This window comes from Patella vulgata, chromosome 7, assembly GCF_932274485.2.
Source record: "Patella vulgata chromosome 7, xgPatVulg1.2, whole genome shotgun sequence".
NCBI classification, from domain to species: Eukaryota; Metazoa; Mollusca; class Gastropoda; family Patellidae; genus Patella; species Patella vulgata.
The window spans coordinates 48,607,818-48,886,487 of NC_065885.2; the positions used below are offsets into that span (position 1 = coordinate 48,607,818).

Sequence of the window (278,670 nt, forward strand, 5' to 3'; positions counted from 1 at the left end):
CCTTTTATGATCAGGGAGCCACGGTGGCTCAGTGAATAAGAAGTTAGCTCGTTAACCTGGAGGTCCTGTGTTCAATCCCTGTGTTGACTGAGAGTTTTCTGGCATGTTCCCCCTTGTCATTGATATGAGTAGGCTGTAGTGCTGTTGTCAGGGAAAATTTCCCTCATAGCACACTGTATGGCGTATGCCCGTCTTCATTAGTACAGTCAGTGCAGAACATTAGGATGTTGAACCCCATTTAATTTCACTTATGATTACCCTCTCTGCATTACCCAAGAACATTTCTTTTATGATCAGTAACCCTTCTTGAGCTCGGTGTTGTTTTACTAATGTTCTTGGTAAAAGTTCTGTGTCATGGTCCCATTTATACATAAACTATTTTGACTCTTAAGTTTTATTTATTTTATTTTTTGCCTTTCAATAGCATACAGTCAATAGCAAGATAATTGGAAAATAAATCTTTCACTGCAAATAGAAAACATAAGACTGGGGCTTGTCAGGTCCCCTTATATCCATCAGCAGCAAATCATCAGTGCTACCTCTAAAATCATTGTTAAAAAATTTCACAAGATAAGTTTTAAAACAATTAAAATGTGAATGAAAAGATAACTATAGTAAAATAAAACCTGATAGATTTCTTTTGTTTAATCTCACCAAGTTTTAAAAAAGTCTATCTAGAACTCTGACTTGTATCATAATCATATAATTTCATTACTTTGAATATAAACAGATGTATAACTTTGTAATTAGCAATTCAAATTTTTTAAATTTCAATAATGTCCAAATGAAGAATCTCATAACATTCTAATTTTTTTTTACTTAGAACTTTCTTCTGTATTTTTTTAATTGTGTTCACAAACTTTAAAAGTCAAAACATGACTGGGGTAACAATGAAAATGTGTTTGAAATTTAATAGGGTTCTTCCTTATACTCTAATGTACAATCCCAGGGCGTTTACATAATATCTGTAAAGAACTCCGACCTGAACACACTGGTGACAACAATATAGTGGTATGTGCCCCCACATTATATGTGGGCATATAAAAATATAGAAAATTATAAACAATATATATCCTGATGTTATTGAAATTTTAAAGCAAATAAATTTAAAAACAAATAATTAAAAAAAGAAAATATATTACTATTTAAACACACATGGTAGATAACACATTTATAATATAATATTATAAAATCAAAGTTATCTATATACATATATATTACAATTCCATAATTAAAAAATATACTCTGTCAAATCTTATGAACATCTGAACCAGCGGTTGCCAGGCAAAATACACCCACATTTTGCAAGAGATGGATAGAGAACAATCTAAAAACAAAAGCAGTTTTTCGAAAAATCTGGGGCCATAATCCAGAAAGTTCTGGTCTGAAGTGCGTAAAACGAGGGGTCATATTGTCGAGCAGTTTCGTTTTGATTTTCCCGAAATTCAAATTCAACCTTTATTATGGTGGAATGGTGATATATTTAAACGTTTTTTAAAATCGGATACAAAATTAAGATCTCGATTTTTCGTACAATCAGGGGCCACTGATCTGATATGCACAAATAGCAAAAGGAACTGAGATCTTTGGGACATAAACATATTATATTTTAAGTTTCATCAAAATCTGATAACAATTGTGACTTCTAGAGGTCCACAATCTAGGTATGACTATTTGCGTACAAGGTGTCGCCATTTTGTCAGGCAGTTTTGGTCTTGTTTTCAAAAAATTGGAACTCAACTGTCATTTGGGTGTAACGGTGATAAATTTAAATGTTTTATTAAAATTGGATCAAAATTGTGACTTCTGAAGTGTCCACGAGCTAAAAACGTGATTTTTCATACAAACAGGGGCCATAATCCAGGAAGTTACAATCTGATATGTGCAAATATCACAAAAAAACCAAGATCTTTGGGTTATAAACCTGCATTTCGAGTTCCATCAAAATCAGATGAAAATTGTTACCTCTACAGTGTCCACAAGCTAAAAATGTGATTTTTCGTACAATCAGGGGCCATAATCCATTAAGTTATGGTCTGATACATGCTAATATCGAAAGGAACCAAGCTCTTTTAGAGATAAACAGCTATTTGAAGTTTCGTGAAAATCGGATAAGAATTGTGACCTGTAGAGTGTCCACAAACAGATTGTGGACATATAAAATGTGGGTGAATAAAAACAAGCTAACAGCTTATATAAATTTGCTTTATACATGGCTGTCACTTACTTGTGATATTTCAAGAATAAGCCATGTGTTTCATGATGACGAAAGTTCAATTAATAATGTAAATAGTAATATATTAGGATTTTAAACTGACCGATAATATTATACCAATCTGATTAAAACACAGATCCTTTGGGAGATAGACCTAAATTTCAAGTTTCGCCAAAATCGGATAAAAATTGTTACCTGTAGAGTGTCCACAAACAAATGTGAACGGACACACGGACCAGACAGGGTGATGACAAAAAAGTCAACATGAAAATGTGGGTGTATAAAAATGATGGGAAATAATTTTTCTGATTTTATACATTGATGTACTAAAATACTGCATAATAATGTGATTTACTTCACTTTGAATACATCAAATATTTCCAGTAAGTCATTGTGTGAATTGTAAAAGCCAACAGCCAGAATGCCATTCACCACTTACACAGTGACTGGTTGTTGTCCAGTCAAAAGCAGTGACAATTTGAGATGAAATGATCGCAACTATGTAGTTAAATCATATATCAGCCTGGAAACACTGCATAATAATTAAGATGATCTACTATAAAAGCACTAAAAGATTACAAAAAAAAACCATTTAAATTAACCAAAAATTTAATCAGCTGCACTATAAAACAATTAAAATATATATTTACTTTTCATGTAACATTATAAGACTATTAAACAAAAAACAATTCAAACTTAACAATAGTAGGAATACTTATCTGTTTAAACCTCATTATTAATATCAATTTCACTTATATATTTACACATTGCTAATCTATATTTACAGTCTTATACTGAGATAAAAAGCACCATTTATAAAAGCATTAAAATCATACATAATATTAATAAAAGCTTATGTATGTCATTATAGTTTTCTTCAGAACATTCAGTTCAAATTTTGGCGTATTTTGTTTATTTCAGATTAGGAAGATCTTTTTCCAAAGAATATCACCATTTATTAGCATTTCACATTAAAAGATAGGTTGCCAGGCAATGAAACATACACCCACAGCAGCTAAATCGTCCGGGCAGCCAACAAGAGTTGTCGCATATTTTTTACTTTTGTCGGTAATGAAACATTTATAAAATCTGATTAAGAGTAACAACTCATTAATAGTCATTAGAATTTATTTGCCCCATGCTAACGTTTAGTAGACAAAACATTAATATCATTGAAAATCAATATACTTGTTCGTCTCAATACCTTAAACTCTGTGTATTAATCTAAAGTCAATCGAAACGATTATATATAGGCGTAAACATAGTGTATAATTATAAAATCATGACCCGATGACCTTAAACACTGTGTATAAATTTAAAGTAAGTCGGATATAAACTTTTGTCTCTAGAGCATCCACAAGATTTTTCAAAGTGATCAAGAGCCACAACTCTGACAATAATAATCAGAAATTGTTGAAAATCATTAGGCTTCTTTATCTCATGACCTCAAACACTGTGTATAAATTTAAAGTCAATCGGATATTAACTTTAGCCTCTATAGCGTCCACAAGATTTTCCAAAGTGATCAAGGGCCAAGGGCAGTAATTATCGGAAATTGTTGAAAATCAATAGGCGTCTTCGTCTCATGACCTTAAACACAGTGTATAAATTTAAAGTCAATCGGATATTAACTTTCGCCTCTAGAGCGTCCACAAGCAATTGTGGACAGCGAACCGACAGATGGACGGGGGCAACAACAATATACGACCACGATCAATTTGGGTGTATAAAAAACATATATATAATTGTAATTATTGTATTGTAAGATTAAATTCTTAGAAATTGTAATTTTATGACATGTAAAATGACTGACAGGTAAGTTCTCCAGACAGTCAATTTCATTGGCAGTCAGTAAAGACTGGCAAATATGCCCCTGAAAGAAGATTCAAGATTTCATTAATTTATCACTGAATCGCTGCAGGTTCATATATTTCCGATAGTGTTCATCATTGTGTATAGACAGTTCACAAGAAAACTTGGTCAGACCGATTGTGGGTGGGTGTATTAAAAGTACACAGTGAGTCACCTAGCACATATTAATAATTTTTGCTATAGTTATTTATTACCAAATTGAAACTGAAATGAAATGAAATGGGGTTTAATGTCCTACTGTTTTGCTCTGAACTGGGCAAATGAAGACGGGCATATGCCATATACGGTATGCTATGAGGGAAATTTTGCCCTGACAGCGGCACTACGGCTACTCTTAAAGCGGATTCCAACTGTCAACGGATCTTTTACGTGCACGCCAATTTACACAGGCCCTCAGTTTTTCGTGTCATCTGAATGACTAGATAGTTGTCCTCAGGCCCTCCATCCTGCATCCCTGACAAGGGGGAACCATGCCGGAAAATCTGGGTGAACTTTCTTCGCCAATGCAGGGATCGAACCCCCAACCTCCAGGCTAGCGAGCCAGCATCTTACCCACGTAGCCACTGTGACCCCCCCAAATTGAAACCATTTAACTTAACATGTATATTGTATTTTAAATTTATGAACATATTTCTACATAAAATCTGTGATGAAATTTTGTACAGTGACAACTAAATACATCAATATAGCGCTCATTACTGCAATACATGCATTCAATGGCACTTTACAATTAAAATAAATACATTACAGTTAATTTTGTTACAAGTCATTAATTTTGGTTAAGAACCAAACTTCCAATATAACCTTAATCATGAAATACAGTATGACACCATTTTTGAAAAGGTTATCTTCTTGTGTTTTCAATAATTTAGCCTTTTCTGGTTGTTACTAATGCCTGTTAAATGTGAATATTTGTAATAAATAAAGATTAAGAGAGTATATTTGGTATCAGAATAGAGCCACTAGTCAGTAGTAGAATCAAGGAGAAAGTATGTCCGGGGTGGTTCTGGAATATCATCATGATACTGATAACATTGTGGAATGCTTACAAGAGTTTTTATAATTATGATTGATGGAATATTTGTATAGTCTGGCAAAGCATCTGCTACCATTGCATATGGCGATTTTAATTCTTCTGAGGTTTTCGATTGTGGTTTCACTTCCTCATAAACCTGAGCCATTTGACATAGTTCTGTTGTAACTATAGAGAAATCTGGACGATTATTGGCATTAATATCCCAACACTTTAACATTAACTCGTACCTGTAATAAAACAAGCCAACAATGAGACTGATGTCCCCCCGCTGAAATCCCAAAATAAATAGATGACACATATTAATTAATCGCACATTTATTTTTTTCAAAGTATCAAGCAAGCAAACTGATTATCAACTATACACTAAGTTTCATCACTCTCTATCAGATAGAATCAAAGTTATCTTGACCCAAAGCATCGACCAATGAAATTGCTTAGCTCAGCTTAGCTTTAGCTCAAAATGTTAATCATTGAACTCAGTCAAGACATTCACCTAATGAACATCTACATCAAGTTTAAACATTTTACCTCAATTAAAAGCAGACTTGTTACGTTCCAAAGTCTTGACCAATCAAATTGCTTATCGCTACTTAGCCTAAGCAGAAAATTCTCATCATCTAACTTAGTCAAGGTAATGATATAATGAATCTATACTCAGAGTTTCATCAATCTCACTCGTGCCCCAAACCATCAACCAATCAGATTGCTTAGCTCTGCTTACCCTAAGCAGAAAATGCTCATCTTTGAACTCCATCAAGACATTGACCTAATAAACACCTACACCAGGTTTGAATATCAGCTCTACCTAAATGAGACATGCTGCAGGCACTTTATTTCAGATTTATTTTACTAATTTGGAGTTTTCAATTATTTGTATTCAAAGATATGTTTATATCTATTCCCAGAATCTTCAAAAGTGAATAAAGACAGAGAAATGCACAAAATATAATGTTCTGGCTTGCTATGTTGTCTTTCTTCCTTTCTTTTAGTAATTATTAATTGGTCTGATTTTTTTTTTTATTAATGTTACGGTGTATATATCTTTAAAGATAAATATCTCAGCTATATTTCTAAAGATAAATACAAAATAAATGTCTTTGAAAACAGAATGTAAATTTACACATAGATGAGTTTTAACTTACATATCATCCGGACAAAACCAGGGTTTGGGCAATCGTCTTCCAGCTCTAATATATCTGCTTAGATCCCATCCTTCTACACCAGGATAAGGTGTAACACCTCTTGTAAATAACTCCCATATAACAACACCTAGTGACCACTGAAACATTACAGATTGTCATTAATTTCTCGCGAATGGTTAGCACGTGCGGCGCTGTATCATAAGGTCTGTCATTGAGTCAACTGGCGTGCTTCGAATCTCCGGTTGCAGGGCTAGAAATTCGTCATTTTTTGTGAGAATCTAAGAGGATTCTCATATATGCAATCTGCGCAAATCTTTCGAATCTTAATAATACTGACTAAAAAAACAAAATTGTGTTTATTGCCAGTATCAGAAAATGCCATTGCCAAAATAAGCGGATACGACGCCGTGGTATTTCTTCATAGCACAATTTGTAGTCCTTTGTCCATCACATAACAGTCACGTAACTTGCAAAAGTTTTTATTCATTCGTCGATGATAGACAAACAGCACAATGATCACATGACACTAAAATTGCTATAAAATAAAATTCTGTACGACTATGATATAGCCTTCAATAATATTTTTGAAATTAAGCCTCTGTCAGTAGTGCATAAAATAAACACTATTATTTAGAACTGGTTTATTGACATAATTCCAACCGATATGTCAAGTGTCATTGGAATTCAGGTCTGTAGATTGGGTTGGGAAAATATCCACTGTTTCTCTCTCCGTGAATCCATCAATGCATTATCCAGTTATTATTTTATTATCTACCGGTACCTGGAATTCACACGGACGGAGCGTGGAAGCCGTGCAATTTGGAAACCATGCCGAGACCGACTTCAATGGCCACGTGGCTTATTTTACTGAACTTATTATAGAATAATCAGCAAGCTTGTTTTGTTTATTTTACTGGATTATCAAAATCACCGTAAAATGTGCTAATTACTCAGATTATGAACCACATATAGCCGATTCTCACTAAGGTATGACTGTTGTTGTAGCCGACAAGCAAGTTGATTGTCTTCTTACTTAACAAGTAATAATCAACCCTTTGTAATTTAGCCAAAAGTAGATTGATTATTTATGATACCATAGTGGCCGATTCATTGTTTTACCAATCGGCTTGAATAAACATCAATCAGCTAAAGCCGACAAAATACAGCCCCATCATGAATACTGACCCTGACTGTCATTCAATTTGGACTCGACAATTCTCCAAGATTTTTTTGGGTTTTGTTTTTGAAAATTTTTACGCGAATCCTTGCGAGAATCCTTGCGCGAATTAGATTCAGAGATTTGCGTGAATTTCTTGCCTTGGGTTGTACGTGACAAGGAGTATGGTCGCCTGTCCAACCTCGCGGGATTTCCCCCGGATCCTCTGGTTTCCTCCCACGTAGCACATGTACATAAACAGTAGCATATATAAACAGTACACATTTATAAACCAAGGATTCGAAAATTTCCATTCATCCCTAGGAGATCTACCTTTTACACAGATGGTAGCACATGTACACAAACAGTAGCCATAGGCGTACGGGGAAATCTTTGACTGGTTGGTGCCCAAAAAATGTAGTTAGGTTCTTAGTATGTTACATAATAATAATAAATTCGCTGTTAAATTGGACACATTCAAGAACGCAATATTATTTTATACAACTTTTACAAAGTACAATTGTGTGCCCAAATTTTCCCAGCATTTGGTGCCCAAAATGGGGGGGGCGGCTAGCCCCCCCCCCCCCAGCTCGTACGCCTATGACAGTAGCATATATAAACAGTACACATTGTTTATAAATATGTACTATTTTTTTATAAATGTGCAACTGTTTATATATGTGTGCACTGTTTATATATGCTACTGTTTATGTACATGTGCTACCATTTATGTACATGTGCTACCATTTATGTACATGTGCTACTGTTTATAAATATGTACTGTTTATATATGCTACTGTTTATAAATGTGCTTCCAATATTGCATGTTTTATTGTTACAGTAAGATATTGTACTAGACAGGAATATTAGAAATAATGTATCTTACCACATCTGATTTAGTACTATATTTTCCCTTTTCTATACTTTCTAAAGCCATCCATCTGATGGGTAGTTTAGTTTTTTTATTATCACTATGATAATATCCCTTCTCATATACATCTCTTGTTAGTCCAAAATCTGCAACTTTTACGCGCATGTTTGTATCAAGCCTGAAAGATAAAACACATTTTGTTGGGCTGTCACTATGGTAATATATTGGAACGATTTTTAAAATCAGATAAAAATTGTGACTTCTGAAGTGACCACAAGCTAAAAACATGATTGTTCATACAATCAGGGGCCATAATCCATGAAGTTACATGCCATCGCAAGGAACTAAGATCTTTGGGATATAAACCTATATTTCAACTTTCGTCAAAATAGGATAAAAATTGTGACCTGTAGATTATCCACAACCACCAGTGGTTGCCAGTCAAGATACGGCCACATTTTGCAACAGATGAATAGAGAACAAGCCACAATCCAGGAAGTTATGGTCTGAAATGCGCTATTATCGAAAGGGACTGAGATATTTGGGATATAAAGATATATTTTAAGTTTCATCAAAATCGGATAAAAATTGTGACTTCTAGAGGGTCCACAACCTTGGTATTACAAACTTTTGCACTATTTGCGCACAATAAGCAGCCATTTTGTCAGGCAGTTTCGGTCAGATTTTTATGAAATTTGAACTCAACCATCATTGATGTTTAACGGTGATATACTTAAACGTTTTTTAAAATTCTAATTTTAAAAAACGTTTAAGTAGAAGTCACAATTTGTATTTAAAAATACAAATTGTGACTTCTAGCCGGTCCATAAGTTAAAAATGCGATTTTTTTCACAATCAGGGGCTATAATCCATGAAGTTACATGCCAATATCGCAAGGAACCGAGATAAAAATTGTGACCTCTGGAGTGTCCACAAGCTAGAAATGTGATTTTTTGTACAGGGACCATAATCCATGAAGTTACGGTCCAATGCATGCCAATATTGAAAGGAATCGAGATCTTTGGGATATAAACCTATATTTCGTCAAAATTGGATAAAAATTGTGACCTGTGTAGTGTCCACAAACAAATTGTGGACAAATGGACAGGAACAACGACAATATACGTCCACATGAAAATGTGGTCGAACAGACAGGGGCGACAACAATATACGTCCACATGAAAATGTGGGCGTATAAAAACTGATGAAATGTCCAAAATTGTTGTCAAATATTATTTTGATATCTAATCAGCTATCTATACAATAAAAGCTAAATAACCTGCACTTTCTTCTTCTGCGACTAGAAGATATGATCACTTTGTTTGTCTTTAATAACATACGCAATGTATGACAAATGGGCTTTGGGCTTTGATCGCATTTGATAGTACTATATTTTTGTCGGCATCTGTCGCTATGGTAAATTGCATATCTCCCATAATTACTCAGATTTTACAGTGTACAGCTGCTAACAAAATATTCAGGAAAATATAAATATGGGCTTAATAATAAGGAATCAGATTTGTTTTAGTTGAAAGACATTTGTATGTGAGATGTGTAAATTGTTATCTGATATTACACTTTCTTTTAAATTCAGCATCATAATCACAAGGTCTATGTTAGATTTATAAACATTCTCCATACTTACATACAGTTTCTAGCAGCTAAATCTCTGTGTACAATCTTTAATCCAGATAAATATTCCATACCTCGAGTTATATCTAGAGCAAAACTTATTATCTCATCAACACTAATTTCCTATAAAACAATAATTTTAAAAATGTTGACATTCCTGCTGGCTAGTTTTTTTTGATATGTGCTTTTTTGATAAAATAAAAATAATTCATGGATTTTCTTCACAAAAAAGGATAAATAATTATCGAATACATAACAAAGGTAGGCAGTATAAAATGACACGTTTACAGAATTTATATCCAAGATTTGAGTCAAAGAATTATTGTTTCAATAGCCGGTTTCAGCGACCGACAAATTTATCAATTAAATCTTATTAAGAGATCACTCCTGTTAAGCAGTCAGTCATGAAAATTCCCTTGAGTGGCTGCTGAATACAGATTCAACTGTATTTTACTTTAATTTTCTATAATCAACAAGGGCTACAAATTTACACAGGCACCTGTACAACCTCCATTATTTTGAAAAGAAAAATCTTTACCTTCTCTTCATTGGCAACAAATGAAAGCAGATCCCCATTACCCATATAAGGTAGAACAACCAATGGAGAACTATCTTTATTTAAACTAATTCCCAATAGTTGCAAAACATGTGGGTGATCAAAATCTTTCATCCTCAAAGCTTCTTCTACAAAATCTTTCAAACTAAATTCCCCAAAATCTTTTTCTATGTAAAAAAAAGAAAAAAAAGGTGAGGATTTCTTTATAAATTTACAAATTCACAATAATATTTCTATTATGATTACTAGATTTATATGAGAAATAATAAAGTAAAACATGAGAGGATGAAAGTTAGATTTGATATTCTAAAAAAGATATTCCATGACTAATTTGAATCAAACCTTGGAGTGTCTTTATGGCAACTTTTGTTGGCTCTTCTCCTTCTTCATTTAAATATCCCTCAAATACACATCCAAAATTACCTACAAGAGAAATAAATTGGTATTTTTGCGCTAGTTATCTGATCATTTTACATGATATAATATCCGTCCAATCAAATTATCACCAAATGCTGCTGCTCTTTATTTTACATAATTAAACCTGGACAAATTTAAGTACAGCTGAAAAATATTTCCAATCTTTTGCTTTTTTGTGACATTTCATATCTGAGACGGCTTTGATCTTTCTTCCATCAGGTTCTACTTTTTTAAGCATATACATTGTAGTTGTCACGATTTTACCCCTTACATAGAAATGGTAAAACTTGGATTGGTAGAAAGAATGTGTTAAGTGGGCAAATTGTGGAGACAATTGTGTTTTAGTATATTGTCTTCTGGTTTTTCTTTTGATCTAATGATATCTGGTTATAAAGATAGGTTGCCAGGCAACGAAACAAACGCCCACTGCAGCTAAATCGTCTGCGCAGTCAAGAAGAGTTGTTGCAAATTTTTACCTTTGTCGGTAATGAAACATTTATAATACTCTATAAAATCTAATTAAGAGTAACAACTCATTAAGTAATTATCATAAAATCATTGAAAATCAATATACTTGTTCGTCTCAAGAGCTTGAACTCTGTGTGTCAATCTAAAGTCAATCGAAACGATTATATATAGGCGTAACCACGGTGTATAAATATAAAATCAATCCAGATGATATCTATGGTCTTTAAAGCATCCACAAGATTTTTCAAAGTGGTTAAGGGCCATAACTCATCTCATGACCTTAAACACTGTGTATAATTTCAAAGTCAATTTGATATTAACTTTAGCCTTTAGAGCTTCCACAACCAATTGTGTATGCCGGACGGACAGGGGCGACGACAATATACAATCACATTTCAATGTGGGCGTATAAAAAGTAAGTAATTTACCTGTTCCAATGACCTCACCAATAATCAATGTATCTTTATTGATAAGTAACTGAGATTCATCAATAGCTATCAATGTTTTAGCATTCATTCCTCGTTTTACCAACTGGACCCCACTTATAGTAGTAACATACTGGCTGTCTCCGACACCTATAAAATATTTCAACACCTCTAGTAACATACATTCAACATAAACTATGCGCTTCTGATGTAAGAGCTGGGTGGCCAACAGAATAATGTGTCACAAGGAGTAAGGTCGTCCACTTAATTTTGTGGGTTTTCTCATGTTTTCTCCCACTGCTAAAGACCCCTGTGTGACTTTTTGAAATAGATTAACTCATCACTATAGACATTCACTGTATAGAACAAGCCAACAGTGAGGCTGATGTCCCCCGCCGAAATCCAAAAATAAATAGATGACACATATTTATTAATCGCACATTTATTTTTTTCAAAAGTATCGAGCAATCAAACTATACACTAAGTTTCAGCACTCTCCATCAGATAGAATCAAAGTTATCTTGTCCCAAAGCATCGACTAATGTAAATCATTGAACTCAGCCATGACATGACAGCAGAGAATATTCATTATAGAACTAAGTCAAGGTATTGATGTAATAAAGCTATACACCAAGTGTCCTCACTCTCACTTAATTCGAACTAAAGTTATCGTGTCCCAAAGCATCAACCAATCAAATTGCTTATCCCTGCTTACCCTAAGCAGAAAATTCTCATCTTCAATCTCCATCAAGGCATTCACCTATCAGACACCTACGCCAAGTGTGAACATTCTAACTCAACTAGAATGAGAGTTATTGTGTTCCAAAATCTTGACCAATCAAATTGCATATCTCTGCTTAACCTAAGCACAAAATGCTCATGTTCGAACTCCATCAAGACATTGACCTAATTAACACCTACACCAAGTTTGAACATTCTACCTCAATTAGAAGGGGAGTTATTGTGTTCCAAAGTCTCGGCCAATCAAATTGCTTATCGCTCTGCTTACCCTAAGCAGAAAATGCTCATTATCGAACTTAGTCAAGGTATTGATGTAATGAAGCTATACACCAAGTTTCATCACTCTCACTTAATTAGAACTAAAGTTATCGTGTCCCAAAGCATCAACCAATCAAATTGCTTATCTCTGCTTACACTAAGCAGAAAATGCTCATCTTTGAACTCCATCAAGGCATTGACCTAATAAACACCTACACCAAGTTTGAACATTCTGGCTCAGTTAGAGAGAGTTATTGTGTCCCAAAAAGTGTGACGGACGGACAGACACACCGATTTTAATAGTCCCCTGCTTTCTTCGAAAGGCGGGGGACAAAAATACAAATATTATATAATAAAGAAGTTAAATAACATTTGCAGGAAAACGGAATATGAAAATCGATTCCCTCCTTCCACTACTTATTTATGAGGGCTATCCAGTTATATATCAGCTAAATTGCGATAAAATAATATTTTATATCAATAATTATTATAGCTTGTGCCATCGTGTATTCTATGCCGTTGATTGTGTGTCAACCGAATAATTATTATCTAGTTTATATGCTAAAAACTGTATCACCAAAGGGGGATAATTTAGATAACAAGGTATTACTGTAATGAAACTATACACCAAGTTTCATCAATCTCACTTAATTAGAACTAAAGTTATCGTGTCCCAAAGCATCAACCAATCAAATTGCTTATCTCTGCTTACCCTAAGCGGAAAATGCTCATCTTCGAACTCCATCAAGGCATTGACCTAATCAACACATACACCAAGTTTGAACATTCTAGCTCAATTAGGAAGAGAGTTATCGTGCCCCAAAGTATCAACCAATCAAATTGCTTATCTCTGCTTACCCTAAGCGGAAAATGCTCATCTTCGAACTCCATCAAGGCATTGACCTAATAAACACATACACCAAGTTTGAACATTCTAGCTCAATTAAAAGTTATCGTGTCCCAAAGCATCAACCAATCAAATTGCTTATCTCTGCTTACCCTAAGCGGAAAATGCTCATCTTCGAACTCCATCAAGGCATTGACCTAATCAACACATACACCAGGTTTGAACATTCTAGCCCAATTAGGAAGAGAGTTATCGTGTCCCAAAGCATCAACCAATCAAATTGCTTATCTCTGCTTACCCTAAGCGGAAAATGCTCATCTTCGAACTCCATCAAGGCATTGACCTAATAAACACATACACCAAGTTTGAACATTCTAGCTCAATTAGGAAGAGAGTTATTGTGTCCCAAAAAGTGTGACGGACAGACAGACGGACAGACGGACAGACAGACGGACGAACCCATTTTAATAGTCCCCTGCTTTCTTCGAAAGGCGGGGGACAATAACCTGTTTAGTAGTACTATTATCAATGTCTTAACAACCTATAGAATGACCCAACCTGTACAGTACTATTATTGATATCTTACCACCTACAGAATAAATATCTTTACCAATTTGTCTTTAATATACACATCACATAATATAATTCATTATATCTGATCAATATACTATATAAAGGTACAAGGCTAGTTGAAAGGGGCAGATAATCTTGGAAGAGGCAGTCGATAGTGTCGTTATGGTCCTAACATGTCACTGCATTTCAATTTACATTTATTTTGAAAGAAAATGTTTAGTGTGTCTTTTAAGGTGAATTTTCGTTACGATAAAAAGCATTTAGAACATTCACCTAATTGTTTTAATTGTTATTTTGCCAGCTAAAGGCGGGGGTCACAGTCAGGTCCGTCTCCCTCTACATCAACCAATGGATATGAAATATATACAATATTAAAGTACTTTAAGCCCACTTACTTTCAGACATTTCATGGAAGCCATTTCTATCGTTATCTCGACTAGATTTGTTATAACGTACAGCACAATACACTCTCAGTCCTATTACTGTAATAAGAATTACAGATATACAACCAATAATTATCCATAAATAATTACGAAAATTTTCATTCTCTTTGGTTTTTTCTACTTGAATCGTACCAATGGTAACTTGAAGATTGCCAACTTTAACCTATATATATAAAAATATATTTATTAGTATCTTTTTATTCACAATTGTAGATAACTATTAATCAATTGATTGAATTGGTGCTTCTGAACAGTGAAATATTCAGTATTTAGCACATGCTTACTACCACACACGAAATAAGCAAAATCTGTTACTTGTTAAAGAATAATAAAGCACTGGATATTGACGGAATTACATAAGAACATTCAAAATATGGTGGCCACACACTTTACCACCAATTAGCGAATCTCTTTAATGCTGTTTTGAAAGTCAGAATAGTTCCTGCATCCTTTAAGTTTCATCATTCCAATTTTTAAAGTTGGTAACAAGGGCCGAGGTATTTCGATCATACCATTTATAGATAAAGTATACCCAATCCTTTCTCTCAGAGTTCTTAACTCATTTTGAACATTTTAAAACGAACTGGCCGGAATTGGGTCAAATGAGGTCCCGGTTGGAAATGGGTCAATTATAAACTTCCATTCCCTTTAATATAATTCTTGGTAATTTGTTATGGAGAATGTCGTATTCTAATTTATGGGATTACAACAAAAATAATGACAAATAGGTAGGCCTACACCTTTTGAAAATGGTAAACTGGTTTATCGACCTAATTCCAACTGATATGTCACATGTCAATAAAGATTTTCTCGGGAAAATATATTTTTATTATGACTATTTCTCGGTGTATTCGGTATTCTATCTTGGGATTATATTCAATGAAGATTTAAATTTACCTAACAACTGGTCAGTAAATCCATTAATGTATGAACTAGTTATTATTTTAACATGTACCGTTAGATGGAATTCATACGGAGAGTGGAAGACACTCGATTGGAAAACCATGCCGAGATTGTCTTTTTTGCCACATGGATTATTAGCTTACTAACCCTGTTATGAATAATCAGCAAGCTTGTTTGTTTTTTTTTTACCAGATTAACAAAATTACCGTGTTAATAACTAGGAAAGTAGGATTATGAACCACATGGTTGATTCTTACTAGGGTATGACTGTTGTTGTAGCCGACTAGCAAGTTGATTGACTTCTTAATTAACAAGTAATAATTAACACATTGTAATTTGGCCAAAAGTAGATTGATCATAGTGGCCGGTTCATTGTTTTACCAATCCGCTAGAAAAAACATCAATCAGCTAAAGCCAACAAAAAACAGTCATTTAAGAACAGTGTTCCTCTGCATGTTGCCTATTGAAAAGGTTTGTCGTCAAACTGTCAATTATTTCCACGAACATTCAACTGATATCCTTGTGGCATTTTTGGATTGTACTAAAGCTTTTGATTCTGTGTGGTATGACAGCCTGCTTTTTAAACTTTACAACACAAAAACTCCCTCCTCTCTTTGGAATCTATGTACAAGAGTATGATTAGTAGTGTCAGATCCAGACAAGCTTACTCCCGTAAGTGTGTCTTACGTGGAACACGACAGGGCAGTGTGTTATCAGCAAAGTTTTACCTCCTTTATGTTAACCAGCTGCTTGATGATCTATCTAGTTCTTCGAAAGGATCATTTGTACTAGAGCATTTGTAGCTGTCCAACACAAGCTTATGATATCGCCATAGTTAGTCCTAGTGAAAAGGGCTTACAGGGCCTACTGAATAAGTGGCAGATTTATAGTTCAAAATGGCGTTTCAGCTTTTCAACCAGTAAAGTGTTCTCTTTAAGGCGCAGAGCAAGTATAGCAGAGGTGTTTCACCTCTTCTCCAGCGTCTTGTGAAACAGGTGCCATACAATAAGTGACTCAAATCCACGTGCAATCTCCAGTAACTAGACCAGATTCTATTGTTTACAGTTATAATAATTACCGATATTTAGCCGTATCAAGCTCTCTCTCTATATATATATTTCTTTATGAAATAAAAAGCTCTGTATACATTTTTTTCAATTGCATCAGGCTTTATATTAATTATAACTTTCAATTGTATTATTGCATAACTTTAAATGGTAATTCTGGCACTCCTATGGTAGTCAAATTGTCGGTAAAGTTCCACCCACAACAAACATGGCCGTCTATTACATCCTGATAAATTCATTAGCAATTGGCTGTGATAAATGAATAGGTATTGATGATAAACAAATGAAATAATAACTGTAGAAACATGATCAGCTACCGGTAAAAGAGAAACAACAATTCTAGTTTACTTCACCGTATCCAAACAACTGCCAATCAAAAGATAGTGTTCATGTACCCACCCACTACGAGCGTCATGACAATACCTGGATTGTAGCCATTTAGATCTATCAGTAACATAATACAATAGCATTTTTAATACCAATCAAAGAAACAATGATTGTGTTAACTACAAACTAACAACTGGTAGATAATTAACTATACCGGTAAATTATAACAATGGATCAATTACTGAATCCATATTGTATGGAAACTTTAGTTAACTTAAAACAGTTTTGCTCAACCAGTGAACATTCCACCATTCTAAAAAAATTATTTATTCAGAATGGCTATGAGACGAACCGCTTATATTGTTACAGAAAAGTTGAGGGTAATTATATACGCTGAATTTGGTTTGGGTGAGTCGAACGTGAGACGTTGGAGGGCTATGAAGGGGAATTAGTGACATGAAATGAAGTAAAGAAGTAATTGAGAAAGAATTGGTTGAATATGTTAATGACAGACGTTTAACTGTAATCCTGCCCCTTAACTCTGTCACTGTAAAAGACAATACCAATGGCCTACAATATACTGAGGGTGTGCTCAATTGACATTATCTTTATAAAACCAATGAATATGCTTGTCGTAAGCCCTGCCTTTCGTCAACTTCACTGACAACACCATGTGTTAAGTTGGATTGCCTATAATGGCTAACAGTACCCGTACACGATATACGGAATAGCAGAAATATATGTCATCAATTACGTTGTAATAACAGAAATATTAACGATAATTTTGCAGATATTTTAAACACCGTTAACGCTGAACTGCTATCAGCCCATGGTGTTAGCATGGTCATTTATGACTAATGGTATACGGAATAGCGGTAGCGGAAATGACCGCGATATTTATTGGACGGAAAATGTCGACATCATCAACTTCAGACATCAATGTTGATAAGGGAAAAGCCTTTGATTTGCTTAACACTATGTATTAGGCACACCCCTTCTATAAATAAAAATATCTGGTAAAAAAAAAAGAACGTCTATTTCTGTGAATTAAACTTATTAATTCTGTGTGGATAGTTCTTCTAAAAAGTTTTTTCTAGACCCAAGCAACTATCTGAGCTCTGTGATATGTTTCAAGGAAATATCAAGGTTCAGTTGTGAAACAGAGTTGGAGACAAGCACTGGTTGGATAAACCAGTCCATAACTCAAATAAATGTCGTATGTCCAACTTTCCACTTGATTTTTCTTTCAAAAAATAGTAGTCCTACCTGTACATGTGCTAGATACTGCATATCTATCTTTCTGTTAGGATGAAGAATAAATTCCCTATGCTAAACAGACATGTAAAAATTGGTGGACACCAACATTGTCCATTAACAGTATTTCTGATCAACAACTAAAAGAGATATTTTTAAAATTCTTTACCTTAATTTTAAAATGAGTCTGATTGACAGCTTCATAGGTGATGTTTGGATGGCAAATAATTTCAGTATCACTTAACCATTTAACGGGACAGTCAAGTTTTCCAATTTGAACTTGAATATCATTGTCCAAGTGTTTCAATCCTGATCCCTTCAAATATAATAAAATAATATAATAATGCAACCAAGCACATTTCCTCATCCAATAAAATTAAATTTAGTAGAAAAGTTGAATGTTTAACCCTACATCATTTCATTAAACGAAATATAGCAGTCTTGATCACTACAGCACAAACTGTCTCAGTTTGAACTGCAGATAATTTTGGTCTGCAAATAATTTGCCCCTTGACAGCAAGCTGCCCGCCTATTAATATATCACATTAGGTTCCATTCACACATTTCTTCAAAGATAGGTTGGCAGGAAACGAAACATACGCCCACAGAAGCTAAATCGTCCAGGCAGCCAACAAGAGTTGTCGCATATTTTTACTTTTGGCGGCAATGAAACATTTATAATACACTAAATTCTGATTCAAAGTAACAACTCATTAAGTAATTATCAGAAAATCATTAGAATTTGTTTGGCTCATGCTAACGTTTAGTATACAAATCATTTAATATCATGGATTTAGCTGTTCAAGTTATTGGGGGGTTGGATAGCGCGTGCGTGTTGTATCATAAGATCTGCCATTGAGTCGACTGGTGTGGTTTTGATTCCCCAGTTGTGTGTGACAAGGAGTAGGGTCGCCTGTCCAACCTCGTGGTTTTTTTCAGGGTCCTCCCACTGCTAAAGACCCCTAAGCGTAAGCGAATTATTGAAATAAAATTGAACCATGTTAGTCCAAAATGACCTGGTTTGTGTCAAGTGGACGTTAAACCCCATTTTCTCTCTCTATCTGTTCATGTTATCAAAAATCAATATAGTTGTTCGTCTCAAGACCTTAAACTCTGTGTATCAATCTAAAGTCAATCGAAACGATTATATAGAGGCATAGACACAGTGTATAAATATAAAATCAATCAGATGATAACTATGGTCTCTAAAACATCCACATTTCAATGTGGGAATATAAAAAACCATTTCAGTTAGTTATATATTTAGACAACTAAAATCCATACATAATCATCAATGGTAAAATATATTTTCAATCAGCTAGAATTTTATTTCAATCAGTCATTTCGGATATATTTTTGATGACAACAAAATATGAACAAAAAAATTAAAAATAATTCCAGCCATTTTCATGTACTAATGCTATGTTCAGTCATGTGACTTCTGTCAATTTGCTCTAAATACGAGCGAGGTTCAAATTTTTAGTGAAATGTGAAGAATAAATTAAATACATATCACAAAACTCAGCATATCTAAATTTGATAAATACCTATAACTTTTATTTTATGTAAAAGCTCTTTCAGTTTTCTACAAAATAGCATGTAATCTTTGATACATAATAGTTTTAAAATATATCATGACGTTATATATATGATGTCATAGTAAAGGAGATACAGTATTCTAACAGCATTTGCAATTTTTTAGTCAAGTACCAAAAGGATTAATAATATAGTTGTATGTAGTAGTTATTAGCACACTTTCCGAGGTGTATCGGTGAATATCAGGACAGTTTTGGTCGAGGGGCCCAGCGATATTATTAAATGTAGTGTAAAGGAAATGCGAAACGTGGGTCATTCCTGGTGAAAGTATGCATCGGCGGATGGTTCTTCCGTTGAAATTTATTTGTAATAAAGTTTATGACTTTCTAGGCGTTTTTTTTTCATCCTGCTTATTTTCAATGCCTGTGAAGTGTCCAGCAAGAGAACTGCGCCTTCTATCATCACAATTAATTAAAATAATTATTCAATATTCTAATTTATATATTTTGCATATATCGAAACCACCAGGAAATATTATCAAAAACCTGAAAAATCCCCCATCAGAATAACCTTGCCCTTTTATGGTAATTTAACATACAGAGTGAGCAACCTACTTAAGAAATCAAACATTGACACCACATTTTCGGTCCCGACCACCCTGAAACAGATATTGAAAGCCAACGGCAAGCTGCAACCAATTCTCCCCACCCAACCCAAAGGAGTCGTCTACCAAGTGGTTTGTTCCTGCAAGGCTTCATATATCGGGGAAACGAAACGACCCATTGACAAAAGGATAACGGAACATAGGTCCAAAGCCGCTACTAATAACTCAGCCATAGCGGAACATCTCCAGAATCACCCACAACACAGAGTTAAATGGAATGAGGTCCAGATACTAACCGCCAACCAACAGATCAAGAAAACCAGGAAGATCCTAGAAGCTATAAATATCAGAAGACATTCACCTGAAGTCAATAGGGACTTAGGGCTCTACATCCCGAGGGCATATGATGATGTTATTAAGATGCACAACATAATTTAACTATTAAGCCATCTTTGGTTGTACTAAAATCCCCGCCCCCTCCCCATCTCATTAATAAATGTTCGATATTATAGATTCTCCCAACCTGTCCCTTATATTATTAGATGATTTTTGTTCTTTTTTTCTTAGTACATATTGTGTATTGTTATAGTTGTACTTATATAATGCATATCTTAATTAACTTCATGGATATGGCCTCACTACCTGTGCTTTATCAACTTCCCACTGTCCATACATGCCACCCTTTGAAGGGCTTCATAACTGTTAATAACCCTCTAATCATGCAGTATCAGTGCTTATTAGTAGCTAATTACCTTGTTATGTTTGTTGTTATTGTTAAATATCCTTTACACCTTGATTATTTCTATTACTGTTAATCTTAATCCATGCAGATGGTTTCTTATTAATTTCATATATATTGTCCACAAGTTTACTAAATTGTCATTTGTGCTTGATAACGATAAGAGGATACTTGTCGAAACGTCGTGCTTTTAGAATAAACCAGTGATTGTATCCTATAAAAACTGTGTTCTGTTAATATATTTTGCATATTAATATAAATCAAACCAAATTATGAAATAGATGCCAATTGGTATGTATAATAATTGATTTTTGTAATATGTTGTTATGTTAATTTAATGTCATTGTATATGTTTTTGAACTGCCATGTAGTTCCCCCCATTTTGTTTTGTTACTATGATTTTGACTAGTTGTTTCATGTAAATTGGTTAGAGCCTCGTTATCAATTGCGATCTGGGTCGGACTAAACGTCTGCTACTTATAAAAGTATCCGTGTATCAGAAATGATCAGTACACTTTCTGTAAATTTCTGATACACGGATACTTTTAAGCATGTATTGCAATTAAACAGGACAGTTTTATCAAACGTTGCCAGTGGCAACGAGTAGAAGTGGGATGTAAGTACTACTTACACTGATTTCAACATCTTTATCTATAGTATTTTGGATTCTTTTACTAAGATACAAATTCAATTCAGGATCTGGACTTATAATGATTCTACTTGAATTTGGATTGTATTTAGAGAAATTATTAAGTTTTTCTACACCATCCATTTGGAAATTGACATGTGCATCAACTTTATCATCAGATATTTCTTCAGTTCTAGGTGTTTTACAAATCAAAGAGGTACCATTAACGCTGTTTGTTTTACATTCCTTTAAAATAAATATATATATATAGTAAATATTTGTTAAGACAATATCAAAATAATGGTAGGTATCTACCATTGTAAATATCATACAATCTGTTTTTATCAACATAATACAAATTCTTTCAATATGTACTGCACAGAAAAAAGTAAGTCCTTGGTTTTATTTTTGTATCTATACTATTCAAAAAAAGTAGGGGATATTTGATTTTTAAGTGTTATTAAAGTAACCTAATGAAACTGACGAAGAAACAAATGACAAAATGAAATGAAGTTCACATTCATCGATTTATTCCAAATGATCGTTAGACTAAGTAAGGCACAGACTGACCATTATAAGGGTAAAATGATACCCGGGGTCAAACAGCAAAGTTACCACAGCATCACAACCAAGTCAGTAACGGGTAAATCCTCCTCTGCTTGCCAAACAAGCATTGATCCGACGTGGCATACTCCTAATGAGACGTCTAAGGTCATTTTGGTCCAGATTGTCCCATTCCTGTTGCAACGCAGCAGCAAGTTCTTGGACATTGGCAGGACGTTGTTGACGTTGACGTAACCTCTGTCCAAGCATGTCCCAGACATGCTCGATGGGGGAGATGTCGGGACTCAGTGCTGGCCAAGGTAATGTGGTGATGTTCTGTTGTGGGAGGTAACCTGTAACGATCCTGGCCCTGTGACATCTTGCATTGTCATCCTGGAAGATGAAACAGCGGCCATGACGTCGTGCGAACGGCACAACATGGACTGCCAAGATGTTGTCCCGGTAGTACTGGCCTGTAACACGCCCTGCAACAACATGTAAAGCCGTTCTTCCAGCAACAGTGATGCCTCCCCACACCATAACAGAACCACCCCCAAATCGATCATGTCTGATGACGTTAACGTCTTGGAAGCGCTCGTTTCGACGACGCCACACCCTCCTACGTCTGTCCAAAAAATCAACAGTGAACCTTGACTCATCTGAAAACATCACATTGCTCCAGCGTCGATTATCCCAGTGTTGACGATCCCTACACCAACGACGTCTTGCCTGAATGTGATGATCTCTCAAACAAGGGATCACGCGAGGACGTCGGGCGCAAAGGTGACCCCTATGCAGTCGATTCCTAATCGTCTGGCCACTCACTCTCACACCAGTGTCTGTTTGAAGACGAGCGCTGATCTGATTTGCTGTGATGACACGATTTCTCAAGGCCAAGGTATGGATAAATCGATCCTGGGCTTGAGTTGTCGCCCTTGGTCGACCTGAGCGTGGTCTGTCCTGTACAGATTGTGTATCACGGTATCTGGACCATAGCCTGCTTATGACAGACTGAGAAACATTCATCGTCCGCGCCACAACCGCCTGTGTTGTGCCGATCTGTAGCATGCCAAGGGCACGTAACCTTTCATTTTGGGTAAGCCGACGCATATCAAAATTTGTTTTCTGGTCACTAAAACAATTAAACTGATGTTTCCACCCTGGAATTCAATGCCACAATGACTGTAACATTCAAAGTCAGAGTCGTGCAAATCTTGGGTTGGACCCCCATGATGATCCCAAGCATCACATGCATTCCATGCGGTAGCTATTGGTGCGTTTGGGCGTCACATGTAACTGGAAATGTTTCTTCTGTTAGGTTTTATAGTGACTTTTTTCGTAGTCATTTGCATATTTTAGTATTATGCCCCCAAAATCAAATATCCCCTACTTTTTTTGAATAGTATATTTGAACTGAATTTGTTGATATATTGCATGGCTGATTCTTAATATTAAATTTGTATGCTGGTAAAATCTCTTTTGAGATTATTAATTATGATAAAACTGTCTTGTTCTACAAGGTTTCCATATAACTGATGAGTGTAAAATCTTGTCACCACAATGTTTTGGTCAATTTTTAACTTTTATATAAATCTACTTACCTCAACATAACTTCTGTTTGTCATAACAATTTCTATTTTGGGTTCAGATATAACATCTAAATTAGTTCCTGTTACTGTAACTTTCGTACCACCACTGGATAAATAAATACTTCATTTAATCATAATATTTTTCAAAGTCTCAACCTATGTGGTAGTTATTTTTGAATAATGCGAAATGAAGTAAATGGTGAAGATTCAAACTAGAACTACTAATACAGAAACTTATTTAGAATTGAAGATTTCTACTGAATATTTTTTCAATTGTATGTTTGGTTTACGCATGTCTACAGGTAATCATTGGGTAGTTGTAATTGGTATCGAATATATTTCAAAAGATTTAGATAATTTTCTGTATCAAAGATTTTGATTGGTAGGTTGATCTAGAACCAACCAATCACAATAGTATCAATAATACAGTTATTCCTGAACTGGAGGAGAAATATAAAATACATATACATGATTAGACCATAAAATGATAATACCTTTTAATACTTCTTAACGGACCTAAATCAGTAATGGTTGGATCTTCCATGTAACAGAATTCTTCTTTTGTAGTTAGTGTACCACCATTAATAGTTATTTTTAGTTTACTACAAACAATATCTTCCCTTTTGTAACTTATATTATCCATCCTCTCAAATCTTCCTGTTTTACATAGTAGGCCTACCTTATTTTTCCTGTTAAAATAAAACAATTAATAATCTTTTAAAATATTGCAAAATGATATTGTAAGAATAAAACAAGCGGTTGCCACGTAAGATATGCCTACATTTTGCAAGAGATGGACAGAGAACAAGCTAAAAAAAAGTTACGGTGCGATAAGTGCAAGTCTTGAGAGGAACCTAAATTTCTGGGGCATAAACATATATTTCCAGTTTCATAAAGTTTGTGACCTTATATAAGAAGGTCCAAAACCTTTTACACTATTTGCTTACAAGGAGCGGCCATTTTATAAAACAGTTTGTGTACAATTTTCACAAAATTTTGACTCAACCATTATTATGTTGTAGTGGTGATATGTTTGAACGTGTTTTTAAATCAGATAAAAATTTTGATCTCTAGATGGTTCACAAGCTAAAATCAGGATTTTTTGTAGAACCAGGGGCCATAATCCAGGATGCTTTGGTCTGATATGTGCTAATATTGAAAGGAACTGAGATCTTTGGGACATAACCATATATTTTAAGTTTCATCAAAATTAGATCAAAATTGTGACCTCTAGAGTGTCCACAGGCTAAAAATGTGACTTTTTGTGCAATCAGGGGCCATAATCAATGAAGTTACGTTCCGAACATGCCAATTTCGAAAGGAACCAAGAGCTTTGGGCGACAAACCTACATTTCAAGTTTTGTCAAAATCAGATAAAAATTGTGACCTGTAGAGTGTCCACAAACAAATTGTGGCCGGACGGACAGGGCGACGACACTAGAAGTGACATCTTTTACAGCAACATTGAAATTTACTTAAAATCTTATAAATTTCATTAATGCATAAACTTTAAATTAAAAGTCTCTAAGAATAACGATGAACAGGTACTAATATTTTGAGGTAGATTGTTCTAATCAGTCTGAAGAGTTCAATACGAATGAAACTAGTCACTGACACGTGGGGCGATAACCATGTCTTCACAGCCACTCTTATCTCTTATTTTGAGTGCCCAAATAATATTATATTATGATCTTAATGTGAAAGTTCTCTTGAGATCTCACTGCTGCAATCTCTGTGATTGTTAATCTTATTTTGTATATTTGATTACCAAGGCAGTATTTGTTGAATACATTTAGAGTGAGTCCACTAAATTAATGGTTTGATTTGCCTAATTTAGCATAGAATTATACTGATGTCATTTCATTGGCGGTCTCATTCTACTGATGTTGGTCTAGTGTATCCAGTGTGCTTTGAACGCAGAGGCGCCATGATTGTTAGCGAAGAAGAAGTTTTTCGTAGTGTGGTTAAAAGCGGTTGGAGGGCATAAAAAAACGGTATCATTATTTCTTGTTATATATAATTTTATGAGCCATCAGTGGCACCAACTATTCTGATTATGTCAAAACATAGTGTAATTTGTATTCAATTCGTTTGTAAAGCTGGTATAGTTATTTGTACATAAAACCTGCTCGCCGATTTCCAGACCTTGTTGAATTACATAGTATTTAAAGTTTAAAAACCTTACTACTTTATGGAATCAACGACAAATCTAAACCATTTTTACTTTTGTTGAACAGTAGCATGCATTAACCGCAGCTGAAATATTTGGTACTATTCCTTCAAAATAAACAATATTAAACCAATTCTTCTGTAAAAGATATTTGACAAACAGATAACAGAACCTTTATATATATGTATTTCCTATCTACACACAAATCTCTACATATCATATTTTTATAATATTCACTTACTGTAAAATATTACATGAGATATTATAAATTTCCACACTAATATCACTTTTATCATTTACTACCAGATCTAGTCCTGTAATAGTAATTTTTGTTCCACCTGATTCAGGACCATGAAAAGGTTTAAAAGATGGTGTCACTTCCTGTAACATAATAATAATAATAAATCATTAATGATAACTATAGTAGCATTATCAGATTCCAGTCCACCAGAAATTGTTCTGAAGTGTCCTCATAAGATCTCAACCAGGGCTTCCACTTCAAAATTTTTACTGGCGGTCATTTTTGATAATGCATGGAAAATATTTCATGTTTTTTATTTATGATACGTATCATGAATTCATGCGTCTATACCAATTTACAATGTAGAAGTTGGACTACGAAATAAAATATTAGTAAGGCCTATAATAATTATTTATTAACAAAATATTCCCTTTTGGCTATTAAATAGGTTTTATTATCAAAATAAAATCATTCCAACATAGCCAACAATTAGAAAGCACACTGAACTTGCTGATCATGATGGATCTGGCAAAGTCAATATACAACCACATTTCAATGTGGGCGTATAAAAACAAAACCCAAAACTACAAAATATTTAAAAGTCGGATTATACAACTAATACATATATATTTACCACATATTCAAATTTTACTCGACTTTTGGAAAATCCACTGATTCTGTAATCTGATCTATGTTCAGAAACATTTACTTCTATAGTACAAGTATTATTTTTATTCACAGCGTTTAGTTTACACACTATAATGCTGAAATATATAACAATTTAAAAATTCACATATATCACAGAATTTTATCTACAATATTGAAATATATTGTTTAATGTATTAAAAGAGATAGTAAGATAAAAGCGTTAGTTCTGGGCCTGTATTAAAAGGAAGTCTTAAGTCGAAGTTAGTCACTTAATTCACTGAGAACTGAGTAGAGGGTGATCTGTACGTGGATGCAATAGAAATCTGTCTAGGATGTTGTCTGTACATCTATTGAAAGAAAATTAATTTCCCGATTAGTACTAGGCATTACCACATTAAAATTGTAAATAAGGTGCATTAATTAACAAGATTGAGAAATTGATTGAGAGGTGAGTTAATTAACACTAGGGGTGATATGTCTTTAGATAGCCGTGTGTGTTTGCTATATGATCGACGTTTCTCTCATGCGTCTCTTGTATTGCATACCATAGTCACGTTACTTATATATAAAGTTGCATTTATTGAAATAAAAGTATGGACCTTAATATATCGTAGGGAAAGGCGAATGTAATGTCGTCATTAATAAATACCCAGCAGTCAGAGCCCAATTTGTATATGCCCGGGTATATAGAGAGTAAATCCAGCAAAATCCAGAAATAATTTTCTGCTACATGAATATAACTAAAGACTCGCATAAAATAGAAATTTCCATATTGATAAAAAATACGACACAACTAACCCAAGAGTGGTAATTCACACACAAATGATATATTTAACCTAAAATTACTATAGCCTTTCACTAAATTTACATCGCTTATATCAATCGTATGATCCTCATTGCAGAACTTTTAACTTATAATGTAGCCATTTTCATGCAATCACAGAATTGCCCCATGATATAACAGATCAAATAACCACATACTCCCGAATTCACACCTAGTCATTTTTCAAGACTTGTTGCCTTCTATACTTACGAATACCTGGCACCTCAAACAACCCAACCATATCAGAAAGCATTCAGCTCCACCTTACAATGAGTTCAATTGATTTAAGGCTTATTTTATATATAACGTTGTTTAGACCATGATGCGTTGTCCGCAATATCACCTTAAGAAATTTTAAGTAGATTCTTATACAGAATACCAGGTGCAATGATAGACATTTGAACCGATTTGAAAATGAGAATTACTTTTCTTATTGCGGCTTTTTAGGTGTGTATACATCTGTTAATTAATGGCCATAATCTTGGCCTTTTTTATATGATTACATTGTCACTTTGTAAGTGTCCCTGAACATGTTACATGAAAGGGCACACTAATATATTATATATAATAATAATAATAATAACTAGATCTGCATAGCAGATATCAAAGCTTTCATATAAACTTCAAAAGGGGTTATTAGAATCTATGAATCAACAACCACTCTGACGGAAGATATTCTCTGGGCTAAAAAATCTTTTTTCTCTCAGCTACGAGAGATATGTAGAATTAAACCGGCCCAGAGCCGACCGTGTTGATACGAAGCCGCTTATTTGACATTGACACATAACTGAAGGTGAATAGGCCTACCCGTCCAGTTAATACAATGGGCAATCTCACATCGGTCCACTAAGAGAGGCACATGCTAGTCGCCCCCTACTTCCCCAAGACATTTAGTCCAAACCTTGACTCTCATACATATAAACCATTTGGTACTACATGTACATGTATTTCGTACTTATATCATATTAAACCCCTCGGCCGCCATGTTGAATCACACAGTATTTAACGTTCTATATCCTAACATCTTTATGAAATCAACGACAAATCTAAACTTGGGCACTCCAACCATTTTTATTTTTACATCATTCAGTTTTTTTTAAATAAGTAATTCTATCACAAATTATAGTGAAGACTGGACCACTAAACTAGTTACCCATCAGTTTTTCTTTGTGTTAATGCGTTCTACATTTTCAAAGCAATGATTCTTATAATGTGCGAGCCGCCATGACACCGGCGGATATTATAACTTCGATAGGCGAGAAACTTCAGGTAGCAGTTGGGTTTCATCAAATCATATAATTATGCATTACGGCTTCACCTTTATTTCAATGGGAATTGGTTTATTATATGTGCAGTGCAGTTTTAGGTCAGTTTATGTGTAAATTAAGGGAGCTATACATAGGCCAGTAACCTTTTTGTAGTCATTTGACTAAAAAAAACTTGCGGAAAGGAACTCCGTAGGACAAGCCACTACTGTGGCAGGAGTAAGGCGGAAGACATCAGTAGTGGAACCATTTCTAAGTTAATCCCGAAGTGCGTTGCTATTGTAAGAATATATAAAATGGGGTTTCCGTTCCGCTTTTTTTTTGCTGTAGTTTGAGTAATGAGTTAGAGCGTATATTTTGTAGTCAAAAAATCATTGCAAATAGAAGACCTCATCCCCACCACCACCAACCTGTAATACACTAGCTAGCTTGTGTATTTCCATATTCCATTTCCGAGAGATAGATAGAGAACACGCGAAATATAAAGTGATTTTTCTTACAATCAGGGACCATAATTCATGAAGTTACGATTCGATATGCGCAAATATCGAAAGGAACCATATCTTTGGGTTATAAACATGCATGTCAAGTTTCAGAAAAAAATCTTTCACTGTGAAAAACCGGGGCTAAGTCATCTGAAATCAAACAAATTTTACAATGTAGGTAGTGAAAACAAGGGTGGGGTGGGTGCATAAAATTCCAAATGCAAAGGGTTATTTTTCGTGCACGCCAATATGCACACAGGATTTCGATTTATCGTCCTACCTAAAAAACTGCACGCAAAGTTAGTTGTCGGGCCTTCGGTCAAGAACCACAGACAAAGGGAGAGAACGGGTACCTCTGTTTTGCATACCATCCAAGCGACTAGGCACTAATCCTTGTACCATGGACGAGGGGACGGGCGTTTTTCGTCCCATCGAAACGACTAGACACAGATCCTTGCTAGGCCTTCCATACTTCACCACTGCCAACAGGGAACCACTTTGACCTCGGGTTTTCGTACCATCCAAACGACTAGACACTAATCCTTGCAAGGCCTTCCGTTCTGCAGCAAATGAGCCACGCTGGCCTCGTTTTGTCGTAACATACAAACGACTAGACAATGTTTCATAATTTAGTCATGTTCGCGTGGGTGGGTTGGCAGCAGAATTGATATGTACATGATAGTGACACGAGGAGGGGGGGGGGAGCGGGGTGTACACAAATCACACAAATCAGAGCTTTGTAATACACGCATATACTTGATATACTAAATACACAAATGGCTGAATTTCGAGACATTTCTGGCACTCTTTTATCACATAATGAGAACACTGCATTAATTTCTATATATCAATAAAATATGCCTCAGACCCATTGTTTATTTTTAAATTTGAATTAGACTCGTAACAAAATATATTTTCTGGCAACAAATAGCATATAAATAAAACTAGATTTACTTTCTGATTATTTTTTTTAAATGAAATCATTCCAGGGCTTTTATTGACATTTCAGAAAATGTAGAGTTGGTTCCATGCACTTGAGGCCAAGGTCCTTGAAGTTGTACAGCTGCACCCGGTGACCGATATTTATTTAACGGGGAATAAGTGATAATTCACATTATAACAGTAAATAATTAAAATATCCCATAGGGATTAAAAAATATGTATATCATGTAGGTGTGCATGTAGGTTAAAATTGTGACCTCTGTAAATAGGCCCGTTCCTTGCATTTAGTTTTAGAGTTAGGAGTGCTAAAATTGAGAGAGCGAAATGGGGTTGATCGACCACTCGACACAAACTAGGTCATTTCGGGACTAACGTATGGTTCAATTTTATTTCAATAATTCGCTTGCGCGTAGGGGTCTAGCAGTGGGGGGAAACCGGGTGATCCTGAAAAAATACACAGGTTGGACGGGCGACCTACTCCTTGTCACGTACGGAAAGATACCCCAGCAGTCAAAATAGGTCAAAATAGGCGATTTCGGTTTCTAGTGTCGATGCATCGTTACGGTCATTTTAAAAAATTGTCTTTTAAGGATAATGTGTATAGTACCAATACCTATCACATACGGAAGAGGCGATAAAATCTCTTTGTATTTCCAATTTCAAAATTAATTAAAACCAATATTAAATTCCGAAAATCGTTTTTTTGCTAAAACTCTTTTCTTTTTAATGTGATCAAAATGGGGGTAAAGCACAGAGTCAGGGGTGGTAATGGGGGTATTGTGTCCTAATTTCATGGTTTTCGGACAATCGGTGCCGGTGTCACGGCGAAATTCCACTTTTTTCCCCTCATGGAAGCCGTAAATTGACGCAAGGAGTAGGATCGCCTGTCCAACCTTGTGGGTTTTCTCCGGGTCCTCCGGTTTCCTCCCACTGCTAAAGACCCCTACGCGCAAGCGAATTATTGAAATAAAATTAAACCATATGTTGGTCCCGAAATGACCTAGTTTGTGTCGAGTGGACGTTAAACCCCATTTCTCTCTCTCTCTCTCTCCGTAAATTGACTTGAGGCCAGTGTCCTTTAAGTTGTACAGCAGCACCAGGTGACCGATATTTATTTAACGGGGAATAAGTGATAATTCATATTATAGCAGTAAATAATTAAAATATTTCATAGGGATTATAATAATATATCATGTCTGGGTATTACAGGGTTAAAACCAATATTAAATTCCGAAAATCGTTTTTTTGCTAAAACTCTTTTTTTTTAATGGGATCAAAATGGGGGTAAAGCACAGAGTCCGGGGTGGTAATGGGCGTATTGTGTCCAAATTTCATGGTTTTCGGACAACCGGTGCCGGTGTCACGGCGAAATTCCACTTTTTTCCCCTCATGGAAGCCGTAAATTGACTTAGAAAAAAAAAACGACGAAAGGCAGGTGACAAGAACAAACGACTTGAACGAATGCAGGTATCACCTTGAAATTTTCAGGGTGCCTAGGTACCAACGTGAAAAGTTGCTCGCCGGAATTTAGTACTCATGGTACCGTTGGTTCCTGTGTAGCGCATGCGCGAAATCAAAACCAGCTAAACTCGAAAACAACCTTGTCGGCACGGAAAACATCAAAGGAGAAATTTGAATTTTTGAAATATTCAAATACCAAACATTCGACCATGATCCAGGCTATCCTCAAATGTATTAATTTCGGTAATAGGAGACAGATTCTCTAAGCCACAACCAATTGTGTATGTTTTCAAGCCCATAAATGTGGATTTTTCACTAATTTTCATTTTCATTTCAAAATGGCGTCCATCAGTTGACCTAAATCAAAATTCTAAACCGATAGATTTTAAGGCTTTCCTTCAAGCATTCAGAAAATGTAACTCTTATGTCTTTAAGTAAAATATTGCAAAAGCCGTATGGACTTTTCACATTTTGAGATGGTGGCACTTCCGGTTTGCTCGACAAACTCCATATTTTGTGTACTCATCAGTACTGTCTTAGCTAGTACAGAAAAAAATTTTCAAGGCAATCTGACCTATATTTCGTCGATTTTTTTGAAAACTTTGATCCTTAATTTCACCAAGGGGAGATAATTTAGAAAATTTCCAAGGACATCATTGAAGTCGCATTGACAAGATCTACTAACATTCTAAATTTCACGAAAATCGCACAACTATTAAAGAAGTTGTCAAATTGGTAATAACTTCCGGTTCGAAATGACAGCGACGAATTTTCGAAATGCCAAAATCCGAAATGGCAGATTTGAAGTAAATGTTTCAAGATACTCAAAGAAAAAAGAATTAGTAAAATAGGTCAAATAGTCACAGAGTTACAGCATTGTAGGTCAAATGCATTCCTTCGTAAAATTCGGTGATTTCGGATTCGTAAAACGTTTTGAAAATATATTTAATCAACAGCCACCACCCATTTTTGGGGGGATAGGTAAAAGTTTCAGAACGATCCTATGGTTAGATTCTGAGAAATCCGATTTGTGGACAAAACACAAAAAAAAAATAACAATAATAATCTTAACAGAAACAATAAGCTTTCATATGTAATATGAAAGCTTAATAATGAAGTTTTATATAGTGTCTTCTCCATGTTGACACATGCTCAAAACGCTTTTTGTAATGGCTCTACTGGTAAAACTGTTGAAACAGGAAAGTCTTTAGTGCGGATTTAAATTGATTAAAAGTTTGTTGATTCTTGATCTGTTGTGGAAGTTCGTTCCATAATCTAGGACCAGCTGAATTGAAAGACCTATACCCATATGACTTTAAATTATATCTTGGAACAACTAGTGACTGTTTATTTTGAGAGTGAAGTGATCTAATAGGGTTGTAGTCATATAAGAGTTCAGATAAGTATTGAGGAGCTGCATTATTGCGACATTTATACACTAATGTTAGTATTTTGTATTTGACTCGCACCTCAGCAGGTAACCAATGTAAAGAAGCCAGCATATTCTGGATGTGATCAAACTTATGTGTCCTTGTTGCTATTCGGGCTGCAGTATTAAGAACCTTTTGGATCTTGGCTAGAAGTGCTTGTGGGATTCCATAGAGTAAACTATTACAATAATCAATCCTTGATAAAAATTAGTGATCGCACAAGTAGTTTACAAGCGTCAGCAGTGAGATAGTTTCTGATGTTGCATATACAGCGTAGATGATAGTAGCATGTACGGCATACCATATCAACCTGAGCGTCCATTGTCAGAGAAGGATCAAATATGACTCCAAGGTTTTGAACATTTTTGGAAAAATTTATTTCTGAATTACCAATGGTGATTTTAAGAGTTGTTGTGATGAACCTACTAATATAGTGTATCAATATTCTTTTTTAAACTATAATGTATGAACATTAAGAAAATTTAAATTTATAGTATTATTATTATTACTTTGCCCCCTTTATTTGCAAAAATCTTCTCTGATGGTGATATTAGATTTGAATTACTTCTCCGTACCGGTTTGAAACGTAACTGTCTAAAGTCTGAGAAAGGTAATGAAATGTGAATTTTAATAAAATATCAAAATGGATTGGGGAACAGGAAAATGTATTCCTGTATAAAATTGCAATGCTGTTTGTTTCAAATCTACATTGCACTATTCATCTATTTAATGTGATTTATATTTGATATCATAATCCGACTATCATAAAAAAAATGGCCTATTAAAAACTAACATCTAACAAGTTACATGATCTTTCAGAAAGTATTCAGACATTATAAATTATCTGCTAGCTATTATAAAAACGTACCATACACAAACAGGGTAAGCGATATGATTAATGCTTCCAAAAGAGCTAACAATTTATCAGAATTTTCAAAGAAAAAATTGACCAATTTTTATAGTTTCATAGCAGTATCTTTTCAAATAAATCAACCGAACTGTAGTCGCCTTGACATCAACAGTTTTCCAATATGAACCCTGTATAAATAAATAGAATTGTTACTTTGATCAAGGATCCGTTACTGAAATTGTTGACCCCATGCTCTGCATGGACTATGCATGAAACTGTGCGACATGGAGTCTGAAATGGTCAGGTTGATTTTGAATTATATTTTTTTTTATCAGAAATCGGGTTATATTGTACAAATTTGAAGATACCAACAATAACTTGTCGGAAGACCAGAAAGTATATTTACATACTGCAAATTTGGCTTATTCGCTATAGAGCCGGGAATATTCAAATTGGGGCCTACTTGTTTGATATTTATAAATGCATTCACAATTTTGTATGATAGACTAAGGTCCATATATTTACTTTATTAAATGCACGTTTATTTATAAGTAGCCTGACTGTATGGTGCACAGTATAAACCGTGTACAGTCTCTGATAAAAATACAAAAGACGCATACGAGAAACATCAAGCATACAGCATATAGTTAATTTTACAAAGACCTGCGTAAAACACAGTCCAAAATTTTGATTTTACACATACATGTCAGATAAAGCCTGCTGGTCCTTGATTACACCCTTTTGGTGCAGTTATCGCAACTATAGAGAAAACACACCAATTAAACAATACACACCATTGACATTAGATTTTAACTTATCGGTTATGTAAAACATCTCTGCAAAAAAGGAACTGTCACACAGTTTTTCACCCCTAGCATTAATTAAATCACCTCTCAGTTAATTTCTCATGCTTGTTATTTAATGCACCTTATTTACAATTTCAACATGGTAATGCCAAGTAATAATCGGGATATTCTTTTAATAGACGTACAAATAACACCCTAGACAGAGATTTCTATAGCCTACACATACAGATCAACCCTTACTTAGTTCTCAATGTAACTAGCTGTAAATTAAGGTTTAACCCTTTCAATGCTAGACGTAAATCCACTGCCTGTGCTAGACCCTTTTTTGAGGAAAAAAGGGAGGTTGGAACTGAATGCCAAGCAGTACTTATGGAAGCTTTTATGAAAAATCTTTTTGTCTGTTGGGATGGGCATGAGGTTGGGCTAAGAGGAAAAAATAGAATTTTGGAAATTTGCATAATAATGTAGTCACGTGACGTCATGGCGGCCATTTTGGATTTCTCATTGCACACTAAAGCTAACACGAAAACGAATTTTTCTCCATGAAATACTTAAAAGATATTGTTTTTTTTACTGGATTTTGATAAAGATATATAAAATGAACAAAAATATCAATAGCAGCCATGAGCAATGCCGCCGCGAACACGTGCATCACGTCTCCCGCTGCCATGACCACGTGCGGATTGCAATACCTTGTTTTTACTTTCACTTTCACTTTCATCCCCAAGTCCCATATCATTATCAATATAGTCAGTCAATAGATCTACACGTTCGGGAATCAGGAATTACCTACGTATTTTACGATCCAGCAGGCCAGCATTATTATCAACATCAGAATTATTGTCAGAATCTACTGCAGACACAGGGCTATCGTGTTCACATTGGGCTTGTTCATCATGCACGGGAGACATAGCTAGCCATGGGCGGAACGTCGCGCAACAAATCACACACTTCATAATACCAATCACTGTCCTGACTACTATCATTATCAAGTAACTGGAAACGAATTATGTGTATCACCCGCCTCGAAATTGTCCACATGTTGGTCAGCAAGACGTCATTCACGACTTCGTCGAGAGTGCATCGTCTACGTTGTCACAATGCACTCCGCCATTTTACGGTTTGCTGCTTTGAAACACGTGGAAATATGTTCTAGTGTATAGAAAATACAATAGATGGCACTTGCAGTTACGGTACTAATTTTAGCGAGGGCTTTACTGAGTACACGGTAATACCGGGTACGGGCATTTTACCGACATTTTATAATACCCGGTACTACCGGGTATACGCAGTGAAAGGGTTAAGCAGTATTGAAAGGCAATGTTATGTATCAAAGTTTCTCTTAAAATAAGTAGCCCAAACTTTAAGTGTTTAGTCTTTTAGTGGTATTCAAAAGCCAGATTAAGTGAAAAATATTCATTTAACTTTAAGTGACCTATGGGAGGTATCTTAAAGTTAAGCAAGAGCTTAATCTGCCTATTGCATGTCTTAATAGGCTTTAAGATTAGAACAGTTCGTCCATTTAATGATTTAATTTAAATAGAGAATTGGTACCACTGCAATATACTTCCACATTCCTGCTTTGATTGATATTGTAGCGTTGGGTTTGTTTTGCCAAATTTACAAACTAAATATTAAGAAAAAAGTGGGTATGACACCACCCCAGGGGGTCGGGGCATGCACCAAAATAAATATAAGGAATAAATATGCAAAGTTCCAAGATGATCCATTCAAAATTGCAGCCTGTACACAATAAACACAAAAATTGGGCATGGCTCTGCCCCTGGTGGAGGAGATAGAACAATATAAATAGGTACAACCCTGTTATTGAAATGATTAATATGCTGAATTTTCACATATTTTGTTCATAATTGCAACCTGTATAGTATTTACAGACAATAAAAACAAGCCAACAGTGAGGCTGATGTCCCCCACCGAAATCCCAAAATAAATAGATGACAAATATTAATTAATCACACATTTATTTTTTTCAAAGGTATCGAGCAATCAAACTACACACTAAGTTTCATCACTCTCTATCAGATAGAATCAAGATTATCTTGTCCCAAAGCATCGGCCAATGAAATTAATTAGCTCTGCTTAGCTTTAGCTTGAAATGTTAATCATTGAAATCAGTCAAGACATTCACCTAATGAACATCTACATCAGGTTTAAACATTCTACCTCAATTAAAAGCAGAGTTTTTATGTTCCAAAGTCTTGACCAATCAAATTGCTTATCGCTCCTTAGCCCAGGCAGAAAATTCGCACAATCGAACTTAGTCAAGGTAATGATATAATGAATCTATATTCAGAGTTTCATCGCTCTCCTTTCATTATAACCAAAGTTATTATGCCCCTAAAGCATCAACCAATCAGACTGCTTATCTCTGCCTACCGTAAGCAGACAATGTTCATCATTAAACTCCATCAGGGGATTCAGCTAATGAATGCCTACACCAAGTTTGAACATTCTACCACAATTAGAAGGAGAGTTAGTGTGTTCCAAAGTCTCAACCAATCAAATTGCTTATCGCTCTGCTTACCCTCAGCAGAAAATTTCATTATCGAACTTAGTCAAGGTATTGATGTAATAAAGCTATACACCAAGTGTCCTCACTCTCACTTAAGTTGTCGTGTCCCAAAGCATTAACCAATCAAATTGCTTATCTCTGCTTACCCTAAGCAGAAAATGCTCATCTTCAAACTCCATCAAGGCATTGACCCAATAAACACCTACACCAAGTTTGAACATTCTAGCTCAATTAGAAGGAGGGTTATTGTGTTCCAAAATCTTGGCCAATGAAATTGCTTATTGCTCTGCTTACCCTGAGCAGAAAATGCTCATTATCGAACTTAGTCAAGGTATTGATGTAATGAAACTATACACCAAGTTTCATCACTCTCACATAATTAGAACTAAAGTTATCGTGTCCCAAAGCATCAACCAATCAAATTGCTTAGGTCTGCTTACTCTAAGCAGAAAATGCTCATCTTCGAACTCCATCAAGGTATTGACCTAATAAACACCTACACCAAGTTTGAACATTCTAGCTCAATTAGAAAGAGAGTTATTGTGTCCCAAAAAGTGTGAAGGACAGACACAAATGGCGGGGGACACAAATGTGTCCAGTTTGTAGCTGACTGATTAACTTTGATAATGACTGTCCAATTTACAAGTATCTAATTTCCTGACCACAGTTCAAAAATTAATCATTATACATCAATAACCAATTGGGTTGTTTATTTTTTAACAGTGATCGAGAAATTAAAAACTTGTAAATTGGACACTCATTACAAATTAGATGAATTTTGGTGATTTTAAATGATTTTTACAAAGTTTTAAACAAATTACTAAACGAATATGAAAGAAATTAGTGCTAAATACACAAGATTAAATGATACCCAGATTACTTACTTTCTACTGACTTGGTCAAGTACTCTTTTATATGCATATCGATGTGTACATGAGTGGCCCCAAGTCATTTGAACAAATCAGCACACTTTTTATGTCAGCCTAGCCCACCCCTGGGCTTGCAAAATCCGGAAGGTTCTGTTAACCCCTGCTGCGATTCCAACCCAAGACAATCTAGTAATGAGGTTTGAATTAATGTGTTCAGTATTTACTGTACCTGTTATTGTTTGATAATTGTTTGTTTACATCACATCGCTTGCCACAAACTTCAACAATCACAGTAGCATTCTGACGTCCTAAATTACTGCCATGTAAAGTTAATTTAGTTCCACCAGAAATAGGACCATATAGAGGTGTAATCTGTAATATACCAATATATACATAAGATAGCCATGCATAGTGTGAAAATATGCCATAGACAGCAGCTTAACAAAAAGGAAAACTTGGATGTTGACCAAATTTTATAGGATGCCTTCAAGACAAAGATTGTGTTTGTAATATATCTGTGGAACAGAAAGTCCTAGAATACTGAAAAATAACAGGATTTATCTACAGTATAAAGTCTGCAACCATACTGTGTAATACTGTATAATAAAAAATTTGATCGTTAAATCTATTGAAATTGTTTCAATGCTGTGTCTGCTCTAATTTGCAATGCCTATTTCACTGCCCCAAAAAACCCATTTCAACAGATAACTACAAACAGTAGATAAATTGACAAAACAGCCAAAATACAAATTACAAAAAAGTATATGGTGATTTAATTGAATGGTTGTGGTGATTTATAGTGAGAGATACTTTTAGATATCCGTGCTTGGCCGGTAGTAAGTCTTCTGTCTGATGAAAACACAGATCTTTTGTCTGAAAAACACTTGACTTTATAGTCTAATTAACTGAAGGAAGTGAATTTGTTTTTACAAAATTTGTTAAGTTGCAAGAGAGAGAAATGGGGCTAATGTCCAATCAACACAAACTAGGTCATTTTGGGATTAACATATGGTTCAATTTTATTTCAATAATTCGCTTGCGCATAGGGTCTTTAGCTGAGGGAGATACATTTTAGTAAATCAAACATTTTAATACTGTGTGGTGATCTCTTAAAAAAACTTTATTCTAATCCTGTACAATTATCCTGTTGCCTTAATCCATTTCTGTCATTTTCTTATATAAAGTCAGAAATAATGATACATGTTTTTATAGAAATATTACATTCCCATCATTATAATACATACCCCATCAATTAATGGTGGGCAAGAATTGTGATTGTGGCCCAAATTCGGTTGAGGTGCCACACATTTTGAATTAACCCAGATACATTCCAAGTCTTTACCCTTAACCATACACTGAGAACAATCTGTATAGTCATGACAAAAGTCCAAACTGAACTTCAGTACCTAAAATGAAAAACAAACAAAGCATTTGATGCATCTGAATACAAAATTTGACATACAAAATGAAGTGATGGTCAAAACAACTTGACAACACTTCAGGTGTATTTTTTTATAAACACTATTTCTATACATTGCCATTAAAGCTGTGCTCTCAAAACTCACTTACATGATTATTTTACAAATCATTATTTTATATAGACAACATAAAATATAATTGTTTTTATTTCTTATTTACATGAACTATATATATATATCAGTTTTATATTCTTTATTGATATTGTTATATTATTCATGTGTTATATTTTATGGTAAAGTGCATCTGAACAAGATATTTTAATAAGCTCAAAGTTATTTCACCAATGCAGAATGGAAAAGAAATTATTTATGTAATTCATTATATGTAGGTGTATATAAAGCACCACTTAAGAACAAGCACAGGAATCTGACCTTCTCAGGGGCGCTGGAACCCGGGTACCCTGCCCTTTTCTGGGGTATAAATGTATACCCATGCCCTAATGATGAAAGTTTTCAACCTTTTTACTAGTCTATTCATTTGTAAATGATAGAATTGCTCATGATACGAAAATTGTGAATAATCAGGCTTTTATTTCTTTCATTATCATGTATTTTAAACGGTTTTATGTTGGAATTTGGAATGCTAGAGGCGCTCTAAACAGCGTTCTCGGAATTGACAAATTTCAAAAAATTTTAGAGGGCGGGGGGAGTGACCCCCCTCCCCAGGAACTCCCCTATCTTTTGGTACCCTGGCCCTCGTGCCGTTCCGGCGCCCCTGGACCTTCTAATCGTATATATATATGCATACACCATACCAAACTAGACAATATATAATAAAAAAAGAACAGGAATGCAATGCCTGTTGAAGCCACGATTTTACCTGCTCTCGCTTCGGCTCGTTTTTTTTCAACAATTCATAATGTCAGGCAATCAAACCTCCGTCAATTCACTTAGATATGTTTTTTCTTCAATCTAGCCGTTTGATTTGCATAAATACTCCCCACAAAACGATATCATAGCCAATTGTTTCCAATATTTACATTATTTTCGTTCGTTGACGTTTGTCATTGAATCCATGCGCTGACTTCACACAAAAACCTAACTAAACTCTGAAGTCCTGTATACTTCCGCCTCAAAATCATGAATATTCACCAAAACCTGGCAGAAAAAGTATATTCAAATCCTCTTCTTCGATTCTACACCCAAAAGTCAACAAAAATCGCCATGCAAACGAGGAAAAATGGAAATGGAGAGAAAAACTAAAAATATCTTTGGCCCTTGTTTCAATGGTCTAGTCACTGCGGATTGATTTTGTGTGACTTCAGCGCATGGATTCAATGACAGGCATTGCATTCCTGTTCTTTTTTCATTATATATTGTCTAGTTCGGTATGGTGTATGCATATATACGGATAGAAGGTCAGATTCCTGTGGAACAAGATCCCTTGAGCTGACCCTACCCCTCCTTAAAAGGGATAGGTGAGTCCATTGAGTTTAAATTCTTAAAAGAAATTCTGAAGGTGCTAAAACTCTCTTCTACACTCAAAGCCATAAGAAAACACAATGCCAAATTCAAAGGGTTTTCTTAGAGCCCAAATCTTGGGGTGAGTACAATTCTACTCCCTTGGTTACAAGCAAGTTTTCTTTTTATCTGAACCTCACTTTAGACATCAGACATTAGATAGATTTCGAAGTGTAAGGACAATTTGATATCTTCAATTAAATTGTTTAACTTTATTTTCCAAATCTAGTTAGGTTATTTTCAGGGAATTGTTCCAGTTATACTACTTCAGTATTACAGGTATGTGTGCTAATTCTCTTATTTTGGGTAATTAGGGTTTAGATGGAGCGGATGTAGGAATGATAGAAATTGTAATATTAAGCAGCCATTTTATTTAAATAGATAGAAAATAACATGTAAAGATCATTAGTTTTTCATATATACATATATATAGTAGATTATAAGGTACCGTTTTGAAAGTATATTGTATGTATAATCAGAATAATGTTATTTTCCAGAATATAGTTATCTGAAGATTTTGTTCACCATCTTGATAGTCTTATTTAAAAAAACCCTTCTTTGGGTATGTTATCAATTACTTATATTATATTTAGTATAAACTTAAGGCCTGTTTAATATGTTTAATTTAATTAGTGATGTATTTTAGTGTATAAATTATTGATATATTTCATTGAGTACCAATATGCATGCCTTACTATTATTTTATTGTACTCAACTGTTACTGTGATATGTATATTAATTTTAACGTATATATATTTCAGGGTTTTTAATAAAGGTTTAAGAACTAACCACCTTAGTTTTTATTGAGAATTTACACCCCCCCCCCCCCCGGTTACATTTTGGCGCCCAACGTTCTGAAGACAAGGTACCTACAGAGTTCCAGAGGCCTAAAGATTCGTGTTCGCGGGATACAGCTGCTGTTTCATCGGTGGATCTTTAGAGACATTATCAGTGTTAATCTCATACTTGTGTTTGTGAAATTCTTTTTGATTTGTTCGGTAGACCTTTACTTTAATTTACTATATTATTTAAAATACTGCAATTTTTGTTTTTCTATTTTCATAATCTAAAAGATTATATATTCATTATTTACATAGATTATTTCTGGTTAAAATCGGATTTGACCCACTGACATTTTTGTTGACTTCCTGTTTAGTATATAAGTCAGGTCACTGTGACTAGTAGGTCAAAGTCAACAACTTGGTATTTGGGCAAAGTTTGATTGTAACTATTCTTTATAGCAAATACACATATTAGAACTTCATATTCAGTATTAGGTTTTTCATTGATTAATTATTTCTTTTATTTTATATAGTTAACTTCTTCACAATTATATTTGTGAAATTATTTTTTTTCCTTTGAATTTTCATTTATTACATACTTGTTTATTATCCTACTTATGAAATATTGCATACATTTTCCACTTTTACTTTTAAACTTAATTATCATAGAGTGAAAGGGTGTGTACTTGTGTATTTGGGTTGGTTATATTAGGTGGAATCACGAGCACACATACCTGAACTTAGGGTTTTATATAGGATTTGTTTATTTAGTTTTTTTTCAGGACAGACTTATTTCACTTTTCTTTCAGTCTTTCATTCCATTTTTTTTCAGTTTCTCCCTCAAATAACATTGTTCATTATTGTAACACACACATATTCAGCGCTAACATATTTTGCATTCACAACCCTTGTATATGGTATAAATATTTGTATATATTTATAAATTGTTTTATATTTGTCACTGATTGGAACTTTGTTTAATTCGTCTTCAGTGATACCCCTGGTGTAGATTATTTATTTTTCAGGTTTTGATTTTGAAATTGTGTTTTGGGTTGATATCTGATTTGGTTTTGTGTACATTTTTTTTTTTACTTCTATTTGATTTTATATTGAGTTTGATTTTGTTTGCGCTCTTGTTTTTGTATTGAGTTTTGGTTTTGAGTTTAAGTTTGTCGCTTGTTGGGATTTTGACTTAGACATTGACTTTACATTAGACTTGACATTACATTAGACTTGACTCTGACTTGTGACTTGAATTCAACTGTTTACTTGGACTTATTTAATTTTTATTGGGATTTTGGCCTTTTTCTTGGGTTGATGTTTCATTGTTTGACACTTGTACTGAATTGTGAATTTGATTATTTTCATTTTACGAGTTTTGGATTCAGGATTTGTTTTATCAACTTGTGATTTGGTGTTTGATTATTTTGGTCAAAAGTGTTTTTATTTCAGCTGTGCAATGGCAGAATCATTTTCCCCTGAAGAAGCTGATAACTTGTTAAAAACTTTTCTAGCCATGGGTGTTAAACCTAAAGCTTCCAGTAAAGAAGACCTTGAGAAATGGATGAAAGATTATTTTACAACAAAGGAAGAACTTCATCCCTCACAAGAACATCTACCCGCGTTAAGTCGAGATAAACCACGGGAAGACATTAAGATGCTGCCAGCTTTACCCAAGGTGTCATTTTTCTCTGGGGATCCAGCATCCAAGTCTGAAGTTTCTTTTGACGTTTGGAAGTTTGAAGTTGAGGAGTTGGTTCAGTCAAGTTACAACAAGGAACAGATTCGACAAGCCATCTTTAAGTCATTACGTGGTGAAGCAGGTAAGATAGTGATGAGGTTAGGACACAGGGTGGAGTTAGATCGTCTGTTAAAGAAGCTGAACAGTGTTTTTGGACGTGTTGAGGAGACACAAGATCTGTTAGCTGAGTTTTACTCTACGGTGCAGACTCCGAAGGAATCAGTTGCGGAATGGGGTTGCAGACTTGAAGATATTCTCCAGAAAGCTGTTGATCGTGGTGATGTTTCACAGGATGCTACCAACGACATGTTACGTACAAGATTTTGGAGTGAACTTACAGCCAGTATTAAACAGCAAACTGCGCATAAATACGATCGTATTAAAGATTATGAGGAATTGATGGTGGAAGTGAGAAAGATTGAATCTGAAGTTTATTTGTCATCATCGGAGAGAAAAAGACCATCTGCATCTCATCATATTAAAGCTGTAACAGAAGACAATGAAATGAATCTTTAACACAGACTGTACAGGCACTTCAGAAAGATGTAAAAGATCTGAAGAATAATAGACCGGATCAGAGTAACAGTAGACAGGAACACGAGGAACCTACATGTTTTAGGTGCTGTCAAAAGGGACACATCCGTACAGGTTGTCGTGTTAGACTTAACAAGGATTTAAACTGCAAGAAGTCTTTGTCGAAGGGCAGACAATAGGCTTGGGAACTAAGAGCCCTGTTAGTTTATTAGGGAAGAGTAATGTAGCTCCAGTATTAATTGGTAATTTGGACTGTCAAGCATTGTTGGACAGTGGTTCCCAAGTATCAACGATTTGTGAATCGTTTTTTAGAGATAACCTTGAAGGTGTTTGTGAGCTGCAAGGATTAGATACTTTGGTGAATTTAGAAGATGCTGGAGGAAATAAACTTCCATACTTAGGTATGATCGAAATTGACATTGAAGTTCCTAGGATGACATCAGCTGCAATACCATGTATATTTTTAGTAGTACCAGATACATCATACCATCAGATCACACCAATACTGCTTGGTACTAACATTTTACAACATCATTTGGATACAGTTATCAAAAAACATGGACTTAACTTTCATCGACAACTTCAAGTGGAAACTGCCTGGTTGCTAACATTTAAATGTCTTAAAGTTCAGCGAAATGTGTACAAACAAGATAAGTGCGTGGGTATTGTGAAGTGTGCTAAACGAAATTCTATATTGTTACACAGCAATAGATCTACAGTTATAGCAGGAGTGGTTACTGCTAAATCAAGTGTTCACTGTAAAGCGATGTGTCAACGTTCTACACAGTCCAAGATACCAGACACTGTTGAAATTTCACCTGTTCTTGTCGATTTTCATCCAGACAATAACGATCTTGTCTACATCAGAATTTCAAATCTATCCACTCATCCAGTTTCAATTCAACCACAGTCCATTATATGCGAACTACAACCAGTAACCATTGTAAACAGTATCAACAAGAGTAGTACATGTTCTTCTGTTCAAGTTGGAAGTGATTGCAGTATTTTGGATAAAATTCATCTTGGATCAGCACTTACCGTTAGTCAGTTAGAAGGTGTTAAGGATTTTATCAGTGAATGGTCACACATTTTTTCTCACAGTGATACTGATATAGGCTGCACTCATATGGTTGAACATGCTATTAACCTTACAGATGAAGAACCATTCAAGCAAAAGAACAGAAGAATACCACCATCTATGTACAATGAAATAAGAGAGCACCTTAATGAATTGTTGACTGGAGGAATTATTCAGAAATCGCAGAGTCCTTGGGCATCAAATATTGTTATAGTGCGGAAAAAAGACAACTCCATTCAACTATGTGTTGATTATCGACAGCTGAATCAACGTACCATCAAAGATGCTTACGCACTTCCCAGAATTGAAGAAATGCTAGATAATATGGTTGGAGCTAAATATTTTTCAGTCCTGGATATGAAAAGTGGATACCATCAGATTGCGATGAAAGAGTCGGACAAGGCAAAGACAGCATTTACAGTAGGTCCTCTTGGGTTTTATGAGTATACACGCATGGCCTTCGGATTGACCAACTCACCAGCCACCTACCAAAGACTGATGGAGGAGTGTTTAGGAGAGCTAAACTATAAGATCTGCATGATTTACCTTGACGACCTGATTATTTTTTCCATCGACGTACGATGAACACCTGGAGCAACTGCAACTGGTATTTAAAAGACTTGAAGAATGTGGATTGAAGCTTGCGCCGAAGAAATGCCATTTTTACCAACAGGAAGTTAAATATTTGGGCCACATAGTTTCCGCAGAAGGCATAAAGACTGATCCAGCAAAGATTGAAAAGGTCAGGGACTGGAAAACACCAACAACCCCAGATGAGGTAAGGTCATTTTTAGGTTTTGTAGGTTACTACAGGAGATTTGTAAAGAACTTCTCTACAATTGCCAGACCTTTGAATGAGCTTTTAGTAGGACCAACTTCCAAGAAGAGGGGGAGGAAGACGTCAGATGACAAGTCAACACCAAAATGGACATGGGGACCAGAACAAGATAGCTCTTTTGAAGAACTGAAGACATTGTTACAGTCACCACCTATTCTGGCTTACCCAGATTTTTCTAAGCCATTTTTGTTACACACAGATGCGAGTGAACGAGGATTAGGCGCTGTTCTGTACCAATTGCAAGATCATAAAGAACGAGTAATTGCATATGCCAGCAGAGGATTATCGAAATCAGAGAAAAATTATCCTGCACACAAGTTGGAATTTTTGGCGTTGAAGTGGGCAGTGACTGATAAGTTCAAAGATTATCTCTACGGAAACACCTTTACCATCTATACAGATAATAATCCACTTACTTACGTTCTCACAACAGCAAAGCTTGATGCAACTGGTCACCGTTGGTTAGCGGATTTAGCAAACTACAACTTTAACATCAGGTACAAACCAGGAAAACGGAACATCGATGCTGACTGCCTTTCAAGAATACCCAATCCACCGGAGGATACTTACAAAGAGATGAGTCCCGATGTTTTCAGAGCACTCAGTGAATTCCAAAATGATAATGGCTATGTGGCGTGTTTAGTGACTCAGATCATCCCAGGTGTTACCAACACACAGATGTTTCCTGCTCATGAAATAGACTGGATGAAGAAACAACTAGAAGATCCTATCATTGGACCCCTTCATCGAGCAGTGAAGAACAATGAAAGACCACAGTCCCCACCCAGCAATCGGGAAGAAGCCATCTTTCTTCGGGAATTCGACCACCTCACTCTGAAGTCAGATGTTTTGTACCGAAAATCTGTTGTAAGTGGACAAGAAGTTCTACAACTGGTGATTCCTTGTTTGGATAGAAAGGTAGCTCTGCAAGGTTGTCATGATGATGTTGGACATCTAGGAAGAGACAGGACGGTTTCTTTACTGAAGGAACGTGTGTATTGGCCAAGAATGACGACAGATGTAGAAGATCACATCAAGACTTGCCAACGTTGCATAATGAGGAAGTCTCCAACCAATACAAGAGTTCCATTAGTTAACATCCATTCAACTCAACCAATGGAGATAGTTGGTGTAGACTACATGTGCTTGCAAGAGTCAAAAGGAGGTTACAGTTACATATTAGTCATAACCGACCACTTCACCAGATACGCCCAAGCCATAGCTACCAAGAATATGACTGCAAAAGTAACAGCTAAAGCTTTGTTTGAAAATTTTATAGTTTACTACGGGTTTCCAAGACGTCTGCATAGTGATAAAGGAGGAAGTTTCGAGAATAAGATCATCGAAGAAATGTGTTTACTAACAGGAATGCGGAAATCCCATACAACACCTTATCACCCTAGCGGCAACGGAATGTGCGAGAGATTTAACAGAACCCTTTTGAATATGCTTGGAACTCTTGAGAACATCGAAAAAACAGATTGGAAGACGCATTTACCATCTTTAGTGCACGCCTATAATTGTACCATCCATGAAACTACCGGTTATTCACCTTTCTTTCTGATGTTTGGGAGGAAGCCTCATCTTGCTGTGGATGTTTTGCTTGGTTTAGTTAATCAAGAGTCTGCAAACAGCTACAGCAAGTATGTCGCTGATCTCAAAGATAGTTTGGAGATGGCTTATCTCAAGGCTTCTTCTGAGATTAGTAAGGCCCAGTCACATCAAAAGAAAGTTTATGACCGGAAGGCAAGGAATTCAATCTTGGAAAAGGGAGATCGCGTGCTTGTGAAAAGACTGTTTTTCAAAGAAGGTAGACACAAGATATCTGACAAATTGGAAGATTGCGTCTATATTATAAAGGAACAGCCCAATCAAGATGTACCGGTGTATGTGCTGCAGCGGGAAAATGGAACTGGTACAACACGTACATTACACAGGAACCATCTTCTTCCCATAGGGACTGTACCTATGGAATTATCCCAGCCACCACCAGTACCAAAACCTAGAAGGAAAGTAACATCTATTCCTGAAATAATTCCAGAGGAACCAGGTACCTCAAGTGATGATGATCTGGAGATTGTTATTGTGGAAGGGAATGATGTAATCGATTCCCCAGCTAGCTCCACAGTACCTCTCCGTGTTGAAGAAGAACTGGAATCTCTATCCAGCCCTTCATCTGAGGAACCAGATGTAGATGAGCCTGTACCAAGGAGATCCTCAAGGAATCGACAGCCACCAGCCCGTTATCAAGACTATGTATTAGCCCAGACTTCAACTTTTTCTGTTCAGTGTCCAGCTACAGTCTTGGCGTTGCTGCTGTCGGATGATTTTATAGGTTTATAGGTTTGAACAACGTAAAAGTCTAAGTAGTGTTTTAAAGTTGACTTTTGGTTTTTAGTGTTTTAATAGGATGTCGGGACAACATTTTCTTATTGGGAGGGAGTATGTAGCGAAGCGGAATTTTAATATGTTTATAGGTTTTATTATGTCAAGTAATATAGTGTATTGAGAGAGTGCACCTTTAAACTAACAAACTGACACTAATTTTAATTGCAACTGGTCTATAATAACATCTCTCCTTTAACTTGGATTGTTAACCTGTACTGTTTTCTTAGAGCCCAAATCTTGGGGTGAGTACAATTCTACTCCCTTGGTTACAAGCAAGTTTTCTTTTTATCTGAACCTCACTTTAGACATCAGACATTAGATAGATTTCGAAGTGTAAGGACAATTTGATATCTTCAATTAAATTGTTTAACTTTATTTTCCAAATCTAGTTAGGTTATTTTCAGGGAATTGTTCCAGTTATACTACTTCAGTATTACAGGTATGTGTGCTAATTCTCTTATTTTGGGTAATTGGGGTTTAGATGGAGCGGATGTAGGAATGATAGAAATTGTAATATTAAGCAGCCATTTTATTTAAATAGATAGAAAATAACATGTAAAGATCATTAGTTTTTCATATATAGATATATATAGTAGATTATAAGGTACCGTTTTGAAAGTATATTGTATGTATAATCAGAATAATGTTATTTTCCAGAATATAGTTATCTGAAGATTTTGTTCACCATCTTGATAGTCTTATTTAAAAACCCCTTCTTTGGGTATGTTATCAATTACTTATATTATATTTAGTATAAACTTAAGGCCTGTTTAATATGTTTAATTTAATTAGTGATGTATTTTAGTGTATAAATTATTGATATATTTCATTGAGTACCAATATGCATGCCTTACTATTATTTTATTGCACTCAACTGTTACTGTGATATGTATATTAATTTTAACGTATATATATTTCAGGGTTTTTAATAAAGGTTTAAAAACTAACCACCTTAGTTTTTATTGAGAATTTACACCCCCCCCCCCCCCCGGTTACATATATAATTACTATGTATTGTTTATTGTTACCAAGTAACCTCTAGTATATTAGAGGAAAGATTGTAGATCATAGGTAGAACCACACAGGCAGGCAAGGGACATACTGAAGGGCAGGTCTCTGATAAGTTATTTCTTAGATGCTGTTCCTTATTAAGTTACTTAGCCTGTGGGTCAGTATTATGTATATATATTATCATTGTTAAATATTGTTACAGAATATAAGATTATACTAAGAGAAGTGAGTTATTGAATTATTGTATGTTCAATCTTACACCCCCAACTAGATTGAACATACAACCCATCGTCGCAGGTTGGACCATAATCAGGTCCCCTAAACCCCGGATGATATATGGGGAGTGCCAATTGATCAACAGAATCTCACAAGCCAAGCGAGTGTTCTTCTTTGTGTCTACACCCTAGAAAAGAAAGCTGATATTTTACTGATTTTTCTTCTTTTCGACTAAACAAAGAATGATGGAGAGTTGTAACAACCATGCTACATATTTACAAAAATTCTCAGGTTATGGACAAAAGGACCCTATACTATGGCTAGATTCAATTGAAAGTTATTGTGTTCTTCAAAACTGGGAAGAGGACAAATATAAAGTAACAGGCCTTAGATTAGCTATGAAAGACAATGCCGCTGTATGGTTAAAATGTCTGCCAGAAGAAACAAGAAGTGACTATAAATCAGTGAAAAGTGCTTTTATAGAACAATACTGTACAGAAGTGGATGATGGTACAGAAGTGTTTAGGCTAATTACACAGAGAAAACAACCAACCAGGAGAATCTGTGGATGATTATCTTACAGAAATGAAAAGACTTCTTTTAATGAGATCCAAATATTTTCCAGAGGATTGGACAGCCAAAATTATGAGAAATGGACTGCAACCAGAAATACAAAAATGGGTTGCTTATAAAGACAAGTCTCATACAATAATGGGAGTCAAAAAATGTGCAAAATTTACAGAAAGTATATGTAATTATTATGCAAGGGAAGAAAACAGTGAAAAATTAGAACTTCATCAAAACAAACAATCAAAACTTGAGGAGGTCGTGAATAACTATCATGCACTGTCAAATCAAGGCAACAATGAATATGAACAAGTTTCAAGACATTACATGGAGTATGGACAAGGCCCAAACAATAGAATGGATTATAACTAGATCTGCATAGCAGATATGAAAGCTTTCATATTAACTGCAAAGGGGGTTATTAGAATCTATTGAAACAATAAGTATAAATGTCATCAGGTATCTGAAAAATTACATTTACCTTATGAACAAAATGGGAAAAATACAAAACAAAAATTGTCGACTTGTGGCTACCATCCAAGGCATATTTAGAAAACCGTATATTATATTTATAGAGTACGCAGGACAGGAATTAGTTGTGCTTCAATGTAAACCGGCCCGTTTCTTGCCTTTAGTTTTAGAGTTAGGTGTGATTTTCAAAAGATTCAATCGGAAATCGCTGAAAATCAATTGGCTTCTTCATCTCATGACCTTAAACACTGTATAAATTTAAGGTCAATCGGATATTGAATTTAGCTTCTAGAGCGTCCACAAGATTTTTTAAAGTGATCAAGGGCAATAACTCTCACGGTAATTATCGGAAATGGCAGTAAATATCAGATATCGCTGAAAATCAATACTGTAGGCATCTTCGTGTCATGACCATAAATTTAGAGTCAATCGGATATTAACTTTGGCCTCTAGAGCGTCCACAAGATATTTTGAAGTGATCAGGGGCCACAACACTGCGCATAAATTTAAAGTCAATCGGATATTAACTTTGGCCTCTAGAGCGTCCACAAGATATTTTGAAGTGATCAGGGGCCACAACTCTGGCAGTAAATATCAGATATCGCTGAAAATCAATCGCCTACTTCGTCTCATGACCTTAACCACTGTGTATAAATTTAAAGTCAATCGGACATTAACTTTGGCCTCTAGAGCATCCACAAGAATTTTTTTAAGTGATGAAGGGCCATAACTCTGACAGTAATTATCGGAAATCGCTGAAATTCAATTTCAATGTGGGCGTATAAAAATTAACCGATGGCATATAATATTTAATGTATGATAAAGACAAAATAGTCGATTTCGGTTTTTGGTGTTGCGCTCATTTTAAAAAAAAATGTCTTTTACGGATAATGTGTATAGTACTAATAGCAATCACATACGGAAGAGGCGATAAGATCCCTTTGCATTTGCAATTTCAAAATTAATTAAAACCAAATTTAAATTCCGAAAATCGGTTGTTTATTTTTTGCTGAAACTCCTTTTTTTAATCTGATCAAAATGGGAGTAAGTCACAAAATGGGAGTAAGTCACAGAGTGGTAATTGGCATATTGTGTCCAAATTTCATGGTTTTGGGACAATCGGTGCCGGTTTCGTGGCGAAATTCCACTTTTTTCGCCCTTACAGAAGCCGTAAATGGCGGAAAAAAACGAACGGCAGGAACCGTGTCAAGAACAAACGATCTGAACGAATGCTGGTATCGCCTTGAAGTTTTCAGTGCACCTAGGTACCAACGTGAAAAGTTCCTCGCCGGAATTTGGTAGTCAACGTACCTTTGGTTCCAGCGTGGCACATGCGCGAAGCAAAAAGAAATTACGGTCGATTTTGGGATTTTGGCTATATTTCGGAGTGGTTTGGTAGATGACGGTGGATCAGGGACTCAGATTGATCTAAAATGGCGATCATAACACAACATGATAATCACTTTGAAGTATAGGTAAATTTTCGCGACCGGGTTGTTTTGCTCTACCCAGGCAACGTTCCTGTGCTCCGATTGCCTTCAAATTTGCACAGAATGTACCTTGGGATTCTAGCTATCACATATTAAAAATAGAAGAGTGTTGGATTCCGATGGGATTCTAGCTATCACATATTAAAAATAGAAGAGTGTTGGATTCCGAGAACGTTCAAAATAAATTCAAAACCCACCCCCAACAATCAAAGGTTTTTTGCTTAAAAAATTGCCGTATTTTATCGAATTTTTATTGTTCTTGATATCTGAGGATTTTCTCAATTTAATATGTGATAAATATCATCGCGGCGCAGCCAACCGCTAGAAATTCCAGAGATTTGGACCACCGGAAGGATGCCTCAGCAGTCAAAAAAGGTCAAAATAGGCGATTTCGGTTTCTAGTGTTGATACATCGTTACGGTCATTTTAAAAAATTGTCTTTTAAGGATAATGTGTATAGTACCAATACCTATCACATAAGGAAGAGGCGATAAAATCTCTTTGCATTTGCAATTTCAAAATTAATTAAAACCAATATTAAATTCCGAAAATCGTTTTTTTGCTAAAACTTTTTTTTTTTTTTAATCGGATCAAAATGGGAGTAAGGCACAGAGTCCGGGGTGGTAATGGGCGTATTGTGTCCAAATTTCATGGTTTTCGGACAATCGGTGCCGGTGTCACGGCGAAATTCCACTTTTTTCCCCTCATGGAAGCTGTAAATTGACTTCGAAAAAAAACGACGAAAGGCAGGTGACAAGAACAAACGACTTGAACGAATGCAGGTATCACCTTGAAATTTTCAGGGTACCTAGGTACCAACGTGAAAAGTTGCTCGCCGGAATTTAGTACTCATGGTACCTTTGGTTCTAGCGTAGCGCATGCGCGAAGTCAAATCCAGCTAAACTCGAAAACAACCTTGTCGGCACGGAAAACATCAAAGGAGAAATTCGAATAAAAAATGATACAATGATTTCACACAACAGGCCAGCTATTAGCCTCTCGATTGACAAGAGTTTCATCGCCCTCCATTCATTATAACCAATGTCATCGTGCCCTAAAGAATCAACAAATCAGCTGGCTTATCTCTGCTTACCCTAAGCAAAAAATGCTCATCTTTGGACTCAATCATGACATTGACCTAGTGAACGCCTACACCAAGTTTGAACATTCTAGCTTAATTAGAAGGAGAGTTCTTGTGTTCCAAAGTCCCGGCCCTTCAAATTGCTTCTATTTTTCATTTTCAATTCAAAATGGTGACCATCACGTGACCGAAATCAAAATTCTGATCCGATAGATTTTTAGGCATTCCTTCCAGGATTCCGAAAATATGACGCCCGAGTCTGTAAGTAAAATAGCAAAAAAGCCTTTTTGATTTTTCACGTTTAAAGATGGTGGCACTTCCGGTTCGATCGACAAACTCCATATTTTGTGTACGAATCAGTAATTACTTGTCTAGTATCGAATTTTTTTTTTAAGTTATTCTGACCTATATTTCGACGATTTTTTTGAAAACTTTGATCCTTAATTTCACCAAGGGGAGATAATTTAGAAAATTTCCAAGGACATCATTGAAGTCGCATTGGCAAGATCTACTAACATTCTAAATTTCACGAAAATCGCACAACTATTAAAGAAGTTGTCAAATTGGTAATAACTTCCGGTTCGAAATGACAGCGACGAATTTTCGAAATGCCAAAATCCGAAATGGCAGATTTGAAGTAAATGTTTCAAGATACTCAAAGAAAAAAGAATTAGTAAAATAGGTCAAATAGTCACAAAGTTACAGCATTGTAGGTCAAATGCATTCCTTCGTAAAATTCGGTGATTTCGGATTCGTAAAACGTTTTGAAAATATATTTAATCAACAGCCACCACCCATTTTTGGGGGGATAGGTAAAAGTTTCAGAACGATCCTATGGTTAGATTCTGAGAAATCCGATTTGTGGACAAAACACAAAAAAAAAATAACAATAATAATCTTAACAGAAACAATAAGCTTTCATATGTAATATGAAAGCTTAATGAATACAAATCAAGGCTAGCAGAAGGTAGGTGTGATTACAATTATCATAGTGGCTATTCATCATATCAGAACTATAGGTTTTCTCAAAATTCACATATGGATTTGTGTCCCATTTATGTATCAGATAACACTAACCATGATAGTGCTAGGAAACGTCCTCAAAAATATAATAACAGACATAGAAATGTTACACATTATAACAAACTTCCATACAAAAGTCAAAATTATATCAACTATAAACAATCAAATAATAAAGAATTACAAAATAGTCTGTTAATTAGAAATAGGTATTGTGACAAAAACACTCAGTCCAAAAAGAAACAAAGTCACAAAAATATCATCGATTTATCAATTAATGTCGTAAATGCGGAGCAAAATAGTTCCATATCAGTAATGTTAGGGAAAATATGTATAAGAGCGTTAGTTGACTCAGGTGCCAGTGTGTCTATAATATCTAAAGATCAATACAATAATAGTGGACTGAAAGACATACATAAACAACAACCAACTGAGACTGGACATGTTAGAGGTGTTGGAGGTTTACTAACAAAGGTACATGGCATTGTGTCATTACCAATACGAATAGGGCGACTAACACTGCACCAAGAATTCCTTATTTTAGATAGCAATGTCCACTCCTTAATATTAGGTGTTGATTTCTTACAAAGACAAAAGGCAGTGACAGATTTTGATTTACAGACACTCGGTCTTCAGAATGGAATAACAGTTGTACCACTTGGAGAAAAACAATCATCAGTTACAAGGTATTTGGTCAAATTAAAGGACAACTTAAAAATTCCAAAAAGAACAGAAGCCATAGTACCTGTTGTTATCGAAAACGTTGGATTGAAAAATGGTATAGGCACCATTGAAGCAAATAAAACACTTATAAATAAATGTTATGTACTGGGTGCTAGATGTTTAGCTTCATACATACTGCTAAACCCGACCAATGATGATGTGAGCCTAAACAGTAAACAAGTGTTGGGTATGCTGTCATGGGTGTGCGAAGATGAAATCCTACCGGAGCTAACTGATGAGCATCCACATGTCAATGTCATGCAAGAGTCATTGGACGTTGCTGACAAAAACAAAGCATTCATTGAAGAAGCTAAATCTCTGGGTGTGGATTTAAGTGAGGCAGATCTAAAGGAACATCAAAAGCAGCAGCTGCTGACATTAATTGGTCAGAATAGGGATGTCTTTGCAAAAGATATGTCAGAATTAGGCTCATGCAATGTAAAAGATTCCTATCATACCATTGACACAGGAGATGCCAAACCAATAAAACAAAGGTTTTATCGAGCAACACCAAAGATGAAAGAGAAAATGTCGAAAATGATTGATGAAATGCTAACAAATCAAGTAATTCAACCTTCTACATCTGAATGGTTATCGCCAGTGGTTCTTATCAGAAAGAAATCAGGTGATCTTCGGTTTGCCATTAATTACAGAGCCTTAAACACAGTTACCAAACCAATCCATTTCCCTTTGCCCAGAATGGAAGATGTGTTCGACTGCATTGGAGAGTCTCATGCTAACATTTTTTTCAACGTTAGATATGTTTTCGGGGTATTGGCAAGTAAACTTGGACCCTGCCACAAAGCATAAAACAGCGTTCACATGTCACAGAGGTGTCTTTGAGTTCAATCGGCTACCCTTTGGCTTGTAGAATTCACCAAGTGCTTTTCAACGTACTTTAACAGAAGTCCTGAGAGATCTGACATGGAAGATAGCACTAGTGTACGTTGATGATATTATAGTTTGGTCCAGGTCATTCGAAGAACATTTGAACCATCTAACTATAATTTTTAGCAGGATTCGAGATGCAAACCTTTAGTTAAAACCTTCCAAGTGTCACTTTGCGGCTCAAAAGGGGTTATACTTAGGTCACATCATCTCAAAAACTGGTATTGCTGTGGACAAAACAAAGACCGAAGCAGTACAGACATTTCCTCGACCAAAGAACGTCAGTGAAGTCAGAGCATTTATAGGACTGTGCAGCTACTACAGACGGTTTATTAAAAACTTTGCACAGAAAGCAGCGCCACTCAACCAATTGCTACGGAAAGATGTGGCATTTCAATGGACACCCGAAATAGATGAGGCATTCAAAATGTTAAAGAGGGCTTTGATGTCACCACCAATACTTCGATACCCAAGTTTTGAAAAGAAGTTCTTGTTGCATGCAGATGCAAGCTCCAATGCCATTGGATATATATTAGGACAACATGATGAAGATGGCAAGGAAGTTGTAATTCAGATATAGAAAAATATGTCCGGTCATGCGAAACCTGTCAAACGTCAAAACCGTACTACCATAAAAAACCAGCCACACTTCGTCCACTACCCATTGGCACCACATTTAGCAGAATCCATATGGATTTCTTGGGCCCACTAAAGACAACAAAAGAAGGATATCATTCAATTCTATTGATTGTATGTCCCTATTCAAAATGGGTCGAAGCATTTCCCTTGAAGTCAACAGAGGCCATAGTGATTGCAAGAATACTTTTTGCAGAAATAATATGCCGCTATGGGACACCAAAGGAAATTCTAACAGACAGAGGGCAGAATTTTATGAGCAAATTGATCAACGAAATATGTAAACTTCTGGGGGTTAAGAAACTTAATATATCAAGTTACCACCCACAAACAAATGCAGCATGTGAAAGGATGAACTCAACAATACTGACAGCAATCCGATCTTATTGCAGGCCAGATCAATCAGATTGGCCAGATATTCTTCCAGGAGTCCTTATGGCTTACAGAGCTACACCAGCTACAGAATCTACCAATATGAGTCCCTTCCATATGTTATTCGGTCGCGAGCCCACACTCCCAATTGATGTTGAACTACTACAACCAGACAACCTTAAAAGAGACGCAAAACAATATTTTGAGCAGATGCAAACAAATCTAAAAACTGCGAACGATATTGCAAATAAAAACATTCAAAGGGCTCAAGAAAAGTATAGTAAGCAACACAACAAAAAAGCGGCACCACCAAATTTTAAAAAGGACTAAATGGTTTGGTTATACTGTACTAAAGTACAGATAGGATTTTGTAGGAAACTTCAACGTAAATGGGTAGGACCATATTATATCTGTCATGACTTTGAAAACAACACCCATAAATTAAGAAGGAACGCTGATCACCAGCTCGTCAAGTCACCCATTCATGCAGACAGATTAAGGCCTTACATTGATCCTGCAAAGTGCCCTACCAATTTGCCTGAGATCCCAGAAGATCAATCAAAATCTGTCACAAACTGCTGATGCACAACCGCACCCCAATGCAAATAATGATAACAGTAACAGTGAGCTAACTACACAACCTAACAACAATACTAATAATGACGAAACACAAAATGTACAAATTCAACAAACAAAATTTGAAGACAAACATATTGACAAGATACTGCAGTCAAGAAAATACAGAGGGCAATTTTGGTATAAAACACGACTTAGGGAAGTAAAAGGACCCCAATGGATAGTTCAGGATCTTTTGCCTCAAGATCTTGTACGAAATTTTCATGCCACAAAAACCTAAAAAGGACTGGTAAAGAAAATGGCAAAGAAAACAAGAAATAATTAATCTCTTCCCCATTCCCCCCCCCCCCCTCAAACTTCAAGTTACCCCTGATGATGTGGGGCCAAGAATTCGTCATCCGCAAGCTAAATTGTGAATCGTAAAAGGCGATTAAAATCTGCAATAAGGAAAGAGATCTGAGTTTTTTTTGTTATTTTTATTTTAACACATATCATATATTGGCTTACATAGAGGTATATAGAGTCAAATGGCCTAGCTAACCAAATGATTCAACATACAGAAATGCGTATATATCATTGGTGACGATCAGTGTTATATAAGTACTATAACAAAATTATTTTTTGTAAAACAACATTGATCTCATTCCTTCAAACAAACTGCCTATGGGCAAGTCCTTTCACTTCTAAAAATACACAAGAGTAGGAATCTAACTAGCAAAACCAAAAGAGTGTTCAGAAGATACATTAGATGAGAGCATGAATCCAAAATTATGAGAGGGCTATATTTGTCTGATAGTGAGACTATTGTGGTAATATACATCACACCTATTTTACTGGTGTTCAATGATGAATATTCATATTTTTTTTTGATTGTATATGTGTTCACAGTATTGGTGTTCATACTTTACTATATTATAATACCATGTATATAATCATAAAGTGTCATTCTATACTTTCAAGGCAGATTTTAATAGTGCATAGCAAGTGACTAATGATCAAATAGCAGCAGAAATTGGAAGAATAATCCTTGTCTGACATGCAAAACAAGATCAGGGTAGGGCTGAACCGAATAGAGATAGTAATTATATGCATTTATGAAGCATGGTACATTTTTTTAAAGGCAGATGGCTCATTTTTGGGAATCTGAAATATATGAAGTTCAATTTGAATGTTAATCGTGTATGCCTGCTTAATGCATTCTACACTATTTTGTTTAAATTATTATTTTGCCATTTGTGAATCAGCCTTTACTAACTACTGCCACTTTGTGTTGTAGGATATGTTTCTGTTGTGTTCATTATAAAATGACACCCAACATCATAAGGTACTTATTATAAAATGTTAATTATGTCTTAAATATTGGATATTAGGATCCTATAGTTTCACGGCAACATAACATCAACATTGATTGAAAGTGATCAGTATTGAATTCTGATTCGTCTTTGGGAATTCGAATATTATGAAAAATATTGAGTTACAGACTTAGCTCCTTTAATATAGGCCTACCAGAATGATGTCGGGAGAAGAGTTTAAGAACAACGTCTGAGTGTCGGGTCGACGCTTAAATAGGTGGCGTCCATATATGACCAGGTAGTATTTAATACAGCCATTCACCCAATACAGGGCTAGACTTACACCACAACGTGGCTCCCAAGATGGATTATCTATAGTAAGTTATCAATGGTCAGCTATGATAGAGATTAGAGACAATAGTAGTAATGAGATAATCCATCTATAAACATTAGGCAACTTAGTAAATGAATGAATGGATGTCACTTAAATACTACCCATTAACAACTATAAAATATTATTAAGTTTAAATATATATAATTACTATGTATTGTTTATTGTTACCAAGTAACCCCTAGTATATTAGAGGAAAGATTGTAGATCATAGGTAGAACCACACAGGCAGGCAAGGGACATACTGAAGGGCAGGTCTCTGATAAGTTATTTCTTAGATGCTGTTCCTTATTAAGTTACTTAGCCTGTGGGTCAGTATTATGTATATATATTATCATTGTTAAATATTGTTACAGAATATAAAATTATACTAAGAGAAGTGAGTTATTGAATTATTGTATGTTCAATCGTACACCCCCAACTAGATTGAACATACAACCCATCGTCGCAGGTTGGACCATAAGCAGGTCCCCTAAACCCCGGATGATAATTTCATGAAAGAATTCACTACAAATGCACAAAACCGAAACGTCCGAGAACCATGAAACAAAGCATAGACTGGCACAGATGTCTCACTACACGCTGTGGGATTGTTTGCCAATGATTTTGGAGTGTCTGTGCCAACTCTGCAACAGTTCGTTGTGGCACGGCTTGAGTTCGAACCCGTCGTCCAAGTTCATCCCAAAGGTGTTCGATCGGGTTCATGTCGGGAGACATAACGGGCCAATCCATAACATGGACATGATGATTGTTCAGAAAGTCTCTTGTGAACCTGACAGTGTGGGGACGGGCGTTGTCATGATGGAAAACCATCTGTCGACGGATGCCATGTTGAGCCAGCAATGGAAGCAACACCGGACAAAGGATGGCGTCAACATAATGTTGAGCGTTGAGATTGCCTTGGACCACCACCAACTGGGACCGGAAGTTGATGTTGATAGCGGCCCAAACCATGATGCCATCTCCCCCCGAAACGATCCCTTTCTAGCACGCAGTTACGAGCAAAGCGTCCATGTCGACGTCAGTAGATACGGTGACGTCCATCAGGAAAACTGAGGTTGAATCGGGATTCATCCGAGAAGATGACATTTCGCCATGGTGTGTTGTGCAGATACCCGATGGGTGGACATTAAAGTGTCTGGCGACGGCTACCTGTGAAACCCCCTGATCCAGCATGCCAATAGCTCTGTTCCTGTTTTCTTGTGTAAGGCGTGGCATTTTTCCGAAGTGATGAATGTTGAAATTTTGATCTGTATTTAAAGGGCCAGAGTGCAGGGAATGCACATGCAAAACATGTGACATGGGACTGCTTAAAATCGTGAAAAAAGACAAGTGTTGTGTTTGCACAAACAAAGTTCATTACCATGAACTGATATTGGGTTCAAACCCAGAACTCAACAAAAAGAGACCCATCACAAGTTTCACCTATGTGCCGTAAGATAGGAAAGCCCCAAAAAACGTTTACCAGAAATATTTCACGAATTAGGCATTGTGTTTTTAATGGCTTTGAGTATATATCTACAGATGAATGAGAAAGTATATCAATGAATTACAAAGACAAAGAGTTGAAACACTCCCTCCAATGTTCTATCATATTCCTGATATTCCAGCCAATGTTCTATCCTATTCTTGAAGCAATGGTTATAAGTGTTATCAACTCAATCCCAAGCATGGAATCCATGTACCACTACCAAAGGAGCAAAATCAGCAGGAAAGAAAAGACAGACAAAACTAGTAGGGGACCCCAGATATATGAACTCACACAGCGCATGACATATTAAGATCCCTGCTACAACAACACTGATAAAATAGAATTCTGTTGTTGTACCTTATTACTGTTTAGAGCATAGACATATTCACTGGTTGTATCTGATGCTGTATCAGGCTTTAGTCCACTTATTCCAACTAGTTTTTCATTTTTCTCCTCCCATGGTAAACCAGGTGTGGTCTTTTGCCAAAACTAGAACAAAGTAAAATAAATGTTATTTTAAGCCCCAACATGCCTTAACATCGTTTAAATATACACAAAAGGATCAATGATTTATATACATGTACCATATTTTTGATAAGTCTATCTAATTTCTCTACGACAAAAATTAACTACTGTGCCATTAAGTACAACAAATATATGTTAGCTTTTGTGAGAAGTGGTATCAGATAATATGTATCATACAAATGAAAACAATTCAACACACAGCATTAACATACTTTTACTAACTGACCATCATTGGTAACTTAACTTGTACTAACTGACCATCATTTGTAGAAAACAGTGTAACTTACCTGTACTAACTGACCATCATTTGTAGAAAACAGTGTAACTTACTTGTACTAACTGACCATCATTTGTAAATAACAGTATTACTTACTTGTAGTAACTGACCATCATCAACAGATAACAGTATATGTAAATAATTATTAAATGTTGATGTTATTATTGATGTTATTAAACTTCTTTTTAAACTCTTTTTAAGGTTCTGATCTTTCTTTTGATCATCCTTTTGAAAATCAGAACTTTTACTTTGGATAGCTCTACCATAAACGTTATCACAAATCTACAATATATATATATATATATATATACCAGTATGAATTATTTTAATAAAGTAAACTATTAAACTAAGCAAAACCATGTACTGTGGCATTGGGTGGGGTGGGAGGGAATAACTTCCGGACATGGTTACTGGTTTTCAGCATGGTTTTATATTATAACAATTTTCCGGTATTCGCTCCCCCTACTAAACTGTCATTGTGGCTGAGTATAGATATGCTTGCCTATGTCTCTATCAGCCAGTATTAATAGAAGATTTCTTTAACAAGAGTTCCTAAACAGCATGTCCTTGCCAAAGAAGAGACAAGAACATCTTTCGAAACTAGGGAACAAAATTAATCTAGCGGTACACTACATATTATTCTTGGATGAAAACTTCACTCCCTTTTTATGCGACAATATTGTGTAAACAAGAATAACAGATAGCCACACAATTTTGCAAAGTCTGGAAATACGCCCGCACAGCAGCTATATCTTGACCGCAGCTTATTTTGAAAGGATAATCTCTTGCATGTTTACAAGCTTTTTCGCACATTTCAATAAGGTTTGTCCTTTCATGACCCAAATGCTGAATTTCAATAAGGTTTGTCCTTTCATGACCCAAATGCATCACATCAAATTTGAAAAACATCCGTCAAAAACTCTAACCTCAATCATAAATGACAGACGAATTGATGGGGCGAAGACCATAGAGTATACACTCAAAGTACATGTTGGAGTATAAAAACTTGAAATCATGCAGAAATGGCAAAACAGCTGATTAACAAGCCAACAGTGAGGCTGATGTCCCCCTGCCGAAATCCCAAAATAAATAGATGACACTTATTAATTAATTGCAAAATTATTTTTTTAAAAAGTATCAAGCAATCAAACTGAATATCAACTATACCCTAAGTTTCATCACTCTCTATCAGATAGAATCAAAGTTATCTTGTCCCTAAGTCAAAGCATCAACCAAAGAAATTGTTTAACTCTGCTTAGCTTTAGCTCGAAATGTTAATCACTGAACTCTACATCAAGTTTAAACATTCTATCGCTCCTTATGTCAAATCTAGTTTAAAATATTTGATTATTTCGAGATCAAAACATAGCACACTTTAAAACTCTGAGTGAAGGGGTAATCATTAATCATTTTCTGAACAGACTGCCCCTTTAAAATGTAAGTAATCTTATCGTTGAAATCAATCAGCTGCTTGATCTCATGAACTTCTAACACTTCGCATAAAGTTCAAGTTGATCGAGTGTAACTTCAGTCTCTAGAATACACACAAATTTTTCAAATTGATCAAGGGTCATAACTCCCAAATTGCTGAAAATTAACAGACTTCGTTGTTTCATGAACATAATCAAGGGCAATAACTGTGACAGTGTAACTTATTGCAAATTGTTGAAATCAATAGGATTATTCATTCCGTGAACATAATCAAGGGCAATAACTCTGTTTGTAATTATAGGAAATTGTTGATAATTAATAGACTTCTTTGTCTCCGGAACATAAACACTGTGTACAAATCTAAAATCAATTAAATGATAACATCAGCCTCCAGAGTATCTACAAGCAATATTGGATGACTGACGGACAGATGGTCTGACAGGGTTGGCAAGAACAACATTTCAATGTGGGCACATAAAAAACACAATTTGGGTAAGTAATTAAAGCTGAGAGTATTAAGTAGATGTGAGAATCTTCAGTAATAGATACATCTTGGAAATCCTACAACAATGTTGAATGATGTACAAGTCAGTAATTCATATCAAATCTCAATACCCTCTTCTTCCACGACCATATCTATAAATGCTTACCTTATCTCCTGATGAATTTTTACACTGTTCATACGGTCCAAACATCCACTCTGGAACAGATGCGATCTCTTCATTACAATTAGTCTTAATAAAATCAAATTCTATATCAATACGTTCCAATCTAAATGAACAAACCTTTGTACCAGACCATGGATCAGGTTTATCTGATGTGTCATTGGATGCTTTACTAAACGCAATAATCAGTGCTGATTCCTTAAAATTGTTGTTAGTATAATGTCCAACTGCGGCTGAAGTTGCAATGGTATATTCTTTTCCACAATTCATAGGAATTTCTAAAAATGGATACACAGATTTAGTACCATTATTCAAACAAATCCGAAATATGGTGGTCTCAAAACCTTCAAATTTTGTCACACTTTTCATTTTAACAGTTAAAAAATAAATAAACTTGTCACTTTTGAAAACTTTGATGAACCTTACTATCAGTTCTTTACGATATTTTGAAAAAACGTTTAATCCATGGTCACCAATATACTTGATTCTGTTTTCATTATCCACAAACTTTCTGAATGTTATCATATTATTTGGACTGGGTTGGGAAATAGCAACTATAAATTCTTCTGTTTCTTCTGCTAAAAACAACACTAACACAGGACCTTTTCCACCAAAAGAACTTTCATTATTTTTTCCTTGTGATATCCACTGCCATGTTGAAATATTGTTTAAATCATGGTAGGAACACAAACCATCACAAACAGAACCACACACTAAAAGTTTCCGAGCAACATGATTTATCTCTAAAACATGTATTTGGTTATCACTGCCAGTAGAATTTCTTTCTAGTTTTGAAGTACACGGAAATGAGGAGGGATAAGGGCCAATCTGTAGTGAATTTTTGATCATTAAGTTTGAAGAGAAGTGAAATAAATAATTAACACCTGAAACATAAACATCACCTGTATTACGATCAACAGTCACCTGGTTTGGGTTCACATAATCCTGGAATTTATATTCTTCTCCTCTACTAGAGTATATGACAAGAAGAATTAAAAGTATGTTAATCATGGTATCTGTACAATATCAACTTTTCATATTTCAAATATTCTTTCTTCGAACTTTCTCCTGAAAAGGACAAATTATTATATGATAATTATAGCTACATAATAATCGAGTTCATTAATAAAATCATAAAATAAGATACAGTCATGGCTAGATTCATTTCTAGTTGTGTGAATATTGGCCAAATTCACCATATTGTATGAATACTGCAAAAACACACATTTTTGATCTGAAACACGAATTTGGAACTTTTCTTTTCCACATATTTTATTGTAAAACATGTGGCGTAAATAGCCAAATATGAATAAGAAAACTATTCACATTTTCAGAATGGATAATGATTGGTTTCAACCGTTTAACAATTTACAACCGTTTATTGAGACATCTTTAATCACTGTCATTATAGTATAATTTAATTTGTAACAAATTTAACAATAAACAATGGCTTAACAAATTAATGGTGTAATTGTTTCAAATAAATGCATCAGATCAAAAATATTACAGATGAAAAGAAACACATATTATATTAATAAATTATCTACACTGCATTGAATAAATACCTTACAAATATTACTGTTTCTATAGGTCTATACTACGGAAGCGTAATAGGGCCACATATTTTTTTTTATTATTCTATTTTCAATTTTTCAAGATACTAACTTGAATTTTCAAGATACTAACTTGAATTTTCAAGATACTAACTTGAATTTTCAAGATAGTTACTAACTTGAATTTTCAAGTTACTAACTTGAATTTTCAAGATACTAACTTGAATTTTCAAGTAACTGGTTCAAAAAAGGCCTTATTCTAAGTTCTAAATGTGTTAGTGTTCTGCCTTTAGTTTAAATCATCTCATTAAATTCTATTTTACGAGTCTAACAGTTTTGAGAGTTACTAACTTGAATTTTCAAGATACTAACTTGAATTTTCAAGATACTAACTTGTTACTAGTTAGGCCTACTTTTATCCGTTACATATCTGTTACATTTCTGGTAGCCTATATTTGTGTCAAGGCTGCTGTGTGGGCGTATTATCTTTCTTGTATGTCCTTTTACTACCCGGAATTTTCAAGTTATTGACTTACAGGCTTTAAAATTTAGAAAAGAATAAATTAATGGCCCTATTACGCTTCCGTAGAATTAACAGAGGGGGGAAGAGTATTGCGTTTATACTAAGCTCTGATAAAAAAAACATGTCTCCTCTTCATAAACTGGCAGTATTGACCTAAATAAATGAATGAGTGAATGTTGTTTATAGCACGTCGACACCGTAAATCATGTCAATCTACGTGTTATCGCCGATAATCTGCTTATGTTTTGGGAGTACCCCTAAGTGATCGGATAGGCTGTTCCCACACCTTGTCACTAAGATAGCAGAGAATGGGACTCGAACCCTCGACACCATTGATGGCAGACCAAGGCGTAGCCTATCGGCCACCCGACCCTCTCCCCAAGAGTCGCCTTCTAGGACACGCTAGGAATGAGGCGATGGACACATTCTGCTATCTAACTCTGTACTATTGACCTGTAAAATAATGCACTGTAAAAAATTTATATTTATTTTACATTGTTTCTTGAATTACCTCGCAACGTCCAGGGTTCTAAAGGGTGTGAGGGGATGGCAGAGATGTCCTAGGGGGCAGATGTTCCAGAGGAATAATGTCGGGGGGGGGGGGGGAAACTCTAGGGGTAGATGTCCTTAGGGGGGGTAGATGTCCCGGAGGGGGGGGGCAGATGTCCGGGGGGGCCAAATGTTCGGTGAGTAAAAGTCCGGTGGTAGATGTCCTAGGAGGGAAGATGTTTTCAGGAGGAAATGTCCTGGGGGTAAAAGTCCTAAAAGGGGGGGAGGGTATCGGGGGGGAGATGTCCGGCGGGGGAGATACCCAGGTGGGGTGGGTGGGGGGTATGTCGTGTATTACGTCAATAAAGACTATTTTTAGAACTGGGACGTTTGATTCGTCATTATGCACCACATTTAATTTTGTTTTTTGGACTTCAAAAAGGTTTTCTATAAGGCTCAAAACTGTTAAAATGAATGAATGAATGAATGGTGTTTTATGGCACATCGACATCGTAATAACCTGGTCAATTTGCGCCAATCTATGTGCTATCGGAGTACCCGGAGGAAACCTGCGTGATTGAATAGGCTACTCCCGCACCTTGTCATTGAGGTAGGCGAGAACAGGATTCAAATCTCGAACCCATTGATGACAGACCGACCACCCGACCACCCTCAAAACTGTTAGACTCGTAAAATAGAATTTAATGAGATGATTTAAACTAAAGGCAGAACACTAACACATTTAGAACTTAGAATAAGGCCTTTTTTGAACCAGTTACTTGAAAATTCAAGTTAGTATCTTGAAAATTCAAGTTAGTAACTTGAAAATTCAAGTTAGTATCTTGAAAATTCATGTTAGTATCTTGAAAATTCATGTTAGTATCTTGAAAATTCAAGTTAGTAACTTGAAAATTCAAGTTAGTAACTTGAATAATTGAAAATAGAATAATAAAAAATATATGTGGCCCTATTATGCTTCCGTACTATACAGTGTCTGATCCAGTCTATTTATAGCAGTTTTTTCTCTTCCCACTTTTGCATGAAATTTTTTGTCGAATTTTTGGTCTAGAATCAAAAAAGATATCACTGCCTACAGATTCTTTGACTTGACATACAACAAAATCAAGTGAAATAGTGTCCTCAAGAAGATAACTCCACAAAAAAAACACAGACAGGCGTTTGTCAGCCCCACTAATATGACTACCATTTTGATAGACCTCTTAAGTTTTTAAATTTTCATCAACAGCTTTTTCCTTTATCATATTTACAAACTTTTCATAACTTCGACTGTAAAAGGAGATGAAAACTTCCTAATTTACGATAGAATTTCAATAGGGACTTTTGTGCACAACTTAATATTTTGGAGAATAAAACTTCTTAATTTTGTGTTAAAATCCCTTAAAATCCTCTACCTTAGGGTCGGGCAACTAACTCAATATCTGTGATATATTTTCAAGCTGTATTATGCGGTGTCTGGATAAAACCAGGCTTTAATTTTATAAAAATTATGTGTAGGTGAAATTTACCTTTCGTTATCAAGTACAGCACATGGGTCATTCATTGTATAGACCTCTAAAGGAACGGGAATCAATTATCAGGTCATCCAACAAAAAAATTGACCCGAAATCTTAAAAGGGTTACGTGTTCGGATAAGCAGTTTTGACGTTGAGCTGAAACTTTGAGACAAGGTAATTACACCATTCCTTTATATTTTGGTGCTGAAATATCATATGTACTCAGATTTTTATTTTTGAGACTCTGTTCAATTCGGGATAGTCCCTTTAATGATTCAATCAAGTTTTTAAAAATTTATAAGATAACTTTGTCCTTTATCGATGTTCACAAGCTTAAAAGTCAACAAAGGCAGTAACTTGTCAGGTCTCTATATGCCCACCAGAGGTAAAGTCATCTGTGCTAAATCTAAAATCATTGTCAACAATTCTCACAGAGCAAATTTTAAAAAAAATCTACTATGTAAAATGCATTTGAAATTTATGATCCCATTATTTTGAAATTTAGCATGATTCTAAATCCCATAAGTTTTAATAAAGTTAGGATTCACCATCACAAGATTTCACAGTCAACTTGGCAAAAATTTGATGAGATTTATAGGTCTTTCCTCTAAATTCAGATACCAATAACAACCAATCATTTCCTTGCCTACGATCTATCTTGATATCTTGATTGTACTTTGGCATGACAAAAGTGTATAGAGATGAAACTCACATGATAAAAAGACTATTCCAAACATACATTTATTTTCTGACAAGGCTTTTCTGAACATACATTTTTGTGTAAAAAGAGTTGTTTGTTCCACATCAAGCACACTGATTAAACAGTAGTTACGAACTGAAATTCGAGAGTGATTATCATTCACTGCCTGATAAGAAAGTTAACAAGCCAACAGTGAGACTGATGTCCCTCGCCGAAATCCCAAAATAAATAGCTAGATGACACATATTAATTAATCGCACATTTATTTTTTTCAAAAGTATCGGCCAATCAAACTGTACACTAAGTTTCATCCCTCTCTACCAGATAGAATCAAGATTATCTTCTCCCAAAGCATCGACCAATGAAATTATATATAAATTAGTTCTGCTTAGCTTTAGCTCGAAATGTAAATCATTGAACTCATTTAAGACATAATGAACATCTACATCAAGTTTAACCATTCTACTTCAATTAAAAGCAGAGTTGTTATGTTCCAAAGTCTTGACCAATCTAATTGTGTATCGCTCTGCTTACCCTGAGCAGAAAAAGATCATTATCGAACTTAGTCAAGGTATTGATGTACTGAAACTATACACCAAGTTTCATCACTCTCACTTAAGTAGAACTAAAGTTATCGTGTCCCAAAGCATCAACCAATTAAATTGCTTATCTCTGCTTATCCTAGACAGAAAATGCTCATCTTCGGATTCCATCAAGGCATTGACCTAATAAACACCTACACCAAGTTTGAACATTCTAGCTCAATTACAAGGAGAGTTCTTGTATTCCAAAGTCTCGGCCAATCAAATTGTTATTGCTCTGCTTACCCTGAGCAGAAAATGCTCATTATTAAACATAGTCAAGGTATTGATGTGATAAAACTATACACCAAGTTTCATCACTCTCATTAAATTAGGGGGATCGCGTGGCTAAGTGGGTAAGACACTGGCTCGCTAGCCTGGAGGTCGGGTGTTCGATCCCTGCATTGGCCTGGAAAGTTCATCCAGATTTTCCGGCGTGGTTCCCCCTTGTCAGTGATGCAGGATGGAGGGCCTGACAAGTACAGCTGTCTAGTCCTTCGGATGAGACGAAAAACCGAGGTCCTGTGTATACATTGGAATGTACGTAAAAGACCCCTTGGCAGTTGGAATTCGATATAAGAGTAGGGGATAGTGCCGCTGCCTGGGCAAAATATCCCTCATAGCACACTGTATGGCGTATGCCCGTCTTCATTAGCCCAGTTTAGGAGCAGAACAGTAGGACGTTAAACCCCATTTCATTTCATTTCTCACTTAATTAGAACTAAAGTTATTGTGTCCCAAAGCATCAACCTATCAAATTGCTTATCTCTGCTTAACCTAAGCAGAAAATGCTCATTTTCGAACTCCAGCAAGGCATTGGCCTAATAAACACCTACACCAAGTTTGAACATTCTAGCTCAATTAGAAAGACAGTTATTGTGTCCCAAAATGTGTGACGAGCAGAGGGAGGGACGGACGGACAGACAGACGGCAAACCCATTTTAATAGTCCCCTACTTTCTTCAAAAGGCTGGGGAACAAAAAAAGAAATTGGCCTGTGCATAATGGCATTTATACATGTACATAATAGTGATGGCGTTTATGACTCATGTGCCTTGTACAGGACACTGGAGCACTTGTGGTCATTTTCATGAACTCTGTACCCTTTTTATGTACCCAAGAGCCATACATGTATCAAGTTCACTTCTCAATAAATTTAGACAATCCAACCTGTTTTGTAGATCACACCTTTCAAATTTCTGGCTTTAAGCCTACAATAACATGTTGTGGATATCAGTGATAATTACACAATTCTATGTTGTACAACAGTGAATTATGAAACAGACTCTTTATATGGAAAGGTTAAACTCCACTAATAGTCTAGAAATATTACCATGCCATTTGCAAATATATTTTGTGTTCTAGTGAATTGTAAGATAGAAGATCTAATGATAAACTAATAATTATTGGAGAATAGCAGTGACCAAAGACCAGTATGAGGCCATAGGATACAAACGAAGTACATGTATGCAGGGGTGAGGCTATGGATGCAGCATCTCACCTACATGTACATATTGCATAGGTGTTATGCTGCACCTTATGCCAGGTAACACACGCCTGTTAGAAATAAATGGATCATAAATAAGTTCATTTCCTTAGAAAATCTGACCTTTTTTTTTCAGAACATTAATACGAATTTGGTTGAAATCACTGAAGAAGTTGAAAACATACATTTTAAACCTGGATGAGAGAAATGACTTATTATTACTAGTTCAGTAAATTATGTATTTAATATGTATAAAATCGACTACAGTAATTTGTTTCTAACTGGTATTACGGATGAACAGGTTTCAAATTTTTAACAACTACAAAACCGTGCTGCTTACATTGTCACAAAAAATAAATGAAGATCATACATCACCCCAGTCTTAAACAAATTACATTGGCTCCGTGTTCGAGAAAGGATTAACTTTAAAATCGTATCGTTAACCTATCGACCGATAAGCAAATCCACTCCAGGCCACCTTCAAAATCTTGTATCACTAGATCAGAGTAAAGGCTCATTATTGGATGTACCTACCTATAATTTGAGATCATCTGGATCCACAATTTTTCGATACAGTGCATCAATTGTGTGGAATACACTTCTAGAAAATATCAGACAATGTGATTCTGTGTCGGATTTTAAATCCACTGTGAAAACTTGGTGATTTAGTAACTATCATTAACATTCCAAAGTGAGAACATTTTCTAGTGTCTATATATAGTGGATTGAATAGTTGCGAGATACAAATATGATAATATCATTATTATTATCTGTTTTTCTATACATATAATTCAGAAAATATTACTTTGAATTTAGGTAAACTATATATAAGTATATTAAAATTATCAAATATATAAGTTTATTAGTTCCTACTTTAAATATTGACATCAACCTATATTTACATCCTGTCATTGTAGTTCTTCTTGATATAGTTAAAACAATATCACGTATCATGATAAAATAGAGGAAGGGCAGAAATCAATTCTATGAGTAAACTAAATTTCTTGCAAAATAAAAATTAGGATAACTTGTTAAATTTTATAAATGAATAAAATACAATAATTTTAGATAAATGAGTGTTTAAGTCTTTCATAACACCCACTGTTCTGACCTAATAAACAGTGCCTCTCACCCTAACATACATTATGCAAGAGCTAAATCTGTCTATTGCAGGTCTTTGTTTAATTAGGCCTGAAATGTTATCTAAATTATTAATTAGACATTAATTAACTTATCCAGACCATAATCAACTCTCCATGTCATCACTAGCCTTCGATATTTACTGGATTTGAATCCGATCTGCTGCTCAACACTCATTGATGATTAAATCCAACTTTAGAAATGCTGATGATCGAGGCTAGGCCTAAAATTCAAAAGCTAATATCTCGGTTCAGAGTGGATCAATTTGACTGAAATTTTCTGCAAATTCTCTTTACATTATCTAGTTTTTAACTACTATAGTGAGAACAGCCAGCTCTTTATCTAATTTCCCATAATGTATATTTAAGTAGAATAGTACACGGTATAGACCACTGCTTGGAAATTTTGGTAATCAGAAGAGTCTAGGGTTATTTTGAATCATTTACAATTATGTTATGGGTGAGAGTGATGAAATGAAATGAAATGGGGTTTAACGTCCTACTGTTCTGTTCCGACTGGGCTAATGAGGATGGGCATACACAATGCAGCGTGCTATAAGGGAAATCTTGCCTGGACAGTGGCGTTACAGCCTACTCTCATATCGAATTCCATCTACCAAGGGATCTTTTACATTTTCTCCAATGTGTACATGGCACCTCATTTTTTTCATCCCATCCAAATGACTAGACAGCTGTCCTTGTCAGGCCCTCCATTCTGCACCAATGACAACAGGAAACCATGCTGGAAAATCTCGACGAACTTTCCCGATCAACATCGTGAGCGAACCCACATCCTCCAGGCTAGAGAGCCAGCGTCTGACCCACTTTGCCACCGTGGCTCCCTGGTGAGAGTTATAATGCCTCATTAAATCTAAGAATATTCTGCATGTCAGTTCTTTATATTTTTGTGACAGGGCGTTTCTGACGGGAATGCTAGCCGTAATCCCAGGCATGAAATCCACACACCTCTACTAAGTGAGCCAAAGAGCATTCCCCTCAACCAGTTCAGTATATTTAACCTCAAAACAGCACAAGATAGAAAAATCTCACAGCACACCACATTTTTACATCCCTGGTACATAATGCTCATAGCTAAAGAGAAATGTGGCAAGAACAGTGTGAATTATAGCAGTACAAAAGACATTATTAACATTGTTGTTCAGTACAATAATAATGCTCATGCCAACAATGAAGGAAATATTCTGCATCACCTGTCAAAATACATGAATATCAAGATGTAATAAAAATCTATTCAAAGAAATACAAAGTATATTTTGATAAACTCACAATGTGAACATTATCGCATAAGTAGATGTAGTAAAAACATCAAAAACTTGAATCAGATTTGCATATTGTGTTGTTTCAATTATTTCACATCTGAAAGGAATTTTGTAAATTCTTTTATGATATAAACACTACAACTATTCAATCAATTTATAAACAGAAGCGAGTTTCTTGCACCTAACTCTAGTGTACTTTAGGTCAACAGGAACTCTTGTAAGATACAATAATCATGGCGTACAATATATGTTTATCATTCTGATGTAGACTTATTATTCTGTATTTCAATTCCCACATGTTTTTAATTCAATAATGTGTTTATAATGCAAGATAATTGGGGTATGTTGTGATTGCTTTGGGTGGTAACTCTCATTACATCTAGATGCTGTAATTTTATCATCTGTGTATAATGTATGGGTCAATATATATTTGTAAATAGAGTAAATTAAAGACATATGATGATATCAATTCCTATTGGTGTCATATCTATTGTAAAATGATTATAATTTTCAGATCACATGGATACCTTCCTTCGTTATACTTGGATTAAAGGCTTAATTATTCACCTTTCAGAAGATGTATCTTAGAACTATCTACACGTTTTGTATTTGGGTCGTGGTCTGTAGTCACATGAATCAATACTAAATTTTATGATACAAACGTTTATGACATTTGGATGAAGAACAAATTAACAATCTGTTGCTAAAATTAGACCTAATTTTTAGTCAAGATGAGTGATATAGAGTAAATTCGAGCCTCGTTGTGCCCAAAACATTCCCACCTTGCAATAGCACATGTCGGTAAAATGGTTATATAGAAATGTTGTTAGTTTGAACATTCTACCTTAATTAGGAGAGTTATCATATTCCAAAGTCTTGACCAAATGAAATTGATGCAGAAAATGTTCATGATCAAACATAGTCATGATATTGATATAGTGAAACTACATGTATATACCAAGTTTCAATTAGAATAAAAGTTATCGAGGTCCAAAGTCTTGACCAATCAAATTACTTATAACTCTGCTTAACCTGAGCAGAAAATACTTATTATCGAACTTAGTCCAGGTATTGATGTTGTGGTAGTGTCGCCCAATGTGCATAGAGAATTTCAAACATGTCGCCCAAACTCATCAATTTGTCTACTTGCTTGGCGTAAGCGAGCCAATCAACTATCGCGCGCGTGCATGCTTCGACTATAAAACTGTGCGCGTATCATTCATCTGGGGAGTTTCAGTTAGCAACTCCCTAGGTAAGGTAACCTTATCAAACGTAAGACACAGACTGGTTGCCAGAGTCGATAATCGCCTCATATCAACCAGATGGTGTTGATTTTCATTTTTTTTTCATATATTTGGGCTAGATTGTTTGAGCGCATTTCTTACTCTTAGATAATAGTTCTAATTTGGCTTTGGGGAAAAATAGTATAATTTATATCTACTTCTCGCTTCGCTGTGGGGAGCACGGAATCGATCCACGTACTTAACCATATTGGAATTTGGTCAGTTGATTCGTGAAGAAAAATTCGGTGATTTCGATTTTAATGGTGTTATAGCAGTTTAGACATTGCGTTCTACTCTGGGGATATAGGCATTGCGACCTCTTCACTTGATTCGTGAGGAAGAATTTGGTGATTTCGTTTTTAATGCTATTCTAGTAGTTTAGACATTGCGTTCAGTGATTTCCTTTTTAATTGTAGGTTAATGTGCTGTACCGGATGGATGAATCGATTCACCACAGTGGGTTAATTCATTCCGTTTTCTGAGAAATAGATTTTGGCGTATAAATTTCATGATTTCTGTTTGGTATTTCGGGCAAATTAATCATTTGAGAAATTAAGGGCACATGTCACATTTCCAGAATCCATTGTTGTTTAATTTATAATAATAAGTATCAAATTATATCTTGTTTATTATTTGTTTCATGTCATTAGCTGCCACTGCATCCAGTATCCGAACCCTGTCCTACAACAATGTAATGAAACTATACATCAAGTACATCAATCTCACTCAGTTACAATATAAGTTATTGTGTCACAAAGCATTGACCTATCTAATTGCTTAACTCTGTTTAGCCAAAGCAGAAATTGTCCATCATCAGATCAAAATAGCTATTTCTTTATTGATACAACTGACAAAAAAATCTCTCTGACATAAGGAATATAGTCTACCGATTAACTTGCTGGTGGTCCAAGTATTTATCATAGAAATCGTGTAGAAACTAATTTAGTAGTCATAACATTAGAAAGTAAGTGATTGGCAGACGTCAGTCTACAGAAGTAAAACTATCCTACTAGACCAATCTGACTGTATGCTATTGAAGTTGTAAACCTAATCCTCCTTTCCTTTTTTTATCCATTCTGCAAAATGTTTTGAGTTTTCAGGTTTCTTTACAGTTTAAGCTTTCAGAATTAATAAGCCAAATAAAATAATGACATTGTTACATACATGTATCTAATCGTGGATCAACACCAATTGACTCATTTCTGTAACTAATATACTGTACATCCGTTTCAACAGGAATTGATCTTTGATTCAACACTTTATCATGTGTGTCAAAACTCAAATATAAATACTGTATATTTATAATGATTCATATCAATCAATTAGTCAACTGTTTTATATAATTCAAAGATAATATTATTCATTTTTAATCAAGTTTTATTAAAAATAAGGAAACCATTGTCACATTTATAATACAATAAGATGCATAAATTCTGATTATAGGGGGAGGGTAGGACATATAAAGGACAGGCAGTAGAATCCAAGATAAATCTGGGAAAATAGTGCCTATAAATGTTTAGGGAATATGGAAAGGGAAATCTGGAAAAAGAGTGCCCATAAAGGTTTAAGGAATATGGAAATTTTGTTTTTTAAGATACTGTAGCCCTACCTACACTGCACATAATGAAAAGATAGGCAAAGAAACATATGGTTTGACGTGATCAAGGGCCATAACTCTGGCAGTAATTATCAGAAATCATTGAAAATGAATAGTCAATCGGATATTAACTTTATCCTCTAAAGCATCCATCAGATTTTTCAAAGTGATCAAGGGCCATATAACACCAGTAATAATTATCAGAAAGAAATGGGGTTTAATGTCCACTCGACGAGGACAGACCTTCTGATTTCATGCTCATGCGCATGCATTAAATTTGAAGTCATCGGATAATCACCTTAGTCTCTTGAGCATCCACAAGCAATAGTGGACGACAGACCGTATTTCATCATATTTCAATGTGGCACTCGTCGGACCGGCAGTTTCTGCAGATATGAGTCACTTGAGCGACACAGCAAAGCACTGTAAAGTGGCAGAAATGCAGATTAGTGTTTTTAACAGATTCTGTCAAGAAATAGATGTAAGAAGAGAGAAAAGTAGAAAAGGTAAAGTAGCTTTTGTAAAATATAATAAAAAAAAACATTCTGCTTCTCCATATCTTATTATGTGCGTGTATTGTAGCACAAAAGCAAAACATGGTTAAACTTAATCCCAATTTCAATCATGCCAAACAGACAGATGAGAGCAAATGAGTGGAAAACTCTTTGTGTTATTGTCTGGATGTTTTTCTTTCAAATCTTTTCATGGAAATACAGCAGAGGTTGAGTTACAAATAGTAAAAACAGAAATGGATGCCATCTACCACACCTCAAGATGTCAATCAAATAGAAATAAAGGCTTTTGAAGTATTATGTATTCTACACACAGAGGTGTAGTCACACATTTCTTTTCTTTTTTTGAAATAAAGATACCCTCATCCTTTGCTTCATCAATGCTTAGATTTAAACCAAGAAAATTAATTTGTCAATAATCAAGCCATTTCAGTTGTGCCTGCTGATCTAGTCATCATCATCAATGTTCGTATCTAAACCATGAAGATAAATTTGTCTATATAGGAGGCAGACCACCATTAAATTTCATCATCTCGGTACCCACGAATTGTAGTTCGTCTATTTATAGCAATTCTCTCTCTCTCTCTTTTCTCCCCTTTTGCATGCCCATTTTTGTTGACTTTTTGGTCTAGAATGGACGAAGAGGGTTTGAATTAACATTTTCTGCCAAGTTTTGGTAAATATTCATGATTTTGAGGCGGAAGGATAAGAGGGTTATCAGGTTAGCTACGGCGATGTGTACGGCAACTAGTTACATGTTTTTAGTATGCTTCTTCAAGTTTGTGTATCTCAAAATTTTGGTGGTCAACCTCATACAAATTTTAGTGCAAAGACATGACCATTTGTTCCTCTGTCTGTAGTGAAAAGCATTCAGCCCAACGAAAATTTGGGGAAAAGTTGGAGGTGGGCAAAGAGGCCAGAATTAACATTGAAGTCGATGGGGAAATTAATGGTGGTCTGCCTCCATAATCATTTTACCGGTTGTCTTATAGATAAAGCTGTCTATATTTTGCTTTAAACAATACTAAGTCTAATGACTGGCTACAAATTGCTGTCTTCTAGTATTATTTGTTGGACAAAATATATATACCAAGATGACCACCAACCCCACCTCCTTAGTTTTTTCTAAAAAAATAATCCATTTCATATTGATATCATACATGTACTTGTTAGAAGCAGACGTTAAGACCCACAAATGAACAATTATAATATATATATTTCATCGATTTGATGGCACAAATACTTTCACATTTATCTGATTTAGCATACATAAGAAGACTGAGAATTTTGGGGATGAATCATCATGTTATTTTGTTGATTTGTGTCTGCTAATATTATGGTTAAGAGATTAGGCCTATTTATCTAACCGTCATTTTTTGTTCCATATTATAAAATAATAATTTTTAAGCCTGTTAATTAATTGTCTATAATTTAAGAGTTTATTATAGGTCTTCCTTTAATACTGTATAGTATTGTTACCAGTGAACAAGCTCTATATAATTAAATAAGTGGTCTACCTACTATTCTACTAATAAATAAATTGTTGAGTAATTACTTAGTTACAAGTAGGCCTAAATGTATATCTCAACATTATATATAAAAACTTGAAAGTTGAAAGATATTAATGTTGACAAACAAATTAGCATATAACAAGTAATAAAATCAAACCTTAATATTTAAATCAAGCAAGTCAAGTCCTTCCTCATCCATCCTCTGACGTCATTCGAGTACTCATTTTTAAGTGGAATTTTTCTAGAAACACTTTTAAGTTCAACATTGTTCAAAATTATTTAACTTAAAGGGACTATCCCGATTTGAACAGAGTCTCAAAAATAAAAATCTGATTACGCACGAAATTTAAGCGCCAAAATATAGAGGAATGGTGTATTTACCTTGTTTCAAAATTTCAGCTTAAATATTGATTCGTTTGGACGTGAATGTCAAAATTGCTTATCCGGACCAGTAACCCTTTTAAGATTTCGGGTCAATTTTTTCGTTGGGTGACCTGATAATCGACCCCCATTCCTTTAGAGGTCTATACAATGAATGACCCATGTGTTGTACTTGATAACGAAAGGTAAATTTCACCTACACATTATCTTTATAAAATAAAAGTCTGGTTTTATCCAGACACCGCATAATACAGCTTGGGACACCGGTCTCCATTTCCAGATAAAGACTGATGGGTTTAAGTTGTTTGAAAACGTATCACATATGTTGAGTTAGTTGCTTGGCCCTAAGGTAGACGATTTTAAGGGATATTAACACAAAATTAAGCAGTTTTATTCTCCAAAATATTATCGGGATTGGCCCTTTAATTTCGTATTTCATTAACAACTTACAACTAGGTGTCCCACATCAAAAGTCATTTGAACACAAATAATACAGACTAAAGATGGCTTAAAGGAGCCATCTACTGTAAGGTTAATTTAATGATAATTCTGTCTCACAGTCCTGCACGTGTACCTTAAGCCGTGTGATAAGCTTTGGAAAATAACAATGTTCAGTTGAATCTTACCTTTTCACCAATTTCTAATTCTGTTGTTCAAAAGAATATTTTGTCTTTCCTGAAGTTTCTCTCTTTGTTGGTCTGATGTTTGGTTAGGTGAAATCTTCAAGTTGATCTGCTTTACTGGTAATATTCTACAGAATTGTCTGCCTGATAACAATTCATCGGGAGACAGTATGTCTTTAGATAAAGGCGTTAATCTGTAATTCAGCAAGGCTAGATTAGCATCTTGATAGGATTCTAGAGCTTTGGTGAGAAGTTTCTTAACTATATATACCAATACTTCTCTTGGCTTGACCATTACTGGCGGGATATCTCGAACTACTTGTATGATGTTGTAATTCTCACAGAAAGTTTGGTAGAGTTGACTGGTATACTGTGGACCATTATCAGACATAATTGTCTCTGAGATACCATACTCTGTGATGATAAACTTTGTGTGTGCAACCAGACTATCTACTGACATAGTTTCTTAGAAACTTAGAGAAGTAGTCGACTATAATCAAGTAGTGCTTCTACTTGAAATCAAAAATACCTGTTTCAATCTTCTTGAATAAATATCGAGGTGTTTCATGTGGAAGTAGTGGCTCAGTCGATTGGAAAGGTTGATGAGTCTGACATGTTGAACATGATGATACCGTCTGTTTAATATGATTCCTGGCCAGACTACAGATTGACGTGCCCTAAGCCTAAGGATACATTTATCAATACCTAAATGACCTTGGTGAAGTATGGATAACAACTTGTCCCTTACTGATGAAGGCATAACTAGTCGATCACATTTGTAGATTAAGCCATCTTCTACTGATAGATCTTCACAGATATTCCAGTATTCTAACATATCTAGTGGACATTCACCTCTGTCATCCGGCCATCCATCTATAATAGTTTTCTCAAGTGTTTGAAGAGTCTGATCTTCTTTAGTGAGTGTTCTGAGTTGATCTATCATTGTGGGAGATGTGTTCAATGAGCTGGTTATTTAATCCACGGTATATGAATTTCAGGCAAGTCGTCATCTTCATCTTTACTCTTACAGATTGTTTGATCTACACGACTAAGAGCATCCACAATGACGTTGAACTTTCCAAAGAGATATTCAACAGTTACATCATACTTTGTAGTTCTAAGTAAGAGTCTTTGAAGTCGTGGACTTACTATACCTCTGTTCAGCTTCTGAGTGACCTGGATTTATAACAAATAGGCTTGTCTTCTAGAAGAAATGTTGCTCCAAGTCCTTGAGTGCTAGCGTCACATTGGATTACGTTGGGGTTTTTTTTTAGGATTGTAATATGCTATGGTTGATAAATCAGCTATTTCTTGATTGACAACTTTGAACAATGTTTGATGTTCTGGATACCATTTGAAAATAACATTCTTCTTGATGAGATTTAGGGGGTCACGGTGGCTAAGTGGGTAAGATGCTGGCTCGCTAGTCTTGAGGTCAGGTGTTCGATCCCTGCATTGGCTGAGAAAGTTCATCCAGATTTTCTGTCGCGGTTCCCCCTTGTCAGTGATGCAGGACGGAGGGTCTGACAAGGACAGTTGTCTAGTCATTCGGATGGGATGAAAAACTAAGGTACTGTGCACGTAAAAGATCCCTTAACAGTTGGAATTGGGTGCTGATAAGTGTTGCTAACACAGGACTGTATCTGTTCAGATAATTGACCAAGGAATGATTGGAGATCTTCTTTACTAGTAAGAGAGTGCATGTTAATTATATCACTAACTTTGTTAGGATCTGGCTTCAGACCTTCTGTTGTCCGAATATAACCGAAAACCATAGTCTCTTTGACCTTGAGTTGAACTGGATTAAATTACAATCATGTTCAGTCTCGGTCTTGCCGAACACGAAAATATCATCTGAAATATATCTTGACTTACGGTGAGACCGAAGGGAAGTCTTTCGAATTTGTAGCGGCCAAAGGGTGTTGAAAACGTAGTGAGCAGGGAGCTTTCTTCATCAAGCTTTAACATCCAGTATCCACCGCGAGCATAAAGAAGTGAAAAAATTTTGACATCTATGACCTTTTCGGGATGATATCATCAATCGTTCTAGTACAATAGTGTTCTCTCTGGATACACTGGTTGAGATCATGAGGATCTAGGCAGATACGTTAATCTTTACCATTGTCTTTTTCTACTATGACATAGGAATTAACCCATTTCGTTGGCTTCGAAACTTCAGAAATTACACCAATGTGCTCCATTCGTTGTAATTCACTCTTGAACTTATCTTGCAGATTAATGTTGACAGTGCATGGAGGATTTACCACTGGCTTTTCATCGTTTCTAAGATGAATATGATATGATTCTCCTGGGAATAAACCAATACCAGTAAATGTTTCTTTATAATCTTCTAATAAAGAGTCTCTTGTGATTTTAGATCTGATCTTTTCCTTATTGCGTTTTGAAACAACTATGAAGACCTAGAATTGCAGGACCATTACCATTCGTAATGTTGAATATAACTGGATATGCTTTATTTTTGTGTTGAATATAGAGCATAGCTACCTAAGTTGTTAATTTTTGTTCCACCATATCTTGTAAGGAATGCTGTAGGAGGATCTAATTTGTGGTGTGATGGATATAACCGTCTATAGGTTGATAATGGAATGATATCTGTCTCAGCACCAGTGTCAAGTTGGAATATTACCGATTTATGATGTTGAAATCTTCTAGTAATTGATACAGAAAAGTTCTGTAAAACTTTAGAAGGTTTCTTCTGACCCTGATCATCGAGAGTGTTAATCCCTTTGGTTCTTCAGCACTTCCAACAGTGTGAATCTTACTTCAAGTTTGTGTAGATGATTTACAAACACTGGCGAAATGACCAAATTTTCTGCACTTTTGGCACTGTTTATTACTAGCTGGACATTTCAATCTGGGATATGATGATGATGATGATTCACCACAATACTGGCATGGATGTGATGAAGAGTCTCGACTGTGTGATGATAATGGGCGATCATGAAATGATTTCAAACAGTTAACGAAAATATCAGATGACTGGCTTGTGTAGATGAGTGATGAGTGATGTTTGATACCAGTACCTTATTTCGCTGATAGCTAACCGACTGAATTTTGATGAAAACTATCTTTAACGAACAAACCTTTTCAATGAATGGTTGCAAATGTCCCTTTTAATGATTATCTCACTAATCCCAGTTCTGTCACCATGTCGTATTGTTTGTACAGGTTCAAAGGAACAAATGTGTTTCTAGAAAATAAGGTATGTTTTATTAGGCAGCCATGTTGCCACGGAAACTCCCCGTGCACAGTGATAGAATATAATATCAGCATGTGCTATAAATATTAACATAGGATATACCAAGGTATTGAGGTATTTACTGGAACCAAACAGATTTAAAGTGACTTTAGCCAATACTGTGACAATTATGTTGAAAGTAATTGACAGCTGATATATGTATATTGCATACAAATTCTGTTTTTTCTTGGAAAAGGTAACCCCTCGTGAAGGAATCCAACATAGCCAATATCATAAACTCAGCGTGATGCTTTATCACTTATATAACCTCCGATTCATGCATTATCACACACCTTAGTATCATGTTTTATCACTCACATAACCTCAGAAGTTGATTCATGCTCAGATTCATGCTTTATATGCTTCCAGAATTGTGTTTTGTCTCTCTCATACCCCCAGATTCATGTTCTATCTCTCTCATACCCCCAGATTCATGTTCTATCTCTATCATACCCCCAGATTCATGTTCTATCTCTCACATACCCACTAATTCATTTTTTATCTCTGTCATACCCCCAGGGCCCAGATTCATGTTCTATCTCTAACATACCCACAGATTCATGTTTTATCTCTAACATACCCACAGATTCATGTTTTATCTCTAACATACCCACAGATTCATGTTTTATCTCTAACATACCCACAGATTCATGTTTTATCTCTGTCATACCCTCAGGTCCCAGATTCATGTTTTATCTCTGTCATACCCTCAGGTCCCAGATTCATGTTTTATCTCTGTCATACCCTAAGATTAGTGCTTTATCCCTATCATAGCCTTGGCCTACATGAAGTAAAGTCAAATAACTGCTGTTATTTTCTATACAGTTATACCTAACCCAAACTGCTTGTTTGCTGCATGTGGTGGACAGATTCTGGTATCTAAACACAGTAACATTTAAATAATGGTTTTTGAGTCTTAGGGAATCAAATAAACAGGGGCATACATATGTTTTGGGGGGTGTTTAGCAAAAATGAGACCACCTGATGCACAAGCCGAGCACCACAGGTGTGAGCTTTCTAGGGGGGTCTGGGGTCATGCTCCCTCTGAGAAAGTTTTGAATCTAGAGTCCTTGAAATGCCCTTCCTGGATTTTGCAGAATTTTTATAGTCAGAAAACACTTACAACATGGAGTACTACGCATGGGAATTCATTTTATTTATTAAGAATTTTGCAAGAATGTACAAATTATGTGAATCTGTGAAAACTTATAAAAGTGATAATTACATCATTTACATGGACCTATATCTTCAATTTGTTGTTGTGGTGAATATATATCAATTAGCAAAGATATGAGTATGTCCTCATATTTTCATCAAGCGTCCGTGCTTAGTCAAGTGTGACCACTGATCGACAATTTTGTTAAGATTGATCACGTCCGTCAGGTCAAGCTCACACGCAAGAGTCAATAGTTGCCTGTCCAACCTCGTGGGTTTTCTCTGGGTCCACCGGTTTCCTCCCACTGCTAAAGACCCCTGCACAAGCGAATTATTGAAATAAAATTAAACCATATGTTAGTCCCGAAATGACCTAGTTTGTCTCGAGTGAACCTTAAACCCCATATCTCTCTCTCTCTCTCTCTCATTTGAAAAACTGAAGTGTATTGTGATATCTACGAAGGCCCATTAGTGCCAAACCCAAAAAAATATTAATCCGTTTGAACGAGTTAGTATCAGGTTTGAACGAATTGGTATCTGGTTTGAACGAATTAATTATCTCTTTTGAACAAATTAATTATCTCGTTAGTATCTCGTTTAAACGAGTTAGTATCTGATTTAAATTAATTAGTATCTCATTTGAACAAATTAATTATCTCGTTTGAACGAATTAATCATCTTGTTTGAACGAATTAATCATCTCCTTTGAACGAATTAATTATCGCGTTTGAACGAATTAATCATCTTGTTTGAACGAATTAATCATCTTGTTTGAACGAATTAATCATCTCGTTTGAATGAATTAATCATCTCGTTTGAACGAATTAGTATCTCGTTTGAACGAATTAGTATCTCGTTTGAACGAATTAGTATCTCGTTTGAACAAATTAATTATCTCGTTTAAACGAGTTAGTATCTCGTTTAAACGAGTTAGTATCTCGTTTGGGCGAATTAATTATCTCATTTGAACAAATTAATCATCTCGTTTGAACGAATTAAGATTTTCAATGTTACAGAAGCGTGGGAGGGACATGCAGAAATTGTGTATAAGTGAAGATAATGTTATTTAATACATAAGTTCTTTACTATTTCTAACGTTACCGTCAGTAGAAGGAACTACATTTATGAGAATGAGAATTAGTACAGAATATGTTGGAAGTTATCCACGTTTTTAAAAGCCGAATATGTTTAATGTTAGCGTGAATTAGCCACAACATCGTAGTGATGTCATTGTTTTATGACATGTATATGCTTAAACAGGCATTATGCAATGAGCTAAATCTGCCTATTGCAGGTCTTTGTTTAGGCCTTAAATGTTATATAAACTATTCATTAGACATTTATTAACATATTCAAGAAGATTAGAATGGTTCGGCCATTTAATAATTTAATTGAAAAATGGTAAAGCAGGGCTAAACCTCGAACAACCAGTACGGTGGTTACATTCCGTGCACACATCTTGTCAAACCTTCAAAGGCTGATATCGTCGCTCAGAATAAAGTAATTTAATGAAAATTTCAATATATTCCTTTTGCATTATCTATTTTTGAACTATTATAGCAAGAACGACCAGCTCTTTATCTAAATCTTACATAAAGTATCATTAATAATGTAGTTCTCTCTACTGACGCTAACGCTAGAATTAGTAAAGAACCTACGTGTATTAAATCATATTATCTTTATTTGAAACACAATTTCTGCATGTCCCTTCCATGCTTCTGTACAATCGAAATTTTAATTCGTTCAAACGAGATAATTAATTCATTCAAACAAGATACTAACTTGTTCAAACAAGATAATTAATTCGTTCAAACGAAATGAAATGTTGTTTAATGGCACGTCAGCTCCATCCGGGCTATATTGCGCCAAAAATATGGTGAATTTAATGAGACAAATTAAAACAACAGGGATGAATTTATATATGTAAATAAAAACAAATATCACAGAAAATATAATTAAAAATAAATATATCAATTCCTTTACATATATAAATATTCAAAACGCAATATATGATAAATATATACAATTAAAATTTTGAATAAAAGTTTGTCTCTTTTAAAAATGCTAGCAATTTATCATAAAGCTCCGGCTGAACAAACAAGATATTTATTCGTTAAATTGAGATAATTAAATTGTTCAAATGAGATACCAATTCGTTCAAATGAGATAGTAACTCGGTCAAACGTGATAATTAATTCATTCAAACAAGATAATTAATTCGTTCAAACGAGATACTAACTTGTTCAAACGAGATAATTAATTCGTTCAAACGAGATACTAACTCGTTCAAACGAGATACTAACTCGTTCAAACGAGATAATTAATTTGTTCAAACGACAAAATTAATTTGTTCAATCGAGATACCAATTCATTCAATCGAGAAACTAATTTGTACAAACGAGATACTAACTCATTCAAACGGATTAATATTTTTGTTTGTTTGGTACTAATGGGCCTTCGTAAATATCTAATCAAACCAATGAAATGTATACATATATTAAGTATTTGGGATTTTTCCCTTCTATTTTGGCATTATTTGTTTAGCTCATTAATTCATTTAGTCGCTGATACATAATTTTGAGATTGATCTTTTTTTTTCCTGACAAAAATATGCTACGATTTTAAATTAAAAATGACAATTTGGCATAAAGAATGGAATATTATCAAATATCTATATAACTTATTATGATGCATGTTGAAATAATGGTGGATTTGAGTGGGTTTAGGTAAATCGTACTACCCCAATAACATAACAAATATCCCAGACACTAGTATCAGTCCAGACAATAAGATATATAAATAGGCTATTATTAAAAGATTATTATGCATTTACAGTTAAAATCATAATAAAAATCTACCTTTTGAAAAACAAAAATACAAACAAACCATAGACAATTCCATTAAAATAATGAAGCAGGCAGCATAAAAAAATAACAGAAAGTTAGACTATCTGGGGTGCTAAGAAAGAAGTCTTTGTATTATGTCTATATAAACAGATTCATTATCTTGCGATTTTCGTTTTTAATTCGTATCAAAATAAACAACTGATTGTTATTAGTTGTTACGGTCCACGATATACATCTAAAATATTCCTATAAAAATGTCTTTACATATTTATGGAAATGTGGTTACTAATTATTGACTTATAAAAGTTAAAAAAAAAAACCCCAACAATTTTTTGCATTAATCCACATTTCGGCATTGAAGTTCATAACTTATAGTCTGTTATAGCTTTAATCCGTATAGCTTAATATCCTTACGGACAAAGAAAGATGTGGTACTATGTATAAATACGTCAATAAACTATAGTAGATTACCTGTTTTATAATTGTCCAGGATATGTCTCCGTGGATGCCATGTAGAATTCCAGCAAGACTGAGAATCGCGGGAATACTGATTGCTACAGGATCACATGACACATACCACGTGTTCTGATTTCATCAAAGTGCAATCCGTACGAAAGCAGTCACCTTCAATACCAATCTTTCAATCATTCAATATAAACTAAATATCACAAACGTCAGGTAATCAAACCTTTTACTTTTTAGGTTGTTTTTGAAAGTAAAAATACTACTTGTGTTTTGGTAACCTTTTCTCTGGTCAAAGATAACCAAACTTATTTTCAGAAAGTAGACTAACCCATTAATGATTAACACACAGACCACCGAACATTATCAGTATGATGCCGCATAGTATACTGTTTCCTGCTTACTTGATATGCAGACAAATTAAAGTACGCATCGACCAAATAATACATCCTGGTTACTGTCTGGGTGTCGACCTGCCTTTTCTAGTGGCACATATATATTAACTTCCCTATCTCTAAATTATTCACTTTCTCTACAAATTCCCACGTTTTTTTTTACTACAAGTCATAGAATAGTGTTATCCTGGCTGAGGAGAAATAACATTATTACTGTGTATCAAATCTCACTCTCCTTGGATTTATTCTATTCTAGATAAAACATTTGGTTCCCTGATACCAGAAAAAGGCTACTGACTATTGCTATCGATATGGCACGTGTCTAAGCATTACATCAAATCCTTTCAAAGTAAACGGTATATTTGCTGCCAACCCATCTGGTTCTGAAATAATCAAAGACTAACTGTATCTCAGCTTAAATTTTACACCATTTAGTACCCCACTACTCAATTTATTAATTGATATTTCTGTAAATTATTGATATATAGGAAAAACTTGGCTGTGATATCACCCATGGTGGAAGTGGACATTAAGCTTCAAGGAAGGAAGGAATGAACAAACTTACTTAATCGATGGGATGTCCTTGATATCTTAGTCCTGAAAACAATTTGTGGGTTCTCCTATGTCAGACATTTTATTTCCCCATTCTACACACAGGGAACTATCTACTCTACTTCAAGAATAGATCTCTGCCCTAAATGGCTGCCATATCCAACAATTGGTATACTGATTTGAAATATACTTAGTGTTTTCGACTAAAATCGTTGATTTAAAGGGACAATAACACTCTTGCTGGCTTGTCGACAGCTCCAGAAAATAAAAAATAGCCTTATTCTAAGTACTAGATGTGTTAGTGTCCTACCTGTTGTGTAAATTATCCATTAAATCCTATTTTACTTGTGGAAAGGGTTCAAAAATATTTTTAAATCCAAGTCACATTTGAAAAGCTTTACGTCAGACTTTTCAAATCATTTAGTTGAATTTTTCCAATATTTTAAATTAGATGTGTTAAGATGAAATTTGTATCCTTGTTTCGCAAATAGTGTAAATGTATGTAATGCCAAAGTTGTGGATACGCTAGAAGTCACAATTTTGATCTGATTTTGATGAAACCTGATATGTATGTTTATAATTCAAAGATCTTGGTTCCTGTCGATATTTGCACATATCGGACGGTAACTTCCTGGATTATGGCCCATGATTGTACGAAAAATCACGTTTTTAGCTAATTAAAATTATACTCTTCAAAAAAAGTAGGGGATATTTAGAAACAATACAAAACTGCAGAAATTCACTGCTGTTTTTATTAGAGGTAGCCAGTGTATGTTAATAACAGGGCAATTGCCTACACATGAACATAAACAGTTCATATGGGCGGTTTATCTGACGGCCCCATTTCACTGTCAAAAGTGAAAATGGACGTTTTGGATTTTTGTCTTAATAATGAGAAATTGCTCCACCAATCCTCAGACATTCAACAATTCGTCAAGGCATGCTCCTAATCAACTGTCCAATCACGATTTGGGGCAATCTGACCCACTCCACTTGCAGTGCCACGGCCAATTCTTGCAGTGTTGCCGATCAAATTAAACGGCTGCCGAACACGTCTGCCGATCAGATTAAACGTAACACACTAAAGCAAAGATACGCTAAACAGTAAATCTTATGCAAGAACCAATAGGAATTCAAACATGGATAGGATAAACCAGCAAGCGGCAGTTTTCATCAACCCTTCCTTGAAGTGCCAAATTTGACAATGAACCCCTTTCAATGTGTATGGCGCTATTGCGTGTTGCACATGCAGCTCAGTGGTTCTGTTGGGGTGATAAGTTCTGTGAACATACTCTTAAAGCATGTCAAGTGTTCATGACTATTTATCATATCACAACCTTCATAGGTATTTGCATTTCAATATCCCCTAGAGTATATTATAGGCTGTCAACTAAAGTGGTTGATCTATTAAGTTTCTTCTAACTATTGTTTTAAATGCCTTAAGACTTAAATTAATTATATGTTTATGTCAACACAGTAACTAATTTATATAAAAAGATAAATGTATTTAAGATGATTCATTAGTTGGACTTGGAGAGACCTGCTTAGGGAACCTATAATATACTAGTTGGAGGTCTGATTTATAGGAAATTGCAAGTTGTTAAATTGTTGCTGTTAATTATTTGCTCCTGTAATAAAGTGTTGAAGATCCATTCCAAGAATCTGTACTCATTTCTGATACAGGGCTGGGGCCATTACATTGCCAATGTAATTAATTACATTACCATTATTTTTTAAATGTAATCCTTACAATTACTTTCTCATTTTTAGCAATGTAATTAATTACCATTACCCATTACATTGAAAGTAATTAATAACCATTACTTTATGACTATATAAATAAAACCAAAGTTCATAGAAATTAAAAAGACAACCTTATTTCCTGCGCCTACAAAATCAAATTCAAAATAATCCTTGATTCACATTAATAGATATTTCTGTATGACTTGTTATTTCTATAAATTATAACACCAAGGCAAATTTTCAAGTGAGGGGCGGTGTTGACAAAAACTTGAGGTCTAAGTTTGATTATGAGAGCATTTTCAGCTCTGGGTAAGCAAAGCGATAAGCAATTCGATTGGTCGAGACTTTGGAGCTTGATTCTAATTGAGTGATAGTGGTGAAACTTTGTGTATAGTTTTATTACATCAGTATCTTAACAACATTCAATGCTGAGCATTTTCTGCTTAGGCAAAGTAGAGACTTCAGTCTGATTGATTGAGACGTTGGAACACAATAACTCTCCTTCTAATTGAGGTAGAATGTTCAAACTTGGTGTAAGTGTCTATTAGGCGAATGCCTTGACATAGTTCGTTCATGTGCATTTTCCACTAAGGCTATAAGCAGAGATAAGCAATTTGATTGGTTGAGACTTTAGAACACGATAACTTAGGTTCCAATTGGGTGAGAGCGATGAATATCTGAGTATAGATTCATTATATCAATACATAAGCAATTTGATAGGTCAAGACTTTGGAACATAACAATCTGCTTTTAATTGAGGTATAGATGTTCATTAGGCAAATGTATTGACTGAGTTCAATGATTAATATATCCCATTAAAGCTAAGCAGAGCCTCGCAATTTCTTTGGTCGATGCTTTGGGACAAGATAACTTTGATTCTAACTGATAGAAATTGATGAAACTTAGTGTATAGTTTCACTCACTACCAAGCACTCCAAAACCTGAGTTTGATAGTGGGCATTTTATGCTTAGACTAATCATAGATAATGTGTTTGATTTCTCGATACTTTTTAAAAAGATAAATGTGCAATTAATTAATATGTGTCATCTGTTTTGTTTTGTTTTTTATTACGGCGGGGGACATCAGCCTGACTCTTGGCTTGTTATAATTTGCTAAAAATGATATAAATCTTTTTTTTATAATGAATTGGATTTTATGTCAGATACACTTAATTTACTTCTTTGGTACAATAAAACTTGAGGCCAGTTATATTGGAAATATTTATATGTAATTGAAATGTAATTGACCATTACATGATTTTTGGAAGGTAATTAATTATATTTCCATTCATCATTACTTTTATCATCTTCCATTACTCATTACATGCCCATTACTTATAAAATGTAATGATTACATTCCATCACCATTACAATTACCCCAGCCCTGTTCTGATACTTAAGAGAATACACGTCGACAAACTACATTCCCTGAAAAGCTAACAGTGTTCTGTTTAGCAAATTTGATAAGGATCTAGGATTGAAATCTGTTGAAACCTATAGCCTCTATCCCATTCACATGGTTTTCGGAAACAGGGGTATAGAGAGAGGAGAGAAATGGGGTTTAACGGCCACTCGACACAAACCGGTCATTTCGGGACTAACATATGGTTCAGTTTTATTTCCATAATTTACTTGAGCGTAGGGGTCTTTAGCAGTGGGAGGAAACCGGAGGGCCCGGAGAAAACCACGAAGTTGGACAGGCGACTCTACTCCTTGTCACGCACAACCGGGGAATCGAAACCACGCCAGTTGACTCAATGACAGACTTTATGATACAGCGCGCACATGCTAACCATTCAGCCATCCAACCCCCCAAACGGGGGTATAACTCAGGAACAGAAGGCTGCAGATTGAGAATATTGATAGGGATCGATGATCCCAATACTTCAAGCCGAATATGAAAAAGATCCATTAAAAAGATAAAATGAAGTTTAACGTCCTACTGTTCTGCTGCGACTTGGCTAATGAAGACGGGCATACGCCATTAAGTGTGCTATGAGGGAAATTTTCCCCGGACAGCGGTACTCTGGCCTACTCATCTATTGAATTCCAACTGCCAAAGGATCTTTTATGTGCACGTGTGTACATAGGACCTCAGTTTTTCATACCATCTGAATGACTATGGTATACATTGTCCCTTGCTAGGCTTCTTGTCATGCACAGCTGACAAAGGGGAACCCCGCTTGAAAATTCAGATGAAATTTCTAGAAAGGCCAACACTGGGATCGCACACAGGACCTCCAGGTTAGTGAGCTAATGTTTAACGCACTGAGCCACCGCAGCTCCCATCCATATAGCCTTTATCGCATTCACAAGGTTTTTTGGAAACAGGGGCATAACTTGATCATTGCTGAAGTTAAAAGATCTTTGAGAGACGGGTTTCGGAAATGAAATGAAATGGGGTTTAATGTCCTACTGTTCTGCTCCTATACTGGGCTAATGAAGATGGGCATACGCCATACAGTGTGCTATGAGGGAAATTTTGCCTGGGCAGCGGCACTATCGCCTACTCTTATATCAAATTCCAACTGCCAAGGGATCTTTTACGTGCATTCCAATGTATACACGGGACCTCGGTTTTTCGTCTCATCCGGAGGACTAGACAGCTGTCCTTGTCAGGCCCTCCGTTCTGCACCACTGACAAGGGGAAACCACGTCTGAAAATCAGGGATGGGTTTTGGAAAAACAGTCCAGCAATCGTTCGAACTGTGGAGGATGTGCCAGTTATTCCTGATGATCTTGCTGATGTGGACTGAAGTTGGATAATAGTCCGTTATGAAAACTGGACGTTTGTTATCCTTTGGTGTGGTTTTTGTGCTTAGGAGGGTTTTCCTCTGCATATTATCGGCTTTGTATCGAAACAGTATATATAGAACCCCACCAAGTGAGATAAATCGGTCTGAAGAGTTTGATACGGACGAAACTATAGTCACTGCTAAAAGGGATAACTGGCCAAATTGCCCATTTTATCTACCAACAATTTTTTCGAAACAATATATCAAAGTAATTTCTGAATACTGCTTACGAACAGGATGAATAACTTATATTGAGAATGCCTTTAATGTAACATGTAAACTCAAACTTCTAAAAAAACACCTGTCTTAATACAGTTGAAGTGTGATACAAATAATAATTAGGAAATGAAAACACATCTTAAACAAAATGAATACTGATTTATTAAATGTAAGCTTAAGAAAATTATACAACATAAGTATATAATAACATGTAATTAATATTTATAAAATTGAGAATAACTTTCGGGTAATAATGGAGCAATGGTGGAGTCTGCCAAACTGGGGTTTAATGTCCTACTGTTCTGCTAATGAAGATGCGCATACACCATGAAGTGTACTATTTTGGGAAATTTTGTCAGGACAGTGGTGCACTCTTATATCGAATTCCATCTGCTACAGGATCTTTTACGTGCACGTCAATCTTTACACAGGACCTCGGTTTTTGCACCGCTGACAAGGGGAAACCAGGCCGGAAATCCCAATTAACTTTCTCGGCCAACACCGGAAGCGAACCCGCGACCTCCAGGCTAGCGAGTCAGCATCTTACTTACTTAGTCACTGTGGCTCCTCATGAATAAACGATAAGTAGTATTGAGTTTAAGACTTTGCAAACACAATCAAATGCAAATGTAATTGGCACTATATTTTTTTTAAAACCATACAGTGACATTTTATTGTTATATTTTGTCTGCATTCAACCTACTTTAAAATGCAATAATATTTTCTCAAAGTTTACAACATTTTAATGAAATCGACAAGTTATATTACAAATATGTATGAGCTTACTTCAAAATGTTTATTTATAATAGGTTTGACAGAGTTATAATCATGTAATTATAAAAAGAGATCAAAGAATAAAGAATATAAATATAAATATAAATTTTGTAGAAAGAGTATAATACTAATCACATTATATACAAGTATAATAAACCAGCAGAAGTTTCAGCAGATTAAAAGATTCTTTGCAAAAAATGCCCACAAGGGGAGACAACTTCAGTCCCTATTGTAAAATAGACTTCGCATTCCATAAAATGAACAAGGACCGATCTCGGTCATATATTAATTTAAATTTAACAACTTTCTTCATCTCACTAATGTTAACAACGTAACATTATGATAGTTAGCGCTCTGTTGCTAACTTCTTTTAAACAATTTAGACAGACAGATGAAACGAGTCACAAAATAATACCACATTAAAATGTCGGTCTCTTAAGACCATGGGTCTGATTACACCATATTTTACAATAGGAGTATCAGTGTCGAAATAATCATTTAATTTTTTCAATAATTTGTAAAAGCCATTATGATTAGCACCATTCATATTCAGAAATGTTAATATTTCAAATAATTTTTATCGACATCATGATATAAATGTACACTATAACACGTAAACTACATGTAATTATGAATACACAGGATATTCTGGAGACCATCAAAAGATCTGTTGAGTATTAATTGAATTAAAATGAATTACTATCATATTTTACCAAAACAGTGAATATAAATGAGGAACAGAAGTAGGAAAATTCGTATACACCTATATGAAAGTATGGAGGACAAATTGGGACTTTATTCTTAGATTTTACATACACAAAACATGTCGTTTTTCAACTCAAATCTATTCACCTATACTAACTTGTTACAACTCTTTATAATAAGAGAGTGTATGATGAAACATCTCAACTGAAAGATATCATGGTATTAAAATATGATCACATATTTTTAACTTTAAGAAATATGTGAACAATCTGGCGTGTTGAGACTTACAGAACTGAATATTTAAATCTGGTGATATGGTTCTATTTGCGAAATCCAATGAAAACTAGAATTAATATAATATATGTGGGTTTATTAAATGATTAAAATTAAAGCTAAAGCTATATAATAGAATATAATATAATATCGTATCGTAATATTAATTAAATAATAACATACAAAAGCAAATTAAATTAGCAAAATATATTTATATCATTTCCTTGTCATGTTTTTAAAATCATTATATTTGGTCAAATTTGAAATTGTTCAGGAAGAAAAGGGACTTTGTTTATGGGTCATCTTGGCAATTATTTAAGCTTTTTGAACCATGATTAGATCTCAAATGTTAAAATTCTATAGATTAAACATTTATGCTAGCTTACTATTTCTCTCTGCTAAACATGCCAAAGGCATCCTGTGAGTGCCATAGGGGCAAGTAACACAAGGGGGGTTTTGGGGGATCTCCCCCATAAAATTGTGAAAATTTAAGTCAATTACCTGGCATTTGAGGTCATAGCTGCGAGCAAATTCTTATGAACGCAAGGATCAGAAATTGGACAGAATCTAGAGATCTGCCTGTCAATTCTGCCTGTTTTGTGATAGTTAGTACAAGACCACAGCTGAGTGAAAGAATGATGTCATAATGGAGCAAGCCCCATGCCCTGAAACAATTTTAGATATTGATGCATAATATTTAAAATACTGAGCACTAATTTTTTGGGACTGGGTCTGAGGGTTACTGCAGATTCAAAATGTCATCTCCAAGTTTTCCCATTCAAAAGTGCGAATCAACCAATGTGGTTAAGAATAATTACAAAAGCATCGCTAACGCTGCAATATACGTCCACATTCCAGCTTTGATTAATATGGTACTTTTTAAAATGAAGAGAATGAAATATGAAATGGCTGTAATATGACAAGAGGCAAAGAAGGCAAGGTGTTGGGTTTGTTTTGCCAAATTTACAGACAAAATATTAACAAAAAAAGTGGGTATCATACTGCTCCAGGAAGTCGGGGCATATACCAAAATAAATAGTTGCTGTCTTTACGGTATAAGGATTAAATATGCAAAGTTCCAAGATGATCCATTCAGAATTGCAGCCTGTAGATGATAAATACAAAAATCGGGTGTGGCTCTGCTCCTGGGGGTTGAATATGGAACAATATAAATAGGCACCACCCTGTTATTGAAATGACAACATCAAAAGCTGCCGTCCTTAGGGTATAAGGAATAAGTATACCAAGTTCCAAGATAATCCATTCAGTATTCAAGATAATCCATTCACCAAAATCAATAGTTGACGTCCTTAGGTCATAAGGAATACATATGCCAAGTACCAAGTTGATCCATTCAGAATTGCGGCCTGTAAACGATAAACACAAAAATTGGGCGTGGCTCTTCCCCTGGTGGTCGGGACATGCAGTTGTCATCCTTAGGGTATAAGAAATAGGTATGCAAAGTTTCAAAAGAATCTGTTAAGAATTGTGGCCTGTAGGCGAAACACAAACATTGGGCGTGGCTCTGTCCCTGGGGGTCGGGCAAGCACCAAAAATAGGGATGTTCCTTAGGATAGAAGGAATAAGTTTCAAGGTAATATGTTAAGAAATTTGGTCTGTAGATGACAAACAAATAAATACAAGAAATGGGCGTGGCTCTGCCACTGGGGGGCGGGCATGCACCAAAAACAATGGGGGTCATCCTTAGGGTATAAGGAATTCATACGCAAATTTTTCAAGACGATCGATTAATAATTGTGGCCTGTAGGCGATACACAGACACACAAAAAGAAAATGGGCGTGGCTCTGCCCCTGGGGGTCATCCTTAGGGTATAAGGAATTCATACGCAAATTTTTCAAGACGATCGATTAATAATTGTGGCCTGTAGGCGATACACAGACACACAAAAAGAAAATGGGCGTGGCTCTGCCCCTGGGAGTTGGGCGTGCACACCAAACGATAGGGCTGTTCCTTAGGGTACAAAGAATAAGTATGCAAAGTTTCAAGATGATACGTTAAGAAATGCAGCCTGTCCATGCCCACTGGGGGTCGGGCATGCACCAAAAACAATAGGGATCATCTTTAAGGTATAAGGAATAAGTATGTAAAGTTTCAAGACGATAAGTCAAGCATTGCGCCCTGTAGGCAACATACAGACACCCAAAAAGAAAATGGGCGTGGCTCTGCCCCTGGGGGTTGGGCATGTACCAAAAACAATAGTGATGATCCTTAGGGTATAAGGAATAAATATGCAAAGTTTGAAGTGGATTCGATAAGAAATGCGACCTGTAGACGACAAACAAAGAAATACAAAAAAAGGGTGTGGCTCTGCCCTTGGGGGTTGGGCAATGGGCATGCACCAAAAAGAATAGGGAACATCCTTAGGGTATAAGGAGTAAGTATGTAAAGTTTCAAGACTATCAGTTAAGAATTGCGGTCTGTAGGTGACACACATACAGACACACACACACACACACAGACAAGAGACATTATGAATGTGGACGTATAGTATAATAAAGTACAAAAACCTTCACATGTAATGCAGAATGTCATATTTCTTAAGATAAATAAATATAAAAATATTTCTATAAAAAACCAGCGGCTGCCAGACAGGATAAGTCCACATTTTGCAAGAGATGGATAGAGAACAAGCTGAACAAAAAGTGATTTTTTCGTAAAATCAAGGGCCATAATTCAGGAAGTTATGGTACGATATGCACGCATACATACAAGAACCAAGATCTTTGGGTTATAAAGATATATTTCAAGTTTCATCAAAATCGGATCAACATCGCGACTTCAAGAGGGTCGACAACCTTGATATATTTACACTATTTGCGTACGAGGGGTGGCCATTTTGTCCGGCAGTTTTGGTCCGATTTTCACGAAATTCTAACTTAGCCATCATTAGGGTGTAACGGTGAAATATTCAAATGTTTTTTTCAATCGGATAAAAATTGTGACCTCAAGAGGAACCACAAACTAAAAACGCGAAGTTATGATCCGATATGTGCAAATATTGAAAGGAACCAAGATCATTGGGTTATAAACATGCATTTTAAGTTTCATCAAAATCAGATGAAAATTGTGACCTCTAGAGTGTTCAGAAGCTAAAAACGTGATTTTTCTTACAATCAGGGGCCATAATCCATGAAGTTATCGTCCGATATATGCCAATATCGAAAGGAACCGAGATCTTTGAGAGACAGACCTATATTTTAAGTTTCATCGTAATCGGATAAAAATTGTGACCTGTTGAGTGTTCACAAACAAATTGTTGACGGATGGACAAACAAGGGCGACGGCATAATACGTCCACATGAAAATGTGGGCGTATAAAAATGTACAAAAAGCACTTTCAACCAACCTATGATCCACATTTATTAGGCTAAACATCCATGGCTGAGATAAGGAGTGGAAGTGAATAATTTAGAATTCTATACAGTACAGATATCTCGGAAATAGAATCACCTTTAAATTCCATAGATACTTTTGATTTGCTTGTAAGACACAAATTTGATTTTTTCATGGAAAAATTGGGAAATATTTTAAGTTTATATTGGTCTGACACTGCCATCTTTATCTCTCTCTCAAACAAACATAGTAATAATAAACTGCCAGGTTTTTTTCCCCTAAAAATCAGTCATGGAGTATATCCTGTTTTGGGGAAGAGGTCTTGGATTCATACCAGAATAATGTGTCTATTTCTAATGAAATGCGTATATAATTCCTGATGATTTATTGCAAACATAATGAAAGTTACACATTAAAAATCAATTTCTTAAAGAGTCTAGATAACATTTCTAAGGCAATACTAAAGTAACATGTAAAAATTATAATACTTTATAAAATAAATTGTGGTTGTTAGATTTCTGATGATGATCCACCAATGGCTCCCCCTTTAGCCCCTGACATTAATTTATCTGTTTCATCATAATGACATTCAGCACTTGTATCAACAATAACATAAGTACTTTCAATATTTCGTTTCTGTGGACCTGTTTTGTGTTCTAGTTTTTGTATCATATTACTAATTTCATTCACAAGATCACTAAAAGCAGGTCGACCTTGTGGATTTGCATTCCAACATTGTCTCATGATCTCAAACCTGAAATAAAGTAAAAGACAGGATTTTTTTTTTTATTTGTGCAAGCGTAAGATTGAGTCTACAGTAAATATGATAATTTTATTTTATTGTGCTAATGATTTAGTAATTAATAGGTGCAAGCCCAGATCTCTCAGGATATACTTTGATAAAGGTCGGTTTAAGTAAGAAAATCAAACACCAACGTGTGGAAAAAATAGCCCAATTACCAAGTCTTAAATTTTCGAACCAAAACCATTTGGAAATGATCACTACATTTTCTTAACAGAGCCATACATTTAAGAAATTTTACTGTTCAATTGTATAGGTGTCTTGCAATTTATAAACATGACAATCAGTTGCCACCTTAATTTCTGCAAAGATATAGCTATGATAATCAAGGCACTTCTATAATGTGCAATTTGGGGACTTGTTATAGTCTGGAAGTGGTAGAAGGGTGAAAGAATCCCTGTTACAGTACAAGTAAGTCTAGATCTCAGTGTTACAGTCGGGGAAGAGCAGGTAAATAATCTAAATAAATTAATCTCTGTGTAACAGTTTCATCACAATTCATGATGACCAAAAGTTCACAAGGAAGGGAGACTGAAAATAATATTAGTATTTTATCATTTAGATTGGAAATAGAGTAATAAATTAATCCCTGAGTAACAAACTTGACAAGACTGTATAAAGTAAAGTGGTTTAATCCAGGACACATTTTGAGCTATAGTTGATGAAAGACTGTAGCCAGAAACCTGTTTTGGATTAAAACATACTTTACTTTATTCAGTCTTGTCAAGTTTGTTACTCAGGGATTAATTTATTACTCTATTTCCAATCTAAATGATAAAATACTAATATTATTTTCAGTCTCCCTTCCTTGTGAACTTTTGGTCATCATGAATTGTGATGAAACTGTCTTTGAATTATCAATAGGTTCATAAATATAACAATGTTACTTACAAAGGATCAGGACAGTCTTGGGGTTGAGCCATTCTTCTTCCAGCCTTTAAATAACGTATAACATCCCAGTTATCTACCTCGGGATACGGATTAACTCCCCTTGTCATCAACTCCCATAAAACTACACCAAACGACCACTATAATAAAATACAAAATAGTTCACTTATTGTATTAAGTATAATCGCTTTTTTCTGGTCATTATGTCTAGTATGTTTATCTTTCAAATGCTTTAAATGGGGTGTATTTAAGGCAGTCCTACAGAAAATGAGTAGTCAGTCACACAATCAATTAGGAGTGTGCATCTATTAATTCGAGTATATAATAAAACCACCATTATTTTACTAACAACCGGTGCTTTTAACATTTTTAGGCATGGTATGATTTCAATTATATTTAATCAAAATGACATCAAATTTATAGAAAATAATATATGATTTAATTTTCAAGCATAAACTCTCAAGTACGGTGGCTGATAAGGGACATGAAAAATAATATAATTTGTTTTTTATAATTTTCACCCAAGTCAATTTTAATTTTCACCCAAGTCAATTTTAATATAATTTGTTTTTATAATTTTCACCCAAGTCAATTTTAATATAATTTGTTTTTTATAATTTTCACCCAAGTCAATTTTAATTTCCACCCAAGTCAATTTTAATATAATTTGTTTTTTATAATTTTCACCCAAGTCAATTTTAATATAATTTGTTTTTTATAATTTTCACCCAAGTCAATTTTAATATAATTTGATTTTTATAATTTTCACCCAAGAATTTCCACCCAGCGTGTGACGTCATCTCAATTAGCCTCGTTTCCATTGTAATGTATTATCACATGTTTTATCTTATATGGTTCTCATACTGTAATTAGCAGATTGCAATGTATTATGTTTTACCTTATATCAAATAGATATTTTTATACGCCCACATTTTCATATGGACGTATATTATCGTCACCCCTGTCCGTCCGGACGTCCATCCATAATTTGTTTATGGACACTATACAGGTCACAATTCTTATCCGATTTTGACGAGACTTGAAATATAGGTTTATCCCCAAAAGATCTAGGTTCCTTTCGATATTGGCATGTATCGGATTGAAACTTCATGAATTATGGCCCCTGATTGTACGAAAAGTCACTTTTTTTAGCGTGTGGACACTCTAGCGGTCACAATTATCATCTGGTTTCTTTCTGAATTACGACCCTTGATTGTACGAAAAATCTTGTTTTTAGCTTGTGGTCTCTCTATAGTAGGGTGACCCACCATAAATAAATATCTCCATATATCTCGACAATTACGCCACAATACTTATATATATGCCAAGCCTCAAATCAGTTCCACACAATTATAGTCACTAAATAAACGATCATGTTGTACTTAATAAGCTATGGCCATTAATCACGTATAAATAATAGACTGAAAACTGGTTCCAAGAATCGTCCATAACATCCAGACACTTTTGAGTAAAAGATAGGTTAAGTGCCCTTGTTTTGAAATTAGTCTCGCTTAACCAGTCTATCGACCATTCTACGTCTGATTGACAGGTCGGGATAATCAAGACTACTTTTTTACGAAACATAACAGAAAGCTAGAACAAGAAATTGAATTTAGAAATAAGCACGTTAGGTAGCTCAACAATCGTTTTAAGAAGCTTGTAAAAGTAAAATGAAACTACTGCTAGTATCATGTTCTTGCCTAACCTGAGTGTTTCAGAGATATTATTTGTACTAAACCAAAAGATGCCGCTCTTAACGGTACAGTTAATGATAAAGCGATTTAAAAAATGAAACGAACGTAATTTCTAAATCTGCTGTAATAACCAAGAAGCTTAATTTTACTGCTATTCAAAATCGTCAACAATAAATTTTTTACAGCTGTAATAGTTGATAGATTTGTAGAGAATTGCACGTGCCATGGCTATTTATAGTATCATATTGTCAGAAAGTTGGTCTCGGCACGGCGAATGTGCACGCTTCAGTGGTAGTCTCGAACTATCAGCGGTGGACTGTATTTCTGTGAGTACATGGGCCACTCTATCTATAGGTCACAATTTGTATCCGATTTAAAAAAAAAAACGTTTGAATATATCACCGTTACGCCCTAATGATGATTGAGTTCGAATTTTCTGAAAATCTGATCGAAACTGCCGGACAAAATGGTCACCCCTCGTACGCAAACTTTGAGAGAGAGAGGGAGAGAGGGTCATTTCCACGCTGGGTGGAAATTCTTGAGCGATAATTATAAAAATCAAATTATATTAAAATTGACTTGGGTGAAAATTATAAAAAACAAATTATATTAAAATTGACTCGGGTGAAAATTATAAAAAACAAATTATATTAAAATTGACTTGGGTGGAAATTATAAACCAGCGACTGCTAGGCAGGATACGCCCACATTTTTGAGAGATGGATAGAGAACAAGCTAAAAAGAAAGTGATTTTTCCTACAATCAAGGGCCATAATTCATCAAGTTACAATTCGATATGCGCAAATATTGAAAGGAACCAAGATCTTTGGGTTATAAACATGCATTTCAAGTTTTATCAAAATCGGATTAAAATTGTAACCTCTCCAGGGTCCACAACCTTGATATATCATATTTTTACACCTTTCGCGTACAAGCGGCGGCCATTTTGTCCGGCGATTTTGGTCCTATTTTCACGAAATTTGAACTCAACCTTTATTATGGTGTTACGGTGATATAATCAAACGTTTTTTAAAATCGGATAAAAATTATGACCTCTATAGGGTCCACAAGCTAAAAACGTGATTTTTCGTACAATCAGGGGCCATAATTCAGGAAGTTACAGACTGATATGCGCGAATATCGAAAGGAACCGAGATCTTTGGGTTAAAAAACTTACATTTCAATTTTCAACAAAATCGGATAAAAATTGTGACCTCTATAGGGGCAAAAACCTTGATATACCATATTTTTACGCTATTTGAGAACGAACGGCGGCCATTTTCTCTGTCAATTTTGGGCCAATTTTCACGAAATTCGAACTCAACCTTCCTTAGGGTGTAACGATGATATAATAATACGTTTTTTTAAATCGGATAAAAATTATGACCTCTATAGGGTCAACAAGTTAAAAATGCGATTTTTCGTACAATCAGGGGCCATAATTCAGGAAGTTACGGTCCGATATGCGCGAATATCGAAAGGAACTGAGATCTTTGGGTTATAAACTTACATTTCAAGTTTCAAAAAAATCGGATAAAAATTGTGACCTCTATAGGGTCCACAAGCTAAAAACATGATTTTTCGTACAATCAGGGGCCATAATCCATGAAGTTTCGATCCGATACATGCCAATATCGAAAGCAGCCAAGATCTTTTGGGGATAAAACTATATTTCAAGTTTCGTCAAAATCGGATAAGAATTGTGACCTGTAGAGAGTCCACAAACAATTGTGGATGGACGGACGGACGTCCGGACGGACAGGGGCGATGGCATAATACGTCCACATGAAAATGTGGGCGTATAAAAAACAAATTATATTATTTTTCATGTCCATTATCAGCCACCGTACTCAAGTACAATATGCCTTTAATAATAATAATATCAATGGAAAAATTGTACTAATTTAATTCTAGTAGCCAAGGTTATAATTAATATTACAACAAGACTGCTAATTCTGAATCTTTATTAAGACAATAAATCCTGTTTGTCATTGATTTGTATTTAATATAAAATTATTTAACTCACCACATCTGATTTAGCACTGTACATTCCTTTTTCCAAACTTTCCATTGCCATCCATTTTACTGGTAATTTCGTTTTTTTATTGTCTGAACTGTAATAATCTTTTTCATAGATATCTCTTGCTAAACCAAAATCAGCCACCTTTGCTCGGAAATCTTGATCCAACCTTCGTAATGATAAGTTAAATCAAATAAAATAGACTACAAAAAGTTTATAGACAATGTTATAATCTTATACCAAGAAAACTATGAGACCTTCAGAATTTTTGAGACACACGTGATCATACAGTCTATAGGAGAAATTTTACAGGTTAGAGAATTTATCAATCTATTCAAATTGTATATCCACATTATATAGTAGTTCTCCATGTTGGCAATAAAAAATTTACTGAGCCATAGACGATATTTAGAAGTTTAAATCTGAATTGAATAGGAATTATGGTTAGTACTATAAAAAATATTTTATTTTAATGTTTATATTTGTTTTGTTTTTTTGTGATACATTCATTGGCTTCTGAAATTAAGCCATCGCAAGCACGTCACTAAATTCGACAATGCAACTTTAAATCTATTTTAAAAATGCAAATCCATTGTTTCTAAATTACCAGTGAAATATAATGCTTCCAAGACAAGTCTAAAACCAGCGGTTGCCAGGCAAGATACACCCATATTTTGCAAGAGATGGATAGAGAACAAGCTAAAAAAAAAACGCTGTGATTTTTCTACAATCAGGGACCATAATCCAGGAAGTTATGGTCTTAAATGTGCAAATATTGAAAGGAACCGAGATCTTTGGGATATAAACATAAGTTTCATCAAAATCGGACAAAAATTGTGACCTTTAGAGGGTCCACAACCTTCGTATTATTACTTTTACACAATATGCACAAGGAGCGGCCATTTTGTCGGGCAGTTTCGTTTTGATTTTCCCGAAATTTGAACTCAACCTTCATTATGGTGTAACGGTCAGATATTTAAAGATGGGTTCCCAGAAAAGTATTTATCGGGTGGTTATTTCCAATAAAAGGATGGCAATTTTTGGTATATATGGAAAGTAGAGATATCCAATCTTACTAGAAAAATACTGGATTCCCCGAAAAACACTCATGGAGCGTATACAGGACAAAAATGTAAGGGTTCCCCTAATCAACAGCCTGACGATTAGGAACTTCTGCACGCATGATGTCAAAGGTCACGAGCGAACATTGAGCGCTTGATGTACAAGTTGATAAACTTTATGAAGAGTTAGACGTACAATACTTTCTGAGATAAAAATGACGGAAAAAGACGCAGGTAGTGGATAATCCGAGAATTTAATTAGGATTCGATATTTGTAATAAATAGTAAGCGATTAAAGACAACATCGTCTTATGTATGCAATGAATTCTCCTCTGACTCCCAAGACATGACGTAAACATGACCTGGTTTGATCGAATTTTAATAGCAGGGCATTCCTTCACAATCACAATGTTTGAGAAGGATTTGAAGCTTAATTATGACAAATTAATTAGTTTGAATATGTTTTTGGTCCATATATACCATTAAATCACCCAGTTTGTACGCGGGAACCCATCTTTAATGGTTTTTAAAATCGGATAAAAAGTGTGACCTCTAGAGATTCCACAAGCTAAAAATGTGATTTTTTTGTACAATCAGGGGCCATAATTCAGTAAGTTATGGTCAGATATGTGCGAATATCCAGAGGAACTGAGATCTTTGGGATATAAACATATATTTTAAGTTTCATCAAAATCAGACAAAAATTGTGACCTCTAGCGGGTCCACCACCTTGGTAATATATACCTTTACACAATTTGCGTTCAAGGAACGGCCATTTCCTCAGGCAGTTTTGGTTCGATTTTTAGTAAATTGGAATTCAATCACCATCAGGTGTAACGATGATATATCTAAACGATTTTTAAAATCGAATAAAAATTGGGACCTCTAGTGGGTCCACAAGCTACAATCGCAATTTTTTCTTACAATCTGGGGACATAATCCAGGAACTTATGGTTCGATATGCGCAAATATCAAAAGAAACTGAGATCTTTGGATATAAACACATATTTTGAATTTCATCAAAATCAGATAAAAATTGTTATCTCTAGAGGGTCCACAACCTTGATATTACATACTTTAACACTTTTGCATATGGGGGGTGACCATTTTGTCTGGCAATTTCGGTCCGATTTTCACGAAATTCAATTTTGACCATCATTATGGTGTAACGCTGACAGATTCAAATGTTGTTTTTAAATCAGATAAAAATTGTGACCTCTAGAGGAACCACATGCTAAAAACGTGCTTTTTTGATCCGATACGCGTGAATAACGAAATTAACCGAGATCATTGGTTATAAACATATATTTCAAGTTTCATCAAAATTGGAAAAAAATTGACCTCTAGCATAGTGTCCACAAGCTAAAAACGTGATTTTTCATACAATCAGGGACCATAATCCATGAAGATACAATCCGATACATGTCAATATCGAAAGGAACCAAGATCTTTCAAAGATAAACCTATAATTCATGTTTCGTCAAAATTGGATAAAAATTTTGACCTGTAGAGTGTCCACATGCAAATTGTGGACAGACAGGGGTGACGACAATATACATCCACATGAAAATATCGGCGTATAACAATTTTGTAAACAAATACTTTTAGATAGGAAATTATGAAAGAAAAATTTATTTCTGTCATGAGTAAAAGATTTATTTATTTTATTTTTATACTCTTGGGGAAAACCATTAAAATAAACAATGGGTGTTATATTGTTAATAATCTTACATGCAGTTTCTGGCAGCTAAATCTCTATGAACAAACTTAAGGCCAGCTAAATATTCCATTCCCTTAGCTATATCTATACCAAACAGTATTAGATCTTTAATTGTGGGGTTCTGAAATAAAACACACCAATAACAAACCAAAAATAAAAATAAGCAAAACTTTAAAAAAAAGCAAATAAAACAAAATTATAAAAAATAAATAAACCCCAGTTAATTCTAGTAATAAAAATTAAAAGCAAATAAAACAAACAGCCAGACATTAAATACACTGTTACAAAGCTATATTTCTGTGAATACAAGTAAAATATGTAACCTTAATGTGCTGGTTAAATTCAACACAAGATCACAGAATATGTATAATGACTACCACCAGAACTTTGGATGGGGGCTTTTTATAATTTGGGGGAGTCAGGAGCAACATTAGCATGTACCAAAAGTTATTAATGTTTGTGCACTGGCAAAGATATTAATAAACAAGGTGTCATACGAGAATAGCATAATGCTTCTAATTAAACCCAGAATTATGTTTTATTAGTAGAGGAACATTATTGACCAATCAGAATGATCACAATTCCGGTGATTGCACTTCTCTCTTGGTTTTTTGTTGATGTATGTCAGTAAAAATAACTAATTTCTGTGGGTGCAATAATTATGTATAAATATAGTTTGCCAGGAAATGAAAACTATGCCCACAGCAGCTAAGTTATCCAAGCAGTCCAATAGATTGTTGATTGTTTACTCATTTGTACTAACTTGTAGGTAATGGGAGCGTTTACAAAACACTGATCAAGAGTAACAAGTAATTATCAGAAAATGAAATGAAATGGGGTTTAACGTCCTACTGTTCTGCTCCAAACTGGGCTGATAAAGACGGGCATTTTGCCCGGACAGCGGCACTACAGCCTACTCTTATATTGAATTCCAACTGTCAGGGGATTTTTTTTACGTGCACGCCAATGTGTACACGGGACCTTGGTTTTCGGTCCCATCCGAATGACTAGACAGCTGTCCTTGCTTGTCAGGCCCTCCGTCCTGCATCATTGACAAGGGGGAACCATGCTGGAAAATCCTCGACCAATGCAGGGATCAAACACCCGAACTCCAGGCTAGCGAGCCAGCATCTTACCCACTTAGCCACCGTGACCCCGAGTAATTATCAGATCTAATTCAAGATTGATTGGCTTGTAGTTGTTCCTAGAGCCAACATGTACTGGTAATCAGTAAATAAATTTAGATGTTCAATTTATTGGATATTGTGTCTAATAAACATAAACACTATGTTTAAATTTAAAATTAATCTGATAATCACTTTAGCCATTAAAGGCTCTAAAAGACTTTTAATAGTGATCAAGGCATTTTTTCAAAGTGGCCAAGGGCAATAACTCTTGAAGTACTTATCAGAAATTACTGATATTTTAACTTGAGAAAACCCCTGATCTGAATTTTGCTGATATCTTGAGAAAACTCCTGATCTGGATAACTGATGACTTAATTTGAGTAAAACTCTGATCTGGATTACCGATGGCTTAATTTTATTACACCCCTGTTCTGGATTACTGATATTTTAACTAGAGTAAACTCCTCATCTGTATTAATGATGTCTTAACAAAATTTGTATTCTTAATCTTATAAATTCTTACATTATTTTCATCTCTGATGTAGCTGAGTAAATCACCGTGTTCCATAAACGGTAGAACAACAAGAGGCATGGCATCTAATCCAAGACATATCCCAATTAATTCTAGAACATTCTCATGATGAAAATCTTTCATTAATAGAGCCTCTTGAAGAAAAGCATTTAGCTCTATTTCACGAGGATTACTCTCTGAAAAACAAATTGTTGGAAAGTATGTTTTCAATATCCATACATCAATTCCAAGTATTTACACATTCCACATGGCCAATACTTTGAAAGTTAATTAGAGCAAATGTTTGACAATACATTGGTCAGATTTGAGGTTGTGAAATCAAGGACATTATAAAAACCGGTACAACAGATTAATTTGTCATGTGTGATCATGATCATGTGTTAATTATAGAGTAGAAATGTAGCGTTTACTTACGATGTAAAGTTTTAACAGCAACCAATATATCTCCTTTTTGTTCAGGCAATGTAAGAAACCCTTTATATACACAGCCAAAATTACCTGCATAAAACACAATACAAATAATTCAAATACTGTACATATCAAAAACCATGTCCTGGATAGTCAATAAAATAGCAGAGAGATAACACAGGACTCTCACTACAACACCAGACTATTATTTTCACCTCATTGTTAAATCACAGGAATCTGACCTTCTATCCGTATATATATGCATACACCATGTCGTACCAGACAATGCCATTTTTGGCCTATGACAGTTTTTCGAACATTTTGATGATCCTATCTTGATAATGACAAAGAGCTCAATGTGTCACAAGCATCTGATAAAATATTATAGAAGGTATTTGAGCATCTCATTTTCAATTTTATATCTACGCCAGGTTAAAGGCATCCATAGACTGTGACGTTATTTTCTTAATCGATTTCCCTAAATGTTCTTCTTATGCACTAATGGAAAATCCAATCAATTTTTTTTAAAATTCCTGTATCCAATAATTTTGAAATTTAAATTCAATTATCTTTTTAGTGTGTTTAATCTTATAAAGGCAATAATTTAAAAAGACATTAAGGGTTGAGTGAATACTAGTGCAGGGTATTGCCACGGCAGTCATGATACAATACATATTGTGATTCAAGTACTATGATACGATTCGTATCATGATTCATAACCAGGTCAATATTTATCAAATTTTTAGTCCTGCCAATGTCAAAGAAATAAAACTGTTTTATATCCCGACATTGATGTGGATCAAAACAATGACCAAAACAATTTAAGAGTGTTTGTTTGGATAATGTGTGACAGTGTGTGACGTAGATAGTTAAGAGTGACAGGTTACTTACTGAAGCGACAAAAAAAACCATAAAAAAAAAGAATCGCGATAAATCGATTCAGTTTCTCGCGATTCAATACGCGAATAGTGAGAAGGTGAATTGTGATACATCGATTCAATGATATATCATGCCAACAATATATCGTGGTGCCAACAATATATCGTGCAAGCACTAGTCAATACTACATCCATAAGTGCTAGATTTACCTTTGCCCAATATTTCAGTTTTAGTTAAATGTTCACTGTCTATAAGCAGATTTTCATTTTTTATTAAAGCTAACAGATCATCATCTATAAGGGTTGAAGGTGCAGCTGCAGCAATAGCATCTCTTTCTGTATAATCTGTAAACATAATATTACTATATATGATTTTATGTTTAGTTTGTTAAAAGCAATGTTATAAGAAAGCCACATAACATGGAAATATGCCCACTGTCGCCCATTTAGCAACAATGTCTCAACAGCAGCTTAATTGGATGTTGACCAAATTTGATATTTCAGAAAAGGAACTGATAGTCCCTGAATGCTGAATATCGTCCTCTCATGACCACAATGCTTCACACTAAATTTGAAAAATATCTGTCAAAAACTGTAGCCACTAGCCAACTACACACTCCCTATACAAACAATCCACATTCCAACAAAATGAGAAATAAAAAAAAAACTTACTGTTTTGTCTGTTTTCTAGGTTAAAAGTATGTTCACCAGGTTGTGTTAAACTATCAATACCAATATGATCACCTTGTGTATATCTGATACTACGATCATCACGTGGGGGTTTAAAGAAACCAATACGTTTTTTCTTCATTATACATAATATAACGAAAACGGCTATACAGATTAAAGCTATTATTACACCCAGTATAACAAGTTGGTATGTTGCAGCTGATGCTCCTGCTGTATATATGACAAATCCTATTTCATAATGAAGATTACCAACATGAACCTAAAATACACACAAATATCATACATAATTTCCTGACATAATAATCTCAAATTAAAAATCAATTGACCAGTTTGAATAATTTTTATTTTATCTGTTTCCATAATTAATTTTTTTTGGAAGAGATGTTAAAGAAGCACTCTTACATTTCATCTGATATGAAAACTTGAAATTTACGATTACAGTAAATGTAATAAAATAACCTTTTTACTCTGTCTGAACAGGGTTACGCAACTGTTTACATGTACTGAGAATTGTGATAAAGGCAACTCATCACTCCGGGAAGCTAACTGACATGGACGGTTATTCAGCCATTGTTGCAGCTGTCAGATAGGAACCTTGTCAATAATTATAATAAAAATGATTGTATTTTTTCAAAATGTTCTCTCCGACAGCTGTAGGGATTATTCAGGGGTTTTTTCACCAAAATATATCTGAGGCAGGTCATATTGTCATATCTATCATAACATCAAACTAACAGGGTTGATAATTAGTAGTTGCCAACTGGTCTGGGGTCATTATTTATATCTAAAGGAGGCAAAGGATTTTGAAATAGCATGCCACTATCAATTGGAATATGAGTATGGCTTATAAATAAGATATGGTGCTCACCACTTGATTAATATATAGAACAGCTGATACCACTTCACATTTGAGGCATTAAAATTTTTGAAATAAAATTTGGTATGGGTCAGTTGATAAATCAATAATTTGACCATTGCAATTTTAGGTTGTTGAAACTGTACTAACCTCTACTTTTCTCTTGGGTTCATTTTCACTTATAGATGTTGGTTTATTACTCGGAATACATTTAATATTAGTTTCTTCTAAATCTTTTACTTTACATATATCATCTCCTACAATAACTTTTATATCTGTCTGTGTAAAACCTAATCCTATATTATCACCCTGTAAATAATTATATCCTTTATCTAAGTAAAACTGTAAATCTATATATAACAAATATAGTTTACTCCCAGGAAGTCTCTGTTAGGGTCCATAGAAGATGAAGAACAAATATTCTCTTGTTTACCCAATAGATGTAACCCCCAACAGATAACTAACAACCCCCTTACAAAAGCTGCAAACCAAGTTATGCATTTGCCGTTCTGAATGATATTACAAATTGAAAGATAGGTTGCCAGGCATGGAAACAGGTAAATCGACCAAGCAGTCCACAAAGGTTGTCACACTGTTGACCTTCAGGTAAATAGAAATCAAATTCTTTAAACTGATAATATCATTTCAATGTTGAAAAATTTTCTATGATATAATCAAGGGTAATAACTCTATAGGCATTGTGTTGCAATATAATTCTTCTCATTGCACTAATCTGAACATAAATTTCAAGCAGACTGAATGTCAGCTATTGCCAATAGACTGCTCACAACATTCCACAAAGTGATCAGAGATAATAACTCTAAAAGTTATCAGAAACTATTGCAATTCAGTCAGATGATCAATGTAATCTGTATGAATAATGATGACTTGATACGGACAAATGATACAGTGAGCGAACAAGCTAAAAAATTAATTGAACACTTTTCTACAATATTAATTGGTAGTAGTGAATAAATTTTAGACGAATCAACAGAAGACTATAATTATCCTCATTGTTAAAACACTTTACACCAAAAGTAACAACACTTTTTTTAAGCATCAATAATTGAAAATTTAGGGAATATCACCGGAATTTTTCATAATCTATATGGGTTTTATATTCTAGTCTATGATGCCGTTTCTATGTTGTATGATATAATCATATGGAAGTGGTTAACAGGCAACAATATTTAACACTAAGTTTCAACTTACTTCAATGACAAGATTTGATTGTGAAACATCAAACTCTAAAACATTCCCGTCTCCACGAAATTTATCAAACACTGGATCAGGATAATATGTAAAACTACTTAATTTCCCCTGTGTTTGATGAAAGTTGCGTAAATTTTCCACACCATCCATAATAAACCACAAGTTGACTTCCTCTGGATCTGTTTTCTCTGCATTGGTGATGACAGAACTAAAATCAAGAGCTGGACAAATCATAGCTTCTCCTCCTTCCGTAACATTACAAAGCTACAAATACAATACTAAAGTTACAATATAAAAAAAACATGTAGAATATAGCAGAGAAATAATGTATTGATGATTATAAAGGTCAAATTCTATATAAAATGTGTATTTATTCACATAGTTTCATTAGAAATACAGCACAAACAATTAATTTTTAGGAAGAAAGAGAGAGAAATGGGGTTTAACGTCCACTCAACACAAACTAGGTCATTTCGGGACTAACATATGGTTTAATTTATTTCAATAATTTGCTTGCGCGTAGGGGTCTTTAGCAGTGGGAGGAAACCAGAGGACCCGGAGAAAACCCATGAGGTTGGACAGGCGACCCTAATCCTTGTCGCATACAACCGGGGATTCGAAACCACGCCAGTTGACTAAATGACAGGCCTTATGATACAGCAAGCATGTGCTAACCATTCGGCCATCCAACCACCCTTTTAGGAAGAAAAACCACTAGTTTTAATTAAATGCATTTATATAATTGATCACTGTCATTTTCCTGTTGGGTCGATGGCAATTAAGTTCACCTTTATGTGGACCTATATTATTATAGTTTCCTTTTTAACATAAGGAGTACTGCACTACATGCAAAACAAAACCAACAAGACAAGACAGACATTACAAGAAATAAACAACAAATATCAAATCAAGTGAATGGATTGTTGTTTCTTTTTTTTCTAACTGGGGTATGCAATTAATGTATGTATATTGTATCAGGATTATATTGTAACTTTAAGTGCAGTTGAATTTTCGGCAGATTATCAAATAACTTAAATCATTATTTTTATTATATGAAAGGACTGTTGAGAGTCCTATGGACCCTTGACACTTAAAACAATATATGTAGTGACTCGTTAAGTCTGAGGATTTAAAAAATATTTTTTTAATATGTGAAAACAAGAAATCATGTTGGTTCCTCTGAAGAAAGTCAAAATTTTAAATTGTCCATTCCAGCAGATCAGACAGTCAGATGATAGCCCGAATTGATGACATAACTTGATAAATGGTTTGATAAAATAAAGTGTTACTACATTACCTCTTGTTGTGTTAAGTCTTTCCCATCTAACGAACCTCCTATATACGGTCTAGCTACTGAATCCAAGTTAGATCCTCTCACAGTTATTGGTATACCACCACTACATGTATAGAAAATATATAATAAAATCACTATCCAAATTCAATACACCCATTCCAAGTGTATTTGGTTACATATTGATGACGACAACATTTTATCGAATTACAGAGAAACTATCACTCCCGCCAAAAAAACAATTGAATAAATTTAGAATAGCATCATACAGTAGTCATTCACACAGAATTGACACTAGATTTTAAACACTTTTCCAGACTAAAATCTTACCTAACAAAAGATTGACGTGGTAAAATATGATCAATTGTCGGGTTTTCTAAGTAGAAAAAGTTAGTTTCTTCATTTTCATCAATACTTAAGGTAGCATCATCAATTTTAACAATGAGTGGACCATTTCCTTTAGCTCTATTTATAAATCTTTTTCTTCTTGATGATATGAAACCAGATGTTTCTGACCAAGGAACAGTTGTACAGTCAATCTGTGTACTAGTTAAACTAAATAAAACACAGAAAAATATTCTTCTTATTAAAGAGTTTTTACATTTAACTAATCAAAACATAATTACCGGTATGTTTTTATATAGGGTTGGCCATAATTCCTTAACTGCACATTATCTAAGTGCTGGATAGTCATATCTCTATATCTGCCAAGATTATAGAGGTAAATGATTGAACAACAATTTGTAAATGACTTGATTTAAAGCTTCCAAACAAGTTAATTGGACTATTTCTTCACATTTTGGTATTTGCTTTATTCATACCCATTTCTATGAACCAATACAATGCAAAATCTGAGACGACTTCTATAAACAACTTGTCATTCTTGCACATAGAAATAACTACCAGATTATTTCATCCATTGTCAAGCTTACCCTCAGATAAACAGTTCGATAATCAATGTTATTACTCCATGTGTTTTAAGGTCTCTACCACTAAATATCCAAATTATTGAGAAATTCAGCTATGACCATTTTAAAGTATAATTGGCTTACTGCACTCACTTGAAAATGATACAATTAAAATTATAAGCAACAGACACATTTGGCAATCCTCCTATGTTCAAATTATCTCCCTTGATCCTTATGTTAGTCCCTCCTGCTACAGGCCCTCGTTTTGGTTGAAAAGACTCTATTTTTGGTTCCTGGAAAATAATGAGGTAAATTCAGAATGTGTATATCAAAAGATCATTACTGGAGAATTTGGGGCTTACAAATTATTAATAGTGGAATATCAAGTCTTATTAAGCCAGACCTCTCGCAATCAAAACACTAATTCTTTCACTGCATGGGTCATGGGTCAATCACTGCAATTTGATGTTTAAACAAGAACATATTTAAATTCATTTTCAGCATTATATGATTTACAGTCAATGAAACAGTTATTTTGAAGGGTAAATGTTTTATTACCTGATAAGAGAAATATTGTTCAGAGTAATCAGTGCCTTCTACATGGTAGCTTCTACCAAACGTGGTACTACCTGTAACTGTTATCTGTACTGGTCTCTGTTGTACAGGAGCAGGACCAGTTCGACATATTAACCTATTTAAAAATTTATATTATCAGTAAAAACACTTAAGTCTAAAAAGTCAAATGCTGAAAATAAAATACCAGAAGTTGCTCCAAAGAAAAAGCCTGTTATCATGTGATGTAATACATAGACGGTGGCTCCTCACGAAGGCTGGAAAAGTCATCACAGTATTCAGATTTAACAGTAAGTCAAAAGAGTAATAAATTTATTTAAAAAGTTTAAAAAAGGTTATTTAAGAAGTAAATCTCAAAAACTAACACTGATATGTTTACATTGACAGGGGCTATAAAATGTCAATAAAATAATATGCTAAACAATCTTAAAAATATAAGAAAACTCTGTGAATGGTTTACTAGATTTAGAAGACAGTGACAAAAGATTTATGTGTGACTGATTTGCATTAAGGGGTCTCCTCATGACTAGCCAAACACGCCAGTCATGCTAATGTGCCCCACCTCAATCCCAAAATAAATAAATGACACATTAATTAATAACATATTTTTTTTTGTTTAGTTTTGAGCAATAAACTTAGATAAAGCAGAATGGTTTTGATGTAGTGAAACTATACCAAGTATCATCACTCTCCCTCAATTCAAATCAACATTATTGTGTCTAGAAGCATCAACCAATCAAATTGCTCATGTTAATCATCAAGTCATGACATTACCTTAATGAACATCTACACAAACAGCCCGTTCAGACACTTATTTTTAAACCAGTTCATAATCGCCGGGGTTTTTAAGACAGCATTGTGTTGCATTCACACGTACTATAAGCCAAACCAGTTTAACTATTCTGACCTCTCCGGTCGGAGGTTAGAGTTAACTACGCATGGGTAGCTTCGTATTCTTTATTCAGCTCTAGCACGCTTTCGATAACATTGGCACTGTCTGACCCCAATATTTTCACAGGAATGTAACTTACTGCGTACAGCGCATGCTCAAAGCAAGCTGGAGCAGGTTTTTTTTTTAAGCCAACCCGTTCAGATGGCTAAGATGAACCAGTTTAAAATAAAAAGCCTTCTCGAAGACAGGTCATGAGCTGGAGTTTTTAAACTGGTTTATTTGCCCCATATTTGCGTTCAGATGCTTAAGTTAAACTGGTTTAACGATCCCTGGGGTTTTTAAACCAGGGCCCTGTTTCTCAAAATCTTAACTGAAGATAAAATCCAAATTTAAGTAGATACTTCAATTTTGATTGGCTAAACGCTAAAATCAATCTAATATTATCCAATCAAATTACTAAAATTTGGATTTTATCTTTGTTAAAATCTCGTGAAACAGGCCCCAGTTCAACTTAAGCGTCTGAACGGCATATAAGTGTGAAAATTCTACCTCAATTAAAAGCAGAGTTATTGTGTTCCAAAGTCTTAACCAATCAAATCAAAGCATTAGCAGAAAATTTCCATCATCAAACTTAGTCATAGTGAATGATATACTGGTAATATGGTATTTTGTAAAATGAAACTTCCTTACCATGTTGAATTCCCATTTTTAATGTCACATTTTATTTTAGAAATTTCAACAGTCAGACTGGCTTTATCTTTTAATATTGCGCTTCCAAAATTTTGACCAGTCAAAGTCAATAAAGTTCCACCTTGAGTTGGACCATTTAGAGGATTAATCTAGAAAATAAATGAAATGGTCTACAATCCTTGTCCTATAAAGTTTACACTGTAGGCAATCATCTCAGGGTCAACACTTCTCTATCTTGTGTCTAGTCTGATAGGTTTATTTATGGTAACAAAACACACAATCTGAATGCCAGTGTCCCTCTCCTTCTCTCTATTATCTATAGCATTAATGTACATGTATTTATGGGAGCAATGCACATTATCTGAATGCCAGTGTCCCTCTCCTTCGCTCTATTATCTATACCACTAATGTATTTAGAAAGATGTGCATTCCCGTAATAAAAAAACAACTGTTCTAAATCTTTATCCTAGTCCTGTACAACTATGTAAAGCACTGTGAGGAAATTATTTAGTTCCCCAATATCATGTTGTGTAAATGCCTGGATAACCATGTTTATCTGTTAATTTGTACCTCGTGCATGGCGGCGAGCATCAATCGAATTGAATTTAAATCTCATCGGCATGGCTCAAAGCCGACAACGTGGAAAAAGGTTAGGCGCAGAGTATGTAAATCAGTTATTGGAGGATAGTGCCCATTTTGTGGACGAGCGTTTCCAGTCGACCCCAATGGCTTCGAGTTCGAGTGGTAGCGGAACTGCAGTCGGTGCTACGATTACAGCGGCAAACACAGGAAAAACTGGCAAGCGCACTGCCAGTCGCGGAACGGCCCCAACAACACCTTGTCCTAGTCATCTTCAGGCAGAAATTAGAGACTTACAGTCAAGATTACTTATTATGGAGCTTACTCGTGAGAAAACAGTACTCCAAAAGAGGTTGGAAAACATGGAGAATAGTGGTGGTGGTCGCCAAAATATGCAGACAAATGAATGTTTTGGAACGCCAGCCTCAAGTAGTAATAGCCAGGGACAAAGTTACACAGGTACGAATTCTATTCCGAATCATAGCACCAGCAAGGAATCTACGCGTTATGTTCACCATTATATATGGGATGACCCTCTTATAAACTTTGATGCTAGAGACGATGTGGTGACATTAAGTAATTCAGGTGTTAAATTAAACCGCAGAAGGGAGAGGGAGTGCCATAAACTTACTATAGAACAGTGGGGTTTTGGCGCAGTTGAAATTCTGCAGGAACTTATACGAAATGGTGAAATATCTACGTCGGGCATCCAGGATTATCTAGATTATACAAAAACTATTTTTCGGTTATTCAGTCGATATGTTATAGCCAGTGTTTTGCTGTACGATAGGAAATACCGAGAAGAGCAACAAAAGAACAAGTTTCGTTGGAATACGTCACGATCCAACATATTTGACTTTCAACTGATATCGAAGCCAACATTTAATCAGATGTCGCATCAGAAACAGTCTCAAGGACGTGTCAACAGGCGTAAAGGTCCCTTTACCCCGGAGGGCAAGGAGATATGTCGTAAATATAATTCTACAGATTCTTGCAATTTTTCTTATTGTAAACTTGCGCATTGCTGTACTAGTTGTTTTGGACCACATAGTGTTATTGATCATCCAAAAAACTAATTAAAAACTCTCTGTCCGCGACCCCACTATCAGGACTGGGAAAATGCCTCTCCGCCTGGGAAAGACAGCTTCCTACAGATTATAAGGACAGAGAGTTTACTATTAATGGAATTGAACAGGGGTTCTCGATCATTGATACATGCGACGACTCGCTTATCGATAAAGTAGAGGTAGACAATTGAAGATCCGTGCAAAACTTTAATAAACTAGTTGAAAAACAGATATTAGACGAAATTGCTGAAGGCAATTACATTAAAGCCGAGGAACAGCCAAAAATTGTGAGTGCTTTGGGTGCAATACCAAAATCTTCTGATAAAGTGCGTCTAATACACGATGCCAGCAGACCTCTTGGGTCTGCTATGAATGATTACGTAGATAGCGATTGCAGTTGTTCATATATGGACTTGCGCGAAGCAACAAAACATATCCATCGGAATGGATATCTAGCAAAAATCGATCTCAGTGCTGCCTACAGGTCGGTCCCGATCCACCCTGCCAACTACAAATATACGGGCTTAAAATGGCGTTTTGAAGGAGATTCCGATTATACGTATTTAAGTGATACCAAACTCCCGTTTGGATGTAAGAAAGCACCGCAAATTTTTCAGAAAGTTAGTCGAGCCGTGTGTGATATTCTCAAGTTGCGTTATGGTTTCACAGCCATTGCTTACTTAGACGATTTCTTAGTTTTTGACAAGTGTTGTGACAAGCTTATACATTTACTTTTTCTTCTTCGAGAATTGGGCTTTTCGATTAATTGGCGGAAGGTGGTTTGTCCAACTCAACAAATCACATTCCTAGGTATACTTATAGATACAGTTTGCATGACATATTCATTACCAAGTGACAAACTTGAAAGCTTTTATGAACTGCTAGTGGATTTTTCTAGCAGAAAACGTGCCAGCAAAAAGCAATTGGAACGCCTTCTGGGGAAGCTTAACTGGGCTGCCCAGGTTGTTTGTGGTGGGCGTACATTTCTTAGACGCATAATTGACATGAAGGATTCAATTACGTTATATAACCAAAAGGTTCTGTTATCTATGGAATTTTTTGAAGACCTACAATGGTGGCTAAGTTTTATGCACTCGTTTAATGGTACTTGTATCATACAAGATGTCCGTCCAATCACAACTGTCCAAACAGATGCTTGTACAGAAGGTGCAGGGGGATATTATAACGGGGATTATTTTTATGTTAATTGGAATCTTGATTGCCAGCTCTCCTACCTCTGCATATTAACGTTAAAGAACTAATAGCGATATTCTTAGCTATTTGTTTCTGAATAAACGTGTGATAATCTATTCGGACAATGTAAGTGCGGTCTCTTGGATAAATAAAGGATCATCTAAACATAGTGTTGCGAATATTGTGTGCCGCCTAATATGGTGGATTTGTTTATGCTGCAACTGTTCAATAAAAGCAATTCATTTATCAGGTACCAAAAATGTCATAGCAGACGCATGTTCAAGGTTACACAAACCTGACAAGTATGAGACATTATGTGCGTTGGTACCCTCGTTATTGTGCGAACCTTTTTCAATAGAGAGGCTTTTAGTACACATGTCCCCATCCTTCGTTTTTTCCAGGTGGATTAATTCAGCGGCTACTACAAAAGGGACTACAATACAAAGACCAGGCTTGGGCGAAATCTACGCGAGCAACATATGTGTCACAGATAAAGTGCTATATAGATTTTTGCGACTCAATAATGTCTTGCCCAGTGCCAGCCTCATCAGAAACAATCCAGTGTTATGTAGTGTACCTATCTGATTATAAACATTTTAAGTACTGCACAATACAACAATCTTTAAGCATTGTGTCTCATATTCATAAGATTTCGAAATATGAAGATCCTATTGTGAATGACTACTCCTTGAGTTTATTATTACAAGGTGTTAAACGTACACTTGGGGTAGCGCAGACACCGGTGGCGGCCATAACTCCGGATATTTTGTTAGCTATTAAATCAACACTAAACCTCGGCAATATTTCTGAGGTATCCTTTTGGTGTGCATGCATTGTTGCTATCTTGCCCCCTCCGGCGTTTTTAACCCGGAGTCAGATATTCGTCTAGCTGACCTAATTAAGTGCTCTTGGGGTTTTATTATTAAATTACGCAAAACAAAAACTATTCAATTCCGGGAAAGGGAACTGGAAATTATTTTGCCATATATAGGCAATTCCCTCTGTCCTGTTCTAGCATTACGTCAATTATTACTCTTGCGACAACATTCAAATGTTAATCAACCACTTTTTTTAATTAAGGATGGTTCTGCCCTCAATTACACTGTATTTCGCGCAATGTTGTCAGCAGCTCTCAATCGCATAGGCCTTACGAATTCAAATATAAAGGGCCATTCTTTCCGAAGGGGTTGAGCGACATGGTTAGGGAAATTAGGAATTCCCCTTGATACCATAAAATCCATAGGATATTGGGCAAGTAAATCGGTATATTGATCCACAATTTGCAAACAGATTGCATGTCATTCAAAAATTTGGACGGTCTTTAACTGTGCAGCTTTAGTTGGTAATTAGTCATTGGCAGGGCTTACATTTTTATAGTACCATTCCATTTCTCAACTTAATTGTATTATAAACAATACTGGGGTTGGGTTTTTTTTTTGTTACTTTATATGTTTGTAAAATGTTGATTATTATTTCTTTGATAATCTAACAATGGTTTTGTTAGGTTCTTATGTAGTGTATTACAATTTATTTAGTGTGGAATGTTATTAATAAACTGTGCCAATTTTAACACCTCGTCTGTCTCCTTTCATCCACTATCACAAGGAGGAGTTGGAGAAAGTCAAAATATAGCCTATACTTGTCGTAGTTATATTGTAAGTGATCGTCTTGATGATCAAGTCACTCGTAAATTGGAAGAATGAAATTCTTTAAATGGTTTACTAACCCCAAAAAGCTAACATTGTGAAAAGTTAAACATTTTAATTTCAAATTTGCAGACAATTAAATCTCGGATCACAGTTTTAAAGTGTTATTAATTTATGTACCAGATACTTACAGAATGAAGAGAAGGTGGACATTGATTACGATTAAAATCATTATCACATTCATTATATGTTGTACACTTTCCCCTACACCAGCCACATCTCAGAGGATCTGAACTTGATAAACATGAATCACAATCACTATGTACTCCACATGAATCTAAGGAAAACTTTATAACCTAAAACAAAAGATTAAAACAAGTTTAAAACATGAAAGTCATTCACTTGAAAAGAATCCATTAACCATTATATATTTGATCATACAGCATAAGATAAATGAAATTACAATTTAATTTTTTTTTCAGATTTTCAATCTACATTGTAATCTGTGTTTTGCCCTTGTGACAATTCTATGTAAAACATCTCAACTGATCAAACTATATTAAAACATGATGAAAACGCACTACTTTTATAAATGGATGAATGTAAATCTTGTTTGAAAGATACACTTTAATCTTACGCTTCTGAATATAATAACATCAGATCAAATCTATGTTTTCAAGATAGCGTAAAGTTAAACACAAAAAATTGAAATGTAATGTTTGTGGTAAGTCATTTATCCACACATCCTTAGGTAAAATAATAAAAAAAATGGTTTAAAAATGCTGGTGTTCATTAAACCATTTTGATTTTGTATCTGATAGCAAACTTGTTTCAAATAAACCAGTTTTAAAATCACAGCTTATAAAAAAACTATCTTCGATAAGGCCTCTTCAAAAACTGTCTTATCTTGGCAGCTGGCTTTAAAATGCGAAGTGGACTCCAGACATACTCCTTGCAGTGTTTCGTTTGATTTTTCCTAATCCCACTAAACACTGCTTTATCGAGGGCAAATTTCTGTTCCAAATTATGACTGGTCAATGTCAATGGTCCGATTAACAACCAATGGCTAACTACGTCACAAAAGCATCACACTTAAAACAGAGCTCCAAATTGGACCAAATATGTTTACATAACGTTACGTCATGACTCACGATTTTAGTATTCCCAATTAACCAGTGCATATCAGAATATTGCAGAAAACTAATTGCATGACAAACGAGGCTATCAAATCGAAAACAATGTAAACAATACTGTTTGGAGACGAACATACTTTCACCATTTTTAATACCTTAAGCCTTAAATCACTGTCTAAAGTTTTAGGGAAGACCCAGATTAAACGAAGAGCTGTCACATTGCTGTACTTGGGATAGATTTGATTGAATGGGAAGAATAGACAAACTCCCACAAAAGCTCAAGTATCAGAAGCCAATCAAGCAAAGGCCAGAGAGGGATTTCTCGGGCCATTGCTTCAGGAATATGGCTCCAGATAGCTTCGGGCAGGCGCAGTAAGTTGTTTTTCTGGCCCTGTGCCCTTGAGTAATTATGTCAAATTATGTCAAATTAGTCAAACTGACTTGGCTTATGGTACGTGTGGTCCTCTGGCTTAAAATAAAGGAGCACTGGTGTTTTGAAACCAGTTTAAAAATATCATCGAGAAAGCATATTTTCTTTTACTTTACATGTGATTAAATCAAGGAGGGTGTCCTTTATTGACACCAATAATCAACAAGAAACTAATTACCTTATTACCAGTAAGTAGATATAATCTTTCTTTATCTTTATCAACATACATAGTAGATTCTATAGCTGTAGATTGTTGGGATGTAGTATTACCTAGATATAAACTCATATATTCTCGTCCTTTAGATTTATGTACCTGTAATAATATATTAAAAAATATACACTGTCAGTAAATATGGGTAACAGGGAACACAGGCTTGTTGTAAACAGCTTTAATCACTGACAGACCAAAACATAAGATCGCAATCAAAACATGGCGCTCGTTATTTATATATATATATTCTGCGCAGGCGCGTAAGTTACATGGTCCGATTCATTGGACGCAAGTGTATATAACAATGTTAACACTATACTAATATGCAGACCATTGTACTCGCATGACCACTTCTTCTTTTTTTCTTTATCTTTTGTTTGGTGATACAGGGGGGAATAAAGAACTAACTTTAAAATGGAAATTAAAACAATTGTACACTACCAATAAGAAACAGTTCTACTCGAATAGTTGTGACGAGGTAGTAAACTAAACTAAGTCACATAATCTGAAAGAAATACTGGCTTGGTCTTTAGTCTAGTAGAATGACGACTTGAACACTGATAAGAGGAATCTTCATTATGTGAGGTGTATTGATGCATGACTTGTGGCTCAAGGTCCGTGTTAAGCAAAGTTTCGTCAGGTGTTGCTGGTAAGGATAGAACAGGAGGTATCTCACAAACAGGCATGTTGGTATCTCCTTGGGTGTGTGTATTACTAGTTATATCACCAACAAACTCGTTGGGGTCCTCTGGTTCTAGATCACATCTTGACCTTGGACTCTGAAATGTGAATGTTGAGTCAGGAACACGGTAACACTCAGTGACTTTAACCTGGTAGGGTGCTGATCGTAGTTGGGAACCAGAAAATTTACGAACAGTACACCCATTTCCGTCGGTTGAAATGACGATATATCTATCACGAGCAGCGAGTTTATTACCATCGCAAGTGATATATACAATGTCACCCGTTTCGACGGGTGGAGAAGAAGGCTTTTGTCGGCCAGGGGCTTTAGCTCTTTCACTGTGGGGATGATTAGTAAGACGCTGGTTATGCTGGTCCTGGATAAGCTTTACATCGGACATATGTATCTGGTCGTTTGAAAACTGATCACGTTGTGTCCACATTCTCACGCGGAAAGTCCTCTGTTGCGTATTCTGGAATTCATTCTAGCGGTGGTGATGGCAAGAGTTAAAGGAGTAATAAATCCACCACCTGGGTTAAACCGAAGTAATTCTTCGGTAAGTTCCAAAATTGCATGCTCAGCCACTGGATTTTTGTTGATATTCTTGGGTCTGCCGATATCTAATGTGATGCCATGTTCCTGAAGGAGTTGATCGTTGAGAAGACCCTTAAAGGCTGGTGCAGGGTCAACTCGGATACTTATGACGGTGTCAAGAGGTATCATCACAATGCATAATTGTATGAGTGCAGAACGAAGGGTAGACTTTTGTTCATCTTCTATAATGCACGAAGTAGTGTATGACGTGACTGTCTCTCAGAGAATAAGTACATATTGGCGATTTCGTTTCATAACATCAGCGGCAAATGTTAATCCTATTCGCTCAGGGGGTTCAGATGTTGACTGTTCCTGAAGAGTAACAGGGATTTTCTTCAAAGATGCACATAGATGACACCTAGTTGACGTTGAGTCGATGGCTGCATCGATATCTAAGGCATAAAAGTGTCTTTGAAATAGGAGCTTTAGCTGGTGCTTAGAAGGGTGGTTGAATTTTATATGTAATGCAACAAGTAGGCCATCCAAGACTTGACGTGGAACGATGGTGCATTCATGTGTACTAGATAGTGGATCATCGCGTTTCACTACTAGGAGGCCATTCCTTCCAATTGAAGCTGTTCGAAGATATCGCTTGATATCTTTGATATTGGTAAGTTTCTTCGATGGTCTTGTTCCCTGGGTCAGATGAGCGTGAACACGTCTAAGATCTGAACACTCGTGTTGCATCTGTTGCCATGTTGATGGGCTTGTGTATGGTATCTTGGAATTGCCAGATAAGACATCCTCTGTTAGCGTAGACCTGATGACACATGCTTCACAAGCAGTAATAAATGTACAAACTTGGCAACTGGGTTAAGAACATTCCGGGGCATTGCGGCTTGCAAAATCTGATGGTACATTGGCTGAACCGGCAAGATGCTGAATGTTGACATGCATGGTATCGGCTTTATGTAGAAAGGAAGGTTGTCACTCATGCACTGGCAGAAAATTCACCCCAACACAACTTTTGATAAGCTTTAACGCAAGGTTTGCTGTCAGTAAGAACTGATGCTTGATGTGTAGATTGTATGATATATGGTGAGAAATGCCTGATAGCAGCCGTTATGGACAAAGCTTCAATTTCGCAAGGCAACCATGTTACTTGGTGTTTCTTTAGTTTTGCGCTGAAAAAAACGGCCAGATGAAGTTTTCCATGTCGAGAGACATACAGGGTAGAGCCAAGAACAGTCATCTTTACAGATCCATCAGTAACAATCCATAAATGGTCATTAGGTCGAGGCAGGACGATCTGTTTATTGAACTGAAGTGCATTCTGGGCTTCTTTGAAAGATGAGGTAAGGGAGTCAGTCCAATTAATCAGTTCCTGAGAGTCTTTTCCTGCAATAACATTCTCGAGAGGACTAAGGAGAACGGAAGAATGTTGGATAACTCTTGACAATACTTTATACGCACCAATAAACGATCGAAGGCCTCTGACGAAGGGCGTGACGAAGTAGATAAAGCCGATATTCTGTGTTTTCCTGCTTTAATTGTTCCATCAGTCCAAATCCACCCAAGAATTGTGGTTGTTTTCGGACATATTAGAGTCTTCGATGCGGAGAGACGGAGGTTAGCTTTAACTAAACTACCTAATACGCGTTCCCATATGTCAAGCAGCTCTGCTGGCGTGTTACTACCACAGTAAAGGTCATCAGCTAATTTTACAACAACACCTTCGGTTAACAGGTCACCTAGAACTCTACTCATCAACTCCTCTAACGCAGTCACGGACCTAGGCATGCCCACAGAGGAACGACAATACACGAGGACTCCTTTAAAAGGGGTAGCTACGCCACAATACTTCATGGAAGAATGTGACAAGGGGATCTGATAGATTGCTTTAGTTAGATCTGATTTGATAATGAACTTCCATTTAGCTATTGTTCGGAGAGTTGATTCGACGTCAGGCATGAGGGAAGGCTGAGGCTTGCTATATTGTCTGACTTCTCCGAATGCTGTAACTAACCTGTTACCTCCATCGAGTTTCTTAATCAGGAATGATGGGTTAAGATACTCAACAATAACGCCAGCGTCTTCGGGCTGTGTTTATGCAAATTAACTGGTTGGGGGTTTGTGTTTTGAAGTCTGATTTTACCATTAATCGCCTAGATGACAGCTGGTTCGGGCCATAGTTGCTGGGTTGATTTCGCTACCAGAGAATCCATTCTTGGTTCAATGGCTAAGTAGTCATCTGTAGGGACATCGTGTGGTGTGTCGAGTTCAATAAAGTCACCAGGCCAGAGGGTAGTATTCACACTTGGGGCCCGTAAGATATGGGATATAGCGCACACAGAGTGGTGGTTAAGGCCTTTTGTGTTGTCACCATACTGTGTATATGTAGAATCTCCTATAACAATCTGATTTCTTGCTGGTCGGACCGAAATATCGTTGAAGGTCATGAAAGGCGGCCCCCCAAAATATCGACGTTGAGCTCTTCTACGACTAGTGCTTCAAGTTGTAAGTGTATACGCCCATGACTTAATGACAGGCGAGTCTCACCAACTACTGTCAATGGTGTAATGCCATCAGCTTGGAGAGCAATCTGTGAGCTTGGCTTTATTGTGGCATTTATGTAATGAGCAACAGAAGATCTAATCATGTTGGTTTCTGCACCCGTGTCGATGGTTAGGCGAAAAGGAAACTGGTTAAAAAAGGCATGGAGGTATGGTGATTGGCGTAGAGCAACGCGTCTTGATATTTGTCGAACTGTATTAATGCCGGGGTCGTCTTGAATGATATCTGTCTGGTAACTTGGGTTAGCTTCTGGATCATCCAAATTTAGAAACTCGTGGGACATGATATGATAAGGACGGTCTTTGTCGGGTAAGTATGGACATTGACTAAGGTAGTGTTGAAACTCTGGTCTACCAGATTGTCGACACAAGGGACAAATTTTGACCCTTGACTTGAAAGGATGTCGGCTAGGATATGGTTGAGTGGGTTTATTGTCACGTCGATTAGGTGTCCCTGCTGATCTCATAATGCGGACTTCTTCTGTTGTGGCTAGTTCGTCCAAAAGTGAAGGCAAAGCTTGAGATATCTCGCGTTTTATCGATGCAAGTGTTCTCTGGCGGAGTTCTGTGCCATAGCGCTGACGTACAAGACGTGGTAGACCTTCGTGTAGAAGACGAAGCCAGAAAAGTACGATGAGATTTTCGAGTGTCAGTGACATATCTTCATCAGTAAGAATGGGGTCTCCATGATGGGTGAGTCCACCCCCTTGTTTGAGCAGGTTGTCCTCAACAAATGACATAATCCGTTGAAATAAAGTTTCAGGTCTTTCCTCAGTCTTGGGCTTTATTTCTGTGAAATCAAGAAAATGCGCACCTGTGGTTTGAAATCCATAATGTAATGTTAAAGACTGCCAAATATTAGATAAAGAGTTTTTAATGATGGTATTTCTTGAGATTATAGGAGCGTAATTCGCTATTTGGCCGAGCATAAGCTCTAACATTTGGACTTTTTGTTGAGCGGTACGGCGTAAGTCTTCGGGAACTCGATTGTTATCATTAGCGAACCCCCAATTTGAATTTGCTGATGTTTTCTTTGTCCATGTAGCACCTTCAGTTAAAAATTCTGTAAAATTGGTGTCGAGTGTCAAAATATACAAAGTATTTGCCTGCCATGATTCGAACGATGGTAAAGTTTCATGTTCGGTCAACGACCATTGTTTTGGGGCCCTTGTGTTGGCCATTTTGTTCAGCGTCTGTTTAACTAATCACTGTAGAAATGAAGGCCTGTGTTGTCAATATGGCGTACGTATAGTCCACTGTCTACGTGACTTGTAGAAACACACAATGACAAACTTACTTTATTTGGTTTACTTAGAGCTTGTGAGGCGCCCGTCGGTTTGAAAACATTCACAGCCGATGCCACCACGTCAGTAAGTGAGAGAATATGGGTAACAGGGAACATAGGCTTGTTGTAAACAGCTTTAATCACTGACAGACCAAAACATAAGATCGCAATCAAAACATGGCGCTCGTTATTTATATATATATATTCCGCGCAGGCGCGTAAGTTACATAGTCCGATTCGCTGGACGCAAGTGTCTATAACAATGTTAACACTATACTAATATGCAGACTATTGTACTGGCGCACGTTCTATTGTGCTTATTACATTTTTTTATTTTGCTTTTTATTTTGATCTCCTGGGTATTCTTACACACTCTAACATCTTGCATCCCACTCTGTAAATCAAGAGAGAGAGAGAGAAATGGGGTTTAACGTCCACTCGACACAAACTAGGTCATTTTGGGACTAACACATGGTTCAATTTTATTTCAATAAATCGCTTGCGCTTAGGGGTCTTTAGCAGTGGGAGGAAACTGGAGGACCCGGAGAAAACCCACGAGGTTGGACAGGCGACCCTACTCCTTGTCTGTAAATCAAGCACTTTAAATGTGAATATAATGTTCTTGGGTATATTTGGAATACAAGTTAACTGTAATGGAATGAAATGAAATGGGGCTTAACTCCTACTTTTCTACTCCGACTGGGCTAATGAAGATGGGCATACACCATACATTGTGCTATAAGGGAAATTTTGCTTGGGCAGCAGCACTATGGCCTACTCTTATATCAAATTCCAACACCAATTTATACACAGGACCTTGGGTTTTCGTTCCATCTGAATGACTAGATAGGTGTCCTTGTCAGGCCCTTCATCCTGCACCACTGACAAGGGGAAACCACGTTGGCAAAGGGGGTGGATGACTCTAAAAACGGTGGGAGTGAACTTTTTATTTTGTCAAAGGATCAAGTCACTACTGTTGTTAATGAATTCTCACCAATTTATATCATTATGTTGTTTATAAGAATACGGTAAATGATTATCTAGTGTCATTTATGATTGTTAGTAATATTTATCAAGGTTTTGTTTCTTAACCAGCATAAAATATTTACATGAGCTCACAAATACGATTGTTTTTATTTTTTAAAATTAAAACAGGTCATGAGTCCCTTTTAAAGTGACGTGAGAGTGAGTATCGGAGAACCAGAATATTTTTTTGTATGGCCTAAAGATTAGATTTTAAAGGACAATATTGGTGTAAGAGGATACCTGACAATTCAATAAAGTAATTGAATGTCATTAGATAAGAGAACACGAGAAAAATAGAAATAGTCCGTACATTCCCTTGTTTATATTCATTCAATACCTTATAAAAACATGGTAATGCACGGATTTTTCTGTTTTTCTTTCGTGTTCTCTTATCTAGTGGCAGTCAATTCTTTTTATGAATTGTCAGATATTCTCTCACAGTCTCACACAACAACTCTTGGTCTTGGAAGGAATTATTAGTGAGCAGAAATCCGGCCGTGTATCTGTTATCACTCGTCACATCAGTCAGTTATATTGGGGTATGACTCGTGTTTTCCTTTGGCGTTCGTCACTTCCGATTCAGGAAACCTGTATTACTCAGCTATCGTAGCAATGATCTCTGTGTTAAAATTATATTTGGAACGTGTTTAATTAGTTCTATCACATATGTGTTAATGACTGACACCAATATTGTCCTTTAAGCTAACATATGAAATCAATTTTCGCCACTGATAAAAAAAATTCTGTTGCTGAAAAGGGGGTTCAACTTAATATAACAGCCTATTGAAATAAAAACAAACCTTCAACAAAAATCCATCCACTGTTCCTAATAGAACAATTGTTTGTTCATGTTGTTGTATAGAAGCTACTGCTTGGATTATCTTATCTGTGTCAAAAAATCCATTAGCTTCCATCTCTTTTTCTGATTGAATTCCACGTCTCTTTTTAATACTACAAATACTATCTGTAGTCCCATCTTGAATTTTCTGTACCTGTAAAGAGGTTATCAAGCAATTAAAAACAAGTCTTTAATAATGTGATGCTACAGTAATCGGTTAAGACACTGGTCTCTCAACTTATGTGAGCCAGGAACAATCATTAGACTTTTTCTACTCTTGGTTACCTGTATCATGTAACACCTGCAGGACTAGTAAGGAGACCGAGAAAAAAACAGCGGCTGCCAGGCAGAATACGCCCACATTTTCGAGAGATGGATAGAGAACAAGCTAAAAAGAAAGTGACTTTTCTACAATCAAGGGCCATAATTCAGGAAATTACAATTCAATATGCGCAAATATCGAAAGGAACCGAAATCTTTGGGTTATAAACTTAAATTTCAAGTTTCAACAAAATCGGATAAAAATTGTGACCTCTATAGGGTCCACAACCTTGATATACCATATTTTTAAGCTATTTGAGAACGAGGGATGGCCATTTTGTCTGTCAGTTTTGGACCGATTTTCACGAAATTCGAACTCAGTCATCCTTAGGGTGTAACAGTGATATAATAGAACGGTTTTTTAAATCATATAAAAATTATGACTTCTATAGGGTCCACAAGCTAAAAACGTGATTTTTCGTACAATCAGGGGCCATAATTCAGGAAGTTACTGTCCGATATGTGCGAATATCGAAAGGAACTGAGATCTTTGGGTTATAAACTTACATTTCAAGTTTCAACAAAATCGAATCAAAATTGTGACCTCTATAGGGTCCACAAGCTAAAAACGTGATTTTTCGTACAAACAGGGGCGGACAGACAGACGGACAGGGGCGACGGCATAATACGTCCACATGAAAATGTGGGCGTATAAAACTTTTAGGGGGTGCTACTGTCTATCAAAGTTCTAACAAAATGTGACTTTTTGGCATTTTTTCTGAAAATTTTTTGGGAAAATATTTTTGGCATGAAAGGAAATGTTGTTTCCTGGTTAATTAGAATGTGAAAAAGACAAAAATAATATTTATAAAGCTACAGAAGTGATTCCAGTGTTTTATACAGAGGTTTGAATATTGGTGACCAGGTAATCTGTAATGTATACCTGGTCATAAAATCAAGATTTTTCTGGGAATTTGTGTCTTTTTCCTAGGCCGTTACATCTAGCCCTTCTGTTCTAGCTTCCAGTGTAACCCACAGTTTGGGGACAGCAACTTCAAAAGCCTTCTTGCTGAAACTGATAAGATTTGTCTACGATATCACCTTAGGTGGAAGTGGACGTAAAACTCCAGAAACGAACGAAAGAACGAACTGATAAGATTGGCATTTTTCTCAAGGTGCAAATTATCACTGAAAGACTGTAAATGTCCACGAGATTCATAAAAACATAAAAGATTACTAATGTTATTTGTACATTTAAAAACTAATAATAAAACCTTATATTCAGTTTCATATGATCCCTGTATATATTTTATATAAGGCGAGCAGCTTTTGTACCTTTTGTACAGGACAGAAATAAAAGAATTTTGAACCTCTGTATAACACACTGGAATCACTTCTGTAGTTTTATAAAAAATATCATTTTTGTCATGTTCCCATTCTAATTAACCAGGAAACAACATGTATAACTTTTTTCCACAAAAAAAAAATGCCAAAGAGTTACATTTTGTTTGAACTTTGACAGATGGTTGCACCCTCTAAAAAATTTCTTATCTATTTCGACATAAATTGAGGGTAGCCCCTTAACTTTTCAAAATTCAGCATAATAAGGACCACCTTATACTTTTGTCAAGGTTTGACTTGGTACATGGTTGGGCATGTTTCCTTGTATATGGGATTAAAATGAAACCGCATCAGTTATATTTGTTTTGAACAACTTAACAGTTTATTATTACTATATAAAAGTATATTGTTGATTTGATATAGGTCTATCTACCATTTTACTTGCAAACTGCTTTTTTGTAACCAAAAAAACTAAGGTACCTAGCCAAACTGTGTACCAAGTCAATCTGTGACAATCTGTGTTTATCTTTTTTTATACTTACTATTTTAATGTTTTGTTTACATTTCGTTTTAGCATTAAAGATCCAAAATGGCTCTATACCTGTACCAGCTTCGTAGCAATCTAGCAGAACTTCTTGAAAATGTGACTCAATATTAGAAAGAGGAAACAGACACACAGCAGATCCACCTTTAGGATCATATTCATAAGACTGCTTCAAATTCTTGCCGGCTGCCACATATAAATTTTCGTCTGCTATGTGGGCAGCTGTTGTTACATTAAACAAAAAGTTATTACGTGTACATGCCAATTTCGTTTCCAAATATGAATAATAATTTTGATCTTGTAAACAAACACGTCCAAGTTTTGTAACAACAATACCATCTTCTTCCTGAACTTTAAGAAAATATCCATATCCTTTATGGCTGAAAGCTATTATAGCTTTAATGTAAAAGTTTGGTTTTAAAATCGGATGTACATCAAGACCAGAAAACAAATCAAGCTCCGGCTCATCAACAAAATAAGAAATATTAAAACCATGATTAAACTGTTCAATTCTTCTTGTCGATAGCAGTAGTGGTGAAAGACTCAAGTTCCTTTTATCATAGGTCTGCATAACATATAAAAAATTGATATTATTCACCAAACCAAAAAATGCTGCACTAGAAGAACGACTTCCCACAAAATTTGTAATGGTGGTTCTGTCCATGGCTTGCAGATTAGTGATATTTATTAAACTGTGCATGTGACAAAGACCTTGTTGTCCACTACCACAAACTAACAATTTACGCTTTCTATGATCAATTTCAAGTATCTTAACGTCATTAGCCATTTTGATTCTTTGTTCATGGCAACTTTCAGGAAATGGTAAACAATTTTTGTTATCATTTGTTGGACCTATTGTCACCTGGTTTTTAATTTCAAGTGCTGGATTAAGCTGAACCAAGATGTTTTGCCCCCCAACATATATTTCTCCTGTTTCATTATCAGCTATTAGTTTCTGCAACCGAGTGGATTCTCCATCAATTTCTATAACTGTCATAAAGTTTGAACAATTCGATCCACAAATTAAATTGAATAATAAAATGAATACACAGATAACAACATAACTGGAGTTAATGTAACAGGTAGACATACTGAATCATTACCTCAGTATTCTTTTAAATATGTGTCAAAGGAATGGAAGTATATTTAATGTTTGAACTAGTTCCATTTACCCAACAATCTGAAAAATATAAATGAATAATATATTTGTACAATTTAGCGAAAAATAGCATCATTTTCCATATTAATCCATATGTGGCGCTTTACTACAAGGTTCGCCATTCAGGTGCATTATGTCGTCTTTTCTTGTATTCAGAAACTGATTCTTTTGACAGATGTTTATATCCGATGAATTCAAAAATGCCAGAAATGTTTTATATGCAAAACTATTCCAAAATTCTCACATAACCATGCAATTCCATAAAATTGAAAGTAGCTTATTTAACTACAATGTCTACTTTACTGATTGCGCCAAATAATTAACATCAAACTATCCAGAGCTTACATTTCAGCTATCTTTAAGACATATTATTAATAGTAGGCAATTTTATCCATTTTGCTGAAATAGAATAGGTCCATATTAATGTGATGCTGAAACAAGCAGTTGCCATGCAAGATACGCCCACAAGTTAAAAATAAAAAGCGATTTTTCGTACAATCCGGCGACTTAATCCGAAAAGTTATCGTCCGATATGCGCGAATATCTACAGGAATCGAAATCTCTGAAATATAAACATATATTTTAAATTTCATCAAAATCAGATAAAAATTCTGTCCCCTAGAGAGTCCACAACCTTGAATAACATACTTTTACACTATTTGCGTACAAGAAACGGCAATTTTGTTGGGCAGTTTTGGTCTGATTTTCATGAAATTTGAACTCAACCATCATTAAGTTGTAACATATTTTTACTTTTTTCGGTAATGAAACATTTATAATACATTAAAATCTGATTAAGAGTAACAACTCATTAAGTAATTATCAGAAAACCATTAGAATTTGTTTAGTTTTTATAAAGTTCTGCCCCATGCTAATGTTTAGTATACAAATCTTTTAACATCTTGGATTTAGCTGTTCAAGTCATAAAGATTCTTTGAAAATCAATATACTTGTTCGTCTCAAGACCTTAAACAATGTGTATAAATTTAAAGTCAATCGGATATTTACTTAAGCCTCTAGAGCGTCCACAAGATTTTTCAAAGTGATCAAGGGCCATAAATCTGGAAAAAATTATCGGAAATAGCTGAAAATCAATAGGCTTCTTCGTCTCATGGTCTTCAACTCTGTATATAAATTTAAAGTCAATCGGATATTAACTTTAGCCTCTAGAGCGTCCACAAGAATCTTTAAAGTGATCAAGGGCCATAACTCTGGCAACAAGCCAACAGTGAGGCTGATGTCCCCCGCCGAAATTGCAAAATAAATAGATGACGCATATTAATTAATCGCACATTTATTTTTTTCACTAAGTTTCATCACTCTCTATCAGATAGAATCAAGATTATCTTGTCCCAAACCATCGACAAATGAAATTGATTAGCTCTGCTTAGCTTCAGCTCGAAATGTTAATTATTGAACTCAGTCAAGACATTCACCTAATCTACATATACATCAAGTTTAAACATTCACCTGATAGACACCTATGCCAAGTTTGAACATTCTACCTCAATTAGAAGGAGAGTTATTGTGTTCCAAAGTTTCGACCAATCAAATTGCTTATCACTCTGCTTACCCTCAGCAAAAAATGTTTATTATCGAACTTAGTTAAGGTATTCATATAATAAATCTATACACCAAGTGTCCTTACTTTCACTTAATTAGAACCAAAGTTACCGTGTCCCAAAGCATCAAACAATCAAACTGCTTATCTCTGCTTACCCTAAGCAGAAAATTCCCATCTTCAAACTCCATCAAGGCATTCACCTAATTGACACCTACGCCAAGTGTGAACATTCTAATTCAATTAAAATGAGAGTTATTGTGTTCCAAAGTCTCGACCAATCAAATTGCTTATCACTCTGCTTACCCTAAGCAGGAAATGCTCATTGTCGAACTCCATCAAGGCATTGACCTAATAAACACCTACACCAAGTTTGAACATTCTAGCTCAATTAGAAGGTGAGTTATTGTGTTCCAAAGTCTCGGGCAATCAAATTGCTTATCGCTCTGCTTACCCTAAGCAGAAAATGCTCATTGTCGAACTTAGTCAAGGTATTGATGTAATAAAACTATACACCAAGTTTCATCTCTCTGACTTAATTAGATCTAAAGTCATCGTGTCCCAAAGCATCAACCAAATTGCTTATCTCTGCTTACCCTAAGCCGAAAATGCTCATCTTCGAACTCCATCAAGGCATTGACCTAATAAACACCTACACCAAGTTTGAACATTCTAGCTCAATTAGAAGGAGAGTTATTGTGTCCCAAAAAGTGTGACGGACAGACGGACGGACGGACAGGGGTGACGGCATAATACGTCCACATGAAAATGTGGGCGTATAAAAATTGTGACCTCTATAGGGTCCACAACCTTGATATACCATATTTTTACGCTATTTGAGAACAAACGGCGGCCATTTTGTCTGTCAAGTTTGAACATTTTCACGAACTTCGAACTCAGCCGTCCTTAGGGTGTAACGGTGATATAATAATACGTTTTTTTAAATCGGATAAAAATTACCTCTATAGGGTCCACAAGCTAAAAATGTGATTTTTCGTACAATCAGGGGCCATAATTCAGGAAGTTATAGAAAGGAGCCGAGATCTTTGGGTTATAAACTTACATTTCAAGTTCCAACAAAATCGGATAAAAATTGTGACCTCTATAGGGTCTACAAGTTAAAAAAGTGATTTTTCGTACAATCAGGGGCCATAATCCATGAAGTTTCGATCCGATACATGTCAATATCGAAAGCAGCCAAAATCTTTTGGGGATAAACCTATATTTCAAGTTTCGGCAAAATCGGATAAGAATTGTGACCTGTAGAGAGTCCACAAACAATTGTGGACAGACGGACAGGGGCGACGGCATAATACGTCCACATGAAAAAGTGGACGTAAAAACTGTGACCTCTATAGGGTCCACAACCTTGATATACCATATTTTTTACGCTATTTGAGAATGAACGGCGGCCATTTTGTTGGTCAATTTTGGGCCGATTTTCACGAAATTCGAACTCAGCCGTCCTTAGGGTGTAACGGTGATATAATAATACGTTTTTTTAAATCGGATAAAAAATATGACTTCTATAGGGGCCACAATCTAAAAACGCGATTTTTCGTACAATCAGGGGCCATAATTCAGGAAGTTACGGTCCGATATGCGCAAATATCGAAAGGAACCGAGATCTTTGGGTTATAAATTTACATTTAAAGTTTTAACAAGATCAGATAACCAGCGGCTGCCAGGCTGAATATGCCCACATTTTTGAGAGATGGATAGAGAACAAGCTAAAAAGAATGATTTTTCCTACAATCAAGGGCCATAATTCATCAAGTTACAATTCGATATGTGCAAATATCGAAAGGAACCAAGATCTTTGGGTTATAAACATGCATTTCAAGTTTCATCAAAATCGGATTAAAATTGTAACCTCTCCAGGGTCCACAACCTCAATATACCATATTTTTACACCTTTCGCGTACAAGCGGCGGCCACTTTGTCCGACAGTTTTGGTTTGATTTTCAGGAAATTTGAACTCAAACTTTATTATGGTGTTACGGTGATATATTCAAACGATTTTTAAAATCAGATTATAACTGTGACCTTCAGAGGGACCACAAGCTAAAAGAGGCGATTTTTCGTATAATCAGGTGCCATAATTCATGAAGTTACGATCCGATATGCGACAATATCGAAAGGAACCAAGATCTTTAGGTTATAAACATGCATTTCAAGTTTCATCAAAATCGAATTAAAATTGCGACCTCTACAGGGTCCACAACCTTGACATATACCTGTTTGTAAGAAAAATCGCGATTTTAGCTTGTGTACCCTGTAGAAGTCATAATTTTTATCCGATTTAAAAACCTGTATTATTGTATCATCGTTACACCCTAAGGACAACTGAGTTCGAATTTCGTGAAAATATGGTACATGTATATCAAGGTTGTGGACCCTATAGAGGTCACAATTTTTATCCGATTTTGTTGAAACTTGAAATGTAAGTTTATAACCCAAAGATCTTGGTTCCTTTCGATATTCGCGCATATCGGACCGTAACTTCCTGAATTATGGTCCCTGATTGTATGGAAAATTGCGTTTTTAGCTTGTGGACCCGATAGAGATCATAATTTTTATCCGATTTAAAAAAACGTATTATTATATCACCGTTACACCCTAAGGACGACGGAGTTCGAATTTCGTGAAAATCGGCCCAAAATTGACAGACAAAATGGCCGCCGTTCGTTCTCAAATAGCGTAACAATATGGTATATCAAGGTTGTGGACCCTAAAGAGGTCACAATTTTTATACGATTTTGTTGAAACTTGAAATGTAAGTTTATAACCCAAAGATCATGGATCCTTTCGATATTCGCGCATATCAGCCCGTAACTTCCTGAATTATGGCCCCTGATTGTAGGAAAAATTACGTTTTTAGCTTGTGGACCCTATAGAGGTCATAATTTTTATCCGATATAAAAAAACGTATTATTATATCACCGTTACACCCTAGGGTCGACTGAGTTCGAATTTTGTGAAAATCGGCCCAAAATTGACAGACAAAATGCCCGCCGTTCGTTCTCAAATAGCGTAAAAATATGGTATATCAAGGTTGTGGACCCCATAGAGGTCACAATTTTTATCCGATTTTGTTGAAACTTGAAATGTAATTTTATAACCCAAAGATCTCGGTTCCTTTCGATATTCGCGCATATCGGACCTTAACTTCCTGAATTATGGCCCATGATTGTACGAAAAATCGCGTTTTTAGCTTGTGAACCCTATAGAGGTCATAATTTTTATCCGATTTCAAAAAACGTATTATTATATCACCGTTTCACCCTAAAAACAGCTGAGGTCGAATTTCATGAAAATCGTCCAAATATTGATAGACAAAATGCCCGCCGTTCGTTCTCAAATAACGTAAAAATATGGTATATCAAGGTTGTGGACCCTATAGAGGTCACAATTTTTATCCGATTTTGTTGAAACTTGAAATGTAATTTTATAACCCAAAGATCTCGGTGAACTCAGCCCTCCTTAGGGTGCAACGGTGATATAATAATACGGTTTTTAAATTGGATAAAAATTATGACCTCTATAGGGTCCACAACCTAAAAACGCGATTTTTCGTACAATCAGGGGCCATAATTCAGGAAGTTACGGTCCGATATGCGCGAATATCGAAAGGAACCGAGATCTTTGGGTTATAAACTTACATTTCAAGTTTCAACAAAATGTGGGCGTATAAAAATTGTGACCTCTATAGGGTCCACAATCTTGATTTACCATATTTTTACGCAATTTGAGAACGAACAGCGGCCATTTTGTCTGTCAATTTTGGGCCCATTTTCACAAAATTCGAACTCAGCCGTCCTTAGGGTGTAACAGTAATATAATAATACGTTTTTTTAAATCGGATAAAAATTATGACCTCTATCGGGTCCACAAACAAAAAACATGATTTTTCGTACAATCAGGGGCCATAATTCAGGAAGTTATGGTCCGATATGCGGGAATATAGCAAAAGGAACCGAGATCTTTGGGTTTTAAACTTACATTTCAAGTTTCAACAAAATCGGATTAAAATTGTGACCTATATAGGGTCCACAACATTGATATACCATATTTTTACACTATTTGAGAACGAAGGGCGGCCATTTTGTCTGTCAGTTTTGGGTCGATTTTCACGAAATTCGAACTCAGCCATCCTTAGGGTGTAACGGTGACATAATAATACGGTTTTTTAAATCGGATAAAAATTATGACCTCTATAGGGCCCACAAGCTAAAAACGTGATTGTTCGTACAATCAGGGGCCATAATTCAGGAAGTTACGGTCCGATATGCGCGAATATCGAAAGGAACCGAGATCTTTGTGTTATCAACTTACATTTCAAGTTTCAACAAAATCGGATAAAAATTGTGACCTCTATAGTGTCCACAAGCTAAAAACGTGATTTTTCGTACAAACAGGGGCCATAATCCATGAAGTTTCGATTTGATACATGCCAATATCGAAAGCAGCCAAGATCTTTTGGGGATAAATCTATATTTCAAGTTTCGTCAAAATCGGATAAGAATTGTGACCTGTAGAGTGTCCACAAACAAATTGTGGACGTCCGGACGGACAGGGGCGACGACAATATATAGGTCCACATGAAAATGTGGGCGTATAAAAATTAAAGTTTACAATATCCATCATTATACTACCACTATTGATATGGAATTTTGAAAATAAAAGTCTACGAAAACAGCTGTTACGGCAAAGGATGCACACTACCATAATTTATGATAAATTATAATCCTACTATTTCCATGTGTTACAATATAATATTTCGACAAACATTTTCCTAGTAATGTAAACTAAGAATTTAATAGAGTATAGTGATGCTCTTAAGGGGGCATAACTTGCTTACGATGTTAGAAATTTGTGATTTTTGGCAGTGAAGGGTATTCCATAAATTGAAATTTATGCTATTTGGCGAATGTGCAGTTAAGTTTTTCACATAGCCCAGTATATGTAAAATATAACCTTTAAATACCGATTTAAGGTAATACAGTCAGTAAAGTGGAAAAATTAAGTATTTTTACTTAACTTTTAGAAAACCTTTGAATACAGACCCTGCTTTCAAAGAATAACTTGCTCCTGTTATTAGAATAGGTTTATTAATTTTTCCATATGGCTTGTTGCCATTATAACCTTTCCCTGTGACCTTTAAGTAATATTTCCTACTGCAAAACATAGTAGACTAGACCAGAATCAAGGGTATACATATTAATTTTGTTTGGGGGTGTTTAGCAAATATGTGACCGACTGATGCACAGGACACCTAATACAAGTGACGCAGCCGCGAGCCATGCACCATAGGTGCAAGGTTTCTAAGGGGGGGGCACCTGGAGAAATTTTTGAATCTAGAACCCCTGAAATGCCATTTCCTGGATTTGGCGGGATTCGGATGGCCAGAAAACACTTATAACATGATTAAAATTGAGTACTAAGCATGGAAATTCATGTTATTTATTAAGAATTTTGCAAAAACGTTCAAGTTACTGTAAATCTATGACAACTTATATATGAAAGTGATAATTTCATCATTTACCTGGCCCTATATCTTTGATATATTGTTGTGGTGAATATACATAAATTTGCAAAGATATGACTACATGTATGTCCTCATATTTTCATCAAGCGTCTACGCTTAGTCAAGTTTGACCACCGATCTGCGATTTTGTCAAGATAAATCGTGTCCGTCAGGTCAAGCTCATACGCAATAGTTCATTGAGGAGTTCCTGTTTCATTACTCAAGACATAACAGTTTTTACTAATTTGAGCATTACACAGATATCTTCATACATATATTAAGTGTTTGGGATTTTTCCCTTCTATTTTGGCATTGTTTGTTTACCATATTAATTCATTTCATCACAGATGCATAATTTTGAGACCGACTGCACTTATTTTGAGACTGAATATTTTTTTTGCTACCCACCCCCCACACTTACGCCCCTGACCAGAAGGAATTATCACTGACAGCAATAGCTTACAAAAGCATGCAGAAAAGAATTTTCACACCAGGTATGACACATGCCTTGTTTTCTTCTGTGTTGTGTAGAATAATGATTCACCTTTGATCTTCACCACATTTTGTTCATGAGGTGAAATAGCCTAATATCTTTGTGAGTTTTTGAAAATTTGCTTACAAACACAGTTACAATGAAAATGTGCTACCTGTTTGCTAGGGTTTCCATTGTGCAGATGCCACTGATTTTAATGTCTTGTTGATACTGTCACCACGGTCTGTCGAGGCCTTATATTTACCTTTCTATGGTTTAATTAATTATGGCTTACCATAATATTGATATGACATCTAATGGTTGTCTTAACATACCATGTTAATGTTATTGTTATATTCCTCATGTAGTTTAGTTCCTGTTTTATTTATGTTCCTGTTTTATATTCTTGTTCCTGGTGTAAGTAAATAAATTTTATATTTACAAAACTGATATTCCGTTATCACTAATAGTGTTACATTAACACTATGTAAAGATTTCGTTCCACTTGGTCTTGGAAACTTTAATGCTTGTTAACCAACATAATATCCAACAAGAAGGCGTCAAGTTGTACTGAAATTTTGGATACCAGCTAATATGTTCCAGTCGCATACAATCTCCAAATGCACCGTGACTTTGCATGCTCTTGGACATATGCTGAAGTCAAACACTTCCTATCGCCACTATTATGCGAACAATTAAATATAGAAGACCTGTTACTTCTGAAGGAGCTGCTATGAGAGATTCGGTGACTGACATTTTGACCAAATTGAAGAGACTCTTAATGGTAAAAATACTACACATTCCATGGCTACCGTTCTTTATCAACAGAATGATCTGGCCACCTCTAAAAGTAATATACCAAGATTTTTGTTAGAGCAAAACAAGTCCTTAATGTGTCCAGCCTCGTTCTTCATCAACGCTTTTCCATATGCTGACACCGAAATATTATGCCGGATGCTGCAATGGCAATATATCAAATGGTGATATTTAAAACCAATTTGTTGGTTAAATTTACTCATTTGAATATAATTGTAGCATTTAGAACATTTGGAATTTTGTAAAATAACATAAACACTATGATTTTAAGTTTCTTGGTGGACTCTTTATATGGAATAAATCATATTTTATTACTGTCTAAATATAATAACTATATTAATCTGTTGCAATGGATTATTCAAACTCAAAATCTGTGTTTTTAAAATAAGGATTCCGAAGTTAATTAACAAATTACCCTTTAATTTAAAAGTTTTGACCAAAAATATGACCTAGTCACCCATTACTCTTTCAGATGATAGTAATGATTTTCAAGTTTTGTTCAGCACCAAAGAACAAGAACCAAAAGTCTACCCCTACCCCCATCAAATCTATTATCGTTAAAGAAACCCCGACCATTCCAGGCCCGTAACTAGGGGGGAGTGCAAGTGGGGCCAAGCCCCCCCCCCCGCAAAAAGTTTCGCCCCTCCCCACCCCCATGTGACAAAATATTCGACCATAAGAAAATAGATATACCTTGTCCATCAATTTTACAGCACCCCTGAGAACACTTCTCGCCCCCATCGTTGCTCTGAGCTGGTTATGGCCCTGGACCATTCGTAAAAGTGCAAAAAAATATAATAAGCCATGTTGAAAATTTGCCAATTACACCACAATATCTATATATACACCAAGCCTTAAATCAGCTTCAAACATTTATAGTCACTAAATAAACGGTCATGCTGACCATTTAATCATCCATAAATAATACACTGAAAGATGGTTCCGAGTGTCAGCCATAACATCCGAGCACACATGAGTAAAAATTAGGTTACGTGCTCTGGTTTTGAAAGTTGTCTCGCTTAACCCGTCCACCGACCATTCTACGTTTGATTAACAGGCCGGGATAATCAAGACTACTATTTTACAAAACATAACAGAAAGCTGAAACAATAAATTGAATTTAGAAACACGCACGTTGGGCAACTCAACAATTGTTTTAAGAACCTTGTAAAAGTATAATGAAACTACTGCTAGTATCATGTTCTTGCCCAACGCAAGTATTTAATTTCAGAGATATTATTTATACTAAACCAAAAGATGCTGATCCTAATGATACAGTTAATGATAAAGCAATTTAAAAAATAAAACAAGCGTAATTTCTAAAGCTGCTATAATAACCAATAAGCTAAATATTACTGCTATTCAGAATTGTCAACAATAGATTTTTTACGGCTGTAATAGTTGATAGATGTGTAGCGAATTGCACGTGCGATGGCTATTTATAGTATCATAGACTCCTCCGCTGAGTGTTATCATAGTGCGTAGTGTATGCGAGAAATCACTTCAAGATAAGCCACTGAAGCGTGTACATTTGCCGTGTCGAGACCAACTTTCTGTACGGTGCACGGGTCACCCTATCAACAGCAAAAAGAACCTAAGCTGGTTACAATACTTTGCTTTGGTACTGTTTTTATAAGAAACAGTTTCATTTCAGTGTATAATTAATAGTTAGGCTACATCTAGCTAGACATTTTTTAAACCGTTGTATTATTAACTATATTAGCAGTAGGGCTTGACAATATAAATAATTATCAGATATCCACACACAACAAACTATGTATCTAATGAAATGATTGTCATTTAGTTAGATAATTATAGTAACAATTATAGACTCATATTATGCATACATGAACACATGGTTTAAAGGACAAATACCAGATATATTTGAGTGAATAAAAATGGTTATATTCAGCCTGTAAATCAAATGGAGTTTAATATCCTACTATTCTGCATCAACAGGGCTATTATTTTACCAAACTGATACATTGTTTCTGTGATATCAGGAAGTCAGATAGTATTTGAGTCACATGTTTAGGTAATAGCTATATACCTTGTTTTCAAGGTGTATGGGTTGATACACCGTCTCTTTTTTGAGTGGGGCTCCGAGGCGAAACCGAGGAGATCTCCACTCAAAAAAGAGACGGTGTATCAACCCATACACCGAGAAAACAAGGTATATAACTGACTTATACTAAATACTTTTTCGAGAAATAGAGATTTTTTCTATTTTTCCCAATTTCAAAAGCATTTTTCATTTCACAAATTTATCAAAGTTTCCCATTTAGAGCCCCCCAATTATCTCATCGCAAAAAGTGGCCGTGAAAAGTGGCCTGTATTGGTGTATACCCTCCCATTTTCTTCAAAGTGTCGAGAAAAAGTATGGGTATAATTACTATTATTACCAATATCTTTACATTTAGACATTTGATTCATATACTTCAACTCACTTATCTCAAAGATACCCTGTTGAAAAGCTGAGTTGGGATGACTTTGACTTTCACGTATAATGTAAAGAACCAGCGGTTGCCAGGCAAGATACACCCACATTTTGCAAGAGATGGACAGAGAACAAACTAAACAAAAACACGATTTTTTGTACAATCAGGCAGGGGCCATAATCAAGTTACGGTCTGATATGCAAGAATATCGAATGGAACCAAGATATATTTTAAGTTTCATCAAGATCGAATAAAAACTTTGACTTCTAGAGGGTCCATGACCTTGGTATAACATACTTTTACACTATTTGCATACAAGTAGCAGCCATTTCGTCAAACAGTTTTGATCTGATTTAAACAGTATTTTTAAATCTGATAAAAATTGTGATCCCTAGAGATTTTTCGTACAATTTAGGGGCCATAATCCAGGAAACTCTGGTCCGATATGCGCGATTATCGAAAGGAAACGAGATCGTTGGGTTATAAACAAAGATTTCAAGTTTCCTCAAAATTAAGTAAAAACTGTGACTTTGGTATTACATACTTTTAGACTATTCGGTACACCGAGTGGCCATTTTGTCAACAATTTCGGTCAATTTTTTACGAAATTTAAACTCAACCTTAACTGAGGTTTAACAGTGATATACTTAAACGTTTTTTAAAATTGATTACAAATTTTGATTTTTAGAGGGTTTACAAGCTAAAATCAGGGGCCGTAATGCAGAAAGTTACGTTCGATATGCGTGATTATTGAGAGTAACCATGATCTTTGTGATATAAACATACATTTCAAGTTTTATCAAAATAGAATAAAAATTGTGACTTCTAGAGGGTCCACAACCTTGGTATTACATATTTTTAGACTATTTGCGTACAAGGAGTGGCCATTTTGTCCAGCAGTTTCGGTCAGATTTTTATGAAATTCGAACTTAACCTTCATTGAGGTGTAACGGTGATATATTAAAATTGAATCCAAATTGGGACTTCTAGAGGAACCACAAGCTAAAAACGCGATCTTTAGAACAATCAGGGGCCATAATCCAGGAAGTTACATTCTGATATGCGTGGTTATCGACGGTTTTGTCATCAAGTTTATAATATAATTTAATACTAAGTTTATGGCAATTGTCAAAATCGAGACAAAGATCTAAGTAGGAAGCGAAATTGCCACTCTCAGTAGTCTTTTTAATTAACAAATTTTACTACTAAATTTCAAAATAACCTTACACACTCACCAGTTTATTGTAAATCTAAGTCACTGATTTACAACATGACAGCTAAATATGTATTTTTCTCTACTAAAACAATTCGAGTACAAACACAGCATCCGTAAATAGCAACAAGCATATGTACCGGTATCTCTCTTTAAACATAGAGATGATTAGTTTATAAACTACTTCCTTCTTGGTTGATGATATTACTCATACTGCACTTTATCAGTTATCAAGAAATATGTTCATTTGACCTAATTGACCTATTCCCATAATATGAAGGACTATACCCACTACAGAACAAATGAACAGGCTACATAACCTTCAGGCAACAAAACATATCTTAACCTGTAGCTTTATTCTATGAACTTGATAAAATGAAATAAAATGGGGTTTAACTTTCTATTTGTCTGCACTAACTGGGCTAATGAAGATGGCTTTGATAAAAAAAAATTGTCAGCGGGCAGTTTACCATTTTGTGAACCACAATAAATGTTATCAATATTGCCCTTGATGCTGAATATCAGTGCGTAAAGATGCATTATGTAAAATTTAGATAAAGAGCAGGACATTATAGCCAAAATAGTTCCAAAACAGATACTGAAAAATGAATATATTGAAAATTTCCTTCAGTGTTTGAAGTTTTGGATTAGTTCTTATAGTAGCAACGGTATTTGACAATCAAGACTAAATCTCGAAGGTGTGCTAATCCTGGTTTAGGGCAGCGGTACTGCATTATAAGTTTAGTCTATGGAGACAGGTCTGTCAGGAGAAAATTTTGAACAGTTAATATCCGCAAGCCCATGTTCCTGCTATTCCAGCAACTTCAATGTGGTCCAATATAACCTAACTTAGGTGGCTGACCCGAAGTGGGGGACACACTATCTGAATGATTTGGTTGAATCGGTCGGCCAAATCAATCGGCACTAAATTTCGCCTGGTGTGTCCACTGTCCACTGTGATATATTAGCCTAGTGTGTCCGCTACTTGGAAAATGATTTGCACGATTGTAGAATTCATTAGCCAATCATCTCTCATATCAAGAAATCCTGTGATTGTTTGAAGAAATGGTCGCAATTTGGCTAGTCTGTCCACTGCTTGAATTCCAAATAAGCAATCAATCGTTTAGTCCACGGGGATGGGGGCCTCATCCTTCCCAAGAAAAATTTTGAAAATTTAACCACCTCAGTTGCATTTTTCTGTTATTGTAGCCTGTGAGTTGTTCAATGGTTTTGCAACTGAAATCAATAATCATTGATGAATAATCAATGCTGCCTGAAAAATTGTCACGCTTCAAGTACAGTGACTAGTGTTTATTACACTGATTAAATATTTCAAATTTCAATTTATTAGTCAATTATAGAAATTACTAATTCCGAAAAATAAATGAAATAAATAATGACGATCTCTGAAAAATGTTGCAAAAATTCACCGTATAAATTAATAGAATGTAAAAGTGGTGTTTTATTATCACATAATAGTCATCAAATGTCAGGCACTTTAGTTTGCAGACTATAAGGCAAATTTTTTTTCTCCATTTAATTCACACATCTGAGTATTAAATTTTTACATGCTAAGTACATGTACCTAAGGTTTCTATATAAACTATAGCCTATATGCATGTTTGTTCATTGTCTTCCAGGGTCAGGTCGTATCTGTTGGTTTTTCTGATTGACAGAGACTCCTTATTGTGACTTTAATGGTAACAAAACTGTTATACTTTTATGAGTTGTCTTCAATCTAATAGTGGCACACATAAAATCGTTTTCTTCAAATAGGCTCCCACAGCATGTAACGTCTCAGATTGCCTTGTACAGCAGGCAACTTCCCAGATTGCCCTGTACAGCAGGCAATGTCTCAGATTGCACTGTACAGCAGGTGATTGTCCCAAACAGCAGGTAACATTTCAGATTGCCCAGTACTGAAGGCAATAGAGACTTTTGGCAAGTGGAATTTTTCCCATCCGTATCACGTATCCGTATCGTATACGTGATACGTTGCGTCAATATAGTTTTAGAGTTTTGGCAGATTTTCGCGTCGCGTACGAATGCGTCGCTAAGCTGAGCTTAAGGCCCGGTCCCAGTATGCAAAAAGAACACAGCGGACGAGCAAAATTTCAGGGGTGGCTCCATCCGTTTTCATCCGCTCAAGAAATGGACAAAATCGACGAAAATTTGCGAAAACAGAATGGAAAAGAACGAACGTGGGAAGTATGTAGCGGGGAAGTTAAATGGATGTTCATCGGAAGCCTAGCGGATGGAAGTGGATGACAGTTCCAAAGGGTCTAGGTAAACTCCAGACATCCTTCAATATACCAGATACATCCCAGATACAAACGCTTTGTCCGTTTTGAAAACTTTATATACGAGATGCATACGCTTACATCCTTTCTATTTCCGTGCTACGAATGATGTATAGACGTTCCATGTACCTTATCTTTCCCCCCTCTTTCCGTTTTCAGCTGGAGCGGATGTGAGTTGCAAGATTGCCCAGAGGATGCAGAGAGGATACAGTGGACGTTTAACGGATGATAACGTACATGGAACGTTTGGTGCTCGTATATGTCGCACATTTACATCGTACACGGCAGAAAGTTCATCTGTTATAAAAGTTTTGTTCAGCGCAAAACTTTTTGCGCGGATGAAATCAAAGTGAACGGATGCTCGATGGATAGAGCGTATGAAACACGTATGCAATGAGTACACAACGGATGCATGGCGTTTTCAAACGGAGGGCACGTTTTTTTCCCCGTTTTACATCCTCTATGCATCCGTAAGTGCAGTGGACCAGGCCTTTAGTTCTATTACTGCATGATGACAGAGCGAAGTCGCTCGACCGTCGCTGAGCTAATAAAAAATTTAAATAATTTTGGTTTCACTAATGTATCATTTCAGAAAGTTCTACCATAGAATAAAATCATTTACAGATTTGCAAGGTCCAGCCCCCTAAATTTAGCACCTAGATCAACCAGCATGCAGACAGACAGGAAAAGTATGAAAATTCCGAGAAAAAAACATAAAAAAATAATGATTAAATTCCATTCCTTATCTTGGTTAAAATCACATCAAACATACACCTTCGTGTTTTAGAATAGGCCTACAAATGAAATGAAATGGGGTTTAACGTCCTACTGTTCTGCTCCTATACTGGGTTTTTCGTATCATCCGAAGGACTATACAGCTGTCCTTGTCAGGCCCTCCGTTCTGCACCACTGACAAGGGGAAACCACGTCGGAAAATCCGGATGAATTTTCTCGGCCAATGCAGGGATCGACAACCTGACCTTCTGGCTAGCGAGCCAGCGTCTTAACCACCTAGCCACGTTCTAGAATACACATATATTCATAAAAACGCTATGATATAACATTCCAGCGTCTAAAAGTAGCACAAAAGACGGTAAAAAGATGAAAATGTTATACGGACCTTTTCCGTATGAAAGTTGTTCGATACGCGCTGCCGTATCCGTGTGCCGTATCACGTATGAGAAATACACACACATTGATGACGTCACACACACAACACCCATACGGATACGTACGTGATACGGACCAGGAATTTACGCTTGCCAAAAGTCTCTATTGATTGTCTCAGATCGGCCCCCACAGCAGGTAACATATCAAATTTGCCTCCACAGCAGGTAACGTCTCAGTTATGCTCCAAGACAGGTTTTTTTTTTTCTTCCAAGAACCTCCACAGCAGGTTTTTTCTTCAGGGTGGCCCCCACAACAGATTTTTTTAATTTTAAACCCCATTATATTTTATGTTACATTTCCTTTTTCAATTCTTATGTAATCTGTATTGATACAATATTTCTTTTAAAGTCTATTATGGTATAATTTGGCTTGATATAAAAATAACTAATATTTTTTTTAGGAAACATTTTTGAATGTGTATGTTTTAATAAAATATTGGTTTGTAAAGGAATTAAAAGTAAACGCCAAGTATCTCGTTACCTCGTCAGGTAGTACGGAAGCGTATAGGGGTCACGCAAAATTTTGTAGAAGACCTCGAGATCCTGCGATCCTGTGATACTTTCTCGAGATCTCAACTTAATGTTCTCGAAATCCCCTAATAATTTTCTCAAGAATCTCCCATGCTGTGTTAACGATCTTGAGAATTTGAGTTAACTTTCTCGGGATCTTGCCATCCTATGTAAATTTTCTCGAGATCTCGGGTGTTTTTATGCGTGCGCGTAGATTTAACGTATTCTCAGCGCCCCACAACCAGTCGTTTCGTAGTTTACCCCCCCCCCCCCCACAACACTTTCCCCAAAACCTTAATAGCACGATAGAGCCTACAGATTCTAATGGATTTGTTTCAAATTTAGTGTAAAGTATTGGGGCCATGAGAGGGCACCTTGTCGTTCTGGAGTTGTCCACCCTTTCCGAAAAAATTAGAGGCTAAAGTTTTTAACTGATTTTGTTTTTCAAATGTGATGTGAAGCACTAGGATCTTCGATTTTCAGTACTTCGCAAACTTCTGTTCGAGAGTTACCCTCTTTGTCCGTATTTTTTTCAAATGTGACGAGGAGAGGAAGAACCCTATCGATATACAGCATTCACCTTCTGTTCCGTAATATACCCCCCCCCCCACACACACACACACCCTTCACCTCCCTGGAAGCCTTGTTCACGTCATAGAGGCTTCACTTTTACAATTTTGTGTGAAGCTTTGGGGTCATTCATATTCAATGGTTAGCGATCTTCCGTTACGAATTTATACTCTCCATTCTTTGAAAACCTCGTTTTTAACGGATTTTCGATATTCAGTGTTCCGCGACAAAGATGACTGACCCCTGTTAATTTTCAGCAATATAAGGTTTTCTGTCTCAGAGATATAACAAGCACGTGAACACGATAAAGATTAAATTTCTTGATGAATGCTAGATCCTTATTCAATTTATTAAACAACCAAGTTTTCCTTTCGAATAATTTGCTGTTGAGGCATAGATGCCGCGTGGGCGTATCTCCACACTTTGCGTGGCTATCGTTCAAATTCCTATTTTCCGGTAAACCTTTTGAACGCGTTAGAGCCCAGAGTTTTTCAAGATTTTTTATTTAAAATCTGCTCCGAAGCATTTGTGCCACAAGACAATAAACTCTATATCTAGCTTTATTCTAAAACAATATATGGTCTGAAAACCATGCAAAAAATGACATTTTCAAATAAACGTCGCCCACACATTAAATTGGAATAATTTAACAAGCATGTCTGTAATTCAAAGCTTCACACGTTAAAGCTAACGTGGCAGGGTTTTGAATTTCATATTTGGTGTGAAGTATTGGGGCCATAAGAAGATGAACCCTATCGATTTTAATCATATTTCAAATTTAGTGTAAATCATGGGTACCCTATCGATTGTCTGTTTATTCTTTCATTAGTTGGCAGTTTTCCTTTGTAAAAAATGTTAGAGTACTTTTTTTTTATCAAATTTGATGCGAAGTATTGGGCGAATGGTGGCTTCACAACGTGGAGATACATGTAGTATCATGTAAAGTTTTATATTAACCCGGGATCTCGAGAAAATTTACATAAGATGTCAATATCTCGAGAACATTAACTCAAATTCTAGAGAAATTTACACAGGATGTCAATATCTCAGGAAAATTATCAGGGGATTTCGAGAAGATTAAATTGAGATCTCGAGAAAATTAACAGGTGATCACGGGATTTCGAGAAAGTATCACAGGATCGCAGGATCTCGAGATGTTCTATAAAATTTTGCATGACCTCTATACGCTTCCGTAAGGTAGCGCCCTTGTGCGTAGAATGTTTGGCAGTTTATTAGAATTTCTTTACAGACTAATTATTTTATTATCTTTATAATATTTTCATAGGAAACATTTTTGAATATATGTATGTTTTAATAAAATATTGGTTTGTAAAGGAATTAAAATTAACAGCCAAGTATCTCGTTATCTCGTCAGGTAGCGCCTTTGTGCGTAGAATGTTTGGCAGTTAATTAGAATTTCTTTACAGACTAATCGTTATGTCCTCGGGTAGCGCAGTTTTGCGCTAAATTATTGGAAGTTAATTTGAATTTCATGAAAAACTATAGCGGGGACATCTGTAATAACGTTTTGTTATTGCAACCGCCTGACGATACCCATGGAGGGGTTGAAATAGTTATTCCACATTTGACGCCCATGTATAATTAAAACGAATTGCAACGAAAGCATACATTAATTTCTTGTAAACAAAAAATCACATACACGAGTTATCTCCCTTCAGGCAAGTGAGCGTAAAACTCTGATTTGGGCTCAACATTGCGAGGCTTTTAAATTCAACTAAATTGTTATTTTGTATTTCCAAAGTCGACAATTTGGTGTTATTGGGCAGTTATTGGGTGTTATTAATTTCTTGTCAACAAAAATCACATATACAAGTTATCTCCCTTCAGGCGAGTGAGCGTGAAACTCCGATTTGGACACAAAGCAGCGATGCTTCTTAAATTCAACTAAACTGTTATTTTGTGTTTCCAAAGTCAACATTTTGTAGTTATTGGTTGTTATTTTGGAGTTATTGGGTGTTATTGGGTGTTATTTTGGAGTTATTGGGTGTTATTTGGAGTTATTGGGCAGTTATTGGGTGTTATTGGGTAATTTTGTGTTTCCAAAGTCAACATTTTGTAGTTATTGGTTGTTATTTTGGAGTTATTGGGTGTTATTTTGGAGTTATTGGGTGTTATTTGGAGTTATTGGGCAGTTATTGGGTATTATTGGGTAATTCGACGTGCCGGTACATACTGACCCACAGTTACATTTCTTTTAAGATTGAACCTTAGTAACTTTATGTAGATTGAGTATAGTGAAGCTGTATAAATGAATTCCAAAGTTTATTTGATCGAAGTTCAGATAATCTCACTCTCAAATAAAATAGATCCACCAACAAAATGAAATGAAATGGGGTTTAACATCCTACTCATCCACCAAATAGTATCAGACATCTAAAGGAAAGAGTTCCTAACTGGTCAAAGAGTGTCTTTCAGTTTCTAAAAGTCACAAATTTTGATGAATACTTTGGCTTGTATCTTGTTAAGAGTTAGACAAGATGCATGGACAATTCCCTACAAAAAAGGTAGCTCCAGAGGAGAAAATAATCTTGTGCCCAAAGAAGAAAAAAGGTTTATTATAATACATGTATAGGCAAGAAAGAAGATTTTTTGATAGAGCATACATCTATAATCATGTCTAAAAGATTTATGAATCCAGTCATTGTTTTTTAAGGCGAGCGATTGCTCTCGAGCACGAGCGATTGCTCTCGAGCACCTGCTGCTCACCTGAATGTCGACCGAGGGGAGGTTTTTCTCCCTCTCCTTTAAACTGAACATCGCTCTCCTTTACAAAGTCAGGGGGGGGGGGGGAGGGTTATCAGGAATGACCACCTAACATGCAGTTATTGATCTTCAGAACCAATTCCCAATTTCCCATACACTCAACTAATCACTCTCCTTAATCAGATCACTCTCCTTAATTTCTAAATGAAAATCACTCTTCTTATCGAAAATGAGAGAAGTTTTTTAAGGGAGCGATTTTTTAATTTGTTGATTGAACATACATTATGCAAGAGGTAATTCTGCCTATTGCAGGTCTTTCTTTAGGCCTGAAATGTTTTCTAAAGTATTAATTAGACATTAATTAACTGATCCTGGCCTTAATCAACTCTCGATGGTATCAGATTTCTCTGGTATTAAATAGATTAGAATGGTTCAGCGATACTTTGATTTAATCAAATATGGAGGACCGAGACTTAGCTTCGATCAAACCTTCAAAGGCTAATATCTTCGCATGCAATAGAGTAATTTGAATGAAATTTTCAAATTATTCATTTTACATCATCTACTTTCGAACTATTATAGCACGAATGGCTAGTTCTTTATCTAAATCTTACATAATGTATCTTTAAGGGGAGTCTTTTTCAGCTCTCCTCTAAAATACAAACAATAACGACTGTGAATCTGTATTAATTCAAAAACAAATGTTTTAAAAATTTGCACGAAAGCTGTACTATCTTACTAACGCTACAAAAAGCGTAAAGGCTTGTTTAGTAGAGACTAAGGTGTGGTATGCTTCTTAATTTCTGCCTAATTTTACGTTAGTACATCTAAATATAAATATGACTTCAAACAATGGTATTCAAGATCAATACCCAAAGTTTTCGCATTCAGTACAGCAATTGGGCCATTGCTGCAGGAATGCTATTATACTGAATTTGATTCCCCATTATGATCCATGGTTAATTATTGGTCTGTTGTCAATGTTATGTCACACAGATCATGTACAGGATCAAAGTAATGTATGCCTACTGATATTCGTTCATTGTACATTAGGGGTGGCCAAACCTTTTCATTCTGTGGAAACTTTTCTTTCGGTAATTCGTGTTCATGCTAGAAGCCTACTTCTATTATACTGGTAATATTAAAAGTCATCCTTATTTGTTAAAGTAGCTAAGTCTCTAACTCTATATCATCCAAAGTCTTACACGTTGAAAACACGAATTATTTGTCAATTCAAATCAACATTGATGTTGTTATCTTACCGGGAACAGGTAGGCTTCTGATATCCAATATTTAAGACAAAATAAATATTTTACCATTGGTACACGAATCGTGTACCATAGTGCGTTGTTTCATCATCATTTGTAACAAGTGACCAGAAAGAGCGAGGTTAGACATATTCCACAACTCATGTCATATGGCAACGCCGTAGAAATTTCTATTCGGTTGAGACTCATGCCGTATTTCGCTGGACATAACTGATTTGAAATTAGAGTCAAAACGGAAACAAATGAATGTAAATCAGTTCATATACAATCAGATTACATTATTAGCGATTTAGCTCCTTTAAGTTTAAAGATGGTCCCTGGTTCAATTAACACTAACAATAGCACATAACCATGTGTTATTTTACTTTGCCTATTCTGTTCTGAACATCAAATTTTTAAAATATTATTGTTGACAATTTTTTTTTTTTTTTTCAAATTTAACCCAATTGATTTTAGTGTGATTAGAGCGACATGAACAACTAAAGTATTGCTAAGATGAAAGACAGGTATGTTCATAAAGCACAAATCTTTGAGGCTGTGGACCACTCTTACTCTACCATTAACATGTAAACTCAAACTTCTAAACACCTGTCTTAATACAGTTGAAGTGTGATACAAATAATAATTAGGAAATGAAAACACATCTTAAACAAAATGAATACTGATTTATTAAATGTAAGCTTAAGAAAATTATACAACATAAGTAAATAATAACATGTAATTAATATTTATAAAATTGAGAATAACTTTCGGGTAATAATGGAGCAATGGTGGAGTCTGCCAAACTGGGGTTTAATGTCCTACTGTTCTGCTAATGAAGACGTGCATACACCATGCAGTGTACTATTTTGGGAAATTTTGTCAGGACAGTGGTGCACTCTTATATCGAATTCCATCTGCCGCAGGATCTTTTACGTGCACGCCAATCTTTACACAGGACCTCGGTTTTTGCACCACTGACAAGGGGAAACCACGCCGGAAATCCCAATTAACTTTCTTGGTCAACACCGGCAGTGAACCCGCGAACTCCAGGCTAGCAAGTCAGCATTTTACTTACTTAGTCACTGTGGCTCCTCCTGAATAAACGATAAGTAGTGTTGAGTTTAAGACTTTGCAAACACAATCAAATGCAAATGTAATTGGCACTATAATTTTTTTTAAAACCATACAGTGACATTTTATTGTTATATTTTGTCTGCATTCAACCTACTTTAAAATGCAATAATATTTTCTCAAAGTTTACAACATTTTAATGAAATCGACAAGTTATATTACAAATATGTATGAGCTCACTTCAAAATGTTTATTCATAATAGGTTTGACAGAGTTATAATCATGTAATTATAAAAAGAGATCAAAGAATAAAGAATATAAATATAAATTTAGTAGAAAGAGTATAATACTAATCACATTATATACAAGTATAATAAACCAGCAGAAGTTTCAGCAGATTAAAAGATTCTTTGCAAAAAATGCCTACAAGGGGAGATAACTTCAGTCCCTATTGTAAAATAGACTGCGCATTCCATAAAATGAACAAGGACCGATCTTGGTCATATATTAATTTAAATTCAACAACTTTCTTCATCTCACTAATGTTAACGTAACATTATGATAGTTAGCGCTCTGTTGCTAACTTCTTTTAAACAATTTAGACAAACAGATGAAATGAGTGACAAAATAATACCACATATCTTGCTCCGTTCACAGACCAGTAAATCTCTTTTTCTTCAAAAATGCAAAGCGGAATCCATGAAACGTACTTTTCATTATTCTGCATGTCTTTTATGGAACAATCTGCCTTTTGATATAAAGATGTGTAAAAATGTTGAACATTTTAAGATTGAACTGAAAACTCATTTATTTTGCACACTGAAGGAACCATAATATTCAACTGATGACATACTTATTATTTTTAACTTGCGACTGCATTCTATTTTATTTTCTGTGTAATTATAGTGTTCTTCCTATATTCTACTTGTATAATGTATACGTTTTGTAGTTTGGGAGTGACTTATCAAACTTCCCACTTTAAAATACTATTGCATTTCTAATGATTTTAAATTTATCCTGATATTACATGTATATATGTCTTTGTATCTTAGGAGGGACCTATGGAAGATTAGTTTTTTGGGTTTTTTTGCAAACTAAATATGTTGCCTCATTAAATAAAGTTTTTATTATTATTATTATTATTATTATTAAAATGTCGGTCTCTTAAGACCATGGGTCTGATTACACCATATTTTACAATAGCAGTATCAGTGTAGAAATAATCATTTAATTAATTCAATAATTTGTAAAAGCCATTATGATTAGCACCATTTCATATTCAGAAATGTTAATATTTCAAATAATTTTTATCGACATCATGATATAAATGTACACTATAACATGTAAACTAATTATGAATACACAGGATATTCTGGAGACCATCAAAAGATCTGCTGAGTATTAATTGAATTTAAATGAATAACATTGTTATGACTATCATATTTTACCAAAACAGTGAGGAACAGAAGTAGGAAAATTCATATACACCTATATGAAAGTATGGAGGATAAATTGGGACTTTATTCTTAGATTTTACATACACAAAACATGTCATTTTTCAACTCAAATCTATTCACCTATACTAACTTGTTACAACTCTTTATAATAAGAGAGTGTATGATGAAACATCTCAACTGAAAGATATCATGGTATTAAAATATGATCACATATTTTTAACTTTAAGAAATATGTGAACAATCTGGCGTGTTGAGACTTACAGAACTGAATATTTAAATCTGGTGATATGGTTCTATTTGCGAAATCCAATAAAAACTAGAATTAATATAATATATGTGGGTTTATTAAATGATTAAAATTAAAGCTAAAGCTATATAATAGAATATAATATAATATCGTATCGTAATATTAATTAAATAATAACATACAAAAGCAAATTAAATTAGCAAAATATATTTATATCATTTCCTTGTCATGTTTTTAAAATCATTATATTTGGTCAAATTTGAAATTGTTCAGGAAGAAAAGGGACTTTGTTTATGGGTCATCTTGGCAATTATTTAAGCTTTTTGAACCATGATTATATCTTAAATGTTAAAATTCTATAGATTAAACATTTATGCTAGCTTACTATTTCTCTCTGCTAAACATGCCAAAGGCATCCTGTGAGTGCCATAGGGGCAAGTAACACAAGGGGGGTTTTGGGGGATCTCCCCAATAAAATTGTGAAAATTTAAGTCAATTACCTGGCATTTGAGGTCATAGCTGAGAGCAAATTCTTATGAACGCAAGGATCAGAAATTGGACAGAATCTAGACATCTGCCTGTCAATTCTGCCTGTTTTGTGATAGTATAAGACTGCAGCTGAGTGAAAGAATGATGTCATACCATGCCCTGAAACAATTTTAAATATCGACGCATAATATTTAAAATACTGAGCACTAATTTTTTGGGACTGGGCTGAGGGTTACTGCAGATTCAAAATGTCATCTCCAAGTTTTCCCATTCAAAACTGCGAATCAACCAATGTGGTTAAGAATAATTCCAAGAGCATCGCTAACGCTGCAATATACGTCCACATTCCAGCTTTGATTGATATGGTACTTTTTAAAATGAAGAGAATGAAATATGAAATGGCTGTAATATGACAATTATACTGCTCCAGGAAGTCGGGGCATGTACCAAAATAAATAGTTGCTGTCTTTCAGTATAAGGGATAAATATGCAAAGTTCCAAGATGATCCATTCAGAATTGCAGCCTATAGATGATAAATACAAAAATCGGATGTGGCTCTGCCCCTGGTGGTTGAATATGGAACAATATAAATAGGGTATAAGGAATAAGTATACCAAGTTCCAAGATAATCCATTCAGTATTGTGGCCTTCGCCCCTGGGGGTCAGGGCATTCACCAAAATCCATAATTGACGTCCTTAGGTTATAAGGAATACATATGCCAAGTACCAAGTTGATCCATTCAGAATTGCGGCCTGTAAACGATAAACACAAAAATATGGGCGTGGCTCTTCCCCTGGTGGTTGGGACATGCAGTTGTCATGCTTAGGGTATAAGAAATAGGTATGCAAAGTTTCAAAAGGATCTGTTAAGAATTGTGGCCTGTAGGCGAAACACAAACATTGGGCGTGGCTCTGTCCCTGGGGGTCGAGCAAGCACCAAAAATAATAGAGGTCAGCCTTAGGGTATAAGGAATAAGTATAAAACAGTTTTAAAGATGACTGATTAAGCATTGCAAGCTGTAAGTGACACAATAACACACAAAAAGAAAATTGTGTGTGCCTCTGCCCCTGGGGATTGGGCATTCACCAAAAAATATAGGGATGTTCCTTAGGATAGAAGGAATAAGTATGCAAAGTTTCAAGGTAATATGTTAAGAAATTTGGTCTGTAGATGACAAACAAATAAATACAAGAAATGGGCGTGGCTCTGCCACTGGGGGACAGGCATGCACCAAAAACAATAGGGGTCATCCTTAGGGTATAAGGAATTCATACGCAATTTTTTCAAGACGATCGATTAATAATTGTGGCCTGTAGGCGATAAACAGATACACAAAAAGAAAATGGGCGTGGCTCTGCCCCTGGGAGTTGGGCGTGCACCCCAAACGATAGGGCTGTTCCTTAGGGTACAAAGAATAAGTATGCAAAGTTTCAAGATGATACGTTAAGAAATGCAGCCTGTCGATGCCAAAAAAATACAAAATATTGGTGTTGCTCTGCCACTGGGGGTCGGGCATGCACCAAAAACAATAGGGATCATCCTTAAGGTATATGGAATAAGTATGTAAAGTTTCAAGACGATAAGTCAAGCATTGCGCCCTGTAGGCAACATACAGACACCCAAAAAGAAAATGGGCGTGGCTCTGCGAGAGAGAGAGAAATGGGGTTTAACTCCACTCAACACAAACTAGGTCATTTCGGGACTAACATATGGTTTTTTGATTTTATTTCAATTATTCGCTTGCGCATAGGGGTCTTTAGCAGTGGGAGGAAACCGGAGGACCCAGAAAAAACCCACGAGGTTGGACAGGCGACCCTACTCCTTGTCACGTACAACCGGGGATTCGAAACCACGCCAGTCGACTCAATGACAGACTTTATGATACAGCGCGCGCACGCTAACCATTCAGCCATCCAACCCCCCTCCCTTGGGGTTGGGCATGTACCAAAAACAATAGTGACGATCCTTAGGGTATAAGGAATAAATATGCAAAGTTTGAAGTGGATTCGATAAGAAATGCGACCTGTAGACGACAAACAAAGAAATACAAAAAAAAGGTGTGGCTCTGCCCATGGGGGTTGGGCAATGGGCATGCACCAAAAAAAATAGGGAACATCCTTAGGGTATAAGGAGTAAGTATGTAAAGTTTCAAGACAATCAGTTAAGAATTGCGGTCTGTAGGCGACACACACGCGCACTCACCCAGACAGGGGAGACGGCAATATACGTCCACATTATGAATGTGGACGTATAGTATAATAAAGTACAAAAACCTTCACATGTAATGCAGAATGTCATATTTCTCAAGATAAATAAATATAAAAATATTTCTATAAAAAAAACCAGCGGCTGCCAGACAGGATAAGTCCACATTTTGCAAGAGATGGATAGAGAACAAGCTAAACAAAAAGTGATTTTTTCGTAAAATCAAGGGCCATAATTCAGGAAGTTATGGTACGATATGCACGCATACATACAAGAACCAAGATCTTTGGGTTATAAAGATATATTTCAAGTTTCATCAAAATCGGATCAACATTGTGACTTCTAGAGGGTCGACAAACTTGATATATTTACACTATTTGCGTACGAGGGGTGGCCATTTTGTCCGGCAGTTTTGGTCCGATTTTCACGAAATTCTAACTTAGCCATTATTAGGGTGTAACGGTGAAATATTCAAATGTTTTTTTCAATCGGATAAAAATTGTGACCTCAAGAGGGAACACAAACTAAAAACGCGATTTTTCGTATAATCAAGGGCCATAATTCAGGAAGTTATGATCCGATATGTGCAAATATTGAAAGGAACCAAGATCATTGGGTTATAAACATGCATTTTAAGTTTCATCAAAATCAGATGAACATTGTGACCTCTAGGGTGTTCAGAAGCTAAAAATGTGATTTTTCTTACAATCAGGGGCCATAATCCATGAAGTTATCGTCCGATATATGCCAATATCGAAAGGAACCGAGATCTTTGAGAGACAGACCTATATTTTAAGTTTCATCGTAATCGGATAAAAATTGTGACCTGTTGAGTGTTCACAAACAAATTGTTGACGGATGGACAAACAGGGGCGACGGCATAATACGTCCACATGAAAATGTGGGTGTATAAAAATGTACAAAAAGCACTTTCAACCAACCTATGATCCACATTTATTAGGCTAAACATTCATGGCTGAGATACGGAGTGGAAGTGAATAATTTATAATTCTATACAGTACAGATATCTCGGAAATAGAATCACCTTTAAATTCCATAGATACTTTTGATTTGCTTGTAAGACACAAATTTGATTTTTTCATGGAAAAATTGGGAAATATTTTAAGTTTATATTGGTCTCTCTCAAACAAACATAGTAATAATAAACTGCCAGGTTTTTTCCCCCTAAAAATCAGTCATGGAGTATATCCTGTTTTGGGGAAGAGGTCTTGGATTCATACCAGAATAATGTGTCTATTTCTAATGAAATGCGTATATAATTCCTGATGATTTATTGCAAACATAATGAAAGTTACACATTAAAAATCAATTTCTTAAAGAGTCTAGATTGTATACTACTGGTACACTATTAATAACATTAAATTTAACATTTCTAAGACAATACTAAAGTAACATGTAAAAATTATAATACTTTATAAAATAAATTGTGGTTGTTAGACTTCTGATGATGATCCACCAATGGCTCCCCCTGTAGCCCCAGACATTAATTTATCTGTTTCATCATAATGACATTCAGCACTTGTATCAACATTAACATAAGTACTTTCAATATTTCGTTTCTGTGGACCTGTTTTGTGTTCTAGTTTTTGTATCATATTACTAATTTCATTCACAAGATCACTAAAAGCAGGTCGATCTTGTGGATTTGCATTCCAACATTGTCTCATGATCTCAAACCTGAAATAAAGTTAAAGACAGGAATTCTTTTTTTTATTTGTGCAAGCGTAAGATTGAGTCTACAGTAAATATGATAATTTTATTTTATTGTGCTAATGATTTAGTAATTATTAGAAGCAAGCCCAGATCTCTCAGGATATACTTTGATAAAGGTCGGTTTAAGTAAGAAAATCAAACACCAACGTGTGGAAAAAATAGCCCAATTACCAAGTCTTAAATTTTCAAACCAAAACCATTTGGAAATGATCACTACATTTTCTTAACAGGGCCATACATTTAAGAAATTTTACTGTTCAATTGTATAGGTGTCTTGCAATTTACAAACATGACAATCAGTTGCAACCTTAATTTTTGCAAAAATATAGCTATGATAATCAAGGCACTTCTATAATGTGCAATTTGGGGACTTGTTATAGTCTGGAAGTGGTAGAAGGGTGAAAGAATCCCTGTTACAGTACAAGTAAGTCTAGATCTCAGTGTTACAGTCGGGGAAGAGCAGGTAAAAATCCTGGTAAATAATCTAAATAAATTAATCTCTGTGTAACAAACTTGACAAGACTGTATAAAGTAAAGTGGTTTAATCCAGGACACATTTTGAGCTATAGTTGATGAACGACTGTAGCCAGAAACCTGTTTTGGATTAAAACGTACTTTACTTATTCAGATTTGTCAAGTTTGTTGCTCAGGGATTAATTTATTACTCTATTTCCAATCTAAATGATATAATACTAATATTATTTTCAGTCTCACTTCCTTGTGAACTCTTGGTCATGAATTGTGATGAAACTGTCTTTGAATTATCAATAGGTTCATAAATATAACAATAAATGTTACTTACAAAGGATCAGGACAGTATTGGGGTTGAGCCATTCTTCTTCCAGCCTTTAAATAACGTATAACATCCCAGTTATCTACCTCGGGATACGGATTAACTCCCCTTGTCATCAACTCCCATAAAACTACACCAAACGACCACTATAATAAAATACAAAATAGTTCACTTATTGTAATTAAATATAATCATATTGACATGCCCCTGTGCAGTCTATCTTGAATAATATCGCTTTTTTCTGGTCATTATGTCTAGTATGTTTATCTTTCAAATGCTTTAAATGGGATGTATTTAAGGCAGTCCTACAGAAAATGAGTAGTCAGTCACACAATCAATTAGGAGTGTGCATGTATTAATTCGAGTATATAATAAAACCACCATTATTTTACTAACAACCGGTGCTTTTAACATTTTTAGGCATGGTATGATTTCAATTATATTTAATCAAATGTATAGAAAATAATATATGATTTAATTTTCAAGCATAAACTCTCAAGTACGATATGCCTTTAATAATAATAATATCAATGGAAAAATTGTACTAATTTAATTCTAGTAGCCAAGGTTATAATTAATATTACAACAAGACTGCTAATTCTGAATCTTTATTAAGACAATAAATCCTGTTTGTCATTGATTTGTATTTAATACCAGCGGCTGCCAGGCAGGATACGCCCACATTTTCGAGAGATGGGTAGAGAACAAGCTAAAAAGAAAGTGATTTTTCCTACAATCAAGGGCCATAATTCAGGAAATTACAATTCGATATGCGCAAATATCGAAAGGAACTGAGATCTTTGGGTTATAAACTTACATTTCAAGTTTCAACAAAATCGGATAAAAATTGTGACCTCCATTGGATCCACAACATTGATCTATCTATCTATATATATATTTGTGACTGTCGTTTGTCTGTCTGTCTGTCTGTTCGGGGTTGGCGGCTACACTAGGTCTGCCCCGAGTCTGAAATTTGGGGTATAGGGGTAGCTCGGACCGGGGAGTAACATAGGCCAGGTGGCGTTACTCTACCACTTCCGGTTTCGGAGTTATGACCCCCGAGCGAAGTCCGTCTGTTCGGGGTTGGCGGCTACATCTGCCCTGAGTCTGAAATTTGGGGTATAGGGGTAGCTTGGACCGGGAGTAACATAGGCCAGGTGGCGTTAGTCTACAACTTCCGGTTTCGGAGTTATGACCCCTGAGCGAAGTCTGTTCGGGGTTGGCGGATACACTAGGTCTGCCCCTAGTCTGAAATTTGGGGTATAGGGGTAGCTCAGACCGGGAGTAATATAGGCCAGGTGGTGTTAGTCTACCACTTCCGGTTTCGGAGTTATGACCCCCGAGCGAAGCCGGTCTGTTCGGGGTTGGCGGCTACACTAGGTCTGCCCCGAGTCTGAAATTTGGGGTATAGGGGTAGCTCGGACCGGGGAGTAACATAGGCCAGGTGGCGTTAGTCTACCACTTCCGGTTTCGGAGTTATGACCCACGAGCGAAGCCGGGTATCCTGCTAGTATACCATATTTTTACACTATTTGAGAACGAAGGGCGGCCATTTTGTCTGTCAATTTTGGGCTAATTTTCACAAAATTCGCACTCAGCCGTCCTGAGGCTGTAACAGTGATATAATAATACGGTTTTTAAAATCGGATAAAAATTATGACCTCTATAGGGTCCACAAGCTAAAAATGCGATTTTTCGTACAATCAGGGGTCATAATTCAGGAAGTTACCGTCCGATATGCACGAACATCGATAGGAACCAAGATCTTTGGGTTATAAACTTACATTTCAAGTTTCAATAAAATCAGATTAAAATTGTGACCTCCATAGGGTCCACAACCTTGATATACCATTTTTACGCTATTTGAGAACGAAGGGCGGCCATTTTGTCTGTCAGTTTTGGGCTGATTTTCACGAAATTCGAACTCAGCCTTCCTTAGGGTGTAATGGTGATATAATGATACGTTTTTTTTAAATCGGATAAAAATTATGACCTCTATAGGGTCCACAAGCTAAAAACGCGATTTTTCGTACAATCAGGGGCCATAATTCAGGAAGTTACGATCCGATATGCGCGAATATCAAAAGGAATCGAGATCTGTGGGTTATAAACATACATTTCAAGTTTCAACAAAATCGGATAAAAATTGTGACCTCTATAGAGTCCACAAGCTAAAAATGTGATTTTTCGTACAAATAGGGGCCATAATCCATGAAGTTTTGATCCGATACATGCCAATATCGAAAGCAGCCAAGATCTTTTGGAGATAAACCTATATATCAAGTTTTGTCAAAATCGGATAAGAATTGTGACCTGTAGAGTGTCTACAAACAATTGTGGACGGACGGACAGGGGCGACGACAATATACGTCCACATGAAAATGTGAGCATATAATAAAATTATTTAACTCACCACATCTGATTTAGCACTGTACGTTCCTTTTTCCAAACTTTCCATTGCCATCCATTTTACTGGTAATTTCATTTTTTTATTGTCTGAACTGTAATAATCTTTTTCATAGATATCTCTTGCTAAACCAAAATCAGCCACCTTTGCTCGGAAATCTTGATCCAACCTTCGTAATGATAAGTTAAATCAAATAAAATAGACTACAAAAAGTTTATAGACAATGTTATAATCTTATACCAAGAAAACTAAGAGACCTTCAGAATTTTTGAGACACACGTGATCATACAGTCTATAGGAGAAATCACTCAAAATTATAATACAGGTTAGAGAATTTATCAATCTATTCAAATTGTATATCCACATTATATAGTAGTTCTCCATGTTGGCAATAAAAAATTTACTGAGCCATAGACGATATTTAGAAGTTTAAATCTGAATTGAATAGGAATTATGGTTAGTACTATAAAAAATATTTTAGTTTAATGTTTATATTTGTTTTGTTTTTTTGTGATACATTCATTGGCTTCTGAAATTAAGCCATCGCAAGCACGTCACTAAATTCGGCAATGCAACTTTAAATCTATTTTAAAAATGCAAATCCATTGTTTCTAAATTACCAGTGAAATATTATGTTTCCAAGACAAGTCTAAAACCAGCGGTTGCCAGGCAAGATACACCAATATTTTGCAAGAGATGGATAGAGAACAAGCTAAAAAAAAAAAAACCTGTGATTTTTCTACAATCAGGGACCATAATCCAGGAAGTTATGGTCTGAAATGTGCAAATATTGAAAGGAACCGAGATCTTTGGGATATAAACATAAGTTTCATCAAAATCGGACAAAAATTGTGACCTTTAGAGGGTCCACAACCTTCGTATTAATACTTTTACACAATATGCGCAAGGAGCAGCCATTTTGTGGGGCAGTTTCGTTTTGATTTTCCCCAAAATTTGAACTCAACCTTCATTATGGTGTAACGGTCATATATTTAACGGTTTTTAAAATCGGATAAAAAGTGTAACCTCTAGAGATTCCACAAGCTAAAAATGTGATTTCAGTAAGTTATGGTCAGATATGTGCGAATATCCAGAGGAACTGAAATCTTTGGGATATAAACATATATTTTAAGTTTCATCAAAATCAGACAAAAATTGTGACCTCTAGCGGGTCCACCACCTTTGCAATATATACCTTTACACAATTTGCGTTCAGGGAACGGCCATTTCGTCAGGCAGTTTTGGTTCGATTTTTATGAAATTGGAATTCAATCACCATCAGGTGTAACGATGATATATCCAAACGATTTTTAAAATCGGATAAAAATTGTGACCTCTAGTGGTTCCACAAGCTAAAATCGCAATTTTTTTCTTACAATCTGGGGACATAATCCAGGAATTTACGGTTCGATATGCGCAGATATCAAAAGAAACCGAGATCTTTGGGATATAAACACATGTTTTGAGTTTCATCAAAATCAGATAAAAATTGTTATCTCTAGAGGGTCCACAACCTTGATATTACATACTTTAACACTATTTGCATATAGGGAGTGACCATTTTGTCTGGCAGTTTCGGTCCGATTTTCACGAAATTCAATTTCGACCATCATTATGGTGTAACTCTGACAGATTCAAACGTTTTTTTTAAATCAGATAAAAATTGTGACCTCTAGAGGAACCACACGCTAAAAACGTGATTAACCGAGATAATTGGTTATAAACATATATTTCAAGTTTCATCAAAATTGGAAAAAAATTGACCTCTAGCAGAGTGTCCACAAGCTAAAAACGTGATTTTTCATACAATCAGGGACCATAATCCATGAAGATACGATCCGATACATGACAATATCAAAAGAAACCAAGATTTATCGGAGATAAACCTATATTTCATGTTTCGTCAAAATTGGATAAAAATTTTGACCTGTAGAGTGTCCACATGCAAATTGTGGACAGACAGGGGGGACGACAACATACATCCACATGAAAATGTGGGCGTATAACAATTAAAGGCCTTAAAGACTAGTATGTCATTTTGTAAACAAATACTTTTAGATAGGAAATTATGAAAGAAAAATTTATTTCTGTCATGAGTAAAAGATTTATTTATTTTATTTTTATACTCTTGGGGAAAACCATTAAAATAAACAATGGGTGTTATATTGTTAATAAACTTACATGCAGTTTCTGGCAGCTAAATCTCTATGAACAAACTTAAGGCCAGCTAAATATTCCATTCCCTTAGCTATATCTATACCGAACAGTATTAGATCTTTAATTGTGGGGTTCTGAAATAAAACACACCAATAACAAACCAAAAATAAAAATAAGCAAAACTTTAAAAAAAAGCAAATAAAACAAAATTATAAAAAATAAATAAACCCCAGTTAATTCTAGTAATAAAAATTAAAAGCAAATAAAACAAACAGCCAGACATTAAATACACTGTTACAAAGCTATATTTCTGTGAATACATGTAAAATATGTAACCTTAATGTGCTGGTTAAATTCAACACAAGATCACAGAATATGTATAATGACTACCACCAGAACTTTGTATGGGGGCTTTTTATAATTTGGGGGAGTCAGGAGCAACATTGGCATGTACCAAAAGTGATTAATGTTTGTGCACTGGCAAAGATATTAATAGCATAACGCTTCTAATTAAACCCAGAATTATGTTTTAATAGTAGAGGAACATTTTTGACCAATCAGAATGATCACAATTCCGGTGATTGCACTTCTCTCTTGGTTTTTTGTTGATGCATGTCAGTAAAAATAAATAATTTCTGTGGGTGCAATAATTATGTATAAATATAGTTTGCCAGGCAATGAAAACTATGCCCACAGCAGCTAAGTTATCCAAGCAGTCCAATAGGTTGTTGATTGTTTACTCATTTGTACTAACTTGTAGGTAATGGGAGCGTTTACAAGACACTGATCAAGAGTAACAAGTAATTATCAGAAAATGAAATGAAATGGGGTTTAACGTCCTACTGTTCTGCTCCAAACTGAGCTGATAAAGACGGGCATACGCCATACAGTGTGCTATGAGGAAATTTTGCCCGGACAGTGGCACTACAGCCTACTCTTATATTGAATTCCAACTGTCAGGGGATTTTTTTTTACGTTTACACCAATGTGTACACGGGACCTCGGTTTTCCGTCCCATCCGAATGACTAGACAGCTGTCCTTGCTTGTTAGGCCCTCCGTCCTGCATCATTGACAAGGGGGAACCACGCTGGAAAATCCTCTGCCAATGCAGGGATCAAACACCCGACCTCCAGGCTAGCGAGCCAGCATCTTACCCACTTAGCCACAGTGACCTCTAGTAATTATCAGATCTAATTCAAGATTGATTGGCTTGTAGTTGTTCCTAGAGCCAACATGTACTCGTAATCAGTTCTTTATTACTGATATTTTAACTAGAGTAAACTCCTTATCTGTATTAATGATGTCTTAACAAAATTTGTATTCTTAATCTTATAAATTCTTACATTAGTTTCATCTCTGATGTAGCTGAGTAAATCACCGTGTTCCATAAGCGGTAGAATAACAAGAGGCATGGCATCTAATCCAAGACATATCCCAATTAATTCTAGAACATTCTCATGATGAAAATCTTTCATTAATAGAGCCTCTTGGAGAAAAGCATTTAGCTCTATTTCACGAGGATTACTCTCTGAAAAACAAATTGTTGGAAAGTATGTTTTCAATATCCATACATCAATTCAAGTATTTACACATTCCACATGGCCAATACTTTGAAAGTTAATTAGAGCAAATGTTTGACAATACATTGGTCAGATTTGAACTTGTGAAATCAAGGACAATATAAAAACTGGTACAACAGATTAATTTGTTTGTCTACGATATCACCTTAGGTGGAAGTGGACGTAAAACACCAGAAACGAAAGAAAAAGATTAATTTGTCATGTGTGATCATACATATTTGAACCAACATCATCAAGTTTCTGTTAATTATAGAGTAAAAATGTAGCGTTTACTTACGATGTAAAGTTTTAACAGCAACCAATATATCTCCTTTTTGTTCAGACAATGTAAGAAACCCTTTATATACACAGCCAAAATTACCTACATAAAACACAATACAAATAATTCAAATACTGTACATATCAAAAACCATGTCCTGGATAGTCAATAAAATAGCAGAGAGATAACACAGGACTCTCACTACAACACCAGACTATTATTTTCACCTCATTGTTAAATCCATGCCATTTTTGGCCTATGACAGTTTTTCGAACATTTTGATGATCCTATCTTGATAATGACAAAGAGCTCAATGTGTCAAAAGCATCTGATAAAATATTATAGAAGGTAGTTGAGCATCTCATTTTCAATTTTATATCTACGCCAGGTTAAAGGCATCCATAGACTGTGACGTTATTTTCTTAATCGATTTCCCTAATTGTTCTTCTTATGCACTAATGGAAAATATAAGCAATATTTTTTAAAATTCCTCTATCGAATAATTTTGAAATTTAAATTCAATTATCTTTTTAGTGTGTTTAATCTTATAAAGGCAATAATTTAAAAAGACATTAAGGGTTGAGTGAATACTAGTGCTGGGTATTGCCACGGCAGTCATGATACAATACATATTGTAATTCAAGTACTATGATACGATTCGTATCATGATTCATAACCAGGTCAATATTTATCAAGAAAACAACAAGATAAATGAATAATTGATATTTTTAGTCCTGCCAATGTCGAAGAAATTAAACTGTTTTATATCCCGACATTGATGTAGATCAAAACAATGACCAAAACAATTTAAGAGTGTTTGTGTGGATAATGTGTGACGTAGATAATTAAGAGTGACAGGTTACTTACTGAAGCGACAAAAAAAAACATAATGCGAATAGTGGAGAGGTGAATCGCGATACATCAATTGAATGATATATTATGCCAACAATATATTGTGGTGCCAACAATATATCGTGCAAGCACTAGTCAATACTACATCCATAAGTGCTAGTTTTACCTTTGCCCAATATTTCAGTTTTAGTTAAATGTTCACTGTCTATAAGCAGATTTTCATTTGTTATTAAAGCTAACAGATCATCATCTATAAGGGTTGAAGGTGCAGCTGCAGCAATAGCATCTCTTTCTGTATAATCTGTAAACATAATATTTCTATATATGATTTTATGTTTAGTTTGTTAAAAGCAATGTTATAATGTAGCAAAGCGGAATTTTAATATGTTTATAGGTTTTATTATGTCAAGTAATATAGTGTATTGAGTGAGTGCACCTTTAAACTAACAAACTGACACTAATTTTAATTGCAACTGGTCTATAATAACATCTCTCCTTTAACTTGGCTTGTTAACCTGTACTGTTTTCTTAGAGCCCAAATCTTGGGGTGAGTACAATTCTACTCCCTTGGTTACAAGCAAGTTTTCTTTTTATCTGAACCTCACTTTAGACATCAGACATTAGATAGATTTCCAAGTGTAAGGACAATTTGATATCTTCAATCAAATTGTTTAACTTTATTTTCCAAATCTAGTTAGGTTATTTTTCAGAGAATTGTTCCAGTTATACTACTTCAGTATTACAGGTATGTGTGCTAATTCTCTTATTTTGGGTAATTGGGGTTTAGATGGAGCGGATGTAGGAATGATAGAAATTGTAATATTAAGCAACCATTTTATTTAAATAGATAGAAAATAACATGTACAGATCATTAGTTTTTCATATATACATATATATAGTAGATTATAAGGTACCGTTTTGAAAGTATATTGTATGTATAATCAGAATAATGTTATTTTCCAGAATATAGTTATCTGAAGATTTTGTTCACCATCTTGATAGTCTTATTTAAAAACCCCTTCTTTGGGTATGTTATCAATTACTTATATTATATTTAGTATAAACTTAAGGCCTGTTTAATATGTTTAATTTAATTAGTGATGTATTTTAGTGTATAAATTATTGATATATTTCATTGAGTACCAATATGCATGCCTTACTATTATTTTATTGTACTCAACTGTTACTGTGATATGTATATTAATTTTAACGTATATATATTTCAGGGTTTTTAATAAAGGTTTAAAAACTAACCACCTTAGTTTTTATTGAGAATTTACACCCCCCCGGTTACAATAAGAAAGCCACATAACATGGAAATATGCCCACTGTCGCCACATAGCAACAATGTCTCAACAGCAGCTTAATTGGATGTTGACCAAATTTGATATTTCAGAAAAGGAACTGATAGTCGCTGAATGCTGAATATCCTCCTCTCATGACCAAAATGCTTCACACCAAATTTGAAAAATATCTGTCAAAAACTGTAGCCACTGGCCAACTACGCACTCCCAAACTATGTGTGGGCATATAAAAATGCATTCTGCAGTTCTTTATAAGAAGATTTATGAAAACTATCAATTTTTAGCCATTTGTGTGTCCCTATACAAACAATCCACATTCCAACAAAATGAGAAATAAAAAAAAAAACTTACTGATTTGTCTGTTTTCTAGGTTAAAAGTATGTTCACCAGGTTGTGTTAAACTATCAATACCAATATGATCACCTTGTGTATATCTGATACTACGATCATCACGTGGGGGTTTAAAGAAACCAATACGTTTTTTCTTCATTATACATAATATAATGAAAACGGCTATACAGATTAAAGCTATTATTACACCCAGTATAACAAGTTTATATGTTGAAGCTGATGCTCCTGCTGTATATATGACAAATCCTATTTCATAATGAAGATTACCAACATGAACCTAAAATACACACAAATATCATACATAATTTCCTGACATAATAATCTCAAATTAAAAATCAATTGACCAGTTTGAATAATTTTTATTTTATCTGTTTCCATAATTAATTTTTTTTGGAAGAGATGTTAAAGGAGCACTCTTACATTTCATCTGATATGAAAACTTGAAATTTACGATTACAGTAAATGTAATAAAATAACCTTTTTACCCTGTCTGAACAGAGTTATTCAACTGTTTACATGTACTGAGAATTGTGATAAAGGCAACTCATCACTCCGGGAAGCTAACAGACATGGACTGTTATTCAGCCATTGTTGCAGCTGTCAGATTGGAACCTTGTCAATAATGATAATAAAAATGATTGTATTTTTTCAAAAGGTTCTCTCCGACAGCTGCATGGGATTATTCAGGGTTTTTTCACCAAAATATATCTGAGGCAGGTCATATTGTCATATCTATCATAACATCAAACTAACAGGGTTGATAATTAGTAGTTGCCAACTGGTCTGAGGCCATCATTTATATCTAAAGGAGGCAAAGGATTTTGAAATAGTATGCCGCTATCAATTGGAATTTGAGTATGGCTTATAAATAAGATATGGTGCTCACCACTTGATTAATATATAGAACAGCTGATACCACTTCACATTTGAGGCATTCAAATTTTTGAAATAAAATTTGGTATGGGTCAGTTGATAAATCAATAATTTGACCATTGCAATTTTAGGTTAATGAAACTGTACTAACCTCTACTTTTCTCTTGGGTTCATTTTCACTTATAGATGTTGGTTTATTACTCGGAATACATTTAATATTAGTTTCTTCTAAATCTTTTACTTTACACATATCATCTCCTACAATAACTTTTATATCTGTCTGTGTAAAACCTAATCCTATATTATCACCCTGTAAATAATTATATCCTTTATCTAAGTAAAACTGTAAATCTATATATAACAAATATAGTTTACTCCCAGGAAGTCTCTGTTAGGGTCCATAGAAGATTAAGAACAAATATTCTCTTGTTTACCCAATACATGTAACCCCCAACAGATAACTAACAACCCCCTCACAAAAGCTGCAAACCAAGTTATGCATTTGCCATTCTGAATGATATTACAAATTGAAAGATAGGTTGCCAGGCATGGAAACATTTACCTACAGCAGGTAAATCGACCAAGCAGTCCACAAAGGTTGTCACACTGTTGATCTTCAGGTAAATAGAAAGCAAATTCTTTAAACTGATAATATCATTTCAATGTTGACAAATTTTCTATGATATAATCAAGTGTAATAACTCTATAGGCAATTATCAAAATGTGTTGCAATATAATTCTTCTCATTGCACTAATCTGAACATAAATTTCAAGCAGACTGAATGTCAGCTATTGTTGCCAATAGACTGCTCACAACATTCCACAAAGTGATCAGAGATAATAACTCTAAAAGTTATCAGAAACTATTGCAATTCAGTCAGATGATCAATGTAATCTGTAAGAATAATGATGACTTGATAGACAAATGATACAGTGAGCGAACAAGTAAAAAAATAATTGAACACTTTTCTACAATATTAATTGGTAGTAGTGAATAAATTTTAGACGAATCAACAGAAGACAATAATTATCCTCATTGTAAAAACACTTTACACCAAAAGTAACAACACTTTTTTAAGCATTTAGGGAATATCACTGGAATTTTTCATAATCTATATGGGTTTTATATTCTACTCTATGATGCCGTTTCTATGTTGTATGATATAATCATATGGAAGTGGTTAACAGGCAACAATATTTAACACTAAGTTTCAACTTACTTCAATGAGAAGATTTGATTGTAAAATATCAAACTCTAAAACATTCCAGTCTCCACGAAATTTATCAAACACTGGATCTGGATAATATGTAAGACTGCTTAATTTTCCCTGTGTTTGATGAAAGTTGCGTAAATTTTCCACACCATCCATAATAAACCACAAATTGACTTCCACTGGATCTGTTTTCTCTGCATTGGTGATGACAGAACTAAAATCAAGAGCTGGACAAATCATAGCTTCTCCTCCTTCCGTAACATTACAAAGCTACAAATACAATACTAAAGTTACAATATAAACATAACATGTAGAATATAGCAGAGAAATAATGCATTGATGATTATAAAGGTCAAATTCTATATAAAATGTGTATTTATTCAGATAGTTTCATTACAAATACAGCACATACAATTAATTTTTAGGAAGAAAAACCACTAGTTTTAATTAAATGCATTTATATAATTGATCACTGTCATTTTCCTGTTGTGTCAATGGCAATTAAGTTCACCTTTATGTGGACCTATATTATTATAGTTTCCTTTTTAACATTAGGAGTACTGCACTACATGCAAAACAAAACCAACAAGACAAGACAGACATTACAAGAAATAAACAACAAATATCAAATCAAGTGAATGGATTGTTGTTTCTTTTTTATCTAATGTATGTATATTGTATCAGGATTATATTGTAATAAACTATAACACATACTTATGGAAGAACAATTACTGATTTATTTGGGCGACGTTTCGAAGAGTATTCTCTCAACGTTTTCAAGCAAGTCTTGAAAACGTTGAGAGAATACTCTTCGAAACGTCGCCCAAATAAATCAGTAATTGTTCTTCCATAAGTATGTGTTATAGTTTATTGCTCTATCCAGTTACTAAATGCCTCTAAAAGATGATTATATTGTAACTTTAAGTGCAGTTGAATTTTCGGCAGATTATCAAATAACTTAAATCATTATTTTTATTATATGAAAGGACTGTTGAGAGTCCTATAGACCCTTGACACTTAAAACAATATATGTAGTGACTCGTTAAGTCTGAGGATTTAAAAAATATTTTTTTAATATGTGAAAACAAGAAATCATGTTGGTGCCTCTGAAGAAAGTCAAAATTTTAAATTGTCCATTCCAGCAGATCAGACAGTCAGATGATAGCCTGAATTGATGACATAACTTGATAAATGGTTTGATAAAATAAAGTGTTACTACATTACCTCTTGTTGTGTTAAGTCTTTCCCATCTAACGAACCTCCTATATACGGTCTAGCTACTGAATCCAAGTTAGATCCTCTCACAGTTATTGGTATACCACCACTACATGTATAGAAAATATATAATAAAATCACTATCCAAATTCAATACACCCATTCCAAGTGTATTTGGTTACATATTGATGACGACAACATTTTATAGAATTACAGAGAAACTATCACTCTCGCCAAAAAAACAATTGAATAAATTTAGAATAGCATCATACAGTAGTCATTCACACAGAATTGACACTAGATTTTAAACACTTTTCCAGACTAAAATCTTACCTAACAAAAGATTGACGTGGTAAAATATGATCAATTGTCGGGTTTTCTAAGTAGAAAAAGTCAGTTCCTCCATTTTCATCAATACTTAAGGTAGCATTATCAATTTTTACCAATAGTGGACCATATCCTTTAGCTCTATTTATAAATCTTTTTCTTCTTGATGATATGGAACCAGATGTTTCTGGCCAAGGAACAGTTGTACAGTCAATCTGTGTACTAGTTAAACTAAATAAAACACAGAAAAATATTCTTCTTATTAAAGAGTTTTTACATTTAACTAATCAAAACATAATTACTGGTATGTTTTTATATAGGGTTGGTCATAAGTCCTTAACTGCACATTATCTAAGTGCTAGATAGTCATATCTATATATCTGCCAAGATTATAGTGGTAAATGATTGAACAACAATTTGTAAATGACTTGATTTAAAGCTTCCAAACAAGTTAATTGGACTATTTCTTCACATTTTGGTATTTGCTTTATTCATACCCATTTCTATGAACCAATACAATACAAAATCTGAGACGACTTCTATAAACAACTTTTCATTCTTGCACATAGAAATAACTACCAGACTATTTCATCCATTGTCAAGCTTACCCTCAGATAAACAGTTGGATAACCAATGTTAATACTCCATGTGTTTTAAGGTCTCTACCAGTGATGGGATTTTGCCCGTATATTCCGGACTTGTCCGAATCTTTTTTCCAAACGCCCCAAATTGTCCGACCGGGAATATGCCCAATCGGACATCAAGACATGGTGAATAATATTCAAAATTCCGAAATTAATATAGTTTACTGAGTGTATAAGTACCACTCAACCAGATTATCGTCGATAATACGCTGGATTGATTAGGTAATTAAGTGATCAACGTATTTATCGTGTTATACGGCCTATAAACCTACTCTGATTAACTACTTAATCTGCCTTGATTGACTGACTTAATCCTTTGTCGGACAATTCATCAATCTAATCTTAAACAGAAGCCATTGTTTCCCCTTTGTCGGACTATTCATCAATCCATTATAATTTTAATCTTCGTGTTGGAAGAGAGCGTTAAATAAAGCTATTTCACACACACACACACACACACACACACACATATCCGAAAAATACTAGACATCGCTAGCACGCGTTTACAGCACTCGGTAAACCTCGGCAGATTCCGTTACTTTACATCTAGCTTCGGCTGTATGACGGTAAGTGATATGTACCTACGAACTTGCCGGTTTTAGTAAGAAGTTATCAAAATTGCGTCGTTCGAAGCGTGTTCAGAATTTTCAAAGCAAAATTGCCGGTTTTAGTAAGAAGTTATCAAAATTGCGTTGTTCGAAGCGTGTTCAGAATTTTCAAAGCAAAGTTGTCCTTGTTTGAAGAAAATCTGATTAGGTACATATCACTTACCGTCATACAGCCTAGGTTTGCCGAGTGCTGAACCGGTATTATGAAATGAATACGTGACTAAATTTACGCTTCTAATGTCGAAGAAAAGATTCTATTTTGATGGCCCATTCTCGGATTTATGATCATATTTTGAATGGGGTTTATGTTTTTAAACAAAGAAATAAGTAATCTAGGCAATGTTGACGAATATGTCGATTGGAATAGTGTAAGTACTTAATTGTTTTAGACGATAGCGCGTGCTAGAGTAGAATGCGATTGTTTAGTGGATGGTGTCATTCCTCGTTGTGGTATAGTGAAGTTTATTGCCCCAAAAATTTCAGGATATCATATTCTCCTCTGCTGAAAAATGTAGCGACTTATGACCCGAAAATACGGTAATTTTGGAGGAATTTGAAACAGTACAGATCAGCAGTAGTCGGCACGCTTTCATTCTATCGTATTACGAATATTGTAGGAATATTACTGACATAAATTTGAATACCGTACGGGAATTAAATATGAAAAATAACGAGGTGCACCTATTTTTATATTACGGACAGATTTGAATATTTTGTTTACACGTGATTTTTGTGTGTGGTCTAATAACTGCCATCTTAAATAACGATAAGAGTTATGTCCCTTTATTTTTGGTAAACATGTCCGACAAGAAAAGTTTTGAAATCCCATCACTGGTCTCTACCACTAAATATCCAAATTATTGAGAAATTCAGCTATGACCATTTTAAAGTATAATTGGCTTACTGCACTCACTTGAAAATGATACAAATAAAATTATCAGCAACAGACACATTTGGCAATCCTCCTATATTCAAATTATCTCCCTTGATCCTTATGTTAGTCCCTCCTGCTACAGGCCCTCGTTTTGGTTGAAAAGACTCTATTTTTGGTTCCTGGAAAATAATGAACAATTAAAGTTTTGAGGAAAATTCAGAATGTGTATATCAAAAAATCATTATTGGGGAATTTGGGGCTTACAAATTATTAATAGTGGTATATCAAGAGATTAAGTCTTATTAAGCCAGACCTCTCGCAATCAAAACACTACTTCTTTCACTGCCTTGCCCACAAGTATTGGAATCATTGTAGTAATAGCAAGAGGTTACTGCATGGGTCATGGATCAATCACTGCAATTTAATGTTTAAACAAGAACATATTTGAATTTATTTTCAGCATTATATGATTTACAGTCAATGAAACAGTTATTTTGAAGGGTAAATGTTTTATTACCTGATAAGAGAAATATTGTTCAGAGTAATCAGTGCCTTCTACATGGTAGCTTCTACCAAACATGGTACTACCTGTAACTGTTATCTGTACTGGTCTCTGTTGTACAGGAGCAGGACCAGTTCGACATATTAACCTATTTAAAAATTTATATTATCAGTAAAAACACTTAAGTCTAAAAAGTCAAATGCTGAAAATAAAATACCAGAAGTTGCTCCAAAGAAAGAGCCTGTTATCATGTGATGTAAAACATAGACGGTGGATCCTCACGAAGGCTGGAAAAGTCATCACAGTATTCAGATTTAACAGTAAGTCAAAAGAGTAATAAATTTATTTAAAAAGGTTATTTAAGAAGTAAATCTCAAAAACTAACACTGATATGTTTACATTGACAGGGGCTATAAAATGTCAATAAAATAATATGCTAAACAATCTTAAAAATATAAGAAAACTCTGTGAATGGTTTACTAGATTTAGAAGACAGTGACAAAAGATTTATGTGTGACTGATTTGCATTAAGGAGTCTCCTCATGACTAGCCAAACACGCCAGTGATGCTAATGTGCCCCACCTTAATCCCAAAATAAATAAATGACACATTAATTAATTGCATATTTTTTTTTGTTTAGTTTTGAGCAATAAACTTAGATAAAGCAGAATGGTTTTGATGTAGTGAAACTATACCAAGTATCATCACTCTCCCTCAATTTGAATTTACGTTATTGTGTCTAGAAGCATCAACCAATCAAATTGCTCATGTTAATCATCAAGTCATGACATTACCTTAATGAACATCTACACAAACAGCCCGTTCAGACACTTATTTTTAAACCAGTTCATAATCACCGGGGTTTTTAGATAAGATAAGATAAGATAAGATTTTATTGCATCGAAACATCCATTTAGAACAGCATACAATATAAACGTGTACATAAAGATTATAACGATATGACAATTATTACACAAGACACACAATATTGCATCGGAACCTCCCTTGAGGACAACATACAATATACAAAATATACAGGTGCAAAAAAATGGACGGATACACAAATATGGACGGACATAAATTTAAAGCACTCATAAATAAACAGTATGAAACCTGCATATGGAACAAAATGTACAAAGTATTAAATCACATAACTCGACAGTATAAGACCCACATACAGGGTACATAATATATCAAAATACAAAACAAAGCGTGCGGCACATAAAAGAAAATAAAAATCATGCATATTTAACAGATGTCTCTCCTAAGAAAAGAGAAGTAGACAAAGGCTGCGACACTTGTGGCTATAATACTCGGTGGGTCGAATAGGTTTTCAAATGAAAAGGTTAGACCAGTATTGTCAAGGGTTTGATATATATATTGTTTTCTTAAATCTTCATAATTTTGGCATTCCATAAGAAAATGTTTTTCAGATTCAATTTTGCCTGCATTGCATTTTTTACAGAAACGATCCTGGAGTGGTATCTTAAGATACTACCCCTTTCAATGGCAAGCTGGTGAGTACTTAATCGTAGGGTAGACATCGCAATTTTGAACTTCTTATTATTAACAACCTCTAGATATTTTGGAGTGTTATTGAATTTCTTTTTGAATAATCCGAAGGTTCTGAGTTTATGGTTCGGCCCGCAAGATTCAGCAAGGAGATCGTTAAACTTACTTTCTATTGAACTTTTAATATTCTGTCTCGAAATTGTTGTTGGAGGAATGTCATATTTTTTGAAGATATTTTGGATAGCCGCATACCAGGAGAGTTTTGGGTTTGATTGCGAAATTTTTATGTCTTCCTGGTATGCAGAATTCAGTAATGAGTTACTTAAGTTATTGCTATTTTCGTTTAGTCTTTTATAGTACATAGCCATTCTTTGGAATATATCGATATTAACAGGAAAAATTCCTAATTCGGCCAAGCAGCCTATATTTGATGATTTTAATGGCTGTGTAAGAATAGATTTACATATTTTAATGGTCATTTTATTCGTATTTATTTTATCCCAATTTTCTATCTCAAAGTTCTTACTGAACACTAAATTATCCCCCCAAACCTCTGAACCATATAAAGCTATTTGTTTCACGACTGATTCATAAAGTTTTATCAGAACATGTGTTGGAAGGCGATTAGATGTACAGACTTTATGTCTTAAGCCAAACCGAGCTCTCCTAGCCTTCTTTTCAAAATTCACAATAGCTGATTTAAAAGATCCGTTATCATTTATGAAAATGCCTAGGTAAAGATAAGATTTTACAATATCTAAATTGACGTGGCCAAAGACAAATTTTTTTTTTTTTTTTTCTTATTGTTTTTAAAGATCATAACTTTGCTTTTATCTTTATTGAGGTCAAGTTTCCAGTCATCACAGAAACGTTTTAGATTATCAAGGTTGTTCTGTAAACCTATTTCGGTAGCTGACATCAGCACAAGATCGTCAGCAAAGAGCAGATGGGATAGACCAGTAGTATTTAATATAGGATAATTATCACTGTCTGTAGAATTGTCTAAGTATTGGTTTAAATCATTGATGTAAATATTAAAAAATGTAGGACTTAAAACACATCCTTGCTTAACTCCCATGGTAGAATCAATATTATTTGAAATGGAGTTGTTGTGTTTTACCACATAGGATGTATTTTTATACATAGATTTAATCAATTCAAATATTTTCCCGTTAATGTCATGTTTCAATAATTTAAGAAGGAGACCTTTGCGCCAAACTGAATCAAATGCTTTTGAGAAATCGACAAAGCATAAATATAGAGGTTTCTTAAGTTTCTTGTATTTGTTGATTAAAGTCTTAAGAATGAAAACATTATCCACCGTCCTACGGCCCGCTCGGAATCCGCTTTGTGCTTGGTCAAAAAGGTTATTATATTCAATATATTTAGATATACGGTTATTTAAAATGGATAAAAAGCATTTACTCAAGCAGCTGGCTAGCACAATTCCGCGATAGTTACAAGCGTCCTCTATGCTCCCCTTCTTATGTATTGGGACTATGAACGATTCGCGCCACTGTTCGGGAAAGCTCCCAGATTCAAGAATTAGATTGAAGAATTTTATATACACATCAATCATGTACTCACATGATGCAAGAAGCATCTCATTTAGTATTAAGTCGGGCCCACTAGACTTATTCCTCTTTAGTCCCGTAAAAGCTTTTCGAACTTCAATTGCAGTTATCTTTGAGTTTATTTCCTTATTAGTTTTGTTTGATTCTAGAAGTAAATTGATAGCATCATCTGTTTCTTCACATTGTTTGTTTGACATGGTTTTATCTTCGAAAAGAGTTTTAAAGTGTCTTTCCCAACTATCAATGGATATGCCCTCATTCTTATCATCCCCGGGGTTTTCTTTAATTAACGAGTTTATTAGTTTCCAGTATTCTTTCGGGTTTTGACTCTGAATTTCATTAAGTTTTTCTAAAATACTATTTTGGCTTGGCGACTTTTAAATTTGGTAATTCTCTTGTACAGTTTTTTCCTACTATAGTAAATCTTTCTTAATATATTGTCAGTTGGGTTATCGTTTAGTTTAATTTGTGCGGTCATCATATCATGTCTTAATCGTTCGCAATCACGGTCAAACCATTTATTTTTTTTTGCCGTTTCTTTATGGTTACTAATTTAACACAGGCCCTACTGGCATTACAGCATTGTGTTGCGTTCACACGTACTATAAGCCAAACCAGTTTAACTATTCTGACCTCTCCGGTCGGAGGTTAGAGTTAACTAGCATGGGTAGCTTCGTATTCTTTATTCAGCTCTAGCACGCTTTCGATAACATTGGCACTGTCTGACCCCAATATTTTCACAGGAATGTAACTTACTGCGTACAGCGCATGCTCAAAGCAAGCTGGAGCAGGTTTTTTTTAAGCCAACCCGTTCAAATGGCTAAGATGAACCAGTTTAAAATAAAAAGCCTTCTCGAAGACAGGTCATGAGCTGAAGATTTTAAACTGGTTTATTTGCCCCATATTTGCGTTCAGACGCTTAAGTTAAACTGGTTTAACGATCCCTGGGGTTTTTAAACTAGGGCCCTGTTTCTCGAAATCTTAACTGAAGATAAAATCCAAATTTAAGTAGATACTTCAATTTTGATTGGCTAAGCGCTAAAATCAATCTAATATTATCCAATCAAATTACTAAAATTTGGATTTTATCTTTGTTAAAATCTCGTGAAACAGGCCCCAGTTCAACTTAAGCGTCTGAACGGCATATAAGTGTGAAAATTCTACCTCAATTAAAAGCAGAGTTATTGTGTTCCAAAGTCTTAACCAATCAAATCAAAGCATTAGCAGAAAATTCCCACAATCAAACTTAGTCATAGTGAATGATATACTGGTAATATGGTATTTTATAAAGTGAAACTTCCTTACCATGTTGAATTCCAATTTTCAATGTCACATTTTATTTTAGAAATTTCAACAGTCAGACTGGCTTTATCTTTTAATATTGCGCTTCCAAAATTTTGACCAGTCAAAGTCAATAAAGTTCCACCTTGAGTTGGACCATTTAGAGGATTAATCTAGAAAATAAATGAAATGGTCTACAATCCTTGTCCTATAAAGTTTACACTGTACGTAGGCAATCATCTCAGGGTCAACACTTCTCTATCTTGTGTCTAGTCTGATAGGTTTATTTATGGGAACAATACACATAATCTGAATGCCAGTGTCCCTCTCCTTCGCTCTATTATCTATAGCACTAATGTATTTAGAAAGATGTGCATTCCCGTAATAAGAAAACAACTGTTTTAAATCTTTATCCTAGTCCTGTACAACTATGTAAAGCACTGTGAAGAAATTATTTAGTTCCCCAATATCATGTTGTGTAAGTGCCTGGATAACCATGTATATATATAGCCTATACTCGCGTAGTTATATTGTAAGTGATCGTCTTGATGATCAAGTCACTCGTAAATTGGAAGAATGAAATTCTTTAAATGGTTTACTAACCCCAAAAAGCTAACATTGTGAAAAGTTAAACATTTTAATTTCAAATTTGCATACAAATCTCGGATCACAGTTTTAAAGTGTTACTAATTTATGTGTCAAATACTTACAGAATGAAGAGAAGGTGGACATTGATTACGATTAAAATCATTAACACATTCATTGTATGTTGTACACTTTCCCCTACACCAGCCACATCTCAGAGGATCTGAACTTGATAAACATGAATCACAATCACTATGTACTCCACATGAATCTAAGGAAAACTTTATAACCTAAAACAAAAGATTAAAACAAGTTTAAAACATGAAAGTCATTCACTTGAAAAGAATCCATTAACCATTATATATTTGATCATACAGCATAAGATAACGGATCCTTGATCAAAGTAACAATTCTATTTATTTATACAGGGTTCATATTGGAAACTGTTGATGTCAAGGCGACTACAGTTCGGTTGATTTATTTGAAAAGATACTGCTATGAAACTATAAAAATTGGTCAATTTTTTCTTTGAAAATTCTGATAAATTGTTAGCTCTTTGGGAAGCATTAATCATATCGCTTACCCTGTTTGTGTATTGTACGTTTTTATAATAGCTAGCAGATAATTTATAATGTCTGAATACTTTCTGAAAGATCATGTAACTTGTTAGATGTTAGTTTTTAATAGGCCATTTTTTTTATGATAGTCGAATTATGATATCAATTTGAAGACAAACATATTGACAAGATACTGCAGTCAAGAAAATACAGAGGGCAATTTTGGTATAAAACACGACTTAGGGAAGTAAAAAGACCCCAATGGATAGTTCAGAATCTTTTGCCTCAAGATCTTGTACGAAATTTTCATGGCACAAAAACCCAAAAAGGACTGGTAAAGAAAATGGCAAAGAAAACGAGAAATAATTAATCTCTTCCCCATCCCCCCCCCCCCCCTCAAACTTCAAGTTACCCCTGATGATGTGGTGCCAAGAATTCGTCATCCGCAAGCTAAATTGTGAATCGTAAAAGGCGATTAAAATTTGCAATAAGGAAAGAGATCTGAGTTTTTTTTGTTATTTTTATTTTAACACATATCATATATTGGCTTACATAGAGGTATATAGAGTCAAATGGCCTAGCTAACCAAATGATTCAACATACAGAAATGCGTATATATCATTGGTGACGATCAGTGTTATATAAGTACTATAACAAAATTATTTTTTGTAAAACAACATTGATCTCATTCCTTCAAACAAACTGCCTATGGGCAAGTCCTTTCACTTTTAAAAATATATTTTTCTGTTTGTCTAAATAATGGATAAATATAATGCAAGTATAATAGCAGTTCTACTAAAGGAACACTGACCAATAAATGATGGCTCATATGAATTAATAAATTTGAACTAAACAAAATTTCCTCAGCTATTATTTATTTTAGAAACTCTCTCATATGTCAACAAGCTTGATAACTTTCTGTATTAATTATGAAGCCTAAAATACTTAAAAGCCTGTACATAGCAGATAAAGAATCATCTATAAAGTATGTACATATAATGTTCTGTTTCCTGAGCCAAGCAAACAAAGGTTTGAGAATTTTTGTAAAGATACATGTATGTGTAACTGAAGAAAGACCAAAAGGTAAACATGTAAACACATAAACTTGATCTCGCCATTTGAAACGTAGATATATTCGATGATCAAGACAAACAGGAATCGAAAAATAAGTCTCTTTAATATCAATGGATGTTAAAAAATCGTTCTGTTAAATAGCCTTAGGGCAATTGCAAGTGTTTCCTGCTTAAACAGTTTTTTTTGTTTTTTTTTTATTAATAATAATAATAATATAACTGTATGCTGATGATACAGAATCGATGGCTTTCTTAAATATCATTTAAATGACTTCCTCATCCATTAAAGACATCTGTTTATGATTAAAAGGCAGGCTATTTGGAAAAGCCTTCAGAATAAAATGAGTTGAATTAAAGTCAATCTTATAATCACTAACGATATTTACTGATCTGAGGTAATAGTGGCCCAGTAATATATAAATTTGTCCAGCATAAAATATTTATTACTTTCCAATGTCTAGTGGTAGTTTTGGCGAGGTAATCTGCCTCTCGCTCTGCTCCAGTTGGAGATGACAGCCCTTGAAGGGCCTGCCGGAACAATCCTGCCAGACAAAGTGTCAACAACAGGCCTTGTTGTTAAATATATTGGGTGCTACCTTTTGCTGCGATATTTCCAAAGAAATAATCTATGCTTCAGAGATAACTCTAAATGGGCCTTACCTAAGGTTATGATAGAATCTACAATAGAGGACTACCTCAGGGTCAATATTTTTATTAAAAAGAGGTATCAGAGGGCATAAACCCAGACATAACAGTTTTAGAACCTCCTGAAGATAACAATCCTGAGCCGCTTAGGGCAGGGCATGACAAATATCCTGGTCCAACAAAGGTGGCAACAATCTCTTGCATTTAACTGATAGAGGATAGTAGAATGTCAATTACTTTTTCTCGACCCTTTTTATTGGTACCTTGGTTGATCACAGAATCATTAAAGACATCATCACCCTAAAAGATTTGGGGGATGTCAAACTTAGTTTCTTGTCTTTACTCCATGAATTCATCATACAAACTTTGAGGATCCATGATATCTAAACCTGATCCATTATTAGTTACTGGTACTTAAAATGTTATTGTATACTTTTTATCTTCATGATGTACTGATACCGCATCTTCAAAATCATGTGATGCAGGTCTATTAGACGACCTAACAGACTGATGAACATCAATTACCATCAAGACTTTGATTTTAAGATGGATTGTTATATTAAATCAGTGAAGATTGGACATCAAGGAAACCTGGTTTTGAAGAAACTTAAATTCATTTTTATCTACTAAAATGCCACCACCTGGAAATATTACTTGCATTATGATTTAAGCCTATAGCAGTGGCCGTTACGGCTCATTTTGTCGTAACGACATTATTTGTTGCAGGCTTATTAATAACAACCTTTTTATTAGATCTACATATATACTTATTATTACTACTGGTATAAGGGTAACCCTCTTTACTATTGTTAATATTATGTTAATAATCAGTACCAGTAATAATGCAAAATAATATTACTTGCACTATGAATATGATTCAAGCCTATAGCAGGGGCCGTAACAGCTCATTTTGTAGTAACAACATTTTTTGTTGCAGGCTTCTTAATAACAACCTTTTTATTAGATCTACTTATATACTTATTATTACTAATAGTATAAGGGTAACCCTCCTTATTATTGTTAATATTATGTTAATAATCAGTACCGGTAATAATGCAAATTAATATTACTTTCACTATGATTCAAGCCTATACTATAGCAGGGGCCATAACGGCTCATTTTGTCGTAACGACATTATTTGTTGCAGGATTATTAATAACAACCTTTTTATTTGATCTACTTATATACTTATTATTACTACTAATATTACTACTAATATTTAATATTATGTTAATAATCAGTACCGGTAATATAATGTTAACATTACGATCATCATTAATTATTTTTTTTTTTCATTATGAACATGATCATATATCAATCAAATTATGTCAACACAACACAATTGAATTGGATAAAGTTACAAACCAACTATATTATTGGCGTTCAATTCTCGTTTAAGAGATTTAAAGGCCTTTACAGACCTTTTAGCGGAAAAAATCCCGTTATTACGCTCGTTTTTACCTATGGCATGTATCTATTTGAACTGAATTTGTTGATATATGGCATTGCTGATTCTTAATATTAAATTTGTATGCTGGTAAAATCTCTTTTGAGATTATTAATTATGATAAAACTGTCTTGTTCTACAAGGTTTTCATATAACTGATGAGTGTAAAATCTTGTCACCACAATGTTTTGGGCAATTTTTAACTTTTATATAAATCTACTTACCTCAACATAACTTCTGTTTGTCATAACAATTTCTATTTTGGGTTCAGATATAACATCTAAATTAGTTCCTGTTTCTGTAACTTTCGTACCACCACTGGATAAATAAATACTTCATTTAATCATAATATTTTTCAAAGTCTCAACCTATGTGGTAGTTATTTTTGAATAATGCGAAATGAAGTAAATGGTGAAGATTCAAACTAGAACTACTAATACAGAAACTTATTTAGAATTGAAGATTTCTACTGAATATTTTTTCAATTGTATGTTTGGTTTACGCATGTCTACAGGTAATCATTGGGTAGTTGTAATTGGTATCGAATATATTTCAAAAGATTTAGATAATTTTCTGTATCAAAGATTTTGATTGGTAGGTTGATCTAGAACCAACCAATCACAATAGTATCAATAATACAGTTAATCCTGAACTGGAAGAGAAATATAAAATACATATACATGATTAGACCATAAAATGATAATACCTTTTAATACTTCTTAACGAACCTAAATCAGTAATGGTTGGATCTTCCATGTAACAGAATTCTTCTTTTGTAGTTAGTGTACCACCATTAATAGTTATTTTTAGTTTACTACAAACAATATCTTCCCTTTTGTAACTTACATTATCCATCCTCTCAAATCTTCCTGTTTTACATAGTAGGCCTACCTTATTTTTCCTGTTAAAATAAAACAATCAATAATCTTTTAAAATATTGCAAAATGATATTGTAAGAATAAAACAAGCGGTTGCCACGTAAGATATGCCTACATTTTGCAAGAGATGGACAGAGAACAAGCTAAAAAAAAGTTACGGTGCGATAAGTGCAAGTCTTGAGAGGAACCTAAATTTCTGGGGCATAAACATATATTTCCAGTTTCATAAAGTTTGTGACCTTATATAAGAGGGTCCAAAACCTTTTACACTATTTGCTTACAAGGAGCGGCCATTTTATCAAACAGTTTGTGTACAATTTTCACAAAATTTTGACTCAACCATTATTATGTTGTAGTGGTGATATGTTTGAACGTGTTTTTAAATCAGATAAAAATTTTGATCTCTAGACGGTTCACAAGCTAAAATCAGGATTTTTTGTAGAACCAGGGGCCATAATCCAGGATGCTTTGGTCCGATATGTACTAATATTGAAAGGAACTGAGATCTTTGGGACATAACCATATATTTTAAGTTTCATCAAAATTAGATCAAAATTGTGACCTCTAGAGTGTCCACAGGCTAAAAATGTGACTTTTTGTGCAATCAGGGGCCATAATCATAAAGTTACGTTCCGAACATGCCAATTTCGAAAGGAACCAAGAGCTTTAGGCGACAAACCTACATTTCAAGTTTTGGCAAAATCAGATAAAAATTGTGACCTGTAGAATGTGCAAAAACAAATTGTGGCCGGACGGACAGGGCGACGACACTAGAAGTGACATCTTTTACAGCAACATTGAAATTTACTTAAAATCTTATAAATTTCATTAATGCATAAACTATAAATTAAAAGTCTCTAAGAATAACGATGAACCGGTACTAATATTTTGAGGTAGATTGTTCTAATCAGTCTGAAGAGTTCAATACGAATGAAACTAGTCACTGACACGTGGGGCGATAACCATGTCTTCACAGCCACTCTTATCTCTTATTTTGAGTGCCCAAATAATATTATATTATGATCTTAATGTGAAAGTTCTCTTGAGATCTCACTGCTGCAATCTCTGTGATTGTTAATCTTATTTTGTATATTTGATTACCAAGGCAGTATTTGTTGAATACATTTAGAGTGAGTCCACTAAATTAATGGTTTGATTTGCCTAATTTAGCATAGAATTATACTGATGTCATTCCATTGGCGGTCTCATTCCACTGGTGTTGGTCTAGTGTATCCAGTGTGCTTTGAACGCAGAGGCGCCATGTTTGTTAGCGAAGAAGAAGTTTTTCGTAGTGTGGTTAAAAGCGGTTGGAGGGCATAAAAAAACGGTATCATTATTTCTTTTGTTATATCTAATTCTATAAGCCATCAGTGGCACCAACTATTCTGATTATGTCAAAACATAGTGTAATTTGTATTCAATTCGTTTGTAAAGCTGGTATAGTTGTTTGTACATAAAACCTGCTCGCCGATTTCCAGACCTTGTTGAATTACATAGTATTTAAAGTTTAAAAACCTTACTACTTTATGGAATCAATGACAAATCTAAACCATTTTTACTTTTGTTGAACAGTAGCATGCATTAACCGCAGCTGAAATATTTGGTACTATTCCTTCAAAATAAACAATATTAAACCAATTCTTCTGTAAAAGATATTTGACAAACAGATAACAGAACCTTTATATATATGTATTTCCTATCTACACACAAATCTCTACATATCATATTTTTATAATATTCACTTACTGTAAAATATTACATGAGATATTATAAATTTCCACACTAATATCACTTTTATCATTTACTACCAGATCTAGTCCTGTAATAGTAATTTTTGTTCCACCTGATTCAGGACCATGAACAGGTTTAAAAGATGGTGTCACTTCCTGTAACATAATAATAATAATAAATCATTAATGATAACTATAGTAGCATTATCAGATTCCAGTCCACCAGAAGTTGTTCTGAAGTGTCCTCATAGGATCTCAACCAGGGCTTCCACTTCAAAATTTTTACTGGCGGTCATTTTTGATAATGCATGGAAAATATTTCATGTTTTTTATTTATGATACGTATCATGAATTCATGCGTCTATACCAATTTACAATGTAGAAGTTGGACTACGAAATAAAATATTAGTAAGGCCTATAATAATTATTTATTAACAAAATATTCCCTTTTGGCTATTAAATAGGTTTTATTATCAAAATAAAATCATTCCAACATAGCCAACAATTAGAAAGCACACTGAACTTGCTGATCATGATGGATCTGGCAAAGTCAATATACAACCACATTTCAATGTGGGTGTATAAAAACAAAACTCAAAACTACAAAATATTTAAAAGTCGGATTATACAACTAATACATGTATATTTACCACATATTCAAATTTTACTCGACTTTTGGAAGATCCACTGATTCTGTAATCTGATCTATGTTCAGAAACATTTACTTTTACAGTACAAGTATCATTTTTATTCACAGCGTTTAGTTTACACACTATAATGCTGAAATATATAACAATTTAAAAATTCACATATATCACAGAATTTTATCTACAATATTGAAATATATTGTTTAATGTATTAAAAGAGATAGTAAGATAAAAGCGTTAGTTCTGGGCCTGTATTAAAAGGAAGTCTTAAGACGAAGTTAGTCACTTAATTCACTGAGAACTGAGTAGAGGGTGATCTGTACGTGGATGCAATAGAAATCTGTCTAGGATGTTGTCTGTACATCTATTGAAAGAAAATTAATTTCCCGATTAGTACTAGGCATTACCACATTAAAATTGTAAATAAGGTGCATTAATTAACAAGGTGGAGAAATTGATTGAGAGGTGAGTTAATTAACACTAGGGGTGATATGTCTTTAGATAGCCGTGTGTGTTTGCTATATGATCGACGTTTCTCTCATGCGTCTCTTGTATTGCATACCATAGTCACGTTACTTATATATAAAGTTGCATTTATTGAAATAAAAGTATGGACCTTAATATATCGTAGGGAAAGGCGAATGTAATGTCGTCATTAATAAATACCCAGCAGTCAGAGCCCAATTTGTATATGCCCGGGTATATAGAGAGTAAATCCAGCAAAATCCAGAAATAATTTACTGCTACATAAATATAACTAAAGACTCGCATAAAATAGAAATTTCCATATTGATAAAAAATACGACACAACTAACCCAAAAGTGGTAATTCACACACAAATGATATATTTAACCTAAAATTACTATAGCCTTTCACTAAATTTAAGGCTTATTTTATATATAACGTTGTTTAGACCATGATGCGTTGTCCGCAATATCACCTTAAGAAATTTTAAGTAGATTCTTATACAGAATACCAGGTGCAATGATAGACATTTGAACCGATTTGAAAATGAGAATTACTTTTCTTATTGCGGCTTTTTAGGTGTGTATACATCTGTTAATTAATGGCCATAATCTTGGCCTTTTTTATATGATTACATTGTCACTTTGTAAGTGTCCCTGAACATGTTACATGAAAGGGCACACTAATATATTATATATAATAATAATAATAATAATAATGAAGTTTTATATAGCGTCTTCTCCATGTTGACACATGCTCAAAACGCTTTTTGTAATGGCTCTACTGGTAAAACTGTTGAAACAGGAAAGTCTTTAGTGTGGATTTAAATTGATTAAAAGTTTGTTGATTCTTGATCTGTTGTGGAAGTTCGTTCCATAATCTAGGACCAGCTGAACTGAAAGACCTATACCCATATGACTTTAAATTATATCTTGGAACAACTAGTGACTGTTTATTTTGAGAGTGAAGTGATCTAATAGGGTTGTAGTCATATAAGAGTTCAGATAAGTATTGAGGAGCTGCATTATTGTGACATTTATACACTAATGTTAGTATTTTGTATTTGACTCGCGCCTCAGCAGGTAACCAATGTAAAGAAGCCAGCATATTCTGGATGTGATCAAACTTATGTGTCCTCCTTGCTATTCGGGCTGCAGTATTAAGAACCTTTTGGATCTTGGCTAGAAGTGCTTGTGGGATTCCATAGAGTAAACTATTACAATAATCAATCCTTGATAAAATTAGTGATCGCACAAGTAGTTTACAAGCGTCAGCAGTGAGATAGTTTCTGATGTTGCATATACAGCGTAGATGATAGTAGCATGTACGGCATACCATATCAACCTGAGCGTCCATTGTCAGAGAAGGATCAAATATGACTCCAAGGTTTCGAACATTTTTGGAAAAATTTATTTCTGAATTACCAATGGTGATTTTAAGATCAGTTAGTAACTTGAGTTGTTATGATGAACCTACTAATATAGTGTATCAATATTCTTTTTTAAACTATAATGTATGAACATTAAGAAAATTTCAATTTATAGTATTATTATTATTACTTTGCCCCCTTTATTTGCAAAAATCTTCTCTGATGGTGATATTAGATTTGAATTACTTCTCCGTACCCGTTTGAAACGTAACTGTCTAAAGTCTGAGAAAGGTAATGAAATGTGAATTTTAATAAAATATCAAAATGGATTGGGGAACAGGAAAACGTATTCCTGTATAAAATTGCAATGCTGTTTGTTTCAAATCTACATTGCACTATTCATCTATTTAATGTGATTTATATTTGATATCATAATCCGACTATCATAAAAAAAATGGCCTATTAAAAACTAACATCTAACAAGTTACATGATCTTTCAGAAAGTATTCAGACATTATAAATTATCTGCTAGCTATTATAAAAACGTACAATACACAAACAGTGTAAGCGATATGATTAATGCTTCCCAAAGAGCTAACAATTTATCAGAATTTTCAAAGAAAAAATTGACCAATTTTTATAGTTTCATAGCAGTATCTTTTCAAATAAATCAACCGAACTGTAGTCGCCTTGACATCAACAGTTTTCCAATATGAACCCTGTATAAATAAATAGAATTGTTACTTTGATCAAGGATCCGTTACTGAAATTGTTGACCCCATGCTCTGCATGGACTATGCATGAAACTGTGCGACATGGAGTCTGAAATGGTCAGGTTGATTTTGAATTATATTTTTTTTTATCAGAAATCGGGTTATATTGTACAAATTTGAAGATACCAACAATAACTTGTCGGAAGACCAGAAAGTATATTTACATACTGCAAATTTGGCTTATTCGCTATAGAGCCGGGAATATTCAAATTGGGGCCTACTTGTTTGATATTTATAAATGCATTCACGATTTTGTATGATAGACTAAGGTCCATATATTTACTTTATTAAATGCACGTTTATTTATAAGTAGCCTGACTGTATGGTGCACAGTATAAACCGTGTACAGTCTCTGATAAAAATACAAAAGACTCATACGAGAAACATCAAGCATACAGCATATAGTTAATTTTACAAAGACCTGCGTAAAACACAGTCCAAAATTTTGATTTTACACATACATGTCAGATAAAGCCTGCTGGTCCTTGATTACACCCTTTCGGTGCAGTTATCGCAACTATAGAGAAAACACACCAATTAAACAATACACACCATTGACATTAGATTTTAACTTATCGGTTATGTAAAACATCTCTGCAAAAAAGGAACTGTCACACAGTTTTTCACCCCTAGCATTAATTAAATCACCTCTCAGTTAATTTCTCATGCTTGTTATTTAATGCACCTTATTTACAATTTCAACATGGTAATGCCAAGTAATAATCGGGATATTCTTTTAATAGGCGTACAAATAACACCCTAGACAGAGATTTCTATAGCCTACACATACAGATCAACCCTTACTTAGTTCTCAATGTAACTAGCTGTAAATTAAGGTTTAAGCAGTATTGAAAGGCAATGTTATGTATCAAAGTTTCTCTTAAAATAAGTTGCCCAAACTTTAAGTGTTTAGTCTTTTAGTGGTATTCAAAAGCCAGATTAAGTGAAAAATATTCATTTAACTTTAAGTGACCTATGGGAGGTACCTTAAAGTTAAGCAAGAGCTTAATCTGCCTATTGCATGTCTTAATAGGCTTTAAGATTAGAACAGTTCGTCCATTTAATGATTTAATTTAAATAGAGAATTGGTACCACTGCAATATACTTCCACATTCCTGCTTTGATTGATATTGTAGCGTTGGGTTTGTTTTGCCAAATTTACAAACTAAATATTAAGAAAAAAGTGGGTATGACACCACCCCAGGGGGTCGGGGCATGCACCAAAATAAATATAAGGAATAAATATGCAAAGTTCCAAGATGATCCATTCAAAATTGCCGCCTGTACACAATAAACACAAAAATTGGGCATGGCTCTGCCCCTGGTGGAGGAGATAGAACAATATAAATAGGTACAACCCTGTTATTGAAATGATTAATATGCTGAATTTTCACATATTTTGTTCATAATTGCAACCTGTATAGTATTTACAGACAATAAAAACAAGCCAACAGTGAGGCTGACGTCCCCCACCGAAATCCCAAAATAAATAGATGACAAATATTAATTAATCACACATTTATTTTTTTCAAAGGTATCGAGCAATCAAACTACACACTAAGTTTCATCACTCTCTATCAGATAGAATCAAGATTATCTTGTCCCAAAGCATCGGCCAATGAAATTGATTAGCTCTGCTTAGCTTTAGCTTGAAATGTTAATCATTGAAATCAGTCAAGACATTCACCTAATGAACATCTACATCAGGTTTAAACATTCTACCTCAATTAAAAGCAGAGTTTTTATATTCCAAAGTCTTGACCAATCAAATTGCTTATCGCTCCTTAGCCCAGGCAGAAAATTCGCACAATCGAACTTAGTCAAGGTAATGATATAATGAATCTATATTCAGAGTTTCATCGCTCTCCTTTCATTATAACCAAAGTTATTATGCCCCTAAAGCATCAACCAATCAGACTGCTTATCTCTGCCTACCGTAAGCAGACAATGTTCATCATTAAACTCCATCAGGGGATTCAGCTAATGAATGCCTACACCAAGTTTGAACATTCTACCACAATTAGAAGGAGAGTTAGTGTGTTCCAAAGTCTCAACCAATCAAATTGCTTATCGCTCTGCTTACCCTCAGCAGAAAATTTCATTATCGAACTTAGTCAAGGTATTGATGTAATAAAGCTATACACCAAGTGTCCTCACTCTCACTTAATTAGAACTAAAGTTGTCGTGTCCCAAAGCATTAACCAATCAAATTGCTTATCTCTGTTTACCCTAAGCAGAAAATGCTCATCTTCACACTCCATCAAGGCATTGACCCAATAAACACCTACACCAAGTTTGAACATTCTAGCTCAATTAGAAGGAGAGTTATTGTGTTCCAAAATCTTGGCAAATGAAATTGCTTATTGCTCTGCTTACCCTGAGCAGAAAATGCTCATTATCGAACTTAGTCAAGGTATTGATGTAATGAAACTATACACCAAGTTTCATCACTCTCACATAATTAGAACTAAAGTTATCGTGTCCCAAAGCATCAACCAATCAAATTGCTTAGGTCTGCTTACTCTAAGCAGAAAATGCTCATCTTCGAACTCCATCAAGGTATTGACCTAATAAACACCTACACCAAGTTTGAACATTCTAGCTCAATTAGAAAGAGAGTTATTGTGTCCCAAAAAGTGTGAAGGACAGACACAGATGGCGGGGGACACAAATGTGTCCAGTTTGTAGCTGACTGATTAACTTTGATAATGACTGTCCAATTTACAAGTATCTAATTTCCTGACCACAGTTCAAAAATTAATCATTATACATCAATAACCAATTGGGTTGTTTATTTTTTAACAGTGATCGAGAAATTAAAAACTTGCAAATTGGACACTCATTACAAATTAGATGAATTTTGGTGATTTTAAATGATTTTTACAAAGTTTTAAACAAATTACTAAACAAATATGAAAGAAATTAGTGCTAAATACACAAGATTAAATGATACCCAGATTACTTACTTTCTACTGACTTGGTCAAGTACTCTTTAATATGCATATCAATGTGTACATGAGTGGCCCCAAGTCATTTGAACAAATCAGCACACTTTTTATGTCAGTCTAGCCCACCCCTGGGCTTGCAAAATCCGGAAGGTTCTGTTAACCCCTGCTGCGATTCCAACCCAAGACAATCTAGTAATGAGTTTTGAATTAATGTGTTCAGTATTTACTGTACCTGTTATTGTTTGATAATTGTTCGTTTACATCACATCGCTTGTCACAAACTTCAACAATCACAGTAGCATTCTGACGTCCTAAATTACTGCCATGTAAAGTTAATTTAGTTCCACCAGAAATAGGACCGTATAGAGGTGTAATCTGTAATATACCAATATATACATAAGATAGCCATGCATAGTGTGAAAATATGCCATAGACAGCAGCTTAACAAAAAGGAAAACTTGGATGTTGACCAAATTTGATAGGATGCCTTCAAGATAAAGATTGTGTTTGTAATATATCTGTGGAACAGAAAGTCCTAGAATACTGAAAAATAACAGGATTCATCTACAGTATAAAGTCTGCAACCATACTGTGTAATACTGTATAATAAAAAATTTGATCGTTAAATCTATTGAAATTGTTTCAATGCTGTGTCTGCTCTAATTTGCAATGCCTATTTCACTGCCCCAAAAAACTCATTTCAACAGATAACTACAAACAGTAGATAAATTGACAAAACAGCCAAAATACAAATTACAAAAAAGTATATGGTGATTTAATTGAATGGTTGTGGTGATTTATAGTGAGAGATACTTTTAGATATCCGTGCTTGGCCGGTAGTAAGTCTTCTGTCTGATGAAAACACAGATCTTTTGTCTGAAAAACACTTGACTTTATAGTCTAATTATCTGAAGGAAGTGAATTTGTTTTTACAAAATTTGTTAAGTTGAAAGAGAGAGAAATGGGGCTAATGTCCAATCGACACAAACTAGGTCATTTTGGGACTAACATATGGTTCAATTTTATTTCAATAATTCGCTTGCGCATAGGGTCTTTAGCTGAGGGAGATACATTTTAGTAAATCAAACATTTTAATACTGTGTGGTGATCTCTTAAAAAAACTTTATTCTAATCCTGTACAATTATCCTGTTGCCTTAATCCATTTCTGTCATTTTCTTATATAAAGTCAGAAATAATGATACATGTTTTTATAGAAATATTACATTCCCATCATTATAATACATACCCCATCAATTAATGGTCGGCAAGAATTGTGATTGTGGCCCAAATTCGCTTGAGGTGCCACACATTTTGAATTAACCCAGATACATTCCAAGTCTTTACCCGTACCCACACACTGAGAACAATCTGTATAGTCATGACAAAAGTCCAAACTGAACTTCAGTACCTAAAATGAAAAACAAACAAAGCATTTGATGCATCTGAATACAAAATTTGACATACAAAATGAAGTGATGGTCAAAACAACTTGACAACACTTCAGGTGTATTTTTTTATAAACACCATTTCTATACATTGCCATTAAAGCTGTGCTCTCAAAACTCACTTACATGATTATTTTACAAATCATTATTTTATATAGACAACATAAAATATAATTGTTTTTATTTCTTATTTACATGAACTATATATATATATCAGTTTTATATTCTTTATTGATATTGTGATATTATTATATTTTATGGTAAAGTGCATCTGAACATGTTTATCATGAAAGGAGCGCTATATAAATACATGTAATAATAATTAATAATTATCTCAACTAAACAAGATATCTTAATAAGCTTAAAGTTATTTCACCAATGCAGAATAGAAAAGAAATTATTTATGTAATTCATTATATGTAGGTGTATATAAAGCACCACTTAAGAACAAGCACAGGAATCTGACCTTCTCAGGGGCGCTGGAACCCGGGTACCAGGGTATACAAATGCTACCCTGCCCTTTTCTGGGGTATAAATGTATACCCATGCCCTAATGATGAAAGTTTTCAACCTTTTTACTAGTCTATTCATTTGTAAATGATAGAATTGCTCATGATACGAAAATTGTGAATAATCAGGCTTTTGTCTCTTTCATTATCATGTATTTTAAACGGTTTTATGTTGGAATTTGGAATGCTAGAGGCGCTCTAAACAGCGTTCTCGGAATTGACAAATTTCAAAATTTTTTAGAGGTCGGGGGGAGAGAGCCCCCCCCCCCCCCCCCCCCGCCCAGGAACTCCCCTATCTTTTGGTACCCTGGCCCTCGTGCCGTTCCGGCGCCCTTGGACCTTCTAATCGTATATATATATACATACACCATACCAAACTAGACAATATATAATAAAAAAAGAACAGGAATGCAATGCCTGTTGAAGCCACGATTTTACCTGCTCTCGCTTCGGCTCGTTTTTTTTCAACAATTCGTAATGTCAGGCAATCAAACCTCTGTCGATTCACTCAGATATGTTTTTTCTTCAATCTAGCCATTTGATTTGCATAAATACTCCCCACAAAACGATATCATAGCCAATTGTTTCCAATATTTACATTATTTTCGTTCGTTGACGTTTGTCATTGAATCCATGCGCTGACTTCACACAAAAACCTAACTAAACTCTGAAGTCCTGTATACTTCCGCCTCAAAATCATGAATATTCACCAAATCCTCTTCTTCGATTCTACACCCAAAAGTCAACAAAAATCGCCATGCAAACGAGGGAAAATGGAAATGGAGAGAAAAACTAAAAATATCTTTGGCCCTTGTTTCAATGGTCTAGTCACTGCGGATTGATTTTGTGTGACTTCAGCGCATGGATTCAATGACAGGCATTGCATTCCTGTTCTTTTTTCATTATATATTGTCTAGTTCGGTATGGTGTATGCATATATACGGATAGAAGGTCAGATTCCTGTGGAACAAGATCCCTTGAGCTAACCCTACCCCTCCTTAAAAGGGATAGGTGAGTCCATTGAGTTTAAATTCTTAAAAGAAATTCTGAAGGTGCTAAAACTCTCTTCTACACTCAAAGCCATAAGAAAACACAATGCCAAATTCAAAGTTTATTTACTGCAACAACTTTTAACAAATCTACATAACAATTGACAAAATCGAGATAACAAGCATCTGTGGATAATTTTATGACCAGGTAGTATTTAATACAGCCATTCACCCAATACAGGGCTAGACTTACACCACAACTTGGCTCCCAAGATGGATTATCTATAGTAAGTTATCAATGGTCAGCTATGATAGAGATTAGAGACAATAGTAGTAATGAGATAATCCATCTATAAACATTAGGCAACTTAGTAAATGAATGAATGGATGTCACTTAAATACTACCCATTAACAACTATAAAATATTATTAAGTTTAAATATATATGTAGCGAAGCGGAATTTTAATGTTTATAGGTTTTATTATGTCAAGTAATATAGTGTATTGAGAGAGTGCACCTTTAAACTAACAAACTGACACTAATTTTAATTGCAACTGGTCTATAATAACATCTGTCCTTTAACTTGGCTTGTTAACCTGTACTGTTTTCTTAGAGCCCAAATCTTGGGGTGAGTACAATTCTACTCCCTTGGTTACAAGCAAGTTTTCTTTTTATCTGAACCTCACTTTAGACATCAGACATTAGATAGATTTCGAAGTGTAAGGACAATTTGATATCTTCAATTAAATTGTTTAACTTTATTTTCCAAATCTAGTTAGGTTATTTTCAGGGAATTGTTCCAGTTATACTACTTTAATATTACAGGTATGTGTGCTAATTCTCTTATTTTGGGTAATTGGGGTTTAGATGGAGCGGATGTAGGAATGATAGAAATTGTAATATCAAGCAGCCATTTTATTTAAATAGATAGAAAATAACATGTAAAGATCATTAGTTTTTCATATATAGATATATATAGTAGATTTTTATAAGGTACCGTTTTGAAAGTATATTGTATGTATAATCAGAATAATGTTATTTTCCAGAATATAGTTATCTGAAGATTTTGTTCACCATCTTGATAGTCTTATTTAAAAACCCCTTCTTTGGGTATGTTATCAATTACTTATATTATATTTAGTATAAACTTAAGGCCTGTTTAATATGTTTAATTTAATTAGTGATGTATTTTAGTGTATAAATTATTGATATATTTCATTGAGTACCAATATGCATGCCTTACTATTATTTTATTGTACTCAACTGTTACTGTGATATGTATATCAATTTTAACGTATATATATTTCAGGGTTTTTAATAAAGGTTTAAAAACTAACCACCTTAGTTTTTATTGAGAATTTACACCCCCCCGGTTACATTTTGGCGCCCAACGTTCTGAAGACAAGGTACCTACAGAGTTCCAGAGGCCTAAAGATTCGCGTTCGCGGGATACAGCTGCTGTTTCATCGGTGGATCTTTAGAGACATTATCAGTGTTAATCTCATACTTGTGTTTGTGAAATTCTTTTGGATTTGTTCGATAGGCCTTTACTTTAATTTACTATATTATTTAAAATACTGCAATTTTTGTTTTTCTATTTTCATAATCTAAAAGATTATATATTCATTATTTACATAGATTATTTCTGGTTAAAACTGGATTTGACCCACTGACATTTTTGTTGACTTCCTGTTTAGTATATAGGTCAGGTCACTGTGACCAGTAGGTCAAAGTCAACAACTTGGTATTTGGGCAAAGTTTGATTGTAACTATTCTTTATAGCAAATACACATATTAGAACTTCATATTCAGTATTAGGTTTTTCATTGATTAATTATTTCTTTTATTTTATATAGTTAACTTCTTCACAATTATATTTGTGAAATTATTTTTTTTCCTTTGACTTTTAATTTATTACATACTTGTTTATTATCCTACTTATGAAATATTGCATACATTTTCCACTTTTACTTTTAAACTTAATTATCATAGAGTGAAAGGGTGTGTACTTGTGTATTTGGGTTGGTTATATTAGGTGGGATCGCGAGCACACATACCCCTGGTGTAGATTATTTATTTTTCAGGTTTTGATTTTGAAATTGTGTTTTGGGTTGATATCTGATTTGGTTTTGTGTACATTTTTTTTTTTTACTTCTATTTGATTTTATATTGAGTTTGATTTTGTTTGCGCTCTTGTTTTTGTATTGAGTTTTGGTTTTGAGTTTAAGTTTGTCGCTTGTTGGGATTTTGACTTAGACATTGACTTTACATTAGACTTGACATTACATTAGACTTGACTCTGACTTGTGACTTGAATTCAACTGTTTACTTGGACTTATTTAATTTTTATTGGGATTTTGACCTTTTTCTTGGGTTGATGTTTCATTGTTTGACACTTGTACTGAATTGTGAATTTGATTATTTTCATTTTACGAGTTTTGGATTCAGGATTTGTTTTATCAACTTGTGATTTGGTGTTTGATTATTTTGGTCAAAAGTGTTTTTATTTCAGCTGTGCAATGGCAGAATCATTTTCCCCTGAAGAAGCTGATAACTTGTTAAAAACTTTTCTAGCCATGGGTGTTAAACCTAAAGCTTCCAGTAAAGAAGACCTTGAGAAATGGATGAAAGATTATTTTACAACAAAGGAAGAACTTCATCCCTCACAAGAACATCTACCCGCGTTAAGTCGAGATAAACCACGCGAAGACATTAAGATGCTGCCAGCTTTACCCAAGGTGTCATTTTTCTCTGGGGATCCAGTATCCAAGTCTGAAGTTTCTTTTGACGTTTGGAAGTTTGAAGTTGAGGAGTTGGTTCAGTCAAGTTACAACAAGGAACAGATTCGACAAGCCATCTTTAAGTCATTACGTGGTGAAGCAGGTAAGATAGTGATGAGGTTAGGACACAGGGTGGAGTTAGATCGTCTGTTAAAGAAGCTGAACAGTGTTTTTGGACGTGTTGAGGAGACACAAGATCTGTTAGCCGAGTTTTACTCTACGGTGCAGACTCCGAAGGAATCAGTTGCGGAATGGGGTTGCAGACTTGAAGATATTCTCCAGAAAGCTGTTGATCGTGGTGATGTTTCACAGGATGCTACCAACGACATGTTACGTACAAGATTTTGGAGTGGACTTACAGCCAGTATTAAACAGCAAACTGCGCATAAATACGATCGTATTAAAGATTATGAGGAATTGATGGTGGAAGTGAGAAAGATTGAATCTGAAGTTTATTTGTCATCATCGGAAAGAAAAAGACCATCTGCATCTCATCATATTAAAGCTGTAACAGAAGACAATGAAATGAAGAACTTAATAGCATCTTTAACACAGACTGTACAGGCACTTCAGAAAGATGTAAAAGATCTGAAGAATAATAGACCGGATCAGAGTAACAGTAGACAGGAACACGAGGAACCTACATGTTTTAGGTGCGGTCAAAAGGGACACATCCGTACAGGTTGTCGTGTTAGACTTAACAAGGATTTAAACTGCAAGAAGTCTTTGTCGAAGGGCAGACAATAGGCTTGGGAACTAAGAGCCCTGTTAGTTTATTAGGGAAGAGTAATGTAGCTCCAGTATTAATTGGTAATTTGGACTGTCAAGCATTGTTGGACAGTGGTTCCCAAGTATCAAAGATTTGTGAATCGTTTTTTAGAGATAACCTTGAAGGTGTTTGTGAGCTGCAAGGATTAGATACTTTGGTGAATTTAGAAGATGCTGGAGGAAATAAACTTCCATACTTAGGTATGATCGAAATCAACATTGAAGTTCCTAGGATGACATCAGCTGCAATACCATGTATATTTTTAGTAGTACCAGATACATCATACCATCAGATCACACCAATACTGCTTGGTACTAACATTTTACAACATCTTTTGGATACAGTTATCAAGAAACATGGACTTAACTTTCATCGACAACTTCAAGTGGAAACTGCCTGGTTGCTAACATTTAAATGTCTTAAAGTTCAGTGAAATGTGTACAAACAAGATAAGTGCGTGGGTATTGTGAAGTGTGCTGAACGAAATTCTATATTGTTACACAGCAATAGATCTACAGTTATAGCAGGAGTGGTTACTGCTAAATCAAGTGTTCACTGTAAAGCGATGTGTCAACGTTCTACACAGTCCAAGATACCAGACACTGTTGAAATTTCACCTGTTCTTGTCGATTTTCATCCAGACAATAACGATCTTGTCTACATCAGAATTTCAAATCTATCCACTCATCCAGTTTCAATTCAACCACAGTCCATTATATGCGAACTACAACCAGTAACCATTGTAAACAGTATCAACAAGAGTAGTACATGTTCTTCTGTTCAAGTTGGAAGTGATTGCAGTATTTTGGATAAAATTCATCTTGGATCAGCACTTACCGTTAGTCAGTTAGAAGGTGTTAAGGATTTAATCAGTGAATGGTCACACATTTTTTCTCACAGTGATACTGATATAGGCTGCACTCATATGGTTGAACATGCTATTAACCTTACAGATGAAGTACCATTCAAGCAAAAGAACAGAAGAATACCACCATCTATGTACAATGAAATAAGAGAGCACCTTAATGAATTGTTGACTGGAGGAATTATTCAGAAATCGCAGAGTCCTTGGGCATCAAATATTGTTATAGTGCGGAAAAAAGACAACTCCATTCGACTATGTGTTGATTATCGACAGCTGAATCAACGTACCATCAAAGATGCTTACGCACTTCCCAGAATTGAAGAAATGCTAGATAATATGGGTGGAGATAAATATTTTTCAGTCCTGGATATGAAAAGTGGATACCATCAGATTGCGATGAAAGAGTCGGACAAGGCAAAGACAGCATTTACAGTAGGTCCTCTTGGGTTTTATGAGTATACACGCATGGCCTTCGGATTGACCAACTCACCAGCCACCTACCAAAGACTGATGGAGGAGTGTTTAGGAGAGCTAAACTATAAGATCTGCATGATTTACCTTGACGACCTGATTATTTTTTCATCGACGTACGAAGAACATCTGGAGCAACTGCAACTGGTATTTAAAAGACTTGAAGAATGTGGATTGAAGCTTGCGCCGAAGAAATGCCATTTTTACCAACAGGAAGTTAAATATTTGGGCCACATAGTTTCCGCAGAAGGCATAAAGACTGATCCAGCAAAGATTGAAAAAGTCAGGGACTGGAAAACACCAACAACCCCAGATGGGGTAAGGTCATTTTTAGGTTTTGTAGGTTACTACAGGAGATTTGTAAAGAACTTCTCTACAATTGCCAGACCTTTGAATGAGCTTTTAGTAGGACCAACTTCCAAGAAGAGGGGGAGGAAGACGTCAGATGACAAGTCAACACCAAAATGGAAATGGGGACCAGAACAAGATAGCTCTTTTGAAGAACTGAAGACATTGTTACAGTCACCACCTATTCTGGCTTACCCAGATTTTTCTAAGCCATTTTTGTTACACACAGATGCGAGTGGACGAGGATTAGGCGCTGTTCTGTACCAATTGCAAGATCATAAAGAACGAGTAATTGCATATGCCAGCAGAGGATTATCGAAATCAGAGAAAAATTATCCTGCACACAAGTTGGAATTTTTGGCGTTGAAGTGGGCAGTGACTGATAAGTTCAAAGATTATCTCTACGGAAACACCTTTACCATCTATACAGATAATAATCCACTTACTTACGTTCTCACAACAGCAAAGCTTGATGCAACTGGTCACCGTTGGTTAGTGGATTTAGCAAACTACAACTTTAACATCAGGTACAAACCAGGAAAACGGAACATCGATGCTGACTGCCTTTCAAGAATACCCAATCCACCGGAGGATACTTACAAAGAGATGAGTCCCGATGTTTTCAGAGCACTCAGTGAATTCCGAAATGATAATGGCTATGTGGAGTGTTTAGCGACTCAGATCATCCCAGGTGTTACTAACACACAGATGTTTCCTGCTCATGAAATAGACTGGATGAAGAAACAACTAGAAGATCCTATCATTGGACCCCTTCATCGAGCAGTGAAGAACAATGAAAGACCACAGTCCCCACCCAGCAATCGGGAAGAAGCCATCTTTCTTCGGGAATTCGACCACCTCACTCTGTTTTGTACCGAAAATCTGTTGTAAGTGGACAAGAAGTTCTACAACTGGTGATTCCTTGATTGGATAGAAAGGTAGCTCTGCAAGGTTGTCATGATGATGTTGGACAACTAGGAAGAGACAGGACGGTTTCTTTACTGAAGGAACGTGTGTATTGGCCAAGAATGATGACAGATGTAGAAGATCACATCAAGACTTGCCAACGTTGCATAATGAGGAAGTCTCCAACCAATACAAGAGTTCCATTAGTTAACATCCATTCAACTCAACCAATGGAGATAGTTAGTGTAGACTACATGTGCTTGGAAGAGTCAAAAGGAGGTTACAGTTACATATTAGTCATAACCGACCACTTCACCAGATACGCCCAAGCCATAGCTACCAAGAATATGACTGCAAAAGTAACAGCTAAAGCTTTGTTTGAAAATTTTATAGTTCACTACGGGTTTCCAAGACGTCTGCATAGTGATAAAGGAGGAAGTTTCGAGAATAAGATCATCGAAGAAATGTGTTTACTAACAGGAATGCGGAAATCCCGTACAACACCTTATCACCCTAGCGGCAACGGAATGTGCGAGAGATTTAACAGAACCCTTTTGAATATGCTTGGAACTCTTGAGAACATCGAAAAAACAGATTGGAAGACGCATTTACCATCTTTAGTGCACGCCTATAATTGTACCATCCATGTGCTGCAGCGGGAAAATGGAACTGGTACAACACGTACATTACACAGGAACCATCTTCTTCCCATAGGGACTGTACCTATGGAATTATCCCAGCCGCCACCAGTACCAAAACCTAGAAGGAAAGTAACATCTATTCCTGAAATAATTCCAGAGGAACCAGGTACCTCAAGTGATGATGATCTGGAGATTGTTATTGTGGAAGGGAATGATGTAAGCGATTCCCCAGCTAGCTCCACAGTACCTCTCCGTGTTGAAGAAGAACTGGAATCTCTATCCAGCCCTTCATCTGAGGAACCAGATGTAGATGAGCCTTTACCAAGGAGATCCTCAAGGAATCGACAGCCACCAGCCCGTTATCAAGACTATGTATTAGCCCAGACTTCAACTTCTTCTGTTGTTCAGTGTACAGCTACAGTCTTTGCGTTGCTGCTGTCGGATGATTTTATAGGTTAATCGTTTGAACAACGTAAAATTCTAAGTAGTGTTTTAAAGTTGACTTTTGGTTTTTAGTGTTTTAATAGGATGTCGGTTATGGACAAAAGGACCCTATACTATGGCTAGATTCATTTGAAAGTTATTGTGTTCTTCAAAACTGGGAAGAGGACAAATATAAAGTAACAGGCCTTAGATTAGCTATGAAAGACAATGCCGCTGTATGGTTAAAATGTCTGCCAGAAGAAACAAGAAGTGATTATAAATCAGTGAAAAGTGCTTTTATAGAACAATACTGTACAGAAGTGGATGATGGTAAAGAAGTGTTTAGGCTAATTACACAGAGAAAACAACCAACCAGGAGAATCTGTGGATGATTACCTTACAGAAATGAAAAGACTTCTTTTAATGAGATCCAAATATTTTCCAGAGGATTGGACAGCAAAAATTATGAGAAATGGACTGCAACCAGAAATACAAAAATGGATTGCTTATAAAGACAAGTCTCATACAATAATGGGAGTCGAAAAATGTGCAAAATTTACAGAAAGTATATGTAATTATTATGCAAGGGAAGAAAACAGTGAAAAATTAGAACTTCATCAAAACGAACAATCAAAACTTGAGGAGGTCGTGAATAACTATCATGCACTGTCGAATCAAGGCAACAATGAATATGAACAAGTTTCAAGACATTACATGGAGTATGAACAAGGCCCAAACAATAGAATGGATTATAATGAATACAAATCAAGGCTAGCAGAAGGTAGGTGTGATTACAATTATCATAGTGGCTATTCATCATATCAGAACTATAGGTTTTCTCAAAATTCACATATGGATTTGTGTCCCATTTATGTATCAGATAGCACTAACCATGATAGTGCTAGGAAACGTCCTCAAAAATATAATAACAGACATAGAAATGTTACACATTATAACAAACTTCCATACAAAAGTCAAAATTATATCAACTATAAACAACCAAATAATAAAGAATTACAAAATAGTCTGTTAATTAGAAATAGGTATTGTGACAAAAACACTCAGTCCAAAAAGAAACAAAGTCACAAAAATATCATCGATTTATCAATTAATGTCGTAAATGCGGAGCAAAATAGTTCCATATCAGTAATGTTAGGGAAAATATGTATAAGAGCGTTAGTTGACTCAGGTGCCAGTGTGTCTATAATATCTAAAGATCAATACAATAATAGTGGACTGAAAGACATACATAAACAACAACCAACTGAGACTGGACATGTTAGAGGTGTTGGAGGTTCACTAACAAAGGTACATGGCATTGTGTCATTACCAATACGAATAGGGCGACTAACACTGCACCAAGAATTCCTTATTTTAGATAGCAATGTCCACTCCTTAATATTAGGTGTCGATTTCTTACAAAGACAAAAGGCAGTGACAGATTTTGATTTACAGACACTCAGTCTTGGAGACTGAGAAAAACAATCATCAGTTACAAGGTATTTGGTCAAATTAAAGGACAACTTAAAAATTCCAAAAAGAACAGAAGCCATAGTACCTGTTATCGAAAACGTTGCATTGAAAAATGGTATAGGCACCATTGAAGCAAATAAAACACTTATAAATAAATGTTATGTACTGGGTGCTAGATGTTTAGTAGATGTCATTAATGGTTTAGCTTCATACAAACTGCTAAACCCGACCAATGATGATGTGAGCCTAAACAGTAAACAAGTGTTGGGTATGCTGTCATGGGTGTGCAAAGATGAAATCCTACAGGAGCTAACTGATGAGCATCCACATGTCAATGTCATGCAAGAGTCACTGGACGTTGCTGACAAAAACAAAGCATTCATTGAAGAAGCTTAATCTCTGGGTGTGGATTTAAGTGAGGCAGATCTAAAGGAACATCAAAAGCAGCAGCTGCTGACATTAATTGGTCAGAATAGGGATGTCTTTGCAAAAGATATGTCAGAATTAGGCTCATGCAATGTAAAAGATTCCTATCATACCATTGACACAGGAGATGCCAAACCAATAAAACAAAGGTTTTATCGAGCAACACCAAAGATGAAAGAGGAAATGTCGAAAATGATTGATGAAATGCTAACAAATCAAGTAATTCAACCTTCTACATCTGAATTGGTATCGCCAGTGGTTCTTATCAGAAAGAAATCAGGTGATCTTCGGTTTGCCATTGATTACAGAGCCTTAAACACAGTTACCAAACCAATCCATTTCCCCTTGCCCAGAATGGAAGATGTGTTCGACTGCATTGGAGAGTCTCATGCTAACATTTTTTCAACGTTAGATATGTTTTCGGGGTATTGGCAAGTAAACTTGGACCCTGCCACAAAGCGTTCACATGTCACAGAGGTGTCTTTGAGTTCAATCGGCTACCCTTTGGCTTGTCGAATTCACCAAGTACTTTTTAACGTACTTTAAAAGAAGTCCTGAGAGATCTGACATGGAAGATAGCACTAGTGTACGTTGATGATATTATAGTTTGGTCCAGGTCATTCGAAGAACATTTGAACCATCTAACTATAATTTTTAGCAGGATTCGAGATGCAAACCTTAAGTTAAAACCTTCCAAGTGTCAAAAGGGGTTATACTTAGGTCACATCATCTCAAAAACTGGTATTGCTGTGGACAAAACAAAGACCGAAGCAGTACAGACATTTCCTCGACCAAAGAACGTCAGTGAAGTCAGAGCATTTATAGGACTGTGCAGCTACTACAGACGGTTTATTAAAAACTTTGCACAGAAAGCAGCGCCACTCAACCAATTGCTACGGAAAGATGTGGCATTTCAATGGACACCCGAAATAGATGAGGCATTCAAAATGTTAAAGAGGGCTTTAATGTCACCACCAATACTTCGATACCCAAGTTTTGAAAAGAAGTTCTTGTTGCATGCAGATGCAAGCTCCAATGCCATTGGATATATATTAGGACAACATGATGAAGATGGCAAGGAAGTTGTAATTCAGATATAGAAAAATATGTCCGGTCATGCGAAACCTGTCAAACGTCAAAACCGTACTACCATAAAAAAACAGCCACACTTCGTCCACTACCCATTGGCTCCACATTTAGCAGAATCCATATGGATATCTTGGGCCCACTAAAGACAACAAAAGAAGGATATCATTCAATTCTATTGATTGTATGTCCCTATTCAAAATGGGACGAAGCATTTCCCTTGAAGTCAACAGAGGCCTTAGTGATTGCAAGAATACTTTTTGCAGAAATAATATGCCGCTATGGGACACCAAAGGAAATTCTAACAGACAGAGGGCAGAATTTTATGAGCAAATTGATCAACGAAATATGTAAACTTCTGGGGGTTAAGAAACTTAATACATCAAGTTACCACCCACAAACGAATGCAGCATGTGAAAGGATGAACTCAACAATACTGACAGCAATCCAATCTTATTGCAGACCAGATCAATCAAATTGGCCAGATATTCTTCCAGGAGTCCTTATGGCTTACAGAGCTACACCAGCTACAGAATCTACCAATATGAGTCCCTTCCACATGTTATTCGGTCGCGAGCCCACACTCCCAATTGATGTTGAACTACTACAACCAGACATCCTTAAAAGAGACGCAAAACAATATTTTGAGCAGATGCAAACAAATCTAAAAACTGCGAACGATATTGCAAATAAAAACATTCAAAGGGCTCAAGAAAAGTATAGTAAGCAACACAACAAAAAAGCGGCACCACCAAATTTTAAAAAGGACCAAATGGTTTGGTTATACTGTACTAAAGTACAGGTAGGATTTTGTAGGAAACTTCAACGTAAATGGGTAGGACCATATTATATCTGTCATGACTTTGAAAACAACACCTATAAATTAAGAAGGAACGCTAATCACCAGCTCGTCAAGTCACCCATTCATGCAGACAGATTAAGGCCTTACATTGATCCTGCAAAGCGCCCTACCAATTTGCCTGAGATCCCAGAAGACCAGCAAACGGACCTGAATTCAGAGGAGATCAATCAAAATCTGTCACAAACTGCTGATGCACAACCGCACCCAAATGCAAATAATGATAACAGTAACACCTAACAACAATACTAATAATGACGAAACACAAAATGTACAAATTCAACAAACAAAATTTGAAGACAAACATATTGACAAGATACTGCAGTCAAGAAAATACAGAGGGCAATTTTGGTATAAAACACGACTTAGGGAAGTAAAAGGACCCCAATGGATAGTTCAGGATCTTTTGCCTCAAGATCTTGTACGAAATTTTCATGCCACAAAAACCCAAAAAGGACTGGTAAAGAAAATGGCAAAGAAAACAAGAAATAATTAATCTCTTCCCCATTCCCCCCCCCCCCCTCAAACTTCAAGTTACCCCTGATGATGTGGTGCCAAGAATTCGTCATCTGCAAGCTAAATTATGAATCGTAAAAGGCGATTAAAATCTGCAATAAGGAAAGAGATCTGAGTTTTTTTTGTTATTTTTATTTTAACACATATCATATATTGGCTTACATAGAGGTATATAGAGTCAAATGGCCTAGCTAACCAAATGATTCAACATACAGAAATGCGTATATATCATTGGTGACGATCAGTGTTATATAAGTACTATAACAAAATTATTTTTTGTAAAACAACATTGATCTTATTCCTTCAAACAAACTACCTATGGGCAAGTCCTTTCACTTCTAAAAATACACAAGAGTAGGAATCTAACTAGCAAAACCAAAAGAGTGTTCAGAAGATACATTAGATGAGAGCATGAATCCAAAATTATGAGAGGGCTATATTTGTCTGATAGTGAGACTATTGTGGTAATATACATCACACCTATTTTACTGGTGTTCAATGATGAATATTCATATTTTTTTTTGATTGTATATGTGTTCACAGTATTAGTGTTCATACTTTACTATATTATAATACCATGTATATAATCATAAAGTGTCATTCTATACTTTCAAGGCAGATTTTAATAGTGCATAGCAAGTGACTAATGATCAAATAGCAGCAGAAATTGGAAGAATAATCCTTGTCTGACATGCAAAACAAGATCAGGGTAGGGCTGAACCGAATAGAGATAGTAATTATATGCATTTATGAAGCATGGTACATTTTTTTAAAGGCAGATGGCTCATTTTTGGGAATCTGAAATATATGAAGTTCAATTTGAATGTTAATCGTGTATGCCTGCTTAATGCATTCTACACTATTTTGTTTAAATTATTATTTTGCCATTTGTGAATCAGCCTTTACTAACTACTGCCACTTTGTGTTGTAGGATATGTTTCTGTTGTGTTCATTATAAAATGACACCCAACATCATAAGGTACTTATTATAAAATGTTAATTATGTCTTAAATATTGGATATTAGGATCCTATAGTTTCACGGCAACATAACATCAACATTGATTGAAAGTGATCAGTATTGAATTCTGATTCGTCTTTGGGAATTCGAATATTATGAAAAATATTGAGTTACAGACTTAGCTCCTTTAATATAGGCCTACCAGAATGATGTCGGGAGAAGAGTTTAAAAACAACGTCTGAGTGTCGGGTCGACACTTAAATAGGGGGCGTCCATATATGACCAGGTAGTATTTAATACAGCCATTCACCCAATACAGGGCTAGACTTACACCACAACTTGGCTCCCAAGATGGATTATCTATAGTAAGTTATCAATGGTCAGCTATGATAGAGATTAGAGACAATAGTAGTAATGAGATAATCCATCTATAAACATTAGGCAACTTAGTAAATGAATGAATGGATGTCACTTAAATACTACCCATTAACAACTATAAAATATTATTAAGTTTAAATATATATAATTACTATGTATTGTTTATTGTTACCAAGTAACCTCTAGTATATTAGAGGAAAGATTGTAGATCATAGGTAGAACCACACAGGCAGGCAAGGGACATACTGAAGGGCAGGTCTCTGATAAGTTATTTCTTAGATGCTGTTCCTTATTAAGTTACTTAGCCTGTGGGTCAGTATTATGTATATATATTATCATTGTTAAATATTGTTACAAAATATAAGATTATACTAAGAGAAGTGAGTTATTGAATTATTGTATGTTCAATCGTACACCCCCAACTAGATTGAACATACAACCCACCGTCGCAGGTTGGACCATAAGCAGGTCCCCTAAACCCTGGATGATAATTTCATGAAAGAATTCACTACAAATGCACAAAACCGAAACGTCCGAGAACCATGAAACAAAGCATAGACTGGCACAGATGTCTCACTACACGCTGTGGGATTGTTTGCCAATGATTTTGGAGTGTCTGTGCCAACTCTGCAACAGTTCGTTGTGGCACGGCTTGAGTTCGAACCCGTCGTCCAAGTTCATCCCAAAGGTGTTCGATCGGGTTCATGTCGGGAGACATAACGGGCCAATCCATAACATGGACATGATGATTGTTCAGAAAGTCTCTTGTGAACCTGGCTGTGTGGGGACGGGCGTTGTCATGATGGAAAACCATCTGTCGACGGATGCCATGTTGAGCCAGCAATGGAAGCAACACCGGACGAAGGATGGCGTCAACATAATGTTGAGCGTTGAGATTGCCTTGGACCACCACCAACTGGGACCGGAAGTTGATGTTGATAGCGGCCCAAACCATGATGCCACCTCCCCCCGAAACGATCCCTTTCTAGCACGCAGTTACGAGCAAAGCGTCCATGTCGACGTCGGTAGATACGGTGACGTCCATCAGGAAAACTGAGGTTGAATTGGGATTCATCCGAGAAGATGACATTTCGCCATGGTGTGTTGTGCAGATACCCGATGGGTGGACATTAAAGTGTCTGGCGACGACTACCTGTGAAACCCCCTGATCCAGCATGCCAATAGCTCTGTTCCTGTTTTCTTGTGTAAGGCGTGGCATTTTTCCGAAGTGATGAATGTTGAAATTTTGATCTGTATTTAAAGGGCCAGAGTGCAGGGAATGTACATGCAAAACATGTGACATGGGACTGCTTAAAATCGTGAAAAAAGACAAGTGTTGTGTTTGCACAAACAAAGTTCATTACCAAGAACTGATATTGGGTTCAAACCCAGAACTCAACAAAAAGAGACCCATCACAAGTTTCACCTATGTGCCGTAAGATAGGAAAGCCCAAGAAAACGTTTACCAGAAATATTTCACGAATTAGGCATTGTGTTTTTAATGGCTTTGAGTATATATCTACAGATGAATGAGAAAGTATATCAATGAATTACAAAGACAAAGAGTTGAAACACTCCCTCCAATGTTCTATCATATTCCTGATATTCCAGCCAATGTTCTATCCTATTCTTGAAGCAATGGTTACAAGTGTTATCAACTCAATGCCAAGCATGGAATCCATGTACCACTACCAAAGGAGCAAAATCAGCAGGAAAGAAAAGACAGACAAAACTAGTAGGGGACCCCAGATATATGAACTCACACAGCGCATGACATATTAAGATCCCTGCTACAACAACACTGATAAAATAGAATTCTGTTGTTGTACCTTATTACTGTTTAGAGCATAGACATATTCACTGGTTGTATCTGATGCTGTATCAGGCTTTAGTCCACTTATTCCAACTAGTTTTCCATTTTTCTCCTCCCATGGTAAACCAGGTGTGGTCTTTTGCCAAAACTAGAACAAAGTAAAATAAATGTTATTTTAAGCCCCAACATGCCTTAACATCGGTTAAATATACACAAAAGGATCAATGATTTATATACATGTACCATATTTTTGATAAGTCTATCTAATTTCTCTACGACAAAAATTAATTACTGTGCCATTAAGTACAACAAATATATGTTAGCTTTTGTGAGAAGTGGTATCAGATAATATGTATCATACAAATGAAAACAATTCAACACACAGCATTAACATATTTTTACTAACTGACCATCATTTGTAGAAAACAGTGTAACTTAACTTGTACTAACTGACCATCATTTGTAGAAAACAGTGTAACTTACTTGTACTAACTGACCATCATTTGTAGAAAACAGTGTAACTTACTTGTACTAACTGACCATCATTTGTAAATAACAGTATTACTTACTTGTAGGAATTGACCATTATCAACAGATAACAGTATATGTAAATAATTATTAAATGTTGATGTTATTATTGATGTTATTAAACTTCTTTTTAACCTCTTTTTAAGGTTCTGATCATCATTTTGAAACTCAGAACTTTTACTTCGGATAGCTATACCATAAACGTTATCACAAATCTACAATATATATATATATATATATATACCAGTATGAATTATTTTAATAAAGTAAACTATTAAACTAAGCAAAACCATGTACTGTGGCATTGGGTGGGGTGGGAGGGAATAACTTCCGGACATGGTTACTGGTTTTCAGCATGGTTTTATATTATAACAATTTTCCGGTATTCGCTCCCCCTACTAAACTGTCATTGTGGCTGAGTATAGATATGCTTGCCTATGTCTCTATCAGCCAGTATAAATAGAAGATTTCTTTAACAAGAGTTCCTAAACAGCATGTCCTTGCCAAAGAAGAGACAAGAACATCTTTCGAAACTAGGGAACAAAATTAATCTAGCGGTACACTACATATTATTCTTGGATGAAAACTTCACTCCCTTTTTATGCGACAATATTGTGTATACAAGAATAACAGATAGCCACACAATTTTGCAAAGTCTGGAAATACGCCCGCACAGCAGCTATATCTTGACCGCAGCTTATTTTGAAAGGATAATCTCTTGCATGTTTACAAGCTTTTTCGCACATATAAACAGATGATAGCGGAATGCTGAATTTCAATAAGGTTTGTCCTTTCATGACCCAAATGCTGAATTTCAATAAGGTTTGTCCTTTCATGACCCAAATGCATCACATCAAATTTGAACAAGAGCATCGCTAACGCAGCAATATACGTCCACATTCCTGTTTTGTTTGATATGGTCCAGTTTGCATTGAGGGTCTGTGAAATAAAACTGGGTTGTAGGACTGCTATCAGTTTAACACTTCGTTCACATTAACAGAACACAATTTTTATTTTAAAACAATCGATGTCTTTATTCTAAAAGCATGACGTTTCGAATAGGTATGCAAAGTTTCAAAAGGATCTGTTAAGAATTGCGGTCTGTAGGCAAAACACAGGACACACAAACGTTAGGCGTGGCTCTGTCCCAAGGGGTCGAGCATGCACCAAAAATAATAATAGAGGTCGGCCTTAGGATTAAGGAATAAGTATAAAAAGTAGCCTTAGGCTATAAGGAATAAGTATAAAAAAGTTTTCAAGATGATCGATTAAGAAATGCGGTCTGCAAGTGACACACAGACATAAAAAAAGAAAATGGGCGTAGCTCTGCCCCTGGGTGTTGGGTATTCACCACTAATAATAGGGATGTTCCTTAGGATAGAAGGAATATGTATGCTAGGTTTCAAGGTGATACGATAAGAAATGCGATCTGTAGATGACAAACAAATAAATAAATATAAGGGATGGGCGTGGCTCTGCCCCTGGCGGTCGGGCATGCACCAAAAACAATAGGGATCATCGTTAGGGTATAAGCAATTCATATGAAATTTTTTCAAGACGATTGATTAAGAATTGTGGCCTGTAGGTGACACACAGACATAAAAAGAAAAGAAAATGGGCGTGGCTCTGCCCCTGGGGGTAAAAAAACAATAGGGATGATCGTTAGGGTATAAGCAATTCATATGAAAAAATTTCAAGACGATTGATTAAGAATTGTGGCCTGTAGGCGACACACAGACATAAAAAAGAAAATGGGCGTGGCTTTGCCCCTGGGGGTTGGGCATGCACCCAAAACGATAGGGATGTTCCTTAGGGTACAAAGAATAAGTATGCAAAGTTTCAAGATTATTAGTTAAGAAATGTGGCCTGTAGACGACAAACAAACAAATACTAGAAATGGGCGTGGCTCTGCCCCGGGGGGTCGGGCATGCACCAAAAACAATAGGGATCTTCCTTGGGGTATAAGGAATAAGTATACCAAGTTTGAAGAAAATCCATGAAGAATTGCGCCCTGTAGGCGAACCACAGACACACACACACACACACACACACACACACATACATACATACACACACACACACACACAGACAGGGGCGACGGCATAATACGTTCACATTATGAATGTGGACGTATAAAAACATCCGTCAAAAACTCTAACCTCAATCATAAATGACAGACGAATTGACGGGGCGAAGACCATAGAGTATACACTCAAAGTACATGTTGGAGTATAAAAACTTGAAATCATGCAGAAATGGCAAAACAGCTGATTAACAAGCCAACAGTGAGGCTGATGTCCCCCTGCCGAAATCCCAAAATAAATAGATGACACTTATTAATTAATTGCAAAATTATTTTTTTAAAAAGTATCAAGCAATCAAACTGAATATCAACTATACACTAAGTTTCATCACTCTCTATCAGATAGAATCAAAGTTATCTTGTCCCAAAGTCAAAGCATCAACCAAAGAAATTGTTTAACTCTGCTTAGCTTTAGCTCGAAATGTTAATCATTGAACTCTACATCAAGTTTAAACATTCAATCGCTCCTTATGTCAAATCTAGTTTAAAATATTTGATTATTTCGAGATCAAAACATAGCACACTTTAAAACTCTGAGTGAAGGGGTAATCATTAATCATTTTCTGAACAGACTGCCCCTTTAAAATGTAAGTAATCTTATCGTTGAAATCAATCAGCTGCTTGATCTCATGAACTTCTAACACTTCGCATAAAGTTCAAGTTGATCGAGTGTAACTTCAGTCTCTAGAACACACACAAATTTTTCAAATTGATCAAGGGTCATAACTCCCAAATTGCTGAAAATTAACAGACTTCGTTGTTTCATGAACATAATCAAGGGCAATAACTGTGACAGTGTTACTTATTGCAAATTGTTGAAATCAATAGGATTATTCATTCCGTGAACATAATCAAGGGCAATAACTCTGTTTGTAATTATAGGAAATTGTTGATAATTAATAGACTTCTTTGTCTCCGGAACATAAACACTGTGTACAAATCTAAAATCAATTAAATGATAACATCAGCCTCCAGAGTATCTACAAGCAATATTGGATGACTGACGGACAGATGGTCTGACAGGGTTGGCAAGAACAACATTTCAATGTGGGCACATAAAAAACACAATTTGGGTAAGTAATTAAAGCTGAGAGTATTAAGTAGATGTGAGAATCTTCAGTAATAGATACATCTTGGAAATCCTACAACAATGTTGAATGATGTACAAGTCAGTAATTCATATCAAATCTCAATACCCTCTTCTTCCACGACCATATCTATAAATGCTTACCTTATCTCCTGATGAATTTTTACACTGTTCAAACGGTCCAAACATCCACTCTGGAACAGATGCGATCTCTTCATTACAATTAGTCTTAATAAAATTAAATTCTTTATCAATATGTTGCAATCTAAATGAACAAACCCTTGTACCAGACCATGGATCAGGTTTATCTGATGTGTCATTGGATGCTTTACTGAACGCAATAATCAGTGCTGATTCCTTAACATTTTTGTTAGTAAAATGTCCAACTGCGGCTGAAGTTGCAATGGTATATTCTTTTCCACAATTCATAGGAATTTCTAAAAATGGATACACAGATTTAGTACCATTATTCAAACAAATCCGAAATATGGTGGTCTCAAAACCTTCAAATTTTGTCGCACTTTTCATTTTAACAGTTAAAAAATAAATAAACTTGTCACTTTTGAAAACTTTGATGAACCTTACTATCAGTTCTTTACGATATTTTGAAAAAACATTTAATCCATGGTGACCAATATACTTGATTCTGTTTTCATTATCCACAAACTTTCTGAATGTTATCATATTATTTGGACTGGGTTGGGAAATAGCAACTATAAATTCTTCTGTTTCTTCTGCTAAAAACAACACTAACACAGGACCTTTTCCACCAAAAGAACTTTCATTATTTTTTCCTTGTGATATCCACTGCCATGTTGAAATATTGTTTAAATCATGGTAGGAACACAAACCATCACAAACAGAACCACACACTAAAAGTTTCCGAGCAACATGATTTATCTCTAAAATATGTATTTGGTTATCACTGCCAGTAGAATTTCTTTCTAGTTTTGAAGTACACGGAAATGAGGAGGGATAAGGGCCAATCTGTAGTGAATTTTTGATCGTTAAGTTTGAAGAGAAGTGAAATAAATAATTAACACCTGAAACATAAACATCACCTGTATTACGATCAACAGTCACCTGGTTTGGGTTCACATAATCCTGGAATTTATATTCTTCTCCTCTACTAGAGTATATGACAAGAAGAATTAAAAGTATGTTAATCATGGTATCTGTACAATATCAACTTTTCATATTTCAAATATTCTTTCTTCGAACTTTCTCCTGAAAAGGACAAATTATTATATGATAATTATAGCTACATAATAATCGAGTTCATTAATAAAATCATAAAATAAGATACAGTCATGGCTAGATTCATTTCTAGTTGTGTGAATATTGGCCAAATTCACCATATTGTATGAATACTGCAAAAACACACATTTTTGATCTGAAACACGAATTTGGAACTTTTCTTTTCCACATATTTTATTGTAAAACATGTGGCGTAAATAGCCAAATATGAATAAGAAAACTATTCACATTTTCATAATGGATAATGATTGGTTTCAACCGTTTAACAATTTACAACCGTTTATTGAGACATCTTTAATCACTGTCATTATAGTATAATTTAATTTGTAACAAATTTAACAATAAACAATGGCTTAACAAATTAATGGTGTAATACTTTCAAATAAATGCATCAGATCAAAAATATTACAGATGAAAAGAAACACATATTATATTAATAAATTATCTACACTGCATTGAATAAATACCTTACAAATATTACTGTTTCTATAGGTCTATACTACGGAAGCGTAATACGGGCCACATATTTTTTTTTATTATTCTATTTTCAATTTTTCAAGATACTAACTTGAATTTTCAAGATACTAACTTGAATTTTCAAGATACTAACTTGAATTTTCAAGATAGTTACTAACTTGAATTTTCAAGTTACTAACTTGAATTTTCAAGATACTAACTTGAATTTTCAAGTAACTGGTTCAAAAAAGGCCTTATTCTCAGTTCTAAATGTATTAGTGTTCTGCCTTTAGTTTAAATCATCTCATTAAATTCTATTTTACGAGTCTAACAGTTTTGAGAGTTACTAACTTGAATTTTCAAGATACTAACTTGAATTTTCAAGATACTAACTTGAATTTTCAAGATACTAACTTGAATTTTCAAGATACTAACTTGTTACTAGTTAGGCCTACTTTTATCCGTTACATATCTGTTACATTTCTGGTTGCCTATATTTGTGTCAAGGCTGCTGTGTGGGCGTATTATCTTTCTTGTATGTCCTTTTATTACCCGGAATTTTCAAGTTATTGACTTACAGGCTTTAAAATTTAGAAAAGAATAAATTAATGGCCCTATTACGCTTCCGTAGAATTAACAGAGGGGGGGAAGAGTATTGCGTTTATACTAAGCTCTGATAAAAAAAACATGTCTCCTCTTCATAAACTGGCAGTATTGACCTAAATAAATGAATGAGTGAATGTTGTTTATAGCACGTAGACACCGTAAATCATGTCAATCTACGTGTTATCGCCAATAATCTGCTTATGTTTTGGGAGTACCCCTAAGTGATCGGATAGGCTGTTCCCACACCTTGTCACTAAGATAGCAGAGAATGGGACTCGAACCCTCGACACCATTGATGGCAGACCAAGGCGTAGCCTATCGGCCACCCGACCCTCTCCCCAAGAGTCGCCTTCTAGGACACGCTAGGAATGAGGCGATGGACACATTCTGCTATCTAACTCTGTACTATTGACCTGTAAAATAATGCACTGTAAAAAATTTATATTTATTTTACATTGTTTCTTGAATTACCTCGCAACGTCCAGGGTTCTAAAGGGTGTGAGGGGATGGCAGAGATGTCCTAGGGGGCAGATGTTCCAGAGGATTAATGTCGGGGGGGGGGGGGGGAAACTCTGGGGGTAGATGTCCTTAGGGGGGGTAGATGTCCCGGGGGGGGGGGGGGGGGGGGCAGATGTCCGGGGGGGGCCAAATGTTCGGTGAGTAAAAGTCTGGTGGTAGATGTCCTAGGAGGGAAGATGTTTTCAGGAGGAAATGTCCTGGGGGTAAAAGTCCTAAAAGGGGGGGAGGGTATCCGGGGGGAGATGTCCGGCTGGGGAGATACCCAGGTGGGGTGGGTGGGGGGGATGTCGTGTATTACGTCAATAAAGACTATTTTTAGAACTGGGACGTTTGATTCGTCATTATGCACCACATTTAATTTTGTTTTTTGGACTTCAAAAAGGTTTTCTATAAGGCTCAAAACTGTTAAAATGAATGAATGAATGAATGAATGAATGGTGTTTTATGGCACATCGACATCGTAATAACCTGGTCAATTTGCGCCAATCTATGTGCTATCGGAGATGATTTGCCTAATGTGCGGGGAGTAAATTCGCTGCAGGGGGAAACCGGAGTACCCGGAGGAAACCTGCGTGATTGAATAGGCTACTCCCGCACCTTGTCATTGAGGTAGGCGAGAACAGGATTCAAACCTCGAACCCATTGATGACAGACCGACCACCCGACCACCCTCAAAACTGTTAGACTCGTAAAATAGAATTTAATGAGATGATTTAAACTAAAGGCAGAACACTAACACATTTAGAACTTAGAATAAGGCCTTTTTTGAACCAGTTACTTGAAAATTCAAGTTAGTATCTTGAAAATTCAAGTTAGTATCTTGAAAATTCAAGTTAGTATCTTGAAAATTCATGTTAGTATCTTGAAAATTCATGTTAGTATCTTGAAAATTCAAGTTAGTATCTTGAAAATTCAAGTTAGTAACTTGAAAATTCAAGTTAGTAACTTGAAAATTCAAGTTAGTAACTTGAAAAATTGAAAATAGAATAATAAAAAAAATATGTGGCCCTATTATGCTTCCGTACTATACAGTGTCTGATCCAGTCTATTTATAGCAGTTTTTTCTCTTCCCCCTTTTGCATGAAATTTTTTGTCGAATTTTTGGTCTAGAATCAAAAAAGATATCACTGCCTACAGATTCTTTGACTTGACATACAACAAAATCAAGTGAAATAGTGTCCTCAAGAAGATAACTCCACAAAAAAAACACAGACAGGCGTTTGTCAGCCCCACTAATATGACTACCATTTTGATAGACCTCTTAAGTTTTTAAATTTTCATCAACAGCTTTTTCCTTTATCATATTTACAAACTTTTCATAACTTCGACTGTAAAAGGAGATGAAAACTTCCTAATTTACGATAGAATTTCAATAGGGACTTTTGTGCACAACTTAATATTTTGGAGAATAAAACTTCTTAATTTTGTGTTAAAATCCCTTAAAATCCTCTACCTTAGGGTCGGGCAACTAACTCAATATCTGTGATATATTTTCAAGCTGTATTATGCGGTGTCTGGATAAAACCAGGCTTTAATTTTATAAAAATTATGTGTAGGTGAAATTTACCTTTCGTTATCAAGTACAGCACATGGGTCATTCATTGTATAGACCTCTAAAGGAACGGGAATCAATTATCAGGTCATCCAACAAAAAAATTGACCCGAAATCTTAAAAGGGTTACGTGTTCGGATAAGCAGTTTTGACGTTCACGCCCAAACGACTTAATATTTTGAGCTGAAACTTTGAGACAAGGTAATTACACCATTCCTTTATATTTTGGCGCTGAAATAACATATGTACTCAGATTTTTATTTTTGAGACTCTGTTCAATTCGGGATAGTCCCTTTAATGATTCAATCAAGTTTTTAAAAATTTATAAGATAACTTTGTCCTTTATCGATGTTCACAAGCTTAAAAGTCAACAAAGGCAGTAACTTGTCAGGTCTCTATATGCCCACCAGAGGTAAAGTCATCTGTGCTAAATCTAAAATCATTGTCAACAATTCTCACAGAGCAAATTTTAAAAAAAATCTACTATGTAAAATGCATTTGAAATTTATGATCCCATTATTTTGAAATTTAGCATGATTCTAAATCCCATAAGTTTTAATAAAGTTAGGATTCACCATCACAAGATTTCACAGTCAACTTGGCAAAAATTTGATGAGATTTATAGGTCTTTCCTCTAAATTCAGATACCAATAACAACCAATCATTTCCTTGCCTACGATCTATCTTGATATCTTGATTGTACTTTGGCATGACAAAAGTGTATAGAGATGAAACTCACATGATAAAAAGACTATTCCAAACATACATTTATTTTCTGACTAGGCTTTTCTGAACATACATTTTTGTTTAAAAAGAGTTGTTTGTTCCACATCAAGCACACTGATTAAACAGTAGTTACGAACTGAAATTCGAGAGTGATTATCATTCACTGCCTGATAAGAAAGTTAACAAGCCAACAGTGAGACTGATGTCCCCCGCCGAAATCCCAAAATAAATAGCTAGATGACACATATTAATTAATCGCACATTTATTTTTTTCAAAAGTATCGGCCAATCAAACTGTACACTAAGTTTCATCCCTCTCTACCAGATAGAATCAAGATTATCTTCTCTCAAAGCATCGACCAATGAAATTATATATAAATTAGTTCTGCTTAGCTTTAGCTCGAAATGTAAATCATTGAACTCATTTAAGACATAATGAACATCTACATCAAGTTTAACCATTCTACTTCAATTAAAAGCAGAGTTGTTATGTTCCAAAGTCTTGACCAATCTAATTGTGTATCGCTCTGCTTACCCTGAGCAGAAAAAGATCATTATCGAACTTAGTCAAGGTATTGATGTACTGAAACTATAAACCTAATTAGAACTAAAGTTATTGTGTCCCAAAGCATCAACCTATCAAATTGCTTATCTCTGCTTAACCTAAGCAGAAAATGCTCATTTTCGAACTCCAGCAAGGCATTGGCCTAATAAACACCTACACCAAGTTTGAACATTCTAGCTCAATTAGAAAGACAGTTATTGTGTCCCAAAATGTGTGACGGACGGAGGGACGGACAGACAGACGGCAAACCCATTTTAATAGTCCCCTACTTTCTTCAAAAGGCTGGGGAACAAAAAAAGAAATTGGCCTGTGCATAATGGCATTTATACATGTACATAATAGTGATGGCGTTTATGACTCATGTGCCTTGTACAGGACACTGGAGCACTTGTGGTCATTTTCATGAACTCTGTACCCTTTTTATGTACCCAAGAGCCATACATGTATCAAGTTCACTTCTCAATAAATTTAGACAATCCAACCTGTTTTGTAGATCACACCTTTCAAATTTCTGGCTTTAAGCCTATAATAACATGTTGTGGATATCAGTGATAATTACACAATTCTATGTTGTACAACAGTGAATTATGAAACAGACTCTTTATATGGAAAGGTTAAACTCCACTAATAGTCTAGAAATATTACCATGCCATTTGCAAATATATTTTGTGTTCTAGTGAATTGTAAGATAGAAGATCTAATGATAAACTAATAATTATTGGAGAATAGCAGTGACCAAAGACCAGTATGAGGCCATAGGATACAAACGAAGTACATGTATGCAGGGGTGAGGCTATGGATGCAGCATCTCACCTACATGTACATATTGCATAGGTGTTATGCTGCACCTTATGCCAGGTAACACACGCCTGTTAGAAATAAATGGATCATAAATAAGTTCATTTCCTTAGAAAATCTGACCTTTTTTTTCAGAACATTAATACGAATTTGGTTGAAATCACTGAAGAAGTTGAAAACATACATTTTAAACCTGGATGAGAGAAATGACTTATTATTACTAGTTCAGTAAATTATGTATTTAATATGTATAAAATCGACTACAGTAATTTGTTTCTAACTGGTATTACGGATGAACAGGTTTCAAATTTTTAACAACTACAAAACCGTGCTGCTTACATTGTCACAAAAAATAAATGAAGATCACACATCACCCCAGTCTTAAACAAATTACATTGGCTCCGTGTTCGAGAAAGGATTAACTTAAAAATCGTATCGTTAACCTATCGACCGATAAGCAAATCCACTCCAGGCCACCTTCAAAATCTTGTATCACTAGATCAGCATAAAGGCTCATTATTGGATGTACCTACCTATAATTTGAGATCATCTGGATCCACAATTTTTCGATACAGTGCATCAATTGTGTGGAATACACTTCTAGAAAATATCAGACAATGTGGTTCTGTGTCAGATTTTAAATCCACTGTGAAAACTTGGTGATTTAGTAACTATCATTAACATTCCAAAGTGAGAACATTTTCTAGTGTCTATATATAGTGGATTGAATAGTTGCGAGATACAAATATGATAATATCATTATTATTATCTGTTTTTCTATACATATAATTCAGAAAATATTACTTTGAATTTAGGTAAACTATATATAAGTATATTAAAATTATCAAATATATAAGTTTATTAGTTCCTACTTTAAATATTGACATCAACCTATATTTACATCCTGTCATTGTAGTTCTTCCTGATATAGTTAAAATAATATCACGTATCATGATAAAATAGAGGAAGGGCAGAAATCAATTCTATGAGTAAACTAAATTTCTTGCAAAATAAAAATTAGGATAACTTGTTAAATTTTATAAATGAATAAAATACAATAATTTTAGATAAATGAGTGTTTAAGTCTTTCATAACACCCACTGTTCTGACCTAATAAACAGTGCCTCTCACCCTAACATACATTATGCAAGAGCTAAATCTGTCTATTGCAGGTCTTTGTTTAATTAGGCCTGAAATGTTATCTAAATTATTAACTAGACATTAATTAACTTATCCAGACCATAATCAACTCTCCATGTCATCACTAGCCTTCGATATTTACTGGATTTGAATCCGATCTCATTGATGATTAAATCCAACTTTAGAAATGCTGATGATCGAGGCTAGGCCTAAAATTCAAAAGCTTATATCTCGGTTCAGAGTGGATCAATTTGACTGAAATTTTCTGCAAATTCTCTTTACATTATCTAGTTTTTAACTACTATAGTGAGAACAGCCAGCTCTTTATCTAATTTCCCATAATGTATATTTAAGTAGAATAGTACACGGTATAGACCACTGCTTGGAAATTTTGGTAATCAGAAGAGTCTAGGGTTATTTTGAATCATTTACAATTATGTTATGGGTGAGAGTGATGAAATGAAATGAAATGGGGTTTAACGTCCTACTGTTCTGTTCCGACTGGGCTAATGAGGATGGGCATACACAATGCAGCGTGCTATAAGGGAAATCTTGCCTGGACAGTGGCGTTACAGCCTACTCTCATATCAAATTCCATCTGCCAAGGGATCTTTTACATTTTCTCCAATGTGTACATGGCACCTCATTTTTTTCATCCCATCCAAATGACTAGACAGCTGTCCTTGTCAGGCCCTCCATTCTGCACCAATGACAACAGGAAACCATGCTGGAAAATCTCGACGAACTTTCCCGATCAACATCGTGAGCAAACCCACATCCTCCAGGCTAGAGAGCCAGCGTCTGACTCACTTAGCCACCGTGGCTCCCTGGTGAGAGTTATAATGCCTCATTAAATCTAAGAATATTCTGCATGTCAGTTCTTTATATTTTTGTGACAGGGCATTTCTGACGGGAATGCTAGCCGCAATCCCAGGCATGGAATCCACACACCTCTACTAAGTGAGCCAAAGAGCATTCCCCTCAACCAGTTCAGTATATTTAACCTCAAAACAGCACAAGATAGAAAAATCTCACAGCACACCACATTTTTACATCCCTGGTACATAATGCTCATAGCTAAAGAGAAATGTGGCAAGAACAGTGTGAATTGTAGCAGTACAAAAGACATTATTAACATTGTTGTTCAGTACAATAATAATGCTCATGCCAACAATGAAGGAAATATTCTGCATCACCTGTCAAAATACATGAATATCAAGATGTAATAAAAATCTATTCAAAGAAATACAAAGTATATTATGCTGCCCTGGTAGACAACTAGTGTAACCACACCAATCGAGTTTAAAAAAAACTTTATTTAAAACTTGTTATGATGACATCTATCAAGGTTCGTGGTACACGTAACATTCATTGATACATTGATGTAATGGTAAATTACTGCAAATACAAAATATAAAGGAATAAGTAGGAGCTACATTAACAAACTTGTGTTAAAAAACAGATGCATTCTTGACTAGTTAAACTGATATCGTTTCAGATAAATGTTATTAAATGTTCGTAAATGTCTCTTGTAAGTTTCACTTGTTGATATTAAAGATAAACAAGTCGATTTAAAGTTCACTATTTTTAGACCGGAAGTTCATCTGTAATAAACACAAGTCAATAGAAAATGCTTTAATTTTAGTATAAACTTCTCTATAATGTGCCAAACGAATTTACATCCGGTATTTGTATTGTTATTTACACTTACATCGTGAGTCTGCTCAGTTTAGAAAGCTTTTAAATTCGTAATCACAATTTGTGGAGCACAAAATGTCCCGTGGGTTCCGCGTGGTCAATAACAATGGGTTCGAACAAAGGGAGACAACTAGCATCGACAGATTTTACACGTCTAAACTAACACGAGGTATCAACCACAGTGTAGGGGGAGTAACTCGCGCTACTCTGCCATCACACTCCCCGTCTGGTATGAATTTTATACCACTAATACTATAATATTATCAATATATTTCACTCGATCAGCAAAACCATTTCATTAATAGGATGTAAATATGTTGCACGTTTTCCATCCTTTATGATCCGAACATTTACTTTACGGACATTCTGATCCTCACTTTTGAAAGTTTCAACAATAATACAAACTGGCCAGTTATTTTGAGGTACACTTTTGTCTCTTAGTAAGACAACATCGCCAACCTTTAGATTATGTCGTTCTGAACTCCATTTGCGACGCGATTGAAGACTTTGAATGTAACCTTCTCTCCACTGTTTCCAGAAAAGGTCAGCGAGCACTTGTGCATGTTTCCAGACACTAACATATATGTCTTTGATATCCAGGGACTCTGCAATTACAGGGAGACCATCCACCTTCCCAGTAAGCAAACAAGAAGGTGTAAGAACCAACGGCGAATCAGGGTCAGATGCTAACGCAATCGGCCTGTTGTTCATTATTGAATATACTTCTGCTAAAAATGTTATTAATGTTTCATGTGTCAATGTTTTGCTGTTAGCATTTAGCAGAATCGAGTTCAAAATCCTCATCGACATACCAATCATGTGTTCCCACACTCCCCCCATGTGAGAGGAGTGTGGAGCATAAAATATCCAGGTAGCAGATGAATCGTAAAGAAATTTTGACACACAACTGTCTTCTACATTAATAGTGTTCATGTGCATGTCATCGGTTGCGCCAACGAAAATCGTATCTCTATCCGATCGGAATAGTTTTACTGGTCCTCTTAATGACATAAAACGATGTAATTACTTAGTTACAAGTAGGCCTAAATGTATATCTCAACATTATATATAAAAACTTGAAAGTTGAAAGATATTAATGTTGACAAACAAATTAGCATATAACAAGTAATAAAATCAAACCTTAATATTTAAATCAAGCAAGTCAAGTCCTTCCTCATCCATCCTCTGACGTCATTCGAGTACTCATTTTTAAGTGGAATTTTTCTAGAACTTTTAAGTTCAACATTGTTCAAAATTATTTAACTTAAAGGGACTATCCCGATTTGAACAGAGTCTCAAAAATAAAAATCTGATTACGCATGAAATTTAAGTGCCAAAATATAGAGGAATGGTGTATTTACCTTGTCTCAAAATTTCAGCTTAAATATTGATTCGTTTGGACGTGAATGTCAAAATTGCTTATCCGGACCAGTAACCCTTTTAAGATTTCGGGTCAATTTTTTCGTTGGGTGACCTGATAATCGATCCCCATTCCTTTAGAGCTCTCTACAATGAATGACCGATGTGTTGTACTTGATAACGAAAGGTAAATTTCACCTACACATTATCTTTATAAAATAAAAGTCTGGTTTTATCCAGATACCGCATAATACAGCTTGGGACATCGGTCTCCATTTCCAGATAAAGACTGATAGGTTTAAGTTGTTTGAAAACGTATCACATATGTTGAGTTAGTTGCTTGGCCCTAAGGTAGACGATTTTAAGGGATATTAACACAAAATTAAGCAGTTTTATTCTCCAAAATATTATCGGGATTGGCCCTTTAATTTTGTATTTCATTAACAACTTACAACTAGGTGTCCCACATCAAAAGTCATTTGAACACAAATAATACAGACTAAAGATGGCTTAAAGGAGCCATCTAAGGTTAATTTAATGATAATTCTGTCTCACAGTCCTGCACGTGTACCTTAAGCCGTGTGATAAGCTTTGGAAAATAACAATGTTCAGTTGAATCTTACATTTTCACCAATTTCTAATTCTGTTGTTCAAAAGAATATTTTGTCTTTCCTGAAGTTTCTCTCTTTGTTGGTCTGATGTTTGGTTAGGTGAAATCTTCAAGTTGATCTGCTTTACTGGTAATATTCTACAGAATTGTCTGCCTGATAACAATTCATCGGGAGACAGTATGTCTTTAGATAAAGGCGTTGATCTGTAATTCAGCAAGGCTTGATTAGCATCTTGATAGGATTCTAGAGCTTTGGTGAGAAGTTTCTTAACTATATATACCAATACTTCTCTCGGCTTGACCATTACTGGCGAGATATCTCGAACTACTTGTATGATGTTGTAATTCTCACAGAAAGTTTGGTAGAGTTAACTGGTATACTGTGGACCATTATCAGACATAACTGTCTCTGAGATACCATACTCTGTGATGATAAACTTTGTGTGTGCAACTACACTATCTACTGACATAGAGTTTCTTAGAAACTTAGAGAAGTAGTCGACTATAATCAAGTAGTGCTTCTACTTGAAATCAAAAATACCTGTTTCAATCTTCTTGAATAAATACCAAGGTGTTTCATGTGGAAGTAGTGGCTCAGTCGATTGGAAAGGTTGATGAGTCTGACATGTTGAACATGATGATACCGTCTGTTTAATATGATTCCTGGCCAGACTACAGATTGACGTGCCCTAAGCCTAAGGATACATTTATCAATACCTAAATGACCTTGGTGAAGTATGGATAACAACTTGTCCCTTACTGATGACGGCATAACTAGTCGATCACATTTGTAGATTAAGCCATCTTCTACCGATAGATCTTCACAGATATTCCAGTATTCTAACATATCTAGTGGACATTCACCTCTGTCATCCGGCCATCCATCTATAATAGTTTTCTCAAGTGTTTGAAGAGTCTAATCTTCTTTAGTGAGTGTTCTGAGTTGATCTATCATTGTGGGAGATGTGTTCAATAAGCTGGTTATTTAATCCACGGTATATGAATTTCAGGCAAGCCGTCATCTTCATCTTTACTCTTACAGATTGTTTGATCTACACGACTAAGAGCATCCACAATGACGTTGAACTTTCCAAAGAGATATTCAACAGTTACATCATACTTTGTAGTTCTAAGTAAGAGTCTTTGAAGTCGTGGACTTACTATACCTCTGTTCAGCTTCTGAGTGACCTGATTTATAACAAATAGGCTTGTCTTCTAGAAGAAATGTTGCTCCAAGTCCTTGAGTGCTAGCGTCACATTGGATTACGTTGGGTTTTTTTTTTAGGATTGTAATATGCTATGGTTGATAAATCAGCTATTTCTTGATTGACAACTTTGAACAATGTTTGATGTTCTGGATACCATTTGAAAATAACATTCTTCTTGATGAGATTTAGGGGGTCACGGTGGCTAAGTGGTAAGATGCTGGCTCGCTAGTCTTGAGGTCAGGTGTACAATCCCTGCATTGGATGAGAAAGTTCATCCAGATTTTCTGTCGCGGTTCCCCCTTGTCAATGATGCAGGACGGAGGGTCTGACAAGGACAGTTGTCTAGTCATTCGGATGGGATAAAAAACCAAGGTCCTGTGCACGTAAAAGATCCCTTAACAGTTGGAATTGGGTGCTGATAAGTGTTGCTAACACAGGACTGCATCTGTTCAGATAATTGACCAAGGAATGATTGGAGATCTTCTTTACTAGTAAGAGAGTGCATGTTGATTATATCACTAACTTTGTTAGGATCTGGCTTCAGACCTTCTGTTGTCCGAATATGACCGAAAACCTTAGTCTCTTTGACCTTGAGTTGAACTGGATTAAATTACAATCATGTTCAGTCTCGGTCTTGCCGAACACGAAAATATCATCTGAAATATATCTTGACTTACGGTGAGACCGAAGGGAAGTCTTTCGAATTTGTAGCGGCCAAAGGGTGTTGAAAACGTAGTGAGCAGGGAGCTTTCTTCATCAAGCTTTAACATCCAGTATCCACCGCGAGCATAAAGAAGTGAAAAAATTTTGACATCTATGACCTCTTCGGGATGATATCATCAATCGTTCTAGTACAATAGTGTTCTCTCTAGATACACTTGTTAAGATCATGAGGATCTAGGCAGATATGTTAATCTTTACCATTGTCTTTTTCTACTATGACATAGGAATTAACCCATTTCGTTGGCTTCGAAACTTCAGAAATTACACCAATGTGCTCCATTCGTTGTAATTCACTCTTGAACTTATCTTGCAGATTAATGTTGACAGTGCATGGAGGATTTACCACTGGCTTTTCATCGTTTTTAAGATGAATATGATATGGTTCTCCTGGGAATAAACCAATACCAGTAAATGTTTCTTTATAATCTTCTAATAAAGAGTCTCTTGTGATTTTAGATCTGATCTTTTCCTTATTGCGTTTTGAAACAACTATGAAGACCTAGAATTGCAGGACCATTACCATTCGTAATGTTGAATATAACTGGATATGCTTTATTTTTGTGTTAAATATAGAGCATAGCTACCTAAGTTGTTAATTTTTGTTCCACCATATCTTGTAAGGAATGCTGTAGGAGGATCTAATTTGTGGTGTGATGGATATAACCGTCTATAGGTTGATAATGGAATGATATCTGTCTCAGCACCAGTGTCAAGTTGGAATATTACCGATTTATGATGTTGAAATCTTCTAGTAATTGATACAGAAAAGTTCTGTAAAACTTTAGAAGGTTTCTTCTGACCCTGATCATCGAGAGTGTTAATCCCTTTGGTTCTTCAGCACTTCCAACAGTGTGAATCTTACTTCAAGTTTGTGTAGATGATTTACAAACACTGGCGAAATGACCAAATTTTCTGCACTTTTGGCACTGTTTATTACTAGCTGGGCATTTCACTGTGGGATATGATGATGATGATGATTCACCACAATACTGGCATGGATGTGATGAAGAGTCTCGACTGTGTGATGATAATGGGTGATCATGAAATGATTTCAAACAGTTAACGAAAATATCAGATGACTGGCTTGTGTAGATGAGTGATGTTTGATACCAGTACCTTATTTCGCTGATAGCTAACCGACTGAATTTTGATGAAAACTATCTTTAACGAACAAACCTTTTCAATGAATGGTTGCAAATGTCCCTTTTAATGATTATCTCACTAATCCCAGTTCTGTCACCATGTTGTATTGTTTGTACAGGTTCAAAGGAACAAATGTGTTTCTAGAAAATAAGGTATGTTTTATTAGGCAGCCATGTTGCCACGGAAACTCCCCGTGCACAGTGATAGAATATAATATCAGCATGTGCTATAAATATTAACATAGGATATACCAAGGTATTGAGGTATTTACTGGAACCAAACAGATTTAAAGTGACTTTAGCCAATACTGTGACAATTATGTTGAAAGTAATTGACAGCTGATATATGTATATTGCATACAAATTCTGTTTTTTCTTGGAAAAGGTAACCCCTCGTGAAGGAATACAACATAGCCAATATCATAAACTCAGCGTGATGCTTTATCACTTATATAACCTCCGATTCATGAATTATCACACACCTTAGTATCATGTTTTATCACTCACATAACCTCAGAAGTTGATTCATGCTCAGATTCATGCTTTATATGCTTCCAGAATTGTGTTTTGTCTCTCTCATACCCACAGATTCATGTTTTATCTCTGTCATACCCTCAGGTCCCAGATTCATGTTTTATCTCTGTCATACCCTAAGATTAGTGCTTTATCCCTATCATAGCCTTGGCCTACATGAAGTAAAGTCAAATAACTGCTGTTATTTTCTATACAGTTATACCTAACCCCAACTGCTTGTTTGCTGCATGTGGTCGACAGATTCTGGTATCTAAACACAGTAACATTTAAATAATGGTTTTTGAGTCTTAGGGAATCAAATAAACAGGGGCATACATATGTTTTGGGGGGTGTTTAGCAAAAATGAGACCACCTGATGCACAAGCCCTCTTATACGAGTGACGCAACCACATGCCGAGCACCACAGGTGCGAGCTTTCTAGGGGGGTCTGATGTCATGCTACCTCTGAGAAAGTTTTGAATCTAGAGTCCTTGAAATGCCCTTCCTGGATTTTGCAGAATTTTTATAGTCAGAAAACACTTACAACATGGAGTACTACGCATGGGAATTCATTTTATTTATTAAGAATTTTGCAAGAATGTACAAATTATGTGAATCTGTGACAACTTATAAAAGTGATAATTACATCATTTACATGGACCTATATCTTTGATATATTGTTGTGGTGAATATATATCAATTAGCATTACTGAACATGTAACAGTTTTTACTGATTTGAGCTTTCAAAAACTAGGGGGTTGGATGGCCGAATGTTTAACACATGCGCGTTGTATCATAAGGCCTGTCATTGAGTCAACTGGCGTGGTTTGCGAATCCCCGGTCGACGTGACAAGGAGTAGGGTTGCCTGTCCAACCTCGTGGGTTTTCTCTGGGTCCACCGGTTTCCTCCCACTGCTAAAGACCCCTGCACAAGCGAATTATTGAAATAAAATTAAACCATATGTTAGTCCCGAAATGACCTAGTTTGTCTCGAGTGAACTTTAAACCCCATCTCTCTCTCTCTCTCTCTCTCTCTTTCTCTCTCTCTCTCTCTCTCATTTGAAAAACTGAAGTGTATTGTGATATCTACGAAGGCCCATTAGTGCCAAACCAAAAAAAATATTAATCCGTTTGAACGAGTTAGTATCAGGTGTGAACGAATTGGTATATGGTTTGAACGAATTAATTATCTCTTTTGAAAAAATTAATTATCTCGTTAGTATCTCGTTTAAACGAGTTAGTATCTGATTTAAATTAATTAGTATCTCATTTGAACAAATTAATTATCTCGTTTGAACGAATTAATCATCTTGTTTGAACGAATTAATCATCTCGTTTGAACGAATTAATTATCGCGTTTGAACGAATTAATCATCTTGTTTGAACGAATTAATCATCTCGTTTGAACGAATTAATCATCTCGTTTGAACGAATTAGTATCTCGTTTGAACAAATTAATTATCTCGTTTAAATGAGTTAGTATCTTGTTTAAACGAGTTAGTATCTTGTTTAAACGAGTTAGTATCTCGTTTGGGCGAATTAATTATCTCATTTGAACAAATTAATCATCTTGTTTGAACGAATTAAGATTTTCGATGTTACAGAAGCGTGGGAGGGACATGCAGAAATGGTGTTTTAAGTTTAGATAATGTTATTTAATACATAAGTTCTTAACTATTTCTAGCGTTACCGTCAGTAGAAGGAACTACATTTATGAGAATGAGAATTAGTATAGAATATGTTGAAAGTTATCCATGTTTTAAAAGCCGAATATGTTTAATGTTAGCGTGAATTAGCCACAACATCGTAGTGATGTCATTGTTTTAAGACATGTATATGCTTAAACAGGCATTATGCAATGAGCTAAATCTGCCTATTGCAGGTCTTTGTTTAGGCCTTAAATGTTATATAAACTATTCATTAGACATTTATTAACATATTCAAGAAGATTAGAATGGTTCGGCCATTTAATAATTTAATTGAAAAATGGTAAAGCAGGGCTAAACCTCGAACAACCAGTACGGTGGTTACATTCCGTGCACACATCTTGTCAAACCTTCAAAGGCTGATATCGTCGCTCAGAATAATTTAATGAAAATTTCAATATATTCTCTTTGCATTATCTATTTTTGAACTATTATAGCAAGAACGACCAGCTCTTTATCTAAATCTTACATAAAGTATCATTATTAATGTAGTTCTCTCTACTGACGCTAACGCTAGAATTAGTAAAGAACCTACGCGTATTAAATCATATTATCTTTATTTGAAACACAATTTCTGCATGTCCCTTCCATCCTTCTGTACAATCGAAATTTTAATTCGTTCAAACGAGATAATTTATTCATTCAAACAAGATACTAACTTGTTCAAACAAGATAATTAATTCGTTCAAACGAAATGAAATGTTGTTTAATGGCACGTCAGCTCCATCCGGGCTATATTGCGCCAAACATATGGTGAATTTAATGAGACAAATTAAAACAACAGGGATGAATTTATATATGTAAATAAAAACAAATATCACAGAAAATATAATTAAAAATAAATATATCAATTCCTTTACATATATAAATATTTAAAACGCAATATATGATAAATATATACAATTAAAATTTTGAATAAAAGTTTGTCTCTTTTAAAAATGCTAGCAATTTATCATAAAGCTCCAGCTGAGCAAACAAGATATTTATTCGTTAAATTGAGATAATTAAATTGTTCAAATGAGATACCAACTCATTCAAATGAGATAGTAACTCGGTCAAACGTGATAATTAATTCATTCAAACAAGATAATTAATTCGTTCAAACGAGATACTAACTTGTTCAAACGAGATAATTAATTTGTTCAAACGAGATACTAACTCGTTCAAACGAGATACTAACTCGTTCAAAGAAGATACTAACTCGTTCAAACGAGATAATTAATTTGTTCAAACGACATAATTAATTTGTTCAATCGAGATACCAATTCATTCAATCGAGAAACTAATCTGTACAAACGAGATACTAACTCGTTCAAACGGATTAATATTTTTGTTTGTTTGGTACTAATGGGCCTTCGTAAATATCTAATCAAACCAATGAAATGTATACATATATTAAGTATTTGGGATTTTTCCCTTCTATTTTGGCATTATTTGTTTAGCTCATTAATTCATTTAGTCGCTGATGCATAATTTTGAGATTGATCTTTTTTTTTCCTGACAAAAATATGCTACGATTTTAAATTAAAAATGACAATTTGGCATAAAGAATGGAATATTATCAAATATCTATATAACTTATTATGATGCATGTTGAAATAATGGTGGATTTGAGTGGGTTTAGGTAAATCGTACTACCCCAATAACATAACAAATATCCCAGACACTAGTATCAGTCCAGACAATAGGATATATAAATAGGCTATTATTAAAAGATTATTATGCATTTACTGTTAAAATCATGACAACCATAGACAATTCCATTAAAATAATGAAGCAGGCAGCATAAAAAAATAACAGAAAGTTAGACTATCTGGGATGCTAAGAAAGAAGTCTAGGTATGTCTATATAAACAGATTCATTATCTTGCGATTTTCGTTTTTAATTCGTATTAACTGATTGTTATTAGTTGTTACGGTCCACGATATACATCTTAAATATTCCTATAAAAATGTCTTTACATATTTATGGAAATGTGGTTACTAATTATTGACTTATAAAAGTTAAAAAAAAAACCCAACAATTTTTTGCATTAATCCACATTTCGGCATTGAAGTTCATAATATATATAGTCTGTTATAGCTTTAATCCGTAAAGCTTAATATCCCGACGGAGAAAGAAAGATGTGGTACTATGTATAAATACGTCAATAAACTATAGTAGATTACCTGTTTTATAATTGTCCAGGATATGTCTCCGTGGATGCCATGTAGAATTCCAGCAAGACTGAGAATCGCGGGAATACTGATTACTACAGGATCACATGACACATACCACGTGTTCTGATTTCATCAAAGTGCAATCCGTGCCAATCTTTCAATCATTCAATATAAACTAAATATCACAAACGTCAGGTAATCAAACCTTTTACTTTTTAGGTTGTTTTTGAAAGTAAAAATACTACTTGTGTTATGGTAACCTTTTCTCTGGTCAATCAAAGATAACCAAACTTATTTTCAGAAAGTAGACTAACCCATTAATGATTAACACACAGACCACCGAACATTATCGGTATGATGCCGCATAGTATACTGTTTCCTGCTTACTTGATATGCAGACAAATTAAAGTACGCATCGACCAAATAATACATCAAGGTCACTGTCTGGGTGTCGACCTGCCTTTTCTAGTGGCACATATATATACTATTCAAAAAAAGTAGGGGATATTTGATTTTGGGGGCATAATACTAAAATATGCAAATGACTACGAAAAAAAGTCACTATAGAACCTAACAGAAGAAACATTTCCAGTTACATGTGACGCCCAAACGCACCAATAGCTACCGCATGGAATGCAGGTGATGCTTGGGATCATCATGGGGGTCCAACCCAAGATTTGCACGACTCTGACTTTGAATGTTACAGTCATTGTGGCATTGAATTCCAGGGTGGAACCATCAGTTTAATTGTTTTAGTGACCAGAAAACAAATTTTGATATGCGTCGGCTCACCTAAAATGAAAGGTTACGTGCCCTTGGCATGCTACAGATCGGCACAACACAGGCGGTTGTGGCGCGGACGATGAATGTTTCTCAGTCTGTCATAAGCAGGCTATGGTCCAGATACCGTGATACACAATCTGTACAGGACAGACCACGCTCAGGTCGACCAAGGGCGACAACTCAAGCCCAGGATCGATTTATCCGTACCTTGGCCTTGAGAAATCGTGTCATCACAGCAAATCAGATCAGCGCTCGTTTTCAAACAGACACTGGTGTGAGAGTGAGTGGCCAGACGATTCGGAATCGACTGCATAGGGGTCACCTTCGCGCCCGACGTCCTCGCATGATCCCTTGTTTGAGAGATCATCACATTCAGGCAAGACGTCGTTGGTGTAAGGATCGTCAACACTGGGATAATCGACGCTGGAGCAATGTGATGTTTTCAGATGAGTCAAGGTTCACTGTTGATTTTTTGGACAGACGTAGGAGGGTGTGGCGTCGTCGAAACGAGCGCTTCCAAGACGTTAACGTCATCAGACATGATCGATTTGGGGGTGGTTCTGTTATGGTGTGGGGAGGCATCACTGTTGCTGGAAGAACGGCTTTACATGTTGTTGCAGGGCGTGTTACAGGCCAGTACTACCGGGACAACATCTTGGCAGTCCATGTTGTGCCGTTCGCACGACGTCATGGCCGCCGTTTCATCTTCCAGGATGACAACGCAAGATGTCACAGGGCCAGGATCGTTACAGGTTACCTTCAACAACAGAACATCACCACATTACCTTGGCCAGCACTGAGTCCCGACCTCTCCCCCATCGAGCATGTCTGGGACATGCTTGGACAGAGGTTACGTCAACGTCAACAACGTCCTGCCAATGTCCAAGAACTTGCTGCTGCGTTGCAACAGGAATGGGACAATCTGGACCAAAATGACCTTAGACGTCTCATTAGTAGTATGCCACGTCGGATCAATGCTTGTTTGGCAAACAGAGGAGGATTTACCCGTTACTGACTTGGTTGTGATGCTGTGGTAACTTTGCTGTTTGACCCCGGGTATCATTTTACCCTTATAATGGTCAGTCTGTGCCTTACTTAGTCTAACGATCATTTGGAATAAATCGATGAATGTGAACTTCATTTCATTTTGTCATTTGTTTCTTCGTCAGTTTCATTAGGTGACTTTAATAACACTTAAAAATCAAATATCCCCTACTTTTTTTGAATAGTATATTAACTTCCCTATCTCTAAATTATTCACTTTCTCTACAAATTCCCACGTTTTTTTTTTACTACAAGTCATAGAATAGTGTTATCCTGGCTGAGGAGAAATAACATTATTACCGTGTATCAAATCTCACTCTCCTTGGATTTATTCTATTCTAGATAAAACATTTGGTTCCCTGATACCAGAAAAGGGCTACTGACTATTGCTATCGATATGGCACGTGTCTAAGCATTACATCAAATCCTTTCAAAGTAAACGGTATACGTGCTGCCAACCCATCTGGTTCTGAAATAATCAAAGACTAACTGTATCTCAGCTAAAATTTTACACCATTTAGTACCCCACTACTCAATTTATTAATTGATATTTCTGTAAATTATTGATATATAGGAAAAACTTGTCTGTGATATCACCCATGGTGGAAGTGGACATTAAGCTTCAAGGAAGGAATGAACAAACTTACTTAATCAATGGGATGTCCTTGATATCTTAGTCCTGAAAACAATTTGTGGGTTCTCCTATGTCAGACATTTTATTTCCCCATTCTACACACAGGGAACTATCTACTCTACTCCAAGAATAGATCTCTGCCCTAAATGGCTGCCATATCCAACAATTGGTATACTGATTTGAAATATACTTAGTGTTTTCGACTAAAATCGTTGATTTAAAGGGACAATAACACTCTTGCTGGCTTGTCGACAGCTCCAGAAAATAAAAAATAGCCTTATTCTAAGTACTAGATGTGTTAGTGTCCTACCTGTTGTGTAAATTATCCATTAAATCCTATTTTACTTGTCGAAAGGGTTCAAAAATATTTTTAAATCCAAGTCACATTTGAAAAGCTTTACGTCAGGCTTTTCAAATCATTTAGTTGAATTTTTCCAATTTTTTGAATTAGATGTGTTAAGATGAAATTTGTATCCTTGTTTCGCAAATAGTGTAAATGTATGTAATGCCAAAGTTGTTGATACGCTAGAAGTCACAATTTTGATCTGATTTTGATGAAACCTGATATGTATGTTTATAATTCAAAGATCTTGGTTCCTGTCGATATTTGCACATATCGGACGGTAACTCCCTGAATTATGGCCCATGATTGTACGAAAAATCACGTTTTTAGCTAATTAAAATTATACTCTTCAAAAAAAGTAGGGGATATTTAGAAACAATACAAAACTGCGGAAATTCACTGCTGTTTTTATTAGAGGTAGCCAGTGTATGTTAATAACAGGGCAATTGCCTACACATGAACATAAACAGTTCATATGGGCGGTTTATCTGACGGCCCCATTTCACTGTCAAAAGTGAAAATGGACGTTTTGGATTTTTGTCTTAATAATGAGAAATTGCTCCACCAATCCTCAGACATTCAACAATTCGTCAAGGCATGCTCCTAATCAACTGTCCAATCACGATTTGGGGCAATCTGACCCACTCCTCTTGCAGTGCCACGGCCAATTCTTGCAGTGTTCCCGATCAAATTAAACGGCTGCCGAACACGTCTGCCGATCAAATTAAAAGTAACACACTAAAGCAAAGATACGCTAAACAGTAAATCTTATGCAAGAACCAATAGGAATTCAAACATGGATAGGATAAACCAGCAAGCGGCAGTTTTCATCAACCCTTCCTTGAAGTGCCAAATTTGACAATGAACCCCTTCCAATGTGTATGGCGCTATTGCGTGTTGCACATGCAGCTCAGTGGTTCTGTTGGGGCGATAAGTTCTTCATCTGTGAACATACTCTTAAAGCATGTCAAGTGTTCATGACTATTTATCATATCACAACCTTCATAGGTATTTGCATTTCAATATCCCCTACTTTTTTTGAAGAGTATATTATAGGCTGTCAACTAAAGTGGTTGATCTATTAAGTTTCTTCTAACTATTGTTTTAAATGCCTTAAGACTTAATTATATGTTTATGTCAACATAGTAACTAATTTATATAAAAAGATAAATGTATTTAAGATGATTCATTAGTTGGACTTGGAGAGACCTGCTTAGGGAACCTATAATATACTAGTTGGAGGTCTGATTTATAGGAAATTGCAAGTTGTTAAATTGTTGCTGTTAATTATTTGCTCCTGTAATAAAGTGTTGAAGATCCATTTCAAGAATCTGTACTCATTTCTGATACAGGGCTGGGGCCATTACATTGCCAATGTAATTAATTACATTACCATTATTTTTTAAATGTAATCCTTACAATTACTTTCTCATTTTTAGCAATGTAATTAATAACCATTACCCATTACATTGAAAGTAATTAATAACCATTACTTTATGACTATATAAATAAAACCAAAGTTCATAGAAATTAAAAAGACAACCTTATTTCCTGCGCCTACAAAATCAAATTCAAAATAATCCTTGATTCACTTTAATAGATATTTCTGTATGACTTGTTATTTCTATAAATTATAACATCAAGGCAAATTTTCAAGTGAGGGGCGGTGTTGACAAAAACTTGAGGTCTAAGTTTGATTATGAGAGCATTTTCAGCTCTGGGTAAGCAAAGCGATAAGCAATTCGATTGGTCGAGACTTTGGAGCTTGATTCTAATTGAGTGATAGTGGTGAAACTTTGTGTTTTATTACATCAGTATCTTAACAACGTTCAATGCTGAGCATTTTCTGCTTAGGCAAAGTAGAGACTTCAGTCTGATTGATTGAGACTTTGGAACACAATAACTCTCCTTCTAATTGAGGTAGAATGTTCAAACTTGGTGTAAGTGTCTATTAGGCGAATGCCTTGACATAGTTCGTTCATGTGCATTTTCCACTAAGGCTATAAGCAGAGATAAGCAATTTGATTGGTTGAGACTTTAGAACACGATAACTTAGGTTCCAATTGGGTGAGAGCGATGAATATCTGAGTATAGATTCATTATATCAATACATAAGCAATTTGATAGGTCAAGACTTTGGAACATAACAATCTGCTTTTAATTGAGGTATAGATGTTCATTAGGCAAATGTATTGACTGAGTTCAATGATTAATATATCCCATTAAAGCTAAGCAGAGCCTCGCAATTTCTTTGGTCAATGCTTTGGGACAAGATAACTTTGATTCTAACTGATAGAAATTGATGAAACTTAGTGTATAGTTTCACTCACTACCAAGCACTCCAAAACCTGAGTTTGATAGTGGGCATTTTATGCTTAGACTAATCATAGATAATGTGTTTGATTACTCGATACTTTTTAAAAAGATAAATGTGCAATTAATTAATATGTGTCATCTGTTTTGTTTTTTTTTATTTCAGCAGGGGACATCAGCCTGACTCTTGGCTTGTTATAATTTGCTAAAAATGATATAAATCTTTTTTTTATAATGAATTGGATTTTATGTCAGATACACTTAATTTACTTCTTTGGTACAATAAAACTTGAGGCCAGTTATATTGGAAATATTTATATGTAATTGAAATGTAATTGACCATTACATGATTTTTGGAAGGTAATTAATTATATTTCCATTCATCATTACTTTTATCATCTTCCATTACTCATTACATGCCCATTACTTATAAAATGTAATGATTACATTACATCACCATTACAATTACCCCAGCCCTGTTCTGATACTTAAGAGACCACACGTCGACAAACTACATTCCCTGAAAAGCTAACAGTGTTCTGTTTAGCAAATTTGATAAGGATCTAGGATTGAAATCTGTTGAAACCTATAGCCTCTATCCCATTCACATGGTTTTCGGAAACAGGGGTATAGAGAGAGGAGAGAAATGGGGTTTAACGTCCACCCGACACAAACCGGTCATTTCGGGACTAACATATGGTTCAGTTTTATTTCCATAATTTACTTGAGCGTAGGGGTCTTTAGCAGTGGGAGGAAACCGGAGGGCCCGGAGAAAACCACGAAGTTGGACAGGCGACTCTACTCCTTGTCACGCACAACCGGGGAATCGAAACCATGCCAGTTGACTCAATGACAGACTTTATGATACAGCGCGCACATGCTAACCATTCAGCCATCCAACCCCCCAAACGGGGGTATAACTCAGGAACAGAAGGCTGCAGATTATGAATATTGATAGGGATCGATGATCCCAATACTTCAAGCCGAATATGAAAAAGATCCATTAAAAAGATAAAATGAAGTTTAACGTCCTACTGTTCTGCTGCGACTTGGCTAATGAAGACGGGCATACGCCATTAAGTGTGCTATGAGGGAAATTTTGCCCTGACAGCGGTACTCTGGCCTACTCATCTATTGAATTCCAACTGCCAAAGGATCTTTTATGTGCACGTGTGTACATAGGACCTCAGTTTTTCATGCCATCTGAATGACTATGGTATACATTGTCCCTTGCTAGGCTTCTTGTCATGCACAGCTGACAAAGGGGAACCCCGCTTGAAAATTCAGATGAACTTTCAAGAAAGGCCAACACTGGGATCGCACACAGGACCTCCAGGTTAGTTAGCTAATGTTTAACGCACTGAGCCACCGCAGCTCCCATCCATATAGCCTTTATCGCATTCACAAGGTTTTTTAGAAACAGGGGCATAACTTGATCGTTGCTGAAGTTAAAAGATCTTTGAGAGACGGGTTTCGGAAATGAAATGGGGTTTAACGTCCTACTGTTCTGCTCCTATACTGGGCTAATGAAGATGGGCATACGTCATACAGTGTGATTTGAGGGAAATTTTGCCCGGGCAGCGGCACTATCGCCTACTCTTATATCAAATTCCAACTGCCAAGGGATCTTTTACGTGCATTCCAATGTATACACGGGACCTCGGTTTTCCGTCTCATCCGGAGGACTAGACAGCTGTCCTTGTCAGGCCCTCCGTTCTGCACCACTGACAAGGGGAAACCACGTCTGAAAATCAGGGACGGGTTTTGGAAAAACAGTCCAGCAATCGTTCGAACTTTGGAGGATGTGCCAGTTATTCCTGATGATCTTGCTGATGTGGACTGAAGTTGGATAATAGTCCGTTATGAAAACTGGACGTTTGTTATCCTTTGGTGTGGTTTTTGTGCTTAGGAGGCTTTTCCTCTGCATATTATCGGCTTTGTATCGAAACAGTATATATAGAACCCCACCAAGTGAGATAAATCGGTCTGAAGAGTTTGATACGGACGAAACTATAGTCACTGCTAAAAGGGATAACTGGCCAAATTGCCCATTTTATCTACCAACAATTTTTTCGAAACAATATATCAAAGTAATTTCTGAATACTGCTTACGAACAGGATGAATAACTTATATTGAGAATGCCTTTAATGTAACATGTAAACTCAAACTTCTAAAAAAAACACCTGTCTTAATACAGTTGAAGTGTGATACAAATAATAATTAGGAAATGAAAACACATCTTAAACAAAATGAATACTGATTTATTAAATGTAAGCTTAAGAAAATTATACAACATAAGTATATAATAACATGTAATTAATATTTATAAAATTGAGAATAACTTTCGGGTAATAATGGAGCAATGGTGGAGTCTGCCAAACTGGGGTTTAATGTCCTACTGTTCTGCTAATGAAGATGCGCATACACCATGCAGTGTACTATTTTGGGAAATTTTGTCAGGACAGTGGTGCACTCTTATATCGAATTCCATCTGCTACAGGATCTTTTACGTGCACGCCAATCTTTACACAGGACCTCGGTTTTTGCACCGCTGACAAGGGGAAACCAGGCCGGAAATCCCAATTAACTTTCTCGGCCAACACCGGAAGTGAACCCGCGACCTCCAGGCTAGCGAGTCAGCATCTTACTTACTTAGTCACTGTGGCTCCTCCTGAATAAACGATAAGTAGTATTGAGTTTAAGACTTTGCAAACACAATCAAATGCAAATGTAATTGGCACTATATTTTTTTAAAACCATGCAGTGAATAAAGAATATAAATATAAATATAAATTTAGTAGAAAGAGTATAATACTAATCACATTATATACAAGTATAATAAACCAGCAGAAGTTTCAGCAGATTAAAAGATTCTTTGCAAAAAATGCCTACAAGGGGAGATAACTTCAGTCCCTATTGTAAAATAGACTGCGCATTCCATAAAATGAACAAGGACCGATCTCGGTCATATATTAATTTAAATTTAACAACTTTCTTCATCTTACTAATGTTAACAACGTAACATTATGATAGTTAGCGCTCTGTTGCTAACTTCTTTTAAACAATTTAGACAGACAGATGAAACGAGTCACAAAATAATACCACATTAAAATGTCTGTCTCTTAAGACCATGGGTCTGATTACACCATATTTTACAATAGGAGCATCAGTGTAGAAATAATCATTTAATTAATTCAATAATTTGTAAAAGCCATTATGATTAGCACCATTTCATATTCAGAAATGTTAATATTTCAAATAATTTTTATCGACATCATGATATAAATGTACACTATAACATGTAAACTACATGTAATTATGAATACACAGGATATTCTGGAGACCATCAAAAGATTTGCTGAGTATTAAATGAATTAAAATGAATTACTATCATATTTTACCAAAACAGTGAATATAAATGAGGAACAGAAGTAGGAAAATTCGTATACACCTATATGAAAGTATGGAGGATAAATTGGGACTTTATTCTTAGATTTTACATACACAAAACATGTAGTTTTTCAACTCAAATCTATTCACCTATACTAACTTGTTACAACTCTTTATAATAAGAGAGTGTATGATGAAACATCTCAACTGAAAGATATCATGGTATTAAAATATAATCACATATTTTTAACTTTAAGAAATATGTGAACAATCTGGCGTGTTGAGACTTACAGAACTGAATATTTAAATCTGGTGATATGGTTCTATTTGCGAAATCCAATAAAAACTAGAATTAATATAATATATGTGGGTTTATTAAATGATTAAAATTAAAGCTAAAGCTAGTTGACTTAAACTTATATGTATAAGAGAATATAATAGACAATATAATATAATATAATATCGTATCGTAATATTAATTAAATAATAACATACAAAAGCAAATTAAATTAGCAAAATATATTTATATCATTTCCTTGTCATGTTTTTAAAATCATTATATTTGGTCAAATTTGAAATTGTTCAGGAAGAAAAGGGACTTTGTTTATGGGTCATCTTGGCATTTATTTCAGCTTTTTGAACCATGATTAGATCTCAAATGTTAAAATTCTATAGATTAAACATTTATGCTAGCTTACTATTTCTCTCTGCTAAACATACCAAAGGCATCCTGTGAGTGCCATAGGGGCAAGTAACACAAGGGGGGTTTTGGGGGATCTCCCCAATAAAATTGTGAAAATTTAAGTCAATTACCTGGCATTTGAGGTCATAGCTGAGAGCAAATTCTTATGAACGCAAGGATCAGAAATTGGACAGAATCTAGACATCTGCCTGTCAATTCTGCCTGTTTTGTGATAGTATAAGACTGCAGCAGAGTGAAAGAATGATGTCATAATGGAGCAAGCCCCATGCCCTGAAACAATTTTAGATATCGACGCATAATATTTAAAATACTGAGCACTAATTTTTTGGGACTGGGTCTGAGGGTTACTTCAAAATGTCATCTCCAAGTTTTCCCATTCAAAACTGCGAATCAACCAATGTGGTTAAGAATAATTCCAAGAGCATCGCTAACGCTGCAATATACGTCCACATTCCAGCTTTGATTGATATGGTACTTTTTAAAATGAAGAGAATGAAATATGAAATGGCCGTAATATGACAAGAGGCAAAGAAGGCTAGGCGTTGGGTTTGTTTTTCCAAATTTACAGACAAAAAAAAGTGGGTATTATACTGCTCCAGGAAGTCGGGGCATGTACCAAAATAAATAGTTGCTGTCTTTACGGTATAAGGGATAAATATGCAAAGTTCCAAGACGTTCCATTCAGAATTGCAGCCTGTAGATGATAAGTACAAAAATCGGATGTGGCTCTGCCCCTGGGGGTTGAATATGGAACAATATAAATAGGCACCACCCTGTTATTGAAATGACAACATCAATAGTTGCCGTCCTTAGGGTATAAGGAATAAGTATACCAAGTTCCAAGATAATCCATTCAGTATTGTGGCCTTCGCCCCTGGGGGTCAGGGCATTCACCAAAATCCATAATTGACGTCCTTAGGTTATAAGGAATACATATGCCAAGTACCAAGTTGATCCATTCAGAATTGCGGCCTGTAAACGATAAACACAAAAATATGGGCATGGTGGTTGGGACATGCAGTTGTCATGCTTAGGGTATAAGAAATAGGTATGCAAAGTTTCAAAAGGATCTGTTAAGAATTGTGGCCTGTAGGCGAAACACAAGACACACAAACATGGGCGTGGCTCTGTCCCTGGGGGTCGGGCAAGCACCAAAAATAATAGAGGTCAGCCTTAGGGTATAAGGAATAAGTATAAAACAGTTTTCAAGATGACTGATTAAGCATTGCATGCTGTAAGTGACACAATGACACACAAAAAGAAAATGTGCGTGCCTCTGCCCCTGGGGATTGGGCATTCACCAAAAAATATAGGGATGTTCCTTAGGATAGAAGGAATAAGTATGCAAAGTTTCAAGGTAATATGTTAAGAAATTTGGTCTGTAGATGACAAACAAATAAATACAAGAAATGGGTGTGGCTCTGCCACTGGGGGACGGGCATGCACCAAAAACAATAGGGGGTCATCCTTAGGGTATAAGGAATTCATACGCAATTTTTTTCAAGACGATTGATTAATAATTGTGGCCTGTAGGCGATACACAGACACACAAAAAGAAAATGGGCGTGGCTCTGCCCCTGGGAGTTGGGCGTGCACCCAAAACGATAGGGCTGTTCCTTAGGGTACAAAGAATAAGTATGCAAAATTTCAAGATGAGTGGTTAAGAAATGCAGCCTGTCGATGCCCAAAAAATACAAAATATTGGCGTGGCTCTGCCACTGGGGGTCGGGCATGCACCAAAATCAGTAGGGATCATCCTTAAGGTATATGGAATAAGTATGTAAAGTTTCAAGACGATAAGTCAAGCATTGCGCCCTGTAGGCAACATACAGACACCCAAAAAGAAAATGGGCGTGGCTCTGCCCCTGGGGGTTGGAGAGAGAGAGAGAAATGGGGTTTAACGTCCACTCGACTCAAACTAGGTCATTTCGGGACTAACATATGGTTTTTTGATTTTATTTCAATTATTCGCTTGCACATAGGGGTCTTTAGCAGTAGGAGGAAACCGAAGGACCCAGAGAAAACCCACAAGGTTGGACAGGCGACCCTACTCCTTGTCACGTACACCGTTGATTCGAAACCACGCCAGTCGACTCAATGACAGACTTTATGATACAGCGCGCGCACGCTAACCATTCAGCCATCCGCATGTACCAAAAACAATAGTGATGATCCTTAGGGTATAAGGAATAAATATGCAAAGTTTGAAGTGGATTCGATAAGAAATGCGACCTGTAGACGACAAACAAAGAAATACAAAAAAAAGGGTGTGGCTCTGCCCATGGGGGTTGGGCAATGGGCATGCACCAAAAAAAATAGGGAACATCCTTAGGGTATAAGGAGTAAGTATGTAAAGTTTCAAGACAATCAGTTAAGAATTGCGGTCTGTAGGCGACACACACATAAAGTACAAAAACCTTCACATGTAATGCAGAATGTCATATTTCTCAAGATAAATAAATATAAAAATATTTCTATAAAAAACCAGCGGCTGCCAGACAGGATAAGTCCACATTTTGCAAGAGATGGATAGAGAACAAGCTAAACAAAAAGTGATTTTTTCGTAAAATCAAGGGCCATAATTCAGGAAGTTATGGTACGATATGCACGCATACATACAAGAACCAAGATCTTTGGGTTATAAAGATATATTTCAAGTTTCATCAAAATCGGATCAACATTGTGACTTCTAGAGGGTCGACAACCTTGATATATTTACACTATTTGCGTAAGAGGGGTGGCCATTTTGTCCGGCAGTTTTGGTCCGATTTTCACGAAATTCTAACTTAGCCATCATTAGGGTGTAACGGTGAAATATTCAAATGTTTTTTTCAATCGGATAAAAATTGTGACCTCAAGAGGGACCACAAACTAAAAACACGATTTTTCGTATAATCAAGGGCCATAATTCAGGAAGTTATGATCCGATATGTGCAAATATTGAAAGGAACCAAGATCATTGGGTTATAAACATGCATTTTAAGTTTCATCAAAATCAGATGAAAATTGTGACCTCTAGAGTGTTCAGAAGCTAAAAATGTGATTTTTCTTACAATCAGGGGCCATAATCCATGAAGCTATCGTCCGATATATGCCAATATCGAAAGGAACCGAGATCTTTGAGAGACAGACCTATATTTTAAGTTTCGTCGTAATCAGATAAAAATTGTGACCTGTTGAGTGTTCACAAACAAATTATTGACGGATGGACAAACAGGGGCGACGGCATAATACGTCCACATGAAAATGTGGGTGTATAAAAATGTACAAAAAGCACTTTCAACCAACCTATGATCCACATTTATTAGGCTAAACATTCATGGCTGAGATAAGGAGTGGAAGTGAATAATTTATAATTCTATACAGTACAGATATCTCGGAAATAGAATCACCTTTAAATTCCATAGATACCTATGATTTGCTTGTAAGACACAAATTTGATTTTTTCATGGAAAAATTGGGAAATATTTTAAGTTTATATTGGTCTGACACTGCCATCTTTATCTCTCTCTCAAACAAACATAGTAATAATAAACTGCCAGATTTTTTTCCCCTAAAAATCAGTCATGGGGTATATCCTGTTTTGGGGAAGAGGTCTTGGATTCATACCAGAATAATGTGTCTATTTCTAATGAAATGCGTATATAATTCCTGATGATTTATTGCAAACATAATGAAAGTTACACATTAAAAATCAATTTCTTAAAGAGTCTAGATTGTATACTACTGGTACACTATTAATAACATTAAATTTAACATTTCTAAGACAATACTAAAGTAACATGTAAAAATTATAATACTTTATAAAATAAATTGTGGTTGTTAGACTTCTGATGATGATCCACCAATGGCTCCCCCTGTAGCCCCAGACATTAATTTATCTGTTTCATCATAATGACATTCAGCACTTGTATCAACATTAACATAAGTACTTTCAATATTTCGTTTCTGTGGACCTGTTTTGTGTTCTAGTTTTTGTATCATATTACTAATTTCATTCACAAGATCACTAAAAGCAGGTCGATCTTGTGGATTTGCATTCCAACATTGTCTCATGATCTCAAACCTGAAATAAAGTTAAAGACAGGAATTCTTTTTTTTATTTGTGCAAGCGTAAGATTGAGTCTACAGTAAATATGATAATTTTATTTTATTGTGCTAATGATTTAGTAATTATTAGAAGCAAGCCCAGATCTCTCAGGATATACTTTGATAAAGGTCGGTTTAAGTAAGAAAATCAAACACCAACGTGTGGAAAAAATAGCCCAATTACCAAGTCTTAAATTTTCAAACCAAAACCATTTGGAAATGATCACTACATTTTCTTAACAGGGCCATACATTTAAGAAATTTTACTGTTCAATTGTATAGGTGTCTTGCAATTTATAAACATGACAATCAGTTGCCACCTTAATTTCTGCAAAAATATAGCTATGATAATCAAGGCACTTCTATAATGTGCAATTTGGGGACTTGTTATAGTCTGGAAGTGGTAGAAGGGTGAAAGAATCCCTGTTACAGTACAAGTAAGTCTAGATCTCAGTGTTACAGTCGGGGAAGAGCAGGTAAAAATCCTGGTAAATAATCTAAATAAATTAATCTCTGTGTAACAAACTTGACAAGACTGTATAAAGTAAAGTGGTTTAATCCAGGACACATTTTGAGCTATAGTTGATGAAAGACTGTAGCCAGAAACCTGTTTTGGATTAAAACGTACTTTACTTTATTCAGATTTGTCAAGTTTGTTGCTCAGGGATTAATTTATTACTCTATTTCCAATCTAAATGATATAATACTAATATTATTATCAGTCTCCCTTCCTTGTGAACTCTTGGTCATGAATTGTGATGAAACTGTCTTTGAATTATCAATAGGTTCATAAATATAACAATAAATGTTACTTACAAAGGATCAGGACAGTATTGGGGTTGAGCCATTCTTCTTCCAGCCTTTAAATAACGTATAACATCCCAGTTATCTACCTCGGGATACGGATTAACTCCCCTTGTCATCAACTCCCATAAAACTACACCAAACGACCACTATAATAAAATACAAAATAGTTCACTTATTGTAATTAAGTATAATCATATTGACATGCCCCTGTGCAGTCTATCTTGAATAATATCGCTTTTTTCTGGTCATTATGTCTAGTATGTTTATCTTTCAAATGCCTTAAAATAAATGGGGTGTATTTAAGGCAGTCCTACAGAAAATGAGTAGTCAGTCACACAATCAATTAGGAGTGTGCATGTATTAATTCGAGTATATAATAAAACCACCATTATTTTACTAACAACCGGTGCTTTTAACATTTTTAGGCATGGTATGATTTCAATTACATTTAATCAAATTTATAGAAAATAATATATGATTTAATTTTCAAGCATAAACTCTCAAGTACGATATGCCTTTAATAATAATAATATCAATGGAAAAATTGTACTAATTTAATTCTAGTAGCCAAGGTTATAATTAATATTACAACAAGACTGCTAATTCTGAATCTTTATTAAGACAATAAATCCTGTTTGTCATTGATTTGTATTTAATACCAGCGGCTGCCAGGCAGGATACGCCCACATTTTCGAGAGATGGGTAGAGAACAAGCTAAAAAGAAAGTGATTTTTCCCACAATCAAGGGCCATAATTCAGGAAATTACAATTCGATATGCGCAAATATCAAAAGGAACCGAGATCTTTGGGTTATAAACTTACATTTCAAGTTTCAACAAAATCGGATAAAAATTGTGACCTCCATTGGATCCACAACATTGATCTATCTTCTATATATATATTTGTGACTGTCGTTTGTCTGTCTGTCTGTCTGTTCGGGGTTGGCGTCTAAACAAGGTCTGCCCCGAGTCTGAAATTTTGGGTATAGGGGTAGCTCGGACCGGGGAGTAACATAGGTCAGGTGGCGTTACTCTACCACTTCCGGTTTCGGAGTTATGACCCCCGAGCGAAGTCTGTCTGTTCGGGGTTGGCGGCTACATCTGCCCCGAGTCTGAAATTTGGGGTATAGGGGTAGCTCGGACCGGGAGTAACATAGGCCAGGTGGCGTTAGTCTACCACTTCCGGTTTCGGAGTTATGACCCCCAAGCGAAGTCTGTCTGTTAGGGGTTGGCGGCTACACTAGGTCTGCCCCGAGTCTGAAATTTGGGGTATAGGGGTAGCTCAGACCAAGAGTAATATAGGCCAGGTGGCGTTAGTCTACCACTTCCGGTTTCGGAGTTATGACCCCCGAGCGAAGCCGGTCTGTTCGGGGTTGGCGGCTACACTAGGTCTGCCCCGAGTCTGAAATTTGGGGTATAGGGGTAGCTCGGACCGGGGAGTAACATAGGCCAGGTGGCGTTAGTCTATTACTTCCGGTTTCGGAGTTATGACCCCCGAGCGAAGCCCGGTATCCTGCTAGTATACCATATTTTTACGCTATTTGAGAACGAAGGGCGGCCATTTCGTCTCAGTTTTGAGACGATTTTCACGAAATTCGAACTCAGCCGTCCTTATGGTGTAATGGTGATATAATAATACGTTTTTTTAAATCGGATAAAAAATTTGACCTCTACCGGGTCCACAAGCTAAAAACGCGATTTTCGTACAATCAGGGGCCATAATTCAGGAAGTTACAGTCCGATATGCGCGAATATCGACAGGAACCGAGATCTTTGGGTTATAAACTTACATTTCAAGTTTCAACAAAATCGGATAAAAATTGTGACCTCCATTGGATCCACAACATTGATCTATCTTCTATATATATATATATTTGTGACTGTCGTTTGTCTGTCTGTCTGTTCGGGGTTGGCGGCTACACAAGGTCTGCCCCGAGTCTGAAATTTGGGGTATAGGGGTAGCTCGGACCGGGGAGTAACATAGGTCAGGTGGCGTTACTCTACCACTTCCGGTCCACAACCTTGACATACCATATTTTTACGCTATTTGAAAACGAACGGCGGCCATTTTGTCTGTCAATTTTGGGCCAATTTTCACGAAAATCAAACTCAGCCGTCCTAAGGCTGTAACGGTGATATAATAATACGGTTTTTAAAATCGGATAAAAATTATGACCTCTATAGGGTCCACAAGCTAAAAATGCGATTTTTCGTACAATCAGGGGCCATAATTCAGGAAGTTACTGTCCGATATGCACGAACATCGAAAGGAACCAAGATCTTTGGGTTATAAACTTACATTTCAAGTTTAAATAAAATCGGATTAAAATTGTGACCTCCATAGGGTCCACAACCTTGATATACCATTTTAACGCTATTTGAGAACGAAGGGCGGCCATTTTGTCTGATTTTCACGAAATTCGAACTCAGCCGTGTATTGGTTATATAATAATACGTTTTTTTTAAATCGGATAAAAATGATGACCTCTATAGGGTCCACAAGCTAAAAACGCGATTTTTCGTACAATCAGGGGCCATAATTCAGGAAGTTACGATCCGATATGCGCGAATATCGAAAGGAACCGAGATCTGTGGGTTATAAACTTACATTTCAAGTTTCAACAAAATCGGATAAAAATTGTGACCTCTATAGAGTCCACAAGCTAAAAATGTGATTTTTCGTACAAATAGGGGCCATAATCCATGAAGTTTTGATCCGATACATGCCAATATCGAAAGCAGCCAAGATCTTTTGGAGATAAACCTATATATCAAGTTTTGTCAAAATCGGATAAGAATTGTGACATGTAGAGTGTCCACAAACAATTGTGGACGGACTGACAGGGGCGACGACAATATACGTCCACATGAAAATGTGAGCGTATAATAAAATTATTTAACTCACCACATCTGATTTAGCACTGTACGTTCCTTTTTCCAAACTTTCCATTGCCATCCATTTTACTGGTAATTTCGTTTTTTTATTGTCTGAACTGTAATAATCTTTTTCATAGATATCTCTCGCTAAGCCAAAATCAGCCACCTTTGCTCGGAAATCTTGATCCAACCTTCGTAATGATAAGTTAAATCAAATAAAATAGACTACAAAAAGTTTATAGACAATGTTATAATCTTATACCAAGACAACTAAGAGACCTTCAGAATTTTTGAGACACACGTGATCATACAGTCTATAGGAGAAATCACTCAAAATTATAATACAGGTTAGAGAATTTATCAATCTATTCAAATTGTATATCCACATTATATAGTAGTTCTCCATGTTGGCAATAAAAAATTTACTGAGCCATAGACAATATTTAGAAGTTTAAATCTGAATTGAATAGGAATTATGCCGGTTAGTACTATAAAAAATATTTTAGTTTAATGTTTATATTTGTTTTGTTTTTTTGTGATACATTCATTGGCTTCTGAAATTAAACCATCGCAAGCACATCACTAAATTCGGCAATGCAACTTTAAATCTATTTTAAAAATGCAAATCCATTGTTTCTAAATTACCAGTGAAATATTATGTTTCCAAGACAAGTCTAAAACCAGCGGTTGCCAAGCAAGATACACCAATATTTTGCAAGAGATGGATAGAGAACAAGCTAAAAAAAAAAAAACCCTGTGATTTTTCTACAATCAGGGACCATAATCCAGGAAGTTATGGTCCGAAATGTGCTAATATTGAAATGAACCGAGATCTTTGGGATATAAACATAAGTTTCATCAAAATCGGACAACCAGCGGCTGCCAGGCAGGAAACGCCCACATTTTCGAGAGATGGATAGAGAACAAGCTAACAAGAAAGTGATTTTTCCTACAATCAAGGGCCATAATTCAGGAAATTACAATTCGATATGCGAGAATATCGAAAGGAACTGAGATCTTTGTGTTATAAACTTACATTTCAAGTTTCAACAAAATCGGATAAAAACCGCGACCTCTATAGGGTCCACAACCTTGATATACCATATTTTTATGCTATTTGAGAACGAACGATGGCCATTTTGTCTGTCAATTTGGGCCGATTTTCCCGAAAATTGAACTCAGTTCTCCTTAGGGTGTAACAGTGATATAATAATACGTTTTTTTAAATCGGATAAAATTATGACCGCTAAAAACGCGATTTTTCGTACAATCAGGGGCCATAATTCAGGAAGTTACAGTCCGATATGCGCGAATATCGAAAGGAACCGAGATCTGTGGGTTATAAACTTACATTTCAAGTTTCAACAAAATCGGATAAAAATTGTGACCTCTATGGGGTCCACAACCTTGATATACCATATTTTTACGCTATTTGAGAACGAAGGGCGGCCATTTTGTCTGTCAATTTTAGGCCGATTTTCACAAAATTCGAACTCAGCAATTCTTAGGGTGTAACAGTGATATAATAATACGTTTTTTTAAATCGGATAAAAATTATGACCTCTACAGGGTCCACAAGCTAAAAACGCAATTTTTCATACAATCCGGGGCCATACTTCAGGAAGTTACGGTCTGATATGCGCGAATATCGAGAGGAACCGAGATCTTTGGGTTATAAACTTACATTTCAAGTTTCAACAAAATCGGATAAAAATTGTGACCTCTATAGGGTCCACAACCTTGATATACCATATTTTTACACTATTTGAGAACGAATGGCGGCCATTTTGTCTGTCAATTTTGGGCCGATTTTTACGAAATTCGAACTCAGTCGTCCTTAGGGTGTAACGGTGATATAATAATATGTTTTTTTAAATCGGATAAAAATTATGACCTCTATAGGGTCCACAAGCTAAAAACGCGATTTTTCGTACAATCAGGGGCCATAATTCAGGAAGTTATGGTCCAATATGCGCGAATATCGAAAGGAACCGAGATCTTTGGGTTATTAACTTATATTTCAAGTTTTAAAAAAATCGGATAAAAATTGTGACCTCTATAGGGTCCACAACCTTGATATACCATATTTTTACGCTATTTGAGAACGAACGGTGGCCATTTTGTCTGTCAATTTTGGGTCGATTTTCACGAAATTTGAACTCAGCCGTCCCTAGGGTGTATCGGTGATATAATAATACGTTTTTATTAAATCGGATAAAAATTATGACCTTTATAGGGTCCACAAGCTAAAAACGTGATTTTTCATACAATCAGGGGCCATAATTCAGGAAGGTACAGTCCGATATGCGCGAATATAGAGAGGAACTGAGATCTTTGGGTTATAAACTTACATTTCAAGTTTCAACAAAATCGGATAAAAATTGTGACCTCTATAGGGTCCACAAGCTAATAACGTGATTTTTCGTACAAACAGGGGCCATAATCCATGAAGTTTCGATCCGATACATGCCAATATCGAAAGCAGCCAAGATCTTTTGGGCATAAACCTATATTTCAAGTTTCGTCAAAATCGGACAAGAATTGTGACCTGTAGAGAGTCCACAAACAAATTGTGGACGGACGGACAGGGGCGACGACAATATACGTCCACATGAAAATGTGGGCGTATAAAAATTGTGACCTTTAGAGGGTCCACAACCTCCGTATTAATACTTTTACACAATATGCACAAGGAGCCGTTTTTATTTTCCCCAAAATTTGAACTCAACCTTCATTATGGTGTAACGGTGATATATTTAACGGCTTTAAAATCGGATAAAAAGTGTGACCTCTAGAGATTCCACAAGCTAAAAATGTGATTTTTTTGTACAATCAGGGGCCATAATTCAGTAAGTTATGGTCAGATATGTGCGAATATCCAGAGGAACTGAGATCTTTGGGATATAAACATATATTTTAAGTTTCATCAAAATCAGACAAAAATTGTGACCTCTAGCGGGTCCACCACCTTGGCAATATATACCTTTACACAATTTGCGTTCAAGGAATGGCCATTTCGTCAGGCAGTTTTGGTTCGATTTTTATGAAATTGGAATTCAATCACCATCAGGTGTAACGATGATATATCCAAACGATTTTTAAAATCGGATAAAAATTGTGACCTCTAGTGGTTCCACAAGCTAAAATCGCAATTTTTTTCTTACAATCTGGGGACATAATCCAGGAACTTACGGTTCGTTATGCGCAAATATCAAAAGAAACCGAGATCTTTGGGATATAAACACATGTTTTGAGTTTCATCAAAATCAGATAAAAATTGTTATCTCTAGAGGGTCCACAACCTTGATATTACATACTTTAACACTATTTGCATATAGGGAGTGACCATTTTGTCTGGCAGTTTCGGTCCGATTTTCACGAAATTCAATTTCGACCATCATTATGGTGTAACTCTGACAGATTCAAATGTTTTTTTTTTAAATCAGATAAAAATTGTGACCTCTAGAGGAACCACACGCTAAAAATGTGATTTTTTGAACCGATATGAGTCAATAACGAAATTAACCGAGATTATTAATTATAAACATATATTTCAAGTTTCAACAAAATTGGAAAAAAATTGACCTCTAGCAGAGTGTCCACAAGCTAAAAACGTGATTTTTCATACAATCAGGGACCATAATCCATGAAGATACGATCCGATACATGACAATATCGAAAGGAACCAAGATCTTTCGGAGATAAACCTATATTTCATGTTTCGTCAAAATTGGATAAAAATTTTGACCTGTAGAGTGTCCACATGCAAATTGTGGACAGACAGGGGTGACGACAATATACATCCACATGAAAATGTGGGCGTATAACAATTAAAAGCCTTAAAGACTAGTATGTCATTTTGTAAACAAATATTTTTAGATAGGAAATTATGAAAGAAAAATTTATTTCTGTCATGAGTAAAAGATTTATTTATTTTATTTTTATACTCTTTGGGGAAACCATTAAAATAAACAATGGGTGTTATATTGTTAATAATCTTACATGCAGTTTCTGGCAGCTAAATCTCTATGAACAAACTTAAGGCCAGCTAAATATTCCATTCCCTTAGCTATATCTATACCGAACAGTATTAGATCTTTAATTGTGGGGTTCTGAAATAAAACACACCAATAACAAACCAAAAATAAAAATAAGCAAAACTTTAAAAAAAAGCAAATAAAACAAAATTATAAAAAATAAATAAACCCCAGTTAATTCTAGTAATAAAAATGAAAAGCAAATAAAACAAACAGCCAGACATTAAATACACTGTTACAAAGCTATATTTCTGTGAATACATGTAAAATATGTAACCTTAATGTGCTGGTTAAATTCAACACAAGATCACGTAATATGTATAATGACTACCACCAGAACTTTGTATGGGGCCTTTTTATAATTTGGGGGAGTCAGGAGCAACATTGGCATGTACCAAAAGTGATTAATGTTTGTGCACTGGCAAAGATATTAATAGCATAACGCTTCTAATTAAACCCAGAATTATGTTTTATTAGTAGAGAAACATTTTTGGCCAATCAGAATGACCACAATTCCGGTGATTGCACTTCTCTCTTGGTTTTTTGTTGATGCATGTCAGTAAAAATAAATAATTTCTGTGGGTGCAATAATTATGTATAAATATAGTTTGCCAGGCAATGAAAACTATGCCCACAGCAGCTAAGTTATCCAATCAGTCCAATAGATTGTTGATTGTTTACTCATTTGTACTAACTTGTAGGTAATGGGAGGGTTTACAAGACACTGATCAAGAGTAACAAGTAATTATCAGAAAATGAAATGAAATAGGGTTTAACGTCCTACTGTTCTGCTCCAAACTGAGCTGATAAAGACGGGCATACGCCATACAGTGTGCTATGAGGAAATTTTGCCCGGACAGCGGCACTACAGCCTACTCTTATATTGAATTCCAACTGTCAGGGGATTTTTTTTTACGTGTACACCAATGTGTACACAGGACCTTGGTTTTCCGTCCCATCCGAATGACTAGACAGCTGTCCTTGCTTGTTACGCCCTCCGTCCTGCATCATTGACAAGGGGGAACCACGCTGGAAAATCCTCTGCCAATGCAGGGATCAAACACCCGACCTCCAGGCTAGCGAGCCAGCATCTTACCCACTTAGCCACAGTGACCCGGAGTAATTATCAGATCTAATTCAAGATTGATTGGCTTGTAGTTGTTCCTAGAGCCAACATGTACTGGTAATCAGTTAATAAATTTAGATGTTCAATTTATTGGATATTGTGTCTAATAAACATAAACACTATGTTTAAATTTAAAATTAATCTGATAATCACTTTAGCCATTAAAGGCTCTAGAAGACTTTTAATAGTGATCAAGGGCATTTTTTCAAAGTGGTCAAGGGCAATAACTCTTGAAGTACTTATCAGAAATTACTGATATTTTAACTTGAGAAAACCCCTGATCTGAATTTTGCTGATATCTTGAGAAAACTCCTGATCTGGATAACTGATGACTTAATTTGAGTAAAACTCTGATCTGGATTACCGATGGCTTAATTTTATTACACCCCTGTTCTGGATTACTGATATTTTAACTTGAGTAAACTCCTTATCTGTATCAGTGATGTCTTAACAAAATTTGTATTCTTAATCTTATAAATTCTTACATTATTTTCATCTCTGATGTAGCTGAGTAAATCACCGTGTTCCATAAACGGTAGAACAACAAGAGGCATGGCATCTAATCCAAGACATATCCCAATTAATTCTAGAACATTCTCATGATGAAAATCTTTCATTAATAGAGCCTCTTGAAGAAAAGCATTTAGCTCTATTTCACGAGGATTACTCTCTGAAAAACAAATTGTTGGAAAGTATGTTTTCAATATCCATACATCAATTCCAAGTATTAACACATTCCACATGGCCAATACTTTGAAAGTTAATTAGAGCAAATGTTTGACAATACATTGGTCAGATTTGAACCTGTGAAATCAAGGACAATATAAAAACCGGTACAACAGATTAATTTGTCATGTGTGATCATACATATTTGAACCAACATCATCAAGTTTCTGTTAATTATAGAGTAGAAATGTAGCGTTTACTTACGATGTAAAGTTTTAACAGCAACCAATATATCTCCTTTTTGTTCAGGCAATGTAAGAAACCCTTTATATACACAGCCAAAATTACCTACATAAAACACAATACAAATAACTCAAATACTGTACATATCAAAAACCATGTCCTGGATAGTCAATAAAATAGCAGAGAGATAACACAGGACTCTCACTACAACACCAGACTATTATTCTCACCTCATTGTTAAATCCATGCCATTTTTGGCCTATGACAGTTTTTCGAACATTTTGATGATCCTATCTTGATAATGACAAAGAGCTCAATGTGTCACAAGCATCTGATAAAATATTATAGAAGGTAGTTGAGCATCTCATTTTCAATTTTATATCTACGCCAGGTTAAAGGCATCCATAGACTGTGACGTTATTTTCTTAATCGATTTCCCTAATTGTTCTTCTTATGCACTAATGGAAAATATAAACAATTTTTTTAAAATTCCTCTATCGAATAATTTTGAAATTTAAATTCAATTATCTTTATAGTGTGTTTAATCTTATAAAGGCAATAATGTAAAAAGACATTAAGGGTTGAGTGAATACTAGTGCTGGGTATTGCCACGGCAGTCATGATACAATACATATTGTGATTCAAGTACTATGATACGATTCCTATCATGATTCATAACCAGGTCAATATTTATCAAGAAAACAACAAGATAAATGAATAATTGATATTTTTAGTCCTGCCAATGTCGAAGAAATTAAACTGTTTTATATCATGAAATTGATGTAGATCAAAACAATGACCAAAACAATTTAAGAGTGTTTGTGTGGATAATGTGTGACGTAGATAATTAAGAGTGACAGGTTACTTACTGAAGCGACAAAAAAAAACATAAAAAAAGAACCCTGATAAATCAATTCAGTTTCTCGCGATTCAATATGCGAATAGTGAAAAGGTGAATCGCGATACATCGATTGAATGATATATCATGCCAACAATATATTGTGGTGCCAACAATATATCGTGCAAGCACTAGTCAATACTACATCCATAAGTGCTAGTTTTACCTTTGCCCAATATTTCAGTTTTAGTTAAATGTTCACTGTCTATAAGCAGATTTTCATTTGTTATTAAAGCTAACAGATCATCATCTATAAGGGTTGAAGGTGCAGCTGCAGCAATAGCATCTCTTTCTGTATAATCTGTAAACATAATATTACTATATATGATTTTATGTTTAGTTTGTTAAAAGCAATGTTAAAGAAAGCCACATAACATGGAAATATTCCCACTTTCGCCCATTTAGCAACAATGTCTCAACAGCAGCTTAATTGGATGTTGACCAAATTTGATATTTCAGAAAAGGAACTGATAGTCGCTGAATGCTGAATATCGTCCTCTCATGACCACAATGCTTCACACCAAATTTGAAAAATATCTGTCAAAAACTGTAGCCACTAGCCAACTACGCACTCCCTATACAAACAATCCACATTCCAACAAAATGAGAAATAAAAAAAAAACCTTACTGTTTTGTCTGTTTTCTAGGTTAAAAGTATGTTCACCAGGTTGTGTTAAACTATCAATACCAATATGATCACCTTGTGTATATCTGATACTACGATCATCACGTGGGGGTTTAAAGAAACCAATACGTTTTTTCTTCATTATACATAATATAACGAAAACGGCTATACAGATTAAAGCTATTATTACACCCAGTATAACAAGTTGGTATGTTGCAGCTGATGCTCCTGCTGTATATATGACAAATCCTATTTCATAATGAAGATTACCAACATGAACCTAAAATACACACAAATATCATACATAATTTCCTGACATAATAATCTCAAATTAAAAATCAATCGACCAGTTTGAATAATTTTTATTTTATCTGTTTCCATAATTAATTTTTTTTTGGAAGAGATGTTAAAGGAGCACTCTTACATTTCATCTGATATGAAAACTTGAAATTTACGATTACAGTAAATGTAATAAAATAACCTTTTTACCCTGTCTGAACAGGGTTACGCAACTGTTTACATGTACTGAGAATTGTGATAAAGGCAACTCATCACTCCGGGAAGCTAACAGACATGGACTGTTATTCAGCCATTGTTGCAGCTGTCAGATTGGAACCTTGTCAATAATTATAATAAAAATGATTGTATTTTTTCAAAAAGTTCTCTCCGACAGCTGCATGGGATTATTCAGGGTTTTTTCACCAAAATATATCTGAGGCAGGTCATATTGTCATATCTATCATAACATCAAACTAACAGGGTTGATAATTAGTAGTTGCCAACTGGTCTGGGGCCATTATTTATATCTAAAGGAGGCAAAGGATTTTGAAATAGCATGCCACTATCAATTGGAATTTGAGTATGGCTTATAAATAAGATATGGTGCTCACCACTTGATTAATATATAGAACAGCTGATACCACTTCACATTTGAGGCATTCAAATTTTTGAAATAAAATTTGGTATGGGTCAGTTGATAAATCAATAATTTGACCATTGCAATTTTAGTTTGTTGAAACTGTACTAACCTCTACTTTTCTCTTGGGTTCATTTTCACTTATAGATGTTGGTTTATTACTCGGAATACATTTAATATTAGTTTCTTCTAAATCTTTTACTTTACATATATCATCTCCTACAATAACTTTTATATCTGTCTGTGTAAAACCTAATCCTATATTATCACCCTGTAAATAATTATATCCTTTATCTAAGTAAAACTGTAAATCTATATATAACAAATATAGTTTACTCCCAGGAAGTCTCTGTTAGGGTCCATAGAAGATTAAGAACAAATATTCTCTTGTTTACCCAATACATGTAACCCCAAACAGATAACTAACAACCCCCTCACAAAAGCTGCAAACCAAGTTATGCATTTGCCGATCTGAATGATATTACAAATTGAAAGATAGGTTGCCAGGCATGGAAACATTTACCCACAGCAGGTAAATCAACCAAGCAGTCCACAAAGGTTGTCACACTGTTGATCTTCAGGTAAATAGAAAGCAAATTCTTTAAACTGATAATATCATTTCAATGTTGACAAATTTTCTATGATATAATCAAGGGTAATAACTCTATAGGCATTGTGTTGCAATATAATTCTTCTCATTGCACTAATCTGAACATAAATTTCAAGCAGACTGAATGTCAGCTATTGCCAATAGACTGCTCACAACATTCCACAAAGTGATCAGAGATAATAACTCTAAAAGTTATCAGAAACTATTGCAATTCAGTCAGATGATCAATGTAATCTGTACGAATAATGATGACTTGATACGGACAAATGATACAGTGAGCGAACAAGCTAAAAAAATAATTGAACACTTTTCTACAATATTAATTGGTAGTAGTGAATAAATTTTAGACGAATCAACAGAAGACTATAATTATCCTCATTGTAAAAACACTTTACACCAAAAGTAACAACACTTTTTTTAAGCATCAACAATTGAAAATTTAGGGAATATCACCGGAATTTTTCATAATCTATATGGGTTTTATATTCTAGTCTATGATGCCGTTTCTATGTTGTATGATATAATCATATGGAAGTGGTTAACAGGCAACAATATTTAACACTAAGTTTCAACTTACTTCAATGACAAGATTTGATTGTGAAACATCAAACTCTAAAACATTCCCGTCTCCACGAAATTTATCAAACACTGGATCAGGATAATATGTAAAACTACTTAATTTCCCCTGTGTTTGATGAAAGTTGCGTAAATTTTCCACACCATCCATAATAAACCACAAATTGACTTCCTCTGGATCTGTTTTCTCTGCATTGGTGATGACAGAACTAAAATCAAGAGCTGGACAAATCATAGCTTCTCCTCCTTCCGTAACATTACAAAGCTACAAATACAATACTAAAGTTACAATATAAAAAAACATGTAGAATATAGCAGAGAAATAATGCATTGATGATTATAAAGGTCAAATTCTATATAAAATGTGTATTTATTCACATAGTTTCATTAGAAATACAGCACAAACAATTAATTTTTAGGAAGAAAGAGAGAGAAATGGGGTTTAACATCCACTCAACACAAACTAGGTCATTTCGGGACTAACATATGGTTTAATTTTATTTCAATAATTCGCTTGCGCGTAGGGGTCTTTAGCAGTGGGAGGAAACCGGAGGACCCGGAGAAAACCCACGAGGTTGGACAGGCGACCCTAATCCTTGTCGCGTACAACCGGGGATTCGAAACCACGCCAGTTGACTAAATGACAGGCCTTATGCTACAGCAAGCATGTGCTAACCATTCGGCCATCCAACCCCCTTTTAGGAAGAAAAACCACTAGTTTTAATTAAATGCATTTATATAATTGATCACTGTCATTTTCCTGTTGGGTCGATGGCAATTAAGTTCACCTTTATGTGGACCTATATTATTATAGTTTCCTTTTTAACATAAGGAGTACTGCACTACATGCAAAACAAAACCAACAAAACAAGACAGACATTACAAGAAATAAACAACAAATATCAAATCAAGTGAATGGATTGTTGTTTCTTTTTTTTCTAACTGGGGTATGCAATTAATGTATGTATATTGTATCAGGATTATATTGTAACTTTAAGTGCAGTTGAATTTTCGGCAGATTATCAAATAACTTAAATCATTATTTTTATTATATGAAAGGACTGTTGAGAGTCTTATGGACCCTTGACACTTAAAACAATATATGTAGTGACTCGTTAAGTCTGAGGATTTAAAAAATATTTTTTTAAGATATGTGAAAACAAGAAATCATGTTGGTGCCTCTGAAGAAAGTCAAAATTTTAAATTGTCCATTCCAGCAGATCAGACAGTCAAATGATAGCCTGAATTGATGACATAACTTGATAAATGGTTTGATAAAATAAAGTGTTACTACATTACCTCTTGTTGTGTTAAGTCTTTCCCATCTAACGAACCTCCTATATACGGTCTAGCTACTGAATCCAAGTTAGATCCTCTCACAGTTATTGGTATACCACCACTACATGTATAGAAAATATATAATAAAATCACTATCCAAATTCAATACACCCATTCCAAGTGTATTTGGTTACATATTGATGACGACAACATTTTATCGAATTACAGAGAAACTATCACTCCCGCCAAAAAAACAATTGAATAAATTTAGAATAGCATCATACAGTAGTCATTCACACAGAATTGACACTAGATTTTAAACACTTTTCCAGACTAAAATCTTACCTAACAAAAGATTGACGTGGTAAAATATGATCAATTGTCGGGTTTTCTAAGTAGAAAAAGTTAGTTTCTTCATTTTCATCAATACTTAAGGTAGCATCATCAATTTTAACAATGAGTGGACCATTTCCTTTAGCTCTATTTATAAATCTTTTTCTTCTTGATGATATGAAACCAGATGTTTCTGACCAAGGAACAGTTGTACAGTCAATCTGTGTACTAGTTAAACTAAATAAAACACAGAAAAATATTCTTCTTATTAAAGAGTTTTTACATTTAACTAATCAAAACATAATTACCGGTATGTTTTTATATAGGGTTGGCCATAATTCCTTAACTGCACATTATCTAAGTGCTGGATAGTCATATCTCTATATCTGCCAAGATTATAGAGGTAAATGATTGAACAACAATTTGTAAATGACTTGATTTAAAGCTTCCAAACAAGTTAATTGGACTATTTCTTCACATTTTGGTATTTGCTTTATTCATACCCATTTCTATGAACCAATACAATGCAAAATCTGAGACGACTTCTATAAACAACTTGTCATTCTTGCACATAGAAATAACTACCAGATTATTTCATCCATTGTCAAGCTTACCCTCAGATAAACAGTTCGATAATCAATGTTATTACTCCATGTGTTTTAAGGTCTCTACCACTAAATATCCAAATTATTGAGAAATTCAGCTATGACCATTTTAAAGTATAATTGGCTTACTGCACTCACTTGAAAATGATACAATTAAAATTATAAGCAACAGACACATTTGGCAATCCTCCTATGTTCAAATTATCTCCCTTGATCCTTATGTTAGTCCCTCCTGCTACAGGCCCTCGTTTTGGTTGAAAAGACTCTATTTTTGGTTCCTGGAAAATAATGAGGTAAATTCAGAATGTGTATATCAAAAGATCATTACTGGAGAATTTGGGGCTTACAAATTATTAATAGTGGAATATCAAGTCTTATTAAGCCAGACCTCTCGCAATCAAAACACTAATTCTTTCACTGCATGGGTCATGGGTCAATCACTGCAATTTGATGTTTAAACAAGAACATATTTAAATTCATTTTCAGCATTATATGATTTACAGTCAATGAAACAGTTATTTTGAAGGGTAAATGTTTTATTACCTGATAAGAGAAATATTGTTCAGAGTAATCAGTGCCTTCTACATGGTAGCTTCTACCAAACGTGGTACTACCTGTAACTGTTATCTGTACTGGTCTCTGTTGTACAGGAGCAGGACCAGTTCGACATATTAACCTATTTAAAAATTTATATTATCAGTAAAAACACTTAAGTCTAAAAAGTCAAATGCTGAAAATAAAATACCAGAAGTTGCTCCAAAGAAAAAGCCTGTTATCATGTGATGTAATACATAGACGGTGGCTCCTCACGAAGGCTGGAAAAGTCATCACAGTATTCAGATTTAACAGTAAGTCAAAAGAGTAATAAATTTATTTAAAAAGTTTAAAAAAGGTTATTTAAGAAGTAAATCTCAAAAACTAACACTGATATGTTTACATTGACAGGGGCTATAAAATGTCAATAAAATAATATGCTAAACAATCTTAAAAATATAAGAAAACTCTGTGAATGGTTTACTAGATTTAGAAGACAGTGACAAAAGATTTATGTGTGACTGATTTGCATTAAGGGGTCTCCTCATGACTAGCCAAACACGCCAGTCATGCTAATGTGCCCCACCTCAATCCCAAAATAAATAAATGACACATTAATTAATAACATATTTTTTTTTGTTTAGTTTTGAGCAATAAACTTAGATAAAGCAGAATGGTTTTGATGTAGTGAAACTATACCAAGTATCATCACTCTCCCTCAATTCAAATCAACATTATTGTGTCTAGAAGCATCAACCAATCAAATTGCTCATGTTAATCATCAAGTCATGACATTACCTTAATGAACATCTACACAAACAGCCCGTTCAGACACTTATTTTTAAACCAGTTCATAATCGCCGGGGTTTTTAAGACAGCATTGTGTTGCATTCACACGTACTATAAGCCAAACCAGTTTAACTATTCTGACCTCTCCGGTCGGAGGTTAGAGTTAACTACGCATGGGTAGCTTCGTATTCTTTATTCAGCTCTAGCACGCTTTCGATAACATTGGCACTGTCTGACCCCAATATTTTCACAGGAATGTAACTTACTGCGTACAGCGCATGCTCAAAGCAAGCTGGAGCAGGTTTTTTTTTTAAGCCAACCCGTTCAGATGGCTAAGATGAACCAGTTTAAAATAAAAAGCCTTCTCGAAGACAGGTCATGAGCTGGAGTTTTTAAACTGGTTTATTTGCCCCATATTTGCGTTCAGATGCTTAAGTTAAACTGGTTTAACGATCCCTGGGGTTTTTAAACCAGGGCCCTGTTTCTCAAAATCTTAACTGAAGATAAAATCCAAATTTAAGTAGATACTTCAATTTTGATTGGCTAAACGCTAAAATCAATCTAATATTATCCAATCAAATTACTAAAATTTGGATTTTATCTTTGTTAAAATCTCGTGAAACAGGCCCCAGTTCAACTTAAGCGTCTGAACGGCATATAAGTGTGAAAATTCTACCTCAATTAAAAGCAGAGTTATTGTGTTCCAAAGTCTTAACCAATCAAATCAAAGCATTAGCAGAAAATTTCCATCATCAAACTTAGTCATAGTGAATGATATACTGGTAATATGGTATTTTGTAAAATGAAACTTCCTTACCATGTTGAATTCCCATTTTTAATGTCACATTTTATTTTAGAAATTTCAACAGTCAGACTGGCTTTATCTTTTAATATTGCGCTTCCAAAATTTTGACCAGTCAAAGTCAATAAAGTTCCACCTTGAGTTGGACCATTTAGAGGATTAATCTAGAAAATAAATGAAATGGTCTACAATCCTTGTCCTATAAAGTTTACACTGTAGGCAATCATCTCAGGGTCAACACTTCTCTATCTTGTGTCTAGTCTGATAGGTTTATTTATGGTAACAAAACACACAATCTGAATGCCAGTGTCCCTCTCCTTCTCTCTATTATCTATAGCATTAATGTACATGTATTTATGGGAGCAATGCACATTATCTGAATGCCAGTGTCCCTCTCCTTCGCTCTATTATCTATACCACTAATGTATTTAGAAAGATGTGCATTCCCGTAATAAAAAAACAACTGTTCTAAATCTTTATCCTAGTCCTGTACAACTATGTAAAGCACTGTGAGGAAATTATTTAGTTCCCCAATATCATGTTGTGTAAATGCCTGGATAACCATGTTTATCTGTTAATTTGTACCTCGTGCATGGCGGCGAGCATCAATCGAATTGAATTTAAATCTCATCGGCATGGCTCAAAGCCGACAACGTGGAAAAAGGTTAGGCGCAGAGTATGTAAATCAGTTATTGGAGGATAGTGCCCATTTTGTGGACGAGCGTTTCCAGTCGACCCCAATGGCTTCGAGTTCGAGTGGTAGCGGAACTGCAGTCGGTGCTACGATTACAGCGGCAAACACAGGAAAAACTGGCAAGCGCACTGCCAGTCGCGGAACGGCCCCAACAACACCTTGTCCTAGTCATCTTCAGGCAGAAATTAGAGACTTACAGTCAAGATTACTTATTATGGAGCTTACTCGTGAGAAAACAGTACTCCAAAAGAGGTTGGAAAACATGGAGAATAGTGGTGGTGGTTGCCAAAATATGCAGACAAATGAATGTTTTGGAACGCCAGCCTCAAGTAGTAATAGCCAGGGACAAAGTTACACAGGTACGAATTCTATTCCGAATCATAGCACCAGCAAGGAATCTACGCGTTATGTTCACCATTATATATGGGATGACCCTCTTATAAACTTTGATGCTAGAGACGATGTGGTGACATTAAGTAATTCAGGTGTTAAATTAAACCGCAGAAGGGAGAGGGAGTGCCATAAACTTACTATAGAACAGTGGGGTTTTGGCGCAGTTGAAATTCTGCAGGAACTTATACGAAATGGTGAAATATCTACGTCGGGCATCCAGGATTATCTAGATTATACAAAAACTATTTTTCGGTTATTCAGTCGATATGTTATAGCCAGTGTTTTGCTGTACGATAGGAAATACCGAGAAGAGCAACAAAAGAACAAGTTTCGTTGGAATACGTCACGATCCAACATATTTGACTTTCAACTGATATCGAAGCCAACATTTAATCAGATGTCGCATCAGAAACAGTCTCAAGGACGTGTCAACAGGCGTAAAGGTCCCTTTACCCCGGAGGGCAAGGAGATATGTCGTAAATATAATTCTACAGATTCTTGCAATTTTTCTTATTGTAAACTTGCGCATTGCTGTACTAGTTGTTTTGGACCACATAGTGTTATTGATCATCCAAAAAACTAATTAAAAACTCTCTGTCCGCGACCCCACTATCAGGACTGGGAAAATGCCTCTCCGCCTGGGAAAGACAGCTTCCTACAGATTATAAGGACAGAGAGTTTACTATTAATGGAATTGAACAGGGGTTCTCGATCATTGATACATGCGACGACTCGCTTATCGATAAAGTAGAGGTAGACAATTGAAGATCCGTGCAAAACTTTAATAAACTAGTTGAAAAACAGATATTAGACGAAATTGCTGAAGGCAATTACATTAAAGCCGAGGAACAGCCAAAAATTGTGAGTGCTTTGGGTGCAATACCAAAATCTTCTGATAAAGTGCGTCTAATACACGATGCCAGCAGACCTCTTGGGTCTGCTATGAATGATTACGTAGATAGCGATTGCAGTTGTTCATATATGGACTTGCGCGAAGCAACAAAACATATCCATCGGAATGGATATCTAGCAAAAATCGATCTCAGTGCTGCCTACAGGTCGGTCCCGATCCACCCTGCCAACTACAAATATACGGGCTTAAAATGGCGTTTTGAAGGAGATTCCGATTATACGTATTTAAGTGATACCAAACTCCCGTTTGGATGTAAGAAAGCACCGCAAATTTTTCAGAAAGTTAGTCGAGCCGTGTGTGATATTCTCAAGTTGCGTTATGGTTTCACAGCCATTGCTTACTTAGACGATTTCTTAGTTTTTGACAAGTGTTGTGACAAGCTTATACATTTACTTTTTCTTCTTCGAGAATTGGGCTTTTCGATTAATTGGCGGAAGGTGGTTTGTCCAACTCAACAAATCACATTCCTAGGTATACTTATAGATACAGTTTGCATGACATATTCATTACCAAGTGACAAACTTGAAAGCTTTTATGAACTGCTAGTGGATTTTTCTAGCAGAAAACGTGCCAGCAAAAAGCAATTGGAACGCCTTCTGGGGAAGCTTAACTGGGCTGCCCAGGTTGTTTGTGGTGGGCGTACATTTCTTAGACGCATAATTGACATGAAGGATTCAATTACGTTATATAACCAAAAGGTTCTGTTATCTATGGAATTTTTTGAAGACCTACAATGGTGGCTAAGTTTTATGCACTCGTTTAATGGTACTTGTATCATACAAGATGTCCGTCCAATCACAACTGTCCAAACAGATGCTTGTACAGAAGGTGCAGGGGGATATTATAACGGGGATTATTTTTATGTTAATTGGAATCTTGATTGCCAGCTCTCCTACCTCTGCATATTAACGTTAAAGAACTAATAGCGATATTCTTAGCTATTTGTTTCTGAATAAACGTGTGATAATCTATTCGGACAATGTAAGTGCGGTCTCTTGGATAAATAAAGGATCATCTAAACATAGTGTTGCGAATATTGTGTGCCGCCTAATATGGTGGATTTGTTTATGCTGCAACTGTTCAATAAAAGCAATTCATTTATCAGGTACCAAAAATGTCATAGCAGACGCATGTTCAAGGTTACACAAACCTGACAAGTATGAGACATTATGTGCGTTGGTACCCTCGTTATTGTGCGAACCTTTTTCAATAGAGAGGCTTTTAGTACACATGTCCCCATCCTTCGTTTTTTCCAGGTGGATTAATTCAGCGGCTACTACAAAAGGGACTACAATACAAAGACCAGGCTTGGGCGAAATCTACGCGAGCAACATATGTGTCACAGATAAAGTGCTATATAGATTTTTGCGACTCAATAATGTCTTGCCCAGTGCCAGCCTCATCAGAAACAATCCAGTGTTATGTAGTGTACCTATCTGATTATAAACATTTTAAGTACTGCACAATACAACAATCTTTAAGCATTGTGTCTCATATTCATAAGATTTCGAAATATGAAGATCCTATTGTGAATGACTACTCCTTGAGTTTATTATTACAAGGTGTTAAACGTACACTTGGGGTAGCGCAGACACCGGTGGCGGCCATAACTCCGGATATTTTGTTAGCTATTAAATCAACACTAAACCTCGGCAATATTTCTGAGGTATCCTTTTGGTGTGCATGCATTGTTGCTATCTTGCCCCCTCCGGCGTTTTTAACCCGGAGTCAGATATTCGTCTAGCTGACCTAATTAAGTGCTCTTGGGGTTTTATTATTAAATTACGCAAAACAAAAACTATTCAATTCCGGGAAAGGGAACTGGAAATTATTTTGCCATATATAGGCAATTCCCTCTGTCCTGTTCTAGCATTACGTCAATTATTACTCTTGCGACAACATTCAAATGTTAATCAACCACTTTTTTTAATTAAGGATGGTTCTGCCCTCAATTACACTGTATTTCGCGCAATGTTGTCAGCAGCTCTCAATCGCATAGGCCTTACGAATTCAAATATAAAGGGCCATTCTTTCCGAAGGGGTTGAGCGACATGGTTAGGGAAATTAGGAATTCCCCTTGATACCATAAAATCCATAGGATATTGGGCAAGTAAATCGGTATATTGATCCACAATTTGCAAACAGATTGCATGTCATTCAAAAATTTGGACGGTCTTTAACTGTGCAGCTTTAGTTGGTAATTAGTCATTGGCAGGGCTTACATTTTTATAGTACCATTCCATTTCTCAACTTAATTGTATTATAAACAATACTGGGGTTGGGTTTTTTTTTTGTTACTTTATATGTTTGTAAAATGTTGATTATTATTTCTTTGATAATCTAACAATGGTTTTGTTAGGTTCTTATGTAGTGTATTACAATTTATTTAGTGTGGAATGTTATTAATAAACTGTGCCAATTTTAACACCTCGTCTGTCTCCTTTCATCCACTATCACAAGGAGGAGTTGGAGAAAGTCAAAATATAGCCTATACTTGTCGTAGTTATATTGTAAGTGATCGTCTTGATGATCAAGTCACTCGTAAATTGGAAGAATGAAATTCTTTAAATGGTTTACTAACCCCAAAAAGCTAACATTGTGAAAAGTTAAACATTTTAATTTCAAATTTGCAGACAATTAAATCTCGGATCACAGTTTTAAAGTGTTATTAATTTATGTACCAGATACTTACAGAATGAAGAGAAGGTGGACATTGATTACGATTAAAATCATTATCACATTCATTGTATGTTGTACACTTTCCCCTACACCAGCCACATCCCAGAGGATCTGAACTTGATAAACATGAATCACAATCACTATGTACTCCACATGAATCTAAGGAAAACTTTATAACCTAAAACAAAAGATTAAAACAAGTTTAAAACATGAAAGTCATTCACTTGAAAAGAATCCATTAACCATTATATATTTGATCATACAGCATAAGATAAATGAAATTACAATTTAATTTTTTTTTCAGATTTTCAATCTACATTGTAATCTGTGTTTTGCCCTTGTGACAATTCTATGTAAAACATCTCAACTGATCAAACTATATTAAAACATGATGAAAACGCACTACTTTTATAAATGGATGAATGTAAATCTTGTTTGAAAGATACACTTTAATCTTACGCTTCTGAATATAATAACATCAGATCAAATCTATGTTTTCAAGATAGCGTAAAGTTAAACACAAAAAATTGAAATGTAATGTTTGTGGTAAGTCATTTATCCACACATCCTTAGGTAAAATAATAAAAAAAATGGTTTAAAAATGCTGGTGTTCATTAAACCATTTTGATTTTGTATCTGATAGCAAACTTGTTTCAAATAAACCAGTTTTAAAATCACAGCTTATAAAAAAACTATCTTCGATAAGGCCTCTTCAAAAACTGTCTTATCTTGGCAGCTGGCTTTAAAATGCGAAGTGGACTCCAGACATACTCCTTGCAGTGTTTCGTTTGATTATACCTAATCCCACTAAACACTGCTTTATCGAGGGCAAATTTCTGTTCCAAATTATGACTGGTCAATGTCAATGGTCCGATTAACAACCAATGGCTAACTACGTCACAAAAGCATCACACTTAAAACAGAGCTCCAAATTGGACCAAATATGTTTACATAACGTTACGTCATGACTCACGATTTTAGTATTCCCAATTAACCAGTGCATATCAGAATATTGCAGAAAACTAATTGCATGACAAACGAGGCTATCAAATCGAAAACAATGTAAACAATACTGTTTGGAGACGAACATACTTTCACCATTTTTAATACCTTAAGCCTTAAATCACTGTCTAAAGTTTTAGGGAAGACCCAGATTAAACGAAGAGCTGTCACATTGCTGTACTTGGGATAGATTTGATTGAATGGGAAGAATAGACAAACTCCCACAAAAGCTCAAGTATCAGAAGCCAATCAAGCAAAGGCCATAGAGGGATTTCTCGGGCCATTGCTTCAGGAATATGGCTCCAGATATCTTCGGGCAGGCGCAGTAAGTTGTTTTTCTGGCCCTGTGCCCTTGAGTAATTATGTCAAATTATGTCAAATTAGTCAAACTGACTTGGCTTATGGTACGTGTGGTCCTCTGGCTTAAAATAAAGGAGCACTGGTGTTTTGAAACCAGTTTAAAAATATCATCGAGAAAGCATATTTTCTTTTACTTTACATGTGATTAAATCAAGGAGGGTGTCCTTTATTGACACCAATAATCAACAAGAAACTAATTACCTTATTACCAGTAAGTAGATATAATCTTTCTTTATCTTTATCAACATACATAGTAGATTCTATAGCTGTAGATTGTTGGGATGTAGTATTACCTAGATATAAACTCATATATTCTCGTCCTTTAGATTTATGTACCTGTAATAATATATTAAAAAATATACACTGTCAGTAAATATGGGTAACAGGGAACACAGGCTTGTTGTAAACAGCTTTAATCACTGACAGACCAAAACATAAGATCGCAATCAAAACATGGCGCTCGTTATTTATATATATATATTCTGCGCAGGCGCGTAAGTTACATGGTCCGATTCATTGGACGCAAGTGTATATAACAATGTTAACACTATACTAATATGCAGACCATTGTACTCGCATGACCACTTCTTCTTTTTTTCTTTCTCTTTTGTTTGGTGATACAGGGGGGAATAAAGAACTAACTTTAAAACGAAAATTAAAACAATTGTACACTACCAATAAGAAACAGTTCTACTCGAATAGTTGTGACGAGGTAGTAAACTAAACTAAGTCACATAATCTGAAAGAAATACTGGCTTGGTCTTTAGTCTAGTAGAATGACGACTTGAACACTGATAAGAGGAATCTTCATTATGTGAGGTGTATTGATGCATGACTTGTGGCTCAAGGTCCGTGTTAAGCAAAGTTTCGTCAGGTGTTGCTGGTAAGGATAGAACAGGAGGTATCTCACAAACAGGCATGTTGGTATCTCCTTGGGTGTGTGTATTACTAGTTATATCACCAACAAACTCGTTGGGGTCCTCTGGTTCTAGATCACATCTTGACCTTGGACTCTGAAATGTGAATGTTGAGTCAGGAACACGGTAACACTCAGTGACTTTAACCTGGTAGGGTGCTGATCGTAGTTGGGAACCAGAAAATTTACGAACAGTACACCCATTTCCGTCGGTTGAAATGACGATATATCTATCACGAGCAGCGAGTTTATTACCATCGCAAGTGATATATACAATGTCACCCGTTTCGACGGGTGGAGAAGAAGGCTTTTGTCGGCCAGGGGCTTTAGCTCTTTCACTGTGGGGATGATTAGTAAGACGCTGGTTATGCTGGTCCTGGATAAGCTTTACATCGGACATATGTATCTGGTCGTTTGAAAACTGATCACGTTGTGTCCACATTCTCACGCGGAAAGTCCTCTGTTGCGTATTCTGGAATTCATTCTAGCGGTGGTGATGGCAAGAGTTAAAGGAGTAATAAATCCACCACCTGGGTTAAACCGAAGTAATTCTTCGGTAAGTTCCAAAATTGCATGCTCAGCCACTGGATTTTTGTTGATATTCTTGGGTCTGCCGATATCTAATGTGATGCCATGTTCCTGAAGGAGTTGATCGTTGAGAAGACCCTTAAAGGCTGGTGCAGGGTCAACTCGGATACTTATGACGGCGTCAAGAGGTATCATCACAATGCATAATTGTATGAGTGCAGAACGAAGGGTAGACTTTTGTTCATCTTCTATAATGCACGAAGTAGTGTATGACGTGACTGTCTCTCAGAGAATAAGTACACATTGGCGATTTCGTTTCATAACATCAGCGGCAAATGTTAATCCTATTCGCTCAGGGGGTTCAGATGTTGACTGTTCCTGAAGAGTAACAGGGATTTTCTTCAAAGATGCACATAGATGACACCTAGTTGACGTTGAGTCGATGGCTGCATCGATATCTAAGGCATAAAAGTGTCTTTGAAATAGGAGCTTTAGCTGGTGCTTAGAAGGGTGGTTGAATTTTATATGTAATGCAACAAGTAGGCCATCCAAGACTTGACGTGGAACGATGGTGCATTCATGTGTACTAGATAGTGGATCATCGCGTTTCACTACTAGGAGGCCATTCCTTCCAATTGAAGCTGTTCGAAGATATCGCTTGATATCTTTGATATTGGTAAGTTTCTTCGATGGTCTTGTTCCCTGGGTCAGATGAGCGTGAACACGTCTAAGATCTGAACACTCGTGTTGCATCTGTTGCCATGTTGATGGGCTTGTGTATGGTATCTTGGAATTGCCAGATAAGACATCCTCTGTTAGCGTAGACCTGATGACACATGCTTCACAAGCAGTAATAAATGTACAAACTTGGCAACTGGGTTAAGAACATTCCGGGGCATTGCGGCTTGCAAAATCTGATGGTACATTGGCTGAACCGGCAAGATGCTGAATGTTGACATGCATGGTATCGGCTTTATGTAGAAAGGAAGGTTGTCACTCATGCACTGGCAGAAAATTCACCCCAACACAACTTTTGATAAGCTTTAACGCAAGGTTTGCTGTCAGTAAGAACTGATGCTTGATGTGTAGATTGTATGATATATGGTGAGAAATGCCTGATAGCAGCCGTTATGGACAAAGCTTCAATTTCGCAAGGCAACCATGTTACTTGGTGTTTCTTTAGTTTTGCGCTGAAAAAAACGGCCAGATGAAGTTTTCCATGTCGAGAGACATACAGGGTAGAGCCAAGAACAGTCATCTTTACAGATCCATCAGTAACAATCCATAAATGGTCATTAGGTCGAGGCAGGACGATCTGTTTATTGAACTGAAGTGCATTCTGGGCTTCTTTGAAAGATGAGGTAAGGGAGTCAGTCCAATTAATCAGTTCCTGAGAGTCTTTTCCTGCAATAACATTCTCGAGAGGACTAAGGAGAACGGAAGAATGTTGGATAACTCTTGACAATACTTTATACGCACCAATAAACGATCGAAGGCCTCTGACGAAGGGCGTGACGAAGTAGATAAAGCCGATATTCTGTGTTTTCCTGCTTTAATTGTTCCATCAGTCCAAATCCACCCAAGAATTGTGGTTGTTTTCGGACATATTAGAGTCTTCGATGCGGAGAGACGGAGGTTAGCTTTAACTAAACTACCTAATACGCGTTCCCATATGTCAAGCAGCTCTGCTGGCGTGTTACTACCACAGTAAAGGTCATCAGCTAATTTTACAACAACACCTTCGGTTAACAGGTCACCTAGAACTCTACTCATCAACTCCTCTAACGCAGTCACGGACCTAGGCATGCCCACAGCGGAACGACAATACACGAGGACTCCTTTAAAAGGGGTAGCTACGCCACAATACTTCATGGAAGAATGTGACAAGGGGATCTGATAGATTGCTTTAGTTAGATCTGATTTGATAATGAACTTCCATTTAGCTATTGTTCGGAGAGTTGATTCGACGTCAGGCATGAGGGAAGGCTGAGGCTTGCTATATTGTCTGACTTCTCCGAATGCTGTAACTAACCTGTTACCTCCATCGAGTTTCTTAATCAGGAATGATGGGTTAAGATACTCAACAATAACGCCAGCGTCTTCGGGCTGTGTTTATGCAAATTAACTGGTTGGGGGTTTGTGTTTTGAAGTCTGATTTTACCATTAATCGCCTAGATGACAGCTGGTTCGGGCCATAGTTGCTGGGTTGATTTCGCTACCAGAGAATCCATTCTTGGTTCAATGGCTAAGTAGTCATCTGTAGGGACATCGTGTGGTGTGTCGAGTTCAATAAAGTCACCAGGCCAGAGGGTAGTATTCACACTTGGGGCCCGTAAGATATGGGATATAGCGCACACAGAGTGGTGGTTAAGGCCTTTTGTGTTGTCACCATACTGTGTATATGTAGAATCTCCTATAACAATCTGATTTCTTGCTGGTCGAACCGAAATATCGTTGAAGGTCATGAAAGGCGGCCCCCCAAAATATCGACGTTGAGCTCTTCTACGACTAGTGCTTCAAGTTGTAAGTGTATACGCCCATGACTTAATGACAGGCGAGTCTCACCAACTACTGTCAATGGTGTAATGCCATCAGCTTGGAGAGCAATCTGTGAGCTTGGCGTTATTGTGGCATTTATGTAATGAGCAACAGAAGATCTAATCATGTTGGTTTCTGCACCCGTGTCGATGGTTAGGCGAAGAGGAAACTGGTTAAAAAAGGCATGGAGGTATGGTGATTGGCGTAGAGCAACGCGTCTTGATATTTGTCGAACTGTATTAATGCCGGGGTCGTCTTGAATGATATCTGTCTGGTAACTTGGGTTAGCTTCTGGATCATCCAAATTTAGAAACTCGTGGGACATGATATGATAAGGACGGTCTTTGTCGGGTAAGTATGGACATTGACTAAGGTAGTGTTGAAACTCTGGTCTACCAGATTGTCGACACAAGGGACAAATTTTGACCCTTGACTTGAAAGGATGTCGGCTAGGATATGGTTGAGTGGGTTTATTGTCACGTCGATTAGGTGTCCCTGCTGATCTCATAATGCGGACTTCTTCTGTTGTGGCTAGTTCGTCCAAAAGTGAAGGCAAAGCTTGAGATATCTCGCGTTTGATCGATGCAAGTGTTCTCTGGCGGAGTTCTGTGCCATAGCGCTGACGTACAAGACGTGGTAGACCTTCGTGTAGAAGACGAAGCCAGAAAAGTACGATGAGATTTTCGAGTGTCAGTGACATATCTTCATCAGTAAGAATGGGGTCTCCATGATGGGTGAGTCCACCCCCTTGTTTGAGCAGGTTGTCCTCAACAAATGACATAATCCGTTGAAATAAAGTTTCAGGTCTTTCCTCAGTCTTGGGCTTTATTTCTGTGAAATCAAGAAAATGCGCACCTGTGGTTTGAAATCCATAATGTAATGTTAAAGACTGCCAAATATTAGATAAAGAGTTTTTAATGATGGTATTTCTTGAGATTATAGGAGCGTAATTCGCTATTTGGCCGAGCATAAGCTCTAACATTTGGACTTTTTGTTGAGCGGTACGGCGTAAGTCTTCGGGAACTCGATTGTTATCATTAGCGAACCGCCAATTTGAATTTGCTGATGTTTTCTTTGTCCATGTAGCACCTTCAGTTAAAAATTCTGTAAAATTGGTGTCGAGTGTCAAAATATACAAAGTATTTGCCTGCCATGATTCGAACGATGGTAAAGTTTCATGTTCGGTCAACGACCATTGTTTTGGGGCCCTTGTGTTGGCCATTTTGTTCAGCGTCTGTTTAACTAATCACTGTAGAAATGAAGGCCTGTGTTGTCAATATGGCGTACGTATAGTCCACTGTCTACGTGACTTGTAGAAACACACAATGACAAACTTACTTTATTTGGTTTACTTAGAGCTTGTGAGGCGCCCGTCGGTTTGAAAACATTCACAGCCGATGCCACCACGTCAGTAAGTGAGAGAATATGGGTAACAGGGAACATAGGCTTGTTGTAAACAGCTTTAATCACTGACAGACCAAAACATAAGATCGCAATCAAAACATGGCGCTCGTTATTTATATATATATATTCCGCGCAGGCGCGTAAGTTACATAGTCCGATTCGCTGGACGCAAGTGTCTATAACAATGTTAACACTATACTAATATGCAGACTATTGTACTGGCGCACGTTCTATTGTGCTTATTACATTTTTTTATTTTGCTTTTTATTTTGATCTCCTGGGTATTCTTACACACTCTAACATCTTGCATCCCACTCTGTAAATCAAGCGAGAGAGAGAGAAATGGGGTTTAACGTCCACTCGACACAAACTAGGTCATTTTGGGACTAACACATGGTTCAATTTTATTTCAATAAATCGCTTGCGCTTAGGGGTCTTTAGCAGTGGGAGGAAACTGGAGGACCCGGAGAAAACCCACGAGGTTGGACAGGCGACCCTACTCCTTGTCTGTAAATCAAGCACTTTAAATGTGAATATAATGTTCTTGGGTATATTTGGAATACAAGTTAACTGTAATGGAATGAAATGAAATGGGGCTTAACTCCTACTTTTCTACTCCGACTGGGCTAATGAAGATGGGCATACACCATACATTGTGCTATAAGGGAAATTTTGCTTGGGCAGCAGCACTATGGCCTACTCTTATATCAAATTCCAACACCAATTTATACACAGGACCTTGGGTTTTCGTTCCATCTGAATGACTAGATAGGTGTCCTTGTCAGGCCCTTCATCCTGCACCACTGACAAGGGGAAACCACGTTGGCAAAGGGGGTGGATGACTCTAAAAACGGTGGGAGTGAACTTTTTATTTTGTCAAAGGATCAAGTCACTACTGTTGTTAATGAATTCTCACCAATTTATATCATTATGTTGTTTATAAGAATACGGTAAATGATTATCTAGTGTCATTTATGATTGTTAGTAATATTTATCAAGGTTTTGTTTCTTAACCAGCATAAAATATTTACATGAGCTCACAAATACGATTGTTTTTATTTTTTAAAATTAAAACAGGTCATGAGTCCCTTTTAAAGTGATGTGAGAGTGAGTATCGGAGAACCAGAATATTTTTTTGTATGGCCTAAAGATTAGATTTTAAAGGACAATATTGGTGTAAGAGGATACCTGACAATTCAATAAAGTAATTGAATGTCATTAGATAAGAGAACACGAGAAAAATAGAAATAGTCCGTACATTCCCTTGTTTATATTCATTCAATACCTTATAAAAACATGGTAATGCACGGATTTTTCTGTTTTTCTTTCGTGTTCTCTTATCTAGTGGCAGTCAATTCTTTTTATGAATTGTCAGATATTCTCTCACAGTCTCACACAACAACTCTTGGTCTTGGAAGGAATTATTAGTGAGCAGAAATCCGGCCGTGTATCTGTTATCACTCGTCACATCAGTCAGTTATATTGGGGTATGACTCGTGTTTTCCTTTGGCGTTCGTCACTTCCGATTCAGGAAACCTGTATTACTCAGCTATCGTAGCAATGATCTCTGTGTTAAAATTATATTTGGAACGTGTTTAATTAGTTCTATCACATATGTGTTAATGACTGACACCAATATTGTCCTTTAAGCTAACATATGAAATCAATTTTCGCCACTGATAAAAAAAATTCTGTTGCTGAAAAGGGGGTTCAACTTAATATAACAGCCTATTGAAATAAAAACAAACCTTCAACAAAAATCCATCCACTGTTCCTAATAGAACAATTGTTTGTTCATGTTGTTGTATAGAAGCTACTGCTTGGATTATCTTATCTGTGTCAAAAAATCCATTAGCTTCCATCTCTTTTTCTGATTGAATTCCACGTCTCTTTTTAATACTACAAATACTATCTGTAGTCCCATCTTGAATTTTCTGTACCTGTAAAGAGGTTATCAAGCAATTAAAAACAAGTCTTTAATAATGTGATGCTACAGTAATCGGTTAAGACACTGGTCTCTCAACTTATGTGAGCCAGGAACAATCATTAGACTTTTTCTACTCTTGGTTACCTGTATCATGTAACACCTGCAGGACTAGTAAGGAGACCGAGAAAAAAACAGCGGCTGCCAGGCAGAATACGCCCACATTTTCGAGAGATGGATAGAGAACAAGCTAAAAAGAAAGTGACTTTTCTACAATCAAGGGCCATAATTCAGGAAATTACAATTCAATATGCGCAAATATCGAAAGGAACCGAAATCTTTGGGTTATAAACTTAAATTTCAAGTTTCAACAAAATCAGATAAAAATTGTGACCTCTATAGGGTCCACAACCTTGATATACCATATTTTTAAGCTATTTGAGAACGAGGGATGGCCATTTTGTCTGTCAGTTTTGGACCGATTTTCACGAAATTCGAACTCAGTCATCCTTAGGGTGTAACAGTGATATAATAGAACGGTTTTTTAAATCATATAAAAATTATGACTTCTATAGGGTCCACAAGCTAAAAACGTGATTTTTCGTACAATCAGGGGCCATAATTCAGGAAGTTACTGTCCGATATGTGCGAATATCGAAAGGAACTGAGATCTTTGGGTTATAAACTTACATTTCAAGTTTCAACAAAATCGAATCAAAATTGTGACCTCTATAGGGTCCACAAGCTAAAAACGTGATTTTTCGTACAAACAGGGGCGGACAGACAGAC

General features: G+C 35.4%; 5 protein-coding genes and 1 long non-coding RNA gene across 7 annotated transcripts; all 6 read right to left on the bottom strand.

Moving 5' to 3' along the window:
- Window positions 1–387: 387 nt before the first annotated feature.
- Window positions 388–87,006, bottom strand: LOC130013543 (hepatocyte growth factor receptor-like). 2 transcript variants are annotated; one of them, XM_056102169.1, is made up of 20 exons: window positions 86,671–86,978; window positions 63,754–64,836; window positions 61,769–61,954; window positions 61,228–61,359; window positions 39,610–39,771; window positions 38,595–38,737; window positions 26,888–27,017; window positions 26,254–26,393; window positions 24,337–24,531; window positions 23,855–23,948; window positions 21,714–21,956; window positions 18,373–18,519; window positions 14,605–14,815; window positions 11,794–11,940; window positions 10,823–10,903; window positions 10,463–10,647; window positions 9,938–10,047; window positions 8,308–8,470; window positions 6,266–6,402; window positions 388–5,350 (listed from the first exon to the last, which is right to left on the bottom strand). In XM_056102169.1, exons 2-20 carry the CDS (start codon window positions 64,777–64,779, stop codon window positions 5,050–5,052), a joined length of 3,933 nt encoding a protein of 1,310 aa, XP_055958144.1. In that variant the 5' UTR covers window positions 64,780–64,836; window positions 86,671–86,978; the 3' UTR covers window positions 388–5,049. The 2 variants fall into 2 exon arrangements, with proteins under 2 accessions (XP_055958144.1, XP_055958145.1); XM_056102170.1 differs by lacking the exons at window positions 388–5,350; window positions 6,266–6,402; window positions 8,308–8,470; window positions 9,938–10,047; window positions 10,463–10,647 and having other exon boundaries at window positions 14,605–14,691; window positions 86,671–87,006.
- A 12,155-nt stretch (window positions 87,007–99,161) lies between these two features.
- On the bottom strand, window positions 99,162–144,401 carry LOC126827949 (hepatocyte growth factor receptor). Its single transcript, XM_056102408.1, has 19 exons — window positions 144,267–144,401; window positions 131,057–132,238; window positions 128,875–129,066; window positions 121,942–122,076; window positions 120,392–120,556; window positions 115,715–115,863; window positions 114,118–114,250; window positions 113,713–113,852; window positions 112,982–113,206; window positions 112,658–112,757; window positions 111,361–111,624; window positions 110,299–110,457; window positions 109,275–109,551; window positions 108,813–108,947; window positions 107,731–107,814; window positions 107,308–107,492; window positions 105,669–105,778; window positions 102,883–103,045; window positions 99,162–99,302 (listed from the first exon to the last, which is right to left on the bottom strand). Exons 2-19 carry the CDS (start codon window positions 132,146–132,148, stop codon window positions 99,162–99,164), a joined length of 3,849 nt encoding a protein of 1,282 aa, XP_055958383.1. The 5' UTR covers window positions 132,149–132,238; window positions 144,267–144,401.
- Window positions 144,402–160,770: 16,369 nt separating this feature from the next.
- On the bottom strand, window positions 160,771–181,172 carry LOC130013555 (hepatocyte growth factor receptor-like). The gene is made up of 15 exons (XM_056102222.1): window positions 181,011–181,172; window positions 180,325–180,473; window positions 175,949–176,081; window positions 175,471–175,610; window positions 173,312–173,536; window positions 172,988–173,087; window positions 171,770–172,033; window positions 170,701–170,859; window positions 169,677–169,953; window positions 168,188–168,322; window positions 167,188–167,271; window positions 166,674–166,858; window positions 165,354–165,463; window positions 163,179–163,341; window positions 160,771–160,911 (listed from the first exon to the last, which is right to left on the bottom strand). Exons 3-15 carry the CDS (start codon window positions 176,009–176,011, stop codon window positions 160,771–160,773), a joined length of 2,046 nt encoding a protein of 681 aa, XP_055958197.1. The 5' UTR covers window positions 176,012–176,081; window positions 180,325–180,473; window positions 181,011–181,172.
- A 4,152-nt stretch (window positions 181,173–185,324) lies between these two features.
- LOC130013556 (uncharacterized) lies at window positions 185,325–211,216 on the bottom strand. Its single transcript, XR_008788748.1, has 6 exons — window positions 211,091–211,216; window positions 194,665–194,826; window positions 193,650–193,792; window positions 187,866–187,995; window positions 187,232–187,371; window positions 185,325–185,508 (listed from the first exon to the last, which is right to left on the bottom strand). It is a non-coding gene; the product is annotated as an uncharacterized LOC130013556 (long non-coding RNA).
- Window positions 211,217–211,616: 400 nt separating this feature from the next.
- On the bottom strand, window positions 211,617–233,635 carry LOC130013575 (hepatocyte growth factor receptor-like). The gene is made up of 3 exons (XM_056102299.1): window positions 233,519–233,635; window positions 214,917–215,999; window positions 211,617–211,817 (listed from the first exon to the last, which is right to left on the bottom strand). The coding sequence occupies exons 2-3, from the start codon at window positions 215,940–215,942 to the stop codon at window positions 211,617–211,619; spliced, it is 1,227 nt and encodes a 408-aa protein (XP_055958274.1). The 5' UTR covers window positions 215,943–215,999; window positions 233,519–233,635.
- Window positions 233,636–240,867: 7,232 nt separating this feature from the next.
- Window positions 240,868–277,896, bottom strand: LOC126826695 (hepatocyte growth factor receptor). The gene is made up of 18 exons (XM_050555701.2): window positions 277,706–277,896; window positions 270,773–270,907; window positions 269,223–269,387; window positions 264,546–264,694; window positions 262,949–263,081; window positions 262,544–262,683; window positions 261,813–262,037; window positions 261,489–261,588; window positions 260,191–260,454; window positions 259,116–259,274; window positions 258,091–258,367; window positions 257,629–257,763; window positions 256,586–256,669; window positions 256,141–256,325; window positions 254,495–254,604; window positions 250,521–250,683; window positions 247,626–247,762; window positions 240,868–246,786 (listed from the first exon to the last, which is right to left on the bottom strand). Exons 1-18 carry the CDS (start codon window positions 277,817–277,819, stop codon window positions 246,543–246,545), a joined length of 2,919 nt encoding a protein of 972 aa, XP_050411658.1. The 5' UTR covers window positions 277,820–277,896; the 3' UTR covers window positions 240,868–246,542.
- Window positions 277,897–278,670: the final 774 nt, after the last annotated feature.

What these genes read in the sequence shown, in the direction of transcription:
- LOC130013543 (XM_056102169.1), bottom strand. Translation starts at nt 64,779, where the DNA reads ATGATTAACATACTTTTAATTCTTCTTGTCATATACTCTAGTAGAGGA. An exon ending in CAATTATCAAACAATAACAG is followed by an intron (nt 27,018 to 38,594) that starts GTACAGTAAATA and finishes TATATATTTCAG; the next exon opens with CATTATAGTGTGTAAACTAA. An exon ending in ATCTCATGTAATATTTTACA is followed by an intron (nt 24,532 to 26,253) that starts GTAAGTGAATAT and finishes TTATTTTAACAG; the next exon opens with GAAAAATAAGGTAGGCCTAC.
- LOC126827949 (XM_056102408.1), bottom strand. Translation starts at nt 132,148, where the DNA reads ATGTCTACCTGTTACATTAACTCCAGTTATGTTGTTATCTGTGTATTC. An exon ending in AAAAATGGGAATTCAACATG is followed by an intron (nt 114,251 to 115,714) that starts GTAAGGAAGTTT and finishes ATTTTTAAATAG; the next exon opens with GTTAATATGTCGAACTGGTC. An exon ending in ACAGTGCTAAATCAGATGTG is followed by an intron (nt 99,303 to 102,882) that starts GTGAGTTAAATA and finishes ATTTTATTATAG; the next exon opens with TGGTCGTTTGGTGTAGTTTT.
- LOC130013555 (XM_056102222.1), bottom strand. Translation starts at nt 176,011, where the DNA reads ATGTTTGGTAGAAGCTACCATGTAGAAGGCACTGATTACTCTGAACAA. An exon ending in AAGACTTAACACAACAAGAG is followed by an intron (nt 172,034 to 172,987) that starts GTAATGTAGTAA and finishes TTGTATTTGTAG; the next exon opens with CTTTGTAATGTTACGGAAGG. An exon ending in CCTAGAAAACAGACAAATCA is followed by an intron (nt 168,323 to 169,676) that starts GTAAGTTTTTTT and finishes TTATGTTTACAG; the next exon opens with ATTATACAGAAAGAGATGCT.
- LOC130013575 (XM_056102299.1), bottom strand. Translation starts at nt 215,942, where the DNA reads ATGATTAACATACTTTTAATTCTTCTTGTCATATACTCTAGTAGAGGA. An exon ending in AAAATTCATCAGGAGATAAG is followed by an intron (nt 211,818 to 214,916) that starts GTAAGCATTTAT and finishes TATATATTGTAG; the next exon opens with ATTTGTGATAACGTTTATGG.
- LOC126826695 (XM_050555701.2), bottom strand. Translation starts at nt 277,819, where the DNA reads ATGGAAGCTAATGGATTTTTTGACACAGATAAGATAATCCAAGCAGTA. An exon ending in TGCTGTTAAAACTTTACATC is followed by an intron (nt 256,326 to 256,585) that starts GTAAGTAAACGC and finishes TTTGTTTTTCAG; the next exon opens with AGAGTAATCCTCGTGAAATA. An exon ending in ACATCAGAGATGAAAATAAT is followed by an intron (nt 254,605 to 256,140) that starts GTAAGAATTTAT and finishes GTTTTATTTCAG; the next exon opens with AACCCCACAATTAAAGATCT.